Source organism: Peromyscus californicus, unplaced genomic scaffold (assembly GCF_007827085.1).
Source record: "Peromyscus californicus insignis strain IS unplaced genomic scaffold, ASM782708v3 Scaffold_9__1_contigs__length_137607984, whole genome shotgun sequence".
Taxonomy (NCBI): domain Eukaryota; kingdom Metazoa; phylum Chordata; class Mammalia; order Rodentia; family Cricetidae; genus Peromyscus; species Peromyscus californicus.
Genome location: NW_026294617.1, coordinates 39,646,122 through 39,934,479, shown reverse-complemented (window position 1 = coordinate 39,934,479; position 288,358 = coordinate 39,646,122). Strand labels below are relative to the sequence as shown.

Genomic DNA, 288,358 nt, shown 5'->3' with positions numbered 1-288,358 from the left:
TTAAAAACGATTCCACTGTATTAGGAATGTCTAGATTATTTTCTGTTTAATTTTGTATATTTTCCTTAATATGTTTCATTTGCTTTGACAATCCAAAGAATGACAATGTGGCAGTGAAGAAGAATTTTTTTTCTTTTCTTGTTACCTTTCCCTTTTCTGAGTGCCCCAAGCTCAAGAGAAGGTAAATAAATATATTAGTCCTTAGGGAAAACATGTAGAAATTCCTTATCTTGGATTTGCTGTTTCCTCAAGGTGTTGGGGATGCATACACATACACAAAACAAACAAACAAAAAACCTCTTCAACTCAGAGCTAAATTACCTAGTGTATACTGTCTATATATTGCATACTGGCCCATGAAAAATGTTGTAAAACTTAGAGAAGAACCACTTTATCTATGTTCTACAGTGCTCACTGGTTCACAGTCAGAATAATTTCATGTTAGGGAAATGTACAGATATGCCCACTCTGATCTCTTTATTGACCTTTGCTGATGCAAAAAAATGATTTAAAATGCATTTGTAGGTATTAGAAAGTGCACAAAATTGGTAAATATAATGCCCATTCTTCATGGAAGAGTCATCATTTTAATGTAAGCTTTTATGGAGCAAGTACTACATCCATATGACCAGTTTTAAGCAAAGCCATTGAATGCAGAGTCAGGAAGAGATATGCATAAGACACCATTATATACAATTCTATTACATAATAATTTATATATATACATATATATGCAATGCAGTGGGTCTCTATTTGCATCATGTAGTCTTTTGCATACAAATGCCATAGATATGAACACAGAAGAGAAAACTTGAATAAAGAGTTTAGGAAGTTTAGGAAGTAATCTACTTGAAGTATTCACTACCTTTATTTCTAGTATTTGTTTAATAAAGTTAATTTTATTTAACATTAATTATTATACTGGCTCTATTTAATTTTTCACTTGCAAAATTCCCTAATATTTCCAAACTGACACTTGAAAGCTGGTATAAACTGGCTCTAATATATGGCTATAATTGAATAGCACAATTATGAAACTCTCAAACCACTGGAAGGACTAATGTTAGACTTTCAAATACCCATAAGCACTATAAAAACAGCCACTGAGGCTGCTTGTTTTCCTACCTAATGTCAAATGTTTAACAGTATGCTAAAAATTACTTTAAATAAAAATGAAATTGAGTTTTAGCCAATGATATTTGGGCATGATGAGGTAATTTTGCAAATGTAAATTTCTATAGGAGATTTTTTGCAGAAGATGAACATATTCTAAGATTGATAGTGCAATGAAGCCAATATAATGTGACGTCTGCACTCCATTGTACATAAGCAAAGTTACTCTGCTTTTGTGACACTAATCTTTGGAACACAATAACAAAACCAAATGTGTTTTTACAAATGATAATATAGCCAATATTTATTGAGACTATACGATGTACCACACATGCCACCTTAATGAGTTTGTATCACTTTTACATAGATAAAACCATTCTGAGAATATTGCATAAAATTTATGATAGCTAAAAAGTCATTTATCCTTAGATTCACTCAACACAAGTGTTCATGGCTTCAGCAGAAAATATATATTCTAATAGATTCATTCTTTTGTGTCACCAAAGAAGTTAATTTTTGCTCAAAGAAGTATTAGCAGTATAAACAATGGAATTATGTATGGCTTTTGCTGGCTATTCAAGTATTCAGTGCTCTGTCTGTAACAATGAATACTAATTCACAATGATGGGAAGTTCAGTATGTTTAAACACATATAGTACTGATGTTCTGTGGCCTTCTTAAAGAATTACAGTCCTCCTCGATTTCTCCACAGAGCCTCAATGTTTTCTACAATATTATGAAGTGCACAGTAAGACTCTGCCACATAATCCCTTCTGAAATTGTAGGCACAAGGAACCAAGATTTCTACTTCCTGCCAATGGATTTGTGACCACCTCAAAATACAAGAATTCATTGAAACTGGCTCCCAGGAAAAGCAGTTAGTAAATAATCCCTGAGGAGAAGGAACCTTAGCTGCTTGTCAGAAATACCTGTCATTGCATCCTGTGAAGGAAGGTAGTGGCTTCTGAATGATATCTTTTAAGATAACATGTGCCTTTAATCCCAACACTCTGGAGGCAGAGTCAGGCAGATCTCTGTGAGTTCTAGGCCAGCCTGGTCTACAGAGCGAGATCCAAGACAGGCACCAAAACTACACAGAGAAACTCTGTCTCAAAACAAAACAAAACAAACAAAACAAAAAAACATGCCTTTATTATGATCAAGCACCCCTTTAAACCTTAGTTGTAAAAACCTTCAGGACTTTTTTTTTTCTGAAATACTGGCTTTCTTAAAAAAAAATCTATCTACCTATCTATTTATTTATTGGATGTTTTTGTGTTGTTCAAGCTTTATTTTATCTTTTTGTAAATACTGAAGTGAAACTTGGTTTGGTTTCTTTATACATGTTTGGTTTCCTTTCTTTCAGTTCACAAGCTAGAGCCATTGGCAGTTTTTGACACCCCACAATCCTGACCAGACCATTCTTAGTGTTCTCATCTTTGCCTAGCTCTGTCCCTCCAGTTTATGGCAGTACAATGGTGTCCTGGAAACATCAGGGAACCGGGTGAAGCTATGGATAGATATATAATGCAAGATTTTGACTCCTTTTCCCACTTTATTCTCCATGATTTTTTAAGATAATCTCTGCTAAGTGACTTCCATTTATTTCTCTGTGCATCACAGTTAAAGGGAAATAGCTTATGAATTATTAATTTTCTCCTTTGCATTGCTCTTTCACTTAACAAAGAGAATTTTATAGTTATCAGTAAATACCAATGAATAAATACAAAGGGATTTGTTTATGGATTTTGTGGACAAAATACATTTGAAAGAATCCCTGGTTTTTACATGATGACTACTAATCAAAAGTGAGAGTTATTGCTTTTCTGGTGTGTGCCACAGGTAGAAAAAGTATGGAGGTGGGAGAGAACTCTGAGCATCTAGAGACACGCAGTAGTTTTGTTTTTCTGTGTCTTCACAGTGTGTCCTGCTGAAAGGGTTTTTCTGACACAAGAATATATTGAGAATTGGGAGCTAAACAATACACAATCCCACCAAGCAACACACCTCACACAAGAGATTTATTGGAGAGAAACACAGGATGGCAACTGCCTCTGACAAGGAACAGAGACAGCAGGAGGCTGGGTGGAGGGGTGGGCTCTTATAGGGTTTTTCACACAAGAGATTTATTGGAGAGAAACACAGGATGCAACTGCCTCTGACAAGGAACAGAGACAGCAGGAGGCTGGGTGGAGGGGTGGGCTCTTATAGGGTTTTTGTGTTTTTGTTTTGTTTTGTTTTGTTTGTTTTTTCAAGACAGGGTTTCTCTGTGTAACAGTTCTGGCTGTTCTGATACTTCTTTGGAGTGTGCATTGCTAGGTCTTTAACTCTGAAACACTGTTTGGATAGTAATGCCTAGTCACAGTGGTGAGGACTTCCAAATCCCAGGAGGCAGACCAAGGGTGTGGTGATTTTCCATTGCCCTACCTACCCTACAACAAAGACTATGAAAAGCAAATAAGTGATGGTGTTTCCTAAGTCTTTCCTCTATTCCATGGAGTATGCTGGGTACTTGGCCTATAATTTCACTGCAATGTCACCAACAGGAAAGCAGGGACTGTATCACAACTATGATCATAGTTATCTAATGGCAAAGTCTGTACTTCAGTAAGTATTTGACTCCAAGGGCTTGAACTTCAGTGTCACATTGTGAATTTTGTTAGATGTCCATGTGTGCTGGAGAAATTGCATAGTGGATTACAGACTGTAAGGAAGGCATCCTTCCTTTAGTAGTATGTACTAGTTCCCAAGACTAGAGTTGTACTTAGTTCATCTTGTCTTATCCTGTACTAGCGAGTACTTAGCTCACCTAGTCTCATACTGCATGAGTGAGCATTTAGCTCACCCAGTGTCACCATGTCCTTTACTAGGCCTTCACCCTCTCCACTGAGCTCTTTTAACTGGATGCTTTCCTTTCTGCAATCATAGGTATTCTGAAATGTTAGCTGCTTATCACAAAAAAAAAAAAAAAAATCCACATCGGGAAAGTGGAAAATAGAAATTTTTCCATATCAGTAGTAGGCCCAGCAGTGAGCCCTGTTCTGACAAGGAAAAATAGAAGAGCATGAAAAGGTGTGAATGTGTGCTAATTTCCCCAGGTTAATGAGTCTTGGGCCATCTTGACTGAAACAGATCAATCCACTGGTCCACATCTGGCTCATTAAGCAATAGATTGCTAGCCTGCTTTCTAGATGTTGATGGAGAGAAAATAACAGTAGTTAAAACACTATGTCTGTTAGGTAAAAACAACCATGCTAACTGTATTATCTTAAAAATGATAATTCAGAGAAGCCCGTTTGGGTCTTGCCATGTGCTAGAGCTGGCTTTAGAAATTCGTTACCAACACTGTAGTCACATAAGTTGTTTGGGTTGTTTGGAGTTCCTCATGGTCCATTCAACAGGAGAGTGAGGAATACCCATGTTTGCTGCAGAAGTGTGCTATACTGGATTTAGGTTTGTGCAGATAGCAGCCATTCTCATGGATCCTCTTAGCAGAAGTTGCCAAGTGGTTGTAATGTGCTGTATTTGTTTCCCCCTTCCTTTTAAACTAATGACCACAGTACAATAACTTAAAGCAAGATAAATGAAGTCCTGTAGTCCAGAAGCCTAACATGGACCTCAAAGGCTAAAATCAAGATGTCAGCAAGTCTGCCTTATTTACCAAGGCTCTGTAGGGATGAATCAATCTCCTTGTCTTGAGCAGCTTCTAGAGCTACCCACATTCCTTAGCTCATTGGACCCTTCACCATCCTCAAAGATAGAAGCATTGCAATACTCTATCCTGTCTTCTGTCCTTTATGACCTCATGTTGTCATTAACAATTATTGGGAAATGTTCTCTAATTCTCTCTCTCCCACCAATAGCTGATTAATTTCATCATTACTTTGTGCTAAAGAGCCTGATAGAGCCATATGGGATTGTGTTATATACAATGGATGATTTCTATTTCTGATTACTTTTTTCTACATAGGTATTCATTTTTTAAATTCTGTGTGGTAAAAACATACATTCTAAGATATTATCTTCTCTCTACATAAGAATTCCTGTGGGAGAATGAGTAGAATGTAGAATGACTAGGGTACAATCAAGTTCTGGATTCAAGTGATCCACATGTGTATCCTGTAATTTCTTTTCTACCAGAGCCAATTCTCTCTAAGCCTCAGCTGATAACTTTCTTAGACTATTTAAGTCCTTATAACCTTGTAATACTTGAAACAAATTACTTGACTATTGAGTAGTTAATCCAACTGTGGGCCATATTCAGTTAATATCTCACAGCAATTTTTGAAAACCATTAGGAATTTGTAATTGGTCTCTCCTGATTTGTACTTTTTGTGGTTGAATTTTCTATAAGCCTATCTTATATCCTAAATAATTAATAGAATCTGCTCTTTGTATTTTTTCAGGAGAAATTTGTAATCCCCCACAAGGCAACATTCTCTTTACCCTATCAAATATTTTTTCCTAAAGTGTCTATGTCTGAAACAGCCAGTAAAATATTCATATAATGGTAAATTATAGATTGAGAAAACTGTTTAAGAATTATTTCTAATGGTTGTCGTACAAAATATTGATAGAAGGTAAGGCTGTTTAACATTCTTTGTAGAAGAATTTTCCAATGGTACCTTTTAACAGGCTAGGAATTATTAAAAGTAAGCACTGTGAAGGCAAATTTTTCTCTATTCTGTTCTTATAAAGGTATAGTGAAAAAGCAGTCTTATACATCATCACTATAATAGACTATCCTTTAATAATATCCTTTATAATAGACTATCCTTACCTTATAAAGAAGGTAAGGGAATTTCAGGCTGTAAAGAACTGACTGGCTGAATCACCTTTTTCATAGTTCTCAATTCTCTTACCATTCTCCACATTCCAGATTTGTTTTTAATAGTAAATATAGTAGAATTCAAGGGCTGTTTGATTTCTTAATTTTTTGAGCATTGAACTGTTCCTGTACCAGCTGTTCTAGTGCCTTTAATTTTTCTCATGTCAAAGTCCATTGCTCTACCTACACAGGATTGTCAGTTAACCATTTTAAAGATAAGGCTGTTGGTAACTTTGAAAGACAAACATCTGTTATGCTTTGCATATGTACAACCTAAATGGCCTGTGACTGTTCTTGATAATACCTTTTAATATTTTTCTTAGAAGTATTCTTTATTTTATGATTTTTTTCTGAGATTGGAGGAATGTTATTCTGTGTTTTCCATTGCTGCAACAAATCATGTTCCCGCCGGGCGGTGGTGGCACACGCCTTTAATCCCAGCACTCGGGAGGCAGAGCCAGGCGGATCTCTGTGAGTTCGAGGCCAGCCTGGGCTACCAAGTGAGTCCCAGGAAAGGCGCAAAGCTACACAGAGAAACCCTGTCTCGAAAAACCAAAAAAAAAAAAAAAAAATCATGTTCCCATAAACTCATTGTTATGTCACCACATGTGGCTTTGATTTTCCTATCTGTCCTTCTGGCCCCATACATTCAATCCATCTTATATTTTATTTTAACTGACATAAAGTTTGGATTCCTAGAAGTTGAATATTTACCTCCTGAAGAGGCCAATCTAGATGCCAAGATTTTGGTGAAATTACGGTTATATCTGTGCCTATGTCTAATAAACCTACATTTTTAATTCCATTTATTTATATTTTTAGTTTTGGCCTCTGATCATTTACATCAGTTTGCCAAAATGCTTGTGTTTTTTTTTGTTTGTTTGTTTTTTATTTCTTGTTTTTTTTTTTAATCTCCTGAAATTTTTATTGTTTCTACTGGAGTTGTTCTGTCCTTGATCACATCCAAAGCAGTGTGGCTTTTAACAAGTTTTTAAGTCTTTTACTTGCTCTGTGATGAGTTTCCTGATGGTGGCAGGGAATGATTGAACCTAATTTGATACTGGGGCCTGTAAGAGGCTTTCTAAGGCATTTCCAGATGGCAAAGGGTTACCTTGCATGCTCCTTGTTGATCTGCATTCATTAGTTTTGTGCTGACTTTTGCTATACCTTCTGCATACTTCAGAAGTCTGTAGTCTTCTGTTTTCGTTATCAGTAGAAAAAAATTGTTTCTAGGAATGTCTTGCCTGCAATCTCTTTTCAAATGACCTTGTTTACCATAATAAAAACCTCTGCTTTTTGATTTTTCTTAAAATTTCTAGGAATTACTTCTCTTATCAAAGCAGCATCATAAGTGTGAGATTTCATATCAGATTATATTATTTTTAATAATCCATCAGAATGGATCATTTATAATCCATTCATCTATTGCTGCTGATCTTGCCTTTAAAGGCCTAATCATTCTTTTACATTCTGAGTTAGTATTTTTCTTTTTTGTTGTTGTTTTTTTGTTTTGTTTTGTTTTTGTCAAGACAGGGTTTCTCTGTATAGCTTTGCGCCTTTCCTGGAACTCACTTTCTAGACCAGGTGGCCTCAAACTCACAGAGATCCGCCTGCCTCTGCCTCCCGAGTGCTGGGATTAAAGGCATGCACCACCACCACCCAGCTAGTATTTTTCAAAAGCCAACAATTCAATTAATATTCATCTGCTTCTGGATCTGATACTATTCTTTTTACACCTGAAGTCAGTAAAAAAAAAAAATCAGTGAAGGCTGCTTTGGAGTCTTGTATAATTTTAATAAATGACTTAGACCTCTTTCCTGATTCTTCAACTTTGTTCCAAGCATTTAAAGCTGCTAAATGATATAGGGCCATGGTATGGTTATCCAATTCACACTGTCTTTGCAACTCAGTATATTGCCTTCACCTAGGAGCTGATCTTGGGAAATATTAATGCTTCTAGCCTTCTTTCATTGTTCTATGACCCTGGCTTCCTCTGTCCACCATGTTCACCATTGTAAGTAAGAACCAGCTTCCAATATTGCTGCAGCTAAATCTTTCCAGTCTTGGGGATAATTCTATTCTGAGTTCCCTATGAATTTAACATCTGCTTCATGTAGGGTGAATGCATATCATATGAAATGGCTGCTTCTTTAAATATCCTCAAATATAACATTTCTATAGGAGTCCACTTGACTTCTGCATAACCTCGGAGGTGCCTATTGTCTGCTGATCATTCTTATATAGTAACTGGAAGAACTAAGCTTGGTTTTCTAATAACCTTGGGCCACTCCTGTTCAGTTTCATCAATCTGTGGTTTGGTAGGTTCTTGTCTAAATTCCTCAGACTGTGTCTGAGTATTTTTCTTATTTTCATTAGTAGATCTTTCTAAGGCTTGTATCTTATGAGTCAAAGTTTTCTTAGTTTCATTAGCAAGTCTTTCTAAAGTTTGTATCTTATCAGTCAAATGTTCACATTTGACACAATTATTAGACTATTTTTTATATTTGGCACAAAAACATGGTGACTATTAAGGGTAAAATATAAATTATCAGACTAATAATAATTATAATCAGCATTATGTCGATCCCAGCTAAGTCACTTATTCCTTCATTTACTGTTTCCATTTTCAAGCCATCCATAGTAGCACTATACAGGGTCCTAGCACCCTGAAATGTGATATTTCCCATTCTTAACGTGGGAATGATTTTCTTTAATATTACTTAACTCTCTCCTTAAGGACTTTTCAGGTGTCTCATCAAATCTGATGAATTCTCCATTTGTCTTCAGCAGTGGTATTGGTGGTGGGTTCAAGACCCTCCAGTGATTTCCAAGTGCCAGCCCACTTTCTGGAATACCCATGATCAGAGGCCAACTGATGTGGACTCTCTTCTCCATTCATATGGTCGTGCCTCACATTGGAGCAAAAAAAATGTTGTTTTATCACCAGCACTGTGGCTGCACCTGAATCTACTGGTATTTCAGTCACTAACTGCAACTGCACAGTTAGTGGCCCACTTCTCAGGCAGTGGCTCAGCAGGACTTCTACATCCTACCATATCTGTCTCCTGCCATTCCCACCAAATGTAGTTTTAAACTAAGTCTCTATCATTCTATTCACCAATAAAGACTCAAGAGTCAGAGGCTGGGGTGAAAAATCTGTTAGCTCAGAGAGGCTGAGGAGCAACTAGCTGATTTTGCCTCTTTGCCACTGTCTCAGAGAGTGTCTCTTCCATAGCTCTAAACCAAAAAGTACCACCACACTCATAGTCCCTCACCACTATGCATCTCTATCTATCTTCTGGAGTCCTTCTGACTCTCCTTGGTTACTTTCTGTCAACTAGTTGGTGGCTCCACCTCCTGACCCAAAGTAGATTTTTAATTAATGCAGACGCAAACTAGGGGTTCACAGTATGATTATATATCCTGCAACATTCCCCTTTCTTTCTTGTGGTACTGGAATGGAACTTAAGGACCCGTGCATGCTGGGATATGCATGTGATCTGCCAGAAAGCTATATCTTTAGTCATGTTTATAGCTTTTAAGAATTCATGATAACAGGGATGACACAGATAATCTTGCCTCAAGGACATTACATTACTCACATCTGCAGAAGTCTTTTTGTTATGCATAACTTCCAGATGAGAAAAATCTCTAAGAAGTAATGATTTCACACACCACATGTGGGTGGCATAGATGGAAATATATGCCTAGCACTTGAAAGGTCAGCTCCATGGGGCAACCAGGAAGATCACTATGAAGGCCTACAGTGCATCCTCCCCAGAGAGACACAAAGGTTTCTGGGACAAGCTCCATAATGCTAAATACCAAGACAAGTCAAATCTGTCCGTAGCCTAGCTGGAACATGACAGATTAGAATTTGGGAATTGTTTTTGGAGCACTGAAAGGAATAAAATTAACAAACTGCCTTTGCAGCTTCACTATAAAAATATTATCCAATATAACTTTGAAACATTTCTGATTTGGAGTAGAATTGGACTGTTGAATAAGGCTGTTGAGTCAGGTATGATGGTACAGGCATGTATTCCTTACACTTAGGAAGTAAAGGCAGGAGAATAATGAATTCCAAGTCAGTCTGGGCTACATGAGGCTTCAGTCTCAGAACACTATGAAAGCCATTAATTTAACTTAGAGAATTTCACACTTCGAATGAGATCTCAACTTTCCTGGCCAGTACTCTAGTCCACTCTACAATAGATGTATATGACAAGGGGCTGTAAGTCACTACTCACTGGGATTTGCAAATTGTAATTGTTTAAATCTTCGTGAAACATAAATTATGCTATTTCTCTTTGAAATTATCTGAGTGACATTTCTCAAGTTCTCTTTTATAGTAGAGTTTTATTCTATCAAGCAATAGAAAGAAATTGAGGATTAAAATTCCTTTTTAAAAAAGTAAATAAACAAAAAAACCCAGAGTAGTTGAGGTGAAGCAACACCAGGAAACTGGCCAACAGCTCTGCCTGTGTTGAGAGGCACTGCTTCAAAAAGCAATTAAATAATGAGTCCTCACATGTGTGTTTCATTTGCTGGCTATGCTTTTTTTTCCACAGTTCCAAAACGTTTTAAATCTGTATTAGAAATTATGCAATAAAATCAAAGAATACTCAATAAATTTAAATCTTTTAAGAATTAAAAATAAAGAATATTCTTTGTGGTTTGGAAAGGTTGCTGGTTTATAAGAACTCAAATAAACACAATCCACCAGAAGATCATTTATTAGCATGGAAAAATACTACTAAAAAGCATAGAAAGCTAGGGTAAAGAACTTTTAAAAATAACAATAAGATCTGAGACACAGAAATGTTACCTTTATGGAATGATAGAAAGATATGTTCAGAAAAAGCATCTGCATGACAAATCTAAAATCTGCACAAAAGCTTTGGTCATATTGCAACAAGAAGAGAGAGACAAATGCATGTCACTGCCTAGCACCCTTTTTCCAGACATACATGATCTGGGATATCAGTCAGGGAATGGTATCACCCAAAGTGGATCTGTTTCCCAACTTCAGTTAACATCATCAGGATAATCCCCCATAGATATGTCTAAAGGCTAACCTAACTCCTCATAATCCTTCACAGGTGTGTCCTGAGCTCTCTAAGTGAGTCTAGATTTTCAACAAGTTGTCAATGGAGATTACCCATCACACTTACTTTACTTTTCATATTTTAAATATGATTTTGTTACAATTTTTTAAAATGTAATTCTCTTTAGTTTAGACTGTAATTAAACTGTAAAGCAGAATACAAGGCAAAAAATTATATTTCTCATAAGACACTGATTATTTCTGCATGAATATCTATCACATAAAATAATTTTATTTGGAATAATAAAACAGAGTTCATAATAATCATTTCTGAATGTAGGTAAAATAGCTCTATAGTAATTAATACCTACTTGAGGTATTTGTGGTTTGACCAGGGTGGGTGGATATTGCCCACCTTTGATTCCAGCACTGGGCAGCAAAGGCAGGCAGATCTTTGTGAGTTCAAGGCCAGCCTGGTTTACAGAGCGAGTTCCAGGACATCCAGAGCTGTTATGCAGAGAAACCCTGTCCCCCAAAAAAACAAGAACAAAACAGGGATGAAACTGAATATTCTTCTTAGTCAGCATTACTGTATGATTATAATAAATAATGTCAATAATAACAACTTAAGTTGTATCACTAGCATTTCATTACATTTTTGCCTTACAACATTTCCTTTAGGAACACTGGCATTTGGAAAGCACGTATGCTCCAAGGTTGACCTCTCAGCTGAACACATCCTGAGATGTAGCGTCGTCTGAGCATTGCAAGAGAAAGGTCTCAGAAGTGCCCCTAAGTAATAAAGGAAGGAAATAAAACAGGGGAAGGAGTTGGAATATGATTCACGCTTAAGAGAGTTCTCAAATTGAAGCAAAGAGCCCTGTCCTTACTATACTTCCCACATTGGCCAGTCATTGGATGTGAACAAACCATCAAGAAGTACTTGCATGGCAAGAACAGCTCTCCAAGTTTCACCTGTGATCTCTACTTTCTCAGTACCCAGCAGCTAAGGACATGAGTTCTTTCATCCTAAGGGTGATAGTATATCACAGTATCTATTACCAGTTTCAACAAAATTTATCTTTCAGTATACCCTGTTATTATGACTTTGATATCATTAACATAGAAATTAACACCTGTAAATAGTGTCTATCCTCATCAATCCACCTTACTAATTCTGGACAGCAACAGGGAAAAATACCCTAGCTGCATAGTTGACATCTTATAAATTAAACAACTGTAAATATAACATAGACTAATGCTTTTCATCTGAATTCTTAAGGCAATTATTTTTAAATATTTTATGTTTTAATTGTGTGTATACATGTATGTCTATGGTAAGTGTGGTGAGTACAGTGTCTAAACAGACAGGAAGAGGGTGCTTGATCCCCTGAAGCTGGGGGCAACAGTAAGCCCCCAGACATGGTTGCTTTGGAACTGAATTCAGGTCTTCTCCAAGACCAGTACACACTCATAACTGCTGAGCCATCTCTCCAGCCCCAATTCATCTGAATTCTAATTTAAAGATCTCTGCCTACTCACAATCCCCATTTGGATGCCCATATAAAAACCTTAGAATAAATATTTAAAATTCATTTTTTTCAGCATAAAAGTCCCACTCTCTGAAGATCCTCAACTTCGTTAAATAGTAGAGTCATTATTGCAGCTGTTCAGATGAAATCATGTTTCTGGCTGTGTGTATACACACAATCCACTAGTGAACATATAGACTCTTCTTCAAAACATGTCTAGCATCAAACCACTTACATGCTATTGATAGAATATTCAGGTATCTTTGAGAATGATGAAGTCTTTCTCAGGCAGGTAGGATCTCAGAAACTCAGTGGCCACTAAAGCAGCCCCAGTCTAATGGCTTTCAAGTTCTTGTCTAACAAATTGTAAGAATGGAATTCATGGATCTCAGAGGATGAGTTTTAGAAAGAAGTTTAATGAAGAATAATAATTCCGAGTGAGAAAGAGAGATGTGAGACAGAAAGACAGAGACAGAGCTGAGATTCTGTATAACAAGAAGATTCCCAGGAAATAAGGTACCATCAAACTGCTTATGCCGAAATTGGGGTGAGGAATGGGAAGGGGATGAACTCTCCCCAGTTGTCCCAATCAGATGTCTAGTTGCCTCTTGTCAGCTTCAATTGTGTAGAAACTCGCAGACAGCATCTCGGCAGAGGTGTTGATTTCATAGAAAACAAAGAATCAGGACCTGAGTGTTCTTCTGCAACTCCTGGTCTCAAAGGAGGACAGTTAGAACTGCTGCTTTGGGTTTCTGTCTTCTGTTTCCATCAACATGAGTCTCTGTCCAAACTTGGCCTCACAAGTGATCTCTCTGCTTCCCTGTGCCCTGTACTCTAATCTCCACATGTCAGACAGAATGGGTATTTTAAATCTAAGAAGCTTTGTATCTCTTCTTTACTCAAAACTATAGGCTTCATTCCTGTCACAGATTTTTGACTGCCTCTCTACCTCATCCGTCTATAATATTCCCTTAATTCTCTTTGGGAACATAGTTTTCTTACTAGTTCTTGAACACATACACCATACCAACCTCTTTTCTAGACGATTTAATTTTCTATTTTCTCTAACTGAGTAGATAGTTAAGTATATGTCCCTCATTTCTCTCAGGTTTATAGTCAGAACTTACATAATGAAGTAAGTGTCCCCATCCCTCTCCAATTAATAATCCTTTATCCTCTGTCTCTAACTTACTTTTTAAGAATTGTTTATACTATCCATTTGTGAGATTAAACTTTATTTATTTATTTTTTAATTGTATATATACGTGGGGGTTGGGAGAGTGTGCACATGAGTACCAGTGCCTGGGGAAGCCAGAAGAGGGTATCAAATCTCCTGGAACTTAAGTGATAGGTGGTCAAAAGCCACCTGACATGGGTGCTGGGAGCTGAATTTTGGTTCTCTAGAAAAGCAAGAGATATCCTAAACTCAGAGTCATTTCTGCACCGTTAAATTTCATTTTCATATGGGTATGCAATTTGATGGCAATTTACTTTGTCACATACAGCAGAAAAGAAGAAGTTAAAAATGATGATAGGGAAGGTAAATATGGTCTGTCTCCGTATAGTAGTGTTTTAACAATAGGGCAACCTGGAAGGTATTGACAAGAAATATTTTCAGTTTCTAAAGGTCAACTTCAATATGTCAAAGAACCACCACTGGTGGTTAGATTAATGATATCTAACCAGGAGTCACAAAGAAAGAATCACAAAAGCTCACATAACCAAGTTCATACAACTTTAAAGATGGTAAAATTTTACTGGCTTAGCAATCCTTGAAATATTGCACCTCATGTTCAGATCTGATTAGACAATCTACCTCAACATATCTAAGGTTTTCCAGTAAGGTCACTACTGTAAACAAGGCAAAAGACAAATTTATCTTGAGCATTCCTTATGTATATGAACACTTGATTAAAAGGGTGGCAATGAGAAATGAAAGGTAATGTCTTAAATTCCATTACTAGTGATGCTCTCATATTACAAACAAGCACAGTGTGAACCTCAGGCTAGCTCATTAATCACTAGAAGACAACTCCAATCAGTGAAATATGACTCTAACTTTACTTTAGGGCAAATGTATTTGATTGAAAAGAGCAATCAATTATGAGAAAAAGTACAAATGATTGTCAAGAATGAAAAAAATTAAAACTTACACATAATAACTTGATTTATTGATAAAATGGGTGGTTTAAAAGCCTCAGGTTGTTTAAACTACCCAGAATTAATTCTGTACTCTGAAGATTAGAGTTAATTCCTAAGTATGACAGTGGCAGTGTCTACTCTCCATCTTATGATGAAAGCCAATCAGACTAGGGCTGCAAGGTTGTCTTGCAATGGGATTCTTTAAAAGTCCACCCACATTGCAGCTATTTGAGAAAGCTCTGGAGAAGCATTTGACTTCAAGTGTCATGGAGAACTTCTAGAAGGCTGTTTATCAGAAGCTAGCTCTACTGGGAAGAAAGCAATGTCTTCTCTTTTTTTTTCCCCTCCTCCACAGACTTCCTCGACATCAGACTTGATGGATGCAGTTCTCGAAACCATCTGGAAGGAAATATGAGGAGGTAAGCCAGCTAACTGTCAAACGACTCTGGGCACTTTTCTTTTTTATGTGAGAGAAATATATTTCAGCCTGTTGAGAATAATAAATACATAGGGAGGTCCCATATGGTGTGGGGGGAGTAAACCAGTCCAAGACATAGGAATCCCAGTCTCATGCTCCTTTGAAGCCTAGATACCTAGAAGACATAAAAATGACAATAAAATGTAATCTTTCCCTTTATCCCTGCACTCTTTGACCTACCTGTAGTCAACCCCGATGCCCTTGGGCCATGTATCTTGTAGCTAGACCATATATTATACAAAAGTACCCACCGTCTAGGAAAAACGCTATAAAGGTATGTCTTTCATTTGTTCTCCCCAGAGACTCAGTTGTATACATCTTCATTTCTTTTCAGCCAGAGCCTGGAGACTTCATCTGCAGAAGCGCACATGTCAATAAAGATCCTGTTCACTTACCTGCATCCTGCCTCAGTGACTCTGAAATCAGTCTACCCCCCAACCTTGCACTGCCAATTGCTCTTACTGCTGTATGACTGTATTTAACACATTCATATTGAAAATACCTTTTTACCTGTAAGAATCAAGAATTACCTGAGACATCTGATAGTAGGGCTTTGACTAGGGAACCTTGGGCAGTAATTTTAAAGGTAGCCATCGTTGGACCTGAAGGCCCAGTCTGCCTTTGGAGGGTGGGACATCATCTCTTGCAGTGGTTCACCTTTCTGTAAAGAGGGCAGAGACATGTTATTTTAGAGCCCCACTGAGAGGGATTTTTCTTGAGTGAGTGCCTTGGTTCTGCACAGTTTTTGATAAATATTATCCTTTCATAATCATCTCTTTAGCCTGAAGTGTCTCTGAACCAGTTGGTAATTATCTTCCTGAACAAATGTATTATTACCTAGGGCTAAAGCTATTATATTAGCTGGGCTTGTTCCCTTGCCTGTAGAATTTCTCCCTAACCCATTTGTACTATCTTTCTTTTATCTGTGTTGTGGAAAACTCCCAAAGTTAAATTTGAATGTTACTTTGGAGTTTTTGGACCACTGTCTGTTTCTGTAGCTTATTCTCATGCAGCAGACTGATATGGCAATGATGTGGCATTATGACATAGACTTACAGCCTATTTTTTTCAATGATAAGGTTCAAGTGGATGACTAGTAAAAGCAAAAGTCAGAACACGAAGCTAGTCATCCAGGTCTAAATATGCTTTTCCTTTTAGAGCCAAATAACAGAGGGAGAGGTGGCTTTACAGATGGAAATTCCTTCCTCAATGTCAGTTTAGGCCGAAGTTTATAACCTTATGATTTGTAGTGAGACTAAACTATATTTCCTGCTTGTTCATGCATCAAAAAGGAAAAGCAAAGGAAAGAGGTAAAAGAAGGATAGATCCCTGGACCAGGCACCAAGTGCCTGTCCAATACCAATCTGAGATACAGTTCCCCTCCTGGATGAAACAGTACAGCCCATCTATCATTAGCCATTAACTTGTCATAGAACATCCTTCTTCTCTCCAGTAACATGGGATTTGTAACATGGAATAGCCATTGTAAAGTTGCTCACCAGGATCAGATGCCTTCCATTGTCTGTTTGGTATAAAGTTTAAAAGACATCAATACACACAGCAGCTAGATTTTTTTTTCATTTCTCATAAAATGGGGACACATGTAATATAAATTCACCTATTTGGGCCTTGAATGTTATAAAAGCCTTTTTCTCAAGCCATAATCTAGTGAGAGTAGTGAGGAGGAGGAGGTTGTTAGAGTCCCCTTAATTAAGGCTGTAGAGCAGATTCATAAAATAGCATTGAAGAGGAAAGGCTAACAGAGTTTTTCTTTGCCTAAAGCTATCAGTTTCATCGCACAAAAGATAGAATCATCAGCTAATGCCTTTAGAAGACAGCTCTAGAAGACAAGCAGAAAAAGAAGAAAGAAGCTTTAAAATTAATTAACACAGAGACCCACAACTGGGCAATGTGCAGAGAGTGAGAGACTTTGGAGCACTCAGTCTTAAATGAGATGTCTTCATAAGCTCTCACACCCCCTGCCCCTCTAGGCTCAGGGATCTATGCTGTAGAGAAGGTGGACAGATTGTAAAAGGCAGGTGTGATGATGACTCCAAGGAAACAGTGTCTTCCAGACATAATTGGACTGATGCACATATGAATTCACCGAGACCAGCAGCAGTATGTACAAGACCTGTAAAGGTTCAAGCCAGACAGAATCTCAACACTGAAAAGAGTAAATAGACATGGACTCCTACCCCTAAACACAACATGAAGCTGTCTGAAATTGACACTGGTTGACAAAGGGAAAATCATTTTCCCCCAATGGAGTATAATTGCGTCTTTGAAATACAATGAAGGGCAGGCCCTATGTCCAAGAGTAGTTGCCCAACACAAAATAAAATCACTGCTATTTTTGTGAACTTTTTGTATCATTTTTCTTTTTTTGTGCATTTTTGTGTTATTGGTCTTTTTATTTTTGTGTTTTGTGTGGGAGGGGACAGTTATTTTGGTTTGTTTTGGTTTCTTGTTATTTTGTTTTTAAGAGAAAGAAAGAAAATTACTTAAGTTTGGGTGGGTAGGGAGAATCTAGGAGGAATTAGGAGAGAGGAAAACATGATCAAAATATATTGTGTGAAAATTTTCATAAAAGAATATTTTAAAAAATAGATTTCCGGTTGAGAGTAGGGAAGTACAGTTTAGATCTAGAATGTGCTGCATTTGGGGATACCTTTCCCATTGTGTTTCTCACTTGGAGATAAGAGAATAGCTTAGGGTGTCTGAGAGATTAGCCTTTATGGTGATGTCTTTTCCCCCAAATCCCATATATTGTCTATATGACCCAGGAATGGGATGTGGACACTTGGTTCCAATTGCCTTTTACTTCCTTTTATATCTAGAGTGTTGCAAACTTGGAGTTCTACCGCTGTCTGCCTCTTCCCTCTAAATGGTCATGAAGATCATAAACAGATGACTGCCCACTAAGAAGTCTCACACAAAACTAAAACAGTAGGAAAAAGAAAAATGCTTGATGAATGTATCCATCACAAACAGAGGTGCAAACAAAACATAGAAATGCACAAAATTACAAAATGCAGAGCAACATGACAAGAACTCACAACTGAATAACTGAAACCAAAAAGCAAACAAGCTGAAATGTTAGACAGTCAAAATTATGCATTGAAAAATGTCCAGCAACATCAAATGAGATTCAGACAGTCTATCCATCCTGATTCTGACTTTACTGTGCTGGTTGGTTGCTTTCTACACATGTGCTTGAATGTCTGAAACACTGAAAGTTTCTTCAATTTTATTGAAGTTTGAAGGTCAAAGCTCGGGCACTAATAACCCTAATATTCATCCACCCATCCTCAATATGTCAATTTAAGAGTTAAGTAGTAGGGCCTACAGAAATTCATCAGTGGTTACAGACACCTCTTGCTCTCCCAGGGGACCTGTGTTCGGTTCACATTATCCAAGTCAGGCAGCTCACAACCACCCACATGTAACTCCTGTTCAGGAGTACCTGGTACCCTCTCTTGGCCACTGAAGACACCCACATGCATGCAAATACACTCACAGAGACACATACACACATACAAAAAATAATAATTTTTAAAAGAGAAAAGTGACATTGTAGTCAGAAGTTTTCCTGTGTCCCAGCTGGCTGGCAGTCAGGACAAATCTCTCCCACTCGTGCACCCCAAGTAAACACAAAGAGGCTTATATTAATTATAACTGCATGGCCATGGCTCAAGCCTTTTGCTACCTAGCTCTTATATCTTAAAATATCCCATTTCTATAAATCCATACTTCGCCACATGACTTGTGGCTTACCAGTACTTTTACATCTTGCTTCTCATGGTGGCGGCTGACAGCATCTCTCCCTGTCTTCTTCTTGTCTCTCTCTTTGAATTTCTCACCTGCCTCTAAGCTGCCTAGCCACAGGCCAAATGGCTTTATTTATCAACCAATTAGAGCAGCACATATTCGCAGCATACAGAAAGACATTCCCCCATCATGACACTGAAAGACAGATAACAAGATTTAACGTGGTGACATGTTGTAGCTAGAGTTTTCCTGCCTGGCCCACAGTCAGGACAAATCTCTATCACCCGCCAGTCCCACAGTCGCTCAGACCCAACCAAGTAAACACAGAGACTTATATTGCTTACAAACTGTATGGTCGTGCCAGGCTTCTTGCTAACTGTTCTTATATCTTAAACTAATCCATTTCTATAAATCTATACCTTGCCACGTGGCTCGTGGCTTACCAGCGTCTTCACATGCTGCTTGTCATGGTGGTGGCTGGCAGTGTCTCTCTTACTCAGCCTTCCACTTCCCAGAATTCTCTTCTCTGCTTGTCCCGCCTATCCTTCCTGCCTAGCTACTGGCCAATCAGTGTTTTATTTACTAACCAATCAGAGCAACATATTTGACATACAGAACATCCCACAGCAACATATGGTAAGGAAACAAGTCCAATGACTGCCATGTCCATCTTCAGAGTCCTGACAGGCCTTTACAGACTTACTGGCCACTGAAGATGGATTCTCACCACATAATAAGCTTTCAACCACAGAGTGAGGAAATGAACTCAAGACATAGACATGAAAGTCACGAATGTGGAAGGAAAGCCAGCAACATGGATGAGAAATTTAAAAATCACAGAGACAAAACACAGCAGGGAAATTCAGTTCCTGTAAAACAAGCAACAGACAGGTTACAAATAAGCCAGTCAGCAATAGAATGCATCACACCAGATTAAGCAGCAAAAAGGCTATTAGAAAAGGAAAATGAGGATAAAAAGATTTAGCATTTTACAAATATCATGACAGAAAAAGTATCAAGCATGACCACAGCTTTCAAGTACTCAGGGATATGATCAGGAGATAATTGAGTAGTAAAAACAAGCCAGGGGGAGGGGAGGGTGGTAAATGCACTAAAAACTACTAGGTGTAATAATAGCAGAAAATTTGACAAATCTGGTTAAAGATCTAGACATGAAGTACAGAAGGTATTTAGAAGTCAAATAGATATGATCAGAAAAAAATTATTCCAAGATAGTCTATCAGATATGGAAGAAGCTATCCTTGGTGGTCTAGTGTCTAGGATTTGGTGCTTTCAAATAATAAAACTACAGAAAAAAAGCCGGGTGGTGATGGTGCACACCTTTAATCCCAGCACTTGAGAGGCAGAGGCAGGCAGATATCTCTGAGTTCCAGACCAGCCTGGTCCATAAAGTGAGTTCCAGGACAGCCTCCAAAGCTACACAGAGAAATTCTGTCATTGCCCCCCCACACACAAAAAAAACTACAGAAAAAAAAGAAACATTAAAATTTTTGATAGAAAACACAGACTTAAAAGACAAACCTATAAGAACACCATCTAAGTTTTGATATAATTTTAAAAAGCTAGGAAATCAAGAAATGAGGCATTTCAACCTCTGAAAGTAAGGAATTGCTGCCAAGATTCAGAGTTAGCTTTTTTAATTTGCTGGGACAAGGAAAATTTTTTCAGCAAAGTATGAACTAAAGAAATTTGTGACCACTAAGCCATAATCATAGAAAAAATTAAAAGAATTATAGGTAGGGAAGAGCAAGAACAGCAATGACATAAATCCATAGGAAAGAATAAATATTGTTGAGAGGAGTGAATAAATGAGCAAGAACAAGGAAAAAAAATCAAATGTGTCAACTCATTATCAACAAGGATCTAAGATGAATACAGGACAAAGAAAAGAATGAACAGCATTCAAGCCAACCAGGAAAACAACAAAAATTACAGGAATCAGACAATGTTCCAAGAGTAATCTTAAATATGAAAGGCCTAACTTTTCAATTAAAAGGCACAGACTAGCTGATTGGATTAAAATCCAACTGATTTTAGTCTACAAGACATACAAACTTAAAAATTTAAAGGCCAAAATGTGGAAAACTATGTATCAAGCAAGGGGAGGGAGAAAAGAGGCTGGAGTATTTTTCTGTATGTGACAAAATAGACTTCAATCCAAATTTTGTTCAGAAAAGATTTGAAGATCATTGCATGTTAAGGAGGGGAGCAATTCTCTGAGAAAATATAAGGATTAAAATAAGTATGCACTAAATATTGGTTTGCTTAATTTTGTAAAATAAATGCTACTGACTATAAAGGGACAGATAGGTCTATGTACAATAATTATGGTAATACACATAATAGAGTCTCACCAATAAATAAATTGTCCAATTAAAATAGTCAAATAAGAAACTTCAGGCTTAAAGTATATCATAGACATCTATAGGATGTTCTACTCAATAGCTGTAGAATACAAATTCTACTCAGCAACCCATGGAACTTTCTCTAGAACAGGCTACATTCTGAGTCACATCTAATATTAACAAATAGAAATAAACTGAAATCATTTATGGAACTTTATAATGGAATAAATCTAGACATAAACATAAAGATCAAATATAAACATGATTAAGAAATGAATAATATACTCTTGAGTGATCATAGAGGAAATTTAAGAAATTCCTAGAAATCAAACGAAAATTAAAACACAATTTAGTTGACAACAATATGCACATTCATGTAATTACTAAATATCTGATTTTTTAAATAGGGTGAACCATTTCACAAAAAAAGAGAATCATTTCTTTTATCAAGTTACAATTTATGCTGTAGATAAGAAATTTCCATTTCCCTTTTCATTTCCATCTCAGAATAAGAGGATTGGATAATAAAGGGTTTTGAAAGATAGTCCTGGGGTTCTGTTCATCTCCAGTGTAATATGTAGAAGCAAACATATTCAAATATTCCAGCTTTCCCATATTTTTTTATTAAATCAAATTATTGTACCTCATTGACTTACAATATTCATGATTCAAGTAATTTCTTTAAATAAAATACGAGAGAGTAAGCATACTTTAAATCATTTTCATACATTAGCAGACACTAACCCAAAGTATTCTAAACTACTAATGCTACAAGACAATTAATTTCAAGAAAATTTTCAACAAACTATTTTACCACATTACTCACTTATGAATTTTACAGTGGGATTTCTTAATAAATGTTAGTTCTTTGTTAAATTTATTATATATTCACACACAATATAATTATATATCATGAATATTTACACATTAATCTCAATGCCTACTACAAATGCATCTAAGTGAACAAGATTTAACATATTTGGTATATCATTTATATTACCTACATCAGTGTATTCTTTCCATATTCCTTATAGATAAAAGAAAATATGTTAAGTCATTTATTACTGACACAACAGCACAAAAACCGTTGGTTTAAAAAAAGAATGTAAAACATAATTTCAAATTCTACTGTTGTTTGAATTATAAAACTGATTAGTTATTTCTTTTGTGGTATAATAAGATGCTAATAAAGCCAGGCACGGTGGGGTACTCTTTAATCTCAACTCTCCAGGAGGAGAAGTCAGGGGAATCTTTGAGTTCAACACAGCTAGTGCAAAGACAGCCAAGGCTATATATATATATATATATATATATCAAGGAAAACCTATCTTGAAAACAAAACAAAACAAACAAAAAGGTGTTAGTAAATTTAATTGGAAGTTTTACTAATTGATTCAGTTAAAAAAAAGGAAAAATTAATATTTGGCACTCTCTGATCATTCATTTCCTGTCATATTCTCTTCTTTAAAAGATATGTGTCAGGGCTAAAGAGATGGATCAGTGGTTAAGAGCACTCACCTTCTTGCAGAGGACCTGGATTCTGTTCTTTGCCCCCATGTGGTAGTTCACAGCTGCCTGAAACTTCAATTCCAGATGATCAAATGCCCTCTTCTGGGCTCTGTGGCTCCTATACTCACTGAATTCATACAGGCACATACTCAAACACATAAAAACAGTGAATAAATCAATCCCTGAAGATTAATACAGAAGGAATTTTATCTCAGAATCACTTACTCATGTGAGTAACAACTTGTCCTGCTGTCTTAGAGCCTCTCTTAGCTTTTGAACAGTGATGGCAGTCACTATGAATTTCTCATTGTCCCCTAAGTGGTGGCAAAGATGAGCAGGAAGAATTATGTTCCTAGCTGCTTGATGACATATGACAATATATATTTAACAACACTAACTAATTAAAATAAAATAGAACTGGTATCATAAATGTGAGAATCAATGAGATGAATATTACTTTCTCAATATCTACAGCATAAAAATAAATTAAAGCTATTCCTCATAGCTTGTGAGTGCATTTGCGGCAGAATTCTGCCAGCACTGTTTCATCTTCTTATTTCCTACTTCCTGCTAAGGACATTTTCTTGACATGTTTCTTGCTTTGTTGAGTTTGTCATTCAGAAGAGAATAAGTCGTTCAGCATCCATCTTTCAAATTGTTCAGAGTAAAAATTATTTGGGTCAAGACAGGCAGTGGTAGTTTTTCTTTTATTTAGGAACAATGTAACTGGAGAAAAAAATCCTGAGAAGGAATTGGAAGTTAGAGTTGAGTGATAGCAAAGACAAAGAAAAAGCGATAGGTGCCAGCAAATCAAGGAAAGAAAAGCACAGCACTGTGGGAAATTGGAGAACATTGCAAAATTCACCTTAAGAGTAATGTGCTTATTGACCATTTTGGCTTTGACATTGAAAACAGGATTTACAAAGCCACAGCGAAATTGATAAAATGCATTAGGCTACAGAGAAAATGGCAGTTGGAAAAGCACTTCTCTCCTGAGGAAGCGAGATCAAGAGGAGAAAACTCCTGTGCCCACAGTTAGTAGAGATTCTGTTTCTGATTTGAACATAGGGGGTGGGGATAATACAGAAATGGTCATATGGATCATGGAATTTCTTAAATTTTATACAGGGACACTATGATACAAGGCACTCAAGCAATGCTAGTTGAATGAAACTAGAGCCCAGATATACTACTAGTGAGACAGACTCTCCAAGGTTAACCTCCTAGAAGAATCCTTTAAAATGGTTATTTAGAGTACAAGCTTCATCGTCACTACTGTAAGGAAAGCCAAAACACCTGTGGGAACTGGCCCAGGAATGGTGTACACATGATCTGAAAGGATGCTGCATGGATTCCTGATAATTCTGACAAAGTGATGGTTTATGAACCTTTTCAAAGAGAAAAGTTGAGGAACATAGACATAATTTAAAATATATATATAAATATAAAATATATATATTTTAGGGGCTGAAGAGATGGCTCAGCAATTAAGAGCATACACTGATATTGCAGAGGATCTAGGTTTGGTGTCAAAATTCATGTCAGGTGGCTCACAACCACCTGTCACTCTGATTCCAGGGGCTGTGATGCCTTCTTTGGGCCTCTGGGGGTACCAGGCACACCTGTGATACACATATACACATGGAATCAAAACATTCACACACATACAATAAATCTTAAAAACAAACAACCAACAGGGCAAAAAAAACTAATAGAAAGTACTCAAGTCCAAATAAAAGTCAGTGGAATTTTATTGTTGAAAAAAAAAAAGCTGTACAGAAAGATGGTAAAGCAGAATATTCTTCCAAAGACCTTTAATTGATAAGGAAGAGGAAAAACGTACAGGCTACACAGCCCAAGGAGACAGAAAAGCACTGTGTTCAAGAGAGGCAGATGAGTAGTTCTGTCTTGTGAAGTTGGAACACAAATGGGGAGAATGATCTGGATCTGACATTTTACAGAAATTTCCGACTGACCTCGAACACCGGTGTGCAGAGGTAGGAGACAGCCTTGAAAGGTTCACCAGGGGGCCCTGTGTGGTTACTGGTGTTTCACTGGGTGAATATCATCCCTAACATGGCAATCCACAAAAGAAACGACAAGTTTATCTTGCTAGAAATGCAGAGAAAAGAGCCTGAGGTTAGTGGACCATTTGGAATTTTCAGAGGAATCTCCAGGTGCAGAGGAACCAGGGTGTATGAATTGAAGGAGTTAAACTACTCAAAACTAAAACAAACAAATAAACACTGAGAGCAAAGGAAAATGACACAAATGGAGTGGGAAAATGATGCAGAGAGGATTTTTGTGCACCCCAATAAACTTATCTGGGGGTCAGAGAACAGAACAGCCACAATATTAAACATAGACGTTAGGCACACGCCTTTAATCCTAGCATTCCAGATACAGGGATCTCTGAGTTCAAAGCCACACTGGAAACAGCCAGGCATGGTGACACACGCCTTTAATCCCAAGAAGTGATGGCAGGAAGCAGAAAGGTATATAAGGGGTGAAAACCAGGAATTAGAGCTGGCTAAGCTTTTAGGCTTTTGAGCAGCAGTTCAGCTGAGATCCATTCGGATGAGGACTCAGAGGCTTTCATTCTGAGGAAACAGGATCAGCTGAGGAATTGGCAAGGTGAGGTAGCTGTGGCTTGTTCTGCTTCTTTGATCTTCCAGCGTTCACCCCAATAACTGGCTCCAGGTTTGTTTCTATTAGTAAGACTCTTTAAGATTCGCGTTACATTGATACATCATAAAACAAGATCAGAAGACCAAAAATCTTCTAAAAATTATCCTTAGAGAAAAATGAAAGAAGCAGAAACGGTGATGCTGGTATACAGCTGCGAGCATCAATTGCAAGGCTGAGGCAAGATGAATGCCAGGCCAGCCTGGGCTACAGTGGAAGGCCTGTCTCAAAATAACCAAATTTATGGCATACATACATACATATATGTATGTATGTATATTCATTTTTTCATTTCATTTCATATATATATTCTTTTTTCATACAATATAATTTGATCTTAGTCTTTTCCTCCCCCAACCTCCCTAGCCACCTTGACACTTTTGATTGCGGTATCACTGAGAAAATCAAGTATCTTTCTTGCCCTAGGTACGGGTGCTTTATTTATTGTTTTTTGACAGATGTCTTTTGGAAAATATGTATTGTCTTCCTGGAAAACCTTGGTTTTATTGGTGGTATCTGAAGTTTCCTGCCTTTATCAGCAGAAAGATCCCAGGTCCTGGAATGAAGGGCCTCTTTCTTTTAGCTGAGTTTCCTGTCTCATTTTTCCCCAGTTTTGCCTGTCTTTCCATCCTGCCCTCCTCTTTTGGGGAGGGGCACTCTCCTCTCATCTGCCCACCGACAAGGAGGCTTTGCAATTGGTCCCCAGTGCTGTTCTGCTTTGAGACCCCTGCCATGTCTGCTCTGCCAGATTAGGCTATGTGTCCTGAGTTGTCTTCTACTTCCTAAAAGTCTGTAAGCATCAGACTTCCTTTGGTTCTCTGAATTTGACAGGAAAACCCCTTTCCCTTTATGCTTCCGTTTCAAGGCCCAATCACAGTCCCCATTATCATGACACTGTCTCTTCTAAGGAAACTCTTTCTACAGGATTGTCATGTCAGCTCCTTTCCATGAACCTCTTCCCTCTTGCTCCTCTTCTCTCTCATTTTTTAAGACTTAGCAGCATTTGTTGAAGAGTTTTTCTTTCCCCAGTTTATATTTTGACATCTTTACAAAAATTTAAGTGGCTGTTAATTGTTTGAATTTTGAGACCTCTAGTCTATTCTGTGGTTACGTGTGTCTGCTTTTGTGCCAAGATGATGTTTTTACTATGGGTCTGTAGTATAGTTTGAGATGAGGTATTGTAATGACCTCTGTATTGCTCTTTCCGCTTTGGAATCCATTGATTATTGCTCTCTCTCTCTCTCTCTCTCTCTCTCTCTCTCTCTCTCTCTCTCTCTCTGTGTGTGTGTGTGTGTGTGTACTTTCATACAAATGTACTGATTATTTTCTAGTTCTCTAAATAGTGTAGTTAGAATTTTACTGAGTTTTTCTTCCAATCTGTAGAACACTTTAAGTAACATGATTATTTTCATGCTTTTATGGGTATCATTGGAATCTATTGTAACCTCCGATTTTCATCTCTAATTATATTGAGTCTTATTCTCCTTATTTTAATTAGTTTAACCAAGAGGTTGTAAACCTGGTTATCTTTTGAAATAACCAATGTTTTGTTTGAGCATTGAGTCCTAATTGCACTTTTAGTCACCATGTCATTGATTTAGCAACAGGATATCCAAGAGGAGTCCCAATGAGGATCCAGTATTGATAGTGTAGCAGAAGCCATAAGCCTTGGACAAGACCAGTGACTCATTGCTATGAATATTTGCAAGTAAAGATGTATGGACTAAAGAGTATACTATACTATGTGACTCACTGTGTCATACTTCAGCTTCCAAAATGAGACTTTTTTGGTGGGGAGGGGATGTTGCAAGGGCAGAGGATGAATATGAAGGGACAGGGGGATGAGTAGGATTGGGGTACATGATGAGAAATCCACAAAGAATCAATAAAATGTTAAAATAGAAAAAAAGTCTCACTACTGAAACTCAGCAGGAAAATGGTTAAAGAAGAAAAGGTCTGCAAATGAACTTATTAAGTCTGTGGAGATATCTGTAGGAAAGAAGGCAGGAGAGCTGGGGATAAGACTTAAGAGAAAAATCTATCCATGAAGTCACAGGAAAGAATAGACTACATTTGAATAATAATTAAGCAAGACAAAAGCAGACAAAACCAAACATTATAAGATCAACATGGCAGGAATACTAATTATTTTAATTTTCTAATTAAAGGACAGAGACTAGAGTCAATTTTTTTTTAAAAAAAGAGATAAAAGCAATAGTTGGAACAGAAAAGACACTGACATATTTTATTTCCCTCTCCAAGGAAAATCTATGTGCTTTCCCCTAGTCCCTTCTACTATGCCTAACCTCTCTGGGTCAGCAGATAGTAGCTTGGTTAACATTGATTTAACAGTTGCTGTCCTCACAGAAGCAAATATATACCATATTTATCTTTCTGCGTGTGGGATGCCTCACTCAGGATGATTTTTTTTCTAGTGAGAGTTGGAGAAAACCTTTATCAGTTATACATCCAATAGAGAATTAGTATCTAGAATATACAAAGAATTAAAGAAATTAAGCATCGAGGAAATAATTGAATCAAAAACGGACTATGGAACTGAACAGAAAGTTCTCAAAAGTAGGCGTACAAAGTTACTAAACTTGTGAATAAATGTTCAACATCCTCTTCATCACAGAAATACAAATTAAAACCACTTTGGGATTCCATCTTCCTGCAGTTGGAATGGATATTCCCAAGAAAATCATCAAATTCTGAAGATGTGGGGAATAGGGGCTAGTTAAACACTAGGTGATGCAAATTGATATAGCCACTATCAAAATCAGTTTAGAGATTTCTCAAAGGGTTAAAAAATGAACTATATGACTATATGACCCCGTTATACCACTTCTGGGCATACATCCATGGGACAGTTAGCCACTACAGATAAACATCCATATTTACCTATTCATAATCACTAGAAAATAGAAGAAGCCTAGAAGTTGATCAATAGATGAATGGCTAAGGAAATTATGGTATACGTATACAATAAAATTTTATTCATCTATAAAGAAAACTATAATTATGAAATTCACATTAGAATGGATGGAACTGGAAAAAAATATCATATTAAGTAAGCCCAGAAAGACAACTCCCACATGTGTTCACTCATATCAAGTACTAGATTTGAATGTTGGGTTTGAGCATTTACTTTGGAATGTATGTAGAAGTCTGGAAGCTAGAAAAGGGAAAATCAGAAAAGACCACAGAGGGAAAAATGGTATTAGAACACACATGATACAGAAGAAAGGAAAGGGAATAGTGGAATGAAAAGTTTAAGTGAGGATAGGAGTCAGTGGTGGAGGACAGGAGGAGGTAGGGGAGGTCAATCAAAACCAAAGATATTTGGAATGCCTAATGAAAACTGCTTAGTAAATAAATTCAAAAAAATGCAAAGGACTTTAAATGAGGTACCCCAGTATGGTGTAAACGCCAACCTTACAGGCAAGATGTTCGCATTTGTGCAGTAGTGGCATGACGACTATGGGTAGTAATCACCTGCTTTCTTGTTGGATTTGAGACCCACTCCACAGGATGAAATTCATGGTCCTATAAACATGCTTCCCCATGGCTGGGGAGAGCCTAGATCCTAAGGGGGAATCTACTACTATTGTTTTGCTGAATGTACTGGGTAGCGGTTTCCTCCAACATTAAAACCTTGCATGTTGGAGGGATGCTCCTGAAGGCACAGGGCATTGAAGAAGGGGGTGAAACAACAGGCTCTTCCAAGGGGAAGTGAAACACTCCATCCTTCTTTAGGGAAGTTCCTTAAACTCAGTAGGTAAACAACTCAATATCGCTCCAGGAAGTTGCTGAAACTGGCCAGATTCACTAGGTTCCTTCCTCCTTGAGAGTACATAAACAGTCCAGACTGTTGAAAGTCACTCACAGACAAGTTGAGCTATGTAGAAGAGGCTCAAACCTGCCAAACAGCCTGGGAAACACAGAGACTAGCTGAACTGCCTAGAAGAAACAAACATCAACTGAACTGTCTGGAAGAGGATCAGACCAACTGAGTCACCAGGAAAGGACATTCTACACACTGTAGAGCTGCCCACAGGTTGTGCAGTGTGCTCTGGGTTCCCTGTTTTGTGAGCTGTCACCCAGGTTAAGGTGGGTTTGGGCAATGCAACTGTCTTCAAGTTTTTTCTGACCCCTGAAAATAATTCCAGCAAAACTCATTGGTTCACCAAGTTGAACTATGGTGGTATCTGTACTTTGATCTGTCATAAGTTCTCTTTCTGGGGTGAGTAGATAGATATTTGTTCACATCTCCCCAAGAATAGTGCCACATGAAAATGGTCATATTGTCAAAATGCCTTCTAAATATTTTGCTTGTACTCATAGATTATTGCTTTTCTTTCTCTTTTTATTATTTAAATATTTATTTTTATTTATTTACTTTTCATATTTTGATGTTTCCCCTCCCCCAACTCCCATATCCTCCCTACCTCCCTACCTACCCAGATTCACTTTCTCTCACCTAAAAAAAAAGAACCTACAAAATTAAAATCAAAACAAACACAAAACAGTAAGACAAAAATATGCCAAAACGAAACAAAAAGCCCACAGAAAACCATGGAGTTCATTTTGGGTTGGCCAACTCTCTGTGGGCATGGAAACTGCCCTGGAGTGTGGTTGATATACCCAGGAACACTCCACTGGAGAAAACGGATTTTTCCCTTTAGGAGCAGGTATCCATTGGAAACAGCTTCTTGATTAGGGATGAGACTTTGTATCCACCTCCCCCTTTCAGTGGGAGGATTTTGTCTGGCTTGTGTCTGTGTTGTGGGTGCTGCTAGTGTCCATGAGTTCATATGCCTATCAGTCCTGTTGTGTCTGGAAGACACTGCTTGGAGTCATCCATCATTTATGGCTCTCACAGTCCTTTCTCAGAGAAGCTTATTTTTGTATTACCTAGTGGTTAATGTGGAGAATCATAACTGGTCAGAGTGCTGACTAGGACTGGATAGTGAGTGTTCAGCCCTAAACAGAGCTCTGTAAACCTAAACTCTGTAAGGTTCAATGAACAGCATAGAAAAAAGGTACAGAAAATATGGAAGAGCTGGAGGATGGGGAGGGCTACAATGAAATGTGGTTATCTGAGTAAGTCCTGTGTAAGAACAAGCCATTCAGTATCCAGAACTGATGGAGGAGAGACCCATGAGGTCCCATCCCCAGAAAAGGAGCTATTGACCATTAATAAGTTGCTGTTGGTGAACGAGGACTTATTTTTCTTTTAGGCTGCATTCAGTGATAAGGAGCCCATGATCCAGTTAATAACTCCACCTTCATTCTCAAGAAGACAGCCCTAAACAAACTTCATTTGTTAATTTTTAAAAGACATAAAAGTAGCCGGGCGGTGGTGGCACACGCCTTTAATCCCAGCACTCGGGAGGCAGAGCCAGGTGGATCTCTGTGAGTTCGAGGCCAGCCTGGGCTACCAAGTGAGTTCCAGGAAAGGCGCAAAGCTACTCAGAGAAACCCTATCTCGAAAAAAACAAAAAACAAAACAAAAAAAAAGACATAAAAGTAGAAGAGTGATATGTTAGGAAGAAGGGAGAATAAAAGAGGAGAGAGAGAATAGGTATGAACATGATCAAAACGCATTATATACATTATGAAATTATCAAAGAATAATTATATTTTTTTTATTTTGCAGTACAATTCAGTTCTACATATCAGCCACGGATTCCCTTGTTCTTCCCCCTCCCGCCCCCCTCTCCTTCCCCCCAGCCCACTCTCCATTCCCACCTCCTCCAGGGCAAAGCCTCCCCCGAGGACTGAGATCAATCTGGTAAACTCAGTCCTGGCAGGTAGCTGATCATTTGTACCTGATGCTTGTAATCCTAGTGCTTGGGACACAAACACCAGGGTTCTCCAGGGTAAGTGACTGGCTAAACTAAGCTCTGGTTTCAGGAGATACCCTGACTCAATACATAGAAAGCTATCAACAAAGATATCCAGTGTCAAGTTCAGGCCTCTACATTCACAGACACACACATGCCTGCACACACACACCACACACACACACACACACACACACATATTGGTGAAATTATTAAGGCCACTCCACGTAGATAAAAGGAGATTTATTTAATGGCGTAACTTACAAATTAAGGGATAGGTAGGTCGCGGAGTCTGGGGAAGGTGTATCGCAGTCCAGCGGTGTTCTCTGGAGCTCTGCTTGGTCCACCTCTCTAGTCCAGGGTCCCGCAACAGAGAGAGCGCCAGCCGATCCAGATCTCGGGTCCCCAGGCGCCTCCTTTCGCCCCGCCTTGTAGGCGTGACAGTTGCCAAAGTCTCAATGGGGGTTGGAACTTACAGATCAAAGCTAGAATGGCTACCCACTACATCCACACACACACACACACACACACACGCATGTGCCCCCATACGTGTGACTGTGTATATGCATGCACATACTCTTAGATACTACATGCACATATATATGTAAAGCATATAAAAAGATCTCTGATTTTTTTTTGAATGTCAGCACCTGTGTGGGTGGCACCTGCTCTCACTGTGAATCCATCACCAGTGTACTGTGAGTTCGGAAGTGAAGATAACAGAGACCTAAAGTATGGAGGAATTATCTCTCTACTTTCAAGACCTCTTGTGCATTAGGCCCCTGTTAGAGAGATGCAACTGTCGGTGTCATGAGGTCTGTTTCAACTTTGCATGTGGGGGGCTCTATAGCTGTGACTCACACATAGATGGATCCAGGCATTGATCCACTCAGAACTATCAGACCCCTGAGTTACAGTCAGTTGTTGAAATCTGCTCTTGCCACTGGCAATGGGGCTATCTTTTCCCTGTGCATTTCACGGACTGAACCCAGCTTCTTGCTGCCTCTACCTTTTAGCTTGTCAGCATCAAGCCTTCCTGCTCTTCACAACTGGCTCACAGGTCTGTCACTCACACTGGGCCGGTGTCAGATGGAGTTTAGGCTTCCTGTCTCATTGTTTCTCTGAGTTCTTAGACCTCCAGAACAGCTCCGTTTCAAATAATAGGTTATTTTGAGTGCTGTGGGCTTGTCTTGGGTGTTCTTTTCACCAAAGCTGCCTGGTTTACATTTTGGAAGTCTCTGTGTCCTCTTTCCCTGGCAGGGACCCCTGTGGCTGGGTCTGCCCTAGCCTCAGCTTCTTCCTATGTTCTCACTTCCTTTGTGAATTTCTGAAGTTCTTTCTGACTTTGGAATAGTCTGTTTTTTTCTTATTCTTTTCCTTCATTGGGTAACAAAAAGTCAGCTTCTAGTCTTTCATCTTACCTGGGAGTGGGGAGAACCTCTTGTCAAGGCTCTTCTCCTTTTATTTTCAGTGATGCTGCTTTTACCCTCTGTCAGCACCTTCCTGTGGGTCTTCATTAGTTACATAACTACAGAGAACAAGTAGTTTGCGTATATTCCATTTAATTTTGCTTTTCAGCCTGATGGCATAAGAACTGTTGGCATTCTTAGCAATTGGGACATGAAGAAAGAGAAGTAAAGAGAGAGGATACATTATTGGGGTCTTATAGCTAAATAATGATCACTTAACAGTTAACATAACTGTTCTTCAGGGGGATAAAAAACAGAGATAGAGAAAGAGGTAGATAGAGAATAGATATAGATAAATAGGTTGACATATAAAAAAGATAGATGATAGAAAGTCAGATATAAACATGTATGAGGGCATTGTTCCCATTATTATGGAGGCTGTGAAGTTTCCTGATAAGCTATGTGTAGGCTGTAGAAACACAGAAGCTGATAGCATGGCCCAATCCACATACAACCAGGGAAGTCATCATGTAACTCAGTCTGAGATGGAAGGCTTGAGAACTTGGAGAGCCAGTATTTTCCAGTCTTGTTCAAAGCCCAGAAAGAACAATGTTCTGATGTTCAAGAGCAGCAGAAGAATGCCTAAGTTCCAACTGTCCTCTGCCTATTTTTTTTTAATCCTTGTCCCTAATAGGTGATGTTCACTCTCATTAAGAGTAGTTTCCCACTCATTTCATCAACTCACATTCACTCTCCTCTGTCAATACCATTGAAGACTTACTTAGCAAAAAATGTTTCAACAATTCTGTAGGTTCACCATCACAGGGACAAAGTCAAAACTAGTCTCTACGTACCTCAAATACAAATCAAGTTACCAATTCAAGAAGTATAAACCAGCCTGTCATAAGGAAGGTTTTGGAGAATGGCCTGAGCCACATTACTGAATTTCTGTATTTTGTCTTTATCTTGTCTCCATTTGAGCTGCTATAGCAAAATCACCAAAGACTGAGGGGCCAAACAACAAATATTTAATCCTCAGAGTTCTGAAAGCTAAATGTCCAAGATGAAGGATCTTATTCATTTCCTAGTTAGGAGTCTCTCAGTAGCTTACAAATATACATCTTCTCCTTATAGCCTCACTTGTGGGAGCGTACTCTATGTAATCTTTCTCACCCTCTCCTATTAAAGTAACTAATCCTATCCCAGGGCCCCACCCTCAAGACTTGATGTCATTCTGCTTACTTTCTAAAGCATCTATCTTCAAATATCATTAAACTGAGAGTTGGTGGAATGATTACAAGTGCATATAAGAATAGGAATAGGAACTCAGGGTGGACACTAACAATCAGTCTGTAGTAACTTGTGACAAAAATAATACATAAATAAGTAAACAAAACATGGTTGTAAACTTTACAGCTGAATCATGAGTGTAGAGCTAAAATTACTTGTCACTTTCAATGTTAATCTGGGTAGAGTTGAAGCAGCGTACGCTATTAATCCTCAGTCTTATTTGTTATTAATCCCCTTAGTGACCTGTGATAATTATTTAAGGTCTTAAAGTAAAAATGATTCCATCTTCTAAAAAGCAGATTATAGAGCTTCTGAAAGAGCAAATTAGGTTATATATGTAAAAGGCCTGTCAGAGTGCTTTGTATTTGTTAGTTGCTTAACAGATACTTGCTAACTTATGTTTCAGTTATAAGAATCCATGGATTTATAGTCTGTCAAATGCTTCCAGGTGACTTACTTGGCCATACTAAAATGAGAGCCACTAAAGTACTTAATTGTTGCCAAAACTCTAATTGGGAGAAAATAATTCATTTTAGCCCTTCTAGCAAATACTCATATATTGGGGGCTTTTCCAGTGTAGACTAAACTATGCTCAGTCTTTCTCTAGGCAGTTTCAATGTCCTCCAGAATCTCTGTACCCTAGCAGCGTTCACTGTGTAAATTCCTGAAATGGGCTTAAATAATTGATTGAGGAGAAGAATGAAGAACTCATACTGTTTAAAAGATTGGATTTCGACTCTCATGAGCCTAATTATCTCCCTGGAAAGTGATTTCTTTTGTCTTTTAATGCAATCAACTTCATCCTGACTTTGATTCTGCTCACTATCTATAGGTATTCTCTGCAAAGGAGGTAGGGATGGTGGAGTATTAGTGTTTAATCCAATATGGTTCTATCAGGACTTCTTTGGAAGTAATTTCATTGTAGACTCCTGATTTCATGATTTTTTTAAACATGTTCAATGCAAAGTGTTTCTATCAGCTGCCCTATTTTATCCAAATTCTATTGATAAAACTAAAATTACACATATGTTGTCTCTAGGGACAATTCAATAGCCAAAAGTGTCACATTTAGGAGGTATAATGCCTTTATCTACTTGTTTAATCACTTAGATAAGTTAGAAAAGTATTTCATGTAAGTAGAAGAAATATGTTAAGCGGAAATATTTAAGACTAGCTACTTTTGAATCACATGAAGATTTTATTATTTAAAACTGCTTTGAAGTACCTCCATTGGGTATTGATTAAAATTGTCTGAGTTTTAGCAATCTGGTGCTCATGTAATTAAAATGGAAATTCTCATTCTTATTGTAGCTGTTTGGTATAGCTATTCCTACAGTGATGGATAAATCATGTGGATAAAGGCATTCTAATTCTCTTTATGACCTTTACTAAGACCTCAAACTGTAATCTGTCACACTGACTCCCAGGATAAAATTATTCCGGCTTCTCTGCTTAACATTTATACAGTGACAAGATGTTAATAATGCCTGGGGGAGTTGGCTATATTTTAATATGGTTTAGAAGGAACAATTATTTCTGTAAGAGACCAAGACTTAAATTGAATGGTCTATCTGAGAACCTAAATCTCAGACATTTCTGTACAAGTAGAATGAGCCAGAGAGGCCATTTTGGTAGCCACTATAGAAAATTTTATTTTTTCTAAAGAGATTACATGAGATGTTGATGACATGAAATGACTGGAATGTTCCCTCTTATGGGATGAACTTCTTCTCCTCAAGTAACTTCTCTGTCACTCCTCAAAATCCAAATGCCTCTTTGAATGGGTATCATGTGATAAAGGCCATCTACGGACCTAGTTACAGTACGATGCCCTTAACTACATTGTAACTGAGCATAGAAGAGCTGATAGAGGCTTTCTTTATGCTCCCATTTGCCACAGTGTCAAATCCATGTATGGACTTAATCATTGGTTTACCTCAGCAGTCCATCTTTGCTCTTGGTATTATTGAGATGAGACCCCTGCAGGTATTAAGAAGGTATTAATCTATGTCTTTGCCTTCTACAGACATCAAAGACTGTTGTATACTCAAGTATGGTTGGGATTGTCTTTTTCTCAGAATCTTTATAACTTCCAAAATGATGTCTTAGATGCTTGAAAATTCAGTATGTGTTGGGGTGGGATGGAGAGGGAGAGGAATGGGGGAAGAGGGAAGAAGGGAGGGAGGAAGGGAGAAAGAGAGAGTTGATCTTGATTGACAATTTCACTGGATCTGGCACACCTGTAAGGAATTTTATTGATGATGTTATTTGTAGTGTGCAGACCCACATAAATGTGTGCAGCATCTTCTGGTGACATCCAGATAAAAAGAGATCTTAGGGAAAAGCTGGTTTTTGCCTTTTTGCCTTTCTTGTTGGCAAGCTCACTTACCCTGTTGCTGCTGTTACTGCTGCATTGCTTCACTTATACTAAAATGTAATAGCAAAACTGATACCAAAGTAGGAATCATCATTGCCTTCAGTACCAAATTAGGACCCATGAGGCATCCAGCCTTATGGACTGGGAAGCTACCAGATTCTAAACCTCTCCAGCGTGAAGACAGTCATTGCTTGATCCCCCAGAATATACCTGGTAAACCAATCTAATAAATATTCTTCTAATACACACTCACTCTATCAGTTATTTTCCTCTAGAGAGCAATGAATAATATAGCATGTCTTAGAAAAGGATACAAGATAAATATATAGATTATTCACATCTCTTCTTCATTATTATGAGTTTTGAGATTTTCCCCTCCCTTCTTTTCTGGTAGAGTTTAAGTAAGCCTCTGTACTATAAATTCAACTTAAATATCTCTCTCTCTCTCTCTCTCTCTCTCTCTCTCTCTCTCTCTCTCTCTCTCTCTCTCTCTCTCGTGTGTGTCTGCATGTTTGTATAGTGTGGATATACTGGGATGTTTTTAATAGATTTATTTTAGTCACTCTACACAGGAGCTGAATGGATAATGACATCTTAGTTTGAATGTTGCTATGCTGCAGGGCATGAAAAGTTTCATTACTCACATAACCACATAACAAGGCTATCTGGGGAATATCAGGTGTCCTCCACACAGGTGCAAAAGTGATTTGAAAGAGGAGGGGGATGATATAGATCGCAGTTTTAATGGTGGGTCGGGAATGAGGCTACAATGAGAATTTCTGTGTAAGGCATGAACATCCTGCAGGCATCAAAGGCAGCAGGTACTGACTTTTGTTTTTTTTTAATCAGCTTGCTCAGTGTGAAACAAAAGAGGAAAAGGGATGGGAGAGGCATACCTGTCAGCAAACATCAACGAATGAAACCAGGTTCTCATTGTACCATGTGTGAATAAACACATAGCACACACTTGAATATACCCATCCACCCTTGATGCCTCCTGTTCCAAGTGTTCCCACGAGATTCCTCTGCATCAGTGGTCTGTGGTCACCCTAGGCTCTTCACTCTTTGTTCCTTGTGACTCTCATTTGCACCTCATGGCTAAGATTGCATCTTTGCACTTGGCTTGATGCAAATTCATAACAGAAATAAAAACGGAAACAAAAATATTCTACTTACAAAAGCCATTTAAATTTTTGATATGTCATTCTAAAAGTTGATAATTCAGAGCAAGAGAGCAATAAAAAAAGGTTACTAATACTGTTGATAAGGATTTGCTATGCCTCTTAGGCAGAAATGCCAACATAAAATTGGACTTTAAATAGCCAGTCATTTTTTTTCTCTATAACATAAAACCATTTGTCTCCCTTTGATCACATGATATTCTAAAGAAATGATTCAGGAAACATATACGATATAAATATGTACACAAACATTATATACATGCAGTCAAATGCTCACATGAGAGATGCTGGCATTTGTTTGTATCCTTGATGTTTCACAAATTTGTTTTAGATGAGGAGACTCAGAGAAGCTCTGAGTTTCCCTGGAAAATGAAACTGAAAGTGAAAAAAAAAATTCTGTAAAATCTGGTAACAATGGAATGGATCGCAGTCCGGGCTTTCTAGCCTAGGCTCATGAGAGGACTCCAGCAACACCCCTGCGCCAAACCATGTGGCCGGGGCTGGCAGAACTCGATGGATCGCAGCCCAGGCGTGAACCAGGACTCCAACAACACCTCCACACTAACCAGGCTGGGTGGTTGGGCACTATTATTATCTCTTTGTGATGAGGAAGCATGGTCCTGCCCAGGGCCATGATGGTGGGACAAGGAGACCCACAAGCAGTGTTACCCGGGCTCCGAGGAGAAAACACTGGCCCACCTGGCACCTTGCAGCACCATATGGTGAACAAATGTATGGTGTGATATGGGAGAGAGACAGAGAGAGAGACAAAAAGGTTCATGTCCTGTGGACAGAGGCATATCTGAAGAGGTGAGAGAGATGAGGAGTGGGCTGGGGTGGGTAGCTTCATTGTCACCCAGGGCCATGGTGATGCCTGGCCCTGTGCTTCTGCTGCGGCCCTTGTCTGGGTTCAGGCTCTGAAGCAGCAGCAGTCCCTGTTGATGTTCATGGCTCCTGATAGCACCAAAGGCATAGAGCATAGGGCTGTGCCCTGCCGCTCATTGGATGTAATGCTGGAGAGAACTGGTCCTGCTCCCGACTGCCTAAAGCACCCAGGAGAGAGGATCCTACATTGCACCCGGGCAGCACAATAGAGCCAACCTTGTTCAAGGGGCGTGGGCGAGCTGGTCCTGAGAGCGTGAGAATGGGGGAGCAGATAGTGCCTTTCTCATATGCCATGTTGCAGCATGGGTGAGGGAAAGATTCTCTCCTCCCCTCGACCCTTGCCACCTGCAGCAGGTAGGGGAGCTGACCCAATCCCTCACCAGCTGCAGAACTCAGGAGAATGAGACCTGCACCTTGCTGGGACAGCACAGTAGAGTTGACCCTGTAGATAGGGGCATGGGTGAGCCAGGCCTGAGGGCATGAGAGGGGCATAGCTGGTTGGTACTGCTTCCCTCATCTGTGGTGTGGTGATGGGAGCCAAGGAAAGATGCCCTCCTCCCTCACCCCTACCGTCTCCAGCTGGCAAGGGACCTGATCTCTCCACCTGCAGCAATATGTAGGAAAGCAGTCCCTGCACCTCATCTGGGCAGCACAGTAGATCTGACCCTGTTGGTGGAAGTGAGCCAACCTTGATATTGTGAGCATAGGAGAACTGTCCCCATTACTCCTCTGACATGTGGTGGCATGGGCCTGGGAAAGATGCCCCGCCCCCTGGCAACGACCAGTGCCTGAGGCAGGTGGAAGAGCTGACACTGAGGTCCTAGGAGCATAAGAGCAGGAGAGTGGTTCCTGCCCCTCATCAGCTGCAGCACTCGGGAGAGTGGCCCCTACACCTCGCCTGGGTAACACAGTAGAGCTGGCCCTGAAGACGTGGGTGTGGGAGAACCCAACCTAAGGGCTTAAAAGTCTGGGAACTGGCCCCGCCCCTTGCTCATTACAGCAAGGGGTGAACTAGACAGGGTAATGCTGGAGAACTCACTCTGGTGGTGAAGACAGGGGAGAGCTGGCAGGCTGGATCCCAACACCCACCCCATCTGTGATCTGCTAGCGTAGGGGGTGGGGAGTGGGGAGCGGGTCCGGTCCTATGGACCCAGGGCTGCAGGATCTCCACAACACAGAGGAATAACGGGATGTCCAGGAAGAGTCCCAGCGAGGGCCCAGGTCAATGGTGTATCAGAGACCAGAGACCTTGAACCAGACCAGTGATTCTTTATGATAAATGTCTGCATGTAAAAATGTGTGGATAAAAGGGTTTACTGTGTCACACTGCAGCTTCCATGATAAGACTTCCCCCTTCTTCCCCCCTTTTTTTCTCTTAAATTTTGTGTTTTATTTGCGGGGTGGGGGTGGGTGGGAAGATGAATGGGATCAGGAGGCATGATGTAAAAGACAAAGAATAAATAAAAGAAAGTTTAAAAAATCTGGTAATAATTAAAATTTATCCTTTGTATAACATTCAAAATAAAAGTTTTTCCTGAAAGTATTGATTAGCTTTGACCTAGCAGCTTCCTAGGCATTGCTACGTCACCCTCACAGTTAACTGTGTACTGCCCAGGACCAAAACAGAATGAGAGTTAGTCTACTTGTTAGCCTATGAGCCTCTCGTCCACAGAGGAAGATTCCCAAACACACTGAGTAACTGGAGGCCATAGGTACCACATCACATATGATGGACACACATTGAATAAAGAGCCAACCCTTGACATCGTTCCCCAAACCCAGGAATCAGAGACAACCTGACCGCAAGCATGTATTTCCAGCTACTTATCAATTACATTAACTGGGATATACCTCCTGCCCCTGATATCTGTAAGAGGAGACCCCACATAGCCATGTGAACCTGAGTTGTCCTTAGAGCTCACTTCACACTTTCCATGGCATTAATAACTTTCCCAATGAACCCTTTACTCAAAATGACAATTCTCCCTCAGTGACTCCTTTAAACCCCCAAATCTGAGACCATTGTAGTATCTTAATGTATTTCTTTTACTATAAAGTTTATTTTCCTTCAAGAAAATATATCTCAGGAAAAAAAGTTATTTCTGTTCATTCCACTAACATATCTATTTACATACTCATTTTGTTAAGGCAAGTATTTACCTCTCAATTTGCTTAATGCAATGTGGGACTGAGAGGCAAATTACCATAACTATAGCTTCATTTGGCACCACAAGTAGAATTTATCAGCCTCAAGCTTGAATCCCCACTTGGTGGCATGCTGAACATTTCCCAGAACCAGAGCTTTGGAAGCTGTATGCTGCTCCCTTCTCTGATCTGACGTCTAGCAAGACTCCCACTGATGAAGCCAAGCTGATCAGTCCACCTGCTTGAGATTTGCATTAGTTAGATTATAAATAATTTGGATAACTTAAGTACTAGCTTCAAGGCTCCCTCCTGGCTCAGAGCATATGGCTTTAGAAACAGTTTGTCAACTCTATGGGAGAAAATAAGAAATTTGTATAATGAAGGAGTCCCATAGAGCAAGAAACTCAACACCAGACAGAAGAGCCTCAATACTAAGATAAACTTGTCTCTTTCAAGTTTAGCAAAGTATTAGGAGGTAAATTATAGAAAAGAATAGTTACAATCACACATTTTACATGCATTAAGTATGAAAGCCAAAATATTACTTTGATTCTTATGCATGGTGTCCTGGTTAGCCTTAATGTGACACAGACTAAAACCAATTGAGAGGAGTCACAACTGAGATTGCCCAGGTCAGATTGGTCTGTGGCTTGTTGGAAGGGGATTGTCTTAGTTATTAATTTATACAGGAGGGCCCAGGACACTGTGGGTGCCTGCATTCCATGAACAGGTGGTCCTGGGTTGTATAGGAAAGCCTGCTAAGCATGAGCCGGTCTGGCATTGAGTCATAGATCAAACCAGCAAACAACATTCCTCTGTGACTTTTGCTTCAAGTTCCCCCTTATAACTTCCTGCCCTGACTCCTCCAATGACAGAATGCAACCTGGCGGTGTAGGTCAAAGGAGCCCTTTCCTCTCCCAAGTTGCTTTTAGTTTGGGTGTTTTATCCCAGCAACAGAAAACAAACTGGAACAGATTACTTTGTTTCCACTTCATTAAAATGACTCACAATCAGTGTCTTTATAATCAATCATTTAACTCTCCCCTCTCACTTCAAGAAGAAAAATTGATGTCAAAACAAATGCTTTGTCCTCATAAATCCTTTAATGCCAGTTAACGTAAAATACTTGCTAAGCAAGCAGGAGTACCCAAGTTCAGGTCCCATTCACCCATGTAAAAAATTGGGTGCAATGACATGTACCTGTAGTCTCCGAGGCTTGCTAGCCAGCTTCAGTAAAGGATCATGTCTCCAAAAATAAGATGGCAATCTATAGAGTAAGGCTCCTGATGTTGACCTTTGACAACCACCACATATACTATATACATAAATAAATAAGATTAAATATGTATAAAACAAAATAAATCAGGGTGATATAAATAACCACTGGCATTGTTTATTTTCATTTCTTAGCTTGCTTGTTTGAGACAGTGTCCTCTTGCATAGCCTAAGCTACCCTCAGATCTGCTTCCTCAGTCTCCTAAATGCTGAGAGTTCCTCACTGAGATGGATAGGGAGACTTTAAACTCATGGTATTTGGTCTCACCCCTCTGAATATGGAGGTTATGGCTGTACACCACAGCTCCTAGCTAACCAAATTTTAAGTTGATTAAGACGATTTGTGCTGAAAACCAAATGTTTTCTTAAGACATGTAGAATCAGAAAGAACTCACTTGACTTCTTAATTAATTATTAATGGTATATTTAGGAAGTTAAATGTTCTCCCTATGCCTCAGTTTCCTCTTTTTTCATGAAAGATATAAATACCTCAGTACATGAGAATTAATTAAAATGAAAAATTTCCCAGTAGTCAATAGAGCACATTATCTGACTCCTGGTGTTCCTGATGCATAGTAATTCTCATGGTGGTGTCCAGGAGATACCAAGTAACAATATTCTACAATTATGCTTGGTTCTTAAGCTATCACCTATTTTCTAATTCAAAGAATAGAATTCTTTTGAAATAATATAGCACTTTGGTAGCAAGATTATTTTTAGCCCATTTAATTTGAACATATCTCAACTATACCCTATTTTCTTAGGGTGCTTTCTTTTTATCCTTAATGCTCAGATACATATAATACAGCCCCCCCAGAAATAAATAAATAAGAGTGAGAAGAAAAGAAAGAAGGTAAACAAAAAGGAAGTGATATCTATTACTCATGTTAAGAGACGTGTTTTCTTATTGGAAAGATACCACTTGTAGATAATTTATGTTGTATGTGTTATAAAGTTTTTATCCCAGGGCATATGACAAATACAGCTGAATTTGAGAAAGTTAACCCCTTGCAAAAACTCCTGTGCATATCTAACTTGTGGTAGTGCTTGTTCTCATACCTTTACCAGGCTCTGGTCCATTTGTAAAGTGGTAGGATAATAATTTGAGATATAGATTTTGGCTCAGGATATGAGCTATCATGAGTAAAGAAGACCAATCAAGACACATGAGTAAGGAAGAAGTCAGTGATGAAAACAGGAATCTTACTTAACCTCTCATTAAAGTTTGGCAGAGGATGATTTAAGAAGAGAGGAAAGGTCATCCAGAACCTTTGCTTCCATTCTTATTCATACCAAATGAGACACCCAGAAAGCAAAGAGGGTAATTGAGAAAATTTAGATATTGATCATCCTCTGTGTTGTGACTCCCATCTTTAGCTCCACAAGTAATTGGGTGGTTTTGGAGTAAAAATAAGGCTTATCAAATTTTCCGAGTGATGGTACAAGAGCTGAGGAGACCTGTGAATTGCCAATCCTTCCTAGACTCTGGTGATTGGAAGCCTTGCTGATGTCGATGCCAAGTAAGATGGAGATTAAAATCAAGATGCCTATGAGGAGTGTTGGAAGCAGTGTGTTTTCTGGGCATTGTAGAGTGGTTCGTAAGTAATCGTAACTTCTCAATCAGCAAAATAAATATTAGAGAAGATTTAAAAGGAGGAGTGTTTATCATGAGTTTGGAATTGACTCTTGTAGTTGAGATTGGATGCTGTACAACAATAGATACAAGCAGAGTTGCCAGGGGTGTATTATAGGTGTGATTTTCACAGAATTTAGCCACAATCATTTCATCACTGAATATAATTATGCTTTTCTGTGAATGACTAAAATTAAGTGGTTTGGGGGGTTATGCTTTTGTTTATATTTGTTTTAATTTTTATTAACTTGGTTTTGCAGTTAAGATTTTCTTGGTTCAATAGTCATGAAAACTAAATGACTAAAACAAACAATGATATCTAAGTTTATTGTTTATTCTGTTACTGTGATAAAAAAAATTACCATGGCTAAGGTAATTTATAGAAAGAAGAATTTATTGGGAGTTACAGTTTCAAGGGATAAGAGTCCATCATAGTGTAGAGAAATGGCAGCAGGCAGGCATGTTAACCAGAGCAGGAAGCTGAAAGCTCATAGCCTCAATGGTAAGCACAAGGCAAGGAGAATAGTCTGGAAGGAGGGTGAGACTATATAATCTCAAAGCCTATCCCCAGTAATGTATTTTTCCAGCAAGTCTACACCACTTAAATCTCCTTGAATAGTAACACCAACTGTTAACCAAATTTAAATAGTCAAGTCTATGGGGACCATTTCTCATTTGAACTACCACATTAGGTCTATGGTAATGGCAATGACCCGTTAACACTCTAGTAGAAGGAGGACAGTAATGAGAAGAATTTAGACTCCAGTCATCGCTCCCTATTGGCTCTTCCCTCAGATGTAAGTGATTTTGGAAAACACTGGAGTACATAAGAGGTGGAAGGTTAAATATGAGAGTTGAGATAGGAGAATAGGAAACAAGGTGGGAAGGAGATTCCATACATGGCTGGAAACCTTCCTGGCTGCTGGTTCTATATGGGAAAAAGAACCTACACAGAAAATAACTAATATACAAATAACCCATCTATGGTCATGAGGAGCTGTTCCCATCATCTCTTGGAGCTGGAATGAGCTCCAGGTCTTGTGTAATTCCAAGCCCCTCTATCTCTTCCCTTTCATAAAATATTTCCTTTCCTGTAACTATCCATGTATGTCTCTACACTTGATTGTATAGTGGCATTAGTGCCTGGTCAGTGGATAAGCTGTGACCTCAGACAGTGCCTATAATATTTGGTGAGTCAACCAGTAGAGAGATAAGAAGATACTTCTGAATATTCCTCTCTCTTAACAAGGCATCAAATGAACTATTAGTCCTTCTTTCCTCACTTACAAAGGATGGGCAGAATTTCGTGGAAGATTGACTATGGCCAAGCCTAGGCCCTCTGAGAAATTTATTCAGTGGCAGCAGCTGCTAAGCCTGAACTTAAAATTGGAAGCCTGCTGTTGCTGATGATCCATATTTGATCTGTGAGATGTGTAGATGCTTTAGGAGCTTGTCTTGAGGGTGTGCACTGGCACACGTGAAATTGCCCTCACCAAAAGCAGAAGCCAACAATGTGACTAGTAAAGACAGTGATGATTATGTTAGTAGTCAAGATGGTATTAATCACATGATTAGCCAAAAAAGAATTACTACACAAACACCTAAGTCCCCCAATACTGCTGGTTTTTCAGAGGACCACTGCACTCCCCTAGACTCTCCCATGAGCCTGACACTCATTTGTATATATCACAATTATTCTCCCTGTTCCTTTTTTTTTTCTCCTTTAAATTCATGAATTCATGATAGTATCATGGAAGCAGTACATTCAAATGGGAATCCAATATGGACACCTGCCCTTGCCCAGAGACTCCATAGATAGGGGAAGGGGGAATGCTATGTAGAGAATACTGGTTCCATTTCCGGTAAGGTCTTAATGTCTACTGGCTTTGAATGATAATCCCCTTCTTATGTACCCATGCTTACCTGCTTACAAGTATGTTGTTGTTGTTGTCAGTTCTCTGAACAAAGACAATCCATGATGAGGATGATGTTTTGAAGTTTGGGACCCAGTTTCACTGGACTCAAAGGTTAAAGAATGAGACATGAGCAATGGCACAGCCTAAAAAGACTAAAAGCCAGACCGAGTGCTGTTTTATTTCTTCTTCCTGAAGACTAAATGCCCTCCCTGGAAACACAAGAGAGAAGTAAGTCTAAAACTATAGGTTCACTCTCTTGTCAAGAGTCCTAATTAATTATCTTCTTTGCACTATTCACTTCTTTTTCATCACACCCAAACTGTTCTTAACTCTTTTTTTTTTTTGGTTTTTTTTCGAGACAGGGTTTCTCTGTGTAGCTTTGCGCCTTTCCTGGAACTCCCTTTGGAGACCAGGCTGGCCTTGAACTCACAGAGATCCGCCTGGCTCTGCCTCCCGAGTGCTGGGATTACGGGATTAAAGGCGTGCGCCACCACCGCCCGGCCATCTCTTTCTTATTTATTTATTGTAAATAATATTATCTCCAAAGCTGTAAAAGTAATTTTCCAAAATAGAAAGACATTCTCTGTAGCATTAATTCTAAAGAGAAAAATGATCCATCTATACATTTAACCTGAATGGCAATTTCAAGAAAGACGAACCAAAGCTATATCACATATGTAAATGTCTTCTTTAAACCTAGCGTCCTTATAGTTCTGGATTTGTGTTTTGTTTCATTTTTTACTCTTGTATTTGAGAGCTTCATACCGAGATAAAGGAAGTATCTGTTGTGTACACAGCAGGATGGGGGAGAGAGAGAGAGGGAGAACACAAGCGGTTGTTTCAGATCCTGGACAGGGAAAGTGTAAGCCTAGTACTTTGAATGCAAACGTCTCTGGTTCTTGGTTCTTTAGTGGCTGCATTCAGATATGTTCAAGTGAGAGAAAGTTCAGATGCCTTAATCATCTAATCTGTTTGAGGGCTTGGAATAGGCTAAAGGGGAAGTCTGTTTTTACTCTAGAGGCTCTAGCACACCTCCCCTTCCTTAGGATCATTATGAGAAATTCTTCTTCAGTTTCCTTGGGCTCCTTGCATCAATAGTTGGGGTAAGATTGATCATAAGAGTCTGAAGAAAATGAAGCTAATATTTTATTTTAACTTTTTTTTTCTGGCTTGGATGATGGGGAAGTTTGGCCAAAGGACAGACACTTAAATTATAATATCGTCCAACAGCTGACTCTACTTTGTAGGAATCAAGAGAAATGGTCTGAAGTGCTTTATTGTAGAGTTTCATGGTTCTTTTCCAGAAAACAGGGCTTTTCAAAGACAAAAAAATAAAAGAAAACCTATGATACCTTAGATGAACCCTGTTTTTGTCCAAACCCTGCTTTTCAAAGAAGAAACAACGAGCACCATGACTCAAATGAAGTATCCCCTCCTACTCTACTTCCACATTCCTCCATTTACAAGTCACCAGAGAAAACTGCAAATAAGCCAGCAGAATATACTAGGCATGGAGCCTCTGACTGACTGCTCTACTGCAACACTCAGGAGAAAATCCAAGTCCATGTCCTTTCTCAACTACAAACTTCCCACAATGCAAGGAGAAGTCGGGAAGCTTCTCTGAAGACCCATTCCAATCTCCCAGTACATTTCTGACTTTATTATTAATGCCTATGAACTTATGTAGAAAAAAAAAACTTGTATGTAGTCCTCTAAGTTACCTATTGTACTCTTCTGGAAAAAAAAAAAAAAAAAAAACAGGCTCCAGAGAAAGCTAAAAAGCATGATGATGAGATATTTAGTCTAAGTTCTATAATTCCCATAACCTCTGTTTACAGGTCCTTCTAATCAAGAACCCAGTGACTGTAATTATAACACTCAACTGTTAACCATAGGTGTAGGATAATGATAGAAAGCCTTAGTGTTAGAATGAAAACTTACATAAAGAAACATGTTAACTATAAAAGGATCAGAAAGATCATACAAGAAAGGGAAGAAAACCTGCCTTATACTTCAACAATTTAATTGAAGTTTCCAAGAAATTCACCAACCTGGATACCTCATCATCTGGGATATAGGCTCTTTTAGGTCAACAATTTTCAGTGAGTCAGCTCCTGACATTCACATAAAGCTTTGAAACCTACAATTTGAATCTCATACACCACATACTCAACTGTTAGTGTTTGTTTTTATGGTATTCAACAACCACACACACACACACATACACACACACACAAAAAAAAGATATGACAGAGGTCACTGGGAAAAGAGGAGAGAAGAAAAAGGGACTCAAATAATTGTGGTTGCCTTTGAGGGTACTATTGACAATACTCATCCACTCAGGGATCACCATGAAAAGCGTCAGATATTAAAAACTCATGAGCCCTGAGGCCATGCCTGTTGCCAGAACCCTTGAGGCCACAACACCAGAACGCTAGCCCACAGTTGGGGCTGAGGGATTCTGCTCCAACAGAGGCCACACCCACCACCAGATCCCCTGCTTTATCAAAGGACCACTTGCTGGACAAGAGGCCATGCCCAGGCCACTAGAACTGAAGCTCCCAACTCAGGCAGAAATCCTCTGCTTGACCAGAGGCCACCCAAACCATCAGAAGTCCAGACCCCAACTCAGGCCAGAAGACCAGAGAGGAAACAGAGACTAAAGAACAAAATACCCACCCAACAAAGACAAACTCAGTAATGAGCACCTAGACCTAAAATCACCCCAAACTCAGATGCCTAGGCTCTAGTGTAAGAACACAATAAAAAATAGCCAGGGCAATATGTCACCACCAGAACCCAGTTATTCTACTATAGCAAGCTCTGAATATACCAATACAGCTGAAGTACAAGAAAAGGATCTTAAAATCCATTATGTGAAGATAACGAAGGTCCTTAAATAGGAAATGAATAAATCACTTAAAGAAATAGAGGAAAAGACAAAAAAAATGGGACAAATGTATAAATCCCTTAAAGAAAGTCAAGCAAAAGCAAAGAGTTGAAGGAAACAAAATTTTTCAAGACCCAAAAGTTGAAATAGATGCAATAAAGTAAACACAAACTGAGGGAATTTTGAAAAAGGGAAATCAAGGTAAGCAAACAGGAACTACATATTCAAACTTCACCAACAGAATACAAGAGATGGAAAACAGAATCTCTACAGTGGAAAATAATAAAAGGAATATAGGACTCATCACATGTGAGAAGGGATGCCACCCTGGAAAAGACAATTCAACTGTTCCTAAAGCAGGGACTAAATGCCACAGTAAAGAATGTGTGTCAGGCCCGCACTCTGTGTTCATAACAACTATGGGCATCTCCATGCCCCCGTCTCTGAATCACTCCAGAGAAGATGCACTCATCTAGGAGGAGGAGTAAGTAGACTATGCTCATAGTGCTTCCTTGTGTCAGTTTCAAATTACGTTTGGTTTGTGGACAAACAAAAGTTTTCCCCAGAAGGGTTGTAAAGGCCACTGAAGTGGCAAAGCTCCCCACAAAAGGAAACTATCCCAAGATTTGACCTCCCCTGCTCATTTCCGAGTGACAACAGACCATCCGTTATATCACATGTGATGCCATGTGTACATAGGTCCCTAGGCATGAAATATCATCTGCATTCTGCTTGGAGGCCAAAGTCTTCAGGCAAATTGGAAAAGACTAACCAAACTAGTAAATAGATCACAGCAAAGTATTGCTAGAAAACATCTAAAAAAAAAATGTACCCATTGCATGAAAGACAGAACCACAACAAAATCTAGGTCAAGTTCAACCCCTGCAATATATTGCACAGAAGACTTTTCTTGCACTAAATCTGCTGTCAGACTCTGAGACCAATCAGAGGACTCAATGCATAATAAAACTGGAACAAATCCAGTGAGCCCTATAGAAATACGGGAACAAGTTTATACCCAGACCAAAGGATAGAACCACAAAGAGTGTAGATACTGGGGGCTGGGTCCTTCTGGTGTTGTGGGAAGAAGGAGTCACAGAACCATGAGATGCTTGGTGAAGGGACCTTACCAGGTCATCCTGAGCACAACCATGACTGTCAAACTGGGGGGAGTTGATAGCTGGCTTCATATCTCCAGTATAAAAGCAGCGACCTCCAACCAAGAGAATCACATACTCTGTGAATCATTGGAAGATCCCTAACTTCTCTTCACAAGACAGGAATAAATGGCACCCTAATGATTATTGACTCAGGTGTTCTAGAACATTCCTTGTTCTAGCTTCTGATTATTCTAATCCCAAACTTGATATAAGATCTTGCATGCTCCCAACAGAAAGACATCATTTCTCCTGCCCAAATTAAAAAAACATTTGATGCTCTCTCCTGATTCTTTACTTCCTCTTCCCACAGGAATAAGACATTTATGCTGAATCCCAATTTAAAACAAGGTGGCTGATTGATGACTATTGGCTTTGTCCTAAGCTACAACCGCACCATCAGAAACTATTATCATGAAGAGGCCTGCTTCCCTGCGTCAAAAGTCCACAAAAACCAAGGATGAGAAACAAACAACTATGAGTTCTAGTTAGTGCCCTTGCCTGGACATACAACTTTGACATTTATCCCTTACAAGCACCTTCCTCCTCCTCCCTTCAAATTATAGCCATAAAATAACCTAGCCTAGTAGTTTAAAAAAATCAAGTCAGATTATATGTCACTGCATAACAGACACAAAGAAGATATATATATATATATATATATATATATATATATATATATATATATATATATATATATGACATAGCCTGACTGAACTTAGAGCTCAGCTTTTGTGTCCCTCAATATATTTTGCACCCTAATAAACTTATCGGGGATCAGAGAACAGAGCAGTCACTAAGTCACTAGATAGAGATAGAGGCCAGGAAGTGGTGACACACACACCTTTAATCCTAGCATTCCAGAGACAGAGATCCATCTGGATCTCTGTGAGTTCAAGGCCACACTGGAAACAGCCAGGTATGGTGACACATGCCTTTATTCCCAGGAAGTGATGGCAGGAAGCAGAAAGATATACAAGGCCTGAGGACCAGAAACTAGAGCCCCTTTTAAGCTTTTAGGCTTTTAAGCAGCAGTACAGCTGAGATCCATTCGGATGAGGACACAGAGGCTTCCAATTTGAAGAAACAAGATCAGCTGAGGAATTGATGAGGTAAGGTTAGCCGTGGTGTGTTCTGTTTCTCTGATCTTTCAGTGATCACCCCAATACCTGGCTCTGCGTTTGTTTTTATTAATAAGACCATTTTAGATTTGTCTGCATCCTGCCTGCATCTTCCAAATACTGTGATTGCAACATGTGCCCTCCTTAGCTACGTATTACATTCCAAGATCATCTGGGCTATATGACATCCTGTCTCAAAAAAGGAACTACTGAAACTAGAATAAAATAGATCTGTTGTGATGGTGGGTAGTTTCTAAATATGGATAGTAATGATCATTATACAACAATATGATTGTACTTGATGTTCCAGACTCTATGTTTAAAAATAGCTGATCTTGGTTAGCTTTAACTGTCAACTTAACACAGCTTAAAGATAAGCTGAGTGAAGAGCCTCAGTTGAGAAATGCTGTAGGTTAGGTTGGCCTGTGGACAGCTCTGGGTAAGAGGGATATCATGATTGTTGATTTATATAGGAGGATCCAGCCCACTGTATACAATCAGTGGTTCTGAACTGCATGAGGAAGGTAGATGAATAGAAGTGCATCTGTGAACTAGTCAGAAAGCAGAATCCTCCATGGTTCCTACTGTCGCTACGACTGAGTTCCTTGGTAGAGGTAATGCTATGTGTCTACCTAAAAGTTCCTACTTTAGTTCCTGCTCTTACTTCTCTCAATGATGGCTTATAACCTATCAGCTGAAATAAACCCTTTCCTCAAAAAAAATTAAAGTTAAAATAAAACTTTTTCCTGAAAAATAGCCTCCGTGTCCATCTCTCTGGACAGAAAGCTTACAAAAACTCAATCAGTATGGAGGAAATGATGGCCCACCCTAAGGCTCCTTATACAAGTTTTTTTTTGGTTTTTTTTTTTGTTTTTTTGTTTTTTTTTTTCCGAGACAGGGTTTCTCTGTGTAGCTTTGCGCCTTTCCTGGGACTCACTTGGTAGCACAGGCTGGCCTCGAACTCACAGAGATCCGCCTGGCTCTGCCTCCCGAGTGCTGAGATTAAAGGCGTGCGCCACCACCGCCCGGCTGCAAAGTTTTTTTTTTTTTTTTAAGATTTATTTATTTTGGTCAACTACTCCTGTGACACACTCTGTTGAAAACAGGTTTTCCCTTTCCCAATAGGTATCAATCGCAAATAGCTTCTTGGTTAGGAATATATGCTTCCCTTTCTCAGCACCACAATTCTGTCTTATTTGAACCTGCGTAGGTTTTGTGTGTACTATCATGGTCTCATGAGTTCATGAGAGCATCAATCCTGTGTATCTGGCTGATGCTCTTTCCTTGTAATCATCCTCTACTTCTGGCTCTTGTAATCTTTCTGCTTCCTCTTCCCATAGTTCCCTGAGCCTTGAAGGGAAGGGTTAGATAAAGACATCCCATTTAGGACTGAGTGCTCTTGAGAGGTCTAAACATGCTCCATTTTATAATCCGATCTAAGTTTCAGTTCCTTAAGAGCAAACCAGGCTTACTTCAAACAAAGGGCCTTTAGTCAGCAACACCCAGACAGCAGGGATGAGGGGGAGGGAGAGAGCATGTACGAGGGCTGAGTCAGCTCCCATAGTATCTCAAGAGAATGACCAGAAAAAGACAGTTCCTTGTAATCCCCCTGAAACACGCCCAGACTTGCCCAAGCATAGCCAAAAATGGAAAAGCTAAAACCTCAGCCAATCAGAAATGCACTGCTGCTTATCTAACCAATCATGTTTGTGATGACTTAACTGCTCCTGGAATTCCCCTAGCTACGCTTAGAAGGAGTCTGCGTGCTTCTCTAGGGGTCGCCATTTTGTGCAAGTGATCGACCCCGTATGCTGGTTGATTTTGCAGAATAAATGCTCATTGTTTTTGCATACCATTTGAGTCTTCATCAGCAATGTTCAGACCCTTTCACCCTAAAGTCTCTCACTCTCACCACATTGTCCAGTATGGTGTGCTGGTGGAAGCTCCACCTCAGCCCTGCTCCCCCCACCCCACATCCATATACCCAAAGAGTCTGGAATGTTCTTATGGAAGATCCACCCCAATCCCCCTCTCCCATCTCTCTCTGCCAAAATCCTTCCTCATCTCAGAAAGCCTGCCAAACATAGCTCCTCCCGAGAGATGCTCAAGACCACTCCCACAGGGCATTTAATCTACACCCCAGAAAACAGACAAATGGCTTTTTAGTCTCTTTTCAGTCTCTCTTTCTCGTCTCCTCTCTGGGGGTCAGAAAATCATCCGGAGCATTTTACCCATTAAACCTGGGCTTTTTCTAATTCAGTTTTATTTGGTCTGATTTGGATAGCTGTATGGGATGGAGAGATTTATCAGGTTGCAGGAACTTTTGATAAGGGTCTCTCTGTTAATTACCATCTTATTGCAAGAAGTTTCTATGATGAGGTTGAGAGATGTTTTGATCTTTTGTTTTGCTTTGATGGCTTTTATTTTATTGGTTTAAATTAGTTACTTTTGATTTTTGTTTGTTTGTTTTCTGAGCTCTTCTTTTCAGAGAGAGAGAAACAACCTGAAGTTGGTGGGCAGGGAGGTGGGGAGGACCTGGGAGGGGTTGAGGGAGGTGGTGTGTGATTAAAATATATTGTATAAAGTGTTTAAACTTTTTGAAAGGTTTATTGATTTTCTTTGATATATATGAGTGTTTCGTCAGCATTACATGTCTAGGCACCACAAGTATCCAGTGCCTTCAGATGCCGTATACTAATTATGAAACCATCAACAACTTGGGTTGGAACGCAGCCCAAGACTTCAGTATCTAACCTAAAAGGCTTTTCCCTTGGGAAAAGCCAAGAACTTCCTGCCAAAGAACCAAATGCATTTTCCTGGTTGGAAAAAAAGAGGCAAGTTTGTGCTTTTTTTCATTTTAATGGAACTGCTGGCACATCCGTTGGGATCCTAAAAGTCTTCTTGTACAATTCCAGTGTATAATCTGTAAAGGAAAGAAGGGGTACAATAGAAAACAGAGGTTCTGGGACAAAAAGACTATCCTGGAGCAGTGGAATCTTTATATATCCCATGCAATGCCCACATGTAGGTAGGGTCTTCCTACATAAATTAACAATCAAGACAATCCTTTCAGATTATTTATACACACACACACACACACACACACACACACACACACACACACACACACACACATATATATACAGACATATCCATAGGCTAACCCAATGTAGAAACTTCCTCATTGATACTCTCTCCTCTAGAGGATTCCAGGCTGTGTTAGGTTCAAAATTAAAGCTTAAGCATACTATTTTTCCTAGACCTTCTTTAAAGTATTTTAGTGTAAGTTTTCATCTGTCTTTAAACTAGTTCTTAGCACGTATACCTTGAGTACTCTTCTGCGGATTCTTAGATACTTATTTGGATCCATCATGAGCATTCTATACATGTAACACACACACACACACACACACACACACACACACACACACACACACACACACACAATGGTGAAACCATAGCTCTGAGATACATTTCCTGAAAGAACAGAATTCTTCAGAATGTCTTTGCATGCTTCCCAAGGATTATGGTTTTCACATTCTTATGACCACTAAGGTAAGTCCCCATACTGGAGACAATCTGACATAATGCAAACACTGACCTCTGCTGGAAAAGCATACTGCCCACAGTTACTACAGTTGGCTAAAGAAAGAAAAAAGAACAGACAGAAACAAAATGTTAAGAAAATACCTAAAAACAACCCTTATGACCCAAACAAAATAATTATAAAGTTAAATAATGTTGGGCATTTATTCTATTGAGCATACTATTTTAAAAACAATGTTTGTAGATAAACTTAATCACATATTTATTACTATAAATACCTATAAGTAACCCTAATCATGGCTCAAAAGGGCTTTGATATATTTTAACTAGTGAATTTATCGTTGTTATTATTATGTTTAGTGTATATACATGTAAACACCAAAGAACAACTTGATACAGTTAGTTCTCTCTTTTCACCTTAACATGGACTCTGAGAATTCTACTTACGTCATCAGGTGTGTACATCAAGTGTCTTTAGCACCCGACCTATCTTGGTCCCAGATTTAATATTTTCACTGTAAAATTTAATATATATGTCTTGACTGAGAAATTCAATTAATTGTCACTTAATGTTTCACAAATAACATGACTAGCTCTCTTAGGAACCGAGGACAGTTTGAATCAGCCCTAACCCCTGTTTTTGTGGATACAGAGAACACAGTCATGACAAGCACCTTATTGCCCAGTCTCACGAGTTTCCTTTCTGTTGTACATGTGACAGGAATTAGACAGTTGGGGAACAGGCTAAATGAAAAATACACCTTCTTTAACTCATTTATATACAAATTTTAAAGTTTAATCAGATACAAAGTATTACTATAATCATTTTTACTTACTTACTAAAACTGTTCAATATGGAGAAAATCTGAAACAACGAAATTGTTTTATTTAGTTTTTAATGAAAAATGCTTATTTACGTCAAATGGTTATCTGTAGAAAAGTTAGCTCCTAACTGGCTGATATGAATTTTCCAAGTGAAGAAGTCCTTATTTTGTTCTTTTTTAATTTTATCTCATAAGTTCTTCAGTTTTATTAAATTTATTTTCTCTCCACCCATCATGTTGCATTCTACCACACTGCCTAGAAACTTTAGAACAATTCTGTATTCTGTTTATCTTCCTCCTCCACATGAGATCAACTGAAAAATGTCCCTGAGTGTTTTGATACCTCCTTGCATGCTGTCTTCCATCCTTACAACATCAGTGGACATGCACTTCTCAGATGTGCAATTTATATAGAATTGACTGGCAGTCTTAATGCCACTTTACTGAATTCACCACCACATTTTACAAATGTCATGCTCCTTATAGACCATGCTCATTAATGCAGATGCAGTGGCTCCTCTAATAGGCAATCTTGGTTTGGAAAATCATCTGGCCTAGATAAAGCTTTCTTGAAATATCCTGCAGTCTAAAACTTTTTTTAAAAAAACTTATCTTTCCCTCTCTCCTTTCTTTCACATATGTGATCTTAAATCTTAGATCATATTTAGGATCATTTTCCATATCTTCTTTCTTTGGTGATTTCCCTACTAAGTGTTAGAATTCTGTCCTGACTCCAGCTGCATGACCGCACATGTGCAGTTCAGGAGTTAAGCAAAGGATCTTGGTCTTACGTCATCAGTGAGTGCTGGTGACTATGTGCTCAGGGCATGATCATGCAATCAACACATGCGTGGTGTAGCTCTGTAAGCCCACCTATGCATGTTCGCTGGGAACCCTTAAAAGAGGTGGACACAGGTACCACCCTCTCTCTCTGTTCTGCTGCCCCAGCCCCCACCATCTTTCTCTCTGCCCTCCACATGTGCTCTTTCCCAGGCCTGGGTCTTCTCCCCAACCCCTTCCTCCTAATAAAGCTCTCTGCTACCAGGTAGTATGGCCATGGCTCGTGACCTTTTCGCACGGTAACCAGCGCCGCTTATCATTCATTTCACTAAGTATTTTAAAATTTTTATTCTTTTCTTAAAGAATAACCCCAAATTTCAAGTTCATTATCTTAATCTACCATCTCACAAACAATAATTCCCCTGGAATCAGTGACCTCTCTCTATCTTTTCTCTCCTGCTCTCATTTCCGTTGTTGTAGTAAAATACCACGACCAAAAGCAACTTATGGGAGGAAGGTTTCTTTTAGCTCATAATTCAGGTTACAGCCCATCATTTCAGGGAAAACCAAGGCACAATACCAAGTAGTTGATCACATCATATCCATGGGCAAGAGCAGAAAGAAATGAAGGTACCTATGTTGGCTGCTTGCCTACTTTTCAGCTAGCCCTCTCTCGATAATCTGTTAGGGTCCTGGAGAAGTCCCACAAAGGAACACCATCCATGTATGCAAACAACAAGAGCGTTTACTATACCAGCATGCATGTGGGGTCATCCACCTGCACAAAATGGTGATGAGAGAGAGATGTGCAGGCTTTTTTTTTTTTCTTTACTCAGGGGAGAGCGCGAACGCAGTCCCCTACTACCACAAATTATGTAGTCGAGTTTCCCACATTTGGGGAAATTTCAGGGGTCAGCACATCCGGAGTGCAATGGATAAGCCTCGCCCTGGGAAAACCACCTTCATAATCATGGTTTCTCCCCGTGCAGGGTTTTTTTTAAGCACAGCTAAGGGGAGTTCCTAGGGCAGTTAGGTCATCTTATCTATGATTGGCTTAAGTGAGTGGCGATTATCTTAGTACATTCCTAATTGGATAGAGCTAGCAAGGGCTGTCTAAGGCTTTTCAGTTTGGGGGCAGACCTGGATAAGTTCCAGGCTATGTTCTTATTTGGTCATTACCTTTGAGCTGCTGTGGGGGGCTGGCTCAGGCCTAGTATACTTTGAGGGACATTAAAGATCAATTGTCCTTTCTTCATGGCTTCCTCAGAAACTGTCTGCTTAGTTTCAAGAAGCAGGAACTGAGGCCTAATTCTTTTCTTTCTTTTTTTTTTTCATTTTTCTTTATTAAGAAATTTTCTACTCACTCTACATATCACCCACAGATCCCCCCTTCTCCCTCCTCCTACCCTTCAGCCCTCCCTCCCTAGCCGCCCCACATCTCCACATCCCCACCCACATCCCCCAAATTAAGGTCTCCCCATGGGGAGTCAGTGAGCCTGGCACACTGAGCCTAGGCAGGTCCAAGCCCCTTCCCACTGCACCAAGGCTGTGCAAGACAGCACACCACAGTCACCAGGCTCCCAAAAGCCTGCCCATGTGCCAGGGACAGATCCCAATCCTCCTGTCTGGGTGCCCCCCAAACAGTTCAAGCCAAACAACCATCTACCATTACCAGAGGGCCTAGTCCAGTCCCATCGGGACTCCACAGCCACTAGTCTACAGATCATGGGCTTCCACTAGTGTGGCTGGTCATCTCTGCAGGTCTTTCCATCATGATCTCAATGTCCCCCACCTGCAGGAACCTTCCTCTCTCTCATTGATTGGATTCCCAGAGCTCAGCCTGGTGCCTGGCCATGGATCTCTGCATCTGCCTCCATCAGTCACTGGACAAAGGCTCTGTGATGACGGTTAGGGTATTCACTAGACTGGTCCCAGAGTAGACCAGTCCAAGCACCCTCTAGACTGCTGCCAGCAGTCCAAGGTGGGGTCATCTTGTGGATTCCTGAGAACCTCCTCAGCACCCTGCCTCTTCCTATTCCCATGATGTCCTCATCTATCATGGTATCTCCCTCCCTGCCCTCCCACTCTGTGTTCTCATGCCCCACTCCTCGCCCCCCACCCCCCATCCCCCACTCCCAGTCCACTCATGTACATCTCATCCACATCTCCTTCACTGGGCCGTCCATGTGTCCCTCCTAGAGTCTTTCCCTGTTAGCTAGCCTCTCTGGAGCTGTGGGTTGGAGTCTGGCCATCCCTTCTGTCACATCTAGTATCCACTTATGAGTGAGTACATACTATGTTTGCCCTTCTGAGTCTGGGTTACCTCACTCAGGATGGTATTTTCTAGTTCTATCCATTTGCCTACAAATTTCATGATGTCATTGTTTTTTACTGCTGAGTAGTACTCCATTGTGTATATGTGCCACATTTTCTTTATCCATTTTTCAGTTGAGGGGCATCTCGGTTGTTCCCAGTTTCTGACTATTACGAATAATGCTGATATGAACATAGTTGAGCATGTGTCCTTGTGATAAGATTGAGCATTCCTTGGGCATATGCCCAAGAGTGAGATAGCTGGGTCTTGAGGAAGACTTATTCTCAATTTTCTGAGAAACCACCACACTGATTTCCAGAGTGGCTATACAAGTTTGCATTCCCACCAACAGTGGAGGAGTGTTTCCCTTGTTCCACATTATCTCCGGCATAAACTGTCTTCAGTGTTTTTGATCTTAGCCATTCTGACAGATGTAAGATGGTATCTCTGAGTTGTTTTGATTTGTATTTCCCTGATGACTAAGGATGTTGAGCAATTCCTTAAATGTTTTTCAGCCATTTGAGATTCTTCTGTTGAGAATTCTCTGTTAAGCTCTGTAGCCCATTTTTTAATTGGATTGTTCAATTTTGAAGTCTAGCTTTTTGAGTTCTTTATATGTTTTGGAGATCAGCCCTCTGTCAGATGTGGGGTTGGTGAAGATCTTTTCCCATTCTGTAGGCTGTCATTTTGTCTTACTGACCATGTCCTTTGCTCTACAAAAGCTTCTCAGTTTCAGGAGGTCCCATTTATTAATTGTTGCTCTCAGTGTCTGTGCTACTGGTGTTATATTTAGGAAGTGGTCTCCTGTGAGAGCTAATTCTTCACTGAGTTATTTGGAGCCTGTCATGGTATTTGCCTTGCCTTCTCATAATCCAGGACCCAAAGCCTTGCCATGCTGATGCCTATTGTAGGCTGTGTCTTTCTACATAAATTAAAAATTTAGACAATCCTTTATAGACATATGCACAGGACAACCTAATAAGGAAAATCCCTCATTGAGACTATCTCCCTAGAGATTTCAAGGTTGTGTTTGGTTCAGAATTAACGAGCAAGCATACCACTTTCCTCAGACCAATGGTTCTCAACCTTCCTAATGCTGTGACCCTTTAATACAGTTCTTCATGCTGTGGTGACCCCCAACCATAAAATTATTTCGTTGTTATTTCATAACTCTAATTTTGTTCCTGTTATAAATCATAACGCATTTTTTTTTGGAGATAGAAGTTGACAAAGGGGTCATGACCTACATGTTGAGAAACCCTGCCCTAGACTTTCTTTAATGTATTTTAGTATAAGTTTTTCCTCTGCCTTTGAACTACCTCTTAGCACATTACCTGGAGCACTCTTCCATGGATTCTTAGATGCTTGCTTGTATCCATCGTGTTGTTTTTAATTTCTCTGACAGTGTATGATACAAATTAAAATTTTGCATATCATTAAGGAAATAAGAAAAAGTAAAAGGATGAAGGAGGGATGAAAGGAGGGGAACCTAAATCAAACAGCAAATGAAGAATTATTCTATCTACCTTTTATAACAAGAGTTCTTCCCAGAGCCAAGACAGCCTAAAATACTGATCAAAACTTAGAGATTCCTGAGATTATATAATAAGGAGGAATAAAAACTAACTACAACAAGTTAATGTTAAAAAGCACCCAGGCTATAATAACTGTAATTTGTTCACAAGCCTTATGTTCCTCCTGTATTCTGCTGTTGATGCTAATTATCACAGGCTTGATATGCCTGGCAAAGGAAGCAAATACTGCAATGAAAACAGTTTAGCAGGTGGCAAGCAAAGGCTTCTGCATACACAGTTCCGAAGCCTCGGGTTCAGACTCAGTATTATTCTGAAGGATGTAACAGTTGTGAAGGTGTCTTCCATATTTGCATAGATTTAAAAAAAAAATAAGTAAATATTCATATTGTTTCCAATTTATTTCAGAAAATTCCATTTCAGACCCCCCTCTGATAATCAATCAGACCATCACATTTTCTATTGCAAAAGGAGAGATGTTTTAGTGCAATGAAAACTATATTCTAAGTTATTTTGTTCAGTGAAAATGTTTAGGGGATTAAGAGTGTGGCATGTGCTAAGAGGTGCCACTTCATTTCTCAAAACTCTTTTTCAAAGAGTGGACGGCATTGTGAGCCTATCAGCATTTCTAGATGCTCCATGGCCACATTGCTTTCACAGCCTGAAAAGTAGAATTTGACAGAATGGTTCTAATCTAAATTTCTAATCAAGGCGAGGAAGAGTTAATTACAGTTTAAATAAACAATCAGTCAGTGCCAGCAAATGTAAAATGTGCCACTACTGAGGAAAAAGTGAGACTAGCAAGAAAGAATCTGTCTTGAAGAGATTCCCAGCTGTAAACAACAAACTTGTAACATCATCACATGGCAAAATGAAAAATGAGACTGAAGGAAAAGCAATCAAAACCCTGAGAGAAAATGGAAGAGAAAAGATAGAGGAGGTAATAACTGATGCCGGCATCTTGGGAGACAGCATGGTTAGCAATCTTGAGTTTCTTTTCTTTATTTTTTACCCTTGATTTTTATATTTTATTAAAAATAGATTATTTTCTCATATAATATATTCTGATTAAAGTTTCCCCTTCCTCTACTCCTCCCAGTTCCTCCCCACCTCCTCTCCCATCTGAATCTACCCTCTGTACCCCATTAGAAAAGAACAGGCTTCTAAGAGATAACACCAAAACATAGTAACAAAATAAAATATTATAAGATAAAACAAAAAAAACCATCATATTGAAGTTGGACTAGGCAAACCAATGGATGGAAAAGAGCTCAAAGAGAAGGCACAAGAATCAGAGATCTACTCCTTCACATACTCAGGTATCCCATAAAAATACTAAATTGAAAACCATACTATATATGCAGAGGACCTTGTTTAGACCTCTGCAGGCCCTGTGTGTGCTGCTTTAATCTCTGTGAGTTCATATGGTCTTTGCTCAGTTGATTTGGAGGGATCTATTCTGGTGTCCTCCATCCCTTCTGGCTCCCAGACTCCTTCCACCTCCTCTTCCATGGAGTTCCCTGACATCTGCAGGGAGGGATTTGATGGAAACATGTCATTTAGAGCTGTGTGTTACAAGTTCTCTCTCTCTCTCTCTCTCTCTCTCTCTCTCTCTCTCTCTCTCTCTCTCTGACTAATGTCTGTCTGTGGATCTCTGCATTTGTATTTGTTCCCATCTGATGCAGAATGAAGCCTCTCTGATAATGACTGAATAAGGCACTGATCTATGAGTATAGCAGAATATCATTAGGGGTCATTTTATTGTCTTTTTTTAAGACCAGTAGTATTTGGTTTTTTTCTAGGTCTCTGGGCTATCTAGTCTCTGGTGCTTAGTCACCCTAGCAGTGTTAGGTACAGGTTCCATCTTATGGAATGGGTCTTAAGTCAAATCAGTCACTGGTAGGTTACTCCCATGAGTTTTTGGGTCATCATTGACCTAGAATACTTTGCAGCAGGACAGATTGCAGATCAAAGGTTTTGTGCCTATGTTGGTGTTTCTGTTTCTCTTTTGGTAGCCTGCAGAGTACCTTCCCATGTAAAAAGCACTAGGTCATGGGGTTTGAGTCTATGAAGGCACCAGCTCTACCTCTCCATGTTCAATGAGTTGTGTTGGTGTTGCTGTCAGCAATGGGGTCCTGCTGTCAGCTTGTGGAGAGCTACTTATTGTTTTGCAAACAATCTGGGTTGTTGGGGATTTCCATGGGACCCCTTTGGACAACAACAACTCAGTTGGTTGTAACCCAGTCCCAGGACTGAAAGCTTCATTTGGTGACAAGAGATGGCCAGCTGAGACTCCACCTCCCACATTATTTGTAAACTTCATTAGCATTGCCTTCATATACTTTAGGAAGTTTCCATTGCACTAAATTTCCATGACACCCCACAAATGCCCCTCAATTCTACTGTTCCTCCCTGCACCCCTCCTCTCAACTCCGTCTCTCCTCTGTCTCCCCAATCAATCTTCTCATTCCCATCCCCCTCCTCTGTACAACAGTCCACCCCCCAAAAAATTTATTCTATTTCCTACTCCCCAGGAGATCTATGTATCCCCCCAGTCCTTTCTTCAATACCTGACCTTTCTGGGATTATGGATTGTAGCTTGGTTATCATTTATTTAATGGCTAATATCCATATATGAGTCATATATAAGTTAATGCACACCAATATTCATTTTTTGGGTCTGGAATTTTTTTTCTAGTTTCATACATTCGCCTGAAAAATTTATGGCAATTTTTTTAAACAGCTGAGTAATACTCTGTAGCTTGAGTTTTCCTGCCTGGCCCACAGTCAGGACAAATCTCTCTCACCTGCCAGTCCCACAGCCGCTCAAACCCGACCAAGTAAACACAGAGACTTATATTGGTTACAAACTGTATGGCCGTGGCAGGCTTCTTGCTAACTGTTCTTACAGCTTAAATTAATCCATTTCCATTAATCTATACCTTGCCACATGGCTCGTGGCTTACCGGCGTCTTCACATGCTGTTTGTCATCATGGCGGCTGGCAGTGTCTCTCTGACTCAGCCTTCCACTTCCCAGCTTTATTCTCCTCCTTGTCCCGCCTACAATACTCCATTGTGTAAATGTACCAAATTTTCTTAATTCATTCTTTTGTTGAAAGATGTCTAGTTTGTTTCCAGTTTCTGGCTACTATGACTAGAGCAGCAGTGAACATGGTTGAGAACATGTCTCTGTTGGTGGGATGAAATGCCCAAGAAGAATAGAGTTGGATTTTGGTTGTGAGCCTAGCCTTTAACGGCTGAGCTATCCCTCCAGCCCACAGAGCTGGATTTTGAAGTAGATCCATTCCCAACTTTCTGGGGAGACACTATACTGACTGAGTTCCATAGTGGCTTTACAAGTCATTGGTTGACCACTCCCATAAGTTTTGCACCAACATTACCCCAACACATCTTGAAGGCAGGACAGATTGTAGGTCTAAGGTCTTGTGGCTGGGTTGATGTCACAGTCCCACCATTGGAAGCCTTGCTCAGTTACCAAAGAGGGCCAGTTCAGGCTCCATATCCCCTATTACTAAGAGTCTTCGCTCAGGTCACATTTGTGGATTCCAGGGAGTTTCCATAGCACTAAGTTTCTACTTCGCGCCCCAATTCCAGCATCTTTCCCAGTACTCTCCCGCTCCACATTCCCCACCCACCCCATGTGCCAGAATAGATTTTGAGGGTGGACGGGGGACAGGTGGGGATTGGAATATGAGAGATCAAGATGTTCTTTGAGGCTTTTGTAAATGAGATTCTTTTCCTGATTTCTTTCTCAGGGAATTTGTCACAGGTATGTAGGAAAGTTTCTTATTTGTGCATGTTAAATTTGTTTTTTGGCTACTTTGCTAAGAGTCTTTGTGAACTGCATGAGTTATCCATTCTGGGTGTTTTCTGATGAGGACTTTAAAATCTTTTGTGTATAGTGTCATTCATATGCAGAAATATTTTGACTTCTTCCTTTTCAGTTTGAATCCCTTTCATTTTCTCTTGTCTATTGCTTTAGTTAAGACTTCAAATACTATCTTGAATCTGAGTAGAGAAAATAGATACTATTTTTTTCTTCCTGATAGTAGTGAGAATCCAAGTTTTTCTTCATGTTTTAAAACACAGGCTACAGGTTTGTCATATATAACTTTTATTATGATGAAATATGTTTCCTCTGTCCACGATCTCTACAGGGCTTTGATCATGACAGGATGTTAGATTTAATCAAAGACTGTTTCCATGTGTATTACAATGATTATGTGGCTTCAGTCATTGAAACCATTTATGTGATGAACTATATTTACTGATTTACATATGTTGAATAATCCTTACATTCTGGAATGAAGACAACTTGATAAAGACAAAGGTTTTTTTTTTGTTTTGTTTTGTTTCACTTAATTTACAAGCAGTTTATCTATTATTATTATTGCATCTGTGTTAATCCATGAAATTGGGCTACAATTTTCTCCTAATGTTTTGTTTTGGCATAGGGTTAATACTGGCTTTGTGAAAATTTTTGAAAATGACCTGTGGTGATATTTTATTTGTGCTTTAATAAATAAAGCTTGCTTGGAGATCAGAGGGAAAAGCAGCCATTATAAGTAAACAAAGAAGTCAGGCAACAGTAACACAAGCCCTTAATCCTATCACTTGACAGGCAGGGATCTGTTTGGATCTCTGTGAGTTCAAGGCCACACTGGAAACAGCCAAGTGTGGTGGCACATGCCTTAAATTCCAACACTAGTTAAACATGGAGGTCTGGAGGTCTGTACAGACAGACAGAAAGTGACAGAGCTGGGCAGGAAGAGGAAGTGATGTAGCTGGACAGAGAGAACAAATCAGATGGCAGAACAGCAAGGCATATAGGTGTGGGTAGACAGGAAGTAAACTACATTTGGAAGCTGCCAAGTTGGTCAGGTAAGGTTAGCTGTGGTTTTCCCTGTTTTCCTGATCTCTCTAAGGCTTTCACCCCATATCAGGCTCCGTGTTTTTTTATTTAATAAGACCATTTAGAAATTCATCTACAATGACCTTTCTCTATTTTATAGAATAATTTAAGAAGTATTCATGTTAATTCTTCTTGCACAGTTGGTAGAATTTGCAGTGAATCCATGTGGACTCCAGCTGTTTTTAGAAGTTCTTTTTTAATTATTGCTTTAATTTTATTATATTTGTTTGAATTATTTATCTCATCTTTTTAAAGATGGTGGTGAAGTATTGAAGTCACCCACTACTACTGTGTAAGAGTTAATATGTGACTTCATAAATGGAAATACTTTTTTTATGAAATGTGCCTGCTTATGTCAGGTATGTATATGTTTCAAATTATAATGTGTTCTTTATGGATTGTTCCCTTGATTAGAATTAAATGACACTTGATTTAAATTGAAGTCTATTTTGTCTGATATTAGAATAGTGATGCTTGTTTCTTTTTTTCATTTGCTTGGAATCCTTTTCTCCATCCTTTCTTCCTAAGATATTTTCTCTTTGATGGGAATGTGTGTTTCTTGAAGGCAGGGGGAACAAGGATCCGGTTTTCTAATCCAATCTTCTAGTCTGTGTCTTTTGATAGAGGAATTGAGACTATTGAATATTATTATTGAAAGATGTATTGATTCCTGTCTTTTTGTTAATTTTGTGGTCTCTTGCATTTCATAGTTTTCTTTCTTAAACACTTGAATTAGCATCATTCAAATTTTCCCTGTAGCCTCTTTGATGTGCTTCTCTTTCTCTTCAACCTAAAGCGTTCCTTGTAGTAACTAACCTCTTCAGGCCTGTGGCTTGGCCATCATCAATTCCACTGAGCTTTTAAAAAAATTACTCAAAGTATTTCTTGCTCCTTCAACCATAATTCTGTTGGTTAACAGTCTTGTTTGACAGTGTGATCTTTCAGAATTCAATATGTATCTTTCCAAGTACTTCTGACTTTTCCTGTTTCTACTGAAAAATCAGCTGCTATTCTGAAGGGCTAGCCTTTGTAGGGTGTGTGGTCCTCCTTTCTTGCCTCTTTTTCCTCCTGTATATAGAGTTTTGACTATGATATGACATGTGGAGCAGCTTTTCTGGCCATATTTGTTTGCTTGCTTGTTTGAGACAGTTTCTCTGTGTAACAACTCTAGCTGTTCTGGAAATCACTCTGTAGACCAAGCTGGTCTTGAACTCACAGAGATTCACCTGCCTCAGCCTCCTGTGTGCTGGGAGTAAAGACTAAAGTTGTGTACCACCAATGCCCAGCTCTTTGTGTGCTTTTTATATGTAAATAGATATCTCTTTCCCTAAATCATGGAAGTTTTCTTCTATGAAATCATTGAAAATAATTTCTATGCTGTTTGCATATAATTATTTTCCATTTTATTCTCATAATTCGTAATTGTCTCTTTTCATGACATCCTAAAGATCTTGTGTGTTCTACTTATTCATTTTTTCATGTTTTATTTCATACTTTTTCATTTATTGGTTTTTTGAGACAGAGTTTCATATAGTCTAGGCTGACCTTAAACTCACTATATAGCTGAGGATTACCCTGAACTTCTAATCCTCTTGCCTGAGCAGTTACTTACAGGCTAATGCCACCCATATTTCTTAGGTGCCAGTGAAACTTGGAGTTTCATACATGCTAGGCAGGCACTCTATTAACTGAGAGACATCTCCAGCTTCTGCATACATTAAACACACACACACACACACACACACACACACACACACACACACACACACACACAGATTGTCACTAACTGATCTGATTCCTCAACCTTGTCTTCAAGCTCTGACAAGTTTGTCTTCTACGGTGTCTTCAATTCCCTTGGGAAAGCTTTCCACTGAATGTTTTATGACTAACTGAATTTTCATTTCCATCCTATTACACTTCCTTTTTTTTAGCACTTCTCTTTATTAAATTCTATTTTCATATCCTTAATTGACTACCTTACTTCATTCATCTGTTTGTATTCTCTTGGAACTCATTGAGTTCATTCACATCTTCTCTGACATCTTTCAACACATTTATAATTGTTCTTTTGATTAGTGTCTCTAGAGTTTCATTTAATGCTCTCCCATGGGAAGTTGCTGTGAAATTTGTAACTTTTGGAGGAGACATATGATATTACATTCTATATTTCTTGTGCTAGTATTTGCCCACCTGAGTTTATCTGGGATTAGATCACTGGATAAGTTATTTTTCTCTTCTTTTTCAATACAGGTCTCCTGTGGGAGCCCACAAAGGTTTCCTAGAGAGATCTCAGCTTGCTTTACCCAGCAGGGCTGCATAAGGCAATGGATTAACCATGTGCATGATTACCAGGTGTTTGGAAGGGTCTGCACTTGGCTGTGCTAGGGGGAGGTCTTTTGCACCACCCTTTGGCATTTCTATAAATAGCCCTTTAGAAGAGCCAGAAGGGGCCAGTAGATAAGGATCCAGGCCCTCCTGAGGCTATTCTGTGTTTCCATCTGTCTCTCTCCCCTCTATATTTTTATCGAAATATTTCTTACTTCTCCCTACTCAAGAGTACTCTGGAGAAAAGTGGGGGCAGGTCTCCTCACAGTTTTCTTTCTTCTTTCAATGGAGTTGTTTGCAATGTTAAAGATACTAGGTAGGTAGGGTGCAGTAGGATTGAGGTGATGCTTTCTTCTTTTATACTGATGTTCAGAACACCAGGCTGTAGTCCAGATCTCCCCTGAGAGTTGAGAGTCATCTGCTATAGCCATGAAATGGAGTAGTCGTTTAATACAACTCCTCCTTAAGGACCAATTATTTTCAGGAGTATAAGAATACTGATAGTACTGTGAGCAATAGTCCATTGGTTATTGCAGGGTATGAGTGTAGAAATTATGGAAAGAGAAACAAGAAATGGGATTACTGATTATTTCATTGCTAGGTAGGAAGTCAAGCAGATGGTGTACATAGAAATGGGAATGGTAGAGGCAACAACAGAGTAGGTTGTACGAAGTTTGGGTGATGGTAAACTAGAAAAAAAGGAGTAGCATTATGCATTCAGATAAAACAGAAGAGTTCAATCGCTCCAGAGGCTGAGTAACAGAGTTCCTGTATACCAGGGAAGCCTATGTTATTTGAAAAAAGTAAAAGAAAGAGTAAAGAGGAAGAGAAAGGGTGAAAAGCTTCTGACACCCTGCTCTACTGATCTTGAATAGACTATAGACAAGAAATAGCTACAAAAAGCAATGAGCAATAGAGGGCTGGGTGGGGATTAGCTTGCGGTGGGAGTCTTGGTACACTCGTTGGCCTCACAGGATGATCTGTGGTGGGGTCAGTTTTAAGTCTTGGTGCCTTTCCTGACTTCCCAGGGTGACTGAAGATCAGGTGAAAGTCAGGTCCAGTCTCAATGCCCTTCTTAACCATAGAGTGTGGACAGTGGTAGGGTTCTAAATCTCTTAACACTCCCTGAATATTTATGTGCTTCTGGGGAATCAAAATTCCAATTTTAATGTTTATAAAGCAAGCATTTTATCTATTGAGCTATCTCCCCCATCCAGAATTTTGATTTTTACTTAAAACAAGAATTCCAGGATGAGTGAGCACAAAGAAGGGTTGGAATTTATCAAGTGATAATATGTTTTATTTATAGTTTGTTTGGTTTTGTTTTTATGGTATTGTGGATTGAACCCAAGGTCTTGTTCATGCTGGGCAAATCACTGTGTGGCTTTTGAACTTAGATGGCTCAAAAGACATAATTCACAACCATGATCGATATATAAATAAAGTTTAAGTAAAAAAAGTATGAGCTGGTTTATGTATATTTCTCATTTTACAGAAATTCCTTTGGTGAATGAAAGTACAACATTCTTTATGATGTATAGTGTTTAGGTTTACAGATGAGAATGGAGTGTAGATGAGGGTAAGCTCCATGCACTTCTGGCCCTAGGCCTGAGTGATTAGCTGTTTTAAACATTCTGTTTGAAATACCAGAATAAAGGAGTAGTGGTGTATGAAGGCAATCTTTATAGTTGATTTCATCAGTTGTGTGCACTTTCTTGAATCTCAGCCAGTGAGATCCAAGAGGAGAGGTCCCCTCTCTTCTCTATGGCCCTTAATTTTCCATCTTTCTACCAGGCTTCATTAGAAGCTAAGGAAACGTTCCTGGATTCTGTGGCACATAATATGACAGGAAAGATGAGTCAGTGTTCCACAGCAAAGATGGCACAGAGTGTGATGTCATGTCACATTATGTCCCCTTTACTTCATTCAAGACTCTCTGCTCAATGTCACCTTTGAGAATACTTGCTCTCATGCCCCCAGTTACCATTCTTTCCTGCTAACAAATCTTCACAAGTCATTTTACATGATTGACTTTTTGTGAAAATTAATATAAGTGGATGCATCTAACTCTGGTGATTGAAAGTATCTTTTTGAGGTGGAAGGGTGAAGAGATAACTATCTGCATAAATAATTTAATGTGCTAATTTAAACTAGAAATAGGTACTCTAAATATGAACAAGGGATGACAGTAACAAGGAAACACATCACCACCACAGATAATTAAGACTACAAGTTAAGGTTAAGAAGGGCTTTTAGTTTTCATCATTAAAATAACTGTTTTGATACAATGTTTTGGATCCCTTCTCAACATTAAGTAAAGTCTTGTTTTATCATTAAAAAAATCAAAATTTAAAGAACTGGCTTACTTAAATGGAAAACTGTTCTAAGAAAAGAAGATTAGATGAATTCAAAGTAAAAAGAAGCAAAAGAATAACAAAAAAATTTTTTTTATAAAAGCAAGGTTTACTAAAGACTTTTTAAAAGTGTTTACTAACAAGAAAATGAAAGGCAAAAATTCAAAAACTTGTAAATTCAAGGTATTATAATCTTACTTTAAAGTTGCTTTTTCATATTAACGAGTGAATTAAAAAATGCTCAATGAGATCTTGTTCCTGCCCCTGATAATCTCGGGTTGGGGGTCAAAGGGACGCGAAGATCGCTGTCTGGGTGTTTGGCAGACCAGGCTGTCGCGGGTGGTACTTTCTGCCCCGGGGTCTGAAAAACGTGGCTATCCTGGGACCAGGGGTATTGCAGGCAACAAGGGTCTTTCACACAGGACAGCTACGTCTTGCCCCTGTACCACCTCTTCCCGAATATGGAGGAAAAGTACGTCTTGGGCTGATCCCTGAAGAATTTTTCCAGTTCCTTTACCCTAAAACTGGTGTAACAGGAGACCCTCCATGCGTGGAACTGGGCTCAGCTTGTATTTCCTCTCCAAAGAAATGTATGTGATTACCCCAGAGACCTTCTCTACCATAACGGAAGTAGGGTTGATTGGCTATGTGGTTAAGAAATATGGTGCTTCTATTGGAGAATTTCTTGATAAACTTAATGAGCAAAAAATTGCTCAACTGGAAGAAGTCAAGCAAGCAAGAATGAAACAGAAGGCACAGCAGGCACTGGTTCAGAAGCGCCATCACCTCTTCGATGTTCAGAGGAATAATATTGCCTTGGCCTTGGAAGTCACCTACCGGGAACGGCTATATAGAGCATATAAGGAGGTAAAGAAGAGCCCGGACTACCATATTTCTGTACAGGACATGCTGCGTCACAAGGAAGAAGAGCACACGATAAACGGTGCAGAAGAATGTGGTGGAGAGCCTTTCTGCACAGCAGGAAAAGGAGACCATTGCCAAGTGCGTTGCGGATCTAAAGCTGCTTGCAAAAAGGCTCAAGCTCAGCCAGTTACGGGAATGTATCTGTCTCAGTTGAGATGGCCAGAGAGTTAACTGAAATGGGAACTGGTCTGTGTGAAGAACTCTTCCTGTATTGCTGTCTACTGAAATTACAGTGTACCTTTCCTGAGATGATCGAGACTGATTTAGTGACTTAACACTATTGGCCAGTCAGGTATTTCTGATCCTTGCTGTGTATCTGGAGTTGTCTGGTGATCACTTTGAATTAGTAATTTGCAGCAACTTGCTGCCTGACTTGACAAAAATTACCAAGTTATAGTTTAAGCTTGTAACAAGTTATACCATCTTGCAATAAAATAACATTTGAAACAGAAAAGAAAAAAATAAAAAAAAATTCTCCATGAATAAGCAATGCTCTAAAATGTCTAGTTACTGAAAAGAACAGTATTCCTGGCCTTTTCTTTAATAAAAATGCTACAATTAGCAGGAAACAGCTCTAGGGTGTGGCAGCAGAGAACAATTATGTGCTGTAGGTCTAAAAGGCTAAAAGAAAGCATTGTGAACACATTTTCCTTGTAAAGAAATGAAAAATGTTTGAGGCAACATATGTTTAAATTGGTTTTCCATTAACAAATATACACATTAAAAATATCAGTTTCCTCATGGTATATAAAATTTTTATTTTGTATGCCTCAGTTGACAATAAATTTCATTAAAAAAACTTCTGCAGTAATATTTCTTTTACTTTCTGAAACATGCTGCTGGTATATAGCCTCAAATTAACTCTTGTTACAGCCCGAGTGCTGGGATTACATGTGTGCACAATAATGATTTTCTTTTATACATACATATTTGTGTGAGAGTAGGTATTAGTACTTGGGTTATTTTTAATGAACAATGAGTTACTAAGGATATTGTTATTCCACTGAAGAAGGGAGGGTAGTTGTTACTTAATCTTATTTAAGTTACTTTGTAGTATAGTTAACAAGACTGAGACTGGTGTTGGAGATGGGAAAACAGGATAATCATGTAGTTAGAAGAAATATATCCTTTATTTGCTTTGCATTAGCCACATCATACGGTTCTTACCATCTGCCCTTGTATCTAAGAATATATATAGCACAGTCCATAACATATTGTCAGATAATGTTTCTTGAGATAAGTCATTGCTAATTTAAACATATGTAATAAACTTATAATAAAACATGTAGCAGGTAGAGTTTGAGATCAGCAGTAGAGCACTTGCCTAGTACTCACAAGGTCCTAGGTTCAATCTTCCACGCACTCAAATAAGCAGACACATATATTAAAGTGTATTCATGCTACTTAGATGCTGTCATATTTCAAATACATTTAATAGCACAATATGCATGGTAATACATTTATTGTTTGATGCTGACTATATTATTAAGAATTTAAAGGGTCAAACAGTAAAGGCTACATGTTTCTGAGCAGTTGCTTTCGATCTGACAGGGCTTAGGCATGTTATATTATTATTATATCCAGCTGGAACAGGAATCATATATGCAACAAAAATTAGGACAAGTGACCTTAGCTGTAGTTTTGAAACTCCTCACCGGAAGGGATGTAGCACAGGAGATCTGCTGTGGTGCGGTACTGAACAAGGACAGAACTACATATGGCCCAAGTGGATGGAGGCAGTGTATGTGTGTCTGACTGGAGCAAAAAAGCAATGGGTGACCCCAAAATTAGGATGGAAAGTTAAACATCAAGTGGGGGGCTAGCAAAACAGATAAAGTAAAATTGGCTATTCTTGTTATCACTATCATTACTTGCTCTATGCCAGGTACCTTTTAAAAGCATTTTATAGATGTCATCCTATGAGTTTTCTCCATAGCAATTAAACTGGATTTCTGGGAAAGTATCTATGCTTTAAAGATCCTGGAGACAATTCCATACTGCAGCAAAACCTAGAAATTGCTGAACTCTTCTGCAATGTTTGTACCCTTGTTCCTAAATTACTGAAGTAGAAACTGTCACAGAAAGCTGAAGAAACTTATCAAGGTCAAAGCCTTAAAGCACTGAACAATGAACTGACACGTTCCTGCTGTGAGCCCCTCACTTGAACCACTGGAAATGTGGCTTCAGTTCTGCACATTTTTTTAATTAAAAAATTTTTAATTCATTTTACCTACCAATCACAGATATTCCCCTCTTCCCTCCTCACACCCATCCAGCCTTCCCCCCTAACCCACACCCATTCCTTCCTACAAGAAGGTAAGTCCAGCCAGGTGGTGGTGCATTCCTTTAATCCTAGCACTCTGTGAGTTCGAGGTCAGCCTGGTCTACAGAGCGAGATCCAGGATAGGCACCAAAACTACACAAAGAAACCCTGTCTTGAAAAAAACCAAAAAAAAAAAAAAAAAAAAAAAAAAAGGTAGGCTTCCCATGGGGAGTGAGCAGAGCCTGTGGAGCAAGACGAACACTCCTCCACTGTTGGTAGTACTGCAAACTTGTATAGTCACTTTGGAAATCAATATGGTGGTTTCTCAGAAAATTGGGAATCAATCTTCCTCAAGAACCAGCTATACCACTCTTGGGCATATACCCAAGGAATGCTCAATCATAACCCAAGGACACATACTCAACTATGTTCATAGCAGTATCATTCATAATAGCCAGTACCTGGAAACAACCTAGATGCCCCTTGACCTAAGAATGGATTAAGAAAATGTGGTACATACACACAATGGAGTACTACTCAGCAGTAAAAAAACAATGACATCATGAAATTTGCAGGCAAATGGATGGAACTAGAAAGTATCATCCTGAGTAAGGTAACCCAGCCTCAGAAGGCCAAACATGGTATGTACTCACTCATAAGTGGATACCAGATATAAAGCTAGGGATATAGACTACAACCCACAGCTTCAGAAAAGCTAGCTAACAAGGAGTTAGTTCTGCACATCTTAACAGTAAACATTTTATGACATTTGCTCATTGTAGGTTCAGTTCTTATTAATCTTTGTGACATAGCCTTGCTGGGTCATTCCCATCTTCCATTCACAAGGGACTTTGACAGCAGAGTTTCTGAGCCCCAGCCCTGACCTGGCTACTACTTTCTTGGTTTCCACAGGCCCTGTGATAGCTGCTGCCCACCTCTTGAGAACTTCGGAGGGAAGCTGCTATTCAGTGTGGCCCTGGATAAACATGACCAGGGAGTGAACACCTCAAATGCTGTGGACAGTGTCAAAGGCTGGCTAAGTATGGTAATGACACTGGGGTCACAATAAAGTCATTTCAGTGTGGCATCTTGGCACTGCCAGTTGAATTCAAATCAGATCCTAGGACATTTCCGTCTCTAAACCACATTTTTTTTCCTACTTCATGATGGTAATTTGCTGGGTTTTGAACATTTAGAATGAATATATCCTAAGCTTTCAAAAATTTCCAAATTCTTATATTTTTGGTTGTGAGCTTAGCCTTTAACGGCTGAGCCATCTCTCCAGCCCTCCAAATTCTTAAGCATAATTATAACATAGAAATTCTCCCAAAGATACAGCGGACTGCCTCAACCATGAAAGCGATTGTCAGACCCTTCAGTGAATGGAGCTAACAAACAGAAAAATATCAACATTGTGTTGCTGTGTTCCACAGGCTCTTATACATCTGTATGAAGGAAACTATCATTCCGGTGTCTCAGAAAGATTACACACTATCATATGCTGCTGAGCTTCAGGGCCATTCCAGAGCACAAACTTAATCCCTTGAATGTGTGATGAATTACTGGATTTAGCAAATGATTTTGTTCTTCCCATGTGTGTAAGAAAGAGTTGGTACCTAGCAGAGGGCACCCCAGGAACTGAAGACTTTTAGTAGACTCCTCAGTAATAATGCCTTCTGAATGATGTTTAGAGGGGAAAATATTACATGTGATATTTTTCAGTACACTCATTTGCTGTTGTGATAGAGTACAGTTTCATGTGAAGTAATGCAAATGTTAAAATGGATTTTTGTTATAGTATTTTCATTCAATTAAAATATACCTGAAATAGGGATTGGAGAGATGGCTCAATGGTTGGGAGGACCTGAGTGCAGTTCCCAGCACCCACAACTGCCTGGAACTATAGCTCCCAGAGAACCGGCATCTTCTTCTGGCTTTCAAAGGCACCCACACACATGTGGCATACACTCGCAGTCAAACAAACACATATGTAAGTAAAATAATAAAATAAATTGTTTGGCCAGGCGGTGGTGGTGCATACCTTTAATTCCAACACTCAGGAGGCAGAGGCAGGTGGATCTCTGAGTTTGAGGCCAGCCTGATCTACAGAGCAAGTCCCAGGAAAGCCAAGGCTACACAGAGAAACCCTGTCTCAAAAAACCAAGAAAAAAAAGTTTTTTTTTGTTAACAAAAAATCTGATGATACCTGAGAAACTAGAGAGAACTAGCTCTTTTTTTATTATAATAAGTTATTTTTATTTTATGTGCACTGGTGTTTTGACTGAATGTATGTCTGTGTGAGGGTGTCATGTCCCCTGGAGTTGGAGTTATAGACAGTTGTGAGCTGCCATGTGGGTGCTGGGAATTGGACCCAGGTCCTTTGGAAGAGCAGCCAGTGTTCTAAACTGCTGAGCCATGTCTCCAGGCCCCATAGTTTTTTGTTTTTGTTTTTAACGGTATTCAGAAAAGTTGTGAAGCTTCCTCTTTGATGAGTGTCATGCAGAATGGTTGCATATGTTGAGAACTCAAACCACTAAGAGAACTGTTAGCTATAAGTCAAATCAACAATAAATACTGCATCTACCATCAGTATCATTATTCCTGAAATAAGTTTTGGGAAAAAAAAAGAAATGAACTTTCAAATGAGAAGTTTGCATCCTTTGACAAATACCAAGGGTCAGAGCAAACATGTAATAAAACTAAATGATGAAACACAGTTTCTTCAAATTAGAACTGTTCTTCAGAGCTATCAGGGATGCGATTCCATGTATCACTAGTAGTGTTGTTAAGACTTCAATTTATTGGTCAACAAATTCCAACAGTCACAGGATCACACACACACATACACATATACTCACTCATGGGCTGAGGAGTTATGCAAGTGTGGAAGCCAGGTGTATAAACTTTGTGTCCTTCTGAATCCAGTGCAATCATATATCTTATTCATAAAAGCGTCTCTCAGACTGTCTGATTCTCAGTGCTAATCAGTGGGATCAGTCAAGTAAATTACATTTAATAGAAAGATTTAGAATTGAAAAACTTTTTTAACTTACATATATTTTCCTCATATATCATTTAAATTAGTACAGCATTAGGAGAAGTGGGCTGAGGGCTTCTAGGAAGCACTGGACAAATATCAGTTATCCATTCAGTTTAGATTCTCAGCATCAAGAGATGACTGGTCAGAAGGCATTATCTGCCTTGGCTGCAATCCTGTAAGACCAATTTATTCCTATGTTCATGAAGGTGTATGTAATGTATGTGATATGCAGAGAAATAATTTACTACTCAATCTCAGATACACAAATATACTTAAGAAAGAGAAGTTTTATTAGGGCAATTTCACTTTATTTTTCCATACAGCAAAGTCAACTACTGCAGTAATAATAAAATAAGCATAAAACAAATTGCAGCCCTAGACAGAATACATAATTTTAAGCAACTACAAGCAGAAAGTAAGTTGTGATTACATAATAGTAAAATCAAGCGCTTTGTCCTTTCAGCAGATGAAAGTGGTCGTCGGGTTGCTGGTAAGTGCAACATCAGTAGCCAGCTGGAGTAAAGGCTGGGCAACCAAGTCATTAACAAGTGGCCATTGTCACATTTTGCTCTTTTGAGTGCCTCTGACTTGAAAATTAAAATTGTGAAATTTGAACTTCTTTTTTTCACCTGCGGAAAGAACAAGGTCTACAGCAATTAAAAAACAATCACATAACAACTACAGGTGTGCTGTTTGGTTTGCCTGTTTATGGTTTAAATTTTGTGAAAGTCAATACTTGTTTTGAAGATTTCGTTTTGTGAACAATAAACCATTGAAATTGGCAGAAACCGATTTGAATAATATGTGTCCTTAGCATAGTTCTTTCTCTCTTTTTGTTGAAGTTTTAAACATGCAGTAGTTTTGAAAACAATGTAAGGAATATCTGATCCATGATTTCACCTTAATGGCTGAAGTACCTGCTATTTTTGGTAATGATCTTCAGGCAGATTTGGCCCAATGGAGTTTTGTCAGTCATGAGATCTTGGAAGGATGGCAAATCTTTCCAGCTGAAAAATCCTGGCAAACTACAAGCTGTCCACAAAAAGCAAAGCAACGTGTCTGAAGGGTATGGAGTGCTAACTCTGTGCCACTTTTGCAAGCAATTTTGCTCAGTCTGTCATTTCATTAGCCTTAACAAAACTCCTTGTAATTATAGACGTTTTTATTCAAAATAAGATCTTGCTATTATACAGGTTTCTCTCTTTTGACTATATACAGAAGTGCAAAAAGTCAACCTTTCTCTCTAGACTTTCCAACATGCTAAACTGCAGCATCATCAACCCCCAAGAGTTTGCACACACGCTAAAATTCTCATTACGTAAACTTTGAGTATTTGGATTATCAACAAAAAGTCCCTTGTTCTATTTATTGATTATGCAGCTTATTTATAACAAGGCCTGATATTCAGGGATTTCAAAAATATTAAACAATACTTTAACATTTGAAATGGATACAGTAGAAAATAAATTTTATTCTAATATCTAGGATCTAGATCTTCTCATAATAACTAATTACAAACAAAATAAATCATCAAAATATTACTCAATTGTCTGCCAGGATTGTTGCCATAGCAACAACTTAACTTCTTACTTAGCAATGATTATATATTTATAAGATATCCATATAAAAGATCTTTGTTCTTTTAATGAAAACTAGACAAGAACAATGACTGACATTCTTACACTGTAATATTAAATCAGTAAAATATAAATCATTTAGTTAACAATAATACGGATATTCATATGACACTACATGTAATTTAAAACTGAGTATGTTATGAAGGAAAAACTACTTTAATTTTTTTCTCTATTTTGAAAAATTCATTGGTAAAATCTAATAAAACAATAGTCTATAAACTGAAATGGTATTCAATTGTTAATAGAAAATGAAAATCTAATAAATGTAGGAAATGAAAAACTACATTTTAACAAGAAAAATAAGTAATATTCTATAATGTAACTAACTACACTAACATGTGAAGTCACCATTACTCTCTTAACACGATTGAAATTACATTGGTATGGGTTCCAACCCGTAATGTAATAATCTAAGGCTTTAATAGATGTACAGTACAATCAGTAAAATCAACACATCAGTCTTATATTAGAAAGCATCTCTCTCAAGCATAAAAACTTGCAGTAAACTTGGAAGTATGGAAAGTTCTATAACGGAACTCTCACTTCTCCCATTCCACACTAGAACCGCCAGTGACCTGGCCCCTACTCAGCGATTTTTAGAACTGCTGAACAGGGCAAAAATATCCTTTACTAGCTGCAACATCCAAACCACAAAAAAGGGGAATTCCTTTGGATGAATCCATTCTTAAAAACTGAATGCACATCTATTTTTAAAATTTTTAAAAGGCTTTCTAAGGCTATAAGCAGTTAATCTGAACAAAAGAATCACATATAAAATTCACCCATGTACTTAACCCACCCAATTACTAGGTTAATTAAACATTTCCCATTTTCATATTTTGGTTTATCATGCATCTGATGACAGTGCTGTTCTCTTTGTTTAGAGTCACTATTTTGAATGTGACTGTGATGAAGCGTTTAAGCAAACGTGAAACCATTTCTGCAAAGCATTTATAGTCTTTTGACTTTTGACAGAGGCTATAAATAGAAGCAAAATAATTTCCTCAAACATTTTTTGTTACTGTGTCTCAGAAATGGCATATCCCTTTTGAATAACATGTTATATAGTAGAATATGCATAAATATTACACTACAATGCATTAAAATAATTTTATATATCTATTATATATATCTCCAGTATGTGAAAGTTTATCTGTATTGAGTGTGTGTTGTGCTGTCTATTGTTACTGTAAAGTTAAATTGGCCATTTCTGAGACAGCTTTGGTTTCAAAAACAAAAAAGAAAAAGAAAAGAAGAATGGTGCCCTTTGATTGATTAGTACTAGCAAATAAGCAACAAAACGTGGCTCTGAAAATAATAACACTGAAGAAATAATACTCTAGTTTGATGTACAGTCTATGGCACTTCATGAGAATCCTTAGCAACATGGTACTTAAAGCCATGATGTGCTTTAACATATACACAGTTGTGGTTTTGCTTGGCACATTCATCTCTGTCAGATCCCTCCCTCACCACGTCTTACAATCTATTACAGTAAAAATATCACTCTTAAACAAAAATGACTGTGCATGCGCGCTCTCAGCTCTAATGGCAATTTTAAATACAAGGTGCACCTTTGTTACTTGTAAACCTTGAAAGAAATAAACTCATTTTTAAAAAATTATATCTTGGTCTACAGACGTACCAATACATAATAGAATCATGGTTACACCATAGTCTGTCTTTTCAAGATGGCATGAATATATAGGAAACTAATTATGTATGCATATTTTAATGCATAACTCTGTGCTACAAAAGAAAGACAATGTTGTTCTTTTAGATAGGAATATCACCTCAGCACAAATACCAATTGAATGTACAAAGTGTGTAGGCAACAGTGTGCAGCAAGTTCCCATGTTGTCTTTTCTTCTGGTTAACATGCAATATGTGGATGTCTTGTGGCTGAGGGATTTTTGTGTGTGTTGCTTGACGGTATATACAATATGGCTAATGACGTCGTCCTTACTCTAACCAAGCACACTGTCCTTTCCTCTTTGTATGATCTAAAATGGGAAAAAAGATAGTCTTTGTTAAAACACATAATTATTTAAAGTATTTTTCAATAAATATACAGTTGATATACATAACACACACACACACACACACACACACACACACCCCAACACATAGATACCATGCTGACAAAAAACTCCTTCTAAACTTATAACCAACAAAGTGATATCCTTATTCCATGTATCTGATTAACTATGAAGGAACTGCTTTTTATCTCCCACCCCCCTTTCTTCCTTTTTTAGACAGGGTCTCCCTGTGATAGTATCCTGCCTAGCCTGGAGCTCATTATATAGACCAGACTGGTCTTAACATACAGAAATTCACTCATTTTTGAGCCCCAAGTCCTGGGATTAACAGTGTGTAACACCATACCTGGACAGAACTGCTTTGTAAGAGCTTAAAAATGGATCAAAATCCACTTAAATGACTGTTGACTGTGGCACACATCTTTTCCTCAAGTGGATTCTTAGCACCTGGTTTTCTAACCACCACTGAAGACCTGACTCTGTCCCTTCTGCAAGGTCCTTATTCTCCACATACACACAACACCTTCACTGTCCAAATGCTTTCTTCTATGGCTGTTGAGAAGAGGAGCCCTGCATCTTTGCCTTACAGGAAGCTCGTTCAAAGTTCTCTTATGTTAGCAGACAGTTCAGAGATCATTTACGTCATCACATCATTGACATGGTAACTAACACAAAGCAGTGCAAAACCTGACTTGCAAATATGTCAATGAGCAAATAAATATGAAGAAAAGCAACAAAGAACCACCATCCTCCTACTGGCCAGACAGAAGTTTAAATGGCTTTTTGTAAATGTAAAAATATAAGTGCTTGTCATGCTTCTTCACACATGATCTAACTTAAGGATGAAAAACAGCCAATTTTGCAGGTATTGAAAACAATGTTACAGAAAGCAAACACAAGAGTCCAAGCCTTTGCGAGGAACAGTAGCATCTTCAGAATCCTATTATCACTAAGCTAGCTGTCTTGAACTACTAACTATTCAACTGATAAATAATGGTTCCACATGTATGAGTGTGTGTGTGTGTGTATGTGTGTGTATATACATATATATGTATATATGTATATATATATATATATATATATATATATATATATACACATATATATATGAGTGAAGTTATTTAAGAGTTAGACCCATTGTTCCCTACTGATACTGTACACAGTGATACATGGTAAAAGTGGGTATATATTTTCATATAGGAATGAGTGAAATAATAGTTAAAATAAAATTAATGACCTATGCCCAGAGTCACCAAATGACTGCCTACGAGCCAAATCTAGTCCACTGTCTAATGTGAAAACATCTACTTATTTATCTATTCTCTAAGTGTTTTCACACCAAACTGGGGGGCTTGCAGCAGAAACTGAAATGCTCCATACAGACAAAAATAGCTGGTCTGTAGACCTTTAAGAAAAGTTCATCAATCCCTAACTTATGTCTTCTAATTACCTGTCATATTTTATTCATGCTTTATTTGTAACATGAAACAAAACCCAGAAAATAGATTATCCTTTGTATTTTAAATATTAACATATTCCAACCACAAATACAGTGATTACATTGCATAATAAACTTACTGTTTTTTGACGACAACTCTACATCTGGGTAACATACTTGTGGCTAGTCAGATGTTCGGCAGATATTATGGGTATCTAGCAAATAAAAAAATTATTTAATGAATGATCCATGCAAGCAAGCCAACCACCAAGAGATGAAAACATCTTAATATTAAACTTATAAAAAACAGTGCAATTCAGCTGTGAGGTGGCAGCCCTCATCTGGTCAACATGACATTAAGTTAATGTAAACGCAAATGCCAGAGAAGCACCTCACTGCTTGTAATCTTCGTGTTAAGTACTATTCTACGGATGTTACCAGAACTTAGAAAGTAAGAGAAGTACAGCTATCAAAAATTCATGCAGAGCAGTTATTAAAAGAAGCCCTTTTTGTTGGCCTACACACACACGCACACACACACCCTTGTGGTTTCAAATACTTAGCAATGATAATGAAATCAACAGTAAAAAATATCTTGCCTAAATTTGTGCAACCAAATTTCTAACATTTTCATTCAGATTGAAGTGTTTAACTTCTGACCCAAATTAAATATACCAGGTGTGAATTATAAAATAGTAGTTCAAAAATAACTGGGAAAGAGAATAGGTTTGTCCATGAACTGACTTTGGAACCTCAGCTACACATCTCATTGCATTTTAAATAGGCAAGGACTCAGAGAACTTGGGAGAAAACACAATGAGAAACCAGTACGGAGGTTGCTTTTTTCAATATGAAATCAAACTTGTGACTTGATTCTTCTTCAACACCCAATTAAAGGCTGCTAATGTGGGCAAGGCGGCCCTACAGGTTAGTGTAGCAGAGGCCTGAGGATGCTGGTTCTAACAACACTGATTTGTTTCCTGGTTGTGTGAACCTGAGCAAAGCAACTGCTGACTGTGTTTAAACTTATTCTATACAATGACACTAAGTCCATTTCAGAAAGTTTGTTGGGGTAACAATGAACTCACATACAAGAAGGCTTTTGTTGTTTTAATTTAAATATACTAGACTATCTCAATCTGCTAAAAACTATAATTCACAGTCTGGAGTATATATCACTATGTTCCTCTTAATTTTCATTTCTCAGCTGACATTTTACACAATTTTACAGCATTGGCAAATGGCACGAAAATGTGCTCCAAGCATAATGAAGCTTCTCATACCATTGTTCCTGCTGCTGCAGGACAGGATGTTGCACCCAACAGTGTAGAAGCATCAAGGATGGGGCTGTCGAAACATACCAAGGACCTTCAACACCACTCGATGCAGATGAAGGGCCAGCTATAAACTTCTGCATGCATGCAGGCTGCATTTTGTGGCATCAGCTATTTCCAGCATTGCTAATGTACTGTAGGCATATACATATGTATGTATATGTAGATATAATATATGTGTGTATATATATATCCATTCCCCTTTCTTTGGTTGTAAAATAGTAATAGTATGAAGACCCAGGGAATTATGCATGAAATGGTCACAGCACAATGCAAAAAGTAAAGTGTCCCCTACAACCCAAGTGGCCAAGGGCATTTTGAATTTGCTTTGCTATAGTTGTGCTTACACCAGCAATTCTACAGTCATGTATGTTATATACAGGAGACTCCAGCATCATCAACGTGCACCATAAATGGACTGCACTGAATCTATTGATATTTCTCCCAAACTATCATGCCACATATGCACAAGCTAGCATTCTTGTAAATGAGTCTTATGTGTTAGCATAAATGCAAGAGTATTTTGATAAGTCTGAAAAACTAATGATTCTTGGCCAAGAAGCATTTAAGGCTTGTCTGAAACTTAAAATTAAATCCATCTGGCATTATGATCTTGAAAGTTTTTAATAACTATACTAATAGCTGAAAGTTCATCAACAGAAGATGATATATTGAAAAAACAAAAATCGAAAAACAGGTGGCTGCCCCTCAGAGCAGTCACTGTTGGCTCCTAGCTGGTCTGCCTGCTCCAAGGGCCCTGTGCTGAATCCCATCTGACGAGGGTTCTTTTCAGTCTCACTAGACTCCATCTAACTTCTGTGAGTGGAACATGCATAACTTGGTTTAGTCCTTTCATACACTACCAACCTTACTGAACTGTGCCTTCATAACTGGCAAAACTGCATATTCAAGACCAGATTTATTTTTGAAATGTGAGCATAATTAATCCAGAGCTAGAAAGTATTTCCTTTAAAGAAAATTCAGAAAATGCTGGTGGGAGTAATGCTATTTTTGAATTTTAAATACCTTCAATGGCTATTTTAGCTTAAACAGTCCATTCTCATCTATACAATTTAAGTTTAAGTAGATCCCATCTGCTTAAAATAATTCTAACTTGGCTATCCTGGAACTCGCTCTGTAAACCAGGCCAGTATCAAGTACATAGAGATCTGCCTGCCTCCTGCCTCCAAGGGTTGGGCTTAAAGGTGTGTGCCACCACTGCCTGGCAGAATTCTACATATTGTTTATCCTCCCTACTTTCAATGAACATAGGATATCTGTCATTTATCATACATGATTTCTGTTTCTTCCTTTCTAAATCTCTAACATTCATTCATGTAGGCTAACTGTATGAACTAGAGCACTTAATTTCCTTTTCCATTTAAAGCAGCAAGAATCAAAGTGGAGAGATGCTGTATATAAAAGTAATTTTAATAGGCAATCTGCTTATTAAAAATTATAAAAATTATATTATCAAACTCTATTTACAAGAGTGGTCATTTGTGGCATAGGAATACATTTTAATATTTTCCTTTTAATTAAGACTTTAGGAATGAACTGAGAAACTATATATATCAGATGCTTCAATAATAACCTTGTAATTGCTTCCATTTTGGTTGGCCAAATTAGTTACACAATTGGTTGAGAAAAATGAGAATTGCTTGTGTAAATATCAGTTTAGTAGCTTCAGAAATGGAGCTGCGACAATTTTGGAGCACTTATAAATGGCATAAAAGCAATTGGCTGCTTGTCATAGAGAGAATGTGTAGGCCAACAAGAGGTATCTTTGAAACCCCATGCTCAGGAAAGCACCCTCTACAGCTCTCACGTCCACACGAATCCCACTGAGCACAATGGGACATCCATGTGCGTTAGGCTGCTGGACTGGGCCCTATTAAGAGTTGGTTTGTAAGAAACAAAGCTGTAAATTAGCAAACCTGGTTGGCTGTGGCTGTTGCAGCGAAGGGAACACTTGTGGCAGATGTTGTTGCTGCGGACACAGTGGCTGGCGTAGCACCGTGCACCATGGGAACTTTCGGAGGGAAAATCATATAAGCAAACATACAGAAGAGTGTAGCAATATGGAAACCATGGCAACATGGAGGAGATCATTGGGCATGGTATTTATCATAGCAAGAAGCCATGTGACAGGACATCATCACCAGCGAGTGACATGCAATCACAGCGCAAAGCAGGACAACATTCCAAGGAGAGAAGGGGAGGGAGGGATGAAAGAGAAAAAAAAAAGGGTGGGGGGGAAAAAGCTCGTTACCATTAAATCAAGAAAATTGACACAAACAGGCTTAATTTGCTAAGTTAAAAAACAAGAATTTTATATAGTGTTCAAAGACATTAAAATATAAATAAAATACAGGTATTTACTTTGTATGTACAGTTATCCATTTGAATAAAATTTCTTTTTTTATTATTCACTCTTATGAAAATATACAGTCATTACTTTTATGAGATAGACTTGTTTTTATATACCAGAACTCATAGTCCAATCAAAATCCACTAACAGTGACTAAAGGGAACTTGTGTGGAAAGAAAACATTTATGTGGGGCCATGTCAATTAAATAGAAATTGGCATTTAATTGACAGGTGTTAGTAAAGAGGAAATGGACTTGCCCAATAGATAAACGTTAAACTTAGCAGTGGATTTTGAGGGGCTGTGAGATGCACTGTAGGTTTAAGATAATCAAGAAACAAAGCTGGCACCTACCAACACTTGTAGCGGGTGTCATGCACAATATTGAGCCTGCCCATCATGCATTGCAACAGGAAGGTGGATTTGAAAAGGGAAAAGAATTAAAACATCCCATCACACGTGTAATTAGGAAATTCATTTGAACAAAGAAGAAAAATTGTTATTACGGGAACAGTGGCATGTAACTGTCAGCACAATCAAATCATACAGTAGCACAGTGATCAGTTAGAACTAGTCCCAAGTGAAGAGTCAAAGCCAGTTTAACTGTGTGCTGGTATACTTTGTTTCTCTCAACTGCAGCCTATAAATAGAGTACTTTCAGGAAAATTTAAACCTATTTAATTCATTTAGAACAAATTCTGTAATGTTTTGTTTTAATCTAGCTGCTATCTTATTGCTTTGCTACTTTAAAATCTGACAAATGAATGCTGTTTTCTTTTGACTAAACACCCTGAATAATTAGAAAGTGTTTATTATTAAAATGCTAAATACTTCAATGCATGAAACTGACTGGACAATGTAATGAAACAGAAACTAATTTAAACTCCTGGGCTTTGTTTCTCTGCTCACTGTAGCAGCAACCATACAGACACAAACAAGGTTGTGACCATCCAGACAGAAACTTTATTCAGAGGGCTATCAAGCAATAAATAAACAGTATGCAAAAAAGTGAAAACTCTTCATTTCTATAGTTTAGAATTCAAATGCAGAAAAAGCATTGCGGGGGAGCATAATTTCTTTGGAGTCTCAAACCAGTTTACCTGTAGGCATCTGGCAAAAGAGACTGACTTTCAGTGCTAGTTTAGACCTTCAAGACCTCTTAGAGTAGCCAATTTACAAAAACTCAAAGGCAAGAATTTGCTAATTAGACTTCAATGAAAACCCTGAGTAGGAGATAATGAGGATGCACATGTCACATGTGGGGCTTTCAGCCCTCATGTCCACAGAGGTGTGAATGTAAGAACCAAATATAAATGTCACATTCATAGCTCCTGTTTTTTTCTGACATACAAATACTGAAAATCTATTTTTTATCAAGTACAGGCCACATTCACATATGGAGAAATACTGTTCTTTCTACAAGATTATTTTAGATTTCTTAAGGTTTAAAATATAAAATGATTTTATATTTCTATCTAAATCTGAGTCTTGGCACATCCTGTTTAAATACTAGCAGCATCTGGGATGAACATTTGTTAGAAAAATATCTGCCAACTGAGTCTTGTCAGAGATGGTTGCACACAACAAACTGCCGTTGAGAAACATAACTGAAGCGAAGATGACTCAACTGGCGTTGCTGTCCCATCTGCAACTCATCCGTTATCGCAATCAGACCACGGCACCGAGGCCAGAGTAGACCGAGAAATGGATCTACATTTCTACGGAAGCAAACTAATATTCTAGAGGGAGGCATGGCTGAAGACATTGGAAGAGCTTTGTAATTCGCTACTACTACTGCATAAAGACTTGTGAAGGGCAACGAGCAACAAAACAGACCAATAACAAAGAATATATTTAGAGACAACAGAGCAAGCAGGACTTAATACTGGGTCTGGATTCTGTGAAAGCACCACCCTCTAAGGCAGCAGGGTTGGGAAAGAAAATGTGAAAAGATAAATGAAGATGTACAGTGGGCTACGAAGGAACATTAAAGCCAGTTTAAATACTGTCCAAGTTGCAGGTTTTAAATTTAGTAGTATGCGACAGTTTGCCTACTGTATTTCGTTCATTCATACATAATTGAGCCTGCACGCGCTGGAAGTGAGCTGACCTTATACACCTCTCTACAACCCTTAGCTTTTAGGATTGAATTTTTGTTTGGGTTATCATCCTCATTATCATTGTAACCAATGCACACAGCTTCAAGAGGGATTTGTAGCAAATAAACACAAGGCAGCAATGAAGACACTAGCTGGGGTGCAGTAACTCACAAATATGAAGACAGTGCTGTAGGACCCTCTTACCAAAACCAAAAACCATTTTTGAAATGACCATAATATCCATCCTTACTTCCAATTGGTTGTTTGATTAATAATGATGCACAAATAGTCAATTTTAATTTTCCCTCAGTTTTCAGCATAAGACAAAATTTAAGTGAATGTATTTGTTAATTCCCAGTTGCCCCTACAAAGATATTTGCACAGCAGAATGAATGGTGTGGTTCTGAGAAATGTGTCACTGTAATTATATCACTTTTTAAATTAAAATTTTAATTATCTGTGGGAATATGAAAAATAGGATGACAATTTGTAAGTGAAATACAGTTATAGTTACTATTATATTAAGAAGAAACAAAAATAAATACAAGAGAGAAAACATTATAATCAGAAATCTGGTCAGAATTTCTATATGATAATTTTTGTTTATTTAAGTTTATAGTAAGGGATATAAAGGTAATTTGAGGTATTCTAAAAATAAAGAATATTATTTTATTATTAAATACTTGCAGTCATTAAATTGTCAAATTTGATACTCAAGTATGCAACAGCTTCCTTATTTTTCATTATTTATAAATATTTTTAACATAAATAAAACTATAATTATTTATACTTATATTGATTATAATAGAAGTGACAGGCTAGAAATCTTTGTGGTGTCTCTTATATAAAAATGGCACCATCTTCCTGCTGCTATGGCCCAAACATCTACACCACCAACTAACAGAGTTTCTTGGCCTTTTCTTTATATGTGGTAGAGCTGTAATGTGTGCCAGCATAGAAACTGCATTAAGTAAAATAGTTTAGCTCCTGCTAACAGTGGTTGAAAGAAATATACTAGGTAGAATAAAGTGATATGCGCTTCCGAGAAAGAAAAAAAAACATAACGGAAAACTCAAGATGGAGGACACAGAAGTCTTTGGAGCCATGAGCTCCAAAATAGGTAGGGCATATGCATAGCTAGAGTTGTCCTGCCTGGCCCACAGTCAGGACAAAACATCCTACAGCACATATGCTTTCTCATGTCCTTGGTATTGGCATATTCTTCATCAAGCCAAACTCTGGGTTTCAGAAAAAAGGAGAAAAGATGTCTGTAGTGTTTGGCAAGCACAGAATGAAGTAATTACTCAACCAGTGGAATGAAAAGTGGAGAAGAAATAGGAGAGCTGTTGGGGCTGGAAAGCATGTGCCCTACCTATTTCTGGGCACAAGATTTACCCCTGCAGTCAGGGCTTTGGAATCTCTAGTGTAAATACGAGCATACCACAGGGCATATAATCAGTATGTCTTGACTGAATAGAAGGCAAGACGGATACAGAGAAAGAGAAGTCAGGGAGCTAAAGACGGATGAGAACCGGGTGGATAGACTCATGAATGGCGGATTAGGTGGACAGGTGCTATGCAAGTTCAGTTCTATTCTTAAATATGTGAGTACACTTCTCTGCTAGCTGACTAGCTTGACACTAATCCCTCATCTTTTGCCAACAACCTAGTTCCTATGTATGTAGTCAACTGCTCTATGGACTTAGCAAACTGTGCTTCACTGTAACTTGAATGAAACAGACTCACACATCTTTACAGTTACTGTTGAAGCCACAGACCACAGGGCTCTAAAAAAAAATCTCAGGTGTGAAAATGATAGTGTATCTTCTTAATTACTATGCTGTGATTAGACAGAATGCTTCACTTATATGTAATTCTATTTTATAAACATAGAAGATAACCTAGATTTTGGGAAATGAGTCTGTTTTCTCCAAGATATTACACATGTAATTATATATAAATCCATGGTAAGATTGATTTCCTTTAGTTCTAGCAAGATTTTTTAAAAATAAAATTGCCAGTATTTTTCAAGTCAAAGGATTTTGTATGTAAATACACAAAATGTCCCCAAAATCTGAACAAAAATCACTATACATAGCAAATTCTGATGTGTTTGTCTATGCAGCTTTGTCTGGTCAACCCTAGGAAGCAAAGAGCCAACCATTGCCATTCACAAACACAAGGTGATGGACATGGACCTTCAGAAGTCTTTGGGTACCACCTACCAGGCAATACAAACACTAACTAGTCTCCTTACAGTGGGTCTGTACTCCCAAAGTCTTCCAGACTCCATAGTTCCATACTGAGTTCTATGCCACATCACTGTTTTGGTCCCTGAGTGTCTTTGGGGGTATTTGGTTTACTTTCTCTGTGGAAATTCTGTATTTTCCACCTTTCTGACAAGGGTGTTTGGCAAAAATAAAGATATCATAGGGGCATTTTTCATGTACATGCAGGCACATATGTAAAGATGGCAGTATTTTTATTTTTATTTTTAAATCAGGATGGCAGCAATTTTCTCTAGTTATATGGCTAGTGAACAAGTCAACCTGAGCTTTAGACCCTTCAAATCAGGTTGCAAATATATATTATTTTATTTTTCTGCTATAATAGTTTCACATAATGGTAAATATAACCAATAGAATATCTCTGACACAAAAATTAATTATAAGACACAAGTTTATCTCTGAAATTTCAACCTATTTTCAGCATGTTTTGAATTAACAATTTATCTTTCAAGAGTAGTAGCCAACTGATTCTGAGAAATGGATACAATTACTGTTTCCCTAACTAGAACCTGCATATTTTAGTTCAGAAACAGACCAGGGAGCTGTTGAAGGGTAAACTTGTCATACGTGAAGGTCACATTTAACATACAATTGCTGGCTACACTAATTTAGAGAAGAATGAAATGTTACAATATTGGTGAGAAGTTAATGCAAAAACCCCATGGATAAGACAGATTATTTCAAGTTTCTTTACATAACATGCGGAAGAAGATAATCTATTTTATTTTTAGATTTCAAATAGGGAAACTATCATTTTAAGGGTAATATTTTATTCAATGGAAAAAATGATAGAAATAAAATTTTAATTTGCTTAACTATTCTAATAATCCCTTCAAACCTAGCTTGGGATCTGGTTACATGAAAGTGAGCAACTGTTCATTGAAAACAGTAAAAATCTAGCAGCAACAAAACTTAACAAAAAAGCAAAAAGATGAATTACTGGAAGTCTCTGAACAACCCTATAGAAGGAGATGACAAATATCATGTGCTTTTAGTGTGAAAACGTCACTAAGATCAATGACCATGTTACATAGTAAAGTCATTTAACTTTGATCCTAATATGGACGAATTCCAACTTGAACAACGTTAACTCAAGAATATAGCTATTATTTTAACCTGGAGCATTTTAATGAACTATTTTAGCCAGCTGATTTATTCTATGTGTGGATGGCCATATACAAAATTCTATATTTTATTCAGAAATAAACTGTATGAAAGTTTTATTTCCCAGTAACATCTAATATGAGCATAATGTATTAATTTGCTAATAAATCTAAAAGAAAACTATCCCATTCTTTAATATGACAAGAATGTGATACTCTAAATACTGTTACTAGCATAGGGTACTAGATACATGATGTATATACCTAGCTATTAATTTAATAAATTTTTAATAAATTATTTTATCAAAAGTATCATAGATATATATATTCATAGTGTTCTCAAAATAAAACCTTATGCATAAGAAAGAAAAAGAGATTAGGAAGTCTTGCTAATTAATTTCAAAATATAAGATATAAAAAGTTAAAAAACTTACAAAATACATTAAAAATGTTGAAATAGTAAATTTCTAACCAACTAATTTAGTTATTAGTGTTTTTAACTCTAAATCTCTATGAGTAAGAGTATGTGTATGTGACCACGCTAAAAGCGAACTGGAAACACAGGTACATGACTCAGCACTAAACAGGAATATCATGGGATGACTAAGCAGTAAATACAAACACCAAGGGAACTTAGAGCTATTTGACTTCAGCATAGGAACAAGAATAATTTTAGCAATGCATAATTAATACGAAGAGCACATCTTAAGAGCTCTAGGATGAATAAATTTTAATGGTCTTGGTCGATTTTGCAAGCTAAAGGTTGAAAATGTCAAATTTGAGTCATTTCATAAAATTGTGGAATCTTGAAGGCAAAGGGGTCTTACAGCAGGAGAGCATCATAACACAGCTTGACAAACATACAACAGTGTTGAGGAAAGAGAGAAAGAGAGAATATTTCAATTCCAAATAGCAGAAACACCAATAAATATATAAAACATCTCTGTCTCAGTAAGCGTTTCAGTTTTAAAGGAAAGCCATTCATGAGAGAACTGAGCGTCTCCCCAGCTGACTGACTACCTTACCGTACACCCTCTCTGTGCCTGACAGCTAACCTGGGCTGCAGGTTTGTGCCTGCTCTAACAGGAGAACCCTGTGCAGATCATCACAGATGCATTCCGTAGCAAATCCAAGCCCTTACCTGGTGGGAGAAACGCTGTATGCTGCTGTAACTGCATGTTGGCTAGAGCCTGTTGGTATTGGAAAATACCAGTGTTAAAGACTGCGGTGGCACCGTTGGTTTTTTCAAGAGCAGGCCTCTTTGGCAATGGGGGAAGTACAGCTTGAGGAATTCCCTGTTTGGTGAATGAGTATAAAAACAAATACCAGTAAAAAGAGAAAAGAAAAAAGAAAAATCAGTTGTCGGCTAAAACCTTTGGGGAGCACGAGCAAGCAAGCAGCGGAGCACTTAACTACCCAGGGGACAAATCCAGTCGGCAAAACCAACTCAAGAAATTCAGCAAGATAAAAGCTTTAAAGGAAGCATTATTTCGTCCACAACAAAAGCCCACTAGTCACAAGAGCATATGTTATAATGAGTAAGGTGTTTTATGTCCCATAATGCTTCAGGCTTTCTGTGAGAAGCCGTTGACTTGGGAAAGAAGGAAAGCTGCAGTGCGAGCTCCATGAGGACTGACGAGTAGAAGCACTGTTAATAGTTAAGTGTACAGTGACTGGCCAGGGAGATGACATCCTGCCAGCTCTGCCCTCCCCAACCTGCTGACACATGCAAATGTCCCAGAGCATGCAAACTCTCCTGAAATACTGCGCTAGACATGTTAAAAAGTAAAGACTTCTATCACTAAAGCCATGCTAACCACACAGGTACATAAATATACAGTGAAAACCACACTTTATTGTCCTCCAAGTATTTCATTAGAACGCTTTACAATGGAGTTAAACTGAATGTGGGCTGCTGGGATTCCAGTCTTTCATTGTACCATAGCCATCTATATACCCATTTTAGGTCTTTCTGCTCATGTTTCAGGAAACCACACTCAGTTTTTCATTGTACTTTACCACTTTAAACAGGAAAAGGATTATATATATTTTAACTGGTTAAAAACAAAAACAAAACAAAACAAAAAAACCAAAAAACCTTGTATCTACAATAAAGCTACATGCCAAGCTAAAAGGTGAAAGGTCATAGTACCAGGTCAAAGGTTGCCTCGAGGGGTCGCTTCAGTGATTTGACAGCCGACTGAGTCTTAATTAGCAGGCAGCGAGCACATGATGGCAATGGGCCAGTGGGGTTCAAGCGCATTAACATAAACAGCAAGCAGAGGTGCATCATGGGGGCAGCAGTGCATTTTGGGTAGGTGAGAAAAAACAAATAAAAAAACAAATCATCGGAATGCCATATACAACGAATAACAAGACTAAGCATGCACAATAAAGGCACTATTGAGTTGTTATTGGAGGATAATTCCCCTTTGTAGTTAATTACAAAAAAATACTCTAAAGGAAAAAAAAAGGGAGTGAAGGAAAGAGAAAAGGAGAGAGTCTGCCTTCTGTATTTTTGCTCAAGTATCCATAAACAAACACAGAAAAGACCTCTCTCATGATCATTTTACTGTGCAGTGACAATGATGTTTTATGAATATTTAAATAAGTTATATATTTATATAGAAAGGACAACACTAAAACAGCTAAGCCAAGAAATGGACTCCTAAACTAAGCTACTAGGTCACATTGAAGTTTATCTTAAGAGAAACCATTTAGTATCTAGTCTAAATGATCCAATTTTTAACTCTTTGAGTAGTGCTGTTTTTTTTTCCTTCCTATATAATGGCTTAGTCAAGGTTTGGCACTTCAATAATCATATTTATGCCATAGTAGGCCTTCAAACTATCTAGATGGTGGGCTATTCAAAATGTTGCAGCTAATTTAAAAACAATTTTGTTGAAGCAATTCTCCTAAATAGTTTCAGATTATGTTATTAGAAGCAAGATAAATGTAAAGAGGAGCCGTGATGTGCAAAAGAACACACCCAAGGAGAACAATGGCTGACTCGATGGTATGCAGAAATCAGAGACTGGAGACAGCAGGGTTGTTAAGTCAGAAAGGAGACAAGTGGTTCTTTATGAAGCAGGAATTTCAGAAACCCTATATCCAGAATAAGACAGGTTCTTAGGGGTTAGGCCAAGAGGAGGAACAATCTGAACCATCTGAGGAGTTACCCTCCCTTCTGTGAATGGGAGCTTCTTTATGTATTGTGTGGGATACCTGAACAAACATATCTTCAGCAAAACATAAAGAAGAGGTTAATAGATGAAGAGCTTGTAGTAGACACATTGTTCACTTCTTCTGGACTGCTGACAGGAAGGGCACTGATGTCTCTACTCACCATGGCAGCTGCAGTGGCTGCAGCCTGTGCTGCTGCAGCCTGGTTGACCTGGTATTGGGCAGCCTTGATCTTGGCTTGCAGGTGTGCAGGAGGATGAAAGTATTTGCACTTTTCCCGAGAGCATCTCCCTTTGATGTAATCCATGCAGACAGTGACTGTGTTGTCATTGGTGTCAATCATTGTGCTGTCAGCAGGATGAGCAAACCGACAATCATTTTCTCCTCGGTTGCAGTTGCCTCGTTGGTACTCTCGACACACCTACAAGGTCATTAAATGAATGGGATTCAGTCAACGTGAGCAAGCAGGTCCCTTCTGAAGACAGTAATTCAACTATCCAAACTGGTGACCAAGGGTGGATATGGCGGAGAATGGCAAACTAGAGCAATGCAGCAGCATAATTTGACGGTGCTTAGTGTGCCTATATAGCACCTTTCTAGTGAAATGTCCTTGAGAAAGAAAAGATGTTCATGATGAATGGAAAGCATACAATAAAACATCTATTCAAGTACTGTGTCGGTGTACTAATGAATTACCAAGGGGAAAAATACGGACTTTATAGTGAAGAAAGCCAGCAGATACCACTTGCACCAAGTGAACACATGAATATTCAGAAAGAATGAGACATAGGAACACTACTCTCTATTAATGTGACAACCTCCCTCCCCCCCAAAAAAAACCCCACATCACACATGTCATTTGTAATCACTGCCAATTGTTAATCTTGAGGAAATACTAGATACACTAAATGGGAAGCATTTTGCAAAATAACTGAACATTCTTTCAAAGTGTCAAGACCATTGAGATAAGAAAGATACTGTCATGGACTGGACACCATGGAGCCAGAAAAAGGATGCTGGTGGGATGGTTGCTTACATCTGACACAGGAGCTGATGAGATGCTACCCAACCTGACAACCTGAGCTTGATCGCTGGAACCCACATGGTTCAAGGAGAGAACTGACTCCTGAAAACTGTCCTTTGATCTCAACATATACTCTGTGGCATGCAAGTGACCAGACACATATACACATAAATAAATAAATAATGTAATTTGAAATTTAAATTAAATCTGATTCAGATCTACAGATTACTTAACTCATAGTAAATCAAAGTTAAATTACTGGATTTATAAGTGGTACTGAAGTTATTTAAGATGTTAATATTTAGTTTAGTGAATGTCAGGCAAGAACTTTTGGTTATGTACTTGTAACTTTTGGTTAAATAGAAATTAGTGCTCAGGGAAAAACACAAAACATTCTAAGCTGAGAGCACTTCCACCAACATGTTTCCAGGAGTCACTTTTGAGCAGTACACATTCACTTGGCAGTTGTATAAAGTAGGTAGAGAAAGACTCACCGTGTTACTGTCTACTTGCTTTCTACCTGTTAATTTCGGTGTGGGGGTCCTGGGGAAGAGAGAAAATGGCTTCTTTCTCATTCATTTGCTCTTTGAATCTTATTACTGAAGTTTCCAAGTCTCCCTTTGGGAGTTTGATCTTTTGACCACCAGAGGGCCATCTAAAACACTGAATGACTTGACTTTATTGTGTGTGCTAGCTTCCGACCTCCTCAACTGTTTACAGTGACACAGTAAGTATAAAAGACACAGTTTTTATACTTCAAGGATGCCTCCTCCCCCAACCGGGCAACTGTAGACACTGGACACTGTTTTGTAGTTAAGCAAGGAGATGATATGATTTTAAAGGTACTAATAAAAATGACTACATTTAAACGCAGGCCCTACTATGGCAATATCCCATTATAGGGGAAAGCAGTTCATACTAAGAACTTGGGATTGGCTACATATTAAAAAGCATGTGGCTACTGGGCAACTCTCAGCTAGTAAGACTAGCTGTATGCCACAGCACAGCAACGACCTGGCTCCACCATTCTCGTTTATTCATTTTTTAAGTATATTGAATAACTAAGGATACAGATGATTTAGAAAGTTACAAAAGGTTGTTCTTATTAATATATTCACCTTCTTGAACAGAACAAATAAAACTCAAGTGTAATTACGAGTTCACAATCTAGAAAGCAAATGTGGACAAGCTATGTTCAGGACAATCCCTTCTCTAGCTGAGTACAAAAAGAAGTGATGGGGCCTTCGGAACTCAGGTTCCTGGAGCCTGCTAAAAAACGACAAGCTTTTCACAGGAACCAGGAAAACAGATACCCCGCAAGACATACATTACAACATAGTGAGCATACCTGCCCATAAAATACATATTCTGTTTTATGTTTCTAACATTGCGTTATAAACAGAAAGGTCACTTCTGTGCTTAAGCCAGTTTGTCAATATGGCTTCACCCAAGAGGAAGCTCAGACTGGTCCCCACGTACTCTCTCTAGTCAGTTCTCAGTAACTCTAACCTAAGTCTGCCTAAGCAGTACCAAAAGCAAAGACCTAAAACCGTTTTCACTCTTGCCACATTGGCAGGAAGACCTAGAACCTAAAGGGATGCATTTGTCAGCTCCCTTTGTGCATGTATGGTTTCTATAGGTTAAAGATGGCTTGACTACCATGCACACTTCATTCTTTTCTGGAATGCAAGGAGGGAGGGTCCTACAAATGCTTAATCCGAGGTGATAACTAGGCATCAATAAAGCTTTCAAGTAAATTTTAAAGGTTTTAAAGTCAATTGTTCTTTTTTGCTGCATTTTTGACTTTAAGTTTTTTTTTTTTTTTCTTTCCCCAGTTCTTTTGTACTGATGGAGGGGTGGTGGTGCTGGAGAAACATACACACTGCTACCCTCACATTCGTTTACATTTTAGGGGAATAGTGAAGGAAAAACCTCATGAAAGTTTGACTGCTGAGAGACTACAGGGAAGGTTTGGCAGATAGATGGACTCTGGAATGTTGGGCACTAAATGAAGCCAACTTGAAAACACATTTTCTCCTAACAATCACCACCAGTAAAATGGGGTCTACCCGCTGACTGCTGAATGTGGGTTTGCTTTCTTCCTTTTTCTGAAAATTTGAAAAAACTTCAGACTAGGTTTACCAACCCAATTAAAACAAAACTTTTAGACGTAGTTTATATTGGTAAAATAAAATTGACAAAATTCTCAACCTATTTAATCTCATAATTCAAAACATGAGAACTTATAAAATTTACCAGCAAATTTACAGCAGAGATGACAAAATTAAATAAAAAATATCCAAGCAATATCCTGACTCCATTTTCCTCTTGAGCAGTTTTCTGTTTGCACACATTTTATATGACTAGGATCACGATTTAGCTACAACTTGGTTACCTTTTTCAGAAAACAATGCCTTACTAGTATCAACATTTTCATTTTTCTACACAAGCTCCAAGTCATCATTTCTGATTGCATCGCAGATATCAAATACTGCATAGACTATGAGTGACTCTTAAGTAGATAATATAGATTACTTCCATTGTTTTCATATTACAAACACTTTTGCCAAGGAAATACAACAATAGGCATTTTGGATAATCTTCTAATGTTAATATGTATAAAAGAAATTTGTGGGTCAAAAATTTTGGGTATTTCCTGTAGTTTGATAAATGTTTTTCAAACCAAAATTAAAATGATGATATATACTAAGCCATACACAAAAAAAGACTCAGTCAAACCAAACACTGAGTTTCTTACTCTGTGAACATCAAAACAGAGCTGATATCAGATGCCAGGCTGGTGTCTATAGAATAACAGGAAATGCTGGGCGGTGGTGGCGCACGCCTTTAATCCCAGCACTCGGGAGGCAGAGCCAGGCGGATCTCTGTGAGTTCAAGGCCAGCCTGGACTACCAAGTGAGTTCCAGGAAAGGCGCAAAGCTATACAGAGAGACCCTGTCTCGAAAAACCAAAAAACAAAAAAACAAACAAACAAAAAAAAAGAATAACAGGAAATGGAGAAAAAGATGCTTTTAGCAGGAAATGCAACACCTCAACTGTAATCCTCACCAACAACATTCTAAATCCTATTTCTAACAAAACTTTGGTAGGATAATTGTAAACCTTAATAGTTAATAGAGGAAAAACAGTCAGAAAAAAAAAAAACAAAGAAATGTCATACTTAGTCTTTGAATCATGCAGCCACTGAGGTGTGCTTGGTTACTACTGTGTGGTATGAACTACTTTAATAACTGTCACTATGTCTAAAATCCTTCAGTATGCTGCGAACAATTCTCACTGTAACTTAGCAGTCTACAAAAATACGTGCATTAGAAGAAGTACATTTTCAGTTCAGAGTAACAAACAACACTTGAAGAAGTTGTGAAAAGTTGGGAGTTATATAGCAAGTGCTCTGAAGACTATTTGCATTGACAATCACTTGTCTGATAAGTGAAAAAATTCCTGAGACCTACTACCGAACCAGTATGTATATATGGATGAGGCTGCCACGTATAAACTACCACCCCAAGTGATCCTAGTCCTAGGTAAGTCAGTAAACAAACCCTGTACCATGTCTAAAAGTACAAGCAAGATAACACATTTTCTAATCGGAATGGCAAAAACCTAAACATATCCCCAAAGGTATGCCAACAAATGTTTAAACTTTTCCTCAAAATTGTTATGTCTTTCTGTGACTAGTTAATTTACTAGCAGGTGAATGGGTTGACATTTAAAGTTACAGGGTAGAAGTTACATGAGCAGTACTATTCTTAGGAGGGCCCTTTCTTGCCCTTGGTAACAGACAGCAAGTAAAAGGCTTCACAGATATTCACAACACCTTTAACTTGAAGGACATGCAATATAGTTCTCTACTGGATATGGGAGCATACACACATCCATGGATCCATTTTGTACCATGAAAGCTTACTATGACTCTTTAGAATAAGTCAATGATTTCCATTATTATTAATGTTTTGTAATGAAGCATAGACATAACCTTAAATTAAGTCTTAGCCATTTCTAATACCTGTACACACTGTAATAATTTCTTAAAATACTCTTTAAGCATTAAAGTGATGCTTAGGAATTACAGAAAGACTCCCATGGCCACAAAGCAGAATTTTAGGAGCATCTTTTTGGTGACTAACAGATTGACCTCCCTTTAAGAGAAAACCACAGCCTGAGCTTTATAGTACAGAACATATAATCTTCCTAAAAATATCCAACAAAGAATGGATGAGCATAATGATACAGATGCTATGCATTTATGATGTGCACATAATATACATATATGTGTGCATATATGTGTGTATATATGTGCAATGTGTGTAATAAATGTTTCAATACTACTTATAGTTGCTATTGAATGCCAAAGAATGATTTAAATGCTCTGTGACATTAAAGATAAAACAGTGCAATCCTCAAATTTTATATATAAGCAACATAGAGCCAATGTGACAAACCAAGTTTATATAGTTAACTACCATATAAGCAGTGACCAATGGCTCTCTATTTTCCAACTTCAGACCTTTGTATCCAATTGGTACTGTCAACACTAGTATTTCTAAGTGATATATACAAACCAGAAGCATTTTAAATCTCTTTATTGTGTGACAATTATAGACAAGGAGGAAAAGATATAGGAAGAAGAACCAAGTCAAGATCTTAACTGTTTTAGAACAATTTTACCTCAGAAGAAAAAAAATTCAAAAAATATTTTAGGCTAGAACATGACTTTAATCTCTAACTAATCCTAGGTGTCAACCATGAGGACAGAACTGCGGGCACTCCTTCCATGTCCTTCTGCCTCCAGCATGCCAGCACTGGAGGTGTTGGGGTGCTCTGGAATCACAAGGCAGAGCAGAGAGAGGCAATGCATGTTTCCCACAGCAGGCCCTGTGACTGTGACAATGACTCAGATCTGTCAACAGAAGGGAGGGCATGCCCACTGCTATAACACAGGAGGAAAGATTGTTCTAGCAGTCGCAAAGGTAATGACAAAACACACGAACAGCTCTTCATGGAAAGGAAAACACAATCACAAAACACAACTGTAGAAAAACTACCGAAAATTTTGAGGGAGTAAAGAGAGTTTTGACAATTTAGCTTAGTTTTTTTAAGTCCATTCTTTCAACGTTTTGAGTATTATTACCTATGAATAATTAATATACTGACATTCCTCTCAGACGATTTGAGTCCCATTAGTCAATTAACAATCATGCATTAAGAATCTTTCATGAAAACCAGGGGAATAAAACTCATCCAAATGCTGTCCTATTTCACTTGCAGACAGCATTCATTAGAGAACAACTACGCTTGTGTAATGAGAAGCCAAACACCAGAGTGTATCTCTATGTCAAGGACAGGTTACGTCACATCCCTTTCCTACTCTGACTTCCCTATAAAACAACAGTAATGACAGTGTCTTCCCATCAGGTTGTTCTAAGGGTAGACGGAGTGATGTCTCTGTGTCTGGGGGGAACATCCTGCCAAAAATGCTGTAATTTGATATTCTTTCTAATACATCCAATAAAATTTATTGAATAAATAAGATATTAGCACTTATTATATTTCTGATAACTTGACAGGTTATTAGACTCAGCTGTCTTCACATACCACCCTACTTTGCTGCTTATTCCTTAATTAGTCCACACAGGACGTCTCAGCCCAGAGTCCATTTTCCTACACAGACTCTTTATCAAGTCTGCTAATTCATGCCATGCTGAAATTCTGAACAATAATTTCAAATTAGGATGTGTAACGTTAATTTCCTTTTCAGTCAGCAACATTAAAGCCTGAGCATTTGCTCATCTTCTATCCCATGACTAAAACAATGAAGTGACATTCTAAGAAAAATGCTTTTATAAGGGCACACTTCATAAAACTGCCTCACTGTCTCAATGGAAGTACTCCAGAGCTTATGAGAACATCTGCAGTGAGTTTTGGAATGTTTCATGTACAGTAGCCAATGTGTTCCATGTCTGAGAGCCCTAGGGCATCAATCATTTGTTATTTTTGATTGCTACAATACCACAATGATAAACACTCAAGAAGCAACTCTTCCATGCCAAACAATTTTTTTTTATATATAATTCTTTGAGGTATGTGTATTAGCACCATGTGAAAGATTTTAAGGAAACTGAAGCATAGTGAAGTAACAGGCACCCCATCCCAGTTCCAAGCCTTCACCTAGTAGCCTAAACATGGATGTTGTTGTAGCTTTTATAACCATTACATTAATCAAAACAGCATAACTATTCTAACAAAATGCTACAAATACTAAAAAAAAAAAAAAAAAAAATCATTGCTTTCAGCTTTTAAAGTCATTCAGGCCATAAACACTTGAAGAACTGTAACGGAAACTATGAAGATCCAATTCTTGGTCTTACCTCGAGTCTGTCTGTCCGCATTAACTTCTGTGCAGCAGCTGCAGCAGCTGCTGGCACTGGAACTCCAGGATTCCCCGTGACCAACATTGGCGCAGTAGGCAAGATTTCTGCTGGAACCAGGCTTGGGGAAACAGGCCCCAGGTAGGGATTAAAGGCTGCTGATGCATTGGTGGCTAAGCTTGGTGCAACTGAAAACATTGGCTGAAAATTAAAACAGAAAGCAAAATTTAATTGCAGACCTCAATTCCAAATTGATACCCTACTTTACGCAACTATCATTTATTCTTCATCTGTGATTCATTCTTCCTTCCTTCATTTCTATTTAATTCTGATTTTAATTTAGTCTAAAAGGCTTTAGTAAAGAGACATTTGCTAGGTCATTGCTTCTCCTCAAATCTAGAAGGCAAACCTCCAGAGGGTTTCAGAAGCTTTGCATCTAAAATATTTGGGGTTTTGTCCTGAATATCCCAGTGCAGACACTTGTTTGTGGTCACCCAGTCTCCACTTTTGTGGTAGCTCAAGGCTAGAAACTTCTCTGAGATATACATTTTGTAACTGCTGTGTCAGATACACTCGAAAGGTCTGTTGACAAGTGTTAATTGGATACAAGGGTCCTATCATCTGGAGCAGGCACAGAAGTCCCAGGGGATCACTGAGTCCCCTCGTCAGCACACAGTTAGCAAGTCTTGTGGGCTATGAGAGGCAAAGATTACACTGTCTTCTGAGTGTAGAGGAGATAGCATTTGGCCTAGTCACTGGATGTGGGTTTCTCAGAAGAAATGGTCAATGTTCTGTGAGCCCATCACATCCTTGTGAGGCATTCAGCGGTAGAATAAGCCTCACTAGAAAGAGAAAAGTCTAGAATGTGAAGACTGAAACAGAACACTTCCCAGGAAATGCTACAGAATTATTCAAGAATTACACCTGGCAGCAGAGGATGGGCTATCAACAGATAGGATTTATGATGGAAATACTTCGATAGATGAGACTTATGTTACTTTTTGATATGCAAATATGAATGCCACAAATTAGATCTGATCCTTCGGAATAGTCCGCTGAAATCTATTTTAACAGTTTGTCCAGGTAACAAGATACAATTTACAATTTTACTGATTATGGATTTTCGAAAATTTAAAGTTTTAAAATTTAATGCTTTGTGTAAAAATTCTCTCTGTGTGTGTCTGTCTGTCTGCATGTATGTATATGTATGTCTCTAAGTCTTTCTTTCCCTCTCTCTCATGGAAAAATGGTACTCATACTTAAAGGCAATTTTTAACATTTTAGTTTCTTTTTCTGGTGGTAAGAAATAGGTCCATGGAAGTTTTATACTAAGATGGTATTAGATTAAAGTGCTGCCAATTCTCTCTGACAAGAAGTTAGAAGATGCCAGAGTATGGGAAAGATTCAAGAAAGCTTTGCAATAAAACTTTATGCAAAGTAAGATAAACACTACAAAAGTTATTACTATAACATGAAATTAAACAAATTACAAAATAAAATATGTCATTTCCATAATCTCTCTATGACATTGTACATGCAGAGGGATAAAATGATGTTCACTCAGACCCTTCCACACAAAGCAATGGTTCTTATTCTGGGTGACCCTACCTCCGAGGAAACATGTGGCAATATCTGCATTCTTTTGTCACACTAGGGTGGTACTACTGCATTTAATGGAGAAAAGCCAGGGATACTACTAAGTGCAAGTGACATTCTTCCATAAGAAATGTATTAGGTCCCAAAAGTCTTCTGCATTAAGGTTGAGCATGGATTCTACATGACAACTCTGCATTGCATACACATTTGTGCTAGGCAGAATAGGAAAAACAGAATATTTAATATGTACTTTGGCTCACTGGGAAGAACTTAATACACAGCATAGCTCACACTGATATTTTCAAGCTAACATAACCTAGTCCTCCAAGCACGTCGTTTTGAATACCAAGCTTAGCTACTTTGACAGGTCTATGGCTCTTGAAAGATGAAGTAGACTGAAATAAGACTTTCAACTCCAACCCCTCTAACCTATCCCAGGGCAAAGCAGCTACCCTCAGGCGATAGGAAACTATTTCATATGTTACACTATTAACAACCAGCATCCATATCTACAACTGGCCCCAGTGGCATCTGTCTCTCAGCAGTTCCTTGAACAGCAGCTGACTTCAGGATGCCTCCTTGTGTACCGGAGGCCAGGCCAGCAACATGATAAGAGCAGTCCTGCATGGTGATCATACATTACACTTCAACTTCTGTCCACGAATATTATAGTCAAATCTGTATTGTGTTGCACAAGTCAGACATAGTGCATGGAAACCCATCTAGACCAGTGCCGTAAGCAGATAGAAGAATTACTGGAAATTTAGCAGAGTTCTAAAAGACTGGGAGCTAGTTAATTTCTATCCTCTTTGCATCCCATTGCTGTGAATTAAAACAGGTTTCCAGAAAGCCCATTTACTACCTCCTTCAGAAAGTTACTGAAATGACTATGTCACTGTACACTACAATAATTACTTTAAGGCAAAGGTTGAATTCATAAAGTCATTCAGATGAAGAAATGTATTCTGACTGGACAAAATAATGACAGGAGGCCAATAAAACTCAGCTTTGTTAAATGTCATCAAATACAATACAGTGAAAACCAATATATGGATAAAATATAGATGTTACACATTATGAGCACCTTGTGCTGGGGGTTGTTTACTGTTAGCCACTAACCCTTAGGAATTTCGCTCTTGTGAGGACGGCCACTCCTGCATTTCCAGAGCTGTCCTGCAGAGGGCTCGTAAGATCTCAAAGATGGGAACTGATACACTGATATTTAAAGTAGCCCTTATTTTCTCTGAAGTACTGATTGGATAATGTCTAACTATGTAACTGGCATAATTGGTACTGAATACATCCTTGTAACAATGACTTATAGATATATTTGTTCCAAGAAGGCATAAAGGAGGTTGGTTTATGACTCCCTTTTTCCAGGACATTTTCCAGTAAGATAAACAAACTGCACATTCACTAATTGTGGGGCTGTTTATTTATCACTTGTTTCGTTTTAAATGAGACATTCTGCTTACATTAAGGTAATCAGACTTCATTATAACTGAATACATTATTCAATTTCATATTACGATCCTAGTTAACTACACAAACATGATTATTACTAGTAATTCCCTGTCAGTGGTCTGCCAGCATTGTGATAAGTACTTTACTTACATTATATTTAATTTTCTAATATAAGGCTTTTCTTCCTTTGAACTTTCTTTTGTGGGTTTGGGAGAGTAGGAAGATATCTTTTAGTTCCTTTCTAAGTCCCCATAACACAGAACTATGCCTGGCCTACAGTAGGCATTCAATGAACGAACTGCCACTTTTTTGGGGGATATAATTATGTCTATTTTCTAAATAAAATGTTCACAAATATTATGTGCCCATCATTTATAAATGAGTGAATGGAAGGTCAGAGATTGAACACATTTGAGTCTGATTCTAATCTTGTTTGAAAGCTGGTCCTCACATAACAATCAAGTGAGAATTATAATTACCTGGAAGACTTTTAAGCTGTGGTTTTCTAGGCCACGCCTCTTTGTCTGAATTCCCAGGAAAGGTATCTAGGTAGCAGTATTTTTTGAAAGCTTCTAGGTGATACCAGGCATTTAAATTAAATTAAAATTAAAATTCCCAGGCATTTAAAGACATAGGTTCCCTTCCTGATTGGACACAAGGTTTTTAAGGAGTCCAGTTCCTTTCTGGTTCTCGTTTGACGAATGTGGATTTCAGGCAACACTGACTGCTCCCAGCCCACCTGTCTAACTCCTAGATAGGCTTCAGGAGCCAGAATTCTACCTCTACATTTCCCCAGGGGATCCACACCACAACCCTCTGTCTCATAAACCCCACCCTCACTGGAAGGTAACGCTGACTCCTTATGCCACCTGTGTTTCCTCTGCTCCCACCAAGCTGCAGGTTCCCAAAGAGCAGTGACTTCTGTACCTGCAACTCTGTATCCATCCGGCAACTGGCACTGTGCCCACCTCTGTGACTATTGCACAACATATCCATCACAGATTTGCTAACTGCTTTTCTTTGTCAGAGAAAGTAGCAAATACATGATATATTTTCTAGCATAGCTATCTGGATACTAAAGAGATTTAATTATATATTCCTTTCCACCTCAGAGTTTAGCTGTTACTTTTTAATGACTATTTAAAAGTTTAATTTTTTTGTTTCCTAATTTTATATTAAACATTACATCTTAAGTATTATAATTACTATTCTGTAATACTGCAAACAACACGGGGTTGTTTATTTTAAAACATTGAAATAGTATTTTTTTTATAAAATGGAAGGGTTATAATGCAAAATTTATTATCATGAGATTTATGGAACAGAAATTTTACAAGTCAGATTTTCCTAGAATGTTTGCATGTGTACATGTGCATGTTTAGTAGAGTGAGTGCATGTGCACATGTGTATCCTTAGTAGAATGTGTGCATGTATACCTGTGCATGCTTAGTATAACGTGTGCATGTGTACGTGTGTATGCTTAGTATAATGTGTACATGTGTATGCTTAGTAGAATGTATGCATGTATACCTGTGCATGCTTAGTATAACATGTGCATGTGTATATGTATATGCTTAGTATAACGTGTGTATGTGTACATGTGTATGCTTCAGTCAAATTTGCAAGCAAAACAAAAGCTTTGTTTGTGAAAAACAAAGCTCTGTTACAATAGTTCCAGGATATCCTGAGTGTGGGCAGCTGTTTCCAGGTAAGCACCATTTTGTAACCAGAGACAGAACTAGTCTAGGTGAGCAATTGTTTTGCATACAGACAACACTCAAAGCTAACAGGAATTATTCCCATAAATTCACATGCAAGTCTTTGTCTAAGAATGTAGCATGAGACTTGAATAAAGCAAAGGCTGTTGTGGACTATTGAGGGCTCTGTTGTGGACTCTACTCCCAGCCTGACCTGTGAATGGGAAGAGTAAGGAGTGCTTGCCTTACTCTGCCTCACTGTATCCTTTGGTCCAGTTTTACTGAAATGAACATTTAAACAGTGAAGTCTCACTTGAGACTCTCTCAGGAAAAAGATTTCAAAGGAACACAGGTCTGTTGTTAGAGTTCAGGTCCTGATCTCAGGCTGTTTAAGAATTTACAGACTCACTGGTGCGTGGCAGGACAGATGAACGAGTCAATGTGACTGATGTAGAAACATCTTTTCTAGAGACACTATAGGCTCTATCTACTGTCATGAGGTGGATAACCAAGACAGTAAAGCAAAGAAAGTACTGGTGATTTCGAGGTGTTCCTCGAAGTGTGACAACAGATGTCTTCAAAGCATTCTGCACCCCACTGCCAAGAAACACTGGGAACATGAAAGGGTGGCAAAGGCAAGGGGACAAGGGAATCACTGCAACTGGAGACAAGACCTGAATCTGAGAACTCTGGATTGCTCACACACACATCAGATCCACTGACTCTCTACACAGGCTATGTGTCCCAAAGTGCCTGAGGAACACCTGCTCCTGAAACTCTGGATAGTTCCTGCTAACCCAGGTCCCAAGTAAAGCAGATGCAGGAACATTAATGGAACTCCTGAGCTTGTGTTCAATTCTTGGTACCCACTGATTACACAGATCTCTTTGCAATGCAGAGAGCTTGGAGGAAAAGCTCTCTAAGAATGTAATTCTGGGGCCTAAAGACATATCAGGTGCCTCCAGGTTGTCACCCAGAGGATACATTTCAGCATCAGTTAGATTGTATGCCAATTTCTCATTAGATCACAGCTGCCAGCTATGATGTGGCACTTATGAAAGAACACAGTTTTTTTTTTAAACTAATGCTATAATCTCATTTATTTTTAAAGATCATAGATGATAAACAAGTAAAAATGATGATTTATATTTTTATTAAGAATTGTAATGCCAAGTAGAGTTAATGCCAAAAAAAAAATCTATAATTCATTGTGTGAACTTTCAAGGAATTAGACATACATAGAATTCCATTTCTTACATCCAACTCCCTTTTTTACTAGTCCTGTGAAACGGGAATGATGTCTATACCATTATAAAGACTTTCTAGATAATATATTTAATGTTTTATCTCCATATTGAAGATCAAAGAGCTTAAATAGCCAAAGATCCAGAGTAGCAAGATAGTCTGTTCATTATATGCTTTTACCACATGAGCTCTGCATCAGCAAGGCTTGGTTGAAATTTTGACTTTGCCAACTGACTAGCTGTGTGTGCAGCATGAGCCGCATAGGCGACCTCTCTGAACATCTGGGCCTTCATCTCTAAACCTGAGATAATGTTACCTACCTCACAGGAAAGTTGTGAGAAAGGTATATATGGAAGTGCTAAGCACACTAGATGCCCTCAAGCTATTAATTTGTTTCTAAAATGTTACTTAATTGGTATACTGCATGGCACTCTAATGAAAGCAGGAAAGTCTCCTATAAATTCTTGCATTACCCAAGTTACCAGCACTGTGTCATGGTCTGAGGGTACAGTGGCTGTCGGCCTAACAGTCATCTCACCTGCCTTGGAAATATGCTGCTGACAAGTGCTGACCACTGTAGCCCATTGGAAGCTGTCATGTCTGGCTTATACCCTGGCTCTGAGTTATAATTCCTTCTATTTTCGGGGTGGAGAAACCACTATGAACCTCTGTCTGAATTACAGATGACTGGGCAACTCCTTCCTTCCTTCCATTTCTGTCAGTTATGGACCTCTCCTACATGAGACATAATCCTGGATACTTCTACGCTTGCTTTCATTCTGTCCCATTCTCTCTCCCCTCGTTGTTCATACTAAGTTTGGGGGCTTAACTGGTTGAGCCCTGAGAACTATAATATTGTCATTTATTGATTGCAATCTTTGTCTCTCCTTATAGGCTTCTGAAATCCCAATGCTCCAATGCTGGGGATCTGCTCACAGAATCTCCACTTTCATACCACTACTGCCCGACCTGTGTGTCCATGTTTTACTATATCCCCAAACGCTGCCATGTGTGTTCAGAGCCACAGTTCTCTATGTTAGCGACAAGGCAGCTTATAGCTCAGTTGTATTCACTATAAGTATCCCAAATTAAAGTCCCAGAAAGCAGTTGGTTATGACTATCCCATTTATTTCTGTATCATTATCCTCATCAAAACAAGGCTGACTACAAAGAAGATCAAAAAGTCTCAGGTGGGGTTGTGAAGGCAAATTTCCTGGATTACAGCCTTCTCTACAGTCATTATAGTAAAAATGCTTTAGGTTTGAATAATTAAAATAATTTCAATACTTATTATAAAAACATCATCCTAAATAGAGACTTTTCAACTATGGTTTCACAATACCTTTGCAGAGGGTAATTCCCACTGAAATATAATGATGTGAGGGGAAAATTAACATAAAGCCTGTGCTCATAACTAATACAGATAATTACTTTATCTAAGCAGAAAATTTTCTAACAAAAGTATCAGAAATCTAAGTACTGATGGTTTCAGAAATCTATGATTTAGTGACTATGTAAAACACATATGCCACTAGCATTTCAAAAAGAATAAAAGTCTTTGTCAGTTTGTCCCAGAGCTAAGTATAGATGACCTTGAATCAGCCTTGAGAATAGGAATTAAGGACAAGGTCAGGAGATGGCCCAAGACATCATAGAGAGCATCTCAGGGCCATGGTGGGGAGTGTCCTCTTCCATCCCAGACCTACACTTGCCCATCTCAGAAGTGTTCTGGGTCACAGAGACCTCAGAACATCAGTAAGTATGATTTACAAGTTTAAGTGGAAAGAGGACTTCAAATCTAGGAGGAACAACCTTAAACAAGTGGCTAGTAAGTAGAAACTACCTCAGATCTTTGAAACCATACATGAGGGCCAAGTGCAAGAGAGTATTTTTGCCCTGTATTTTCTGGAAGAAAGAATGATTCAACATTTTTAACCAAATGAAAATATTTATGTTATCACAATATAGACATATAAAAATAGAAGATGCCATAAAAATAAAGATATCACATTTTAACTGAGCCCCCAATAATGTAATAAAATAAAAATCAGATTAAAATGATAGAGAATTAATTATAATATTCTCTCACCTCGACTGTACAGTATTGATAATTGGTATCACTGCCGGTGTAATATGGGGATCCCTCCCACCTCGAATTGCAATCCCCCCCTCTTTTTTGGAATGATTGTTGCATTAAGTTCTAAGAGAGAATAATAATTACATTGAGTTCAGGGATTAAAATGTATTAGAAAAAAAATCAGTTAGCACGCATGCTATAATTAACAAACTAGAAAAATGTGTTTTCATGACCTTATAATACATTAATAATATGTTAGTGATAAATTACTGTCAGACATTATTCGGATCACTACAAATTTCAGCATATGTTAAGTAATTCAGGATTTCTGTACTATAATTAACATTCAAACAAACATTAACTATGGCATAAACAAGATTATTAAAGTCATTTACCACATGCACATCAACAATCTAAACACTTAAAGAGGTATGTGTATCCATAAGCAAGTTACCCCCACACACAGCTAGGAAAATATTAAATATCTGTAATGACTCGTATATTATCAAATCTAGCTATTTGCAAAGGCTCTTGGAGTTATGATTAGTTCTTTTCAGATAAGACTTTCAAGCCTGTGGTTATGACTCACCACTGTGAAAAATTGTCTAGGCTTTGTGAATACAAAGTAATTTCAAGTTAAGGTTTTACAAGGTCTCCTTTTTTGAAAAAGAAAACTACAGGGATTCTCTTCAAGGAGGGAAGAAAGGGAGAAATAGCCTCAAAATCAAAGACTATTATATATACATCTTCTTTCTTGTTTTTAAGTAAAACATCATTATTACCTTTAAAGGTAATACAGAATATATCTTAACTAAACCGATTCTGATGACTATTTTAACAAATATCAGGTTAACACCTGAAAGCTAAATGATTCACTTTGAAAAGAGTGTTAGGAGAAGTAATGCTAGACAGTAAATGGCCAAAGTCCTTTGGCACGAAGGTGAGTAACTTCACAGGGTGAAAAGACCAGGCAATTGCCACTGCTGGTGGGTTCACACACAGTCATCGCTTCAGCACAGGCACAGAGCACTTGGCCACACAAACAGGGAGGGGGCTGAAAGTGTGCTCACCACGGGCTGCAATGGGGCACCAGGCATCATGGCATTGGCTAGCTGCATCTGCTGGGCCAACATGGCCATGTTCTTCTGCTGAATCAAGTTATTTCGTCCATTTATCTCCAACTGTGTTTTTAAGTGTGGGGGCGGATGAAGATATTTGCAGTTCTCCCTGGAGCAACGACCCTAAAAGATAAAAGAAGCAAGCTCCATTGTTAAATAGAATAAAACTAGTAAATTGTAGAAATAATAAGGGAATAAGCCATCTAAATCTATGAGTTTTTCATAAAATTTATCATTTATACCATTTTTTACACATTAAGAAAAAGTAATGAATTCAACCACAAATGTGTTATCAAAATGAGGATTTAAGACATTTGAAAAGCTCAAAAGCTGCGGGAAGTTCCTTCAATGTAATAATTTCAGTGATATTATTTCCAGTTTAAAAGTCTATAATTACAAAATAAGTCTAAAGCACAGAGCATCAACTAAAAAACCTTGAATGCTGGCCACAACGTTTTCTCCCTTAAAATCATGAAATCATGGAGCGACTCATGAAAGCTTATCACTGGTATTTTATGTAGACTGAATTCAAACACATTACCTTAGAGGACTCAAAGAACATTGTTTCTTCAGGAAATGCCTCTAAATGAACCCCATAACAAATAAAATGAGAACTGCTACTGAGCTTTCAAAACCTCCATGCATTAGGAATTTTATGGCTGAAAAGAGAACTACCATGTTCTCACAGCAATAGAGATTCAAAGATAATCAAATATGGATTGAGAAAGGAGCCTTTAACCTTTGAAAGATAATACTGTCCCATGACCCCAAACCATGAAAATAATTGGAGGTGGATATGCTCACCCCACAAAGAACTGACAATGGAAAAAAAACAGAAACAGAATACATCACAAAAAACTTAATAACTGTAAATATGCATTTATCCTGGAATTATTCATCAGAAGCATTTATTAAAGATTATAATATGCCATATTGTGGGGAAAATTTTAATCATATTGACTGATACATCTCAACAACTACTTAACAACTACAACTAAATTGACAATTCTTTCACCAGTGAATCTATTCAGAGTTGCTTGTTTGTTCATAAGATACCACAAAGATTCATCTGTCCATAACCTTCTTTACCCTTATTTTGACCTACAAGAAAGTAAATCCTGGTTAATCTTACTTTGCATAAATTAACTCTGAAAACTGATGCTTATGATAAAACTGCCACAATCATAAGTCAAATGCTCCATTTAGGTTTTATCCTTTAAGATTTTTTAGGACAAGTCTCTACACTGTGTTAATACAGGACATTGCCTGTGAGTTTAGGACTGTGAGTAGTCTATAGCTGCCTTAGTCTTTCTCAGGTCCAAAGGAAATTCCACTCCCCCAAACTCTGGCCCCTGTTCCCCTCAACCGAAGGAGCCAGTCTTCACCATTGTCAGAAGGGACAAATGGCCATCTGTGCTATCTATTAGCATACCAAAAGGATGCTGGCCTCCAGGCTCTCTCATTGCACAACTACCTGTGGCTTTTCTCAGCTCCTCTGAGCCCAGGCCCTATCCTAAACTTCTCCGGCCTGTGGGCTTCAGCTTTTTGGTCTAGCATGCTCTTTGCTCTCGCACTTCTGTCCCTCTCTTGTCTTCCTCTCTCAGTCTCCTCTTACCCCTCTTTCTTGGTCTCCTTTGCCCACACTCTCTTGGTCTTCCTCTCTCACTTCCCATCCTCATTATGGCCAAGTCCAGTCTGCTGACCATGTTTAATCTACTACTTTCTGGCTCTGCTCTGGATTCTCCCAGATACCTCTGGCTGTACCCTCCCTTCTATCTATAGTAAAAATCTTCCCCTCAACCACACCTTGGAGCAGTCACATCTTCAATTTATCCCAAACCCTAGTTTATAAGTCATCAGCTGGGCAAATGGTCTAAGACACTAAGTTCTTTCATTCTTGAGCTCTTGGTTCAGCACAGCATGCTTAGAAACATATCACTCTTACACAACCTAATGGCACACCAAACAAGAAAAATGCAACACTGACTGGAGGTGAAATTTTACATTTTCTGCTACTTATGGCTCTTGATAGGTCCAGAAAATTGAATACAAAAAAGAACTTCTGGTTCTCCATATCCCCACCTCTTATTAATATTATTATTATTATCCCATTATTATTTACTAAAGCTGAACTGAAGTGTAAAAAGAATGGTATGTCCACCCTGATGATTCAGTTCCAGTCAGGTGACTGGTCAGTTTCTTTGGTTCCATAAATAGCACAAACGAAGCTTGGTCCTGAATCAGATGAATACTAACACATTTTCTTTTCCCTTGGTGCTCCTTTTTAGTACCTTCCTTGATCACACATCACCAAGGAACTCTATCTATGAGCTTGGATTGAAATAATAGAAAGGAATTTTATGTGCTGGTCATAAATTCTGCATCAGTACATCCTTTCAAACTTAAAAAAATATTTATTATATGCCACAGCATGCTTATAGAGACCAAAGAACAACTTGTGAGAGTCAGTTCTCTCCTTCCATCATATGAGGTCTGGGGATAAAAACACTCAGGTTGTCAGGCTTGAAAATAAACACCTATACCTGCTGAGCCATTTTGCTAGTCCATCATCTTGAAATTTAGAAGCTCAGACACATGGCTTCCTTCCTGTGTTTACTGTAGCTAATCTGGGGAAAAGGCATCACTTGACTACAGTTCTTACCTGTTACGTAGTTTTATTGTCTTGGTCCCTCAATTTCAAAAGGCTGTGGGTATGTTTTAAACAGGACATTCCTGTTCATCCTCTCTGTCCTGTGACTTTTCCTGGGGAGACTTGAACAGATGTCTACTCATTCCAGATAGAGAAGTAGCAGACTAAAGTAAGGATTCCACCAAAGTTCAAGTTGGTGAAGCAATGCATTTACTGGGGTTACTTACAGGAGCATGAGTGAGGGTTATTTCTAGTGCCTGTGACCACAAGATGGGTCCAGGTGTGTGTGTGTGTGTGTGTGTGTACAGGTGTGTGTGTGTGAGAGATGTGTATGTGGTATACGTGTGTATGTCTGTGATATGTATATGTGGTGGGCTTGTCGTGAGTGTGTGTGTGTGTGTGTGTGTGTGTGTGTGTGTGTGTGTGTGTGTACAAGCTCCTGAGCACTACGGTGCCCCTTGTCTACTTTACCTTATCTTTTGAATCAATGTCTCTCACTGGGTCTGGAGGACACTTACCAGCTAGACTTGCTGGCCAGGCAGCTGAGGAATTCTCCTTTCCTCCCTCCCTCCCTCCCAGCACTGTGACTACAGGTAAGCAAAGCCTTGTCCAGCTTTCCATGCAGTGCTGACGAGTCAAACTCGGGTCCTCACGCATGTCCTGCAGGCCCACTGAGCCAAGTTCCCAGCCCATAAAATATACTGGTATTTGGTTTCACAGACACATGTAGCTGTACCTATGTTGTAACTGTACAAAGATGGCTTTAAACAGTGGCTTTGCTACTCGGTTGTGTGACTTCATGGAATTCAGGGAACTCTATGCGGCATGTCTTCTTATCCGAATAACCACAGCAGTCTCTCTGCCGTTGTGATAAGGGAAGCTGAGGAGAGCTCAGGACGGCTTTCTACATGATAACTGGCAGAGTGGACCATCAATAACTGAATACTGTCCTCCCTTTCCTTAAAAATTTCAAGTAAGAACAAAATGGCTCACTTAGCACTGCATCTTTAAAAAGAACTAAAAATAATACAGGCTCCCTGGAGAGCAGTCAGTGCTCTTAACCACTGAGCCACCTCTCTAGCCCCTCAGAATGGATAAAATCTTTCTTAATAAAGAAAAAGTAAAGAAGGAAACGAAAACAGGCACCAAACCCAGGGACAATGCATGCCAATCATCAACAACGAAGAGCCTGTGCCTCCCTTAACCATCGCCCACAAAGAAAGAAATCTACTGGACTCCATCTGGTCCTGGGGGGCTTTGTGTCTCCATTTGGTGATTCCAGTGCAGTCTTATTTTCAGATCACCACCCAACTGAATGCAACCATCAAACTCACAAGTTCTGACATTACAATTCATTCATTCTGAACTTAAGGATAAGCTCCTTCAGCTTTAAAAATTACAATCAACTCTGTGACCAAAAGAAGGGAGATTTCATGTTTCTTCTTTTAATCCTCAACCTTACAACTCAAGAAAACACATTTAAAAATCATTGTAGGGGTGTGTAAATGTCGTGAATTCACCAAGTATATGGATGTGATTCATGATGCGAGTACATGGAGAGAAGATGTAGAACATGGTGAGTGTCAGGCAGCCAGCAAGATAGAAAGGATAAAACTGAGTGAGCCAAGGGACAGGAATTCATTAAAATGTGAACGCTGTTCCTGGGGGATTTTTCATATTGATTTTAAAAACCTACTAAATAATTAAAAATAAAACAGCATTTTAGTTAGAAGGTGGGTAAATTTGATAAGATCAGAAAAAGGTAAAAATTTTATTTCTATTGTTTTTCATTAATCTGAAATAAAAGGATTACTATGATTTGTGTAGTCAGAGTCTAAAAAGACATAGTATCATGCTGTCAAACAATAATAATGCTGGGTAGAATGAAATTACCCAGTCAGATCCGAGTAGACTCTAGAATAAGGAGGTAATGAACACACTCTAGGGGTGCCACCTCAGAAGTCTTTTCCAGCTTCCTTCGGCAACACTGGATTCTAGTAAGGCTCTTCAAATCAACATTTTCCTTGTGACAACAGAGACACACAATGTTTCTGAAGTACTTTCTGGAGATGTTTACTGCACAGATCTTGGCCAGAAATCTGACTGTGAAACCAAGTGGCCGCCTACTGATACTTCTTACCATTTTTTTTCTCAAACAAGTACATATTTTCCCCAAAAAAGATTATTAATGGCACTGGTCACTAAGACATATGATTTCTCACTTCCATGAATGTTTTCTTATGAATCCACCTCATTGACTAGTTATTCTTCTATGGTACTCGTAATATATTATGTGACATTAACAGAGTTTAATATTTATTTTTGTTTGCCTACATGTATATATGTGCATTGTGTGTGCCTGGGGGCATGGAGACCCAAAATGGGGATCAGATCTCCTGGAACTGGAACTACAAACAATTTCCAGTACTCATGTGGGTACTGAAAACTGAATCTGGGCCCTCTGCAGAGCCACTGCTCCAGGCCCTAACGTATATTATAATTTTAAGTTCTAGCTTTTAGTAGTAGGGAATTTACAACAGTCTATATGAATTACTTTAAGAAAACTATATTTTGTCCAAACATTCCAACACTCATAAATAAATCCTTCAATTTGTTTTTTAAAGATGGTTGTGCATTCAATCAACAGCAGGAATCATTTTATGGGATTTTGCAAGTGTAGAGAAAAAAAATCAATGCAACTACAACAGTCTGAACTGTAGTTCATAAATGAGTATTTCTTTATAACTTACGATTTGCAAGAGTACCTGCACCCTAAAACAATATTGTAGGTTTTTCAACCTCAGCATTACTGGCAATGAAGGCCACACAGAATGTTGTTGTATGGGCTGTAGTACTACAGGGTGGCTGGGCTACACCAGGTCCCCATAACACTGTCATGCCCAGCTGTGGACAAGCAGTGGCTGTCACTGAGATGATTGCCAGGTGAGAGACAACCACTGACTTATAAGCAGTGGAATATAATGGAGGCTCTATTAGTCAGCTAAGGATGCCATAACAAAAATACCACAGTCTAGCGCATGTAAACAGAAATCCTTTTTCTGTTTTAGAAGCTAAAAACCCAAGATGAACGTTTATCCTATCCAGTTTTCAACCAGGACTCTCTTCACGGGCACCTTTGTTTTTGGATCCATATCACCTCCCTTACTGTGTATGGAAAGAGGAGAGAGAGAGGGAAGAAGGGAATGAAGGAGAAAGAGGGAGAGAGACAGGGAAGGAAGGAGACAGAGACATTGCTATTATAAGCTCTCTGGGATTCCTTCTTATAAGGACACTGATCCTGTTAGATCAGATTAGTCTTGTGGCTTCATTTAATCTTAGTTCTTCCCTTAAGAACCTCATTTACAAATATGCCCTGGGATTAAGACTTCAGTTTATTAGTTCTGCATGGACAGGGATACATATAACTAACAATAGGTGGTAATCTAAAGTTAACTCTATGTACTTTAAACATTTTGCCATTTTAAATGGAGGGGCTTAGTCTGGAAATTTCCTCAAACATAAAGTACTAACGTGGTACTGAGAAACTCGAAGGAAAAGGAGCAGGTGGCTGGCCAGTTATTCCTTCTCATTTAGTCAACTACCAACAGCTGCAAATTTTGAAAACTTCTAAAGTATGAGTAAATGAGTTTCAATATTTATCTATGTTCTTTAACGTTTCTATAAAAAGTCTAAAAGTTATTTACTAGAGGCTAGTAAGAAATGAATTATGTCCTAACTTCTTAAAATTAGTTTATCATAGATACGAAATACATATCCATTTGAAATAGGATGTGCTGGGAATTTAAGATTTCCTTTTTTCTGGTCCCATGACAAGTTCTTATTACACACAGCACACACAGCCTGTTGACTTTATAATTTATCATTACTTGAAAGAATACTGGCTCCATTTGCTATGCACTAACCTCCCTCCTCATCAATATCTAACTGGGTCACAAGTAGGAAATTTAGGTAATAGTTGTAGCTATTTAAAGAGCCATTTGCAGAACTCAATAGCTGTTCTAGGCACTACTTTGTAGAACATTCCTAAGGTTTGATGATGAAGATTCTTGTATACTAAAACCAATAGTGACATTTACAATATCCCAAAATACCCTCCTTGCTGACGCAGTATCGAGGCACTCTACCTCACTGGGATACTGTGGCTTTCCCAGAGTGCTCAGGCGCTCGCATTGCACAACTGCATTAATCATCTTGGAAAGGACAGAAGTGAAACTCTATACCTCTGCTCAGTGTTCTGAACTCATGAGCTTTGGGTTGGCTGCCTGAATGGTCGGGGGAGAAAGTGAAAAGGCAGCAAATCACAGACATTCTTGTGACAAAAATATCATGTCTCCTTTCAGTAGCTTCTGTTTGCAAGAGATCACATACACAGGCAACTGTGACAGCAGGTTACATCTGCACAGTCATCGTCAGAAATCCCGATCTATTTAGAATTACCTCTGGTGGCATGGAACACAAAGAAACTGTTTTGCTTTTCTCTTATACCTGTGCCATAGACACTAACATCGTGGACCTTTTTCCAGCACCATCAATGTTCTTGGTTCCACAGTCCTTGTGGACTCCCAAGATGGATCCGGTCTGTACCCGTGAACCAAAGGAAGAGTCTCAATGACCTTGTGAAGTCCAGTGACATTTGATAGGGGCCAGTACCATTAAACAGTCCAACATGTGTTGGCTGCTTTTTTATAGAGTCATAAAACTGGAGATGCCAGATCACTATATTTATATTCTCTTTTTCAATTCCTTCAATTATTTTTCAGCATAGTGACTATCAGACTTCTAAAACAATGGCCAAAACACTTGTGCCATTTTATGAGTTTCAAATCAAACCAGCTAATAATCCCAAAGCCCAATGTTTACATAAGAATCTTGGGCGGTGGGTCTGTAGGGTAGGTTTTCCAGCTGAAGAACACAAACGGCCTCATGAACAGTACACAACTCATCCCTGGGCCATTACTAGGTGGATTATAACATGGCGGAGATAAAAAGGAGGTAAACATAGATGAAATACACGCACACTTCTCATATCCATCTCTTAGAAGACTTACTAACACAGCTTTTTACAGACACATGCTAGCTCCTGGTCCATCTATAAACAAAACCTCCACCCTCTATCTTCCCCTCCTTAAAGCACTGATTTAAAACTGAAAGACTTACCATATTACAATAAAGGAATAATAAGGCTTACATGATGCTCCTGTGTGAAGCACTATGCCAAGCACATTATGGATGTTGATCACTTAATGCTCTGGCATTAGTTATTTTACAGTTTCTGTTACGTTTGCTGAAACGCAGGTGGCATATGTGGATTATATACTGAACTCAGCAGACCCCAGTCTACTCGCTGAGCTGCTGCTCCTAGCCACTGTACTAGGATACACATTCACACGAAGGGCATTGCCCTTGCTCATCTCCAAGTATGACTACTTAATCACTGACCTCTCACAATACAACCACACATGGCTCTAGCAAGAAGAGGTGAAAACGAAACGAAGGCTTCAACCTAGTTTGAGTTCTGCAAAGGAAACAAAATGTTCCAAGACGTATGCTACTAACTTTGGAAGTTAATCTACATAGTATTCCAAACTATAATGGAAAAATGAGCTATGCTTCTAAATTTCAGCTCATCTGTCAGGCTTGGCCCTTCCTTCCACATCACCAACAGTAGAGTGCAGGGAGTTAGAGTGATCCCCACACTCTCCATTTCAACAAGAAATGTGAAGTGGTAAGAGGTGAGTGAATTATTCATGTATTGCACAGACCTCTTTACTTTGCATACATCTGAAATTATATAAAAGTTGTATGTGTGTATATATATATATATATGTACATACATATACAGTGTAGCATATAGAGAAAAATACACCATGGTGAGCTTTAGGGGCATATGTTTTATTCATGGATATAAAAGAAACTAAAGAAAATCAGAGTGGTAACATTTCGATAAAGTCCACTTGTATTTATATGACAAAAACACTATATTTATTCCTGTTAGACCCTAATATGCCTACAAATATATGAAAGTAAACCTTGTTTTTACATATGTAACGACATTAATGTCATTACATGACAATTTTAAAAGCATCTACGTCACATATTTTCACCAAATAATGTTAATATTTTCATTAAAAATCTTCAAAATCTACTAGCTGTGATAACATATCTAGTGCATAGAATTGGTGATTAAACAATTTCTTACACTAAAACATATGGCAGTTTTAGTTGCTTTTTTACTACAATTATTTCACCACACTCCTCTTCCAGCTTTACATACATCATTAACTTTGCCAAATATGAGATTCTTTTCCCCGTAATATTCCAATGGTGGTTCATAAGTCTATATAATTCTCTAACTGAAAATACATCGACACTTTCTGTGCTCAAAAACGCTGCTCAAGTCCAGCATTAAATAATACTGCTCTGTGTAAATGCCAATGACAGAGAAGGAAGGGGAGGGGAGATGACAGTGTTCAGCACCGGTTCACCAGTGTCTCTTTCTGACAGACCAACTCTGTACCTGAACAAAATGTGCTCACTGACACTGGTTCTTCTGTTCCTATGGGGAAAACACGGCCCCCCATGATGATCTACTAAAATTGTGCACAGCTATCACCTCTCTCAGACCTGAGGCTACAGAGAGGAGACAGAAAACGGTTTCAGGAGCCCAGAACACGGCTCCATTGGGTGCTGGCTGCAGCAGCATAAGCAATCAGGGTAGAAAAGAGCTGAAGTAAAAAGCAGTATCACGACACAAGGTATGTGAGCTTGTCTCCTGCTCTGTCCACCTTCCTCACCCCAATCTCCCACTGGCTTCCCAGAGAAGCCCCTAAAATATCTAAAGTAACACTCAACAACATTCCCTCAAGTTTATCTCAAGGAATAAAACATATAAGAACACATTTTGTATCTCTGGTGTTTGGGGAGACTGGATCCATAACAGCAAATAATAAAAGTAAGTACAAACCACAGAAATTCAGAAAACCGGTACAGATGAGTTTGATAGTGAAATCATCCTGTGAGCAGGGGATCCCGAAAAAGCTTAGTCATCCCAAGTCGCTATGTTCTAAATGGCAACCTGAAGCTGCAGAGCATATTTTAAGTGATTAGGATGGCACGGATGGAGCTGTGGAGCCTGGCAGGAGTACAGACATGGCAACACTGTTTTTGTAATAAGCCAAAATGTGAATGTAAGAGAAAAGGCGCATGCAGATGTCATGTGATGCTTTTCTCCTAGTCACCCACAATATTCAGGCTGATGGGCTGTGTACCGGGTGCATGTCTGTCATTCCTACATCCTACCTCTCACTGAGCAGGTGGACTTAATAGGAAGAACTGTTTTGGTTTTCCTTTGAGCAACCCTTTCTCCTCACCCTGTGTCTCGTTTACCCATCTTCCTACCCTGGTAAATGCTTTCCAGAGGGGGGTGACTATGCTTCATAGTTCTTGTATCCACAGCCTATGTCTCGCAAAGCAGACTAAAGTTACTGAGTGCATTTCAGAAAGGATTTGATAATGGAGCTTGTTTTATTTTAATACCTCTTAATCTTATTTCATAGTATTTAGTCTCTTCAGACTACAACAAAATATCATAAACTGAGCTGCTTACAAATACTAAAAATTTATTTTCAGAGTTCAGCAGTCTATGGAGTCTGGGAACAAGGCATCAGAAACGTCGATTCCTGGTCGGTCCATTCAGAAAGGCCTTTTTGCTGAAAAAGACAGTCTCAAACATTTATCTGCATCTTCTCCAGGATCTCCACTGACTCATATCCTGTCGCCCCTTTTCATTTGACTAAGGCTGTTTTCTGCTCTAATTTCCTACCATATGCTCCATCTTCCTGGTTAACTTGCCATTGCTGGCCAAGCACAGCTCCGCTGCCCTGCAGGCAGGACCCATGGCCACTCAATGGATGCCCCTGGGTCCGAGGCTTATGAAGTGCTCCGACTCACCACAACCTTGAATGGTTCCCAGAGTTGACATGAAAAAGTGAGAGAGTGCTGGCTTTGTTCAAGTCTCACCTGTGATATCTATTAGAAGTTCTACCTGAATGCAACTTCTTCCTCCATGAAAACGATGATCAGAGAAACCGAAGGATGATGTCTACAAACTTCAGCTGTGGTCTGGGATTCAATAAATGGAAGTGACTAGAGCCCAGTCACTTTCCTAGCACATTCTCCACATCACTGGAGCCGTGCAAGCCTGGCTTCCCATTTCATTTTTTAAAGTAACAGTTTTTAATTTATAAGGAAAACTGTCTGTACTATGGTTGGAGCTACTGATTTTGATTTGTTTATCTTTTTTTTTTAATAAATTGTGGACCAAGCAAGAGTTTTAATAAATCAAGCTTCCTTGTGAAGGGGCTAGCCAGGTTAAGCTCCTTTCCACATGGTAAACTGGTGAAAGTAATGGAATTCACAAACCCCAAGAGAAAACAAATACAACATGAGAATCAACAGGCTTATTTCAGGGAAAGTACAAGTAAATTAGTATGAAAGTACCAAAAATGCCTTAAACAGGTTTAAATGAAAGTGTACAAATCAACAGCTTTATTATTCATCTTTGAAACAGTCTCCCCAATAACTGAGAAAGAGCACCTCAAATTGGAATTTACTTATCCCACTTTTTTCTTAAAGATTTTTTAAAACTGTAATGAAACTTTCAAATTAGACACGTATTTACCTACATAATATCCTAGTACTTTAGTTTTCAAAATACCACCTTGCTGTTATCTCTTTGTTTTAGCCTGACAGCCCACTCCAAATTGCCATTTTTCCTTATGTTGCTTTCCCAATATTATATTTAAAAACATGTTCCATCCCATGAGCTTTAAAAAATAGATCATTCTGGGGATGGAATGGCTCAGCAGTTAAGAGCACTTGCTCCTCTTGCAGAAGACCTGGCTTCGGTTCCTAGCATCCACATGGTTGTTCACAAACATCTAAAACTGCAGGTCTAGGAGGTCTTACATTTGCTGCTCATAGATATGACACGAATGTACATGCAAGCAAAACACTCAACACATCAATTAAAAATGATTCATACATATGTATATTTCCACAGGACCTTTATTTAAAACCATTTTTAATGCACAAAAACCATTTCTTCTACCTAATTTCATGAGCTACTATGCAAAATTAAATTAACACATATCTCAATAAAATATATAATTCTCAACCTTCCTGAGAAATTTAGTTGTTTTCTTGTATCTAACGACCAACTCCAAAAGGTAGCAGGTAATGGAACACAAAAGGATGAAGAAATGGAAAGAAAAAAGGAAGAAGGAGGAAATGAAGGGGACAAGGAAAAGAGGAAAAATGGGTCAAAGTGAGACAGAGCATATTATTTCAGAAAAATAGAAATAGTTACACAGAATGGGCTGAGGGGAAACAAAGTGGGGGTGAAGGATTTTCCAAGCTTCTTCAGTCAGCCCCACAAGGACTGTATGAGACTAGCCCCACATTAAATGCTTCATCACAAAAAGGAAAAAAAAAGGTCAGAGAGGGGACACGACGTGCCCAAGATCAAGGGGGTAACAGTTCAGTTCTCACATCTAGGTCTGACACTCTTTCTGCAACTGTATTTTCTTTTAACACAACGACTTCCCAGGAAGGAATCCAAAGAGCCAGGAGGCCTTCCTGGGGAAAAGAGAAGGAAGAACTATATCATAGATTTGGGGGGCAGGGAAACATTCAGGAGTGTTAACCCACTGTGGATCAACCAATCAGGTTAGGGAGAAGGCTTTGTTCAGGGCAGCTAGGACAGAGAGTTAAAGCAGAGAATGTAGGCATAACTGAGCCAGCAGTAGGGACCTGAATCTAAGCAAAGATTAGCCCCTGGCTTGGTGGCTTTGCAGCTGCCTGTTTGGCTGTCAGGAACACAGGCACACCAGGTGAGATGGCCCAAGGGTACAGAAAGACTGCACTCATTAAACAAATCCAAGAGTTAATAGCAGTTTGTGTGGTTATTTACTATCTAACGACCTAAGGCAAAACAGCTGCCTAAACGAATCAAGTGAGGAGGGGCAAGGGAGCACACAAAGCCATCCTGACATTGTACACACCAGAAAAGTCTCAAATTATTAATTTAAGAAATTACCAGGATTATCCTTTGATGAGTAATACAACTGGCCTGAATCTGGACAAATCAAAACTTCAAAATCATTTACAATATATCACATGAAGAAAGAAAGTTATAGCTAGCCAGTTACTTCTTTAAAATGACATAAAAAGGCCCCAGACCAAAGTGTGAACCCTTGGGATGCTTTTTCCTTGGGGATATGTTTGCATCTTATAGAAGGCTTTCCTCACATTACTATAACACACTGGAGTATCTGCCTTTCATATGAACACCATAGTATTGGCAGAACACTGAGCTGTTCTGAGCTGCTTGCTTTTGTAACATACCAGCCTTCTTCTCAAGTGATTTCCCTGCCCAGAGATTGCAGCTCGCCCAATTATGGCTCTTACGTAATTTGCCAGGGAGTACTAAAATAGCAAGTGGTTAAGAAAAAGTTAAATCAGACATTTATTATTCAAAAACTAATGACTAACACTGGGCGTTTTGTTCGCCTTTTGTGCTTTGCAAAGGCACAAATTCTGGGGTAGTTGTTTATTCAGAGGCAGAGGTAGGATAAGTATACTGACTTGCAAAAGAATTCCACTCATTTTCTTTTCTTTTTAGTTCTCAAGCAGTACGCGAAATAAAATGTACAAAAGGCTTATGTGGTTGAACTTTGTATCCCATTAATGTTACTCTGTCGCTTTGCAATTTCAGTTCTACATTTTTGCCTCAGAAAGATGCATGAAATTTTACTTCATAAAAAAAGTCACATACCAATAAACAATGAAACTCACACATATGTGCATTCTCTCTCTCTCTCCCTTCTTCCCCCCACCCCCAAAGTAGGGCATTAGTGAGAAGAACAGCCAAGGCTCATCTTCAGGTCCATCTTCCCAGAGTTCTCATTTCTAGTACACTGTGTAAAGCCAATTTGCTACTACTGTCATGTATAAAATTCAACTCTCCATTATCATTCAAAGATCCATCCTAATCCAAAATATCTTGGAGACCTGATCTTGCCTCCTTAGTCCAAAAAGGAGATACAATAAGCAGAGGGCCCAGTAGGTCTAAGAAGTTTTGGTTTTATCACAGCCTTAGTTGGCTTATACCACATGGTCATCTTAATCAAGATGCTGGTGAAGTTACATGGCATGTACTTTCTTTTAACCTTAGTAAAGATGGCTGCCTGCCACATGGTTGCCTCCATCCTAATAATGTCATGAGCCAAGACGGAGGCAAACAACTTGACTGCTATTTAAAAACATCTATTTCACTAAACAAGAGTTGGATCCAAGTTACATATATAGAATGCTGCAGCACATCTAGTTTTCTAAACATGAGTTGAATCCAAGTTACATATATAGCATGATATAGAAAATTAAGATAAAAGAGGTACAGATTATAAATATCAGCTTTTTGTTAAAGTTTTAAGCTAACTTTTGCTATAGATTTTACAGATTATTAAGCCACATCCAATAAATTTACAAATCCTGAGATCGAGTCTACATAATAGTTTTAAGAGATTTTTATTGAGAGCAGAAAGCAAATGCATAGAGATAAAAGATTTTCAAGAGTGGAAAATAAAAACAAAGGCTTAGAGAGAAGAGATTTTCAGCGTCATTGGCCTGTGTGGTGGGTGGCAGGAGTTGTGAGAATATGTGAGAATTTGGAAATCAAGGGAGCTATTTTGTGACCATTGAACCGTACTGAAGCCAAGTCTTTTGCAGTCAGACATCAAGACTTAATATAATCTCTTGGTCCAAGGAGGAAAAGAGAAAGGGTCAAAATAAGGAACTCACCGCAAGGAGGGTTCCGGTAAGCTCCAGGAGGAAGCTTCGAGACAGAAGGAACAGGGGTTGCAAACAGTTCCTCCACCCCAGAAAGGATTCCAATACCATGCAGGCCTAAGAAGATAGAAGGAAGAACCAGCAGGCTCCAGTGAGCCATGGAGGGGGGCAGAGAACAGGCAACTCCCAGAAGGAGAAGAGAAAGCTTTAGGAGGAAGCTGAGAACATATAGGGAGGGCGAAAAGGGTGGGAGGTAAAAGGGTAAGTGTCCTGGTGAAGAGAATTTGAACCTGGGCATCTCCAGGTGGACTCAGAGGCTTGTCAGAAAGAAATGTCCCAAATCACAGAGAAAGAGACCCATTAGGGTGTTTATAGTTATAGCGGCTCCAGCAAGCCAAGAGAGGCAAAGCAGGCAGTTCTGGGGTGATTCTTATACAGTAGAAGAAGAGAGAAGAGGTGGAGGGACAGCCAGAGTTTTTCCTTGTGATGGGTACCCAGGAGGGTGAAGCAGGTACCAGGAGCCAGACAGACCAAGAGATACCCTGAATCTCAGTGGAGAAGGACAGCAAGTAGAGGGGGGAAAGCAGGTGAGGGCTAGCCTCTAGAATTTGGCCTCAAATATGGTGGGTGGCAGAAGCCAGCAGAAAAAATGATCCACACACACCTTAGGAGAGTCAAGCCAGCAGCTTGGTTTGCTTAGGAGACGCCGGGCCCCTTGAAAGGGATCCATTTATGCCCCATCCACAGATTTCAACACCAGATGTATAAACTGAGGGTTTAGGCGCTAGATGTATCAACTGAGGACAGGATTGCGCCAAGGTATGGTTGTGGGGAAGAGTTTGATTGTAGATATGAGGGAGGGTACAGCCAGAGGCATCTCGAAGAGTCCAGAGCAAGGTAGTAGATTGAACATGGCCAGCAGACTGGATGTGGCCAGGGGAGGAAAGAGAAGTGGGGAAAGCGAGAGAAGACAAAGAGAGTGTGGGCAAAGGAGACCAAGAGAGGGGGCAAGAGAGAGGAGGCTGAGAGAGAAGACAAAAGGGAGAGAGAGCATAGCTGAAATAGCAGGGTTATAAAGAAATGTGAAACCAGGGGAGGGAAGTCTACGAGCTGGAGGAGTTTGGGGTATGGGGCGGGCAGGATGAGGAGAGCTGAGAAGAGCCACAGGTAGTGGTAGATACTGAGAGATCCAGGACACCAGCACGTTTGCTATGCTAATAGGCACCACAGATATCCATTTCCCCATCTGAAAGTGTAAGGAAATGGCTCCCTTGGTAGAGGGGAATAGGTACCAGAATTCAGGGGAGTGAAGTTTCCTTGGGTCTGACCCTGTAGAGTGAAGAGAAGTCACTTTGCCAACACTGCCACACTGTATAAATTTCAACTCTCCCCACTAAGAAGAGATACATCCTTAAAAACAAAATTGAAAAAAAGAATTCAATGATTCCCCCTGATGAGTAAAAGAAGCTGAAGTTTGCAATTCATTGAGATGACAGTAGAGACTGGCAATATTTCATTACCAATTCTCTAAATTTGCCTTGCTTACCAAAATAGAACTGGAACGGGTTCCTCGGAATTTTCAAAATATGCTCTGCTGTGAGCCTATTAGATGGGGGTGGGAATGGACAAACATACTCTGCCTGCCTCAGGCAACTGTACGTTATTCCTCAGTGCTTCCAATTAGGATGCCAGCATTCTGTTGGTCAATTTGCTTTTTCAGCTCTCACACATACTTTAACACCCTGGTGTGTATTAAGGTGTTCACTTGGCAGCTATCATGGCAATGATGCCTGGCACATGCTATCAGCATGCTGCAAAGACAAAAGAGTATCAGATAAGAGAATAAGTCCTCAAAAGTGGTCAGCTTTCCCAGTCTTCTGGAGCTGGAAGACAAGTTATTGCTCTCATGATGATACCCCAAAGTCCAAAGAACCAAGTGTTCTAATGCAAATGGCAAAGTTGAAGGAAGGGAAGCTTATTGGTATGAGAAGCTGGAGGAAAAAGGACATGCAGGAGAAAGGTGGGAAATTAATGGTAGCTTCAAACACTGAACAAATCTCAAACAGTTACATAGCATATATTGCCATGAAGATATTGTTCTTCAAACATGGGACTGTGTGACACATTACAAAGTAAGTTCCCTTAAAAATGATATGGGGATAAACTTTCATATTGGGGTTCAAAGAAGCAAAATTAGGAACATAGATTCAAAAATTAATCCTAAACTTTCCAAGTGGGACTCTGTACTTATCACTTAATCCTATGGGCCTCAATTCCTTCATCAGTAAAATGGTAATAACTATATTATCTACCTGTTAAGGTGACAAGGGGGCACTAAAGTGAAAACCTGTCGGCGGCCCTTGCTTCAGTGTCCAGTGCCTGGAAAATACCATGAGAATGTGGCAGTTGTTATGGCAGCTTTATCTGCATTTGTTAGATGGGATTTCCCATCTCACTTAGATCACTTCAAAGACCCTTGTGCTGTCTTACCTCAACTGCAGCTATACTAGGTACTGGTTTCTATTCTACTCTCATGAGGTCTAGACAGGGATATCCTTGGCCCTGCCCCCAGGACTCTCTCCCTGAATGGAGGATTCCAATCTGGTAATGGTGTCACTGCTGCTTGGCTGTACTTCCATATCACAAAAAAGAAGGAAGGAAGGGAGGGAGGGAGGGAGAGAGGGAGGGAGGGAGGGAAGAAGGAAGGAAGGAAGGAAGGAAGGAAGGAAGGAAGGAAGGAAGGAAGGAAGGAAGGACGAATGAACATTTCATTTCCAAACACTTGATCTCACAGTAAGTACCTAAATGTTAAGGGTGAGCTTCTATGCGTGTGCATATGTGCACTGGGGTATGTATGTACAGAGAAGAGATATCACGTATGGAGACTGAGCCCCATTTAAGGTCTAAAAATATGAAAAGTATGTTTCATATTAACATGGGAAAACATGAAAGCAACTAAATCAGGCTAGCAACGTTTTATAGCACATTCCTGTTTCTAGTAACTTTGAAACCCACTCTTGCTCACCTCCATTCTTCGTCATTCATCTAGAGCACGTTGCATAATGAAGAAAGCTCTTTCAGAATTTAGTTCGTTCACCTGTCATATAATTGTAGGTCAGCAGATGTGCTTCACAGGCACCTGCTAAAACCATCAATATAAATTCCAGATGTGCAGCTGTCTTGTCTGCTGGATCTGGAGCTATAATAGTGTCCAGTGGAGACACTTCATTTCCTCTCCTTTCCGACCCTTTCCCTGCAGTGTATGCAGACAGTAATGCTCACAGTCAGACTGGTGTGGACAAAGATGTGACAACAGGACATCTGACCCTTCTAAAACTGAGAGAACTTCTGTTAGCATGGGAACTGCTGGAGAAGGCAGAAGGCAGCTGGATGCGCTGCTGCTCCCCACTATTAGACTGGGTTGCTGAGAGTTAAAAAGCCAAAGATTTAAAGTCTACAAGCTACTACCCATTCTGCACTAATTTCTCAAGTACTGTTTGTACAGCATGGGTATGAGAAGAATCTTGATAATCTGATGTAGTATGTTCCCCAGACCTCTAAAAATTCCCAAATGGACAAATATCTACTTCATCAGCATTACTATTTACTTGAACAGTCAACAAAGACATACTGAGATTGACAGCCAGCTAGGTGCATGAGGCCAACTCAGAGAACGCGGTTTAAATTTCCTCTCAAGCCCCAACACCATCAATTGTATGTCATGACTCTTCGGTATTGTTTTAAAATATTTAAAACCAGAAAGCTAGACTACAAGAATATAAACAGTTTAATAGACTCATACTGATCAAAGAATAAAGTTTAGGGCCTGTGGCTCTGAGAATGGTTCACTAGGCAGGAGTTATGGGCCACCTCATCTCCATTACTTTCTGCACTCCTCTATAGAATAGTCTTTAAAGATGATTTAACACTTTATTACTTGATAATATCTTATTTTTCTTAAGACAACTGGAAATAAATGCACATGTCAAATCAACCTGCAAAATGCAGCTATCTATACACATATAAGTTATTATATATATATATATATATATATATATATATATATATATATATATGTATATATATGGCTACTGGAGTCACAACTATTCAGGAAGCATATTGATTAGAAATATGCATTCAATTATAAAAGTTTTCCATGACTTCTGATAAAAGGAACAAATCCAAAAGGGACATGGAACACGGTTAGGAAGAACTGCTTTTTCAGAACATCTGCACTGGCAGAGTAAGGTGAGTGACTGCACATACTCTGATTCTCTACTGAACAGTCACGTCTTTTGGAGGGGGAAGTGGTTATTTTACCCTTTTACATTCTAATTTTTATATTACAACTTTCATTTAAATACTGCAAGTCTTTAATGTAGAGTTTCCTTCTTTCCAAGGATTTGCTTTGTTAGCTTTCGTTTAATAGCAATTTTAGATTCAACACCAACTGCAATGCTGCCATGTGCTTGGCGCAGGGTTATGGTACTGCAGGGGTATAAAAATAGCAAAGGCAAAAAATAAATAAAGAAGTTCACAATAGACTATAATAGCTTAAAAACTGAAGCTTTCAGATAAACCTCCCTGAAATAATTTTAAAAGATATAATGCCCGATTCTTTGCTGTAAAATAGTTCCTCCTTTATATAATATTAAAATTACCCTAGAGATTCATAGTTCTCTTTAGAACTACAGCCTATTAAAGTTATACTAAGTCTCAGGAGGATTCTGAATCCAAGCTGCATTGGCCTGCTGTGTCTGTTTACTTAATCTATTTTTGTCACACTGCAGTAGCCAAATCCAACTTACCAAATACCTGCTTCAACATTCTGCACCACATTGATTCAAGAGACCGGGTGTGAGATGAACACCAAAAATTTTGTTTTTGATAAATCCGTTTAGCTTATACTACTACAGTCAAGACTAAGAGGTACTAAAATCTATCAATAAGCTGTTGAAACACTCGAAATGTTGCTGAAATGGACTTCGGAAGTGGGGTTCGATTGCCATTTTATGTATTTATTTATTTTAGGTAAGAAAGGCTGTCTGTCACCTACTTGTAAGCCTAAAGCATCAACAAAAACACCAATCCTTACTGGCTTCTTGACACAGGGCAGGGTGTTGAGATAGACACATAATCGCCACAGCAAGCAACTATGCCAACACAGTACAGATCATTATTTATTAAAATAAACCCTGGCCCATGAACATGCTTCCTGCCAAAGAACACTGTCAGGTCTACCTTTTACTGTGTGAAGCATTTCTGACAATTCAATGTACCCAAGGAAAATAGGCTTGAGAGTACCAGCAGAATAGGATTTGCCAATTAAAAAACGTTGCCATAGAAACTGAATTTAATATACTCTAAGACAAATATGAACAGGTTATGCTATCTCTTCGATCATTTACATTTGGACATAAAATGTGAAAAACATGATTATAGAGAAAGGTGTAGCTCCCCACGGGAGCATGAAACACATTCTCTTATTCATAGAAAAACAACCAAAAAGGAACAACATACTGTTCTCTTGAATTTCTTGAAGGCTATTTGACTGATATACCATCGAAGTGTGTGGCATGATTTTCCTCCTTAAAAATCGAGCTCTTTTTCTTCCAAAGCATTTTATAAAAGTCTTCTGATACACAGTCCTTTAAAATATCTTTTGAACCACCCAAGGGGAAGATCATTACAAAGGACCCTTTGACATTCTAAACATTCTAAATACCACATGTTAAAAATATTTCAAGTGTATCACTGAATGTTCCTGACTGTTGACTCAAGGGATTAACATGGGGCAGGCTGTAACCAGATGGCCGTGACCAGCCATGGGATGTGACATGGTGAACTACTCTGTCATTTTTATTACTGTTTTACTAACAGAGACCATGACAAAAAATGCTAGACACAGACATGGTGCAGTCTTTGTGTGGTGAACAATAATTGAGGTGATGGATATGCTAACTAGCCTGATTTAATTAGCCCATGAGGAATTCGGATACAATACTACATTCTACCTCAAAAACAACTGTAAATTGTCAACAGACAGCTATAAAAGTAAAAGGCCTGAAACTCTCATGACATGCCTGTATCCTGGTAACTCAGCATCACACAGCAGAAAGGTGCCTGCAGGGTGCCTGTAAACAAGGCTGTCCAAACTGATAGGGTGTTAGTTCCATGGCAGCAGCTCTTCTAGGGGGATAGGAAACCTCTGTTGATTTGGTTACAATGGACCCTTCAGAGGAGTTCATCTAGTACAACACAATGTATTCCCTACTCATGAAACAGTAATTTGCTGGGGGCATACTTTCCAGATCTTTCCCATTTTCAGACCACTCCCTGGCAGTGCACAGGGCTTACTAACAACTGGAAGAAAACCTCTTTGCTCTGGAGTCACTCCTAAGAAAAATAACGTGCAGCATTATAGGAGATGACAGCTCCTCAACATCGTTGCAACACAGCCATGTCTTCCCCGGGGTATTGGTGCACTTCTAAGTATCCCAGGTTTCAGGTGGGGCTAAATTCTATCCCTTTTTAGAACTTGTTGAAGATTTTGTAAAATAGGGCTCATTGACCAAAGAGCAAGGCAAGTTGTACCAAATCACATCCTGGCATCAATCTCAGAGACAAGAATCTGCATAGGTAACTGAAGAAGAGGTATGGGAGGAAACAGTGTAGAAACAAGTCAGAAGCCTGGGGCTACCTTCTAGGAACCTTGTGTCCAGGATGACCACCAAGCAGTTCTTGCTTGCTCTTTGTTGTGAGTCTGGTCAGTCTCACCATCTGTCTGAGAGCCACACTTCTAGAAAGAGGCAACCAGGAGATGTGAATACATCTCCTAAGTATGGAATGACCCTTAAGGGAAAGTCCTATTTGCTTGACCAGAAAGGACAAATCAGCAATAAAATGAAACTGGACACAATGCTTAAAGATAACAAAAGCTGAGATTAAGAGATGAAGAAGAGTCAGGGAAGGTAGGCCTCACTAGTGCAATTGATGTAGCAAGAAGAAATAACAGAACAGAAGCAATCTGTGCAACTCTTCTTCTGCCACTGAAGAAAAAGACTTTGAAAATGGACAGACAGTGAAATAAACCCACCAGGAACTGTGAGGCGTGACCTGTGAGAAGTACCATAAAATTAAAATGAGTCTCGTGTGTGTTAGGTTTTTAAAGTTTTATTTTTTCCGCCATACTTCAAATGACTTGAAGATGTAGGGAAGAGGCCAAGAAGTCCTCCTTCCATTTTCTCTCTCGTGTTTCCAGCTAGCACAATGTGCTTTCTTTAGCTTCTGTCCCCTTTAATGCTACTCAACCTGATCTCAAACAACCAACTTATGCTTCTGTATGACTCTGTCTACAACATATGCTTTTGTATGACTCTGGCCAGGAAAAGGGTTTCCTTTGTCTTTATAAATTCTTAAACACGTTTAGTTCAAGCATTGCATCAGACAAACAGAAAGCTAGCTTATTCCTCCCTCAGCCTTTGTCTGATATCTGAGAGAGAAAATGGAAGTAGGACTTGACTGTAAAGTGGTTTCCAGAACAATTAACAAATAAATCTAAAAAGCCCCTGGTATAAAGAAGCTGATCCCTACAGTAAAGCAGATTAGAAAGTCAAAAGAACAGAAACTGAAGTGATAAGTCAACCTACAATTTCTTGACTTCAGATTGCAAAGCTTTCCACTGATTCCATCATGTGAAAGAAACCCTGGGCTTCGCAAATCCCACCTTAAGAGCATAGACACCTATGTAGCAGAGAGTCTTTGAACTGCTCCTTCACAGGTAATGGCCATTGCCCATTCTCCAAGGACACATGCACTGTTTTCAATCCAAACTTTTTACAAACAACCTGGAAAGCAACTGGAATTTAGAGCCCCCTTTTATATAATACAAATGTTATTAAAAACTCTACTTTTAGAACCGATGCATATATTGCCATTAGAATTTTTCAAACACAAACAAAGTTAATCTGAAGAAAAGCAGTTAATTCTATTGCCAGTTCTCAACCATCAATTTTAGCCACAGTATATCCTCAAAAACTAAAGAATAAGAATTTGCTACTAGAAGCTAAGCTAAATAAAAATACAAAAATAACTTGGAATTTACAAGTAAATAGTTTGTTTATTCAGTCTTCCTATATGATACTATTAGTATTTTAAAGGAAAAAAATAGCAAGTTGATTCTTATAAAATGTTCAATATACAGGAATAAAAATGACTGAGAATAGACTTTACAGAGAAAAATGTGTGAAACCTGAACTAAAATACATCACGTGAAAAATGTGGTAATCCTTAGAGGAAGAAGGACTTGATATAATCCAAGTAGGTATTTAAATCCCACTTCTTCAAGTCGGTGATGTTCTGGGCAAGGCATCAGGAGCGAAGAGGCAAAAACATGGCACTTAAAATGCCTCTTTGGGGGCTTACATGGCCATCAATCAATATCTGTAGGTTTTCTCAACCACATTAACCATTATTTAGTGCCTATCTGCTAATTATTAAATGTAAATGTCATTTAGCAAATCCATGTTCTGATAAATTTAATAAAGGTAATTCTGAACAATCTGAAAAGCTTCCAGGAAAGAAAACCAAATCTTGCCAAAACTATAAACTACAATCAAAGTGACAGTTTGAAAAAAAAGCTAAAATGGCTTTAATTTTTGGACACTCAGAAAAGTTGCTATGCCTGAACAGGAAAATTATCTTTTAAGATCTATGCTACAAAGTATTGACTTAATATTAATGATCACTGCTCAGCTGAACGTTTTGAAAAACAGAGAGCTAACGATAGAGCAATTGCTGCATCACTATACATTCTGTCGAAGTTCTAAATCCTTCTACAGAGTAACCAAAGGCCAGCCGGAATTTCGGTAGCACTTTATAGAACAAGTATTCCTACTGAATTTCCATTGTCTCCAGCTTAATCTGAAATTATTCACTACATGTTAAACAAGTAGAATAAGCATAAACATTTTATAAATAGAAATACAACTGGTAGAATTATAAATATAACCAGTTCAGGGCAGGAGAAATGACTCAGAGTTTAAGAGCACTGGCTGTTCTTTCAGAGATCCTGAGTTCAATTCACAGCAACCACATGGTGGCTCACAGCCATCTATAATGAGATCTGGTGCCCTCTTCTGGCATTCAGGAATACATGAAGGCAGAACACTGTATACATAATAAATAAATCAATCTTTTTTTTAAAAAGTGTGTAAAAATAAATATTAAAAAAAATCTATAACTGGTCACTCTATTACATACACATTATAATTTCAAGTAATGACTTACTATAGAATTTTAAGAAGGATTTTCTGATATTATTTGAATTATTTAAAGGAATTGGGGAAGATTTTAAGGAAATATTTCCATAGCAAAAAAATGACATAAATATACTTGAAATATTTTTACAAATAACTCTCTAGTTTGTGGGAGCCCTCAAAAGCCTCCCCCAAAAGCTTCCTAGTGAGATCTGAGCTTGCTTTACACAGAGGGCTGCATTAGGGGATGGCTTGTCCACATACATGGTCACCAGGTGTCTGGGATGGTCTACACTTGTCTGTGTTGGGGGGAGGTCTTTTGCTCCACCCCTTAGCATTCCTTTAAAAGCCCTTTAGAAGAGACAGAAGGGGCTGGTGGGTTTTGGCCCAGGCCCTCACAAGGCTATCCTGTGTTTCTGGTTGTCTCTCTCCTCTGTATTTCTATCTAAACTTCTTATTCCTCACTCCTCAAGAGTCCCTGGGTAAATAAATGTAGGAATTGGTCTCCCACACTAGTTATTACATAAAAGACAAGTAAGTATATACTACTAAAGATGTAAATAAAGGCATAGTAGTACTAGCAATGGAGACATATTTATTGCAATATTGTATTATGTTGCAATAAAGTATAAATTTAGCTATCAAAAATAAAGCGACTAGACTCAGAATTATAAGAACAAATATACTACAGTATCTCTTGATGGACAGAACACAGATGAAATATTCTTTTTTTTTTTTTTTTTTTTTTTTGGTTTTTCAAGACAGGGTTTTTCTGTGTAGCTTTGCGCCTTTCCTGGAACTCACTTGGTAGCCCAGGCTGGCCTTGAACTCACAGAGATTCGCCTGGCTCTGCCTCCCAAGTGCTGGGATTAAAGGCGTGTGCTACCACTGCCTGGCAAGATGAAATATTCTTAATGCTTTGTTTTTGTGCCCATCCTTTGACAGCTGTACATTTTATGAAATAACCAATTGATTAATGTGGCAGATCTGATCACAGAATCAATGAGGGCATGCAATGTTAGATAAATCTAAAGGAGTAAATGCCAAGGATTCTGAGCTATGGATTTGATCTCCAAATACAAAGATGTGCCAAAACAAAGGTTTCCAATTTATCGACAATTTGTTTTGGAACACAGAATGACAATATACATTTACTGTCACAGAATGTACTGAGCATGATTCTACATGCTGCAATTCATTAGCTCACTGAAGCCTTCACAGTTCTCAGGAGGCACAATATATCCCCAAATAACAGAAGCCCAAAGGAAAAACACTTCAAATGAAAATGGACAGAACTGGCAATGCTCTATGGCTATATGACATTTCATGGCTTAACTGGGTTCTAGCACCACTCCAAGGGTCCCAAAGACTGACTCTTCCTATGATAAACCTAGGTTTGAGTCTCTGTGGCTCCATCAGAAAGCAAGGAGTAGGTAGTTTTAATCAGCCCTGATTGAAGGCCCACACAGGCACAAAGGCTAAGCTAATCCAGTGGAAAAAAACATTATACCAGAGCACAATTTTATCTATAGTTTAATATCCTACCAAAAAATAAAAACTTTCCTGAAGAACAGTTATAATCCTTATTAACTGCTTCTCACTACTTTGATGGTTCAATTACTTGGAATAGTTTCACTGCTAAGGCTTCGAGACCCTCAATACTGGGGACTTGGGTTTCATTTTAAAGTAACAGGAAGTAAGCATGTGAATAACCAACCACAAATCCTACTTTGAATCATGTTGTAAGTACAGAGGAAGAAACAGAAATGGGGAAGAGGAAACGAGAAGTGAGAAAAGAGGGGACATATAAAAAGATGGAGAGCAAGCAGTAGGCAGGCCTTGAACAGAAGCAAGAGAACCAGAGTTCCCCAAAAAGACAGAGTAGCACCCACCCCTAGACCATCTGCCAGGAGCCGGGTGTGGCCTGATGACTGGTAGCCTCTGGATCCTTTACAGCAGCTTTTATTCTTGAAAACACAGGAATAAGCAACAAAACGTTCCTTTTTATTCCTCAGGCTTTGGCTCTGCTTTTAGCTAGATCAAATATAGGAAACAGGATTGTCTATGTAACTATCTCACAACTGGAAAGGGTCCAGCTGCTATGACTCAGCAAGACCAATCCACTGTAAACATCTCATTCTACTTCTGATGCAGATCTAGCTATCAGGTATACATCAAAAATAACACCAGCACTTAACAATGAACATTTTAATTTACAAGAGTTTAACTACGGATACAGAACGGTATCACTGTAATAGCCAAAAGATTAACACAGAAGAGATAAAGTAAAATTTGATTTGCACTTATCTCATAACAAAATATGGAAGTATTTTTTCTCAGACATCTGAGTCAAATATCTATACACTGTATATCTTAAAACTTCAATAGAAAGTAGTCCTTCCCAAGAAAAACCTTACATTTCAAATTTTAGTCATTTAAAAAATGTTTGGGGATTTAAAAACCTGTCAAGTATTGTCTATTATATCTCATGGCTAACTTGTGGTGGTATTTGCTTGCCCTCTAGCTAGAACAGCATGGTAGACCAACTTAATGGAATTTATACAGAGATATATTACAACATAAAAACATGTTGAGATTCCTGCACAAAAGAATTGATACTTTATTTTAGATTTTTTAAAGCCAGGGGAAATACATGGAGCTAACATTGTATCTCAAATATTTCTTATTAAGAAGTATAATAGTATTAACCAGCTGGATAATATCGTTTTTAGGAATGGAGAAATATATGGAAACTCACTCAGTCTCCATTATAGTACTAATTTATTTTTATGAGTTAATTACACAGGATGTTGCAAATATTTGTGTGCATAATTCAGTGGGTAATCGGTGGTGTTTCTCTTGACTGACTGATCACCTACAGACTGCAGCGCATTATGATTTCCAGTGAATTCATCTTCAGTCCTCTATGCTCTATTATGCAAATATTATAAGCAGGTTGCCAAGAGGAGCCTTTTAGTCTCATGCTTTATATGAAAAGAAAGAACACTACCGAGCACCCACAGCAGTCCTTAAAAGAGGCTTCATAACCTCAACACCTTGTAATGTACACACGCCTTAGAAACTCTCCTTTTTATATCACAATGGATGCCGATTGTCTTTACCCATGGACAAACAATTGCTCTCACATCCCAAGCCCTGTTGAGAGTTGGGAGCTGTAGACAGCAGGTGGGTGTGCATCTGCGTGTGTGGCAATATCTGCCTTGTTAACAATGCAAACACATCTAAGCACTCCACTTCTCCAACTATTTTTGCATGCTCAGGTCCACACTGAAAATTTTACTTGTTTGGTAAGATTTGCATATTTTACTTATGAGTTACGTATCACTTTCACTTCCCTGAGAGTCACTGCATGCCCATTTTCCAGTCTACTTCTTTCATTTGCAAGTTGACACCCTGGTTTGGGTTGTCTGGCACAGAAGGTAAATGCCAGGACATGTCAGACAAGCTATGGGATGAAGCTACAACAGTGATGTAAAACAATGCTGGTGAACGAGTCTCTGCAGCGCTGCTGGGAGATGCTGGAGGCTGACACTGACGGCTGGAAAGATGCTGATGTCTCCAAGCTGAGGATGCTCTGAGCACTTTGTTTTGTTTTTGCTGGATCACTGCCAGTGTCTATTATGCAAAAAAAAAAAAAAAAAGGAAAAGAAAAAGAAAAAGAAAAATTCCCTTTGCCATCCAAATATCAGAAAGTCAGGTCTTTCACTGGAATTTCAGAAATACAATTTGTAACACTACACAGTAATTTAAAATAGCAACTAACTTTGCAAATGGTCTTGCAATTTTAAATTTTAATTATAATTTATAATTACTTAAAATTAAATGTTTCAAAATAAACCAAAGATAAAGGAGATGCTCATTTTAACACAGTGTTTACGTGTAAAAGACAAACATTACAACATTTACACTAGAAATGATTCACCACTTAGGATGAACTTCAACATGTTACTTGCTGAATCCATACCTGAACAAAAAAGAAGTAGGAGTATTGAAGCAGTGAGGCCAGAAATATTCAAAACTGACCACACTGTATCATGGTCAGTAGTATTCACTGTGCCTTAATTTCTGCATTAATTTCTTTTTTTTTTTTTTTTTAACTTGAAAAGCCATTTAATACAACGGAAAGATAAGTGTTTCTTCAGATCAACATTTGTAAAAGACCAAATATTCCAATGTACTTTTACTTTGGGATTTACAGCTTTGGTCATTTTAGGTAAATATATAACACATCTTCAATCCCATTTCTGAATTATGAACATTGTACCAATTCATTCTCTTTAATAAATAAAATAATTAATCTAATATTCAGCAAACTATTCCTTCCAAACGGTGGTCTATTACAGCATCAATAATGAACTGGGCAAATGAATGTGATGGTATCTAAAGAAGTGGCTGTCTTTATTCGCCACTCAAAATAACTGACAGCAGGAAGCAATTAGTCTGACGCCCCTCATTTTCTTAGTGAATAAACAACAACAAAAGATTCTATGAAATTCAAAAGCTTGCTCGGCTTCTTAATTGGATGTGATGATTGTGTCTATGGTATGCCTATGTATAATCGGCAGTCTGTTATGATGTAGAGCTCCTCCTCCCGCCCCTACAGCATCAAATTGATTCATTTCCAAAATATAACAATGAATAAAAAAGTCTTTTATTCATTCTCCAACAGACCACTTAAAAATAAGTGAGGCATTAGCATAATTCAGGTATGGAAATATATCTATCGTCTTATCAGATGCCGAGGCTATTGCATTACAATCTGAAGAACTAAGCAAGAGGACTCACAACAAAATAAAAATTATTGAAATAAAAATGTACTGAAATGGAATAAAATTAAGTGCTATAAAGATCAAGTTGTAAAACTCACATGTGATGAAAGCTATGTACCGGCTCTAAAAGCCACTGAAATCAGAGACTCATTGTCTCTGGACCCAGAATCAGACACATCTGATGGTAATTAAACTTAAGGTTAGAATACTGTAATTCAGGATTCAAACGGCACCAAAGCCTCTGGCTATGATTACCAGTATAGCCCACTTAGCATCTTTTAGCTTCATCCCAGTCACCAAGATTACTCTTTTGCAATGACAATTGTCATGGAATCCTAGAGTTAATGAAAGATTTGTATTAGTATGAGGCGACCATCTTAATTCACAGATCAAGAACTGATGGTCCGTGGAAAATAAGTCTTGCCACTTCTCTGCATGTTTGTCCTGAAACAGACTGTTTTGTTTATGCCTTTTAAAGTTTCTGTTCTGAATCCAAAATCTTCTCTTTCTCTCTCTCTCTCTCTCTCTCTCTCTCTCTCTCTCTCTCTCTCTCTCTCTCACACACACACACACACACACACACACACACACACACACACACAAACACACACACACACAATTTCTCATTTATGTTGATAGAAAATCTGAAGTAGAAAAAAATGATTTCAGAATTTATTGAGAATTTTAAGCCCTTATAACCTTTTAAAGATGAAGTGCTAATGTACATATGATAGTATTTTTCCCCCAAGTTTGGAAGAAATTTTAACCACTGATACATTAACCATGTTATTTGTAATTCAAACAATATGATATACAATAATGTTGTATGTCATGCTGATTCAAAAATCCAATGAACAGATACATAAAATTCTTGAATCTAGATACTGAGTATTTTGACAGTTATTACTCTGCTACTTCATGTTTTCGCATAAGTTTGAGTATTTTAATACTAAAAGTCAAAAATTAAAAATGATAATAAAAACAAAATGTGCTTAATAGACATACACAGTTAAAATAACACAATGCCATTTGTAGTGATGTCACAGCTATACTAGTTGTTCAAAAACAGGTTTGAGGCCAGGCAGTGGGGGCACAAGCCTTTAATCCCAGCACTCTGAGGCAGATCTCCATGAGTTCAAGGCCAGCCTGGTCTACAGAGTGAGCTCCAGGACAAGCACCAAAACCACACAGAGAAACCTGTCTCAAAAAAAACATACACACAAAAAAAAGGTTTGAGGATGAAAAGTGAAGCTATGTGAAGATTTCTCCTTTCCATTTTCAGAATTCAGTTTTTGAAAAAACAAAAGAACAAAAACAAGAAAACACTTCACTGAGAAACAACTCGTCAAGTTCCCATGGATACATGTTCAGCTACTTCTATGTTTGTCAGAAAAGATAAACTGAATTTAAAGACTCAGCTAATATATGGAATTTATGGGGTATCAAACTTTAAAACTGAAAGGGTTTATATGATTTGGAACAAACAGATATTAACAGCTTCAACGTGTAAGCTGTTTTGTGGATATGATGCAATTCGCAAACAGCAAATATTTACACATTTTTGTTCTTTATTGACACCTGAATAGAACAGTTAAATCATGCAACAGCTTTTCACTCATTAAGTGATACAATAGACGACACAATCATAAAAAAATTATCAGAAGATATTTTTCATTATAAATATTATCAGCAGTTTCCCCAAGGAGAGGCCAATCATGAAAGACTGTGCTCAGTGTGGCAGGAAGCTGAGCAGCTGGGCAAAGGCACATTGTTTTCAGAGCTTGAGAACACCAGTAAGCAGAGTCCCAACACCGCCTGCCCTGGATCATCACATAAACACCAAAAGTTATTATGGCCAGCCAGGGGAAGCACAAAAGACTTATAACTGGATTCCTTTCACTTCTGGAATAACCAACTTCCTCTCGATTCTTTTGCAGCCTATCACTGTGTCTGATCCCGCCCTCCACCCTCTCAGGTCAGAGGTTTTTGTTAAAATCTAATGCTGCTAGTTTAAAAGCATGTTGTGAAAACTTATGTTTATAGGGCTGAATTCAGAAAACAGGTTAACAAGGAAAACTACTCCAAGTCAAGCTTTCTGTGTATATGTGTAGATTTTCATCTTCAAATCAAATGTCTTTTGGTGCCCTCAGCTGGAGAGGGTACTAAGGTTCCAGCAGCGGGGATGGCAGGAGGGTCTCCACTTCCTCCTTTGTTCTGAAGTAGGTGAGTTTCTGCTAACAGGCATGAAATGAATGTCTCCTTCCTAACCTCACCTCACTCCACCTGTAAAACTGCAGGGATTGAGCAAGCTGTTACAAAGGCTGTACTGTTCTTTGCAAGTGATCTATGAGATAATAAAGACACAAAGTTATTGTAAGTCACACTAGAGCTGCACTGTGTACATATGTCCTTCACCTTCTGGAATTTTGAATAATAATAATATTTATATTAATAATAATAAAGATGTAGGCAATGCTAAACCAGAATACTACATCTCAGGCTATATTCCTCCCAGTGGTTCTCAACCTTTCTAATGCTGCGACTCTTTAATATAGTTCCTCATGTTGTGATGACCCCAACCATAAAATTATTTCATTGGCTGGCTTACATGTACTAATAAAAGGAAGGGGGAATTCTCTTCGGGAAATTATACATGGAGAGTAAGGAGATCTTAAAATTATATCCTGTGTTTAAAAAACAAATCTGCCTGTCTTATGTACATTTTAGAAAAAGGGTTTGGATGGAATATGGCTACTGTCTCTACATAAGTTACATTTCCTGGGCCATCACTGTGAGATAACTTTATCTCATGCTTAAACTGGTTCAGAAACAAAAAGGCAGGTACTGACATTTTCTCATCACAATAACCACTGTAGAACCTTGAGGGCTCATCACATAAAGAGGACTGGGGTCATGTATGACTGTTAGAATACTGCCTGGTATGCTTTAGGCCTTGAGTTTGGGTCAGAGAGGGAGGGGAGGGGAGAGAAAAGGGAAGACGAGATAAAAGGATGGGAAACAGCTCAACATTGGATTAAACAAAAACTAGTTTCATTACACTCACTCACCTTCATTCTCCTCAGAAACTTACTGGAATTTCTTTCCAGGCATTAGTCTCCTACCATAGCTAAAATAATTCTGCACTTCCATTCAAAATAATGATCATTACATATAGTCATGGCTGAATCCCCTATTATACTTTTTAATCTAAGACAGTGGTTCTCAATCTGTGGGTCATAACCCCCTTTGGCAAACATATCTCCAAAAATATTTACATCATGATTCATAACAGAAGCAAAATTACAGTTATGAAGTAGCAATAAAAATAATTCTAAGGTTAGGGGTCACCACAACATGAGGAACTGTATTAAAGGGTTGCAGCATAAGGAATATTGAGAGCCACTGCTCGAAGAGGTCCTGTGGATCCATGAATTTAATAAGTAATCCCCTTTAGAATAAAAATTGGGCTCTCGCCGGGCGGTGGTGGCGCACGCCTTTAATCCCAGCACTCGGGAGGCAGAGCCAGGCGGATCTCTGTGAGTTCGAGGCCAGCCTGGTCTACAAAGTGAGTTCCAGGAAAGGCGCAAAACTACAGAGAAACCCTGTCTCGAAAAAAAAAAAAATTGGGCTCTCAGTGTTCAAAGTCAGCATAAAAACCAACAACTTCAATTCATATCCTTCAATGCTATTTGCAGTTTCATAATGTAGACAAATAAGAATATTACGTTTCTGAATAAAAATATAATTCTAAAGGAAAGGTCTTATCCCAGTATGGTAAACCTGACTAGCCAGTACTACTTCTTGACCTCATTCTTACTGGTTTCTGCTGCTCTTCTGTGTACATGTGGACCTGTTACAGAATCTCACACACTTGATTTGAGGTGCATTTCTGTGACATTGTGTCCTGGCTTGTTACTTCAACTTTAAATCTAGAAAAACTTCAGAATGCTTAACAGACAATGCCAGCACACATACATGAACACACACATATATACACAGAGAGATACAAATACAATGCAATGAAATTAATAAATATAGTAAGCCCACAGGAAGACAGCTAGACTACTTATTTTATAAGTTGTAAATGCCTACATTTTAACCAAGGACAAATTTGTTGTCCACAGAGAACATCTGGACACGTTTGCTGTCACAGTCGAAGGTTTGACGAGAATTACTGTGGGTACTGCATCTTTTCCTTTTCTGAAGACAGTTCCCAGCAAATGCTACCCTGTACAAAACTGCTCTGGCTTCTTAGAATAGTCTGCATTTTCCATGCTTCTTTGACTTGAAGTACAATGGTGCTTTCCTTATCTGCCTAGTTTATTCCTCCTTATACTACAAATTGATACTGGAAACACTGAAGGAGAATTCTCGACTACCTTTCTGTGGTACCCAGGGTCTCCCATAAACAAATATTCACCCTGCTCTTGGACTCAGATTAAGAGTCAAGGACTCTCTGCTGCCTATGTAGAGCCTGCTACAAGGTAAATGTTAAACACTGGTGATGAAATAGAGGAATCAGAGAATGGATGAATGACAGAGCTGAACATACAGGACCTTCAACTGCACTCAATGGTAACAATTATCCTTCTCATGCCTGGAGCACCTCTGCCTGTCTGTCTGTCTGTCTGTCTCTCTCTCTCTCTGCTTGTAGTCAGGCTGTCTACTTCAAGGCTTAGTTTCAGTTCCTGTTAATAATAGCTCTAATTATTTGAGAAATGAATAAATCAAAAAACAAATCTTCAAAAACTGTGAAGTATAATTAACTCAAACATAGCGGCACCTGGGTAAAGTTAACTAACAAAAGGAATGGGTATGTATCACTTAGTTCTTCCAAAAGTTCAGAAAACAACATTTTCAAAATGTGGCTGGTGAGCTGGGTCAAGTGGTTAAGGGTGCTTGGTGCCAAGCCTACCAACCCGAGTTCAATCTCTGGAACCTACACAGTATAAAGAGAGAAGGGACTCCTGCAAGCTGTCCTCTGATCCCCATGTGCATGTCATGTACCCACAATCACACATACATACCAACCCACGTGCATACACATACACACACAAATAAAAATGTGGCACACTGTTAACAATTAGTAAACTCACTTGAATGCTATGTAGAAGTACATTCTACTAACAAGGCAGTTTTTGATTGGGTTTGAAAATTTTCAAAGTAACATTAAAGAAAGATAGCCAGTAGTTAATAAATGTGGAAATGAAGCATTAATGGGACATACTGGGAACCACATGGAGTAACATGGAATCCCTAATTAGCTCTGGGAGGCAGAGGTACCTAATTAGAGGAGCCACACAAAGGAAGGCTCCTGAGCTGGACCCGGGAAGGCACTAGACTTGGAAGTTTATGCCACAAAACTGGTCTAACTTCAGAGCAGGCAGAGGTAGGCCCTGTAAAGCAGGGATGATTTACTTAATGCCTAGATTCTCCTTAAGCTCGTTAAATCATGGTCAGTCACTGAAGAATTTCCACTTAACAAAGTGATCATATCCAATAAGACCTTCAGAAGTATCTAGAGCCACCCTAAGTCCAATGTCCTGGGACGTCAGCCCTTCCAGCAGTGTGCTAGGGCCAGCCCACAGGGTTCCACAGCTTACTAGGCACCCTGCTCAACTCCACGTCCAGTGGCATCACTTTGGGAGTATGAAATCAGTAACAAAGTGAGTCATTCACACTACAGTAATCAGCTGACTGAACAAACCAGTGTCCTCTCTCCTCCAAGAGGAAACTGTTAATCACCAACATCCTACTGCATCGGTCCCCACATGACAATCATGAACCAAAGTACCAATCTCATGGCAAAGAAAAACCGCCCAAAAATGTGAAAAATTTAGAATGTATTCATTTATTGAAATTTAGTTCAACAACCTTTGGCAAGGAAATCAGTTTGGATGCCTCTTATAAATCAAATGGTTTGAAATCTGCAATGTAATCTGTCCTGCCCAAGTGACTAGGTCAAAATATATATAGTTTCTGCTACTGTCAGCAAGCACAGAAGCAAAAACCATTTCTTGCTTATACATGTAGTTGAGGTCAAATGACAGAACAGGTGTATAAACTTAAATTGTGTTATTCTGGGTATATGAAATTTTATTCTCCACAGTGATTGTAGACATTGCTTATGAGGATTAAATCTAGTTTTTCAATGAGGCAAATTGTTTTCTTTCCCAAGGAAATTAGTCAAACACATTCATTAGTGTGCTTTTAGCAAATGACACTTTCATAATTTTATTAGTCTTTACAAACCCAGTTCCTTTGATAGATAAGACATAGTTGTGTTTTCTTATGCAAGCCATAATTTGGAAATAATATGTTTATCATTATGCATAAAAAGGAGAAGTCATGAATATACCTACAGCTATCCCAACCAATGTTCCCCTAAAAACAAAAGGCACAGTGAAGAAAACAAACTGAATGAAATGAAATGTTTTCAAATTTCTTTTGCCCTCTTTTCTATCATTTATCCTAATGGGATATTTAAATATCAAAATTAATATGTACTTCATCTCATTAATTATTTCTTCCTTTTCTTTTTAGTTCACCAATCACAGTTACACAATACTTAAGAAGTGAGGGATTTAACAAACTATCATTATCATCATTAACAATTTTAACAAAATTCAACCTTTAGTAAAATATGTGTTCAAAGATAATGACATAAGGAGTGAACAGACTTTTAAATGACTTGCAACTCTTTACATCAATTTGTTTTAAAGTTTGTTGCTTATTTTGTTTTTGTTTTTCAACACAGAGTTTCTCTGTGTAGCCCTGGCTATCGGGGACCTCATTCTGTAGACCTGGCTGGCCTCAACTCAGAGATCTGCCTGCCTCTGCCTCCTGAGTGCTAGGACTAAAGGCATGCACCACCACTGCTGGGCTTATTTTGAAGTTTAATGATTGTTTTATTCAAGTTTGACTTTTATGGCATGCCAGAAGACATCATGACTCATAAAATCCAGAATTCTAAAGTTCAAAAACTTCTTTTTCCCTTAAATACAGCCTATAAGAATCCTTATCCTTCGATATCTTTACTCCCTCTTATCAATGTTCTCTGCTCCATGGATCCCTCATTTCCCATGTTCCTCATTTCAATGTGAATTTTCTTCTCTCTCTGCCAGGACATATAGCGACACCAGACCTGTAACCTTACTTCTAATTCTGTGCAGTTGCAATGCAATCATCTTTTGTCATCTCACTGAAGCTTAGCTTTCCCTAGTAAGTAACTTCTCTCCATCATACGACAACCTCCTAATCCTTGGGAAACAGCTGCTGAAAGAAGGGAAAATTCGGTGAGAAAAATGAAGATCTAACCCTGAGCTTCCATTTCTCGGACACTCTTGTCTGCATATCTTTCCTCCTCCTACACCTCAGGCCCTACACACACATACTCCCAGCACTTCCATCACATCCTGAAAGCATGTAAGCCATGCCTTCCCACACAGCTGCCTAGCTGAAATTCTTGCTCATAACAACACTGTCTCTTAGGAGTGAGAATGTAGTACCAAGAGAGCATGAGAAAGCTACAACTGTTTGTTTACACAGCACACTATTATTTTCTTTTCTATAAATGTCACAACAGTCACTGGAAGTAATTAAGGCAGATGCTATCTTATTTTAGAGGTAAGAAAATCAGCTCCAAGATGTGAAATGGATAATCAAGGATTATATAATTAATGAACAAAATGAACTTGATTATAATCATGGGCTTCTAAAAATTGGTTCTTAATAATATCATTGACCATCCCTCTAGTTCTTAATGGGCCAAATCCTGAGCTCCCTAAAATCACAGTCTACCAGTAGCCTAGAAAGACAGCAAGGTATGTTTCATAAATTAGGACTGAATGATCTCTGTTTAGAAAATAAGTAAGGTGGGTTGACTAGATGGCTCAGGGATTAAATGTTGAGTTTGATCCTGGACCTCTGACCTCCATATAGGGACAAGCATCATTAAAGCATATACATGAGCATGCACATGTGGGCACACACACACACACACACACACACACACACACACACACACACACAAATATTTTAAGTATTTTTCCCTAAAAAAGAGGAAAGTAAAGCCCAAGTCTCACACTAATAATAAACAGTGAATCTGGTCTGCTCATTATCAGAATGTCTGCCTATCACAGGACACACTGCCACTCATGGGATTATATGCATGGTGGTATCATAGAGAAAATGTATGACTTCACGTTAGAACAGATTTGTAAGAACATGACACACTTACAAACATGCAATACCCATGTGTATATAGTTCTCTCAATAAGAGAATAAAATAGCTATATTTTATAATGTTAAAGAAAAACGAAATTATTTCTACAATAAAGTTAAAGATCTGAAAATGTTACACTGTTTTTCTCCATAAAATCTAATTTCTCGGGTAGTATGCACTTAAATGTGACCTTCTCAGAGGTACAAATGACCTCCTTAATTCTCAGAATTAAGGAAAAACAGGTGCATTGGGGAGGGATTTATATCTAAATGGAGACATTTGGAAAGTGGCTTTTCAAACCAACCTGATCATGCAGCAGGTGTCTGGACTCCTAATGTAATCTAGGAGTCAGCTGTTAAAGGCACAAATATTTGCTGTCAAATTACTATGTATTAAACACAACACATAGTAATATACCAAAGTTTAAAATGTTTTTTTCACTTTACTTAATTAGTATCAGAAGAAGTGATTACTTGTCTTAATTTTTATGTTAATTTAAACATCAATGTCCTATTTATCTCATAACTGTGGGGTTGAATTTAAGAAGCAAAATTAGCCAGGCCCTGGTGGCCCACGCCTTTAATCCCAGCACTCGGGAGGCAGAGGCAGGCAGATCTTTGTGCGTTCAAGGCCAGCCTGGTCTACAGAGCAAGATCCAGGAAAGGCTCAAAGCTACACGGAGAAACCCTGTCTCGAAAAAACAAAAATAAATAAATAAATAAAAGAAGCAAAATTAAACTGAATATTGGTGTGCTTCAGCATTTGATAGAGTAATTCACTTACTCCTCACAACAGCAATCATATTACACAGTGATGTGGCCCAATTGACTCAGGTTGACAGAGAAGCAACACACACACACACACACACACACACACACACACACACACACACACACACACACATCTTTTTTTTCCTTCATACTTTCATTTGTTCCCACATTGCTTAAATCAAGAAGAAAATGTTGAACAAATGATATTTGCTTTATAATTTTAAAGAATGAGGAAACCTTGAATACACAAATAAGCTGTGGAAATGTTTTGTAATGCTGTTATCAATCTGTAATGTTTTTATATAGACCACTTTGCTATCTCTGTGACCGCCATCAAGAACAAAGAGAGTTTAGGTTTAACACACTCATCGCCACAGCCCTACACAGGACAGACCAGCAAGAGACCTGCTCACTTGGCCCCTGATTATGCATTCATCAGTAATCTTGTTTCCATCTTTCACCCTCCATTAGTCCCTATCGAGCAATCAATTGACCTCTTCCACTCAAACTGAGGAAGCAAATTCTAACTTTTGTAAACAGCTGCTCAGCTTTTCCTGTTCTGTATAAACTGATGTAGTATGTCCCTACTGCTCTAACCCCATGGTTCTCAACCTTCCTAATGCTGTGACCCTTTAATACTGCTCCTCATATTGTGGTGCCCCCAATCATAAAATTATTTCCATTGTTACTTCATAACTCTAACTTTGCTACTGCTGTGAATCGGAAGGTAAACATCTATGTTTTCTGACTGCTATGAATTGGAAGGTAAACATCTATGTTTTCTGACTGTCTTTGGGGGTGGCAATGCACAGGTTGAGAACCACTGCTCTAACAGATATGATACACACTGCTGTGGGATTTGGGATGGCTACAAGGTAGGCTTTAGAGATTTGGTGAACCCTGTGTTTTGTTACATCTTGATTTTCAAATGTCTATAAACCCAAAAAGCTATGATCTATAGAATCTGCAGTGCTTAATATGCCTAAATTATGACAAGAATTCAATAACTATCTAGAGAATTAATTCTTCTAACTTTGAGTTGGCCAAGTAACATTTGTTTTATAACATCCCTTTGCATTAATGGACCTCTTTATAAAGAAAACTGGAAAAGAGGAAAAAACAAAATGCACTGTCCGTATCAAGATCTTAGCATTTTTCCTTTGTCTGTGAATGCAAAAAGATGTCCTTTCTGTCTCTGATGCATTAAGATGGCACAATGTAACTCTAGCCAAGACAGCCTAAGAAGAAATGGTGGCTTGACTTCTGAGCAGAGATGAGTAGATGTCAGTGTTCTCCCATCTCTGTCACAGCATGGGCCACTGTCAAAAATCACATGTTCATTAAAGGTGGAGGGAGCAAGCTCGGATCAGAGGCCCCTGATGAAGGAGTATATTCCTCACATCTCACAAGACATGAACCATTCTGAGCCAAGCACTGTTATCAGGATGACACCTGTTATCAGGATGACATTGATTACAGCTCTCTGTCTCTGACACTCTCATATGGAAGATTCATAGCTGACATTTATAGTCGAAGTCTGTGCTTTACCGAAAGGTTTAGTTCTACACACCTGTAAGTTATCACTCATAAAGAAGACTTCCACACACTTAATAACATATGACAGAACCCAAAATACAGATGTCCCTAATAAATAAGAATACACATGTTTTAATGTCAAAAACAAACAGCTATTCCAGAATAAGGCCATTCCAGCAATACAACCTGTCAGTCCTACCTGCTTCTCAGGCAAGTGCTTACACGAGGAACCAATATTGAATGCTGTAGAAACATACCTCAGTGTCTGAGCAATGGAGCAATAGAAGCACTCAAAAGAGCTGACTGTGCCGTGGGTCCACACTCAGAAAAGGTTTTATGAGAAGATGAAACAGAATATGAAAGAAGAAATGTAAGAGCAATGTGTTTTAACACTGCAGGGAGGCAGAATAGTCCAGAGAGAGGTTGAAAGACTAAGAGGGGTAAGCCAGGGCAAAAATGTGTTTCACTTTATAAAGTGTTTCTTTCCAGTGTAGGAAAGGGACCTTTGTTCTTGTGCTCTCCAGGGAGCATCTCAAAGGAACCAGATTTGTGCAACTGCACAAAAGTCAGTATCAATCAGTGTTTTAAGTGATGATGATCAGTAGCAACAGATGCACAAAAATGAAGATGTGAACATAGTCATTACTTTTATTTTTACATAAACTAAATGCTTTGTTTTTTCTTTCTATGTTTCCTTCTATACTGCTTTGAAGAGAAACAAAGCAAAGGATTTACAGGAAGAATAAAATCAAGTTGTCTAAAATTAAAAATTCTGTAGTTTTACATAATTTAGAAATTATAACTGCAATACTTTACACTTTAAATATAATGTTGAATCAAAAACCATGAGAACAGTTGACAGTTTATGCCTAGAAACCTCCTCCCCCCCCCAAAAAAAAACCAATGTGTATCAGTAGAAATGAAGCAGAAGCTCAGAGTAATGCTAGAAGGTATCAAAAATGGACTTCTGAAGCTTGAGATAGAATCCAAAAATAAAACAGTAATATGTAAGGAGGTTTTGCCACATGGGAGCCCAGTGGGGATGCTTTGTGTGCTTTTCCTATACATTTTTCCCTATACATTTCTCAAACAGCCTCTTTGGGAGGCATTCTACGTAGTCCTGAATTACAGGTGGTATAATCATCATTTATAATAACTTAGGTGAAAACACAGCATAACTTAAAAACCAGCAGTATGCCTTCAAGGAAATATTAGATACCCCCTTATGTGTTTACACACAAAAGTATAATCCTAAATATCACTGTAATATAAATGTATAAACAAACATTAACAAAAGAATTGTTACTATTTAAGAAACATAGCTCAACTATGAAATTACGTTGTAATGAAACATTAACAAGATTTTGGGGGGGGGGGATTTTGTTTTGTTGTTGGTGGTGGTGGTGTTGGTGGTTTTTCAAGACAAGGTTTCTCTGTGTATCCCTGATTGTTCTGGAACTTGCTCTGTAGACCAGGCTGGCCTCGAACTGAAAGGTCCATCCACCTGCCTCTGTTTTGAGAGTGCTGGGCTTAAAAGTGTGCACCACCATCACCTGCCATACAATTTTTTAATTCATAGAAAAATATAGTAATCATTAAGGCAAACCCAACCTTCAGTTTTTAACTTCTGCCCTAAGGTAGCCTAACATATACATTTGACTATTCTAGTAAAGGTCTTATGCTCACACAAGTGCAGACTGAAGAAAGACAATGACAGTTCAGTTTTTGGTTCTGGTTTTTGTTTCTGGCTGCTAGAAATAGCACTCAGCAACTATTTGCTTTGCAAATTTTAGTCTTATCTATTTTCTGTTTTAATCAAGTGTTTCTATTTTCTACAATGAATTATGTGCCTTTGTATTATCTGCTTCTGGGCTCTATGTTGTTTTGTTATTTTGTAATACTCTCTGCAAGATCAAAAATGTCTGATATAATATCCTGTCCTATTCATTAAAAATCAAAGATTTGTTTTGGAAATTGCTATTGAGGTTCACTTAGGTAAGTAGCCTCCAAGCCAAGCATTGTGGTTGTGGGGGCAGGCCTGCAAAGCCCGGGTCCTGATAGTCAGCTCCCACTGGCAGTTTCTGAAATCCATTCGAAGCCATGAATGGAGAGGGTTCAGCCAGTGCACATATGGGCAGGACACAAGCCTTGTCCTCACGATATTCTATCATGGTGGGGCTACATAAAACAAACAAAAAGGTTAAAAGATTTAAAAAGCAATCCATTAAAGGAGGAGTTTGGACAGAAGCAGTGGGTCACCCAGGCAAAGACAAGGACCCTAAAGGTTTTGAGTTGATAATGTAAGAAGAACAGTATCATTGTCCAGACAGAGTCTCCTTCCTCTAAGTCAGTGTTGCTCTATCTTCAAGTTCATATTCCATGGCTGAATTTTCTGATCCAGCCTCAACTTCACCCACATTTTCCAGTTAGAGATTTTTCATGTGTTGGCTCTCTACTGATGCCTGTGACTTCACTTAGTGGAGAACCAATCTGTGATTTCGCTATTCTTCAACAGCCTCCTCAGTGTTACTTTACCAGCTGACACTCACTTCCCTTCCTAAATAATATCTAAAAAAAAAAAAATGATACCACCAAATTCACCTGGTAATGTGGATGGGGAAAATCTCACAAGAATTCAATCCTAAAAGAACTACAGGGAATTAATAGTTACTGAAGAGGTGAGACTCAGTCTTCTTCAGGGATGAGGATCCTGATAGATTAGTAAATTCCAAGAGGTCAGCCCTAAACATATATGAACAGCACTAAATGATGTCAACAGGTTGTACTTATAAACTTCACACACACCCACCAATTATAATTAAAGAAGAAGAGGTCATGGATTTGAGAAGGAATGGGATAGACATGAGAAAACTGAAGGAAGGAGGAGGGAAATGCTGTAAATATAGCATTTATATATGAAATTCTCAATAAAACAAATTTAAGAATGCTTCTTATCTTAGCAAAAGACAATGCTGCAGGCCCAATTATCAACATTTCACTCCTGGGGGTTATTATCTGATACTTTTTCTTACCACCTCATTGAAAACGAAGCAACAGCAGCACAACACAAAACATTTACTGCACCTGCTTTGTAAGTGCTACTATTTTCAAAGCACTTCCTGTCTTCCTAAAGCACATGAGAGTAGGCTGTGTGATTTTATTGTTCAAGACGGATGTCTATGAAAAACAGGAACTAAATAGTTCATACTATTAGGATGAGTCAGAACGACAGCCAGTCTTTCTCCTTCTGTTCTCCTCAAGGTAGAACCAAGTCAGTACTTTCCACAGTACAGCACACACACACACACACACACACACACACACACACACACACACACACACACAAATGAGAGCCAGGTTCTGAGGAGCTGCTTCTGTGAAGGGAGAAAGCACTTTTTCTTTCTTCATTTTAAAATCTAGAATTACATTAATGCATTTAATACATTTCAATAAATTTTGTAGCACTGAAAACTGATTACTTTTCCAAAAACTACTAAAGAAATGTAAGAACACACACTTACTAAATGTAGTTAGTCATTTATTTGTTGACCCAAATAAATTTTTACTCATATACTCATTTATTCATCAACACACATTTGGCATTTCGAGCCATTTCAGAAAACTCTTTTTATTGATCTAGTACATTCTACATTCTGTGGTGTTGGTTAAAAATACATTTTCTCCATAAGAAGCAGCTGGTTCTGTCTTCTGTACCCTATCTTTCCTCCATTACATTACTTTCTCACTTAGGAAGTACGTGTGAAATTCTTTAGGAGCATTTTTTAAATATCACCTGCCTCTTAAACATATACGACTTAGTTTAATGGAAAACAGTGTTTGGACTCTTCTCCTTTATTCTAAGTAAGTTAAAATTTTACATTACCAAGTCTAAAAATAATTATCTTTCCCACCTTAATGTTCATAAGAAATGGTAAAACTGAGGGGAAAGGCTGGCTTCTCAACCGTCTCCTAAAATTCTCCATTCACTGGGCATTGCTTTCCAGAAGACCGTTCACAAGCTGTCCGGGGCACTTCCTTCATCAGCCCCTGACAGCTTGAGAAAGCAAGATGGTTTGTTCTAGAGAGCACAGCCATCTAGGCAGCACTGTGAAGAACCCAAACTGCCTTAGAAAGATGAGAACTCATGCGAAGTCCAGCTTTGCTTGTTGTCTTCTTACCTGGCTTCCAGTCTCCTTTGCTATAAGGCTCTCGACTTCCTTTGAAAACTCCAAGTATACTAAAAACCTTCAGTAGAAATAACCTGTCTCCCAGTGAATCAGTATATCTTAGCTACTAGCAGAAAAACACAAAACCTAAATACAATACAGCTTTAAAATGGAAAAGTTATAATTTAAATATTATTAGAAGGATAATTTCAATCCAATTTAAGGACCTGTAAAATATTATTTGTACAAAGATAGTACTATTTTAAAACAATCAAGTCTCTGGGATATTATTTTCTCTTGGCTTTTTCTGGGGGTGGAGGTGTTCTAGCTATTTTATCTATAATATTGTATATGCTAGGCAATTGCAATACCACTCTCTAACCACACACTTAAAAAATAGTTCCTTTTCTTCTTCAGACAAGGCTTCTTGCTAAGTTGATGAGGCTGGCGACTTTGCTCTGTAGCCCAAGCAGGCTTTGACTTTTCAACCCTGCATCAACCTCTTACACAGTTGGGATTACAGGCCTGTGCCACTAGGAGCTGCTGTGGATATTGCTCTATATAAATAAAACACTGATTGGTCAGTGACCAGGCAGGAAGTAGAGGCGGGACAAGGAGAGAGGAGAATTGAGGGAACAGGAAGAAGGAGGGGGAGACACTGCCAGCCACCCCCAGGACAAGCAGCATGTAAAGATGCCAGTAAACCATGAGCCACATGGCAAGGTGTAGATTTATAGAAATGGGTTAATTTAAGATATAAGAACAGTTAGCAAGAAGCCTGCCACGCCATACAGTTTATAAGTAATATAAGCATCTGAGTGATTATTTTATACGTGGGTTGTGGGACTGCGGGGCTTGGTGGGACCTGGAGAGAAGCTCTCCAGCAACAAGGAGCAGCTTCAAAATCTTATTATTTTTATTTTAAACGTTACTTTTACCTCAGTAAAAATATTTTTTAAATAGTTTTTGTCTTAGAATAGTTCTAAATCAACTACCTCTGGGCTTAGATGCCATTTTCAAGGGAACTGTTTCTATACTGCAATCTTAACAGTATCTGAGTAAAGTTAATATTGTTTTTTGTTATTTGAGTTTGTGAAATGTTTGCAAACATGTTAGGATAATTACAAAGTTGTACTTACAGAGGAGAAACAAGCTAAATCATTCAATCAGACTTTGAAAATTTGAAACACATTACTTATTTTCTCAGGGTCTGATGGAACAAAAGTCTGTGTGCAGACTGGACAGACATGTCACCATACCCACTGTACTAAACAGGCCTGAGAGCTCTCCATCACAGGGTCAGAAAACACCACAATTTGGGAAGCTTTCGCCATGTCAGTGTTTTTAATGGTTTCTTCTCTGCCCCACCTTCACTTTTTGAAGAAGATAATAATGTCAGCTTCAAATAGCTTAGGCAAACTTCAAAACGTAACTGCACAGCCCTGTTTTCCTAACCTGAGAACAGTCATCAAGAGGTCTGATGAGGAGGTGGTAGTGCACGCCTTTATTTGCAGCACTCACAAGGCAGAGGCAGGTGGCTCTCTGTCAGTTCGAGGCCAGCCTGGTCTACAGAGTGAGTTCTAAGACAGCTGGATCTACACAGAGAAATCCTATCTCAAAAAACCAAAAGTGGGGAAAGAAAGAAAAGAAAAGAGAAACTAACACTGGAGTTACTCTATGAAAAAAATTGAGATTACTGTGATAGTCATCAGGCTTATTCCAAATGACAACAGCGAGTGCAAAATCTATAAAAGAACCCTTCACAGGGAAATGTACAACAATGTGGAGAAAATAAAGAAGAAATGTTCCAAAATTTATGAATCTGGCTTGTGTTATGGGAAATATCTGAATATTTAGGGTTATAAGACGGTAACCATAGTATGTTGCCCAACTATATGTCAACATGCAGGACTGACCTTGAGTAGACTCAGTGAAGGAATGGTAACATCTTCCAAAGGGGAACTATCCAAACAACAATCCCTGCCAGGGACTTCCTGTGATTTTTGTCTCTGGCTTAGCTCTCTCTCCTCACTCACCTGTGGCTGTGAGCTCATGATACTGTACAGATCTGGCCCTGTCGACTTCTAGACTGGATGGATTCTTTCTATATTCTATTTTCCCTTTCAGACTCATTTCCCTCACTTCTCTCTCATGAAACATGAGGTTAAGGCACAACAGCAGCTTCCTCGGGATTTGGTGTATTTCGGGCATGGTTCAGTGTGATTCAAATTTCTATTTAATCCTCAAAGAATCCTACGGTCTATTATTATACCCACTACAAAGACTAGAAATCTGGAGTTCCCCAATGGAACACAATCATGTACCTTCCACAGGGTGGCACAACCATTACACGGTGGATGCAGGGTTCCTGGCTTCTCTGGCTCTGGAACTGAGGTTCTTAACTACAAGGCTAAATTAGAACATTTCCAATTTTATTAGAAATGCCCTAAAGTTTCTGTAATTTACATCATATATTCTAAATGATTATATTCACTTTATAATAATTTCACCCTTAGCACTGAAACTTTTTCTTCTCATGACAACATTCTCCTTAGGGAGAGACTTCACTGCTTTCATATATACCATGCTATCTTTTATTTACAACAGGGGAAAACAGAGCAAATTAAACGGACATAAACACATTCCATAACAAAGAAATGGGAAGGGGGTAAGCTTGCACCCTACTTATCTAAAGTCTTCATGTGGAAAAGATTTTGTGATGGGTTTCATTTTTATTAGTTAATATGTACTGCTTCAATAATTATCCCCAAGCTACCACCTAATTAAAACACAAACAGCAAGCTGCCAACAAAAACTAAAGCCAGGCACGAGAAAGTGAGAGACAGTACACCAGGAGTAAGATAAGTAAGACCGCAGCATCTCCACCATGGCAAACTATGTAATTCAAACACCAGAGCCAGAAAGCCAAATAAAGAGGATCATACAGTCACATTCAAAAATAAATGGCCCAAAGGACCCCCACTTTTTACATAATGAGGTTGCATGTGTTAGTTCTAATTTTTCTCCATTCACACTCAATCCTATGTTTACCTTCCAGCCATGTATGTTTTCATGGCAAGAATTTTGAAATGTGCTCTAGTGATCTGATGATATTCTGGAAAGTTCAGCACTATCTGAATCTTGCTGAAACACTGCTGTAACATATGGTCTTTTTCAAATTCAGATACAAATGCTCATGGAACATTTGCTCATGGGGTTTGATTTTCACTCTCATCTGATATTTTCTAAACATGCTCTTTTCAGGTGACAGCATACACTCCCCAGAATCTGAATACAAGGAGTGAACGCATGTAGCTTAATCAGTAGAATGCCTCTTACATGGAGCTAAACTCACTCCTGCAGTAGACAGTGAACGGTCTTACTCCTTGCCCTTTTATATATGGCCACAATTACTGATGCTCAAATGTGTGATTTGAGCTGAGCGGGAAGCTTAGCAGCCCAAAGGAGCATCCGTTTCTGCTGATGGTTTTAGATGTATCAACACAAAGTGTTTGCTTTAACGTGAAGCATTTTCCTTTGTTCTTTCAAGTCTTCTGGTTTTAATAAAGGATGATAGATGCCTTTACCTTACTATGTCTACAAATAAACATCAAAAGAGCAGTTAGGGTTTTAATACAAAACAAACATCAAAGCTATTTCAATAATCCCCTGCAAATATTTCAGCTTTTAGAATTATACTCTTTCTCTGTCATCCACATAACTCCATGACTTAATTGTTACAAATTACAACTTCACAATACTGTGCATTTTCAACCTGATTTTGAGAATTTCTTCATAATGATATACACCAAGGATATATTTCTAATACTTTCCCCCTCCATACTCTGGCATCCAAATGAGTTTCTAATGTCAGGAATATTTTCTAGCCTAAACAACATAAACAAAACGTAGATGAGTTCCTTTAGCTCTCCATTCTTCAGGGGTGTTGTGTGCTCACGAGCAATTCTGAACATTTTATTCCTGTGCTAACAACTGTCCTGCAGATTTCAGTTCTTCCTTGGCCAGGTATTAGAAAACAGGATCGCACACCTCTTCTAACAGGCAGCATCTGTCCTGATCCGTCCCTTTATTCCAAGGGAGTCTTGGGGCCCCATGCATCCTACGCCACAGCCTTTCTTTCTAATCATTTTGATGCCCTTAGACCCTAACATTAATCTTCTTATCCATTTCTGCAATGTATTTCCTTTAACTTAATTAAACATATGCTGTTTCCACTTTTTCCTAGAAACTGTGCTGAGATTATAAATCAATACATAAACATCCCTGGCCTTAAGCTTTTCAAATCTAGTAAGAGAGGTCAAAGAGCAGCAAGAACGTCATTAAAAAAAAAAAAAAAATACACCTTGAATCCAATACTTACCATGGGTAGCATTCAAATCTAAACCCTGACATTTTAATTTTGATGACTCTCTCTTCAGGATGAGCCTTCACTGCTAGTTTGGGATCTGCTTCAGAAAATAAAGACTGAAAGAGTATTCTATCATCTGTGTAATTGGCAATGCTCTCAATATCTGGGACACTCCAGTGTTAGGAACAAACATCAGGCAAGATGAGAAGAATGTCTCCCCTTTCTCCAATTATTTAGGTTCATTGTTTGATATCTTTTCCCCCTTTTCCACTGTCTGTGTTAGGACAAGGTTCTGATAGGGAAATCATTTTGATTCTTAGAAAATGGAAGGCCTCGCTATCTCTAAATGGCTTTCACTAATCAGACATGTCAATTTGATAAAGACACTATGCTGTTAAAGAGACATTTACATCTCAATCAACAGTTAACCAAGGCCAATGCTTATTTGAGCCTTTGATTTGTATTTGTATCATTTAATGTCTGTGATAACACATGCAATACTTCTTTATTATTATTAACATAATATATAAAGAACAGTAGAGGGATTAAGAAACTTGTCTAAGAGCACAGCTTCTGAACACTGGAGGTGAAATTCCAATTCTTACTTTAAAAGTTCATGTGACCCACTCACCTACACTCAACTGTGCTTACTTCTCCCTCTGCATTCAAAACTTCATCTTATCATCCTGTGTGTGTGTGTGTGTGTGTATGTGTTTGTGAGAAGAGAGAGAGAGAGAGAGAGAGAGAGAGAGAGAGAGAGAGAGAGAGAGAGAGAGAGAGAGAGAAAAGACTAGGGTCCAGGGTCCAGATAGAGTATGAACTTTGTTTTATAGTTCCTGTAGTACATTGTGTGCATGTGCGTATATCTGTTCTAGTTTTATTTACTTTTTTATTCATAGGCACTTGTGTTTAAATTGTGACTCAATCATTTTCTAGCTGTGTGACCTTGGGAAAATTACATAGTAACATCCACACTTTTACCATTTTCTGTATGCTAGCCACTGTGCTAAGTGCTGGCACAAACTGTATCATTAAATTAAATCTTCATAAAACTCTGACAAGGAGATAATATTATGCATATTTTAGAGAGAGTGAGACTATAGCTGAGAGAAGACTGTAAGTAAACACCCCAAGGTCACAAAGCCAGATAGAGAATAGCAGCCTAGAATGAACTGGATGGGGGCTGTGTTGACTCCCCTTGATAGCACTGAGCTATCCAAAGGATGAGAACAGAAGGCTGGCACTCACTGCCTAGGATGTTCAAAGAGCAAGGATCCTACAGGCAGCTTCTGGAGCTACACTTTCTGGTGTCAGTCAAGAGTGAAGACCGTGGTGGGCTATTCCACTTCATAGAGTCTTAACTTCCTCATCCTATGCTGCAATAATATTATCTTCAGTGTTCCTTCTTTGATTTACTTGACAATTTCCTAAAGGTATAAAATGTACTATCATTACCCTTTCCCCTACTCTTCTCTTACCTTATTCTTATCCCCATCTCAAGTTTTCTATGAAAAAAAAAATGAGATGTGATTCTAAGGTAGACAACCAATAAAATATGAAAATTAGCTAAGAGATCATTTTAATTCTGTAAAACTAACCAATATGACTTTAGTTCTACATAAAAATGAATAATAAATAGGAATGTTTTGCTTTGAACAGCAAAACTCTAAAGTATCAAAAATATCAGCATATTTTTGGTCATAACCTGGTCATATCCCTACATTCATTTTTTCCATTCAGTTGCTCTGATGAAGCACAGGTCTGTTCTTTCATTTCTTTTCTATATGAATATATATAATGAAGCTTACAGACTTTGATTTATCACAGTAAGCAAATAAAATAATAAAAATTTTACATTTGCTTAATTCAACATCTACTATAAATATTCTGCCCGCCCTCCTCTTTATGAAGGTCTCCACTCCAGGGAGGGAGAGGAAACAGGGGATAGACAAGTATAGGTTTCCAGCTTAGCTGAGTTATGCAGATATTGGGGTCTGGACTTTACTGTAAGAATAGGTACACACACCTAAGATTTAGTATGGACAAGAGATTGAAACTTGTTCTGAAATAATTATCATTATAAATTAATTTACAAGTATTTTCATTATTTTTAAGAGTTTACATTCTTATATTCATTTGATTTCTCATCCCAAGAGAACAGAAGATCTCTGGAGAAATACAAGGGAGGTGTATTCAAGGCATACTTAACCATAATGCAAACTCCTAGCCTTGGACTCCACATCGTTATTTTTAAATGACTAAATGAGTTGCAACATAGAACAAAATAGAAACAAATCTTATCAAATACATTTTCAGTTTATAAAGTTACTAGCAAGCATATATTTTAATTTTAGTACTAGAATTAGGTTGGTTTTGGTTTTGGAAATAAGAGTTCTCACTCCAACTTAAGAGTATTGATTAAGGTATTAGGTTTATATTTTTTAAAAAGGTTTAAAAAGTTATGAATTGATAGTAATCATGAAATCAGAAAGTTTGCTCACAGATTAGTGCCTGTGGGGAGCAGGGTGAAATATGTTAGAAATGAGCTAAGTGTGGGCATGGTGCTGTAGTTCTGTGCACATGGTTTGTCCTGCACACATGGTTCATACTCCTTCCTTCCTACAACTCTGAAACAGCAACACTAGCACCCAACACAGATCCTTTACCCAGTCACAGGGACGTCCCCACTAATAACTAGAGGGAGTGGGATAACCCCTTAAGAAAACTGAAACAGGCCCATGTGTGGCTCCCACTTGTAATTGCAGCACTAGAGACTCAGAGATGGAAGATCAGTGAGAATTGAGACTGGCTGGGTTACATCAGTAAGTTTCAGGAGAGCCTGGGCTGTAGTGCAAGATGATGATGATGATGATGATGATGATGATGATGATGATGATGGAAGGAAAAGGAGAGAGGAGGGAAGGAGGGGAGATTAACCAAAGCTCTAAGAGCAAAGAGGCTGCTGCATAAGTAGAGTGCTTGAATGTGTGGCAGGAGCTCCACAAAGAACAAGGGCGTGCTCTGGTACCACATCAGACCTGCACTTCTGATTCCCAGTTAGAAGAATGTAAGGATACAACTCATTTAATATGTTCGTGTTTTGAATATTAATGAAGTGGTAACTAAAATACAGGCATTTTTGGTAAAATAGAAAATTTCTATTTTATTTTTTACCATTTTAAATCTCAAAAACAATCTTACTAAATATACAAAGAAGACTGTGAGATGAAGAAACAAGATGCTTCAAAATTCTAATTCAAACATCATGGAGTAAAATACTTTAAAAGCTGTCTAAACACCAAAATTTAGTGTAAGTAAACAGAATAGAAATGTAAAGCTCACACAGAACCACCCCACCCCCAAGAAGTGTTTGCAATAAGTAGTTACCCATTGCAGGGCAAGTTGTGGCTGTGTTATCAAACAAGAGTTCGCTATGTATATGCTAGTAAAATCCATTTACATTAAACCCACAGCTAGAAGTTTTGTTTCCTACACATCTGAAAAGCCTGCCTAGAGAAATTAGAATCTTACCTTTACATATCTTCTGGAGGAGTTTCCTGGCGTGCTCTTAAAATTCCTGAGGTCTATGTCAACAGCCACTCTTCCTCCCAAGGCCTGAGGAGTCGAGAAATCCCAACACCTGCTGCTACCACTGAGTGTGGAGGCTAGGAAAGCTTGAGGGTTTGGACAGTAGGGCCACTGAGCCACAGCCAAAGCTCGGGAAGCCTTAGCAACTGAAAGCAAGTGGAGAGGGCTCTGTAGTACCCAGCACAGAGCTCAATTGTAGCAGCAGGGGGAGGAATATCCCCCATCCTCACAAGGGTTTAGAGGCAGCCATCCAGGGATCATGGTTCTATCAAGGGGCCGTGCCAAGGAGGTAGAGACATGACCAGGCAGCACAAGATCCTGGGAGAAGAGCAGCAACCAGCACAGAGCTCAGGTAGCAATTGAGAAGAATCACCAAGATTCCCACCGGAACACAAGAAGCAATGTGCAACAAAACACACGGGGGCAGCCATTCACGCATCCCACAGAAAGCCAAAACATGGATGAAGGGGGATGGAGGTCTAGTTCCAGAAAGAAAAGTGAGGGACACATGTTATAGCATGCCTGCTGCACTAACGTTAAAAGTCCAAAAGTGGCATAAGATTACTATACCCTGTCATCGCAACCTTCATATCAAATTAATTTATAAATGTAATAAAAGAAATAAACTCAGGAAGCTGGTCAACAGGCAAGAGGTAGAAAGCCAAAGCTGTCTAGAATTGGAAGAGAAAATAGGAAGACACAGAGATTAAACTCAATTAGTTTTTTAAAAACTACTTGAGAAAAATAATTATTTTCTAATTATACAACATACATTTCATCAAATACATCACTTTCAACCAGAAACAGATGAGGGTGAACTGGGAATTTGACCAAGAGAAGAATCTGATGGAAATTCAAAATCATGAGTATTCAAGGAGTGTACAGGCTTGACAAGAAAAGGAACTAAGAAAGGAAAGAAACCCGGAGGGGGAAGGCAGGCATGTCTGTCCAGTCCGGTGAACCCCGCCTGTCCAAGACTGACAACTGCCCATGCTGCACAATGCTGCACTTCCCAGGAAGGTGCAGAGAGCTTGGTACACAGGCCTCACAGCTCTTCAACTCCCAAGGCCTTGAGGCGCTCACACCGGGCTGCTTACGATGAACCACTACATAGTGTAGGAGATAGATCTCAGGGTAATTCTGCTTTGGTAAGCTAAATGAAACTTAGAAACTAAGTATAAACATTGGAAAAATGTTAGTAATATCTATTAGAAATCAAATGAAAATGACTGAGATAACTTAGGCATTCTTACTTTTTAAAATTATGAGCAAATTAACCATGCACAGTACCTTAGGACTTGCTTTGGACATTTGGACATAGGTGTGAAAAGACCCTATTATATAATAACAGCTATGTGTGTGTAAATCTTCACTTTGGGTATCAATTTCAAATTCAGAGCAACTGATATGCTAACAATAATCCGTTTAGTTGGTACATAAAAACTCAAGTAATTTAGTGACTATTTAAAATAATCTTTTTAAAACAAAAGTTAATTCCCTTCCTCATTTCCAAAATACACAGTCAACAATATATGAAATGAAACTGTTTATTTGAGGAAGGTTAAGCCTGCCTATGTCTAATAAGTCCAAGGACCAAATGTTGTTATAAAATGAAGTAAAATAAAATGAAAACAATACTACAATATAGTCAGCTCTCATGAAGCAATTACAGGTTAATTTGGAAGAAAGTGGGATTTTTATAAAGGGAGAGAAAAGACTCTCAATTTCTGTTTTTAGAAATGTGTTATCTGGGGGCTGGAGAGATGGCTCAGTGGTTAAGAGCACTGGCTGTTCTTCCAGAGGTCCTGAGTTCAATTCCCAGCCACCACATGGTGGCTCACAACCATTCATAATGAGATCTGGTGCCCTCTTTTGGCCTGCAAGCGTGCATGTAGGGAGAACACTGTATACATAATAAATAAATACATCTTTAAAAAAAAAAAAAAAGAAAGAAATATGGTGTGTGTGTGTGTGTGTGTGTGTGTGTGTGTGTGCGCGTGCGCGCGCGCATGTGGAGGGACACGTGCCATGGCATACCCGAGGAGGGCAGAGGACACCACTATGAAGTCTTTCCTTCCACCTGTATGCAGGTTACTGGGGTGAGTCTGGGTCTCCAGGCTTGTACAGCAAATATTGTTTGTACACTAAGATACCGTGCCAGCCCTCCATTTCCCTTTTACAATCCTGCTTCAGTAGGTTTAGATTTTGGTTTGAACATAGACTTAACATTTCAAAGCATCCTATCACTGAGCTAGGTTTAGGAAACAGTGGATGAACCCAACATCAGGAGGAGGGAAGACAACTACTTATATAAGGTGACCGTTTGACTTTAAATTTAACAAATCAATTTCACTTTGCATTTTTGCAAATGCAAAATCCCATCTAAATAAGCAATAACAAAAACATGTTTAAACAAATGGTGATCTAAGATGGTAAAATTAATGCATTTATTTATAAACCTTTTTCTACTAAATGGTATGTCACTCAGTAGAAACAAAAAAACAGTAGTTGTTTTGTATAAATAAAATATGCTAGTAATAAATTCAAACATGAGATGTCTGAATAAATGTTAAGCATTAAATACTCCTAACAAATGTATACAAACCTCATCCCAGCACCACCTACATAACATCATGAGGACTCGGAGAATGTTAACAATGGAGTTGGGTGTCAACTCTTAAAGGTTGAAGGGCCAACAATAGCTGCTAAAAGTGAAAAGAAATTTAAACACGTTTCTTCTGTCAACACTTGCCACAGCCTTTACCATTTACTTTAAGTTCTCAGATGTAGCTGTTACAGATTTTAGAGAATATCTCTTAAATATCTATTTGTTCAGGTTAATTATTCTAGGAAAATGTGTGATCTACAGACTTATGAAAAATTTAAATTATTATTTTTTCCAATCTATAAAATAAATACACAAGTAAGCTGTTAATGGATATGTTATTAGTGTCTGATATGAATCATGAGAAAACAGACCTCTATACCAAAAATGAGCTCAATTTTGAAGACAGAAAATACTAGCTCATTCAGAGTATTAATGTATAAATATAAAAATAAGATACATCCTATTAACTACCTAATATAAGCATAAATTATGCTAACTTGCTTATATAATTATCTCTATTTGAAAATAACATTTCTGATGAGAATCATGCACATCTGTAGTGGGTAGCCATTCCAAACTTGATCTGGAAGTTCCAACCCCCATTGAGGCTTAGGTAACTGTCACGCCTACAAGGAGCGGCCAAGAGAGGACCCTGAAGACCCGAGATCTGGATGCGCTGGCTCTCTTGTTTCCCGGACCCTGGACGCTGGAGGTAGACCGAGCAGAGTTCTCCAGAGAACACCGCCGGACTGCGCTATGTCTTTCCCAGACCCTGCGACCTACCTATCCCTTCATTTGTAAGTTATGCCACTAAATAAACCTCCCTTTTAACTACGTGGAGTGGCCTTAATAATTTCGTCAATACACATCAAACAATTTAATTTAAAATCAATAACCTAATAGTATGAATAAAGCAGGAATGAAAGGAAATGACTTTCATCTCAGAAAGTATAACTGTGACTCAAGTAAAGGGCAAGAATATGAGATGAAGTTGAGACTAAAAAATTCTATGGAAAACTATATCCCTTTGGCTGCACTGTCAATCTGGTTTGAGAATTAGCCTTCTCTGTGAGTAAATGCCAGCTCTACTGATGAAGCGTAAGCAAGCTACAGATGGAGCACGAACGTGTAGAACAGGACTCCTTTCTTAAACAAGCTTTCCACGTACACAGCCTCAGAGGCTCTTTTCCCATGGAACCCTAAAAAGCTAGCCTACCTCACATATCTTAGTTAACTGGCTTCCCATTTGCCTCACTCACCAGCATCCACGCTTCATCTTCAATGGATAATATACAGTTTCTGCTTGCCAAGGTGCCACTGAAAGGGATCCAAGATGCTTCCCTTAAACAACATATCCTGTGTGACTGCTACAGTACTAATAGTTAGGAATTTCCTGGTCAGCCATTTTTCCATCCACAGTATTAGAAGCAGTAGCTGGAATACTGTCAGATCCACACCCTGCAGGATGCTAGCCAAAGCATTCTTGTTTATTCCACACCCACACAGACTACCCATGTGTTTGCACTTATCCCACACCAAGTGTCAAAACAGGTGTTTTCCTGTGATCATACTTAAAATCTGTTCTCCAAACAAGTGATACAAATACTGTTACTATGAGATACTAAGTTTCCAATTCTATACAAAAAATTGCTCTCAAACATTGATTGTAAGGAAACCACACTTACCCATACTTCCTTTGCCCTCATTTCTAGTAAACAAATTAATTGCCCTAAAACCTGTTGCTGAAACAAAGTTCCCATGTAAAATAATTGCTACCATGAGATTTTGCTCAATTTAAAAAAAAATACTCTATCTGCCTTCCTGGCATCAAAACACTTTTGCAAAGGCTACTGTTTTCATAATGTGTGCAACATTCTACATGGGGAAACATCAGTTCTGGTGGTTTTTACAGAATGAGCAATGCTTCTCTCTTTCCATATTTCATTTCCATTCTGATGTCATAGATCACTTTTCTTTTCACTAGATTATGACTGGATAAGACAGCATGCAGAAGCATTACCAAGCATTCAAATGATTTGTTTAGAAGTTCAATCTTAGAGATACAAAAGATAACAAGATTTAATTCTTTGGAATTTAAATAGTTCAAGGTGAAATGAAAAAAGATTACTATATTACTATCACAGACTTATTAGAGAATTATGAACATGAAAGCACATATTCTCTGCATAGTAGAAAATTATCCTTATTGGTGAAACTGCAAGCCTGTGTACCAAGACTCTTAGCGTGTTTCTCATGTGTTTTACATCAACACAGCAAGGTGAATGCTAGTTATAAAGTGTCACCTAAGATCATAACCCTGACAAAGCACTCTTGAGAGCTGACTTCCAGAACTCTTCATAGTGAGAGTAAGTAATGGCATGTCTGGCCAGAACCATGGTGGAAAGAGGATCTGCTAAGGTCCACTCCCATTTGGAAACATTCAAATATAAATAAATACTTTTACACAGGTGAACACATTTCTCTAACATGTTTTATGATTCTTGGATGTTAGAATGTCAAGAACTAATCCAGTTGTCACATTTTTCTAAACAGATCATCTCTTCAGAGGCCCCACCAGGCCAATGGCATTGTTATCAGCAGTGCTTGTTCTGCTGGGAGACCACCACTGGTGAAGACATACTTCCACTCATTCCCATCTCAGCCCATGGATTTAATTGTGTGTAAGGCTGAGACAATAATTATGAGTTCACACAGAGCTTAAGAAATTCAAGGGCCATCCTGTAAGATATGGGCTGAAACCAAGTTGGACCAAGTGCTTCCCTGAATACTAAGCAGCTGAAATGACCTTCCTTGAATGAGGTGCTGGGGACAGGAGTCTATCAGTCCAGCCAGCTCTAATCAGGCAGCCAGGTCCCTAATGTTAAGGCTGCAAAAATAATCCAGAAGCCAAGCAGTTCTTTCACTGGCTGTCAACCTACCTCTGGATATTTTTTGGTTAGCTTCTGTTGGTTAAGTTGAAACTTAGTAAAACTTAGAACAAAAAGAATCCATGAAAACTTCAGGAGTACATTCTTTGGATGAAAGCACTTTCCCTTGGTTACGATTCAGCCATAAGCTTTAAGAAATACAGCCACTGGGCAGCATTTACCAACAACTTATTTAGGTGCCTATGTGGGCTCGCTCCCTTCAGGTGACATACCATGTAAGTATATTTATTCTCAACAATTTCTAAAATCAAAAGTGTCCATAAAGGGGATGGACAGTTCTATCCAGTCTCTAGTCAACTCCTCTCTCTACAGTACCCCTGGATAGTGGTGTTACATATCACATGGAATGAGCTTGATTTACTCACCAGTTAATAACAGATTGAGATCAGTCTTAGCCTCCAGTAGGAACACTTGATTTAACACACAAAAAAATGCTAAAAACGTATATGCTGCCATCTTTTGGTAAGAAAAATCAAGTAACTGCATAGATTCTTGGATAAAATAGATTATAGGTTTATTTGTTGTGGAGCCTCCCTAGTAAGACCTAACTGAAGGTCAGAAAATCTGAGCTTGCTTTACCCAGCAGGGCTGCATAATAGGATGATTTGGCCACTGGCATGGTTACCAGGTTTTGAGGGGTCTACACTTGGCTGTTCCTTGTGCTTTAATCTTGAAAGGGGGAGGTCTTTTGCCTCGCCCTTTGGAATAAACCTCAAGGCAACTGGGTATTGACCTAGGGCCCTCCGGAAGCTATCCTGTGTCTCTGTCTTTCTTATCGTCTTTCTTTCTATCTATCTATCCATCATTTCCTCATTCCTTTCTCCTCCCCCACAAGAACTCTTTGACAGGTCGGGAGCTGGACTCTGGCAGACTCCCACAATTGTTAGGACAGAGTCTCATAAGGAAGTCTAGGTTGGCACTGAACTTATGATATTCCTATCTAACCTCCTGATCAAATGGTTTTATTATCTTGGCAATATTGAGTGATAGCTAGGAAGACCCATCAGTCATTTATGCTGCCATGCAAACAGCATGCAAATAGGGAGAGAGACATATAAATTATGGTTTTTCAACCTAATTCCAGAGCTCATACAATCTGTAGTAGTTATTTCTTGCTGATAGTAGGGGCAGTGCAGTAGTTAAGGTCTAAGTGTAAATGCCTCATCATTTAAACATTTCACTCACTTTAAAATATCAGTAAAGCTGGTATTTCTAGATAAATAAGCTAAGTGCCTCTTTATATTCATCATCTATTACTGGGCCCACATTCCTTATACTTAATTCCTCAAACAAGGCTTCATCTGAAAACAAAATAGTAATAAACACAAAAAAAGAACACACAGGTCAGAACAGGTGAGGTTTTAGTGTGCTTCCATAGTGGATAAATAAAGATTCACCAATATAGTAGGGAGAGATTCATGTGGGAATGGTGCCCTAAAAGTGAAATGCTCTAACTGTGCAACACACATCCCTGAGTCATTTGTCCTCACGATTTGATGCTTTAAATAAAACTGGCTAAAGAAAGCCCTCAAGTGACTCAGGATGACTTACTGTGTCCACTCCAGGAAAAGGAAGGACTTTCAGTGTTTGAGATACTATTTGTCTGCTACAGTTTAAAAAATAAGTATTTCCCTTTCCATTACACATGGGACAGGGGAAGATAGAAAAAGTTGGGTTCTGATCGAGCACTTGGCATCAATACTCCCTGCTCATTGAGTTAGGTGTTAGAATTTACCTCAGTGAATTCTGTGCATATGAACAAGGAAAAGTGTTGTAACTGGTAACAAAACCAGCAGAGCAAAATGGCTCACGGCACTCTGCATTTCCATGAGAGCAATGATACAGAATTATATACTCCATATAGCTATACAAAATAAAAAAGAAATCTAAGATCTCTAAATTAGGTTAGTTTTTTATCTCTGTTTCACTATGCATCACTCATTTTTACTTTTAACTGAGAAAGGCATATTTTATCCCAAACAGAACAGATTTCTCTTGGTAACTAATTAAAAAAGTATTTTTGTAATTTATAAGAATAACTAAGAGATGGACAAGTAAGAATCATGTATCTATTATAAGTAACACAACCAATGACATCCATCACAAATAAATAACCAAGCAGTATAAAGAAGCGTATCCCTTCCAATATCTATCTTCCTCATGCGCTAAAAATATGCCACTCAAGTCAGTGGGCCACACTTGGCCAAAGAGTAAAAAGAAACAGCATGTCATGTGAGGTTTATACCCTTGTAACCAGTTTAGTCTGTTCTCATTACCTGTTGTTGAGGCAGGCATCTTATTATTCCCATTCAACATGTGAGGAGAATCAGCAAAATCAGTTTCTTGTATATCCCTACTCTTTTTAACTACAAACAGGAATTTAACAGAACTCCACCAATACCCACACGCACACAGCTTACTTTCTGGTTTTCAGTTATGGATTCCAAAGTATCTTTTGATAAAATATACTGATAACTACTACTAACATTTATATGAGGGCACAGAAATAACTCTTAGAATATTTGGGTATCTGTACTTCCTTAATTGCAGATAAATAAATGTTCTATATAAGCAAAACTTATTTCAAACAGCACACACAATCAAGACACCCAGAGCGCTTTTACTTGCATGGACTATCTGAATGGGACCTTAAGGGTTGTGAAGGACATGTAAGACTTTCTTTCCCCACAAACAGCACAGCAGCCTGAGCTAAGCCAACCGGTTCCACTGAGGACACCATCAGCCTTTTATTGTAAGCTTCCTTAAACTCAAACCTAACGTTTCTTAATTTTTTCCTATTCACTGCTTTTGCAAACTTTGTATTTGGGTCTTTGGAGCTTTGGTGCTACTGGCATTCCCTGTTTCGGCCAGTGTGGCCCCCAGTGGGTTCAAAACTGCATATTAGTCAACGCCCCTGTTTAAAATACTCTTCTCCCTACCCCGCCTTTTTTCTCCTTCTAGGAGTGACTAATCTTCCTGTTGTTGCACTCTGTCAGCTCTTCCCCTGGTATTCTTCCCGTGTTGTATAACATTTACTTTTGCCAGCTCTCTTTGGAACGCCTATCTCCTTGGGGTTAGCTTTCCGTTTTTAACAGTTTAAAGCAGTCATTAGTTATGTTTTAGCAAACTTTGTCATCAACTTGTGTACTATTCATATGAAACTATTTCCTCCAGGTCAATCTGCAACCACTATTTGAAGGACATAAATAAATATCCATTTGCATCTTAAAAAATAAAGTTTAACTCAGAGAATTCTTGGTGTTACTAGAGACATAATTAGCCTTTTGTTTTCCCTTGCTCTTTAAAATGTCCAGAAAAGGCAAGAAATACCACCCCATTTAAAAATCTCTTCCCAGTACTTCTCTATAATGTCATAAAACATGTCTACACACAATTAAAAATTCAATGTAACACTTGCATATTGTCTACATTCCTACTGAAAAATAAACTTCATGCTAAGACATTGCCTTGTACTTTAACCGTGAGTAATTATAACAGCTGCATTATAGTCTCTAAGCATACATAAAAGAACTATTTCTGGACTATATACAGCATCTAGAAGACATCAAGAAGGTGATCACTATTTAATACATGCTAAAATCCACAGAAGAATTACATTTCCAGGGCTGCTGAGACAGCTGAGCTGGTAAAGGTGTTTGTCTAACAGCCTGGTGCCAGCATTTGCTCGTGTCTAATCTACTGAACAGTGCGGGAGAGAGCTGACCCCACAAACCAGTTCTCTGATCAGCACAAGCACGCTTTGGCATGCTCATCCACACATGCATCACACACAAACAACAGTAATAGATGAAGACGCTTTTAGACAATCACATTTCTAACAAAACAAAATCATAAACGCTAACCCCAGATTTCCATGGCACATTTTTGGATGAATTCTGTATTACTACATGCTTATTATCCAACAGTTATCTTAAAAACCCCAAACTTTTTTTTTTCTCTTTTTTTTTTTCGAGACAGGGTTTCTCTGTGTAGTTTTGCACCTTTCCTGGAACTCACTCTGTAGCCCAGGCTGGCCTTGAACTCACAGAGATCCTCCTGCCTCCGCCTCCCGAGTGCTGGGATTAAAGGCGTGCACCACCACCGCCTGGCAAAAACCCAAACTTTTTTAAAATATGTACAAAATATACATTGTAAGAGATGATGAAAATACTAAGATTTCATCCTTATTTCCTAAAACTAGAAGTCAAGTGAAGCTCAGATATAACCACAGAGATGCCTCACAGGATTGTCTCATTTGCATTCAGTTAGGGGGATTTCCAGTATTCTTGACTCTAATTTTACTTCCAAAATAATTAATTTAAATGAAACAGTCATTTATATTTCTTTGTGTCAATGTGAGTTACTCAACTCCCAATCCTCTTACTGTTATGACTTTAGATAATAAGGCCAAGAAACTTGAAGTTGGAGATCCTTCTAAAAATGTAAGCATGAAAGGCAAGGTTGTCTGGGAGTGATTTAATATAATTAAGAGATGAAGAATATGTGAAGGGTGATAGAACAAGACATTCACTGATGTACCCATGAGTACACAGAATGCTGGCTTATTTCTGTATATATAATTTAAAGATATATACCAGTGTGTTATTCAAATGTTTTAATCTAATGTTGTATATGTTCAAAAATTGAAATAATAAAACTCTTACTCCCTGTCATTCCTCCCCCACCAAAAAAAAAAAAATAATAATAACATAAAGAAAAAGAGAAGAGTTGATGTCAGGGAAAATAACCAAGCTGTATTTTCTTCCACTCTGAAGCTGTGAAAATTGGTTTATAAGCTGGGCCTTACTATTTACAATCTAGCCTGGACAGCCTAAATCAACATACTTATATCCATGGGCAAATGTTCACATGTTTAACATAAAAATGCCTCTTGAATTCTAGAAAAAAATCTTTATGTATTTGGAAATGAATTATCTAAAAAGAAAAATCTAAGAAAGAAAAATCTAAAATTATATCTATATCAATGGAAGTGGAGAGAGGGAGAGGGAAGAGGTAGGTTCAGCCGAGTGCTCACTGTGCACCAAGACATTGTACTTCTTATTCAGCTCACCCAGTTACAACAGGAGTACTATTATTCCGACATTACAGACCCCAACCTGAATCACAGAAGGGTGAAGTAATTTGCTCTCACTCAGTTGGTACATGAAATAGTAAGTTATATGCTAAATATCTCTAACATGTGGAAAGAACACATCAAAATGACATTTTACATGGCTACTCAGCATAGACTAATTTTCCTCAAAAAGGCTCTCTGGAGGAGGAGTTGTCCTTGGATTCTAGTGTTGGCCAATTCCCATGGTGTAAATAATCTTTCCACAGCCAATCTTAAGTTACCAATGAGATATCACTGACGAGCAAACTGCCCAGAACCTCCAGTACACAATACTGGAGAAAGTCAAACCAACAGGCCCGTGGGACAATGAGTAGATCAAAAACAGATAGTGTGCAAGTGCTACCAGTTCTGTGTATGGGAGCTTATGCAAACAGTACATTTACATTTGAAGCTAATAAGTTCCTAAAGGGAATACCATGAGGTGATCAAGGCAATGAAGACAAACAATTAAGGGATTTTTCCAGGAAATGCTTTCTAGTAAAGACATTTGACATTTAAAATGCATTATTTGCAGGTGATGAACAAACTGTGATTAGTAAGAGATTTCCTGCTAAACTATTCCTATTACTCTCTCTGGGGCTCACAAGAGGATTTGATACTAACTAGAGAAGTTGAAAACAAAAGCATAGCTAAAAGAAACTGTTTGACCTGGGTCAGCAACAGACATTGCAACCAAAAACAGAGGGAGGGGTACTTTTGCATGTGCCACATTTTCAAATTACATGTCAGTTGTTTAATGAATACTGGACAAAAGGATCAAAGAACAAAGCCAATCACAGAACAAAACATCTTCACTATAAAACCTTTTTAACTTATGTACTCTAATGAATAGATATATATAAGAAACTTCTATCAATATTAATATATTTACACTATAGCTTTAAAAGCATTAGGTACACATGAAGAAGAGCATTAAATAAATAAGTACAGGCAAATTTTACAGGTATATAAAAGGCCAGATTACTAACACGTGGATCCTATCACTTTAAAAGTTCTCCTTTCGGCCGGGCGGTGGTGGCGCACGCCTTTAATCCCAGCACTTGGGAGGCAGAGGCAGGTGGATCTCTGTGAGTTCGAGGCCAGCCTGGACTACCAAGTGAGTTCCAGGAAAGGCGCAAAGCTACACAGAGAAACCCTGTCTCAAAAAACCAAAAAAAAAAAAAAAAAAAAAAAAGTTCTCCTTTCATTTAAATAATCAATTTAATTATCAATGAATAAAGTATTTTAGATACATTTTAAATACAATATTTATCTTTCTCATAGAATCGAATATGATACTGAAGAGAAGCAACCAGTGATCAGTAAGGTGAAGTGACCAGTATGTTCCCATTTTTGGCATATGGCAAGTCCATTGCTGACCTGTTACTAAATCTGGTTTTCAGAATCCCACAGCTGATTTAACAGAATCCAGCTTCAACTGGCTTCTGAGAACAAATGTGATTCATTACACTGATACACTTATTACATTTATATGAAAAGGTGCTTCTGAGCTTCATTAAGTGTTTGTGCATGCTGCATTTGGTGTTTTCTTGATCTCAATAGTATGATCCCTAAATTTTATGGGGTCAATTTAATTATTGATTTGTACTCCTAATGCTTATAAATGCCAAAGTAAAGGCCACTTTTCAGTTTTTTGCATTAGGTAGTTTGTAAAACAATTCAGCCAACTTCTTTGCTAAAGTCAATATATTTTCCAGTCCAATCATACAGACTGAGAATAGGATATACATATATAACTTTTTTCATTGTAGTATTCCAACTTACTTAATAGATTAAATTAAATTACTTTTGACATTCTATGTTCATGGCTATTTTCATATCTTTGTCATAGACTTTCAAAACATGGTTTCTTGGAATTTTAATGAAATATATGACCTAACTGTAGTGGCACTGATTAAACAGTTATTTTAATCTTGTGGATGGAGGAAGGTTTGGGCACGGGTTGAGAGTTATCTTATTTTGCTAGTACTGCATAATCCACCCTACTTTACATTCAACACAAGTCAAACAGTATTTATTTGCAGCCTCCTATCCTGTAGTCCCATGGCTAGGCAATATTCACAGGTGACTAAGTTTCCAGACAGGGAGGGAGTGGAAACCTCACAGTGACATGTAATAGGAGAAAGGATAGTTTTCCTAATGTCTCTCACTGAATTTTATGCAATAAAATGACAATGAAAATGTCACTTCATTTTAAAATTTTGTATATTGTTTTCAGGAATGACCATTTGGTATCCTCTCCCCTAGGGTAACTTCTTTCTCCTACTCTCAGCAGCCCAGAGAAGATATACATACAAGTAACATCATACAGACTGAGTAGCTTGTATGTGTGTGTTCAGGAATATACTTACACAGAAAGACACATTAACAACAGGAAAGGAAAAAGAGGGCATGGATTGACAAGGGGTGGGAGATGCATGGGCAGGTTTGGAAAGAGGAAAAGAAAGGAGGAACCGTGTGTGTGTGTGTGTGTGTGTGTGTGTGTGTGTGTGTGTGTGTGTGTGTGTATCTCAAAAGTGCTAAAAATATTTTTAAAAGTTTCGATATTGTAGCAATATTACATGGCTTTTCTAAAATGAGAATGAATAGGCTGTAAATTAGGGATTAAGAGGCTCTTTTAGGAAGAATCTGATAGGTCCAGATTTTAAAAAGAAAGAACAAAAATCCTCAAGAATTTAAAAGCAGGTTTGATTGAATTATCTTTTAAAGTTAATATGCTACTGGTGCCTCACAAATAGGAATCAAGACCAAAACCCACAACTGCAGTAACAATACAAAATACCTTACAGCCTGATGAAGAACAGCATTCCAGGCTCAACTGCTATTTCTTCAGCCTTTTATTTTCCAACTTTCAAGATTGGAAGATAAGACTAGTCCCATAATTACCAACAACCAAAATGGAAGTAGTATGAAGGCTTTGTTTGTCTACACTCATCTCTTTTGAGCACCAGAAGAACAAGGATTCATTGTTCTGATATAGAAGACTACTGCACAGCAAGGAGAGGTGGTTTATGAAGCCGTACTTTTATAGAATTTCAATAGGATATACCTTCTCTGAAAACATACACAGTAAGAAATCAACACATGTGACGGCAAGACTTACTCTTAGGGAAATGAAAACTGTGAGGTTCCTTCACAAGAGGCAGAAAGTGCCCAACATATTGCAATGCTCCGGTGGGGATTGCAGCATCTCCAGCTACATAAATAATTATTCCACTCTAACCCTTAATAAGCCTCAAGTGCTAAATTTTTAATCCCTCTTGATGATCCTTTTCCAAAGTGGATAAATGTAGTTGCCTCCAGAATCAAATGCTTAAGTGCCAACACTGCTGGCACCAACACTTATCTGGAGTGGTTTTCCTCTCTAGAAACTTTCATGACTTATAAAACATGGCTTCTGTCACACCTCTCTCAAGGATTGTGAGAGGGTAAAGACTAATGAGCAAATCAGCACTTAGCAGGATCTGAACACATTTGTGTCCTTGGATTCTCTCTTCTATTTTAAACTAAATATTTCAAACTATAAAGTGTTTAGACTTAGAAAACTTTTTTTTAGTATTACAATATGGAAAATTTCATGTATAGCATAGTGATATAAATCTCTGTAAAGTATCCTATTCCCTAGTTAGTATTATTTACTTTATATTAAATGCAACAGTAATATAGTTGTAGTCTGGGTTCTAAATGTCCTTCACATAATGTAACAAAACTGATCAAAGCTGTTCTCAATATTCTCAACATAGTAACAAAAGGAAGTAAGTAAACCCCAGTACAACAATTTCTCCATGTGCAGCTTCTGAAGGCTAAACATTCTCTGTGAAAGCCCCACAGTTCCAACAAAGCATCTGTGAATAAGTGTTAATAATTTTATCAAAATAACTGTATCATGCCATTGCAATTAACAATTTATCACTCCTCCCAAAGACATGGGATATATAAACAGCCAAAGTGGCAGGTCCCTAGGAGCAGCCAGTGGAAGATAACACAGAAAAAAAAAAAATGTCATGCACTCAAAAGAGGGCCTAACCCAGAAATTCTCTTACAAAAAAGAAAGGACCCTTTACTCTGCAGAGCCAGTCAGAGATGCATGAAACATGGCAGAGATTTTCATATCTATGCTTTGGGAGGAGTTTCCCCAAAAAAGTGTACTGTGTTCCTTAGAGAAGAGATTCCCAACTGCAGGAAACTAAATTCCCTAAAGCTAATTTTAAAAGCATTTAAGATCAGCTAATAATTACTGGTCATGGTTAGGAAGAAATAATTGCTTTCAATTCAGTGAATATCAAGGATATCCCAAGAGCCACACATACAAAGGTTATTAAGAGAAGTTTCCTAATCTTCAAGGGCTTAAGAACATAGGGGGGAAAAAACAGACTGACTGATTATAAAATTCAACACAGTATAGTTTACTCTAGAATACATAATATGTAAGGAATGTAGAAGAATTTGTTGTTAAGAACAAAGCAAGGTATGAACTTTGATGCTACCAACAAACAAAGCATCAGATTATTCAAAAAAGTTTTAGTTGGACTGGACCAAAGAGTGGTTTTCAGCTGTCAGGAGAGCTGATGTTGCTGTCCTCATGAAATGAAGACCGCATCATCAGGTTTTTTTACTTGACTTGGCAAGTACTCATGTTTCAGAGGTCCTGGTGACCTTGACAATTGATGAACATAATTAAGCCATCCCTCTCCACTCCTTGTTATCCTAATATGTAAAGTGTGTATGTCACATGGCCTCATTCCTTAAGCCTCTTCTAATTGCATTGGCAGCAGTCTGTGGTACATGGGAGTTTAATGTTGAAACTGGCAAAGGGAAAACTCATCTCTAAACACTAAACAAAACCTTGAACATCACCTGCACAATCTAAGTGTAAAGAATAGCAAACCTTAACTACAGACTTGAAAAGCTTAGATAAAATCTACCACCTAAGTTTTCAATCTTAAGGTTTGTTTTTTTACAAACGCTAATTATTTGAAAGCCTGATTACTCAATGACTTGTTTCTGTGTTGCTCTAATAAAAACTCTGTGCAGCCAGTGGGATCTGCTTTTTCTTCAAAATGGTACTAGCTCTTCAAAATGGTACTTCAAAATGGTACTAGCCTCTTCTCTAGTAAAGTTAAAAATTGGGTAGGTGGTATACCACATTTTAAAGACTGACCCAATACTGAAAATCACAATAATCACAAAAAGCTAATAAGCCAGGGTATTATACTTTGGCAGCTGGCTGCAATCTCTGTCTGTTCTTTGAGTCTGTATTGATTTATTGCTATTCCTCAAACTGGCTTACTAGCTGGTTATGGCTTAAAATGAGATTGCATCTTGTCCTTTCACAGATCTATGCAGTAATGATAAACCTAGGGCCCAAATCCATCAAGCTCGTGCAAAGAACAATGTGCAGGTGAATAGTTGCTGCTGGACAACACATCTTCCAAACTATGCAGAATGAGCTCTGTAAACCCACAAGCAAACAACTTTGCATCGATCAAGACCTACTTTAATAAAAATGCAGTATTGAACCAGACAGTGGAAGAAATTTGCATTAATTTTATAAACCTAAAACACTTTATCTTTCTGCTTGTGCTGATATAGTTTTATTTATGCTACTAGTATGCATTATACACTTCACAAAACAAAATCTCTTCCTTCCAACATGACAACCAAACTAAAACTCATAATGGTATTCCAGAATTACCTGCTGGGTTTCAAGACCTACTTATCAATTTGAAATGCATTAAATGGGATCCTTTTAGGAATGTTTTTAAGATAAATACATTTTACTGGTAAAATTGAGCTCAAAGTGCATGTAATTTCAGATTTGTCTTTTTCTACCAATGGTAACGTGCTTTTCTCTGGAATGGTTTTTCAACTTGTTATGAGCCTGACTTCTTGAGAAGCCTTTCCCTCTTACTACTAAACAGTCTGGAGAATTGCCTTTTTGACTGTTTCACGCTGTCAGAGCACACCACAGGCGAAGTCTAACCATTACTTTACTCTGTTTCCTAGCACATCACACAATTTACACTCGGAGATCTAGCCTGACAGCATTAGGTATGCTGGACTACCTGTATGAGGTGGCCTTTTCTAAGACCATGTGACTGTAGCTATTGGGTTGCTGTGTCTGAGGGTTACTGCTGCTCACTATACAAGTAAACCTCTGTACATTTAAATTCCTTATATTCAGAGTGAATGAACAAGGTAATGACCTTCACTTCTACGAGATTACCATCCTCCTTAATCACGTCATTATTAAACATAAGGATACATGCTCACCAGTCAGTGTACATCAAGATCTTTTCAAGTTTTGAAAACAAAAGTCATGGAAAATAGCAAAAAAAGAAAAAGTATTTTAAAATAAAAATTTAATGAAATTGAGTTACTCTACCTTCTATCTATGAGTTTAAAAAATAGGTAAAGAAAGGAATTTTTAAAAATCATGCCTTCTAAAAATGTCTCTACAGCACTAAGAAGAAAAGCCAGCTCTGTATACATCTAGAACACTTGAAGATTCCTGGACTGTTTTATCCTTCACAGACAAGAATCCTTGGTCCAGCCTTCCTGAGCTATGGTAAAGCAGGGTTTGTTAATCAGGAGCATAGGGCTGTAAGAAGCATCTAATTCTATCTATTAGAGGCTCTGACTAAATTGAGACAAAGAGAAAATCGTGGGGTAAGAAAATGCATTTCTCTGCGGGCCTTAGATGTCATAGAAACCTGGGACAGAATGCCACTGGACACATTGAAGGAAAACCATGAGACTCCCATTCACTGAAGTGGAGCAAGGGCAAAAAAGGAGACTCCCCAAGGCATTCATAAGCTGTCTGGCCTATACTATCTCTCATACTCTCTATACCTTTAAGATGGTGCTATCACAATTCTACTGTTAAAATTCCTAAAAGGGTGAGGCCAGTATTTAATATGAATTTCAAAAAATTTTGTCACTTTTAAAAATTAATACTTGTTGTCAAACAAGTTAGGGATGGCAAAAGGCATGGGTCACAATGCCCCAGTACATGCTACTATTAGGCAAGGGTTTTGCTTCAGTTCATCCAAAAGCAAATTAATTTAAAAAACATCAAGAAAACTGGGACCATAATGTCACTAGGATTGACAAAGCAAGCCCTTATTGAGATAGCAAGCAGAGAAGGAGTGCAGTCATGTGCACACTGTGCATGTGTAACCTGAACACACAAGCAGTCAGACACAGGCAAACACATCCACACACGTGCAAAAAAAAAAAAAAAAGTTTGGAAAATCAGATTATCAATGTCAAAGAAATAAGTAAATATTAGCCTTACCTGTTTTATCTTTGAAAAACTATGAAACAATCCAGTAAGTAAAGACAATGCCTCATCTGATCCCCTACTTAATCCTTGGCTAGTTTTCCATCTCCACAAGCCCCAAATGTCAGCAACAACATACTACTTACCTGCTGTTTTCCTCTTGCTACAGATCCTATAGTATAGTTTCATCATGAAACCACTCTTAAAGACAAGTGAAATTTTCTCCAGAAATCATAAGCATTTTATGGTGCTAAACACATTTGACTTTTATAAGAAACACAGAAGTGAAATTTCAAATCTTACTCATCTGCTAACTGCAAATTGGTTACATAGTTGCAGAAGATATGACTGTACCACTTTTGGCAACAACCAGAAAGTTGAAGATACATTTTCTTTTTCCTTCCCTCAAAGGTAATCCTATGTTTTTCTCCTAATTGTCTCTCAACATGCTAAAACCCCAAAATAGCCAATTCAATTAAAAGTCTACAAGTAACTCCACATCTGGCATATATCTGATCCTCATTTAACATTAAATAATGTAGCTAACTCATTGCTACACACAAAATCAATACAAAGCAGTACAGCAAAAACCAATAATAGCCTTAACAAGAAGGCAGTGTGGCATGGCTCACTGAACCAATCAGTGCACAACTCATACTTAGGATATAATAGCAACATTTACATATCACACTGTTCCCTTGCTAACAAAGAAAGACAATAGATTCTTCTCTCCCAAGTCAGGCCTCACATTTGTGAGTTAGGCTAATGCCTTTGGATAGCTTGGATTATTTCAATAGCTAGCACTGGTTTCCCTGTCAATTACAAGAGGAGAAAAAGAAATTGAGGTTGGATTTATCAGAATATTTTGGGGTGCTATCTTTAGACCACTAAAGGAGTGTAGGCAGACCTGAGGTTTATACTCTACATTATCAGAAACATTTTGAAATCTAATGAAGATATAATTGAACCTATAATTTGAGATATATACATAAATATAAAAAGAGTAAAAGAATAAGAGAGAGAAGCACAACCAAAGAGTTAAGGTTTATGTTACTGTGTACAGGAAACTTTCCTGAATAAATATGAATTTTACACTTAAAAGTGTAGATTACAGGGCTAGAGAAAAGGCTTGGTGGTTAGGAGCCCATTCTACTCTTTTAAAGACCGAAGCTGTACCCCGAGCACCTACACAAAGCTCACAGTCATCTGAAACTCCAACTCTGGGGGAATCCAACACCTCTGATCTCTATGGGCACCTGTGCTCATACATGCACATACCCACATGCATAAACATACAAAAATACATATATGCAATTAAAAAATAAAATCCTTAAAACATGTGAGTCTTTTAGCATAAAATTCATGTATTGCATTTGCAATGTAAAAAATTATTATTTATTGTAGAACAGTAAAGAACTAAAGAAGCATTTATATTAAATGGGATTAATGTCAGCAAAGGTGATTATAACTATTTTCATTCATGGATAACTACATTTATTAAATGGATTTTAGGAACAGACAAAAATTATTCTACTAATACTGCCTCATTAATGTGAAGTCATACTCATGCTCAGTTTGGGGATTATTTTCTGTTCATGAAGAATAAGTAACAGGCTACTGTATAAGAGTGCATTTACATCTATCTCATAGAGTACTTTTTAGATTTTACAATAAAACAACACCTACAGTATAATACGCAAAATTTATTCCAACCTGAGGCAAGGCTCCTCATACAAAGGAAAATTCTAATTCAGACAGAATCCCAACATTCAGACTAGAACAATATGATGAACTGTAAGGGATTTCCACATATTTAGTGATTTATGTGACGTAACAAATTTTACTGAATCCTCTCAATTCTTTGAAGCATCAGATTTATTATAAATGAGAAACGAGCATGAGGCAGTAAAAGACAGAAGTCACAGGAACTCCTGTGAAGTAGAAGACCCGACTGGATCTACTGTCTGAACTATTTCCAAGGTCTTGTCTGTGCTACAGAAAGTGGGTTTTGCCGTTTGTTTTGTTCTAACTTACATAACTCTTGGCATGTGGCTTTGTGTGATCACTCTAAAGATACAAATCTGACTAAGATTTCAGAGGCAGCAGCAAGGTCTTAGCGAGAACCACTGGTGGCCACATTCTCATCAATATTTATTTGAAATAAGAGTTTTCTGGAAAAGCTGCGTTCCATGAGAAACAGAATGAAGTCCAATCTAGACACTCAGAAAACACCAAGGGCAATGAAAAAGCAAACCTTAATCTATAGGAAATTAATAAAGAAAACAGAGAAGCCAGAAAAATGAAATCTAAGGACAAAGAATGCCCTGTAATCTAAGTGGTTTTAAAGAAAAAGCCAGTTTGCCATATCAGAATCCATGAATCAATGCAGCTTTCAATTTTGTACAAAAATATTTCTAATTAATTATTTGTCTAAATCAATATAGTCAAGAAACTGGCTAATAGAAATGAGTTGCTGATTTCACCAGCTAGTTCTGTGAAAATGAGCTTCTCTAGGAGAAGACTCATGGGTCACTGTATTATTCACCAAAAGCAGAGTATGAGCTCTAATATTTGACCTCTATCTCTTTAATAAAAGTTCAGGATTACACTAATGCTCATGAAATATCTAAGAAGCCTAAGAATTTTTTTCATATTCTGAAACCCAAGCTTTTTAGTACAGTATACTCTTCTTTCCACATCTTGAATAAAATGAAATTAATAATTTTTATTTATAGTCATTTTTATTTCATTTAACTGTGGTATAAAAGTCTTAAAAAGATATAAGCTGTTTCAAAATATTTAATAAAATTATTATATTACATGAAAAATTAGTCAAACTAGATGTTTGGGCATTATTAATATAGTAAGTAAATATTAAAGATATACACAAAATAAAAATTTACTAAAATTTTAGTCCTAGATAATTTTTGAAATGTCCTATTAGAAGTAATAAATACATAAATACAACACCTGACAGGGAGCTGTTTCAGGAATCAAATATTTGAGTGGTACCACTTACATTCTAACATCACATAATATACATGGAAGACTTACCAAAGCTTTTGAAGCACATATTTTGCTTCCAATATTATTATAATTCCCAGTAAGACTCACAAAATAAGATGAAATCTTAGTCTCATCCAAAATCCAAAAAGTTGCATGGACTTACATATCAGTTAATAAAGAGATATTCCATTCTAACCAAAAGAAGTAGGGTAGAAATCAACTGAGAGGCCTCCTGACCTAATGCTCTTGGCCATCACTGCCCACTTTGTCTTAGGTGCCTGGAACTCTGGTGGATTTGTTCTTCACTTCTCTAGAACGGACTGTTTTCTGATGTGCTCCCTCATTCATTCTTTGTGTGGTGTATAAACATGCAAATGCAACTTGATCTGAGATTTATATTCTATGGTATAAGACTTCTGGCTAAAAATGAAATCTTTCATATTTTGAATGAGAACATCTTATTAGCAATTATTCAGAGATTGTATTGTTAAGAAAACATGTTGCAAGAGTTTGTTGTTAAAAGTACTCTTTAAATTCAGGCATTTGCTGTAACTCAACCAATACTTGCCCAAAATTTACATAGAGAAATTTGTTGGTAATTAAATGCAAGTTGTATGCACAAGATCATGCTATAACATTTCTCTCGGCATTAATAATTTAGACAAGTTACACTGCAGATGGTCTAAAACTCTAAGCTCTGAAGACAGACTACCGGTGTTAAGTTCCAGGAAGCTGCCTCTGGCTGTGTGACCTTGGAGAAGTAACTTAACTGTTCTGAACTTTCTCACTTTATATAATGGGCAGATGATGAACAAATCAGTTGAGTAAAATTAATCATTTCTAAATGTGCCATCTAAAAATCAATGTGACTCAAGTTTCTCACAGAATTACAGACTGTGATGATACGCTTTCGTAACTCTTGTCATATTAAAATCAGCAGTGTGACCACTCAATTGAAAACATGCCAATTACCCCACTTCTCCTCCAGAGACTAAATGTTTCCAGTGTGTTTCAGAAAAAATCTACTAAATTCAAAACTTTAGTTTGTTTGTTTGTTTTTTTTTTAACCAGAGCAGAGTTTTCTTAGGAGGAGGGAGGGACAGAAGAGAGAGTGACCAGGCCTGCCGAAGAGACACATGCAGAGAGAGAGAGAGAGAGAGAGGAGAAGGAAAAGAGGAGGCAAAATTTTAGTATTTCATGGTCTTACAGCAACTACTAGTCCCCCAACAATCAAAGAGGCATAATTTTGTGTGGTTCGTCACCCTTCCATCAAGATTTCACAGTATCTAGTAGAGCAAGCACTGGCCAGTGAAAAGAACAGTGTCGGTTCCTGCACCTAAGATGCGTAAGGAGCACCTCCTTTCGATTGTACCTGGTGACTATGCAGACTGGCAAAAGTGCCAATCTCCACATGAAGGCCTTTTGACAGCATCTCTCACTGAACCCTTAGCTTGCCTTTTCAGCTAGGCTTAGCTGCCAGCTGGCTTCTCGGGTGTGCCTGTCTTTGTGCCCCCATTTGGGATTTGGATACAGGTCTTCACCCTTGCACAACTAGTGTTCTGACACACTGAATCACTTACCCAGCCCTCCAAGTTCTTAATTAAATCTTTAGAGTAAAAAAATATATATTTCTCATGAAAATTGGGGATTTAGCTCAGTGGTAGAGCGCTTGCCTAGCAAGCGCAAGGCCCTGGGTTCGATCCTCAGCTCAAAAAAAAAAAAAAAAGTCTCGATGAAAATCTCTTCCATATCATTATTCACCCTTGGCAGGAATCACAGAAGCCAGCGGTCACTAAAAAAGATGCTAAAACCACTCTATGTTTATTGCTCTGCTTATGGAAACCTTTGAATTCTATAGTACATTACTAAGCTACTAAATTTCAATCACAGATTACAACTGCAGGAGCTATTGAAATAGACCCCACTGTAAAAATATTTGCTATATAAATGACTCTTATTAAATATGAATAATGATTTATAGTTCATCAGAAGTTGAGCAAAGTGTTGTTTGGGGTTTTTCCTAGTTTAATACTGTTTTTTAATTTTAGGGTGTTTGGAGATTGGCTTATTTTGATTATTACTTTAAAATCTATTTGAGTTTCTTATGTGGAGATTTCCTTTTATTTTTAACTCTGCTAGGATTCGAGGGAAGCAATGCTTGGTAGTAAAATTTCTTCAGCGAAAAAGAATTCAATAAATAAGACCATGATGATAATCTTTTCTCATGGCTAGACTCAGATTTCATTAGTCACCACTTAGCCATGAAGAGACAGGAGATAATGGTGGGATAATTCATTCAGGACACAAATCTTTCTTAACAGGATTCTTTATTTAATAATTAATTCTTTAAGTGTTTCTTCCTTCATCTTTCTTCTGGGGGTTGTCTCCCTTTAAGGAGAATAATCTTTTGAGAAACAATGTCATCTACCAAAGAGGAATTTCTCTGCTTTTCTCCAATGTCTTTTTAAAACTTTTCTGCCCTCTTTGTAAGCTGTTTGGATATAAGTACTTCCCCCATAGGAACATGCTACTAGACTTGTTTTCAGTCTATGAACGATTTTAGAATATTAGATGAGCAATGATTTCTGAAAGCAAATTATCGCCTGAATGCAGTAACATGGAAAAGAATGAATTACAGATGTAATTTATCCATCACAGGCAGATCCTAAGCACTGATTATGTCCGTATCTGTGCAGAAATTGAAAATGAGAGAAAAACTCCCCAGCTTTGCTAACTTTAATTTTCTATGTTTTATTTTGAGTCATTTACTGACAACTATTAACTGCAGATGGTTCCTGCCTCATGTAAGAACAGCCTGGACCTAGATATGAGCAACTCCAAGTCTGCATTGGAGGCAGAGCGATAACTCTAACTGCATACTGGAGACCTGTGGGCCTTGAATCAACAAGATTTGGGTTCCGATAGTGAAGCCTCAAACTCACACTAACACAAAATACAACATATGGACCACTAGATAAACTCAGATAGCTGCAGCATTCTGCTGTCGTTGAAATGGAGACCTCAGGTTAAAATGGAGTTTCCATTAAGTGGGGTCATCCAAGACAGCTGGCTAAGCCTTGGGTCTGGGAATTTGAGTTTTTCTTTTGGGGACTCTGGTTATGTTCCCATTTGTGGTTTCAGAGTCAGTAGTTACAGGAAGAAAGGTGGAGGGAAAGGGTAAAGTTAAACCACTAAAGGCATCCCTCCCGTCAGTCTTCAAGCTGCCCTCACACTGACCTTCCCATTACTATTGAGTTCACCTCCTAACCTCACCACCTACTCCTAACACAGGTAAACCCCAAGCCCTCCTAACCTCCACCCCACCCCCTCCTAACTTCCAGGTCATTCCATCCTAATACAGGTCTCCCAGTAAATAATACCATGAGACAGAATTTTTAACTTCTACCTTTCCAAAGTCAGAGACAGAATATGCTTGTTGAATATTATTGAATCCTTTTCCATTCTCAGCTCCTAAATGTCTTTGTTTTTCACATATGACCCTTAACTATTACTGTAATAAAACTGTAAAAATCTATAAAAAGAATGGAGCTTACAATGTGTTTGTGGACTCCTTGGGTTTAATTAGTGGCCAGGGTTTTAGAGCATAGCCCAAAAACTCTACAGTTACTCTGGCTTCTCAGAGTGGGCCTCATAATTTAAATGAGTTGGTTCTAAGCAATGCAGACATTAGGCCATTTTTCTTCTTATACATTGATTTTATTTATTCTTTTTTACATGTATGTATATGTACCACTTGCACGGCTGGTAACCTCAGGGTTTAGAAGATGGCATAGAATCTTCTGGAACTGGAGTTAAAGATAGTTGAAAAACACTGTGTGGGAGGTGGGAACTAAACCTGGGTTCTTTGGAAGGGCAGCAAGTGTTCTTAAGCACTGAGCCATCTCTTCTGCCCCTCTTTCTCTACACTGAGGCAGCTATCTAGCTGACAGAGTGGCACTATCTGAGAAGGTAAACTTAAACTCATTTCCTTATATTTTACAACAGACTCAATTGTTGTGTCTGATATCACAATCTTCCTGCTACCTGGGCTTCCCTTCTTGATCTACGTGTTAAGTCAAGACATAATTATGTGAGTTTATTTACTGCTGTAGGCCCTATGCCTTCAATTTACCCTGTATCATCATTTACACTTAAGCACTGCTATGTGATTTCTTTGTTTAAACTTCAGCACATGGGTATTGAAAAGCCATGTTTGGCACGATGTGATTGAGGATGGAAATTGCAATCAGGCTACCAGGCATCAGCTTACTAGTTGGTTCAGTTGATCTGCACCTGGTTTCTCTGTATTTCCCTGTGCCTGTCTGTCAAATACTGTACCAAAGAGTTGTTGTACAGGCTAATCTTACCATAAAATGATGATAGTCATCAACACACACAGAGGGATTTAGTATCTATTAACTCATTTTACTCGATAACAAAGAAATGAAAAATATTATTTGTAGAGGAAGTACAAATAAAAATTAAGGTAACAACAGAAGCTTCTGCCATTCAAAATTCTCTGACATATGCATATATATCTATATCTATATATATATATGTGTGTGTGTGTGTTATAGATAACATTTTAATAGGAAAGTAAAAGAAGCACACTATTTCATTTTTATATATAAATAAAAATTAAATCATTTGTGTGATGTTTTATTGACCAACCAAAACAAAGTGATGACCTCATTGGTAGTAGAGTACTAAAGTTTCCTTTCAAAAGGGTCCTCCCTTCAATGGCCACCACACTCACATAGTTGCTTGAGAGATTTATTTGAGTCTGGGAGGTTTCTGGGGGAAGTAATTTCTATAATTCTCTCTCACCTGGTACTGAAACTACAATGACATTTTGCCTTATGTCATTTGCCTTATTTTGCGTCTTATCTGAAAACGGACCTTAATTAGGGAATAGTTAAGCAACCACTACAGTTCCCAGGCATCCTTCACGCCAGATCAGCTAGTTAAGAGGTCGGTAAAGGGCCTTTGTTAGGCAGACATGACAGTATGGGGGTGTTACCTCTTCTGCTCCTGCCTTCTCTGCTTCCCAGAACAGGTAGGTTCTTCATCCTGCCCAGACCATCTTACCTCGCTGAAACAATGCTACATTTAGAAGACACGCGCTTCTCAGGACCTTGGGATGAAGGACCCTGAGTACTAGGAACTGCAGAAGACACTGAACAGGCCTAGAAAACCTGAGGAAAATTCCAACTCCTGTTGATGCTAAATGCTGGCGGTGGGGTATAGAATGCTGAATCTAATTTTTTACAGCTCAAATGTCTACATCGCATCTGTGTGTCTCTGGGAATCACACAGATCAGATCCAACAGTTCTGAAACCAGATGATTGGAAAGCTGCAAAGATTTTGGAAGAAACAAAAGAAGAAAGGGTGAAGCCAAGGCCCAAAGACATCCTGAAGTTAGCCTGCCAATCAAATTATAGTATATAATGGGTTCTATAGTTCAGAATCTGTCACCAAATTCTCAAAACAGAAACTCCATAGTATAAAAAGCTCTTTTCTAACAAATCAAGCATAACTCAAAATTTTAGAAAATCAAAAAATATTAGTGTCAAAATAGAGCTGATAGAAGCAGACGTGTATTTAGTAATAATTGTACAAGAAATATGTTATTTACAAAAATGCAGTGGTTTAGCATATTGTAAATGAGTATTAAATTAAGTGCTCACCAGAATTAAAATTATTTAGTGTTACTGCTTCAGTGAAATTCACAGGAAATAGCTGTTCTAAAACACAATACACTGCACAACTGTTTTCAACCCAGCCTTTCCAGTTACTTTTACTTGAGTTTCTACACCTGAATCTCTATCAGCAATGTAATCAAAGGTCATCTGTTTAGTTACCCATTTCTACTGACTCTCATGAGTTCTGACCTAAGTACACTGAAAATTATTCCTTTATCTAAGAGCATAAAATGTGTGTCTGCTAAAGAAAAAAAAAAAAAGCCTCCAAATGTCCCCCTAGGATCTCTTTGTAAGAAAATAAGCAGCTTTGTCTAGGTCTAGGGGAAGGCTGCGACACCGCTCAGCATGAAAGGTAACAGATTAGCAATGCTGAGAGCTCAGGTCCTCCACTTAGCCTCAGCCAGGAAAAAGACGGGCTAAGCTTCACACCCGAGGTCCCTGGGTGTCCTTGGGTCTGAGAAGCATTCCAGGTTTAGAAGCATGTGTGAACTGGGTGCATGTTCCACTCCCTCAGCAAGAGGTTTACACTACAGATAACAGAGACTTCGAGCCTTCCAAGGCTTACACAGAATTTCTGTGAGGCCCCTGAATGGAACCCGAGTTTGAGTGGTTTCAGATATCTGACAAGCAGGTAAACTTTGAACCTGCTTACACTCCATGCTGCCTTCAGTTTAAGTAGCTTTTCCTTGATCACTCTAACAGTGAGCAAGATTTAATGAGAAAAAAGAGAAGCAGTATGTAAATACCTTACAAAAGAAAGCAGAACAGCAGGAATCTGTGCCTTTGGTAGCTTTATGTCTTCCATTTGGTTTGCCCAATAGTTTAAAAATATTCACTCATTTAAGAGAGTTTTCTAAACCACAACCGATCAAAATACAGAGTTGTGCAGCCCAGTTCCAAAGAATACATCTACAAAGCAGCCCTGCACCTAAGGCTCAGGGAACATTGAAGAAGAGGGGGTGGAAAGATTGTGAAGAGCCAGACGATCAGGGAGTCTGCTGTGAGATTGTGTCTCCGAGTAATGTCAGAAGACTGTATCAACATGACTGCTTAAATATAAGCTGAACAAGGACAACAACAACAACAGGCATGTTGAAGGGGACAGGGAAAATACCAGGAGGCCTCAACACTACACAAAGAACTACAGGTAACTAAGGAATCCTCAGAGTAGGAGAAATAGTCTTCCCCAGGCAAGAGCACATCAATTGGCTACCCAATACCTGAAAACATACATAAAAATAACATTATAGAGATGGAGCAGGTGTACTTATGTATTTAGGGAGAAAATACAAGTGTGTGTGTGTATGTGTGTGTGTGTGCGTGTGTGTGTGTGAGAGAGAGAGAGAGAGAGAGAGAGAGAGAGAACACACATATGCATGTAACAACAATTAATGAAAAAATAGGCCATGAATTTGAAAGAGTAAAGAAGAGTATATGGGAGGGTTTGGAGGGAGAAATAATATAATTATATTATAATCTCAAAAAGAAAAGAAAAATGAATAAAAGGATATACTTCTAAAGAATTTAAGGATATGAACAGGCACATGCCTGAAGTTATTATTAGTACTGCTAAAGCAGCTATAACTACTGAGCATTTTGTTACAAAACTGTTCCTGTCAGAATTAATGATTTTGCCACCCAGGCACAGAGTTGTGAGGTTTCTGCTCACTGGAAACGATGAGAACAGGTAATGCAATCACATTGCTTTACAAGTTGTGTCCTAACAGTTAGTCCAGCTCTCAAAACTGAAAACATCAGTGTAGGAAAAGGACTTGCTGTGTCAACCTATCGCTGAAGGACACAATGTATACATGTGTGTACAAGATTCTAAATACAGGATGTGAACATCTTTTAAAACTGTAACATGATATGTGAGATGCTGTCAGGAAAAGGCATCAAATGCTTAGTAAGAGTTAGTGCAAATAGGAACATACAACATTAAAATTTTAGTTCAAAACTGAATGGTTTGTCCAGGACACGTCTCATGCATTTCATTTTGCCAGAATTATCAGCTAAAATTGTTTTTAAAACATGATGAAAAGACCATGATGGTATCTTTGTAAGAATAGCAATGATACCAGCCATTGTTATGGTGAAAACACTCTGTGGTAATAATGGAAGATATTCTGAAATTAACTGTCATTACTTTGGGGCACCCCATCAAGTCAGTCATGCTGTCTAATCCAGATGCTAACATCAGAGGTTTTTCTCTATGGATTACATAGTGAATGCTTACTCTTTGAGACTATAATACATTCAACATCACATGGAAATATATCCCACCAACTTTCTTCACATAAACTCTGTACTGTGAAGCGGAGAGATCATGACAGAGTAGCAATGCATTAATATCACTGGAAATGCCACTCCCGGAACATGACCCCATTCTATTGGCAGCTTGCAATGCTGGAATCTTGTCTTTTAATCATTTTCCTCTTTTGGCGACCCATTCATAAGCCATAAGAGTGAAAAAAACACAAACAAAAACCCTCTTCAGGACAAAATGATGCACTTGGTCAACTGTCCTGAGTATCTGAAGTGCCGACTGCACACAGACCTGCAAGTTATAAGCACTTCAAGCCATAGGTAGAATTCACTTTTAGAGTACTATAAATTTAAACTACAAGTGCAATATAAAAATTAAATTAATGAAGTGCTTGAATGCTATTTAATTTATACATTTGACCTGTTACTCATCTTTTGTTTTCATTATTTGCATTTGGAAAGACATAACATACACATATATTTCTACTTAACACACTCCAACTTTTGCAACACATTTATTACGAACTAGAACTGTTTTACTGTACTACATTTAACCTTAATTTCATCTTCAAAATTTAAAATCACCAGCATGTCAATGAAACCCTATCAGCTAATTTTCTTCTCATAATCTCCAGTAATACGTCCAGTAATTTCTTTTACATAAACATTTTTCTACTGTTCAACTTGTTCTGTGTGTATGTATGCATGTGTGTGTGTGTGTGCATGTGTGTGTGTATGTATGCATGTGTGTATGTGTGTATGCATGTGTGTGGGAGGGGGGAGTCTCTTCTTCTAACCAGAAGTCAGCTATAAACCTAAGTCACCCGGGAGCTCAGCCAAAGTCTGAAACAGCACAGCTGAAGGGTACAGCCATTTCACAGGGTCCTCTCAGTATTTGGTTTGCTTTCCTAACTTTCTAAAAATAGTAGATTACACAAGCCACCTCCATCTCATGGCTCAAGAACTCAAAAGAGGCTGGAACAGGGATTAAAAGCAATACAGAAAGCACATTTCATTAAAGAAGTCAGGATATTACAAGTTTTACTTGTAAAACTTCTGTATACTCTGAGACAATGGAGATGATCTGTTGGTTGTTGGCAGGCAAGCCTCAGAATGCTCCCAAACTTCAGAACTTCAAGCATGAGTCATTCAGATACTTTAAGTGTTTTAAGATGTGTTCTGGATCTATTTTAGCCACAAAAATGAACACCATTAAGACTACTAGCTAAAAGGTAGAATTCCAAACACCATATAAAGAATGAGGGATTCTTTCAGTTACATGTGGAACTTTTTGAAAAACTCAAACATTTAACTGCACATCCAGAGTTGATTCTTAATACTTCACTAACACGTAAGAAGCTATTGTCCGGGTATAAAACTCTATCATAAATAAATTTGTGTTAATTTGTCTGTCTATTCAAATAAAAAAGTTTTGCCAAATTCAAAAAAAAATTAAACTATAAATTTCAGCTTGTCTTAAAAACCAAAGAAAAAGGACAAAGCTTGCTGTTATTAAGTGGTACAATGAATTCATTTCATAAATAAATTTTAAAAATTAACATTATTTTTGTTGTTTTTTTTTTAAGAAGTTCTTGATGTGGCGGTTGAGTCTCGTTAACCACACGGCATGTCTGTAAGCAGGACTGCAGCTTTACTCAAAGGAGAACTGTTCTCTGAACACAAGTGAATAGTAACTTAAAAAAAGTACTTAGCGCTGGAAAAATAGAAACTGAATATTAATAGTTCACAGTGTTTGCAAACTCTGTGTAGGCAGGTCTTCTGTGAAACCATTCAAAGTCGCAGCCAAATTTAATGTCCTTCATTTTACAGCTAGGAGTTCACCACCAATTATCTATAGGATTAAAAACTGGATTTGCTAGGAATTGGGTCAAAAAGGAGTTACTTAAGAACACAGCTGGTTACCGACAAGAGCAATTAGTCTTTCGCTCCTTGTTTTATGGATCCCTGTCTCTAATTACACCTGAATTCATGACCATTAATTTAGGACTGATGTTCACAAAGGTATAAACACTGTGCCTTTATCAATGTGTTTCAAGGCCAAGGTGGGGGAAGTAGTAACTGACAACTCCTACTTATTAGTCTCTAGGACTCTGCCGATAGCCTGCCGTCTTAACAAGGGTCTGTGGTTACTATCACACACCTCCTCTTAGCCTGTTCTCAAGAGTGAATCGTTGAAACGTTTAGCAAAAATTTTACCAAAGTGAGCATCACAAAGTGAACTAAAAACAACCAGCTGAAATGGTTAACCTCTAACTCACCCTGACAAGACGAAAGAAAGCACTCGGATTACAATATGATTTGTTTTTAAAAGACACGATGGATTTATGAGACTTCTTCACAGATGTAGATACGATGGTGATCCATCTTGGAAGAGTCAAAGAATTAACTGCAGGCATTTAGTATTCGAAAATTAAAAATCTGATTAAACCAAATAAGTTAAAGGTACCCCGGAACAAATTTCTAGTCTTGTCCTTGCATTTCACAATAAAGACATGTTTGCTATCTTTTACAAGATCCATTTCAAACTTTACAAAAATGCTAACATAAATAATTTCTTCTTATCATGCACACAAGGCTAACTTTTAACATTTCTGACCAGGAACACATTAAGTAACAACTGTCAAGAATCTCACAGAAAAAAAACATATGTATTACTTCAGTATGAAACATCCAATGAACAACAGTACTTAGTTTGTACCTATATATAAAGCCCACATTCATTAAGTATGTGGTTCGGATAAAATACTATAGCTACTGAAAGAAATCTTACATCTAGTCATGTTTTCCCAAAAGTACACGGCTTTAGCCACTAAAATTATCTCATAGAAAAGTAAAAATGTATCCATGATCAGCTGACATAGAATTTGCCATTCATTTATAGCAGTTTGACAAGTTTACCAACAAAGGAAAACAAGTTATATTCAATCAGCTACTGTCTTGGCCTTATTATAATATATGAAAGTGCTGAACATGAACATTTACCATTGCTGAACAAAGACTCTCACTCTGCTATCATCATATTACAACTGCATCAATACACAACACTTTCTGCCCTGGGTTAAAAAATCACGGAGTTTGGAGTTAAAGGCCTGGTAAAGTTATTTGTAAGTTTGGCTGGACTTGGCATCTCATTGAGTGCCCCAGCTCAACACTATAAAACAGAACATGCTATATAACTAAAGTGTTAACAAAGCAATCCATAGTCTGAAACTAGAGTACCCTGTGCCCATACCCCTTAATCAATCATTGCATATCCTTAAAAGTACATAATATTTACTCACTTTCAGTGAATCAAAGCAGGCGATTACTCGTCCATTTTCAACTTGGCAGCTTTTCGAAGGATGTGCAAATTTACACTCCGTGTCTGGCCGTGAGCAAGTCCCTCTTTGAAACTCTCTACATACTTCCAGTGTTAGCCATTTTGTGTCCCGAATTGGTGTGACACTAACAGCCATGTTTATATTTTACAGGTAGTTAAATGTTCAATGAAACCAACAAACCCGACCCCTCTCAAAAAAAAAAAAAAATCAATAACCGAAACAAAAACAAAAACAAAAACAAAACAAAATAGGAACTGATAAAACTTAGAAGTGTGAAATGACGGTGAAAATGTCCGGAAGGCTGTTTCCCCGCTCCCTGCTTTAACGGCACGTGGAAAAGTGTGACTTCAATATCAAGGGAAAGACCTCCACTAGAAAGTCACAGCATGAAACTGTTAATTCAAAGAGGTTTTGGGTTTTAGAGAAATACCAGGATTGTAAGTAGATGGGTGCTTAAAGGAGGGCCTGGAACCAGCCTTGCGCTCAGTAACCCCTTCCCAGTGCCAATTTGGAGCCCAAAATGCAAGCATGAAAACGTGGCAGACCCTCTGACACCGAATTTCCAATCTGCTTTCAGCCAAGTTGTCTGACAGGGAATCTCCTCACAGCTGAATTTGCGATGGAGTTTGGTGGTGCAATCGGTATTGATTAGTTTGGCATAGACAGATGCAGCAGTTTAGAGCAAAATCGAGAAAATGATTTTGTGTTTTCCTCCTTGATTTCCTGGCAGAAGGTATCTTACTTTTTCAGCAAACTTTTCTTCTAAACTAAAGCAGCCTAGGGCAATGGCAGATACTCAGAGCTTTTCTCCTGATTAGAAGTAGAAGTGGGGGTGTCTGGGCTAGAGGTGGAGGGCGGATGTGCTGTCGTCACAGTCTAGCTGGCAGCAAGCAAGGCAAAAGCAGAGGCTGCTCTAGAAGCGGTTCCAAGCAGCAGAGACGTCAGGAAAGGCACTTCTTAGTACCAACCTGTAGAGAAAAGAGATAGGTTAAGATTTACTAAGGAGCATTCACTAATGTCCTAGAGTCGCACAACCTCGCCATGTGACACCAGACTAAGCAACTCAAAGTCAGACCCTCTCTCTCTGTCTCTCTGTCTCTCTGTCTCTCTGTCTCTCTCTCTCTCTCTCTCTCTCTCTCTCTCTCTCTCTCACACACACACACACACACACACACACACACACACACACACACACACACAATACTTACAGTGAGGAATATTGCAGCCAGCCATCGTAGATTTATTAAAAAGGGGGCCGTTTCCCCTTGTGAAGCAATGCATGATAGAGAGATAACCAATCACAGATAGTGTTGCAGCAATATTCTGGGCAGAAAGCCAATAGTGTGGGTTGTCTTATGAAAGGTCGCGCCTGTCAGACGTTCATTACTATGCTATAAGCACAGAAAATGTCCATCAGATGTGACTTATTCCACTGCAAGAGGACGAGCATGTGGGTTTTGAATTTACCCAACATGCAGTTAGTGGACTAAACCATGTTAGTTTCCAAACAGCTTCTAACGCAAGTCCAAGGACTTGACAATCACTACCGGGAATCAAAAGCAAGGTCTAAAAACTGCAGCTGAAGTCCAAGCTGCTTTCCCTCTGGCACTGCACAGGGGTGGACACTGAGCAGCCTGCTGCCGCTGCCCTGACACGTGAATAAAAAAGGAAAGGGGTGTTTACAAATGGTACATTCTCCTGACCTATCCAATTCACTTCCTCCTAAAGCCCAAGTCCTGCCCCTCTGCTGAAAGCAGCACTCATACTGTAAAACTATTCCATTCAGCCATCAGACACTTTGTCACTATATCACAGGCAGGCGAGGTATGAACAAAAGCATCCTTTATTCAGACATTTTTAAAGCAGAAGCCGAGGTCTTGCGGCGAGAATAAGGAGTGCAGTGTTGTCAGTGTGTCTGGTAAATCTGAAGTCAACCTCCAGGGAGAAAGTGATTCCATTGCAGGAACATTAATTATTAAGTGAGCAATTTGGTCTGGGCAGCATGATGCACTTCAGAGGCTCAATCCCACGCCATGCTGGAGGGTGGGGGCCAAGGCGGCAGGCTGCCTGAGGATCTGTTAACTTAGGAGCCCACCCTGCAGAACTGGGCAGTTTTGCTCAACAGCTTACTTTCTCTTTCAATAATACAAAAAACTTCTCAAAATTTTAACTAGTTACAAAAATAAAAGCGTGTATGTTGTGGGATTGTTTTCCTTCTGAATGCTGTCAGTGAAGAGAGTAAGGCTTTCTAACTAGTACATTCCAAGCCCTCAACAACACAAAGTAACGGTGATTACACTCAGTTTTTTTTTAAAGGAGCTGGTCATAAATGGTACGTTTGTAATTTTGGAAACTAGAATACAAGATATAAAGACATCGATGCTAAAATCATGAATATCTAGCAGAATTTAATTTTTTAGGACCAACACTAGTATTCTTAATACTATTCAGAGAAAATTCAAGCTACTTAACAAAGGTATTTATATTTGGAAAACACTAAACAGAAAACTACAATTTCTAATAGAGACTGAAGAAGTCACTAACCACAGTGTTCAAGAATGTTTTCAAGAGTCCTCGGGTTCTAAGGCTCAGCTCGAGACAAGTCTGTACTCTGTCTACTGTCCTGAGTCTCTACTTAGCATTCATCATTTTTTGGAGCCTCCCTGGCTTGAACACAGAGCACATGTGGTCACCACCTCTTCAGTCCACATTGCATAACACTTTATCAGCCACCATGCAACCAGGAAAAGCCAGAGATGACACATGAATCTTCCACACTTACACACTAATATCACCATTTCAGAATTACCTCTACACATCAATCCCTGTCTGTGGAGCGTTTTATTTCCTTAGATATTGGACCTACTTTTCCACATGTTTTCAAGGGCAGAAACAACACCACTCATTTCAGAAACCTGAGGACAGTGATTAAAAAAAAATAGATGGAGTTCCAAAAGCATGGGTATATAAATGATCGCTTACTACGGCAGGGCTGAGCTTATCTGAGGACACAAAAGTAACATGCACACACGTGATCACTTGTGAATGTACACAAATATACACTGAAGACATGAGCAGACCATCACCTCTATAAATTCCAGGGTCCTGCAGGCCCTCCCTCTGCCTAAGAATCTCTGCACAGGCCTGGGACAGTTCCCTTTCTTCCAGGCAACCCTTCCAGTCATCTCCACCTCAATTCTCTCCTCTTCCATGTTTCACTCACTCTCAGTGGTGGGTGGTCTTATGTGTCACATTTATTTCTTTGGTCAAACAGTCACCCTTGGGTCTGAGTTCTCCCTGAACTTCCTGCTTGTCTGCCCACATCTTTTGTTGCAGTTCTCCCCAGTGCCAAGCTTCTCCAAGCTTCCACCTTAACTGGTTCCTTCTCAAAAATCTCCTTCCTTTTCTAGACCTATAGATACCCATTTGCTACCTTCACACAGCAGTTCATTCTTAGTCTTCACAAGTGCTGAAAATCCCATACTAAAGAGGAATAAAGTCCCACGTGCCTGTGCAGTGTCCTCATCCCCTCATGTTAGGTATCTTCCCCAAACCCATGTCTACAGACGCATCTACATATGCTGCTTTTCTGTTGGCTTCATGTGTCCTTCACTTCTGTATCGATGCTAGTGTAACTCCCATACTCATCACTTTACTGCTCAACAGAAGCTGACAGTCCTGTGAAAACCAAATGCTTTTATATCTGCCTCAGTGTCCCACCTCAATGTTTCCCCATGTGAGAGCCAACACACACAACTCTTTAGCTTATGATCCCACATCCCTCTATCTTTACAGGGATGAGCTCTCAGGGCTTCTGCCCATAGCAGGCTACTGGAACCCCAGCAAGGTACCATACACTATCACTTCATCTGGCTGACTACCCCATTTCCCTGCAACCCAGCAAATCCATTCTTGTTTATATTGCCATCAATACCATCTTCTCTGTAAAGCTGGGCCAACTCTGAGGGGGTTGGGAGAAAAAGAAAAAAAAAAGAAAAACATGATTCTATCCCATAACATGCTCATTCTATCTAAGATTATCATCCCCCTGGCAGCAAGGTGTATTATCAATGTCTCCCAACCCCCAATCCTGGAATACAATACATATTATCAAATGTTTAATATATGTATTAATTTTATTCATATTGGCTGAAGAGATGGCTCAGTGGTTAAGAGCACTGGCTGCTCTTCTAGAGGTCCTGAGTTCAATTCCCAGCAACCACATGGTGGCTCACAACCATCTATAAGGAGATCTGGTGCCCTCCTCTGGAATGCAGGCAGAACACTGTATACATAATAAATAAATCGTAAAAAAATTATTCGTATTAATAGGAACAGACATGTTTAGGCAGGTATATTCCCAATCCTCAAGAAATATTTAATTCTAAAGTACAAGGTCCAAGCAACATAAGAAAGGAGTATTGGCACCATTGTAAATATCCATGTTCTTTGGTGGCTAAGGATGCGCAATCCTATAAAGCTGATTTCTGGAGTTGGTAATTTTTCCTTGCTGTCATGCCACAGGCTTAGTTCTACTTTAGTGTGAAACATATTAGTACAAGATTGCCTACAGATTCATAGTTCGGTCCATTCTATTTTCAATCTATATGTGAGATATTCTTCAAAAGTTGCAACTAAAAGAAGTATAAACATGTTTGTAAATTGATCATACTAGAACACAGGCACAGACAATCAGCATGTTCATGACTGACCAGGTAAGACAGTGAATAAGGAGAATGGACATCAGTCTACATACCTAATCAATTCATTTCATGAAACTGCTCTGTTTAAGGTAATATGCAAAGGATTTGGATCAGCACTGACTCCTGAAAAATGTAACTTCAACTAGTAAAGGTGTTTTTACCCCACAGAGATGCTCAGGGATGCCAGTTAATAGCATGCGGGCCCTAGTACCTCAGAGACCACAGTAAGAGGACTAGGAAGATTTTGAAGCCAGGTTGGGCTAAAGTGAATTCCAAGCCAGCTTGAGCTTGAATTATATGAAATTATGAATATAATAATGAAAATTGTCTGAAAAGAAAGAAGAAAGCAGGAAAGGACGGAAGGAGGGAGGGAGGGAGGGAGGGGGAAGAGGGGAGGAGAGAGAGAGGGGTGAGGAGAGAAGAAAAGAAAACTTTGTATGGGTAATATACAGATTATAAGAATTTATGAAAATATTTTTCGCTGAAATGAAGGTTTATTTTTTTAATAACTATTAAATGAAATGAATCTACTTCTAACATGTTTACTAATAGGTAAATTATCTCTGTGATGTTTCTGACTTTATTTCAATATACTATAAATAAGTAAATTTACCTTAAAAACAAAATGCTTGTTTTGGGAATTTAAAGGTTTTGCAACAAGAATCAAATGTTCTGGTACCCAGAGGAAAAGTCCTCAGTGACCCACTGATCAAATTATATCCACCGCATTTCCTCACACCATACCACATATCCTATAGCCAAACGTGTCCTACTACACAATGTCATTTCCCCTAAAGTGATGTCAGGAATCATGTGTACATTCTATGGTAAGATATAAAGGAGGAAAAAGAAACAATATAAAATAATCTAGTAAAAACTGGAAAAAAAAAAGATAGAGAATCAAGTTTTGAAAAGGACAAAGGGGAAGAGCGTCATGAGGAAGCATTAACAGTTGTTCTTTGTAAGTTAAGGGCACTTGACACTCACAGTATGTATCAAGTTAAGCCCCACACAGTGTACAATAAAAGGCAAACATGTGCCTGCAAGGTGGAATTCTCTTTCAGTGAACTAAATAGTCTCTGGGCAAGACATTAATGTCTTAGTCTCCTATGTTTACTAGTCATTTAAGCTGTAAAACAAATATAAGTGAGTCAGTCCTGTTACATCTCAAAGTAGTTAGTGAGAAATCTGTGGGATTTTTTTCTGACACTTTGATATTAAGATATGTTATGTACTGAGGAAATAAATTATGTGAGGCCTCTTATTACAATTTTTACTTAGTAAAATAGTTTTAATCTGAACAGAAAATATGGATGACTTCACTGTGTAAGTTTGTAGGTGACTAAAAGGAGCCACTTGTCCACAACAATTTTTTTTCCAGATTTCCAATGTCAACAAAACTGTAACCATCTATGTAGCACTTAAGCATATGAAGCCTGCTCACACAATAATATTTCTCAGCACTTGTCCCAAATATTAACAGATGTCAGGGTGAAAATAATACTAGGTATTTTGGGGGGCTCTATAGCCACATCGTCCCAATTTCTTCAATAGAGTCACCAAGCTGTGGTTGTCTGAGAGGGTGAGTGCCAACTTCAGAAGCATTGCTTTTCCTAGAACAAAGAGCTAAGCTGGTGCTTCTCAGGGTAAGCAAATTACGTGCAGTGCCCGTGGAGATGGCATGGACATGTACACTGTATGTGCCCCAGATGCCCCAGAGTGCTGACACCAGCTCATCCAGCCTGTGCTATGTCATGTGATGACTCACAAAGATGTGAAACTTTAATGAAAAGAATTGAAAGAATAAGACTAAGTTAATATGTTAGCAATAAAACCATGGCAACATGCAAGTGACTGAAGTTTTAGAAATACTGCTAAGAAAAAGATAACCTTCAGGCACACATCCTCTGGAATGACAAACTGCCAATGTGGCCTGCTGGTCTGATACACTTCAGACAAGCTGCTGCTAGGGAAACACTGTTTACTAACTCACATAAGTAATCTGAGGTCTGTCAAAGCAATCTTTTAAAATCCTCATTCCGTCATGGGTTTGGTTCCCTAAGCAGTCAAATGGTGTGTCGTAGGACAGATAACAAAAGGAGTACAAGTTAAAAAATGATTTTTAGAAGAAAATAATACGCATGTCAGTTGAAAAGTGAGTGTTGAATTTATTTCTATCTTATAATAGAAAATTTTAAAGTATTAACATCATTATAACATAGTTAGCACACTGTCAGCTGTACTTCACATACCAGTTCCTAGCTTTGTATAAACAGTCCGTTGGGCTACCATTATCAAAAGTGATCAAGTTTTTCCCCTCCCAAGAGCAGCCCAGACTGTGTGTAAGACAAGTACATGACACCCCATCAGACACCCCATCGGAAGGAAGCAGCAGGCAGAGGAGGATAACAGGTACTTATCCCATTGTCAGCTTCTGTCTTGGCACAGAAGCCCCATGAACACAGGCTAGTTTTTCTCTACGATCAGCATCAAAACTGCAGCAGCCCGAAGGAAACAAGTAACCATGTGACAAGACTGTAGATAAGGGGTAGACAGACATAGATAGATATGCATTTGGAGAGGTATATGGACAGGACAGATAAACAAACAGATATGGACGATATAGACACAGATTAGCACATGCAAATACTAGTCTCAAAGTATATTCGGCAATGATGCACAGCTTGAAACATTGGCTATTTCCATCTTTAAAATTAAGTGAAAGCAATACCAACTGGCAAGAGAATACGAGGCAGTAAAGTTACAATAGAACCACATTTAAATGCCTCCTTGATTGTGAAGTTAAAAGATTTGTTTTAGTCTGAAGTATAATCCCTTTGCATTTTCTTGTGACATTCAAACACCCAGTGGTGTGAAGTTTCTCTCCCTTCTCTGAGAAGATAGGAGATAAAACTGCATGCTGCTTTACTGTTCTTCATGAGGAAATACGAACCCTTTACTCATGTATTACGCAGACGTTATCTTGTTAGCCTCACGTAGCATATCTGATCTGCCTGTAACATTTACTATTTCAAAGTGAGAAAGAAAAATGAGAACACAGCAACAATAAAGTTAATGCTGTTACATCTTCAACAGTAAATCAGAAAAATCACCTCTCTCGAATTTGCAACAAAAAAAAAAAAATGATACACTGGAAAACCCAGAATTCATCACTGTGAAACTGGCCTGGCCAAACTGCTAAACAGAGCATGACTCATGGTGCTGTTGCTATGCTCTAACAATATTCTGATTGTGGACTATGACTGTAAACCACGCTCAAAAGAGAAACAATTTATTTGACATAGTAACTAGCAGCAAATGTAATATTTAATATTCAACTTCTTTTTTGTGAACAGTATCACCAAGCTCTTTAATGAAGTTTGTGGCAGTTTTACCTAAAACGTTTTAAAAGACAATGGTCTTCAATGCTACAGACAAGTGGCGAATCTATGTTTTCTTAATGATATCAATACACAACTCAAAATATGAAGTTTATCAACCGGAGAATAATATTCCCAGGGAACTTAGTACTTCAGCGACATCAGCAGTTCATAGCCTTTACCATGCTATTCCCACCTCCCTCCACTGGTCCTAAGATCCCCTCCATAATTAACCATGTATATCCCATTTTAGCAGAATCAAGTGACATACATTATAAAAGTAACATATAAAGAAGTGGTATATACAATTTAAAACCCACCCAAAATACAATTTAATCTCTGAAAGCACCAGACTTACTCTATCCTGTATGTTATGAGACTTCTGAAATTATAATGGAACAACTAGGCTCACTACTTTCTACTAGATAAGGGTATAAACACTAATTTTCAACAGGAAGATCTGAATTTCAAACACTGAATTTAGACCTTAGCACAATAAACTCAGAAAAAAAGTTTATGGATTGTGTCTATTTAAAATTATTCTACATATGTTACTCTATTAATTATAATAAGAAAAGTGTGAAAACTTTGTTTATAATTAAATATATATCCATAATATTTTTTCTTCAGAATACAATGAATGAAATCATTCATGAGCAAATATATCATATAATTATTTAAATATATTCTAACAAATGAATTAATACAAGTCTCATGAGGAGACACCATACCAAATATTTCCTCTGTTCCATAAACTTAATGAAGTATTTTTCACCAATGCATTTCTTATTCCCAAGTCATAAAATAAAACCATACAGGTGCTGCAGAAGTCATCATTTCAATCCCATAAACATTTCTACTGATTAATAGATCTAACCTTAACCTTATTTCATTATCAATACAACAGTAAGTTATCACATAAATTGAGCTTTATTTAAAAAGTCATAAGCTCACATATGGTTGTTTATCAACAAGAATAATGTTTTCACTAAGAGTGAATAAGTTCCTCTGATTTCCCCTGATTTAAAACAGTAAGAAATGTCAGGGGAAAAAAAGGCATACACTAACAACTCATATTTTCACTGTAGTGCTTCAACGTACCTTAAATATTCTTTGGGGATAATTTCACTAAAATAACATACTCACCCAGGTCCATGATACTAAATAGCAACAAATTTCATTATTATTCTAATATACAAATGGATAATATCTCAATTAATAAATATACTGTGTTTGTTTTAAGGATCTTTCTATGCCAAAAGAAACAGGGAGATGTAATTATATTTTAACAACTGCACTCGGTGTCCCTTTCTGAGTGGCCTCCTAAGTCAGCGTTGATTTTTAATTTCTCATTAAGGCTTGCAAGTGCATACAGAAAACCATTCTTCTGCCTGCATCACTTTAATAAGAAATCCTTACATCATAAGGCATGTTCATGTGTAGAGTCTGAACTACAACAAGAAATTTCTTCCAAGAAAGCGTTTTCCCAGACTTTACTCTTCTCAACAATACAGCATACTCTTGGATACTTTTCAGGTACTATGAGAAGACACCATCCCTCAATCTACACAGGGAAGTTCTCTTGTCAGGACATGGAGGGAAGCATGAAATGCCTTTCACCTCTAAAGCGAATCTTTCTTTGTTTCTCCAAAATCTGTTCAATATGTATGGCAGCCAACCAATAGAAGCATTTGCAACATCAGTTTTCAGCTCTTGAAAATTCAAAATAAAGTACTATATTGCTCAAAAAAAAAAAACAGATAAAATAAGTACAATTTTGAATTTTGTAATTATATGTCAAAAAGAAAATGTTAGAAACAAGAATAAATGTTTGCATTGACAGTCATGGAGATGGACATATATGTTTGCTTCTTATTAACAGAAAGAAGATGTGTAGTATGAAGTGACTACAGGCATGTTCCATCTGTAGGCTTTCGGGTAGTACTTGGTCATGATTAAAGGGATGGTTTCCTTACACATTATTTCCATAAATGTTTTGTTCCCATTCTCCATTAGAGGCTGACTGAAGGTAATACTTCTAACAACTTCTAGAAGCAACACCAGTGTTATCAACATGGCTAAGGCACAACCGAATCTGGAAAACCAATATAAGCACAAACACATTTCCCATATGGCTGGGATGCACTTCCGTCATTTATGTATCTGGAGCAGGCTTTTCCTGAGGCAGCTTCCACTTCCGGTTAAACTAACATGGTAGGTACAATATGCTCACACAAGAATTTGTCTGTGCACGTTTCTTCTTAGGAAATAAAAACACTCTCCTCTCACTTTGCCCCTTCAAAGTTTGTTACTAAATAACAGTTCATAAGACAAAATATCTGGAAGAGAATTTTTAAGACTCAAAATGGTTAGATGGCAAGATACGGGCATTTCTATTTCTTCTAATCTTGTTTTGATAATGAGATTTTATGGTGTTGATTGGGAAGAAATAAAGCCACCTTTCTCAGGAGATGAAATCAAAGATTTTTATTAGAATTTGGTACTTTCCAAGAGAAATACATATTGACCAAATTATCAGGGCAGCTTGAAATCTGGTCCCTTTGCTAAAGAGGAAAAGCTACTCTTTCCTAATTATTTTAATTGCACATAAGGTTCTCTGCATTCTGGAAAAGCTGTAACACATGAAGAAACATGAAGAGCCGACTACACCCTGTTAATGAGACAGTGATTAAAGCCCCATAAATTTCCACCAGCATCATATGCTTTTAAAAGCCAATGGCCACCTTCCCATGGCAATTCAGAACACAACCATAGTTAACAATAAACTCCAATAACTGCCAATAGCTTATTAACTCCAACACTTACTGCTCTGGGATACTGATGTATCAGAAAGATCTTGGCCTGACTCAGTTGATTAGGCTTCACCATTACAAGTATGTGTTCCTGGGACCTACACATGTGCTGAGGCTGGAAACTAGAGCTCTACATATTTACCCCCTCTAGACTATTCTTTTTCACATAAAAGTTCAGCAACTGCAAGCAACCAAAACTAAAAGGTTACTCTAAAAAATGACAGTTCACTGTGTTTCTACGTGGCCATTTCCTCAAACCTAGGGTGTATTCTCTGAAAAACAAGCAAACAAAAAAACACTTGTTTAAAGACTGTGACAAGATCTTTGGTTACAGTCTATCATCTGCTCCAGAAAGCTAGTCTGCTTTAAACTGTAAATATTATCATAAATCACATATAACCCTCCACATCACTGGAACACACTGGATACTATGTAATACAACTCATTATGTCTCCAACCACTTATGTTTTAGTCTTGTCCAAAAATCCCCACCAAGCAAGTAGGCAAGAAGGAAGCCTAATATCGTTCTTTTGGTGTTTTTTTTTTTTAAAGGAATATCTAAATGACATGGGGCAAATTAAAACAATAGTCTGATAGCAATGTCAGTACTTGTCATATTTCCCACCATGTGTTTGTCTCATAAATTATTAAACACTTACACAAATATATATAGGAGAAATGCTTAAGTTTGTTTTAAAGAAAACATCTTGAAATAAGAACATTTTTGATTAATCAAAATAAAATACATCATGTTCTATAATATCAAATAACATTTTATAGACTGATATATTTGATTTTCATAATGTGCTACTTGTTTTCCATGAATATAAGAGATAGCTGTATTCATTATCCTACCATAGTTATATATCATTCATTATCTTACTCATTTGTGAACAAGGAATTGACATTTGCATACCTAAGTGACTGACTCACTGAAGTCTCCTCAGGGAACCAAATGGAAGAACACGAACTCAAAATCGGGTCATGTGTTTTCAACTGTAAAACTTCATTAAAAACACATGGTGCCAACTTAATATCAAACTTAGAAATGACAATGACAGGAGAGCAAAAAAGCAGGAAGGTAGGGAGCTGAGGGGGACGGCGACCTTGGAGGGACCACTACCGCATCACCAGTAATTTGTTCAGAAGTTTCCAGTGGCTGCTGAAGGAAAGAAGGTAGTCTCCTTTACAGCGCTAAGCGAAGGAGGCTCACCTTCTCTAACCATAGGGCAAACACCAGACATCCATCACGTACACAGAAGTGAAAAGCTCAGCACCGCATCCATCAGTTCTTTCTCCATTACAGTAATGAATTTGTTTAGAATAGGCTGCAGAGCTCAGCATAGCCAGAAGCTGACTGACAGATGGACTGGTGACATGAGCTCTTTGGAGCAGGAGATTGTTACTCGCTCTTCAGTGCTCTCGTCAGAAAAGTTTTAACACGTGTGAATAAAAAACATCCACACAGACAAAGCAGAATGCAGCTTGGAACACACCAAAGTGAGGAGACATACAGTAGTGTTGAGCTAAATAAGTTTAGCTCATAAAATACAGTTTACAGGGCAGCAGAGAAGATGGGACAGTTTAAATCAGCCACATCATGTCATTTTTGACAGCTGATAAAACCACAGGAAAGTATTCTAGGGAGAAAGTGCTAAGTATTTGAGAAGCATAAGCGACTTTTCTAAACCTACACTATATTAGTTACCTGTTGGCAAAGAGAAATGATTAATATGAAATTGCTTTATAAAATGAAAACTGAAAGTCAAAATCAAAAAAAAATTAAAACTCTGGTTCTAATGCCCCAAAATATCTCCTTGGACAAAAACTGCAGGGGCTGTCCCGCTAATTTTGCCACTTTTAAGTCCTTCTTTCTCTTACTAGCATAGAGTGGAAAAAGAGAAACCCAAAACTTTTCCTTAAAAAACACACTTAATTCACAGTAACCATATTAAAGTAATAAACACAGAGATGTAATCATCGTGTGCACTGATTACATTAAATGTCTTCTGATCACTCTAGAGACAAGCACAGGGAATACACAGGGAAGAATTCACTGCTTAATCAGAACATAAACTAACAATAACTGTATTATAAAAGGTGAGAAGTATACAGCAGAAGATATTAATAATAAGGGCTGATGTGTTAAAGGAAAGAGGTCAGAGGTGGTTTCAAGATGGGCAAGGGGTCTAGGATGGATGTGGAAGAATGTCTTGTTTTGTTTTGTTTTGAATTCAGTGCTAGGGATTGAACCCACATCCCTGCATATGCTAGTCAGGTGCTCTGTCACCGGGCGGCACCACCAGTACAAGAAGTATGACTGTTTCATCTGGCATGAAAAAAGGCAAAACACAAAAAGGGCACTGTAGAAATAGCAGAGGACAAGGTAGGGTGTGGGAAGCCCTGACCTTAAGTACCAGGGACTAGTCTCTGCGGAGCCACTACACACAATGGGGTCAGCAGCTACAGCTCAGGGCTGGGATCAAGTCAGGAAGGGAGTCAGATGAAGAATTCAGCACCCCTTCCTAAGTGCTGGGAATTCATCCCTACCAACATTTAACCCAAGGCAGAGCTGCAGTATTTCACTGAGTATCTAAGGGTTAAAGTAAAACATAATACAGGGTGGAAAGAAATTGTGTTAAATAAGTGGGATTTTTCACTTCCTAGAGATTTTGCTTCAGTTGCAGCAAAGTGGAGATAAATTTAATGCTCAATTTCATCTCAAGTACTTACTCTATTCATATTTTCCCTTCTCACTGATTGCCCTTTTTTTTACAATTGTGTTTTGTGCACACTTTACAGTAATAAGCCAATTCATCTTTTGTTTTGTTTTTTGTTTGTTTGTCTGTTGTTGTTTTATGAAAGCCATCATACATAAGTAACACTAAGGCAACCTTTGTCCTGTTTACCAAGACAAACTGGAATTGAATAACAAACTTTCAAAGGATAGGTAATTTAAAAGTCATCAGCCAAGTAAATCTCATTACTCTATAAATATTTCAACGACAGTCACAACCAATTAGAACACAACGCCCAGGTATTTCGACTGGCAATAGCTCTGATCTCACAGTCCCTGGGTTCAGCAACCTATGTTTTCACCCAGCTGTCTAGTTTGACCTTCCCTGTGAATCAGCACTGCTACTCAGATGCCAAAATGACCTTCTGAAACTTCCAAGGCTTCCAAGGCTGCAGATATTTTCAGCTGTATCAGCCCTGGCTGTCACAGCGTTCTGCATGACATTGAGTGGCAAAGCTGGCGCCTTCTGCACCAGCATGACCTTTTAAACTCATGAGATGTTGATGCCACTCAAAGTTGCATTTTCTCTTGCTGCATAATTTTATGGAGCAATTTCTCTTAATTGTGAGGTGGTGATTCTAAGCCTAAAAATCTCAGTTTCCTTTACATGAAAAAAAAAATACTTCTTTTATGCAGACATACTAAATCTTTCATCAGCATAGATTTTAAAATAAATTTTAATTGCCACCTATAAACTATAATTTTGAAATTACTGAAAAGATTACTTACATTTAATGGCAGCAGTATCTAACAAAATGTCAGTATTTCTAAAATGGCCACTTCGAAATCTGAGAGACGTCTATATTTTACAACCATACTTAGTATCCATGTTGACTATAATGTATTCAAGGTCTAGTGCAATATTAAGAATATAAGGGGCCCAATGTAAGTAAACACAGCAATATTTGCATGTTTAATTTATTTTATTTTCCACTGACACTTCGAACAGAAACACTGATGTTTAATTTTCTTGCTAAACAGTATGCTCACATGAAACTTTCTAAACTTCTCTATCTATATAGATGCAGCTATCTTTGAAATATTTGATACATAAAGGGAAATATTTGAGTCCATTAACATCAATAAAAAAGACAGTAATAGGCTAAACTTTAATGCAAGTATAAGAAAATGGAAGTGGAATTCAATTCATTAAGACACGTTAAGATTCTGAGTAACAGGATCTATCTACTGGTTGATGTCAAGTCTTCACAATCAAAGAATAGTTATATATTTGAATATGCACACATATATTAGAATATTCATATTTACTTCTACTTAGAGGACATGATTTACTATAGTGGTAGAATATTATTTTAAGGTGTGCTACTTTTGTTTATGTTGCATTTGTTTAACTCTGTGAAGCTGTGTTACTGTGCCTGTGTAAGACACTTGATGGTCTAATAAAGAACCAGCCAATAGCAAGGCAGGAGAAAGGATAGATGGGGCTGGCTGGCAGAGAGAATATACAGAAGGAGAAAACTGGGAGAAGAGATCTGATCTAGGAGCCAGAGGAGGAGGAGGACTCCAGGGACCAGCCACCCAACTGCACAGTAAGCCACAGAGTAAGAGTAAGACTTAGAGAAGTAAGAGAACAGGAAAAGCCCAGGGGCAAAAGACAGTTGGGATCATTTAACGTTAAGTAAAGCTGGCTAGAAACTAGGCAAAACTAAGGCCGGGCATTCATAATTATGAATAAGCCTCCATGTGTGAATTTATTTGGGAGCTGGGTGGCAGGCTCCCCAAAAGAGCAAAAACCTCTAACAACAACTATATTGTCATAAATTCACATTAGTAATACAGATTTACAAAATGATTTAACATTTCAATACGAAACTATAAACTAACCCATTCGTTGGAGAACCGGTCCCTCTGACACTGTCACCCTGTTCCTCTTTACCTACAGTTCATGTGATCGTTTGTCATCATTTGTAGAATACATATGGACATCTGAATATGACATAAAATTGTGCACACACTCCACACACATGGACATGATGGACTCTGGGGGAGGGGAGAGTGAGAAAGTTATTCAGAAATATCTAAGCAATTGCAGAAGTTTTGACTTGGTTATTAGTTTAATGCTGAAAACAGGTCTCTATTTTGTAATGAGAAAAATTAAACTAATTCCCCATAATGCAGTTGAAGAGACAATAAGAGCACTTGTTCCGTCCTTCTCGGGCTCAAGACACTTCCTCAAATGTGCCCGCTAGGCAGGCCAGCCACTAGAGCAGCTGGGAGAGTGTCTGTCCCAAGTGACATCACTTTGCTTATCTTGGTGAGCGCTAGGGCAAAGGTATTCCAGTGAGTAGAACAAATATGGCGCAGACCATAAGGAAGATTAGGCCATCTGATACAGCCCTCATCACAAAGCCAAGGCATTTCAAAGTCCATTCCATCATCTGCTGTTTTATGACCACAATTCTTTAAAAAAAAAAAAAAAAACCCTCTTCACATCTTACCTCTTCATTAAGTCTTTCCAGAATTAACTTGTAGTAGGCCTCAGATATGTTTCATTCAGACCATATTGAAGGCAACAGAGCAGCACATAAAGACTAGAAGGCCAGGACTGAAACCCAGGTTTCCACAGCCTTTCTTTCCTGTGTGGCCCTGGAGCAAATAGCCTGACCTTACTTTCCCCAAGGCTCTGTTTCCTGACCTGTGGCCAGAGTGAGAGAAGTGCCTGCTTCCCACTGAGCTCAGGAACTACAGAACTAAAATAGCTGCCCATCAAGTAAGGAGCTACTTACAAATGGACACAGTCAATTGTCAGATCACTTCTAGTGGCTTTGCTTTCATTGTGCTACTCAGACTAGGCCACACAGTTTATAAAATCAGTGAAAAATCCTACAGTGAAACCTTTTGTGCAGCGGGCCTTAAGCAAATATTTACTGTTTAAACTGAATAATGATAAGCAATCAAACAGAAGGCTTGGGTTTCCCAACCTAGAATGCAGATGAAACCCTGAGAACAAAGGGCAAACACTTGAGAGGTGAATGGGTCTTAAGGAATATAAACACTTGCAAAGTCACCACTCATGAGTTTAGAAGCCAGCCTACAGAGAGAGAGGGTGGGGGGAGGGAGGGAGAGAGAGAGAGAGAGAGAGAGAGAGAGAGAGAGAGAGAGAGAGAGAGAGAAAAGAAAAAAGAGAAAGAAACAAAGGAGGAAAGGAAAGGAAAGCAATCTCCTGCACACAGAGAAAAGGGGGAAAGGTGGAGACAAAGAGCCTGGTGTGTGTATCTGAACCTTTGGTCAATAAACTTAAAAACAGCTCACCTCTCACCCATGGATTTTCCTTCCTCCAAACCCTCCCTATATATCCCTCCTTTTTCCTCCTCAAATTAATGGCCTCTTTTTCATTAACTATCATGTATATGTGTGTACATATATATAAATACTAAATAAAACCTACTCATCTGTTCCCAAATTAGGTACTATGAAGAACTTGGTATTAGGAACAACTTGATTCAATTCTGTATAGTCAGATGATACTGTGGTCAAACTCATTTATTAAGTACTTAAAAAGAAAAATAGTTTAAATACTTGGTCACATCATTTTAACAAACTGTAAGTTGATTTTTGTCTTTCCTGAAAAGAGTTAATGTTTTGTCTTGTTTTTCTGAATAAATTTAGGCAAGTTCTACACTCCTACAAACTCCCCTGTACCCACTTTGTTTTCTGCTACATTACTGGTGAATAGTTCTATCGCTACACTGAAAATTACTAAGAATACGACATCTTCTTCACACCCTATCTAGAAAATATGATCCTAATAGGCCACACATGGTCAGTGCACTCAACGGCATTTGCTAAAGAAAAAAATTTGCCTTTGAAGCCAGAATCAAGACAAAGACAACTCCCTTCTCCATTTTCCTTCTCTTAAGAAAAAAAAATTTTTATTTGCTATATGTTCTAAGCAGCTCATGAAAAAGGTATTTGTTAGGAAAGTAATGTTTCCTACAGAGTAAGACTTCAATGAAGAACTATCAATCAAAGCCACATGATGTGACAGGGACAATCACAGACAACACCGACTAATGTATGAAAATAGTGTAATGAATGAGCATAAACTAAGAACATGAGAATGATCCATGAAAGTCAGGATACATTTTGTACATATCATTACACATATCATTTCTCGGTGAAAATTCTATGGTAGCATATTATTGCTGGGAAAATACAACAGACCTGTGTTGATGGACTCTGCACTGGGAGCCCAAACCAACCATGGACTGGAGATGCTTGAAAATAAAGTACATGCATATGTTGCATGGTATAAGGTATCATAGGAATCTAGAGACAACTTAAAATGTACAGAGCATGTGCAAATGCGATTTGTTAAGGGCCTAGAGTATTCATGGATTATGGCATCCATAGGAGAGTCCGAGAACCAATGTACATGGTTCCTGAGAGACAATTGCACATTGGAAATTCCCAAAGATCTCTCCAACAGAAGCTTGAACTGATCTACCTACAGGCAAGTGCAGGAAGGAGTCACACAAAGGTAAGAGTCTGATGACAGGAGGGTCTTAAGATTTTAGGTTTTACAAAAATAAAACAATAAAATAAAAAATAAGACTCTCAGCACTTTTTGGGCTCTATGCAATTTGTCTTCTAATACTGAAGCAAGACAGTTTTTGCTTTGTTTTGTTTTTTATTAAATCTGTATATGCTTCATACCAGATTTTTTTTTTTTTTTAAACATCAGGCATGGTGGCCTGTGCCTGTATTCTCAACTCTTGGGAAGGCAGGAGAGAAAAACTACGCTGCAGAATGAGGCTCAAACCAACCTTGGCTTCAAAATGAGCCCCCACTTCAAAAAGTGAAGATTTAAAAATTATTGTAAAAATGCCACATTTATTCCCATAAGAGTCACAAAAGTAAGGAGGGTACTGTGAGAAAGGACTTGATTTTAGTTCAGCTGGGTATCAATCAGCTGTGTGTAGGTTAACTGATTCTCAGCGTCCTCAGCAATATCAGGAAGAGAAGTTCTGCCTCCCATGCATATCTGTTCACCATTACTAGGCTGTTCTCAGCATCCTGTGTTTTCTCTGAAACAACGTAGGTTTCACACAAAGAAGATGCTCCAATAGGAGAGCTCCACACTACCATTCACATTCCCCAAAGACGATGGATTTTTGTAATAGGTGCCCAAAATACATTCATTAATGATTATTTAGCACATAAGAATACTGTTCTTATTGTTCAAATGGTAAAGATTTAAAGGGAAAAAAACAGCACAGATTAAGCTTTAATTCATAGCTGAGAAGACATAACAGTCTCCTTCCTAAATTAATTGTCCCCAATACAATGTTGGTTTTAAAAAACCCCTGTCTTCATAATTACATTCCTCTGCGGTAGCCACTTCCTTTAAACAACGTTCAGCAAGTATGGTCTCCAGGAAAGCATCATGTCATGAAGAATTAAATTTGAGGTATGTATTTCTCAATAGTCTAAAACATCTTCAAATGGTTTTTGGGGAAGGTCATGAAATACCTTGGAGAGAATCAACACCTGGGTCAAGGATATTCTGAGATTGCCTGCTCTCATTTGTGACATTCATCACATCTCGTAAAGTCTTCGAGGTAAATTGATGCCAAATGCCTCATCTAAATGCCACCAACTTGACAAGGCAATTTTTCCTGAATGTTAACACTGGAGTTCAAATGGTGGTTCCAAATAATTTACAGCAAATTTCTCTAGTTCAAATGTGCACAGTGATGGAATAACTGAGGAAGTATTCTCACGTTCACGTTGGTGAATCTTAGTTAACAAGAACACTCTCTAAGCTTAACAACAGCACACACACTTTCACTGTATCTGTAAAGCATAAAACAAAAACTAGGTAAAAAAAAATCTAATAGTTAAAAAAAGGGTATCTAATAAATGCGGGGGTTTTTTTTTCAGAAAACTGACAACACATTAAAAAGGCAGAATATGGCAGCACTATTCTTTTATTCTGCATTAACATCCTATATTTAAAACCATGAATAGTGCCAATTATATACTACCTTTCATGGAATAGAGTTTACTGAAATAAAAAGCATCAAGTAGTTACACAGAGTATTTTATGTATGCTGTATATCACATGGATATGCTCACAAGCATGGGGGGCGGGTAACATCCTTCTCCTCTGGCTCTTTTTCACCTGAAGGTTTTGACACCAAGTCGCTGAGTCTGAGCTCACCAGTTGGCTGGCTGGGCTGGCAGCACTGTGGGACACCATGCTGATAGTTTTTATAGAGGCACTGGGGATCTGAACCCTGGTCCTCACACTTGTGCAGCGAACACCTTCCCCATTGAGCTGTCTCCCCAGTTCCTACAATTAGAATCTTTCTGAAAATTGTCTTGATTTTATGAGACTCACTACAAATATTAAATAAAACATAATCTCTTATTTCTATCATTCTACACTAAACAATGTTAGGCCATTTATTTCTAATATGTATTAAAGAATCTCAGGTAAATTAAAATGTCAAGCCTTCTATTTCAAGCATAGATATTTTCCTAAACCCAGATAAAATTAAAATACAAATGCTTATTTTTCCCCCTATAAGAATCAACTATCAGTTTCTAAGAGTGGCTGATTATTAAGGATTTTTACTTTCAGGAGAAAGAATACCACAGTTACACTGATACCATCCCTAAAATAGCAAGGTCAGTGAAGTCTACATGTCAACCACATTGAGCACATTGCAAACTCATTTTATCATGACTCTCTCTGCCACCTTGTTTATCACTGAGGACAGGATACATGGCAGCTCTACATGGCCTGTAATAAGGGACCAAAGTTCCTAATTAACACTAAGACATTTCCTAGCAAACAACAACATACCCATAAAGACCCAGCTTTGTTTACTGTAAAATCGCAAACATGGGATAAAGGTTTTGGTGGTCTTCATACTATAGCTGTGCTTCAAAGGTGCCTGCACAGCAAGAAAATGCATTAAGAGTTGGACACACCTTAATAATCGAGTTGTAATCCTAGATAAACTTACAATTGTGTGTTTCTGTCTTACTGATATTTTTTGAAGTACGAGCCTTCATTTTTGTTTGTGTTTTGCATTTAGTTTTTAACGCAGGGGCTTGCTAGATGACCCAGCAGGTCAGTCTTGAACTCAGTATCTTCCTGCTCCTGCTTACTGAGCACTGGGCCTGCAAGCAAGCGCCCCTACAGCTGTGAGGCTCTGCAGTTCTTCATTCTAACAGTGCTCGGACCAGTATGATTAGAACAATGATAAAGTTTCAAATAAGAAATTATTTTACTGATTTTAACTCTCAGTATATTTTTAAATTCCTCTTAACATTCACTATAGCAAGCCATATCCCCTTCTACTGTTCATATCTAATAACTGGATATGCCTCATGGAACCACAAAACACTTCCTCCTCCTCTTTCTTCACTTACTCCCAACCAATCTGTCCTTCTTGCCGTGCATCACGTTCTTCCCGTTGGGAACACTGCAGCACAACTCCTCCCAGAAGGGGACATCCCTCGCCAACAGCTTCTTGTGCTCTCCAGTGTCACATGGCTGCATGTGCTGCCCGGTGGCCAAGGCAGTGCCAGTCTCCCTGTGCCATCTGACCCCTTTCTGTTCCTTTCCTGCACTTCCCTCCCTCCATCTCTTTTTTCTCTACCCTCCCACCATTTACCCTTTCTCTACAAATTTCCCCATGTGTTGCTGCAGTGTGACCCTTGAAAAGTATCTCAAATGTCTATGATCTTAAATCACCTACTAACCCCCAACACACGTATTTCATTTGTTTTTATCCTTTCCAGAAGTGCAGATATTCTAAAACTTCACTACCATGGCTCAAGTCCTCCTTGGGCTATTTAGTAATTAAGTAACCTTGTGCAATAAACTTGAAATATCTATGACCCAGTTTCCCCATCCCTGAAACCAAGGCATTAGCAGGGCTATTTCATGATGCTCTTCTGAGGAATGTGTGTATTACTTTAAAACCTCATTGCACACACATAAGTCATTTTCCAAACTGTTAGCATTCTTATCTCTATTCTTTAAGTAATATTGGGGGCAAGACAAAATGTTAAAAGGTTAAAATTTGGACATAAAAAAAAAATCAAGTCTTTAGGTTCTAGAAATAACCAGAAAGTCCTAGTCATGCTAGTACATGTATTTGTGTGTATATGTGTATGTGAATGTACATGCGTGTGTGTGTGTGTGTATGTGTGTATGTGTGTGTGTGTGTGTGTGTGTGTGTGTGTGTGTGTGTGTGTGTGTCCTTCATGTCCCTTTAGGACAAAAGTCCTACGATCTATGTTATAGCTGTAGAGAATACTTACTGAGACTTTATAAAACAATACACATCACAACTTCTATTATGTTTATAATTGTCACTTATTCATTTATAATGTCACAGACTAAGGAAGGGGAAACATTTCTTTAAAATCTATTGTTCTTTTCAAGAAACAGATAAAATGCAGTAAGTACATGAAATAAAATTATAGTATTGACTTAATACTATACTTACACAACAAAGGATGTCATACCTGTGAGGTCTTTATTATTCTGCCTATAATGTGTTCAACAGAGAACTTTCAAAACAAACCTAGATAGGGTATTTCTAGGGAGTTTTTACATCTTTTCAAACTTAGCTTTTAAATCGGAATTTAGTAAACAAACAACTAACAATGAGTAGTGTGGGGATATTTTATTTGTGCTGAAATGTGATTTTATTTGTATGTTAATAAATAAAGTTGCCTAGGGGGTCAGACCTAATAGCAAGCCATAGCAGAAGTCTGGCAGTTCTAGCACACGCCCTTAATCTCGATTACATGACAGGCAGAATCTCTGTGTGTTCAAGGATACAGCCAGCATGGAGACACACACCTTTAATCTCAATACCAACCATAGAGACCTGGAGGTCTGTATAGACAGGCAGTGACAAGGAGGTCATGTGGTTGGGTTTACAACCAATGAGAAGGCAGAACAGAAAGTCAATAAAAAGACAGACACACAGGAAGTAGGTCTCTTTCTCAGGGGAAGGACTGCAGCGGCTGGTAAGCTAAAGGCTATTCACTAATTCTCTGACCTCTTGGGCTTTTAACTCTGCATTTGGCTCTGTGTTTCTTATTTAATAAGACCATTCAGAATTACACCTACAGAGTAGCCTTTTGAAGAGGCTGAGAGGGTAGCCAACACTTAGTGTTTTCCATACAACCTTCCCCAACAACAAGTACATTCCCTTCTACTTCTTCCATCCACTGGCTCACGTAACCACCTTCCTGCTTCCTCTGTTCTGTAACAAGAGGAAAGGCACTATCATGCAGGCAGCTTTCTTCTACGATCAGACAAGGTGCTGGTGTGCCAGGCTTCCTATCCTCGCCAATACTAACGCATAATTGTGGGACAGAAGGTTAAAACAGACAACTGTGAACAGTCTGCAAATTCTAATACTAAGTCCAATTCACAAAGTGTCTCTGATGACGGCGTTCACAGTCTGCTTAGTACTGCTCATCACCTTGTTTAGGTACCCTTCAACTTGAATACAGTTCCTGCTTAGGACATGCTACACTGACAGCATGTCACTTCTCTTAAAGGTCGCTTCCTTTGTTTCCTCGTCTTTCAGAATTGTTTTTTAATGCAGACAGATGTCAGGACCAGAGTTCTAGAAGGAATCAGACAACTTCACCAGCCCTTCTGCAGACTGCCTCTTAAAATGGCAGCCGTGTTTGCTGTCGGTTGTTCACTCTTGGTTCGTTTTTTAAATCCACAAGAGTACTCTCACCTGGGTCCAAAACCATCAGCTATTCTTTTACTTCCTTTTTGTTTCTTTCACTCAGAAACCTGAGAAGTTAGACATTGTAACTGTTTGATTAAAGCCTCCTTGCCCACACGCTCTTCTCTCTTGCCTGCTCATTATATATCTTAAGTGTCATTTCCCCTAACAAAATCCCTTCTCCTTTGGTATGCTGAACTTGAATGTTTGGGGTATATATTGAGGCTGTCATCACACTCTCGGTAGAACTGTCTCCATACTCTCAATCTAGCTTGCTCTTCCACAAATTCTCTGTATCTTTTTTTCACCACAGTTGCCATTTTGGTTTTCCTGACCTTTGTAACCATACAGAGACTGAAAAGGTTGGAGTGTTGCAATGTCCACTAATGTTAATAAACAATACTACCAGTGTTCTAGTTCAGGTAATTTGGGAAAATACTGTACATCTTCTAGATGAAAGAACTAAATAAATGAATTACAATGTATCTACCAAATTCCTCTGTGTAGATCTTACATAGAAACACAGGGAGCCATCACAGGATGGATGCAATGAGTGCTTTAAAGGGCCAGGGATGGTGAAGCTGGAAAGCTAAAGAACACTTGAGGCTTCCGTGACTTGTGTCTCTGGAGATCACTTCCACCACTGCACTTAAGTTAGCCATGGCTGCATCAGAATTGGTCTCTGTTTTCTCCAAACTTCTGGACCAGGCTGGGGCTACAGCCCATTCACAGGCACATGAGCTCTCACTTAGCATCTGCTAAGATATAATCCTCAATACCAAGCCAACACAACACCTTCAGTATCATCCTAACTAGACATTCCTTGAAATACCACTGTATCACTTTCAAAGTTCACATGTACTCTCAAGCCAGATGTCATTTCCTCAAGGATATACTGACCAAATCAAGTAGTTTTTGAAGAGCCTGCATTGATAGTTTGCCACAATATGGTCTACCTAGAAATCATATTTACATGGCAAGTTAGTATTTCAAAGGAGCATTTGGAATGTTTATTTCATAGGATTAAACCTGTTCCAATCACCCTATAATTCTGAGTCCTCTAAAACAAGTAATATTTTAGGAAATTGCTTCTAAACTTTAAAGGAAGAGAGAGCAATTCAGTGTCAAAATATAATTATCGAAAATTACCTTTGGAATACAAAATCTCTTTACTTTGTGACCCTAGGTAAGAGGACTCCAATGAAGCTGATACCTGAATGGACACAGTAGTAATAACAGTAGTAGTAGTAGTAGTAGTCATCAAATTTCACATTCATGATAACTATTCTGAATAATATAATGCATTTCTATTGTCTTCAGAAAAAATGTGCATTTTTTTCAAATAAATCACTGACTAATTTGCCTGAGGGCCTGAGTTCGATCCCTAGAACCTATATGGTAAAAGTGACTCCAACAGGGAACACTCAGAGAACACTCTGACCTCCATAGGCACGCCATGATGCACACACACACACACACACACACACACACACACACACAGAGATGCATGCATGCATGCACAAACATTCAATATACAAGTTCTGTGTTCGCAACTCACAGAAGCCTATATTCCATGTGACTTCATCAACTTTTTTCACATTTTGGATGCATGAAAGGCACCCTCTCTATTCCTTATAATCATGTCAAGAGAGATAACAAAGTTTCCTAGGGAGTAAACTATTTGAAGCATAATTCTACTTCAAAAAAATATCTTCCCTTCTTCAAACAACTATCTAGGAAGACAAATAACTGCCTATTCAATGCACTATGGCTTCCCCCAGTCTTTAGATAATATAAGAATAATCACAGAAACCTAAAGTGAGAACTTTAAAAAAGTGGGGAAAGTATCAAAAAGAACTCTAACTGTATAAAATTAAAAAACTCTTTCAAAGACTCTTGGCTATCAGAGGCACATGTGACAAGCACTTCCCTAAAATTGTGACAGAAAAAAAGAGATATAGCAGTTGTGCTATGCTTTCTTAAAAGTAATAATATGTACAACACTATAACCATGGATATGCTAGGAGTTTTATTTCTCCCAAGAATATAACTGTAGTGCAGACATAAACATATATACATATAAATATGAAAACACTATATAGACACCAATTTTCCAATCTTAAATTAAAAAAAAAAGTCTACAGACATCTCATGGCATGTCAACTGAGCCTTTCAACTATCTGCTTCTCAATTAATGAATTCTCCCCCTGCCCTTCCTGAATATGCCTCATGACTCATCAGAAATGAACACCAGTTAACAGGGACGCTCCCACCCCTCTTCTTCCACCACAGTGTTGACATTATTATGAAATATGCCTGTTAGAGCAGACAACAGATACACCACACTACCAAACTAAGATCAATTCTCCTTGAGGCTCCATATGGGATATGGCTTCCATCCCCCCCAAAAAAAACTTGTGTACCTCTGACAGCCATCAAGAAAACATCAGCAAACATAACTTTACGTGGCTAGAAAAGAACCACATTTTTTTTTTTTAGCATAACACTTTGCAAGGGAAAATGTACTCCAGTGATAAAAATATCCAAAAAGAATGTGCCGAGGACCTATGCCATTGTGCTTTGTTAACCAGCCAGATGCTTTCTCAAGAATGTGATCAGATTATAAAAACTGGACATACAGCAATTCTTCAGAGCCTATAACACCACAAGAGAAGCATCCCTTCACCTTCCCTTGCATGCAAAGCAATGCCCTACTCCAAACACGTGAAAATCTTTTATCCCTGTGAGTTTGTTTGGCTTTGTTTGGTGTTTTTATTTTCTAAGGAAGGTCTGTCCTAACAAAAGAAAACATATATTAGGCATTTGAAGGTAACTGCTGTTTACTGAAAACTATTTTAAAGTAAGTTTCACTGACTTGCTTCTGTTTGGTAACTCCAGGACAATGATAACTATAGTGTTTCCAAACATCCCAGAGTAGCAATCATACCCTAGTCTGGCCTCTGAGAGGTGTTAAGCTTATCCTCCTAATTATAAGTCTTTCTCTGTTATTACCACCTCATCATTAACTTTCTAAACTAAATAGTAGTTTTGAGGAAATAAAAATAGATGTAAGGTAGTACTTTTGTTCAAATTTTGGCTACAATGGATGAGAAAGACAAGTCATTTTGTTTCTGTGTATAATAAACATCTTTACCTTGTAAAAATAAGAGTCACTTTTAGTGTATTTTGACTAGCAAACTCTAATTTAAGCTTTTTCTCAGAATACTGCTGTCTTGCTTTATTTCAAAACAGTGCTGCCACACAGAACACAAGCCATATTTGTTATATCAAGTTTTCTAGTAGCTTGGATGGGAGGGGGAGGGTAAAAAAAGTTTTTTTTTTTTTTAAAAAAAGGGGAAATTAATATAATAAAATGCTCTATCAAGACCAATATTCAATACATTGTCGTTATAACATAGTTATATAAATATAATATTAATCAAATATTTTACATTCTTTTCTTAGAACAAAATTTTCACAAGCCAGTATGTATTTCACGCTTTAAAGCAATATTCAGAACTAGACACATTTCAAGCATACAACAACACGTGTGGCTAGCAGTTTCTGTACCAGCCAGCACATTCTAAACTTCCTGGAAGATAGAGATTTTGATCTAAAAGTCCAGACACTTGAAAATCTCCTGATGCACACTGTCAGTACCTTAAACCGAACCAAACATCTAGTGAACATATTTTGTTCACTCCTCTACTGTCCTGACTATCGTATTCATTGCCTTCTCTAATGCCCTTCAAAGCATTAAAAAAAAAAAAAAAAAACAAAAAAAAACTTAGTGGCCCATTCATTTGGGCTTATTCCAAGCAAGGTCTAAGATGCTCTCTAGTCCACATATCTACCACCAAGCAGAAAGCCAGAAGGGGCAACAAGACCTTTCTGTTTCCATAAACGGAGAGATCAAATACAGGCCTGCCGTATGGTGACAGTGATAAGTGCAGGGTAACAGTTTTACTTACAACAAAAATTGGAAACATTATATAAGAATAGCACACTCTTCCTCAACGAGGACTATCACTGCATGTTTCTCCCCACCCCCTCCGTCCTCAAGGAGAAACCTTGAGGTAATCTCTTCTTGCTCTGAACAGAACCAAGTGTTTCATTTCACAGGAATTCCATGCCCTGAGCAAGAACAGAATGTTAGAATCAAAATTTAATGAATTCCACTTGGAGTCTGCCTCAAATGTGGAAGTGTACACACACAAACAGTAATATCCCAAGCCACGTAACACTGTGCTTTCCCTTCTGACATGTGCATCCTAGGCTCAAATTTGCAAGAAAAAACGAAAATGAAATGAAGCATGTGTGAGGTTTGTCTAAGTCTCTCCCAATAGTAAAATGTGGCCACGATGTCTTCAGTGACTGCAATTATAAAACAGATGAACAGGTTTTCTGGTGCTGACCTAACCTGTTCTAGAAACACAACAGTCAACTTCATAGTTCTCACTGAGGAAACTCTTCATTAAACAAAGAAATATAAAGACTTTATGTCTAGATTTGAAAAAAAGAAAAAAAAAAGCCTAACAGAGATTAAAAAGAAAACGTAACCCCCTGCAAATACACAAAACAGGATCACTAGGACATGGTATGTTTCTTGAAAGCTACTTAACTTTAACTGTCACCAACTTTTAAGAAGGCAAAGACAGAAGTGACAGCCACGTGCTTTCTCTAGTTATGAAATAACGTATTGTCTCAGGCTACCAACTATCTATCTAACACATCCTGTGTACTGAACTAAATTCTTCAAGGATTCTGCAGTCCTTGAACTTTCATTTTTAACTTGTCTTGGTGATCAGAATTTTATCTGGAAAATAGGACCAGGAAACAACACTAGCACTCTGAAGCCACAGCAGAGAATGTGGACAGGGACACTTAGCCTGGTGTGGAAAAGTTATGCCCTAAGTAAGTTCTTTGTATAAACACTATGTTGAAACCTAGGAGAGAGGAATAGCATGTCCATTGGTGTACTATTTCAAAGCACGTTGCAGAAGGTCTGCAAATCCAAAAGCCATAATTATGACTCCCCTCTCCATGTATTAATTTGTTTATGAAATTCCTTGGAGTATGGCAGAGTTTATTAATCGCTTGCTATGGTCTGTGCCTGTGCTGGTGGGTACAGAAACCTAAGACAGTGTCAATAACCTTCCAGGCAGCTTCTAACTTTGTTTTTAATCCTGGGGATGCAGACTGCTCGAAACCCATCTTAGCATCCCAGCAGCCAAATAGGCTTACAAGCCAGAGAGACTTAAGAACACACTTAAGCTTGTCTCAACACCCCTGTAGTTGTAACATGCTGTGGGCTAGCCAAGAAGGCTTCAGCTCCATTTTTATATATGTAATTTTTTGGTTCTCTTGTTACAGGCTCTGGAATCAAAGTACTCTCCCATGACACATTACTAACAATAACAGATTCGGGCATTTTTTTAAAGAGGTTGAGGGAAGGCTACATATTTTCTTGTTTTTGTCTAAAAAACAGTCTATATGCTGACTACTTTTCGTGAAAGCAATTTGACCAGCCTACTGCGGCTCCACCCTGGAAAGCTCTATACTTACTTTTCTTACAGTTTTTTTTGAGTGACGCACTACAAAACGACCAGAAAGGGAGGAAAAGCGGCAGCCCTCTAAAGCAGGGCGTCTTCCGCCCTGTAAACTTGGCAAAAAAGCACACTGGACTGAAATACAGCACTCTCCATATAAGGCAGCCCAGCTAAACATGTCATGCGTAATTTATGGGTGGCAGGCAGAGCATTAACCTCTGCGTGCACATACTTGGCCCACATGAAGCCAGTGCTGGATGGCAGCCCCCCGACAGAAGGATGCGGGCGCGGCCGGGACCCGCGCAGCCGGTGGCCGTCCCTGCCGTCCCTGGCCGAGGTCACCGAGTTCAGAGCACTCGGCCACGCACCTGCCCCCCGCTCCCCGGCTGCCAGTCCTGTCCCCGCAGCGCCCCGCGGGGGGCCCGCAGCGAGGCGCGGGCCAGGGCCGGGAGCCGCAGCGCGCCGCCGCCGCCGGTGCGAGCCGGGGACCCCCGAGCGCCACCCCAGGCCGCCGCCGCCGCAGCGCCGCCCGCAGCGCCGAACAATGCGCGGCCGCCCCGCCACTCACCTCTCACGTGGCCGTGCAGGCTGCCCGCCGGGGCCCCGACTGCCCGGGGCATTGTGGGATCGCGACTCCGGGATGCCCGCCACGGGAAGGAGAACTGGCCGGGTCGGGTCACGGGAGCATGGCGAGCGCCCCGACTCGTCGGGCTGCGGCGAGAGACTGGGGCATGTCGCCGTGCAGCCTCTTATCGCCGCGCGCCGGTTTCCGCCGCTGCGCGGCCCCTCCCCCGCGCCAGCCCCGCCAGGAAGGCGCGCGGACGCGCCCGCCGCCGAGCTCCCACGCGCAGCCCCGGCCCCCGCCCGTCCGCCCGCCCGCCCGCCCGCCAGCCCGCTCCCTCGCCCGCCAGCCCGCTCGCTCGCTCGCCCGGGCCCGCGCCGCTTACCGCCGCTCCAGCTCCGAGGGCTCCGCGCCCAGCCCGGGCGGCCCACAAGGTTAGACGGAAGGTTAGAGTCAGCGGCCGGGCCTGCCGGGGCAGAAGCGCCGCACTGCCTGGAACCTGGAGGGCGAAGGGCGGGAAAGAAGCCGCAAGGGTGTTGGCGGGTATCTTCCTCCAGCAGTCAGCACTCCACAGTTTCGGAGTTCTGCGGGAAAACTGATCGTCACCCAAGCACAAACCCAGGCCACCTTCCCGTCTAACCAGGAAATAAAACTTGCAGTCTAGAGGCGCCCTTACTTCCAACTCCGCAGTGTGGTGTACAGAAAGCAGGGCTCCCTCTTTGAAAATAAAATAACATCTTAGGAGATGCAGAAGTACTCCCACGCAAGCAAGCCCCGGGCAACGGCCTGAGCAAATGAAACCCCAGCCCCCTAGTTCCCTGGGTGCTGTCCTGTAACTTGGTTTTAAATGAAAAGAATCTTGGGCTTCTGAGAAGAGATAAAGTTTGAAGATCTGCGGACGGGATTTCCTGTGAATTTAAGGAATTCTGATAACTTGGTCAAGGATGCTTTTTAACTAAAAATGCTTGCTCCGTGGTTTGAACATAATTTGAGTAGGGGCGAGGGAATGCAAACTGTAACAGGATTTCTCCCTGTATGTTGTACTGAGAGAGTGAGGCCGGCTTTCCTAGGAGTAAAAATGTCAGGAAAGATGTTAGGGTGCACAAGTGGTTTGCAGACGTACCCATAACAGACCTGAGTAATAGATCCTGTGCTGGGTCCGTGAAACACTGGCTGAATCCTGCTTTCTGATCCCTTCCTGGACTAATTAATTAACTAGTGCCACTTCTCAGTGTTAATCATTAAAAGTACCCAAGTCCCCAACAATGGAAACAAAGTAAAATGACCCTAACATTTTTTTTCAGAGAACAGGGACAGGGAGTTTCTAACTGACAATTAGTAACCACCGTAGCCCGGGGACTTCCTTTCTTCACAGCGTTTATTTCAGAAGCTAGGTGGAATGTGGGCTATGGCAGAGATGTTAAGTATAGGTAGGAATGCGGGGGTGTGGGGGGTCCTTATACAAGGATTGTACTTTGTGAGCAGCATTGTAGGGAAGAGACAACCCCATCCTTTCTGCTGGATAGTTAAATGCTATGGTGGTAGACAACAACACCAAGTGACCCAGAGAAAGGGAGGAATTATATATTATAACTAGTGCCTTGAAAGATGTGCAGAAATCAGTAAGATAAAAAGAGAGTTGATGGGCTAAGAAATGACTCATTCTTAAAGAAACTGGGTCTCAAGCATGAGGACCTGAGTTCAAATTCAAAGCAGCCCAGGCAAGGTTCCCTAACCACGGTGCTGGAAAGGAGGTAGAGAATGGGAGATTCTCAGAGGCCATTGGCCAACGGTTGAGTTCAAGGTTCAATGAGAGACATTCAAAAAATAAATAAATAATAAAACGGAAAGTAAATTTCAGAAGATAGCTGATGTGGACTCCTGACCTTCACATGTACATACACCTAGGCACAGGGAGTTGGATGGAGGTGGGCCCTTGGAACAGTGGAGAAGGGCAGAGGACAAGCAAGAAAGCTATCTGTTCAATTCCATGTGGAGTCAATGCATTCGTCTTCTCTATCCCTTTCTGTAAAAGGAGATTGCAGTGTAGGCAGGAGAGGAAGCCACGAGCTTCAACTTTACTCAGAAAACCATGATGAACTAGTTTGCAGGACCAGAGAGATAGGGTGGAGTGTCTGGACTTGCATTCTAGAAAGATCTCTGGCAAATGCTTAGAGGGTGACTCTGAGTGTATTCAGGGATGTTGGCAAAGGAAGGGTGAATGGGTGTAGACACAGTGGAAAAGTGACTCATTCGGGGGACTGAGGAAGGGAGGGGCATTGGGAGACTCCCAAGCTCCTAGTTTAGCCTACTAGATTGCTACTCGCCTTTCAGTTGCTTCCCATTTTCTACCAACAGAAAGAACCCTGACTTCCTGATAGCACAGGCTACCTTTGCACCTGCTGTGTTAACATCCATGCCCCTCTGCTCAGACCGTACAGTGAGCTGCTGAGACCTAATCCTGTCTGAGGAATTAATTTAGTTATGCTCAGACTGCTAGCTACTTCCAAGTTAGGGACTTGTTGATCTTTTTCTCACATGCTAGAAAACATGCCCTTTGCAACTGAACATAGTGAAAAACAGGACTTTGAACCTATGTATGGCACAAGAGGGGAAGCTGTCTACTGCAATACTCCAGGTTGGGGAACTTTTAGAAACAACACAACAAAAAAAATTGAAACAGACACAAATTTTGTTTCATCAAATAGAACAAAAAGAAATTCAAGAAAGGCACTAAAATGTTAGAAACAATAGAATAAACATTCTAGTTCAAAGCAAGTTAAAGAAAAAAATGTTATTTTACAAGATAAAGAGAAAAAGAATGTTATGATCAAGCATTCAAGCCAATGTAAACCTTAGAAATGAGCCAAAACAAATGAAGGTCTGAAACAACATTGCCGTTGAGTAAGCCTCACCTGTTATCATTTAAAATTTTGAACCACTGAAACAAACATAAAATCAAAAGTTAAAAATATTAAACCATGTTGCTTTCAACTACCAATAGCCACTGAGCCACATTTCAAATTGTGGAAACTACTAAAAAAATCATTACAGTAATAAAAAGCTAATAGCCCCCCATTTAGAATCTACTAGTACTTCTTCAGGGAGACCATTTAGGTGTTAGAGTTTTCAGCCTCATGAGTGCACACATCCATAAGCACGAAAGGGCAGTCATTTGCAGGAAGAAAGGGAAATTACAGAGACAATTTCAGATGAAATCAAACTACATTTTTAGGTAAAGGAAAAAGTGTTCACTGCAGGCTCCTGAGCTATTTCAGTCCTTTCAAGTCTTAATTATACCAATGAGTCCAACAGGACTACAGTCATGGATTTGGCAGATAGTATCAGCTCCTTGTTTTCCAACAATATAGATAAAAGAAACAGTAACATTTATTTTTCTCAGCCAAATGGAAGTCTTTAAGACCCATGTAAGAGTGTTTATGTTATAAACTCTGTGTTCTTTGTTCTGTGTACAGCATTCACAGCTCAGTAGTTCCCACTACCTTTTAATATAATGTCTTTTCTGCCTCCTCCTTCTATGTCATCTAAACCTAAGAAAAATGGTTGTAAAAATAGAAATATGAAAACTTTTTGAAACACTTATCTATAATTTATTTTTACTATACTGGGATAAAATAATTATTTATAATAATGTAGTTATATAATACATGATAATACAATATAATAAATGATATGATAATACTGATTAAAATAATTGATTGCATGACAGTATCAAAGCTAGAACCCAGCCCCAGTTCCTACACTTCCTTATCATGCTTAGGTAAAAATAGTTAAGATAAGAAGCTTTTAGAAGTAATTAAAACAATGCAAACACTTGTATGGAGAAGCACTGTTAAGCCTATGCACTTGTACCTATGTTATTTATATTGCATACCAGGAAAAAGGTAACTTCTTCTGTAGTCTGAATTCAAACTTGTTCACAACTGAATATCTATACTTGACAGAGTTATATGAATCTATTTATTTGTCTGTTTATCTTCAAGGGTAATTAGATGTTTCAACACACAAAGTTCTTTTAATGCCCATTATCTAAATATAGATAATACATCTCTTATACTACAATATGAAACATACCGATTATTGTATGAATTACAAAAAAATTAATTTCATATAAAATCAATATATTTTCAATGTTTATAAAATTAAAAGACTTCAAATACTGATTTAATCATGTACTTCTTACATTACCTAAAAGTTAAGTCTTGTGTATAATTGTTTGAGGATATATTAAAATGAAGAGTTTAGTAGCATGGCATGATAGTAGGGGCAGATGTTGGGGACCACCGGCCTGCTTGTGGTGATATATTGTGCACCCTAATAAACTTGCCTGAGGATCAGACAACAGAGCCAGCCACTAGATTAGACATAGAGGTCAGGCATTTGTGGCACACATTTTTAATCCCAGCACTTGAGAGCTCAGGCCTTTGCTTGGGAAGCACACATGCCTTTCATCCCAGGAAGTAATATGGCAGGGCAGAGAAAGGTATAAAAGGTGTGAGGAAACAGGAACTCACTCTCTTTAGGCTGAGGATTTCGTAGAGGTAAGAACTAGTGGCTGGCTGTTCTGCTTCTCTGGTCTTTCAGCTTTCACCCAGATATCTGGCTCTGGGTTTTTTATTAAAAGACCATCTAAGATTTGAACAACACCTGCTCTCTTAACAGGAAGACAGTTCACTGAAGCAGAGCAGGATCGTCCTCTGTGCTTAAGACAATGGAAACAATGTGAAGTCCTATCATAGGCCTGTCTCCTCTGTTTAATGTGAGCATCAACTGCTAGGCTTCTGGGTGCTGCCCCTTCTCTATTCTTCCTTCTTCCCTTTCTCTCCTTCTTTGACTTCCATCCTTTTTTCTTCTTCCCATTTCTAGGTTCTGTGTTTAGAGGTGAACACAGACTTTCCTCAAAGGATTTTTTTATTCAAATAGCAGGGTGGGAGGGTCATGGTAGGGATACAAGCAACAAGCAAATAAATAATAAATAAAAGGAAAGCACAGGGATAGTTGCATATGGAGATGAGCATTTTTAAGTAAAACGGAGAAGATAGAAATGGAAAATTGTGTTGCATAGGACATGAGGCGGCCATGTCCTGAGGAAAAAAAGGATTGCTTGGGGGAAACAACAGGGCTAAACTCACTGTAAGACAGGCTATCTGAGGGCAAGTAGACAGAAATGGGCTGCCTAACCTCAAGGAATTTACAGTCGAGCACGAGGAAACAAGAATCATAAACGAATCACTCTCAAACTGCAAAGCTATGACCACAACATTTTGGCTCTATGGGAAACATGAATGTGTTGGTTATAATAGAGGTGGGGTGGGCAGGCACACACGGCCCAGGTTTGCTTCTGATAAAGATGACCAGGTTGTTCTCCACTGCCCTCTGATATGGTCTAGTCTTAGAACAGAAGGCAGGAAGTGCATCACTGCTGAGAAAGAGTAGTGCCATCAAGAAAGGCAAGTGGAAGAAGCAAGCAGAAGGAAGCACAGCCATAGAAAGGGATTGGGTAAACATCTTTAGCCATATAGTACTGCAAGCGCTGTGCATTTACTCCCTGGAATTGAAGCCATGCAATAGTCACCTCCTTGTTTTGAGGTAAGTGAAACAGGTATTTCTACATGTGACCAATCTCTTATTTGGGACCAACATAACAATGATAATTCACAATTCCTGAAGATAGACTATTGGAATCATTCCCAGGCATGTGGGTATGCATGGAGCCCATGAGCTGATGTAGGGAGTCTTCTTCACCCACTTGCCTCCTTCTTCTTTGAGGCAGGCTGTCTCAGTCAAACCCAGAGATCACAAATATGACGAATTCAGCCCACCAGCTTGACCTAGAGATCCAGGGACCCTGGCTGCTCAGTACCAGAATTACAGGCAGGCTGCTAGGCCCCGCGTGCTTTCGCTTAGGCGCTTGGGTTCTGAACTCCAATCCTCATGCCTGCTGCGTCGTACAGGTGTCCTAGTTTTCCTTCTTTTGCTGTGACATAACCTGATAAAAAGCAGCATAGAGGGAGAAAGGGTTGATCTGGCTTACAGTTCCCTTACATCATTGCAGGGATTTTTAGAAATAACACATACAACGGGAACTATGAAACAGGTAGCAGCATCACTTGGACTTTCACATCTACGGTCAAGAGCAGAAAGAAGAAACAGGTCCTTGCATGTTAGCTCTCAGCCAGCTTTCTCCTCTCCTATGAGGTCTGGGTCCCTGCCTAGAGTGTGCTAGGATCCACAGTGGGCTAGGTTTTCCCATACCGATTAACAATCAAGACGAACACCCTCAGACACGCCCACAGGCCACCCGGTCTAGACTATTCCTCCTTCAATTTCTCAGGGGATTCCAGATTATGTCAAGCTGACAGTTAAAATGGACCAGCACACATTGCAAGCACATGAAGCACCCAGTTATTTCCCTGGCCCAACTTTGATTTTTGATATAACCGTATGGAACAAGTGCCATTCCTCATGCTGATCATGGTAGTCATCATCTTCATATATATATATATATATATATATATATATATATATATATATATATATATATATATATATATATGTATGTATGTATATATGATAGAGGCTGCAGAGTTGATCCTCCGACCAAAGCTTCCCAATTAATAAGAGATCCAGCCTCCTCATCTACAAAATTCCACATGGAATTCCTAAAGTCATGGAATAATAGTAAGATATGACAGATTTCTAAACAAATGTATCTAAGATAAAAGCACGTTGTGGGGGGCTATAATTGAAATAATACAATATGTAACATTGGCCTTTATATAAATAAAAAATACACAATTAAACATAAAACAGATAGTGGGGAGGCCAAAGTAGACATTTCATCTATTTTTGCTTACGCTATGTAATTATATGTAATGTTGTGAAACACTTTCTATTATGCTATGAAATTATATGGTGCTGCTAAATACAGAATTCCCTGGTAATTCTTTTATTACAGTATATATACATATATATGTATACATTTGGATTATAGTATGAAAGGATTATAGTATGTGAAAGAGCTAAATTATATACATATATATATATATGTTATTAACATTGCTCATTGTAGAAAAGTCTGTGACCTTTTTCTTTGAAAGACATGGCCACAACCTTATTAATTCTTAAAACTGACACTCACAAATATAACAACCGCCAGGGTTATTTTTCATTGAGTACCTATTCATGCTTGACATTCCTTTCCTTTGATTTATAGTACTCTACATTTCTGTCCTTTTTCATTCCATTGTGTTTTCTCTCTCTCTCTCTCTCTCTCTCTCTCTCTCTCTCTCTCTCTCTCTCTCTCTGTGTGTGTTTATTTGTCTGTCTGTGTGTCTGACTGAATCATCAACTGTACCATCCTATTATTTCTCACTCTTCTGAGATCCCTGAAATGCTTAAAATGTCTTTAAACCATGTCTCAAGGGATGTCTTAATCCTCTGACTAAGACAAAACTTTGTCACCTCAAAAATTGATACAAGTTTCATAGACACATTCTTTCCACTTTACCTTGTTCAACAGCATGTGAACTGGGAGATATAATTATAAATTATTATTTTGTGTTGTGTGTGTGCCAGCACATGTATGTACTTGTGTGTACTTACCCAAAGAAGCCAAAGCTCTCATTACCTGGAGCTGGAGATTTCAGCAGTTGTGAGCTCCCTGACATGGATGCTGGGAACCAAACTTGGTTCTCTACAAGAGCTGTACATGCTCTTAACTGCCATGTCTCCAACCCCTGATTTTAATATCAATGTACTGGCCATTGCTTATTAATCCATTTAACAATTATTTATTGATCTTTGACAATATGTGAGGATTTATGGCTGCTGTTTTCCTCAGGGTGTTCTATTAGTCTGAGGTGGAGAGAATTTTGGAGAGAATACAGATGGGAAAGCTTGTAATGAATACACCAGTTCAGTTAAGTTCAACAGGCCCTACATGCTCACCATGTGCTAAGCAGGTGGCAAAGAGGATAGGGTGGGGCCAGGCCTTGGTCCTCATGGGATTCTAAGCCACTGGTGAGTGGTAGAATTATCCACCAACTGTTAACAGCTTCATGGCGAAGAAAAATAAAATCAGAGAAAAAGTCATGAAGGACCAAGAGACAGACAAGTGACTTGATCAGATGCAGACTGCTAACACTCATCACCCAGCAATGTGAAAGGGAAGTGTGGTTTTCAGAGTAATCATATTGCCCTATGGGAAGTCTGTTTGTCATGCCTGTTTCCCAGAGGCTGGGCTGCCAGAGAGCAGGAGCCTGGCATTTCTTCTGTAAGTCCCCTGGGGCCTTGCAGCTTTCTCTCCTTGCTTCCTTAAACCCAAGTCACAAATCTTCAGCAGGTGATAGGAGATTATCTGATCAAGGTCATTTGCACTATGGCAAGAATGAAGAGCATTTGTGTCCACCAAGGACAGTTTGTCAGCTCTAATGAACTGCTAATAGAAATGGCTTTGTGCACCCTGGGGACGGATACCAGCTCCTCTCCTTCACAGACTCCTCCCCACAATTCTCACCCTTTCTTTCCCTGCTGAAGGAAAGGAGAAATAGAAGCAGGTGAATCTTCAGATGTCAGACATTCTAACATGACTTTGAATCTCACAGAGGTAGACAAGGTGCTGTTAGAAATGAGGTAGCTGAAATTAGGCCTGTGGCTGTCAACATTTTGGATCAATATGCAAAAGCCTAGACTAACAGAATCAATTTCTGGGAGTGAACCCAACATATTGATATCATAAAGCCCCCTGGATGGTTCCAGTGTACAGCTTACTGCTGCTGAGCTAGAATTCAGAAATGCAAGTCATTCGGGATCAGGAGCAATCCATTGGTCTGCTCCATTTCTGCATGTGATGAGTAAGATTTATTTGGTTCAATAGAAACAGTAGTATCTGTAGGAAAATAGTTTGGGCAAAGTGGTGTTCATATGCTTCTGTAAATTAGGGAGTTAAGATAGCTGTGGAGAGCAGAATTGGTGAAGGAAGAATACCTTTAGTCTCACACTTGCTTGGTGCTCCTCAGGCAAACAAAGCAGGTTTACTCTATTAAATATGTACTATTGGCCCATGGGCATAAAAGCAAACTAGACTAACCATTGAGACCATGAAGAAGATAATCCTACATGTTTTTAAATGCTTAGGTTGCTGTTGCTTTGAATTCCATGCCTTATCTCTGCTACAGAAACATGTCCCAAAACCCTTCGAGAGATGTCAGAGTGTCAGAGAAAGTGTGTCCTGACACTTTCTTGTATGTACTCAAACAAGAAGTATCCAAAACCACTTTCGTATATTTTACTACATTTTAGACATTCACTGAACACATTTACATATTTAAATCATGCACACAAATTAATAAATGCCTCACTTGATTTCAGTTGAAGTTTTTGTTTCAGGTCTAAATGTACAGCACCGTGAGTTCGCCATCAGTCCAGTTGGCCCACCAGCTGTGACTGGATTGATCTGAATGCTCATGCTTCCTCAAAGGGCATCAGAAGTACAGAACTACAATAGACTAACCCTGCAGCTTCCCAGTGCTCTATGTCCTTAAACAAGGAGGAGCATTCTTTTCCCTTTTCAAACTTTCAAGTCGTAGCTTACCACGTCACCAGACAATGATGCACTTTCACGCTAGATGTTATTGCCATCAGTTTTTCTATCTGGGCTACAAGAAATGGAATGGCTGGAATAACCCCTGCTTCCCCTAGAGGCTGTGGGCATAGGGTGAGCAAGAGTAGATTCCAAGCACCTTGGAAGGTTCAGTCTAGCAATGACAATGATTTTGAAGCCATAAGTTATGACCAGTTACATAAATCACATGGATGGATTTGGAATATGTGAAAGAAATGTGTATGACTAATAGGTCTAAGCAGACAATTATCTCTTTGAAAGTATTTTTTTTGTATTTGTTTTTATTTTATTTTTTTTTCAAGACAGGGTTTCTCTATGTTACAGTCATGGCTGTCCTGGAACTCGCACTTTTTAGATCTGGCTGGCCTTAAGCTCACAGAGACCCACCTGTCTCTGCCTCCCAAGTGCTGGAATTAAAGGCATGTGCCCCTATGGTAGGCTTGAAAAGTATAAATTTAACCTTATGGGTGTGTGTGTGTGTGTGTGTGTGTGTGTGTGTGTGTGGTGTGTGTGTGTGTGTGTGTGTGTGTGCCTGAGTAAATGTTTATGCACCACACATGTTCAGGAGCTCTCAGAAATCAGAAGAGGGAGTTGGAGCTCCTTGAACTGTAGTTACAGGTGGTTGTGCGCTGATATGTGAGTGCTAGGAGCCAAACCTGCATTCTTTAAGCGAAAACAGTAAGTACTCGGTCACTGAGCCATTGTTCCTGCCTCACTACCACCACCGCCGCCGCCACCACCACCACCACCACTGCCACCACCACCACCACCACCACCGCCGCCACCACCACCACCACCACCACCCCCATCCTCTTTTGCCATCAGATTCAAATGTCTAGACTTATAGACATACTTGTCATCAAAATATGTGCACTACACATCTAGCTGCCTGAAGCCCTCTTCTTTTCTAAGCACAGAATTCTCATACTAGTTGCGTGAAATACTGGCTGTTTCTGTTAACTGGCAAGAAATCTGTATAGTCTTTCAGGGCAAGGTTGCCAGCAATCTGTGGCTGATCATTATTACTATTGCACCCTGGCCCTTGCTGGGGTTTTTGGTGTCAGTTTAATTCATTTTGCAGAGTGAATCTTTTAAAGCTGTGACACCAACAGACAAACACTGGCTGCTACCCTTTAATATTTTCAAGGACTGTAACATGCAAGCTTTGAAATGGTATTTGAAAAAAAATGAATATCCAATTGTGTTATCTTTTGTTTTGTCATAGATAAAAGTGCTTTTAAAAATTGTTTGTCCTTGGTGTAGTTACCATTTATCTGTTCCTAGATATAAGCTAATATGTGCTTATTTCAAATAATATATCAAGTGCCTATAATAGGAGTGTATTGAATCCTTTCAAGGCAGCACAGTAGAGATATTTATGCATGATTATTCTCAACTAGTCTATAACTGCCACCCACAAGCTTACTCCCATGCAGAGCATAAGTTCCTTCCACAGCTTCAGACGCCCACTCTCCACAAAAACACTTTCCTGCTTGTCATTCACTCTTTACAATTAAATAAAAGCTAACAGTATGAAAGAGGCTGGCCACACTGCTCCTCCTGTAGCATAGCTTTCTAAAGATAGTTTAAACTAGAAACTGAGTCAGGACATCTTTTCCCCTTGGGAGATCCTTAAAGTTTGTTTATCCAAGCAATGTTCTGGTGGGTCTGTCTGTTAGAAACCAAAAGTAACTTTCAGGGTCCCCAAATACCAAGTATTTCATGAAGGCAATAAAATATTGGCTTTGCTAGGTTAGTCTTTAGTATGTTTAGATAAAGGACACCTTGGGCACCTAATCGTACATAGATAGTAGCCTAAAGTATTAAGAAACAGAGCACACACAAACTTGTGGCATAACTAGAATTGTCTTCACTGAGAAGGAAGTAGCCAAAGACATCATTTTGTTCATTGCCAAACAACCTGGTAATTCAGGCTCAACACTCACAGTTAGAGTTCCTGACAACAGTGTACACATGCTCAACACAGCACCTGAGCCATTTCCCACTTGTCAGAGTCCCATTGGCTGGAACTTGCCTTTGGCTGCTTCCTGGCTTGCTGACTTATCTTTGACCTCCATTGGTAGCAAGGCAAAATTATACCCCTCCCCCAGCCTAGTGGACCTGGACTGCATGTGGATGCAGCAACAATTCTGACAGAATCAGATCAAGAACTAGTGACTCATTATTTAAGGAAGTACTGTTCTTCCCAGGACATTGGTTCCTTTACAATAAAAAGGAATAGGATTCAGACAATCTCTTTAATTTGCAGTTTTCAGTGGATGTTATATACCTCTACTCCATGAAATTATGACCAGAAATGACTTCATGATTGGGCCTTTAATAAATTATAGTTAGTGTTGTTATTTTAAGTGGAAATTAATTATAAATTTTAAAATAGAAAGCATTTTTAAAAAAATAGTGCCTATTAAGCTTCACATCTGTTCAGAATATGAGGACTCAAATCAAACACAAAGGTTAAGAATCATGCAGCTATGGATTGTAAGATAGTCCAATCATAGGGATAGAGGTTAGTTAAGGTTTTTAACCAGATCAGTGGACTGTAACTTTAACAGACCCCAAACATTTTCTTGAATGAGCGATAATTGAGAAACATCACTCTTTGGTCCTACCTCCCAACACCACCAATGCTTAGCTCGAACCAGGGCCTTGAGCTGGGTAGAGGAAGCATTGCATTGCTCTTAGTTGTCCAGTGCATACCTTTGTTTTATCCAACATTCCTGACCTACCTTACAAGCAAAAATAAAAGACAAGTCAAACTAAATCAAGCAAACCTACCAATTTCCAGAAGACAGACAGTCGCATGGGAACAACTTCCTTTGGAGTTCTAAGGGGCATATCATATGTCCTTAGTTTATTTGTATACACACTCAAGGAATTTGGTCCAGGAAAAAAAATTCAATCACCTTTTGGTATCTTTTAAGTAACATGAGTCTAGCAGTTGCCCAGAACTCTGAGAGGAAAATAGTGGTTGTGCTGCTGAGGACCCATTTGTACCAAATGCTTGTGCCACAGGAATGAAGGGTTCATGCCAGGAATAATTCACCTTTGAAAGGTATTCTTCTCTAACATGGTGGGTTTCTAATGAGAGGGAGTAGCAAAGCCAATAAGGCAGGTGATGAGGCTCTTGGCTTTTGGAAAGATGTCCTTCACAGATAGTGCTCACCAGCTCCGAGTCAACTTGTTAGGCCTTAAGGCATGTGTTCCTCCTACATCCTCTTCCTAAAATCTAGTTCATCTCTACACATGTATGCTACTCTTATTATTCAACTGATTTATCTTCAAATCAACATCTAAAGGCATATGCAATTATTATGCACAACACAATTTCTTGAAATTAGACATTTCAGAATTGTAACATCTAGTTTGTTAACAAATGTATGACTTTTCATAGTTGCCATTTGTGTGTGTGTGTGTGTGTATGTGTGTGTATGATGAGTGCATTTAATTAATATCAATTATCTTAGTAATGAAGTACCAGTACTGCCTCACTCTGTTTAGAATGGCTGTTATCAAAAAGACAAAACATAACCATTGTTGTTAAGACTGTGAAGAAAAAGGAATCCTTTACACTGCCAGTAAGGATGTGAATTGGCATATGCACAGTATGAAGGTGCCACACAAAATTGAAAATGAACCTTATATATGATTCTAGCACCACACCATTTCCTGTACATCAAAGAAAAGAAAACAATATTTTGAAGAAATATAACACTGTTATGTTCATTGCTGCACAATTCAAAATAGTTCTTATAAAATCAACCTGAGCATTTGTCAATGGATGCATGGATGAAGAAAGGGCATACCTTTCCAATTGCAGAAAATCCAATGTTCTCAAACTCTTATGCTTCTGGATTATTCTGCCCTAGCCAGGAAGTAGCCTAAGTATCATCATGTTCTCTCCTACACAGTATAGATATTTATGGGTTTATTCCCCCATACACATGCACTTGGGACCACATGGCATGTATTAAGCAAAAATGTGATAATACAGTGAGTCGTCACATCGAGATAATTTGATGGTAGGAAGGAATGCATTGATAATTAGTTAGTAAGCACTTCATATCTCTGTAGAACCAGTATAACAAACATTTTGTTATGTTTTATTTTTTTTTCTTTAAAGGGTGGCAGGAGTATTCAAGGCTGAGTTTATAAACTTACATTGTATGTGTCTGTCTCCCTAAGGGGAGTGATGAGTAGGACTCCTTGGTCCACCTAAGGTCATCCTTCTAGCCCATACTTTGTCCTAGACCAGCTAGTAAAATTTTATTGTCAGGTTTTGACTCAGACCAGGAGTAGAAGGATTCATATTTCATGCCACTAACTTTTTGAGTATGAGAGAAGGACATTTTTGGTGTTGTGCACGTGTGCGTGTGGATACGTGTGTCTGTATGTGTACATATCCCTGTGATGTGGTTGTATACGTGGAATGTGTGGACATAGTCTCATGTGCATGTGTGCAGAGGCCAGAGATCCACCTCAGAGTCCTTCTTCAGGTACCATCCACTATTTTTTGGGTTTAACACAGGGTCTACTACTGACCTGGAATTTGCCAACTAAGCTAGCCTAGCTGTCCACTGAGGCCCCAGCAATCCTCATGTTTCCATCAGCCCAGTGCTGGGATTATGGCTGTGAGCTGCTGCTATACCTGGCTCTGGGGCTCCAGCTTACATCCTAGTGCTTACAGAGCAAGCTCTTTACCAACTAAGGCAGCTCCCCAGCCTTGGCATTTGTTCTTGTTGTCCCTCACTAACTGATATTGAGGCTGTTAAATCAACTAAAAACATACTTTTCCAGTAAATTATTCAATAGTCCCTCAGCAGTTCACACCCCTCAATCCTTAGTTCAGTCCAGCTGATGACTTAAAGGTGATTGTTTAGATTGTTTACATCTCTTGGGTTAATTGTAACAATCAGAGAAAATTTATAATCAATACTAACGGAAGTAGGATGCTGGTACTTCTAGGACTCAACAGTCACTGATGCTTTGGAAAGGATAAATGAGGGGACCTCAGAGAGGTTTGTAGCTAGAGTTTTCCGGCCTGGCCCACAGTCAGGACAAATCTCTGTCACCCACCAGTCCCACAGCCGCTCAGACCCAACCAAGTAAACACAGAGACTTATATTGCTTACAAACTCTATGGCCATGCCAGGCTTCTAGCTATCTAGTTTTTACATGTTAAATTAATCCATTTTTATAAATCTATACCTTGCCACATGGCTTGTGGCTTACTGGCATCTTCACATGCTGCTTGTCATGGCAGCGGCTGGCAGTGTCTCCTCCCACCTTCCTGTTCTCTCAATTCTCTTCTCTGTTAGTCCCACCTATACTTCCTGCCTGGCCACTGGTCAATCAGTGTTTTATTTATTGACCAATCAGAGCATTTGACATATAGACCATCCCACAGCAGAGGTTGTCTCTTGGGGCTGAAAAATAACCATTTCTACTTCATATGCATATAGAAATTAAGGCTCACGATGACCCTCACTGATGTAGAATATTATTTTAAGATGTGTTACATTTGTTTATGCCGTGGAACATTTGTTTAATGATACAAAGATGTGTTGCATTCCTTTATGTTGCATTTGTTTAACTCTGTGAAGCTGAGTTACTTTGCTGATCTAAAACACCTGATAGTCTAATAAAGAGCTGATCAGCCAATAATGAGGCAGGAGAAAGGATAGGCGGGGCTGGCAGGTCGAGAGAATAAATAGAAGGAGAAACTTGGGAGGAGCAAGAAGAAAGATCAAGGAACCAGAGAGAGGAAGAGTGAGGACACCAGGGTCCAGCCACCCAGCCACAAAGCCAGCTATGGAGTAAGAGTGAAAATCAGATATACAGAAGTAAGAAAAGGAAAAAGCCCAGAAGCAAAAGGTAGATGGGATAATTTAAAGTTAAGAAAAGCTGGCAAGAAACAAGCCAAGCTAAGCCCAGGCATTTATAATTAAGAATAAGCCTCCATGTGTGATTTATTTGGGAGCTGGATGGTGGGTCCCCCCAAAAGAGAAAAAAATGAACAAAAACACTTCACAAGACATCAGTGTACATATTTTCAAATAGCTAGAGTGATAGTCAATTATGCTGTAACAATTTCTTTTTTAAAATCTTATGCTAACAAATTTAAATAATTTTTGAACCCTTTTAACTTTTATCAAACTTGACCTATTACAGAAATTAAAGGGCAAAAATGTGTAGTTAACCTCTGAAGGCTAGCCTGTCTTATCTGCAATTCATCTAATACAATAATTTATCTCCAAGGAAACTTCTGACCTGTGTTGTAATTGCTACTTCTCACACCCAAGTATTTCCTGGCCTGTGTTAATCAGAGATAATGGATCTTTCAGTGCATTCCTGCCCCCAATTCACACATGTGCACATCACTGCAAATGTTTGCTCTTTGTCTCTTGGCCCCCAGTCTATAAGACTCAACCCTTTTTGAGTACCAATTCAAGAGATTTCTCTCTCATGACACAGTAGCACCATTCTGCTTTCTGATATGTCAAGTTCAGTCATGCCCTGGACCTGGCAATGACACTTCTTTCACCTTGTTATTGCCTTACATATCATCTTTTTAAAGAGGAGATCTCAAGAGCCCAGACAGGGGAAAAGCCCTACCCCACTGTCTCTGTTATTTAACTTTGCTGAGCAGATTGGGCATAGCACTGTCATAAGGACCCTTTGGAAAGTGCTGTACTTAACTGATTTATCCAGTGCTTCACCCTTCCAGACTGTGGACTCCTTAAGCGTGGAAACTTGATCTAAGTTATTACTGCTTCCCTGGCTCTAGAACCATGCCCAAAACACAGGGTTTGGTAAATAAATGCACAGAGAAGTGCACTTCAAAATGAAAACCAACATTTCTCACATGAGTTAAAATCTTCATGTAATGTAATTAGTGTCACCTAACAACTCTTGGGGTAGGAATACAGTATGGAAAAATGGCTCCATATGGCGCCATATTGAAGTCATGGAGTATTAGAATTGCTTCTTACTTCTTTGAATTTTCTCTGAAATTTCCTGATCTTGTCTTATCCAAACATCTTATGTAAATGCAGACTTTTCTGCATCTAATTAAACAATGCCAGGAATTTCCCTTTAAGTATTTTTTTATTTGTTGAGGTTATAATATAATTATATCATTTAGAGTGTCATTCTCCAGAGAGCCTTCAGTGTGTCACTGCTGCACTCTGTATGCAATGCTCAGCTACTTAGAACGTCAGTCTCTAAGTTGGAGCTGCAAATGTGAGCTCTTGCATCCAAACCAGAAGTTGGCTTGCTTTCCTTATGAAAAGCTAAGTAGATGCAGTATCATAACACACCACATGTCCAGCCTGGAGATCAATATGCCAGGATCAAGTTTTGTGACTTTATCCACCAATCCACTCTCTGAACTTGTATGTTTTTCTTACTTAAGAAAAAATGTGAACAATAGCTTTGATTTTACAGAATTGTTGAGGATATGAAGTTAATAATATGAAGCACCTAACAAATGATGGCACAAAAAAATGCCCAGCACTTCTTCATCATCATCTTCATCATCATCACATCATTATTTTGGGCCTTACAGTCTCAAGAGCAGAGGCATATTCTTACATATTTCTATATTACATTTTGAATACACAAGAAAGTCAGTTTCCCTAGAGTAGCTTTGCAATCAACTTCAAAATCAAAACTAGATACAGGAAGTATTACAAAACAACATGCTTAGTCAGGAAAGCATTCTCACAGAGATAGACTTATGGACAGCATGACCTCTAACTGTCAAAGAAAAGCATCCCGTGGATTTCTTGGTGGTAGGGTGGGGATTAAGTTGAAGGCAATGGGGAAAGCAACACAGACTATTACTCTGCCATACAGGATTCTGAAATGCTGGTGGCAGGCACTGTGAACTTGTTTGTTTTTAGCTCAGTGGAAAAAAGCCAACACAGGAAGAGAGAGAGAGAGAAAAAAAAAAAACTGAACGTCTTGGTCTATTTACTGTCTCCTGGGACCACAGTTTAGTTTCAGTTCCCTTGACTCAACAAGAACAGTTTCTCCACCTGACAACTGCATGGGAGCTGTGAGCACAGCCATAACCAAGACCTCCCCCAGGCCACCTTGGGACACAGCTATTTCTGTCTTGTGTGTTTGATTTGTATATGCAGCTCAGAAATGGTGAAATGTTGGACTTAGTCATCTTTTATCAATGGAGCATGGATTATGTGCTGTGCAATTTACTAGAGACTGGGGGAAGGAAGGGAGGGAGGGAAGAAGGAAGGAAGGAAGACGGATCCCAGTGGCATGCGTACACTGCAACCATACTGCAACCATATTTCCAGTAGTTGGGAGGCTGAGGTCGGAGAATCGTGTTCTAGGCCAATCTGAGCTACATATTGAGGCCCTGTCTCAAGCAAACAACAAAAATAAAATTAGAACAAAAAGGTAGAGAGCGGTTAGGCAGTCTACTGCAATTAACTAGGTAGCTGGTAATGAGAGACAAATCCTAGGGGGCTGTCTGAGCTGAGACGTGAATAAGCGATTGTGTCACAGCTTATGGGAAGAACATGCTGGAGAACGAAGAGTGAGTATGTGAAAGGATCTTTGGTCAGTAATTAGCTGGGAACATGCTGTGGTTAAAAAATGAACAGTAGGGCCAGGAAATACTCAGAGCAAGCTATGAGGAAGGGCAGGTAGGTAGAGTTCAAGACACAGCCTTATCTAGGATTTCGGATTTTTTCCTAATGAGAAAGGAAACCATTTAGAGAATTCTGACCAGAGAGTAATGTGGTTTAATTTATAAATTATCAGGTTGTGCTGGCAGGCACACAAGAGTGGAAAGAGTTTCTTAGGGGGCTAGAAGAGCAAAGGCCACATTGTATTATACAATCCACAGGGTGTGGAAGGAGAGCCCACCCAGACTTGCTTTGGACCTAGTTCATAGTCTTGTTGGTAGGTAGAGAATAGCTGAAGAAAAGGACATCAATCAACTGAGTAACTGGGATGGGGTGCTGATTAGTGACAATTACTCTGGCTGGGGCAGAGAGAAGGGTGGGAAGGGAAAGGTTCCATTGGGGAGGATATTGGAATTATGATTTCTGTTAATATCTGAGTGAACAAGTTAATAGTCATTTGACATATGAGTCCAGACATTGGAAGACAGTTCAGGAATGTATTTTTCTATTATTTAAAATTAATAGAAAGTTAAAGAAAGAGAAATGAGCATGTACACAAAACCTGGGTCAATGAACTTGGAACATTGAGACTCAATGAGGATATTGGAAGAGAAAACACAAGTGACTTAAGATTGCAGTTAGTAAGTAGATAAATGGAAGTTGAAAATGAATCTTTGTCTTCCTAACACACACATTAGGTTATGCTTATAGTTATAAATTCATGAGTAGATGATGGGGAAGTCTAGGGATGTTCTAGTGTTACATACAAGATGACAGATTATTCAGTGTGTATAGGATATACAGATTTATGATTTCTACTTTTCTTCCTTACAGAATGGTTTCTGTAAATGTGATTCCATGTGCACATTCAACATAAAAAAAAAACTGTGGCATGATAAACCTATATAGTTTTCCATTATGGTTACTCATTACAGATAATCATTTTATTTTCTAGAGTTTTCTATTTTGCAATATCAAAATAATTTGAGCTAATATAAAATATAAATTTATCAAAATTGAAATAAAAAATAAAGCCCAACAAATAACTCAAGCAGGTGTTGCTGAATTCTATCCACAACATTTAATTCAGAGTGTGATGAGTTAGTAGTAGAACTGACTGTGGAAAGTTATTCTGTACAGTTTGAAAACAAAGAAAACATTTAACAAATTAATGAAAGAAAAAAATAAAATCAAACCAAAAATAATGTAAATGTTAAAAGAATAGTCAAAGTGGAACTGAATGGAAACAAACTTAATTAATAGTATAGTCACCCTGATTGGGAAGGAAGCAGGAACTGGAAGGAAGCTCTGAGCCAAGGAAATTGTACACAATTATTTGGTGATATTTGGGAGGACAGCAAACAAGCAGACAGAATCTCTGAAAGTAGAAATTCTGAAATGATTCTACCTATACTGTATAGAACTGGGTCGATGTATAAGCTGCCAAGGTTGTCAGGCCACAGGGATCTCCCCATGGAAGAATGAACAACGTACAAAGGAGAGGATAAGAAAGAATCCCTACGAAGATGGATTTACCTAATGAATCAGGATGAGCTCATATTACCCAAAATATATAGGAATAGATATAGAAGTTTTCACATATGTATGTTGATATATGCATCTATACTTACATGTTTGTGTTTGCAAACGTGCATATACATTACTATATTCTGCTGAAAGGGTCACAAAACAAAAACATGCGAGTGGCAGGGACCAAGTCTTGTAGTGCCACCAACCAAAGAAATGGTGAATGATTCTAGCAATCCAACTTGATGGAAGTTGTAGCAGCTTAGGCTAACTTTTCATGCTAAAAGTAAGAAAAATCTCACTAATCTGGTAGATGAATGCCATAAGGAACTAGAAGCCAGAATGAATGAAGTTCTGATGCTCAAATATGTACAATTTGACAGCAAATAATTTAGGCAATAAAGAATTACAAGTCGTGGAAAAAGCTGGAAGTTCCTTGAGCCCATACCAGCAACATAGATCAAAGATTATTTGGCCTACGGTAGCTTGGAAACGACATGTAAACATGGAGGAAGCATCACAGTTGGAAGGTAGTGTCTTTGCAAGATTAGATCTTGTTAAACTTCACAATAAAGATTGCATTAGAAAAGAATATCAGTAAATATGTTCAGGGGAAAGTTGTCACTATATAATGGGGAAATGCAGGCATTACCTTGGGGAGGCAGTAAAATTGACATTGCCTGTGCTGGACGAGAGAGCATATGTGACTTTCCACGTTAGCACGAGGGAAAACCCATACCTCTGCAAGACTCCAGCAGAAATGTATAGCCACCCCAAACAGAAGGTGGTGTCAGAAAACGTATGACCACCCCAAACAGGAGGCAACGCCAGAAAAACACTACACAGAAACATGCTAGCAAAATGAAGATTATTTGGATAACAGTTATTATGTACTGTTATAAAAATCTATCAGAAGAGATTTTGTATACTTTCCCCATAAAGAAATAATACATGTTTGAGATAGATATGTTTACCCTGATTTGAAGATTACACGATCTATTCTTGTACCAACACATTACATGTAAGATATTTCTTAGATGTGTACAGATTCTGTTTTATACATCAGTTAAATATACTTGTTTTACAAAAATTTTAAAAGGTGAAGAAAAAGTGTTGGTGAAAGATATCATTTAAATTATTTAGTTTTACCAAAGATAATGATATGCATATTTTCCAAATCAAAGAGAGCAAGGAGGCAAAGCATTCAGCATGATGACTGTTAGTTGCAATGTCTAGTATCTGTGAAAACTGCCAAGAAAGTAATCTTGAGTGTTTTAACAATAAAATAAAATAAAATAAATATGGAGTAATGTATATGCTAATTATTTAGAATTACCCATTACAAATATATGCATGCTTCAAAACAATATGTTGTGCACAATAAATATATGCAATTTTATATGCCAATTAAAAAATAAAAAGAGAAGTAACAATTAAATGTGACTATCAACTCTAGATTGAATTGGTTACTGGAAGGGATAATATTATAAAGGCTGTTATTAAACAACAAAACTGAAGTAGGGACAGAGATTGGATAAAAGTAGACTATTGGTGCAGATTTACAAAGTAAACATTGTCTATATGTGCTAAGAGAGACTTCACTTAGGATTGCACACAGAAGTAAAGGGTATTGTCCTCAGTAGAACAAAGTGAATAGCTACAGAAAGAAACATGCATTATGAGACAAAAAAAGTGTAAGATGCACAGATACCCATTAAACTATTTTATGACATTTGGGGCTTGAAATTATTTTTATTTTCTGTTTTCAAGGCAACCTCTCACTTTGTATCCAAATGTGGCCCCGAACTCGTAGCCTAGGCAGCCTCAAATATTATAGCAATCCTTTTGCGTCCACCTCCCCTGTGTTGGGATTAGAGGTGTGAATCACTATACTCAAACTATAATTCTGAAAATAAGTAACAGTTTTTAAAAAAATAAGCAAAAGTTGCTGGTGAGTATTTGAAACAGATAAACTCCCTTTGCTTTCAGCCTTATCATCGTGAAGAGTGCTTTTGTTGTTTTTCTCATTCAGATCTGTCTGCCATGAAAGGATGAAATAACTTGCTTAAAATTATTTCCTTGTGAAAACACAAATGAAGTGGATTAAGGTGTACTCACGAGCTTCTAAAATATTTATCCAAAAGGAAAACAAGCGGTAATGATGTTTGCAGAGACCACATGACTGCACTTGTTTCCAAGGTGAAAAGAATTTTGAGGATGTGGCAACAACAGAATAAAGCAAAAATAAAGACTCACATTGAACTATCTGTAAATGAAATGCTAACGCAGAAAGAAACTTGTTCCAATCCAAGTACCCATAGCAAAAGGCTAACTTTATTCTCATTAACTTATGGCAGTTCTGAAATTATTAGTTCTAATGACATTTCCCCTTAAATTTTCATTTAAAAATAAAAAGTATTTTTCTCAATGATATTAAAGGACAAGGTCTATCAAATAAAAAATTACAAGCCATTTTCAGTTTTTGTTTACAATGATGAAAAATAAAACTGTAAGGAAAATGGACAATATTAAATCTAAGAACCAAATTTTAATTCAGGTAAAATATTAAAAGCAAAAAAGTAAAAAACTAAACAGCATAAATGTCAGCCAAGTGAAGGAAATGTAACAGTCATTCCCAAAAGAAAATTTACATTTTTAAAATGTAAAATCCAAGAAATCATACTTCTAACTTTTTTCCTACAGCACAGATGTGTAAATTAGACTGTATGTCATTGAATCTATAAAGATGGATATATCCAGTAACAAAGTGGGCTTGCCTGTATCTTTTATTTTTACACAAATAATTTCATAAATTGATATGCACATTCTTTGAATGCATTTATTCACACTGTACATTTTTGTACATATAGTAATTTTACCATTTATTCAGAACATTTATATATATAGTAAATATAAATATGTTCTATTTGTCACCTGCTTGTAAGTTACATTAATAAAAAATGAGAATGTCCAAGGTATGGGGTATACATTTGGTTTTGAAAAGATAGAAGGACCAAAGCATTTTTTTTTTCAAGACAAGGTTTCTTTGTGTAGCCCTGGCTGTCCTGGAATCTCACTCTGTAGACCAAGTTTGCCTCAAACTCAGAGATCCTCCTACCTCTGTGCCTCTTACTCCCAAGTTCTGGGATTAAAGGAATGTACCACCACAGCCCAGCAGAAGGCACAAATGTTTTAAAGGCAGAAGATTTTTAAATTCAAATCATGTCATTTCTCTTACTTTGCATATAAATCATATTCTATCAGAAAACTAAGTTGCTTCTCTTTATTCTTGCACATGGGAAAATGGCTGAATGAAGGAAAAACAAAATAGAAAGAAAGAAAGTCAAGAGTTTCTTAGTGTTCCAGTGTTCTTAGCCAAAAGTGGGGGGAAGGATGGGGGCAGGAAGAGGGAGGAGGGGGATCTGTGGTTGGTATGTAAAATGAACAGAAAATTTCTTAATAATAAAAAAGTATAAATAAATAAACAAATAAGAGTTTGTAAAAAAAAAAAAAACAAATAGCATTAGTGCTTCCAAGTAAAATCATTTTTGAAAAATGCACTTGACTTTTGGTTAGGGTGGGATAATACTCATAAGAAGCAGGGTACTCTCTTGCATGGTGAGCAATTTCCGGATGATCACTGTGTGAAAGAAAAATCTACTCGATCTGAGCTTCTCAGTATCAACCCTGCCTGGGCTTCTTCAATCATCTCACATATCCCTAAAGCATCTACCATATATTCCAGAGCCAACTAGGTCTTGTCAAGATTTGGTTTACAGCAGCTCTGCAGTTTCAACAACCATTCATATCTCAAACAATTGTATCACATGAGTGAAATCTAATGAAGCATCAATATGTGTGTGTATTTATCTTTGTCAAAAGCCAAAATTTGTTTTCAGAAATGTGTTACTTACAATATTCTTTCTAATTCCACCGAAAGCATTTTGACTTGGGGACAGACTTTAAATGCTCTGCTTAAGAGAGTCTCTGAGAAAAAGAAACACAATGCTAATATTGTCCAGAATGTCCCTTCAACATTCGCATGTCTCCTGGAAACAACCAGTCAAGCACTCATGTTTCCTGTCCGTAAATAGATTGTTTTCAAAGAAGAAATTCTAAACTCATTTTCCACAATCTAGAAGCAGGCTGCTAACTCAGACTTAGAATAATTCACATCAACAACAAATCTGTCCTGCCAACAAGACAGCATGTTCTCTATGGCGTTGGCCTTTATTGCCTTGAGTTACAGTGGTGATCAACTTTCTCCGTAATTTTCTCATGGTTCTTATCCAACATGCACTGTAATGTCACATAATGTATAGCATACTCACAATACTTAGTAGTTCATGATATCAAAATATCTTATAGTTAAATGTACAGATATTCGAAAATACGGGTATTGATAAAATAGACATTAGAAGTAGTATTGTTGAGTTAACATAACCAAGTTCGGATAGAAGTATTAGTGAGTTAGTATGTGATACTTAGAGATGAGGAGGCATCATGTTATGGGATTCCAAACTACCAACTTACTTTAAGTTCTCGCTAAAATGTCCAACTGTCATTATCAATTACTTTCCTGAATTTACAATGCTAAACATTTGTTTCCTGACTCCATTGTAAAAAAAATAGTGACTATGGTTACAGTCCAGTGTGTGAAAATAGTTTTAAACAGTCAGGAGGTACCAGGGACTGCAACAGAACCAGGAAGACATCATTGCTCAGAAATACTGCAAAAACAAGATCCAGCAAGACATGAGATAGTGGGGGTTTTCTTTACTGGAGGCCACGATCGTCTGCTTTAAAAGTAAAATTAAATGTGCTCTCAGATAGGCAAGTCTAGATGTTTATTATAGCAAATCTCCAAGAGTGGATGTGTAATGTATGTCATTTTCTTTTATTGTTTAAGTTTTGCGAGTTTTCACAGGCGAACCGTGCAAACCTCAAGTGTGTAACTGAACAGCGCTCTTGAGCACCATTGTCCTCCCTAAGCCGTGGTTGCTGACTTCAGTGTGGTATAATGTTTTTAGCAAACTTAAAAAAGCCAAGACGTACTAAAAGGCAGATTGCTTCTATGCATTGTTATAGATTTAACTTGGACAAGAAGTCTCTGACACTGGCACAAATGGGAAAAGGGCTTCTTCAAGACATAGACTGTTTTAGGATTTGACTCATAAAAGCCATGTAGCTTCATTTACAATTACTAATATGAATTATCTGTGTTCTAGTTTTTTTTTTTTACTATGTTAAGTATAATAAATGCAAAGTGCTCTTATCAGGAAACTTAGATTTACCTATTTAGATTTTAAACTCATGCACTAGATTTACATTTCAAATCATTTTTCACAATTTAAGTATCATAATTTAATAATATGAAATATCCAAAATACTAAATGTTAAATAACATCATTTTTATAGTGGGTAGAAAGAAATATATTTTTAAGAAAAATGTTCAATAAATGGCGCACGCCTTTAATCCCAGCACTTGGGAGGCAGAGGCAGGCGGATCTTTGTGAGTTCAAGGCCAGCCTGGTCTAGATGAGCGAGATCCAGGAAAGGCGCAAAGCTGCACAGAGAAACCCTGTCTCGAAAAACCTAAAAAAAAAAAAAAAAAAAAAAAAAAGAAACATAAAAGAATAAGAGACTGTGAGGAGATTTATGAATGATAGGAATCAACTGAAGGGAGGAAAAATAAACATTCAAATTTATTACTAATCCAAAAGTTTATCCAGCAGTTAGTTGTGTGTTTGTGTGTGGGGTTTAACCTATAAATAAGTAAGATAGTTTTTTATTTAGTAGCTAAAATAACATTCAGATCAAAGAGAACTTTAATTTTTTACAGCTTAGTAAAACCCTATATGTGAGGCTAAAACTTAGTAAATTGATGAAACTTTTCTTCATTTAAAATTCTTACTCTTTACATGAGAGGAGTACCAGACTTACACAGGCTAGTTTGTAATCTGGCCAGCATTCATACCATTATATCATTGGCATAGAAACAGAAATCCAAATAATAAAAGGAAACGCAGCAAGTAACAGGTTCTTCTTACCTCTGGGCCTTGTTTATAGTTGCCGGTCTATCTGCCCCATCCGTGTTTGACGAGCAGCACCTCAGAGAGCTCTGCTCTCTGCCAGACTCTCTTCAAAAGCGGCAAGAACATAGAGTTTTTGCTCTGCAGAAGGGTAGTGCACAAAAAAGAGGAAGTTGCAAAATACCAGTCATTATGCTTTATAAATTCTGCAAAGCCGAGAAATTATTCACGAGGCCCTTCTAATCATGGAAAGTGAACTATAATTTGTGCATCTGTTCATATATAATTAATGCATACACATATTTACTTAAACAAATTTAGAGAAGTCCAGTTATTGAAGTCTGTACTCTGTCAAGTAGTGCTCACTTGTGTAAGAAAATAGCTCCTTGTGGCTAAATAATACTTACAGAAAAACAAAACCAGAAAAAAAAACGCTGTTCTGTGTAAGAGAAGGTGGAATTGGCACATGGCACATAGACTTGCTTTTAAAGATTTAATTAATTTAAAGTCATTGCAGTATGACCCACGTGCACATCAGACTACAGGAGAAAGAGGGCTGGGGGGAGGGAGAGGAAGAGGAACAGGGAGAGAGAGAGACCATGTAAGCTAGCACATTTTCCCAGAATTGGGGTAGTGGTTCTTTACCTGTAAGTCTTAAACTTCCTTTCTCATGGCAGTGGTCTGTTACATGTAGATAAAGCACTGCAAAAATGAAACTGTTACTTATCCACAGTCTCTCACAACTTCAGCCACAAGAGTGAAAAACAGGCACAGATCTTATATCGATGAACATGTAGGTGGTTAATTCTCTTACCAGTTAGGAGAGTAAATTGAATATCTGAAGGAGGATGGCTGAAAAAAAGTCATATGTTTACAAATATTAGGAAGGACTGGGTATCAATGCAGAAACTATAGACAACTACCATAAAAGTCTCTCTATGCAGATAGAAGTGCATATTTCATATATGGAAACATAGATGCACATTTCTCTCAGGTCCAGTCTGACAGATAGTAAAAGCCAATGGGTAGCCAACCAGTAGCACTTCCTCCCACCTTCACTAGCTTATTGGGGAAGAGAAGGAGGTGGATTGCAAGAACAACACTGGAATTATGCAAAGTTTCACACACTGCAAGAACCACTTTCTGGACTTTAGAAACCACCATGCTGAGGGCACCACATTCAGCCTTTTTAGTTTGTTTCTGTTTTTAAAAATAATTTCTTTTCTTTGTGGATTATAATGTAATTACATCATTTCCCCCTTATGTTTCTCCCCTCCAAAGCCTCCCATATCCATCCCCTTCTCGCTCTTTATCAAGTTCATAGTCTCTTTTTTTGTTAATTGTTATATGCATATATATTTATTAATGTATATTCATAAATACTTAGGTGTTACCTGCATAATATTACTTGTATGTTTTCGAGGATGATCATTTGGTATTAGGTAACCAATTGATGTATTCTTCCCTGGGGATGACAATTTCTCTAGCTGACAGTAATCCTTAGTTCCCTGTAGTTCTTTGTGTAGGGTTGCAATGGATAAATGTACACTATAACCCCGTACCTATGGCCCAGAGATCCTTGCAGAAGAGGGCAGAAAGATTTTAAGAGCCAGAGGATCAGGGAGTTTCCTGGGAGATTATGTCTCATAGGAATGTCAGAAGCCACGCCCATAAATTCTCACCAACCTGACTGCCAAAACTTGAGTAGAACAAAGATAATAATAGACATGCTAACATGGATTGGGGGAAAGCCCAGGAGGCCTCAACCCCACACCCTAAGCTTTTTATTTAACTGTGTGGTCAAAAGACCGATGCATTGTGGAATGATTAAAAGTGGAAACATTTTTCATATTACTTATTCACATATTTAATGTGAATTGGCAAGAAGTAAAATCAAATAAGCCAAGTTAAGAGAGTTGCCTGTAGTGAAATACCACAAAAAGAAAACAAACGGGCAAAAAAAATAAAAAACCCTAAAAAAAACAACAACAAAAAAACCCCCAAAAAACAAAAACAAAGCAAAAAACAAAAACAAAACTACAAACAATAACAGCCTACGTGTCATCATCTAAAATTTGATTTGAATTCTTCAGTGAAATCTTGGCAGAATAGTCCATGAAGGAAATGCCACTGATGGGATTCATTTATGCTTAGGTGACTTTTTTTTGCCATGATTCTGTTAGTAAAGCAAGAGGATCATATGGTCCTAAAAGCCCAGTCTTACCTCCTCAGCACCTGTGGGCACACTAGTACCCACTCATTTGTGGTCTCCCTATCTAATGTTTCAGTTACAAGTGTCAACCACAGTTCAATAACATTATATGAAAAATTGAAGAAACGATATATAATTTTAAATTTTCAGAATTCTGTAGCATGATAAAATCTCATGCCAGACTGCCTCTTATTGTGTAGAACATGAATCACCTGAGTGCCTGGTGGACCCACATTGTGGGCATGACCCACCCCTAGTCAGTTATTATCCATATGTGTTCTCAGTGCCTCTGTCACATTGTCCTAGGTCCTACACTCAAGTAAACCAATTTTACTTAATCATGACCCTAGCATTCTAGAATAGTGATACTCTACCCATTTTAATGCACCAAAGGAGAAGACATGAAGTACTCCTTCTAAAGGAAAAGGTGAACATTCTTGGCAATTCAAGAAGAAAATAAATGTCATGGTAACATAGTTATGGTTCACGGTAAGGGCACAGAAAACATTGGCATGAGTAGGGTTTGGTACCAGCTGCTCTCAGGCCTCTGCTGCAGGGAGATCTGGAAATATATCCGCCGAAGATAAGTGGGTAGACCACTGCAATCATGTACCTTTTCATCAGCACTGGTGTTCCCTTTATCTGAGAGGTGAGTATCCATGCTTCTCCAATAAGGACTTTATTAAGGTAACTGTGCTTGAGGTTCTGCCAGCTTCACGACTTCTCTTGACTAACTTAATCCCACCTATTGCTCTCTTTTTCTTCCTCTGAAATTTTTGAGGTAATTGCCAACACTGATTCTCCTTGAACCCTCTTATCTTTCTTCTGTATTTGTGTCAAAATGTAACATAGATTTCACCATTTTAGTCATTTTATGGGTACAGTTCAAAGTCATCAAGTACACCCACATTGTGGAACGTCAGCACTATCAATCTTCAGAACTTTCTCAGTGCTTACTCAACAACAACCTGCCCTTGCTCCCTCCCCACACTCTAGGATTTGACCACTTTAGGTCCCATAGGTAAATGTACTCCTGTGATCTTTGTCCCCTCCCCCTGTGCTTGGTTTATTTCATTTAGGTTCATACGTTTCTAGCATCTGACCAAGTTATCTTCCCTTTTCAAGGCTGAACATAATATGCCACATTTTATTCATCGTCAGGGGACAGTTGAGTTGTTTCTTCCTTGGGCTGTTGTGGATGCTGCTGCTATAAACAATGCTGTGCAAGCATCTACTAGAGTTTCTGCTTCTAGTTCTTTTGGGTATGCACCCTTGAAAACGTATATCGTATGACAACGCCATGGTTAATGTTTGGAGGGAGTGGCACACTATTAAGCCAACCTCGTGTCATAGTTCTTCTGCATTTGGATCCCTGCTTCCTCTTATTCACTAAGGCTCCTTGCTAGGCAGGAAATGACCTCCCTATTATCAAAATGCAACGACATTTAAGCCCTCTTTTGCCATCTCTTTTCAGCACATGCCCTCTACTGACCACTTCCTCTCCCGGGACACACTTTCTGAACTTCGATTCTGAGCTTTTCCTTCACCTCCTCTGACTGAGCATCAACTTCTGTAGTTTTCTCATTGGAGCTTCTAGCTGTGCACCTACTAGATTCTGCTTTCTTGGACTTTAGTCTGGTGGATCTCCTCATCGCATTGTCTCCTTGACACATTTCTACTTGCAGTTTCCATTAACAAAGACTAACAAATGCTAAATCTTTCCTTTCAAAATAGATGTTTTCCTGAAGAAGTTTTGATGTTGTACGATTCCCTGTGATCTGGAGGAAAAAAAGAAAAAGAAATCAAAGATCAGTCTCTGCTATCCTTTAAGGATGACAAATCCACCTTCACTTCTGTGTCATTTTCTCATCTGTAAGGGGGCCCTTAAACGTTCACCTGAAATATTATTGGAAGATTACAAACCATAAAGTACTTTCTTAACAATTGTAGTATAACATGAAGACAAAACCAAAGTCCATTTGAATTCTCTCAGACATTGTTTTTCTACCCATGATGTTTAAACACTATGTATATATTTGGTTTATGGCCATACCACCCCAAACACACCTTATCTCATCTAATGTATATATTTGATTCTTGCTACCTGTTTCCTATAAAATTACACCTAAATATTTATAACATATACCAAATTAATTTGTTTTGTGAGACGATTTAAAGTAATATAAAACACCATTGCATGTTTTCTCATTGTGTCTTTTAAAACATAATTTGAAGATATTTCTAAGATTTTTGTGTGTGTGTGTATTCATGTGTGGACATCTTTGTACAGATATGCATAAGTGGAGGCTATTGGTTGACAATCTATGCCTCACTCAATACCCCTCCGCTTTATTTTTTTGAGGCATGTTCTCTCTCTGAATCCAAAGCTAACCGAATAAGCTAGAATAGATCCCAGGAAACTCCCAGGGAGCATCCTCCCCAGTGCTAGGATTACTTTGTACCTGGCATCTTTAGATTCTGGGGCTTGACTTTGGGTCCTGAAGCTTACAGGACAAGCACTTTAACCAACTAAGTAATCTCCCCAACCACTCTTTAAATAATTTGTATATGGATTTCCTTCATTGGCTGAATTTTACAATTCAAAACAGTGTCACAGATATAGAATCATGAATGCCTCCCTACCAAAATCACAGTTCTTCCTCCTAGGAAGATGTAGGAAATAGGATTATTGGGCCATATGTTTGTAAAATTTTAGTTGTCCCTGCTAATCTACCCTCTCAAAAAGGACTTTAAACTAATTGCCATCAGTTTTTGATCTTCTTTGCTGTTGCTAGTATTTGATACCATCAGACATTAAAGATGTGCTTCTCTGCTGGGTAAAGAAATGTTGTCTTAATAATTTTTTAGTTTGCCTTCCTAATTAAAATGTAGAACAACATTTTAATGTTGCAGCTTTCTTTATTACTATTGCTCTCATTTCATAAATTGCCCACTTGTGGATTTCACCTGTTTTTGTCTTGGATAGTTCTGATTCTTATTAACATTCCATTTTAGCGTGTTGCACTCATCCCTTTTGGATGCTGGAGTAATCATTCCTGTGTCTATTTCAGGGCTTTCTTCTTCACTACTGGAACCTTTGAGATGACCCTTATATTCCTTGATGATATTCCTGTTCCTGGGACAAGATGATTGGATTTATCTTGTACATTTCCTACCCCAGATCTAAAGTCATTCACTTCTCCTAAGAACCATGGCTACTTTTAATAAAATAGGATTTTTAGGCAAACACAATTAAACCCCTGTGTAACTTATTACTGAGTTATTGATAACATTTGGAATGAATTTGGTTAACCAATAGTTTATTTGGGGGATTAGAGTGGTGCCTTTTTGGTAAAGAACCTGTACTGCTCTTGCAGAAGACCCATATTTAGTTCCCAGCATCTGTGTTGGGAACTTACAATCACCTGCAACTCCAAATCCAGCCAGATGTGGTGCTTCCAGCCTCTGCAGACAACTATACCCATGTGTGCATACCCACAGGCAGTCTTACACACACACACACACACACACACACACACACACATTCATAATTTAAAATAATAAAAATAAATATATAAAATCCTTTAATTTCTTCTATATGCCAAGCAATACATTCTTGAAAAGCATATGTATGCATACTTATATTCATACACACACCTTTGTGTATCAGATATTCTATAACATGCATGAACATTAAATCTTATATTGAATTAAATAATGTTCATAAGTTCAATGTAAGAAAATACCTTATTGTAGACTAAAATTGGGCACAATTTTCATTTAAAAGGACATTCTGATAAAGAAAAGCAATAAAATAATACTTGTTTGTTTGTATTTAGATTATAGTAATAATATAATGACAATTAGATTAGGACTAATAATAATCTAATTATTTTGATTAATAATAATTGAAATAATATTCCAAAGAAATTTTAAAAGTCATGTAGTTTGGAAGAGGAACACAGATTCCTCATTTTCCATCATTTTAATCTGTATTTACTACTATAAATACATTTTCAGCTGCTATCTCTCTTCCTCTTCCCTTCTCTTTTCTTCTGTTTGAAGATTGGGAATCTCTAGTACGAAAACCTAAAATCTGGAATATTTAAAAACAGAAAATTATTTGAGTGCTGACATGGTGTTACACATGGAAAATTCTCCTCCTGACTTCATATAATAGATCATAGTCAAAATGTTGTTTGAAATTATCTTCAGGATTTGTGTATAAGGTATGCATGAAATGTAAATGAATTGAGAGTTTAGACCTAGACCCTAATCTCACATTTATCACTATGTACAAGCAAATATTCCTCCACATTTCAGATAAGGTATATTCCTAACACATAAAAGTATCAAAGGGCTAGAGTAATGACTCATGGATAATGAACTTGTCCCACATGTGTGAGGACAGGATTTTGGATCATCAGAACCTGTTGTAGAATATTATTTTAAGACATGTTACTTTTGTTAATGCTGCATTTGTTTAACTCTGTGAAGCCGTGTTACTTTGCCTGTCTAAAACACCTGATGGTCTAATAAAGAACTGAATGGCCAATGGTGAGGCAGGAGAGAGAAATAGGCAGGCTGGCAGGCAGAGAGGATAAATAGAAGAAATCAGGGGTGGGGGGAGCCAGAGAAGGAGAAGGACTCCAGGGGCTATCAACCGAGCTATAGAGCAAGCCATAGAGAAAGAGTAAGATTTATAGAAGAGAAAAGGAAAAGCCCAGAGGCAAAGGATAGATGGGATAATTTAAGATAAGAAAAGCTGGCTAGAAACTAAGCCAAGCTAAGGCCAGGCATTCATAATTAAGAATAAGCCTCCGTGTGCGATTTATTTGGGAGCAAGGTGGCAGGTCCCCCAAAAGAGCAACAACAAATAAAAACCCACATAAAAGCGAAGTTGGTGTGGAATCTGCTTGTAATCTAGCCTGCCACAGATGGAAAGGGGGCATTCCCAAAGCAACTGGATGGCCAGACCTGCCACAAAGATGAGTTCTGGGTTCAGAGAGACTCTGCCTCAGAGTATAAAGTGGGGTGTTATCAAGAAAGACACCTTGCCTCAACTTTGGGATTTTACAAGCCTGTTTTATACACACATGCATGTGCAACCACACACACACACACACACACACACACACACACACACACACGAACACAAATACATATGCACACACCATACACACATACAGATACAAAAAATTATCACATGATTGTGATATATATATATATATAAATTATATAATATTTCCTTGGAAGGAGATTTCAATTAAAATAAAAAGACACTTAGGGTTTTAGCCACTAGCTCCTTCCCAGGCTCGTTTTCATGGGACTCTAAAACTACAGAAGTGTCACTATCTCAGTTGCTGTCTTCACAGCTCAGTGGTGAGGGATGTGCTTCTGGTTCACTGATTTTATTTTTAACTTGTTGAAGAAAGCCTTTGATATTTTAACGTTCATGTATTTTCTGGTTTTGCTTTCATTAAATGAAAGAATCAAAGAGGAAGGCATGGCCTGATGTTTTCAAGCACCTCTGACCTCATGTTTTCTTATTTAGAAACTGTGAAGGAGACTTCTAGTCCTGCTGGGGCTAGAATTTCTGAGAATTAACGGACTATCGAAGATAGAGAGCCAAGAGGACTATGTTACCTAATAAGTATGGTGCTAGTAATTTCCAAACCTGACTTGACACTTAAAATTGAACAAATGTTTATCCTAGTTGGTCAGTTTGGTTTTTGAAACATTGCAAAGAGTTGAAAATTAAATCTGATTGCAGTAATATTGAAGACTTTTTTAGGGAGTCATTCATTTATTTAATATTTTTCATCTGCAATTTGTAAAGAGTACTAAAAGCAAAGCAATAGGAAGAAAATCCATTAATAGTCTTTATGCTCTTTGCAATCCTACACTTTGGCCTAGATGCTGACCTCTACATACCTTACCAGGCTGCCATGTCCCCTTCCTTCTGGCTAACTTTGGTTAGTGGAAACACTAGTACTGTGTGTAGGCAAATTTTGAGTACCTATATCTTCATATTCCTGCTAGGGCATGTATTGAAAAGTGACTAGATGTCTCTACCTACAGTTTCCAGTCCTGATTTGTGCGCAATTCTTTAGCTTTAGCTCTGTCTAGGTTTCCAGAGTGTGGATCTTCCTTGACGTTCATGGCTGAGGTGGGACTGCCTCCCTAGCCAGGCAACCTGCCAGGTACTCTGTTAAGCCTCATGGACTCCCCATCATGCCAACACCTCTAAGTAAGTTACTTTTCTGAACACCTGAAATTGCTGTTTTTAAATGCACCACTCAAGGAAACCTCATTCAGGATGTATTTTCACCCTGCCATGCAATCAAATTTCAGTTTAGTTTAACACATTAGCAGGTGTAGAGTGTCAGGGAAAATATGAAGGTGCAAGTTCAGGGTAGTGTGCTAAGTAAGGAGAAAACAATCACTTAACAGAGACCCAAAGAATGAGTAGGACTATGTGGGTATTTGGAAGGGAGAATCAAGTCAGAAAGGATATGGCAGTCAGAGAAAGAGTGTCACATTCACAATGCTGTATAAGGCATGCTACTCAGGGGTTATCAACTCCCAGGCTGGGAAAAGCATTGGCAAAGAAGTGCTGCAGATCAAGTTAGAGTGAGAAATGTGTGATATTGTTAGAAAGGGCTTGACAAACATCCTCTGAACAACAATGGAATACAACAAAAAAACAAAAGCAGCACTCAGAATTGCGTCTGTGGTTAGCACACAGGCTCCATTTTCATTCCATACCATAAGAAAACAAGGAAATGAAAACAAAGAGCTCCTCAATGTGAATAGTTAGGTCTTTGTACCTTCACCTTTTCATGCTCATTACTGATCGTTTCTTGCAGAAAATCTGCAAGATATTTCTCAGAGAAGCATGTCCTTGCTTGATACCTGCCCAGGTGAGGTGGGAGGGAGGCATTGACTTCTTGGACTTGTTAGCATTGCTGCAAACATGTGATCACTGTCCGTAAATACATAATCCTTTTTCTTTGCCAAAGCTCTGACTGCTATTATATAATCCAAGCCAACAAAGAAGATAGAGTACTAGACATCCATGTTCTCCTTTTAGGAAATTCTGAGGAGCCACAGAGAACCAAGAAGAGAAAGAGAAAAAGGTGAAAATGAATTTTAAACAGAGGTGACAAGAATATTGATAAAGTATTTAATTTAACCCAATAATATAAAAATGTAACTATTTCAATAGGAAGAAATACAGAAAATCATGTTATTTGCACTTTTAAATATAAGTTTAAATCACTTAAAATTAAATCCAATGAAAAATTCTGTATTCAGTTACACTAACCTAATCCCATGTCAAGTGCTCAGTAGCACCAGGCAACATCATCCTGTGCTGCCTTTGCTAGAGTATAATGGGAGTAAGCTGAGAAAAGATACAGGTGAAAGTATGTTTCAATGAAAGGAATCTGGCAGCTACAGCATCCTTAAAGGTTTGGGTTTCTCACTCTGGTTAGCAATGGTGCCATTCCCTAGACTTCCCTCGCATACTGTAAGGTTTTCTATGGGGAAAAAGAATTGCTTATGCCTGTAGAGTAGGGCAGCCAGAGAGCTCATCTCACATCCTGCGTGGTTTTCTTTGGAAGGAGCTAAATATTGCACCCAGGACTCTTGCATGCTGCACCCACAGTGCCGCCGAGGTACGCGCCAGCTGGTGATCTTGTGCTGAGTAGAGTTCTTTCCATACTTTCGTTTATTCATATCAAGGCTTGGAACATCCCTATGGCATTTAGTGACAACAGTTTTCTAATTTTTGCTTCAAGATCATTAGGTAGAGTAAAAAACAGAGTCAAATACGGAAGAAACAAAACAGTAAAATGTTTTCTTATGTATGAATTAACTAAAAGATAAATCCTTACTTGAGAACTGCTCACACAGGAAAACAATAAGAATCTTTGGATAAAGAAATTATTACTTATACATACAAAGGTGATACTTACACAAAGATGTATGAGTAATCCAAAGATTCCTGACCCATCCCATTTCCCCATCATTGTAGGGTCTCAACAATTATATTTGTTTAATAGAACCATTAAATTATAAAATACAAATAATATCCTTTCCAATCTTTAGATACATAATATAAATATTATGCTTTAAAACTAGTTTTTCCATTTTTAATTTGATATACTTAAATAGCCTTAATTAGATTTTTCTGATTGACACTTCATTTTCTATTTTTATAAATCTAAAATGATATAAGGATATAATAATTTTCATTCCTGAGAATTTGTTAAATTTTAATCAAATGATTATATAAATTCTAAGTCTCAGAATTGTCTTAAAAATGGATTATACTTTTAAAAAATCAAATCTCTCTCTCTCTCTCTCTCTCTCTCTCTCTCTCTCTCTCTGTGTGTGTGTGTGTGTGTGTGTGTGCATGTGTTAAGAAACACTTTTTTCCATAAAAGCATTTCAAATAATCGAGCAGATTTTTATATAGTAAATGAAATGTTTCCCTTCTGCCAACTGGATAAAGATACATTTGTTATTTCTATATTAAAACAAAAACCCTGATATATATGCATAGCACATATTTTGCACAACACAGGAGTATGTGTGGCAAAATGCAGATCAGATCAAGAAAAATAAGCCCTAGAGTGAAGTGTTAGAGGATACCACACTCACACATGGAGGGTTATGCAATAGCCCTTGGTGGCAGCCACAGCAAGCCAGAGCCACTGTGAAATGAGGGCGGCTTTCATAATGAGAGTTCCAGGAAACAGTGCTGCCATTAGTGTTGGAAGTTCTCATAGCATGATACATTAGCTTTAAGCATTAGCTCTTTTTTTCTTTGTTTATTTGGAGCTGTGGTGAAATTTGCATTTGGAAATGGGAAGGTTCACAGTAACATACTCTGAAAAGATGAAGTATTTCTATGTGGGGAAGCAGATCCATGTTTACTGAAAGCAGCTGCCTTTCTCAATAGTATTAACTATTTTTGACATTTGAAGACCAATTCTGAGAGTAGATGGCAAATATAGCCAGCCATCTGGCCACTACAGACAGCCTTTGGACAGTCATTCTGACATATTGAAGAGCTTTACAATGTACTATTTTGTTGTAAAACATGAAGAAATTGAAGCTTAATGCATTCTTTTCTTCCCAAAAGCCAATTACCAGGAGTTACAGAGCTTTTAAAAGGCTTCAAAGAAGTCACTTCTATTCTATGGTGACTGAAAATTCACAAAATTATCAAAGCTCTAATCCATGGCACAAGCCAAAGAAACTAATCTATCATTCTGCACTCAACTAACTCATTGGCTTGCGCAATTTTTTTTAACTTTCAGGATAACATACTGTGCCCCATGGAAATACTTTTTTATGAAGGAGTACATGCATAAATGTATACACAAACAGAATACACACATAAATATGATATAGGTATATATTTATCTATATCGACATCTATCTATCTATATCATGTTGGAAGATCTAGAATGTTATTATCATCATTTGGAAAACAAAGACAAACTGGTGAAGATTAAAATTTATTGTTTATTTCAATCATTTGGGGATAATTACTATATCCAGATAATTACTCTTCCAGACTCATCTTTATGTCTGTCTGTCTGTCTATCTGTCTGTATCTATCTGTCTATCTATCTATCTATCTATCTATCTATCTATCTATCTATCTATCTATCACATAGATCACAAATTTAAATTTGAGATCTTAATATTCTCTATATTAAATTATATCATACTTCTATGAATGGCCATCCTATTTTTTATTATTTATAAAGTGGAACTGGTAATATATAATGGCAGGGCCCCTATAAGTTTGGTAACATTTCAAAATTCTTTTCATGGGATAGGGTTATACCTCAGGTAGTGCACCTTCCTGTCACATGCACAGGCCTGATTTTAGTTCCAAGTGCCAGACAACATTTCCCCCTACTTAAAACATTTACAGCAGTGTGTATTATTTTATAGAATAAACAATATAATGTATGCACAGTTATAATATATATATGATCTGCCAACTGGATGAGGATATGTTTGTTATTTCTTTTTTTCATTCTTTATTTTTATTTTTGAAGGTCTTAATTTTTTTTTAACGTACAAAGACTAGCATGATAAGTTTCACTGGGTAGATGGTCTTGAATAATCCCTTCAAGGTCACTTAGTCCAATGAATGAAACCTTTGTCCTTTTTGATTTGACATAAACACTGACAGCACATGTTCAGTCCATATTTCCAGATCAGACCATGGATGCTAGAGCAGATATGGCAAGAGTGAGAACCCTGGCCCAGCTTCCTTGGTTTGATTCCAGTAGAGCTTTGGTGACCCATCTTGCCTTCAAATGGCCAATGAGGAAAAAGGGGTGTTATTTTTATTAAAACAAAAAACCAATATGTATGCACAGCACACAGGCTATACAATGAAGGAATGTGTGCTGTAAACTGGGGATAAGGTGAAGAAAAATAGTCCCTATAGGGAAGTACTAGAGAATATCACATTTACATCCAGAGGGTCATTCAGTAGCTCTTAGTGGCAGAACTGCTTTACATGCATGCACACACACACACACACACACACACACACACACACACACACACACACACACACATTCAGGTTATATAATGATTTGGAATAATGTTATGATTTGAAAAACTTTTATAAAAACTATGAGTCACAAATTTAGAGCAACTAGTGTACATATTTTAACACATCGAGCCTGGGTGATTATGTTGATTGCTTTATATTCCAAGCAATTTCAATTGCCACAGTTTCTGTTGTTAGCAAACATACACAAAATATCTGCTCTAAACTAGGATGGGCCACAGCTTGCAAGAGTCAAGCCTGGAAATTAGCAATTGTGTGATTTCAGGAATTAGGGATTAGTTAATACAAGCGAGACACACAAGTGTCTTGTTTCCACAAAACCTTGAAAGCTTTTCAAAGGAGATAATGTCTAAAGAAGATCATGAAAGAAGGACAGTGCTTCAGTTTCTTTGTAATTTTAAAACGAAATCCCAAAGTTCCAAAAATAACAAGCCAAAAACCTGTGAAATTATCATATTGACTTTTCATTAGGTATCTAAATCTTTTTTTTTCCAATTCAGTTGAAAAAACAAACAACTTTGAATTGTAAGGCGTACCTGCGGAAAGTGTTAGGTTATTATCAAAGAGACTGGGAGAGACAAAGTACCTTTGGGAGAAGCATTTATTCAGTAAGGCCAGTGCCACACACTTTTAGATTAATGACTCACTGAATTTATTCAAGATTGAACAGACTCACCAAAGAAAAGAAGGTAATTCTGACAGGATCCAACATGTTCTAAGCAATTTAGTCCTAACAGTCATTTGATTATAACTCTAAAACTGATTAATTTCAGAATTATAGACAGACTTCAGGTTTTATAGTATATGATACAAATCTTTACGTTAATTGTTTAAATTGTATTCCCAGTAGTTGTAAGGGTGCACTTTGTGAATTGCCCTCATTGGCTCATGATAGCCTGATGAACCCACTACACATCAGCCAAGATTTCTGGCTCTTAAGTACCCCATATGTTGAACTTACTAAGCTCTCTTTGTTAATTTTGTTAGGAATCATCACAATGGTACAGTGGTTTTATTTTTAAAAGAGTCCTATGGCTTTCTGGTATTTTACTTTATAGCTATATAAATATATATAGTTTCATTATACTATTAGTTTCTACAGTGGTCAAATTACCACAAACTTTACAAACAAACTCAACTTTTCAATAGATTGGGAATCTCACACACGTTTAACATGGCTAGGTTCTCTGGTCAGGTCTTAAAATGCTGAAATCATGGTCTCAGCATGGGTTAATATTCCTTTCTGTCATTTAGTGCTCAATATAATACAAGATGTGGACACAGAAGAATCCTCTGTGGTTTTATAATTGAGGTCCTCACTCTCTACCTTGTTTTTTACCAGAGCAGTACTCAGACTCCCCTCCTTCCCACCCTGCTCCTTCCATCTTCGATACACTCCTGGACAGTTGTGCTCTCAAACTGTTCCCCTGTTTAATCTGTATTTCTGTCCCTGGATTCTAGATCACGTGACATGTGTATTTAGATTATCCCAAGATATTTTGACTTTGGATATTCATTACCTTTTCACACTCTCTCAGAGTGGTATCAGTAGTGTTTGGCTAACTGGAAAATGGGATTATTTGGGGATCCAGGTGACTACCATAGATTCTGTTTCCCCAGATTTTATGTTATTAACACATACCAATATATATAATCACTGAACATACACATATAAACATAATACATATATAGACATATGCATATGTGCATGTATCTACAGATATGTGTATGCACAGATATGATATGCATACATACACACACACACACACACACACACACACACACACACACACACACAAACATCTGTGAGACAGAGCAGTCTCATGCATGGAATTTTTGTTTACCAACAGAAAAGAGCAAAGATGACTTCTGACAAATTTGACAAAATATGGAAAACTGTTAAAAGTGAAATGTGGGTGCTTGGGGAGTTTCTTTTCAATTTTTTTTTGTTCTGGTGCTTTTATGTTTAAGAGTATCAACTAAAAGGTAAATAAGTGCAAACTCTCCCCAGCACCCCCAAAACATACAAACAAAAATTCCCAACAAACACCAAAGAATCCATCTCAGCCTGAACCATGAGACTCTTGTTTCCTTTACTCCATTACATGAAGGTGTTCCTTCCTTCCACAATCTTTGGATCTTGTCCAGTCATTCTTCACCTCTTAGACAGGGACCACGTTTCTAAAGCACTCCTCTGAGACATCAAAAATGGTAGCCATGGGCATATGACTAGGTACAATAGCACTTTCCACAAGGATCTCTAGGTGAAAGATAGCTGTGACCAAACGATCCTTCACAATTGAAGGAAGACAGTGGGGAGGTCTAATAAACATGAACTATCTTCCACACAGATCCTCATGTTGTGGTGACCCCCAATCATGAAATTATTTCACTGCTACTTTATAACTGTAATGTTGCTACTGTTATGAATAGTAACTTAAATATCTAGTATGCCAGATATCTGATATGCATATGCAAACCCCAAGGAGGTCAGAAACCACAGGTTCAAAGATTATGCTAAATCTAAAAAATTCCCAATTCAGGAAATCTGGGACACTATGAAAAGACCAAATCTAAGAATAATAGTCATAGAAGAAGGAACATAATTTCAGCTCAAAGACACAGAAAATATTTTCAACAAAATCATAGAAGAAAATTTTCCTAACCTAAAGGAGGAGATACCTATAAAGGTACCAGAAGCTTACAGAACACCAGATAGATTGAACCAGAAAAGAAAGACCTCAGGCCACATAATAATCAAAACACTAAATGTAGAGAACAAAGACAGAATATTAAAAGCTTCAAGGGGAAAAAAATAAGTAACATATAAAGGCAGACCTAGTAGAATTACACCTGACTTCGTAATGGAGACTCTAAAAGGCAAAAGGGGCCTGGACAGATGTCTTGCAGACCCTAAGAGACCACAGATGTCAACCCAGACTACTATACTCAGAAAAAGTTTCAATCACCATAGATGGAGAAAACAATATATTTCATGGTAAAGTCAAATTGAAACGATATCTATCCACAAATCTAGTTGTATAGAAGGTAGTAGAAGGAAAACTCCAACCCAAGGAGTTTAACTACACCAGCAAAAATACAGGAAATGAATAATCTCACACCAGCAAAACTAAAGAAGAGAAACACACATTACCACCACCAACAACAACAAAATAAGAATTAACAATCATTGGTTATTGATATCTCTCAATTTCAATGGACTCAATTCCCCAATAAAAAGACAAATACCTCACTCAGGAGGTATTTGTCTTTTTATTGGGGAATTGAGTCCATTGAAATTGAGAGATATCATGAACAGCCTGGACATGAGTGGGGGTAATGAAAGGCGAGGGTCGAGGGAAAGAGAGCTTGGGGGAGCGGGAGATCCCAGCTGGATCAACAACAGAGAGGGAGAACAAGGAATAGGAGACCATGGTAAATGAAGACCACATGAGAACAGGAAGAAGCAAAGTGCTAGAGAGGCCCACAGAAATCCACAAAGATACCCACACAACAGACTGCTGGCAATGGTCGAGAGACAGCCCGAACTGACCTACTCTGGTGATGGGATGGCCAAACACCCTAATTGTTGTGCTAGAAACCTCATCCAACTACTGAGGGATCTGGATGCAGAGATCCATGACTAGGCCCTGGGTGGATCTCTGGGAGTCCAATTAACGAGAATGAGGAGGGTTTATATGAGCGAGAATTGTTGAGACCAAGGTTGGATAAAGCACAGGGACAAATAGCCAAATGAATGGAAACACATGAACTATGAACCAATGGCTGAGGGGTCCACACTGGATCAGGCCCTCCGAATGGGTGAGACAGTTGATTGGCTTGATCTGTTTGGGAGGCATCCAGGCAGTGGGACCAGATCTTGTGCTCATTGCATGAGTTGGCTGTTTGAAACCTGGGGCCTATGCAGGATTGTTTGGCTCGGCCTGGGAGGAGGGGACTAGACCTACCTGGACTGAGTCTACCAGGTTGACCTCAGTCTGTGGGGAAGGCTTTGCCCTGGAGGAGATGGGAATGGGGGGGGGGGGGCGTTGGGGGGAAGGTGAGGGGGACGGGAGGGGGGGAGAACAAGGGAATCCGTGACCGATATGTAGAACTGAATTGTATTGCAAAATAAATTAAAATAAATTAAAAAAAAAAGACAAATACTAACAGAATGGATAAAAAAACAAAAACAGGATCCATTCTTTTGCTGCATACAAGAAACACACCTCAACATCAAAGATAGACATCACCTCAAAATTAAGGGTTGGAAAAAATTTTCCAAGTCAATGGACCCAAGAAACAAACTGGTATAGCCATTCAAATATCTAACAAAAATAGATTTCAAATCAAAATTAATCAAAAGAGATGGGGAAGGACACTTCATAATCATCAAAGGAAAAATCCACCAAGATAACTTTTCAATTGTTATCATCTGTGCCCCAAATATGAGGGTATGTATGTTTGTAAAAAAAAACATTACTAAAGGTTAATTCACACATCGACAGTGGAAAACTTCAATACCTCACTTTCACCAATTGACAAGTCTTCCAACCAAGTCTTATTGCGCCTTGCTCTCTCATGTTTCATTCATATCCCTGGGAGGCCTGTTCTTTTCTGAAGGGAAACTGAGGAGGAATGGGTCTGGGGGAGAGGGGGAGGCTACAGGGTCTGGGAGGAGTAAAGGGAAGGGAAACATTGTTTTGGATGTATTGTATAAGAGAAAAATTTTTAAAAGAAGAAAAAAGAAACATATAATAAGAGATAATGTGTCTTGGTAATTTTTAATAGGTTACAATATTGAAAACATAAAAAAACACATATATGTTATCACAAGTGAAAAATGTTAAGACAAAAACAATCCTTGAATTCTATTCTAATCCTTACATATAGAAGGAAGCTTCTCTCCCACTGCTAGTTCCCAAATATCCAACATGGAGACTTAATATGAATTATAAATGCTTGGCCAATAGTTCAGGCTTGTCACTAGCTAACTCTTACATTTACATTAACCTGGATTTCTTATCTACCCTCTACAATGTGGCTCATGGCTTGTTACTTCATTTTTTACAAAACCTAGTCCTGTTTCCTCTGTGTCTGCTGGCATTTCCTTTGATTCCACCCTTCTTCTTTCCAGCATTCTCAGTTTGGCTCTTCCATCTAACCTTATCCTGCTCAGCTATTGGCCAGGAAGCTTCTTTATTAAACCAATCAGAGTAATACATATTCACAATGTACAGAAGGATTATTCCACAGCACTTACATTTCTCCATTTTTTAAATAAAGTACAGAAAGCACACAATATTGATATTTTCTAATAAAGCAGGAATGCCTCAGTACATGGACCCAGCACCAATGTGCTGCTTTGGTTTTGTTCAGCTAAAATTTAGTTGTGCCTCCTTTGAAAACATCTAAGACAGTTAATTTTGTCTATCAACTTGAGTGTGCTGAAGGATTCTTTACTTCCAGAAGAGGTTAGTATTTGAGTCGGTAGTGTAAGTAAAGAGGAGGTTCTCTCACATGCATAGAAATCATCCAATACACCAAATCTGCAATGGACTAGAAGCCAGAGAAAGGGAAATTCTCTTCTTCCTTGAGTTGGGACATCCATCTCCTCTGTACTTGGACATTATTCTCTCACCCATGGCTTTCCCTAATCGCCACCTTTAGACAGCACATCTTAAGGCATATGAGCTTCCATATCATATGAGCCAATGCCTGTAATTAATTCTATGTATATCCCAATGACTCTTCTTCCTAGGAATCTTGAGGAATACAACATTCAAGCAAGGGCATACTAATTTTGGAAATTTTTTCATATTGAACACTAATGCATTCTAAAACTGACTCACTACAGAGTAAATTAGGATGATGACCACTACATTTTGAGGTAGTGTAAGTATAACCCCATGTCATTCAGCAAAACATTTCATATAATTGCATACATACATGCTTGCATACACACATACATGCATACATACATACATACCATCTCTTGAATGAGTTAATACATGAACTGCCCTATTGTTCAGTATTCTGAGATTTTTAGTATCAAGTTTTTGCCCATTTCTCTCTTTTTCTAATGCTTTCCCCATTTCAATTTCAAAACCAGCAAATGTAACAATTTACTACTCAAGCATTGCCCCTTGTTCACAGTAACAGAATGTGCTTAACATTGCTTAACTAAACAACAAGGAAAAAATATTAGTTCTACCCTCTCTCTACTCATATGCCAAATCCACATCTTTGTCTGATTTACTTACATCTGTTTTATTTTAGCTTGGTCAAGAAAACAATAGAAGCTTTAACTGTATAACAAAAGGCAAGAAATGAGGCTGAATCAATGTTCTATCATCCCTCATAATTGGCATTCTCAAAAGGGATATTGTTTTGAAAAATGTCTCACAACTAGTCACAGGGGAGAAGAGAAAGTGAGGGTACCTTTGTGTATGTTGCTTTGCAGAACCCGCATATGCAGACCTCTTGTAGCCTGCTCACTCCTTCCCTGTAGTCTGCCTGGGCGTTTAAAAATAAGTTTATGCTAAATCCCTGTTAATGTTGCCAAGAGCTTAAGGTTAGAAACCACTATAAACATGTTGCAGTAACATTTTTTTGTTTATCTCAATAAATTTTATTTAGCATGACTTTTAGAAAAATATGAGTATTTAAAAATTACTCTTCACCGTATGTACATAATTTATAAATATAACAATATTATTAGGCTAAGAGTATCCTTGAAAATAGGATTTGTGCCAATGCCAAATTTTATTTGGATATTCTTGCCCATCTATATCAGTATGTGTCAATTTTGTACTCAAAACTGTTTTAGTTGAGTTTTACTATGAAGGCATGAACAATATTGAGAAACCACGGGTACAGTGTAATCTATGTACCACTTACATCTGGTAAATTTCCTGACTCCATTGGAACAGGATTTTAAACTAACTGTTTACTGATACTATGGGGGTGCTGAATCTGCTGCTGTGAATTTCAGGGCTTTTTCCACATTTTTCCCCTTTAGGGTTAATAACAGGATGATGTCCTGCTGTTTGGATCTGGAGCTCATCCAGTTCTAGATTTGGAGTGGATACTAACCACTCCACTTCACAGTTGTGTTTAAAACCATGTTTCAGGCACTTTTCATATGAGAACATTTCACATCAACTTGATTTTAATTAAAATTCAAAGGTGCATAAAACTCTGAGGAGGCAAAAGTCAAACAACAATAAAATAACCCTTTAGTTATCTTTAATTAATTATAATAAAGTCATAATAATAAGTTTGTATTTTCACTAAAATTTAAAATTTATTTTCCTGATAGACAGAAACCAAAAGTATCATCCCTAATAAATAGAATTGTGAGTAGACAGATTCTTGTCCCCCCAGTGATCTCATATATTCAACAAACATCTAGATCAAATAATGCTTTAGATTTTTCTTGAAAATATAGAAGGGCAATACCATAAGAGAAAGCAAACACCTAAGAATATTTTATTTTTAGACGTAAAAACACAGCAGAGGGGACCTTTTGTATCACTAAAGTGAAATCACAGTATGAGAAGTCATGTTTGAAATCTAGGGGATTTCTGCTTCTGGCCACAAGGGAATGGCAATATGTTTATTTATAAACAACCATAAAACATGAGAAAATGTTTTTTAAAACCACCTATTTTTAGAAATAGGCCAGTTCAGGTTAATGGTCCTAAAGAAAAGAATCAAATGAGTTGAGATTCTTTTTTGGAGGCAACTGAACTTTGTAACTAAGTAATGAGAAAATGAAAATAAACCTGGCGGTCTCATCAAAGTCAGGGAGACAGTAACCCCAACTGGAGGATGTAGCAACAGTTAGAATTTATAGGGCAAATCACATGAGATATAGATATCAAGTAAAGAAATACTTACAAAAACCTGAATATGACTAGGGATTCTGTAGTACTTTGGTTGCAAATATGTATGCATATGGTGAAGCCCCATGAGTCCAATCTAGGAATGTCTTCTATGTTCAGATAAAAACAGGGGGAATGGGGTGAAAAACAATGCACATAATCCATATTACTGGGAGAGTTTTGAATTCTTGTCAAGTAGAGCAGAGATACTTTACTGAACACATTTAATATTCAATAAAGCCCAAAGAAAGGTCTACATCAGAGAAGTGGAGCTAACATTCTCAAAATGAAGGCTTTCTAACTTCCCTGAAATAACTTAAAAAGGGCTTAAAAGATCATCATTCTAAACCATGATCAAACCATAGCAATCTTTAAAGAATACAACAAAATCTGGCTCAGCAGCCTAACCTTCACAATGCTTCACGCCTGATAATAAATAACTCAATGTGTGAAGATGGATAAAGTTTTGTAGCTCACCCAGAGAAAAGTCACTCAACAGAAACAGTTCTAGAAAGGAAGAGATGGCAGCATCAGTTCAAATACTTTGATTACAACTATTCCCCATGACCTTGTGGATATTGGGGAAATGTTAATAAGAGGAAAAAAATTGGAATGCATAATAATGGAATTGAGTATCTCAGAAGAGAATTTCACTGGATGAAATTAACAATAAGAATTCATTTCAGAAGAAAAGCTGAATATCTACATCTATCTATCTATCTATCTATCTATCTATCTATCTATCTATCTAGTAACAATAGAAATAAATCATCTGAAATAAAGCATACACAAATAACTACTGAAAAATATGTTTGATAACCTTAGGGATAATTATCACATGGCCTAGTTTATAAATAATTTCCAGAAAGAAGAAAACATTGCAGAGGTAAGGGACAAAAGTTCTCTACTTGTTGAAAAATCATGAAGTTACTGATTAAGAAAGCTCATAATCCCTAAGCAGAGTGAACACAAAGGGAACTCTCCTACCATGTATTATGAGCTAATTGCTGAAAGAGACTTCTGCGTCTGAGAATGAAGACTGGTATGAGGAAAAAGAGGGAAATGGAGGCAGAGTTACTACTTACACAAGTACTAGTAACACCACAGACATTTATTTCATGGGCATCATAGGTCCAGCTGTGAACCTGACAAAAACTGGAGTCACCTGGGAAGAGAAACCCCTCAATCAGGGAATTCACTCCATCAGATTGGCCTGTGGGGAATTGTGTTGATTGTTGGAGGATTTAGTACACTGTGGGCAGTATCACCCCTGGGTAGGTGAGCCTAGGCTAATAGACTAATGGAACCTGGGCCTGGGAGCAACACAGTAAGCAGCAATCCTTCATGGTCTCTGCTTCAGTTCTTGCCTCCAAATTCCTACTTGAATTCCTGTTCTGACTTCTGTCAATGATGGACTGTTATGTGGAAATGTAAACTGAAATAAATACTTTCCACCCCAAGTTGCTTCTGGCCAGTGTTTTGTTACAAGCCACAGAAACCAAACTAGAATAATGGGCATTCTCTGAGGATTTATAACAGGCAGCTATAAACTTTTACTATGAATTTAATTATCACCACAGTTTTATCTGAGATGAAAATAAACAAAAACACAAAATGAGGTGAATTCCGACAAAATCAAATTTCTCAGCTTGAAAATGTCATGTACTGATTCTTCCATGTTAGGAACTTCTGCATAATTTATTCACTCAACAATCAGTGAGCAGTTGGCATGGCAAAAATGGGTTGCATGTAATAATATCCAAGTTCTTCCTTTAAATGTTTATAGTACTTATAAAACATATCAAACCCCCAGTATTTAGCATTTGATGAGACAAAGGCCCCTCTCATCAATTTATTATCAGAGAAGCAAAAGGTGCTAGAAGTACAAAAGATGTAGAAATCATTTGGTACAGGGGTCTTCAAATTCACATGGAAGACACCAGGGAGCTATCTCAGGTGGGCTGAATGGTGATGGTGGAGGGAAAGACAGGTAGGCTGAGCAGGTGGCCCCCTGATGTGACCAAAGCAGTGGAATACATTGTGGGTGAGGGCTTAAGGGATTTCTCTGCCTCATATTTAATGTGAATTGGCATGTCACATATTAACTTCATTTGCATATGCCTTAAGACATTGGTGCTTGCAAAGCTGCAATTATTCTTTCAACTTTCTTCTTGTTCTCTCTTTCTCTTCACATGTGTAACCACTTAGAAAGTAGGTCTATGTCATTGGCTGAGGTTTTCCAGAAAGCACATTTTCCCAGGGCAAAAGAAGAACTAACTTTAATCCTCAATGGCCTATGCTGTTTATATAAGTGAACCACACTTCTCTGTCTTTCAACAGACATTATTCATGTATATTTGCAGAATTGCTGACACTTATTTATTTATTATGTGTGTACATGCACACATGTGTCTATAGGTATCTCTGTGGGTTTGTGAGAGCCATGTGTATCTCTGGAACTTGGAAGACATTCCCTCCCTCACAAGGGACTGGATTCAGATCATCAGTGTGGTGATATATTGTAGCCTAATAAAATTTGCTTGAAGATCAGAGGACAGAACAAGCCACTATATTAAACATAGATGCCAGGCAGTGGTGACACACACCTTTAATCCTAGCACTCAGAGGCAGAGATCCATCTGGATCTCTGTAAGTTCAAAGCCACACTGAACTATATAAGATTGACTCAGTCTAGGAGAGAAACAGAGCCAGGCAGTGGTGGCACACACCTTTAAACCCAGTACTTGGGAATCACATGCCTTTAATCCCAGCACTGGGAAGGAAGTAATATGGCAGGGCAGAGAAAGGCATATAAAGTGTGAAGAGACAGGAACTAGAGCTTTTTTCAGCTGAAGAGTACTTTTTGGCTGGACCTCTTTTGGCTGAGGACTCAGAGACATTCAGTGAGAGTATTCATGGAGTTGGTGAGACGGCTGGATCTTTTGCTTCTTTCCTCTCCTCACAGGTTTTGGCTTTCTCTGGGCTCCTCCTCAGGTTGCTACCACACCTTCATCTGAATTGTCACTGTCAGAAGATTTGGTGAGCCCATTGGGATTTCTTAAAGGGAGAAATTAGTGAAAAGAAAGTTTTTTTCCTACATCAAAAAATGGGAAACATTTTTACAAGGGAGTTTGGTCTCTGTTTGATAATACGATAACAATAGACAGTCTGAAAATGGAACAATTAAATGAGAGGATAATTAATGTTGATGGGGTTTATGTAATGTCAATTATAAATATTATTTATTTGATCATTTCTGTTTTATCATTAAAAAACCAAGATAAAAGTTTTAGAAAAACTTCTTAAAACAGATCATAGAGATTTAAAGAACCAATCACAACATTGCATTATGAGGTTACAGAGAAACAGCCTAAGGCTTTAAATAAGCCAACCTCAATTTATCCAGTTACCTTATAGGAACTGCATATTCAAAGACTATGTACAAGCTGATTAGACTCCTGTGTAAGTGTTAGATTTGAGGAGATTCAAAGAAGCAATAATCTCATATGGTATCCACTCATCTTTTGTGAAGCAGATGTTAAACTTGTAGTCAACTTGGAATTATCTCTCAAAACTGATGAGATTTGGTTACAGCAGTTTTAGAGGCTGGTCTCCAGTTACAATGGAGAACCTGGTGGAAGGATGAAGCGAGTCCATTGAGCCACAAAACAGGACTAGAGGTATAGAAATTTCCCAAGATCAACTTCTTGAAGAAGGCAATTATGCTGATATACAAAGACAATATTTATATGCTGACCACATCCTGGCTTTATGCTGCATGGCAGCCTTGAATGCTTGCAGCAAAATTGAAGAAGTAGAAAAGAAAATTGAGTCATTTACTAAAGTTGTACGAGGCCCAAAAGGAACCTTCACTGATTTCTTACAAAGACTGACTTCGGCAGCGAATAGAATGATACCAAATTCAGAAGCTAGACAAATAATAATTGAATTTTTGGCTTTTGAAAATGCTAATGTACAATGCAAAAGGGTAATTAGGCTGTTCAAGGCAAGATCATCACCTTTGGAGGAATGGATCCGAGATACAATTAATATTGAATCTCATGACCATGATGATGCTTGGATATGAGAGGTGATTTTCAGAGGTTTGAAGAAAAATAGTAATGTCAAATGTTTCAATTGCAGTAAACAAGGTCACCTAAAAAGGGACGATAAATAGGGCATTTCTAGAAATAATGGTTTTTTTTCAAGGAATAATTCCAATAGAATGCCCCTCCCTTCTGGGTTATGCAGAAGGTGTAGGAAAGACAGACATTGGCCTAATGAATGTAGGTCAACAAGGGACAGACAAGGTAATCCCTTGCCTTAGCCATAGGGAAACACCCTGAGGGAGCTCTTGCAGACCCCCATGTCAAATTGTTCAGTCCTTTCCTATTATCATAGAGGAAACTCCTTCCAGAGCAATTAAAGAACCTAATGCCTATTGTATGAAACCATACTGCTCTGGATGATAGAACAGCTTTAGAAAATAAAGCAAACTTTTAAGGAGAAATAATAAATCATAATTGATAAAGATTAGATTTAGAACCTCCCCAAAGTTAGGGTTGGCAAGGGTTTTGTTTTTGTCTTTCAGGAAAATGAAGGCATCTAGTTAAGGAATCTGAAGAACTCTGGAAAAATGAGACATCTGAAGAAAAAGGACAAATTATCCAGAAAAAAAATGTCCCAAGAAAAAGATTTTGTGCAGTGAACCATGACCATGCCTAACAAGATTTCTCAATCAAACTCAGAGCTTGTTGATATGGCTAGTCTGCTAGTCTTGATAGCCAGCTTACTGTCTCCTTCTAGGGCTGGTAATACAGGCTGGTCACCATACCTATCAGGCGTTTACATAGATTTCTGGAGATCTAAACTCTGGTCCTCACACTTGGGCAGCAAGTGTGGTACTGGGACATCTCCCAGTGGAGTCCCGTGGAATCATTTTTAATGTAATAGCACTAAGGCTGCCTCCATGACTCATTTTGGACTTCTCAGAATTATGCACTAAATTACAACACTCACTAAAACCAAAATATAAGCAATAACTTACTAAATTTTATAAGAATAAAAGGTGGAGAAATAATTTTAACATTTATTGAAGCACTGCTCTACATAGTAGCCAATAACCATGGGAGGCTATTTAAATTTAAATTATTTAAAAATTAGTTGCATAGTATCATCTGCTACTTTTTAAGAGTATAACTGCCATATAGCTATTTGATACTTTATTAGACAACTAAAATAATTTTTTTCATTATTACAAAGATTCTTTTGACAGCGTTGCATTAGAGAGAGATGGAAAATTGAAGAAATTGCCTTGTCATATATAGGCATAAAATCAACCTTCCTGAGCTCTTGTCGTGGCAAGAAAGCTTTTCTGAGAAAAAAGGAAAATCTAGTGTCTTTATTTCTTTCTGATATGTCACTCAGCTGGCATGTCTTCTCTGCCTTATAACTTTTCATGATTCTTCTTTCTTATTCAACCAACATACAAAACAGAGGGGTGACAACCATTTCTTTCCACATCTATCTAACCTGCTAAATAAGCATTTAATGCAATAATCTTCAAACACATGTAGTAGAGACCAGGCAGCTGTACCAACCAGTGGGTAGACACTGTCCCTAGAATCATTTGGACTACACAAATTTCAAGCAGTACTTTTCTGTCTGTGATGTGTCTCCAGCAACTGTTATTTCCTCAAAAAGATCTTCCAAGAATGAGATACCAATGCTGGAAATTCCAACTGGTTCCTCAGTTTTTCTTTCGCTTGTTTTTCCAAGTTAATAGCTGCTGTATATCAGGGATGATTCCCTCTGTAGCTCTTTGTAATTTATTGAGCAAATTTTCTTAGGCCTACAGAACCTGGAATCCAAAGGCCTTGGCAATTAAGGAGGGCAAAGTTTGTCAGAGGGAGCTTTTATGAAATCAGGTTGGTTTTCAAAAATGGAAACTTTCTTGCAATAAAAAGTTAGATGAGGCAACACAACGTTCTGCTTTCCATCCTGGGTCCGACAAATTGGCTTTGAGTCAAGGTCTGTAATGTTTTCTTTTCTGACTTTGGAACAACTACCTAAGGCCTCTGACTGTAGTTTTCTGCCATGAAGATGCACCCCACAGTAACTTTGTATTGGACTGATATTCAGAAGGTCCAACTTTCACCACTGGGAAATGATGATAGGGAGTTGTTACTGGAATTTCCTGCAGCCTCTTAGCCAATTTTAAGTTTGTTAGCCCTTGGATTCGAAATCAAAGCAATGATGTTGCTTTCTCTCTGCTTCAAGACTTGAAGACGGGTACCCAAACCAGGTTCTGACACTATGAGAGCTTCCACTCTGTGTTTGAAGACCACTAAGAATTGGCATAGGCCTGGGGCATAGCTCACACACTAGGCTGAATTCATGGAAATGCAAGTCTATTCTCTAGTACTGCAACAGAATAAACTAAAGCAAGAACAAAACAAATAAACCAAGAATCGGCTTATGTGGAACAGTGGACCATTGTTCTGAAGTGGCAGATAGGCTATTGGAAAGTCCGGATGAAGGTGGAGATTTAGAATGTAGGGCTCGATAGAAGCAGATTTCATGTGTGTTTGTGGGGAGGGGACAGTGGTGATCCAGCCATCTAGCTGATCTCCTTGAAGAGGGAAACAGTGAATGGTTTATGGATTATTCCTCATCTTTGTTTTGTAACATCTACCTGGTTTAAACTGACTCTTCGATTTTTCAATTAGAGACAAAAATTAGTGTGTATTGTAGATACCTATTTTATGTCTATTTGCTTTAGGCTTTGTTTTTTAAGTGTCAAAGGACAGAAAGATTGGAAGAAAAATAATCATGAGGAAGGAAGACAAGAACCACAATATGAGTGATATATATATATATATATATATATATATATATATATATATATATATAGAGTATATATATATATAGAGAGAGAGTGTATATATATACATATATATATATATATATAGAGAGAGAGAGAGAGAGAGAGAGACAGAGAGAGACAGAGAGAGAGAGAGACAGAGAGAGAGAGACACAGAGAGAGAGAGAGACAGAGAGAGAGAAGGGTCACTGGTTAGAAAATAACCCTCAATGATAGCTAGCAAAATATTACTACTCGATGGATATTGTCTGTGCAACCATGCCTCTTAAAACAAAGGTGCTACAATTTGTAAGTAAATGTACCCCGTGGTCCAATGTACCAGGGACTCATTTACTTCCTGATGGACTTCTGAGAGATGACCAGATTCTGGGGGCTATGGCCTAACCCTTAGATGAATGCTTTTATGATTCACAGTATGATAGTATTATTGGGAGGTACTGAAAAATAGGAGGTGGGGCTGGTTTGGAGGAAGTAAAGATGTAACCTGAGAAGATGAATCTTGTCCTCAGTTTCTCCCTGGAGTTTTGCCTCTTGCCCCTATGAGGTGAACTTCTTGCTCCAACACACGCTGCTGAGCAATGCTCTTCCTCCTTGTGCACAGTGTCAGAAAGTAACAGATCCAAGCAAACATGGACAGGAACATCTGAAAGTATGAAAATGAACTCTTTCCTTCTTTAAACTGCCTCAAGAATTTGTAACAGCAGCATTAAACTAACAATTGGCTAGCTCCTTTATGTAGCACAGTCTCCCCAAGTCCTTGCTGTCCTGTCTTTTAACAAGAGTCATTCAGAAGAGCATTTAAGTGTTTAAGTTTCAAGTGCTCTGGAAATTTTCAGTAATCTTTTATTGAAACAGAAATTATCACTGAACAACCCTAAGCACTTGGAACAAAGTAAGAGACCAGTGAGGTATCTTTGGTTGCTACATGGTAGTCACAATGTGGTCTTGAGGACTATCACTTATTTTTGCTTTTTACATTATATGCAATTGTATAACATTTTTGTTCTTAATTTACATTTGTGATGATCATCTATGAAGTCAAATAGTGCTGAGAGATACAAAGAAAGAAGGCTTTTGGAAAAACAAGGTGGCTATACAAGATCAAGTAGAGATACTGAATTTTGAAAGAGTATTAACAAAATTCTGTTAGTGTTTTTGTTCCCACAGGAAATCAGTGTGGAATGCATTATGGGAGAGTTCCTGCAAAGAGACTGAAATGGAAAACAAAGGCAGCTAACGTGATAAGGATCTACTCTGTGGAATTTTCACTTACATAGAATACCAATTTTCGTGGCGATGATTGATAAACGAAGTGTTGTAGAAATGTTAGACACTACTATTTAAAATATTTGCCTCAGATTTCTAAAACCTTGAAACAAAACGACTGTAAACATTTGTCTCTAAATTATGCTCCTAGTGACAAGCGAAAAGCCTGCTCTAGAGAGTAGGAGCAATTTAAATAGAATTGTAATCCTGGTCTTCAGATTTGTATTAAGAAATGGAAATTCAAGGGGCTAGAGTAATTTAAATCCAGCTTTAAATATATTATACATGTGAAAAGTGGTATGTTGTTTGTATCTGATAAGTAAATATAATGGAAAGATTGACCTAGGAATATGGGTGAATAATGCTTGCAAATATAGGCCAAGAGGTTAAAAATTCAAAACACTGAATTAAACAGAAAAGAAAAATAAAATTCCTTTCAAGAAAGCATTGACAACCAAATACAATTGAAACATCTAGAATAACAAGAGTTTCCATTTCTTACATAACAGTTTTCTGAGAAATTAAATTGAATTATTTTATGCATTAAATTAAAAGTAATAAAAGCTACAGCACCACTAAAATTGTGAAATTAAAATAGATGTTTCTTTGAAAAATAATACTTCAGTTTAAACTAGAATGTTAATGAAGAGTCCTCATTTTTATGTGAACATAATTTTGGGCAGTGGTTCAGCCTTTTTTGTACCATTTTTATTGGTGTAATAATAAGGTTTCCACATCAGCAGCCTAGATCTCATCCACTCTGTCTAGTTCATTTTATAATATTTATCTTTATAGAAAATATTTTCCAGTAATTCCTACCACTTTAAAAATGTGTCCCCTTTTAACTGAGTTAAGTACAAACCTGTCAAGGTATACCCAAAATCCTCAGAATTTTTTAAATGAGTTCTCTGGGATCCTTATTTCCAAGTTCTTTAGAAGTTCTCTGAAGTACAACAAACATCAGGCACGATGACTACCAAGAACACAATCACCACCTGTGACCTGATGTCACAGGTGTCATCAAATGTCTACACATCAGTAGAGCAGAACTGGATTTAGCAGCTGTGCAAAATTTTATCTTATAAAATAACTTCATTCTAAATCAGTTACTACTCTAAAACCCATTGGATGAGAGTTCTGTGTAACATTTTATGAGTAATGTCTAACTAAAGGAATTTTAAACATGATAGTGCCATGTGAAGGGTCTACTACCTAACATGGCAGAGTTTCCTGTATTGATTTTCATGAAGGTTCCCCTCCCCATTTTTCCCTTTTCTCATCCCATCCCTGTGTCACCATGTTGAATATCCAAGACTTTAGTTGGGGGTTTCTTTGACTGTCAGCCACCACACTGAGACATAAAGACTTATTAATTATGAGTGCTCGGCCTTAGCTCCGGCTTGTTTTTAGCCAGGTTTCTTTTTTTGTTTTTGTTTTTGTTTTAACTTACATTAACCCATTTCTATTAAATTATGTGCTGCCCTGCGGCACATTTACCTCATCTATGTACTGTCCATCCTGCTTTCCTGCTTCCTCTGTGTCTTTTTGTCTGTCTGGCCCCCAGCTGGCTGACTGACTTCTCTTTTCTCTCTGCCTGCCAGCCCCATCTATCCCTATTTTGCCTAGCTATTAGACTGTCAGCTTTTTATTAGACCAATCAGGTGCCCTAGGCAGGCAAGGTGAAACACATCTTAACACATAGTCAAACAAATGCAGCGTAAACAAATGCAACACATCTTTACATTTATTAAACAATTATTCTGCAGCACAAATGTAACACACCTTTACTTAGCTAAACAAATATTCTATTCCACAACACAAGACCACCAAAACCTTTGCTTTCTTCCAACTTTCTCTTAACTTCTTTTGTCATGTTTATAACATCCATTGAACTTTCATCCTATTTTTTTTCCAGTTTTTCATACCGAGTCTTGTTTTATTTTGAGGAAAAGAAATACTTCCTTTTTTTCAGTCACTGAAAACAAAAATCTTAAAGAGTAGAATTGAGCACCGAGGTTTCTAGAAGCAACAGTAAGTACCAGCACCATCACAGGCATTCCACACATTCTGTTCTTTTTGGAGCTGTGTCCTTTAAACATTTAAGAGTGACTTGATAATATGGGAAAATATAATTAGTGATAAGAAGAATAATGAAAACAGCAATGGAGTATTTATCATATGCTAGCATTTTCTTACCTTATTCTAAGAGTTCTCCAAAATTGGCAGTATCTGAGTCTACAGAAATGGCTCAGTGGATAAGGACCAGGTTCGCTTCTGAGCACCTTCACTGGGCAGCTCAAAGCCACCTATCACTTAACCTTCAGGGATCTGACATCTTTCAGCATCAACTGGTACTGCTTCACCTATACCTACCCATACACACACACACACACACACACACACACACACACACACACACACACACACACACATACCGAGAGAGAGAGGGGGGGGATGAGGGAGGGAGAGAAATAATTGAAAACAGTTGACAACATCCCAGTTTTAGAATGCAAAACTGATGCATGAAGTTAAATCATTTGCTCAAAGTTATAAGGAATGTAGGAGTAGGAGACTCGAAACTCAAAATTGGATCTGTTTGGCTGTATGTTCTCTCTACACTGTCACTTAGAATAGAAATAAAAAACGGCACTAAATATGAAATGCTCAGGAAGATTTTAATGTTATTGATAGTCACTGTATTACATAAGACTTTTCCATGCCTGAAGGTTTCCCACCATAGACTGGGATGCAGAGGACATCAGAACCAATGGCAGCGAAATGTGTAAAGTGAAAAACAGAACTCAAGCCTGCCTGCTTCACGTTTAAAACTAGCGTTGTTTCTGATAGAATAAGAATGTTGTGGGATAGGAATGTGAGTTAAATATGGATTCAAGCCAAGTAGTGATTAAAGGTAAATAAAAAAACACAGGAATCAGACGTTCCCACAACAGAATTGTTTGAGAGGTATTGATCAAAATCTCCTTCTTAAAGTCTGTGAGCAAGTGTGGGATTCCAACTCATGCCATGGCTTGCTTCTTAGCTTGAAGGAATGCCAGTAATGCCAGTCTGTTGGAAAGAACTGTTGTCTCTTTGCTCCCTCATCCAGCTAGCCTGGATTCTGAAAGCTGGACCTGTTTTCACCTTCCTGAGGTTGGCTGTCTCCCTGCCATCAGTTCCAGCTTTCAGCCCCATGACTCTGGCTGGAAACCAGTTTCTTCGTCACATGGTATTTAGCTATTCAAACATTTATCCTGAGGCAACTGAGTTATGCTTTCTCTTTGTTTGCTCCTGAGCACAGTCTTTTATAATGTTATTTTTTTCTTATGTCTGACACTTTAGGTTTCAAATTTATAAACTACAATAACAAGTATAGCTACAACATCAGGTTCCTTGAAAGCAGCTCATGCAGTCATGATCACCTTGTTAGAACCCTACAGGTCCTAATACAAAGACAAGATTCCAATAATATCAATACTTGACAGGTGGAGGATGTGTAACCACAATTATTAATGAATGCCAGTGCTGAGGCCTCAGTTCCACATGCCTGTTGCTCTAAACTGTTTGCACAGTTTGGTCTCTCCATACTCTTCATTCTTCATACTGAGTTCCATTCTTCATAGGCTCTCTGATTCAGTGCCGTTGATCTGAAGTATGACTTTTTCATTTTGTGAGAAAATTTCCCCTAAGCTACAGAGAAAGGAAATATTTTAAACTACAATACTGTCAGGATTTTTATGTAGGAACACAAAATTCTGCTTATTAGAGATGATTGTAATTATACCCACTTAAAAAGATTTCACTTATATTTTAAAATGAAAAGCAATTTCTATCTATTAACCTAGCCATCATTTTGTTTTAAAATGTAAAACTTACGTAATTCTGAAATTCTCATTGAGTGTTGGGTACTAAGAATTTGACATGAACATTTTTTTATACAATCTTCAAAGTCAGAACCTATCAGAACATGACACTGTTATTATTATTGCCATAATCCTTATTTAATATAGGTGATAGAATTGTTGAAATTTAAATAAATTTGTCCAATGTCCAGACAGAGTAAATATTTCAAATTCAGAATTTGAAAGTAGAACCTATTAAATAAGACACAGTACAAAAGAAGCTCTCACCACATGTATTGCTACAGACTTTATGAATTTAAAGTTGTATCTTGATATGCCTTTAGTCCACAGCAGCTCTGCTAAAGCTATTACAGAATTAGCTTGATGAAATGCAGAAAACAGCCCAGTCAGATTTCACAAAGAACTCATTTGGGTCAATGATAGAATCAGCCTGAATAACAAACCATTTGTATCACATTCACCATATTGAGGTAAAAATGCTCTCCCACTCCCACAGAGCTGTTTCCACATAGCTTAATGAAAAAGAGGAAACTGTGTGGTAAGACAGTTGAAAATGCCATTTACTGATTCTCATATTAGTCCTAACATTTTTCTCTAGAACTATCCTCATAGCTGGAGAGCAAGGATTTGCTTCTTAAGGATAATAACTTCTTATTTGCGATGAACCTATGTCTACTACAAATATCTCATTAAGAATAGCATGATATACTTGCATCTAACACTGCTCTGACCTTTGAAGTCCAGTTTTATGTTGTGGTGTCATAGATGGCTTATTTATTTAACAAGTTTTTATTGAGTCTCTCTTGTGCATAATGAGTTTCAGGCAGTAAAAAGGATGTGCCATCCCAGTGTTAGACTTACTTGCTCTACCACGGCACACCATCAGATCAGACATGGGTGCTAAAATGACCCCATCACTGAGGTCATCAGACCAAAAGCTAGAATGTCTGGGTCATTTCCCACCTAGATGGAAGGTAGAGCATTGCTTGATCAGCCTTAGGCCTAACTAAGCAATACTTTTAACACAAGACACTGCAACCTGCTTGGCTTCAACTGTCACCATTTCCTGAGAACTCTTGCTACAGTTTCCTACACACATGATGGAATCTCTTTTGTAGTAACCAAGTCTCAGTTGTGATTCCTCTTAGAACAATGTCACTTTAGGTTAATTGGGTATTTTGCAGAGAACTTATTTTGAACGCTCTTGCCAACCATGTTACCCATAATCCCAAAAGTCCCCACCTGAAAATTTTAGAAAAAGAGCTTAGTCACCACACCTCATTATCAGAACTAGAATGAAAGTCAAAAATAAGTTGCTGTTTATTGGAATTACAATAAAATTTCAAATAAAATTAATTTCAAAAATGAATGTGAAAGCTCAGTTTTGTGTCTGGTATGTATGTATATAAGTGTGGTATATGTGTGGTGGGTTTAATATATGTATAAATGTAAGTCATATATGTGTATGTAATGTGCATGTGTGTTTGTATATGTATGTGTAATGTATGTATTTGTGGTATATGTGTATGTGTCCATGTGATTATAGTATATGTGTGTTTGGTGCATGAACATGTGTGTGTACAAGGGTACATGCCTGTGCACATATGTATAGAGGCCAGAGGAGGGCGTGTTGGCTCTCCTATTCTGTTATTTTCTACCCAATTCCTTTGAGACAGGAGTTTGGAACTAGGGTGGCTTCTCATCACGTTCCGGGAATCTCATCTCTGCCTCTGACAGTGCTGAGGTTACAGGCCTATGTGAGTCATGATCATCTTTTTACATGGATGCTGAAGAACTGAACTCAGGTCCTCATGCTCATACTGCAAGCACTTCCACTCACTGAGTAATACAGCCATCCCTTCGAATTTTAAAAAGGATAATTCAATAGAAGTGGTGGGTAGTTGACATCAGAGTACAGTAATGAGAAAATCTAAGATTCCCCCCAGTTCTCCCCCAACCATTGTCCCATCACACCCACCAGTCTACCATACACATATTTAAGGTCTGATAATACGTTTTGTAACAGTGCAAAGGACTGAACCTAGAGTTTTGCAAGCGCTAGACAAGTGCTCTACCTCTGAGGTACATCTTCATATAGAAAAATGTCTTAACTGATGATTTAATCACATATCTCCGAGTCCTAGGTACCTTTCCAAAGTAATTTAGCCACTGTATCTCAGACCCCAAACTCAAATCTGATGTATTTAGATTTGCCAGAGAAAAAGAACCGATAGTTTGTGAACACACGTGTGAAATTATATACACATATAGGTAAATCTTTACATAGATCTATACAAAGATTTACAGATTCAAATATTTTATATCTTTGCACAGGAAGAGACACGTTTACTTTAAGGAGTTGATTATGAGAGAAAGGAAAACCAGAAGAATGGAAGTCCAAGGAAATTTGAGATGACATAATTTGTGTCTAGAGGTGAGATTCCTTTTTCTCTTAAGGCCTTCAGCTGATTAGATGATGCCCACCTTCACTATGGAAGATTATTTGTTTTATTCAAAATTGTTCACCATATCTAAAAAAAATATGTCTTTACTGTGACACTTATGCTTGTATTTGACCAAGTACTTGAGTGCCATGGTCTAGGCAAATTGACACAAAATTAGTCCTTATGCCTGATCTTAGTAAAAGAAAAAAAGAGATCTTTCTGTTATGAATAAAGGGCTAAGTAGCCAATAAAAAAGATGGACCTTATTCTTTCTTAATTGATATAGGCTTCTTGTTATCTAATAAAAGCATAACTTTTTTTTTTGTACAAAGACTGATGACTATAGCTAAATTAATCAACCTTCTAGTTCTTTCTGGATCTAGTGTTTAGCAGTGAAACGTATGTAGAGGTGATTGGCTACAAGGTGGAGAGAACTCTTTGAAGGAGCAAGCCATGTCAGCTCGTATAGCTTCTGTTGACCATTTGATTGTCCCTGGTCTTACCCTGGAAATTGATATTGGTCACTGAAGAGGTACAAGTGAGGGTCTAATGATCACAAATGTCAAGGATGCCAGAGACACAGACCACCTTACCCTTTATGTTGATGATCAACAGTAGTGATTGGGTTCAGATTTCACTTTAGCTTTTAATTTAATTTTATTACACTGGGTGGTATAAGACCACTTTTTATGTAAGCATATAATGTACATTGTGTACAACTCCCATACCCCAACACCCTCCCTCCTCCTGTCAGCCTCCTGTGTCCCCTAGAGAGTTTTGCTTTTACTTTCATGACATCTTGTACATATATGATTTCATGCATCTATGCAAAATCTAAGACTCACAAATGAGTGAAAATGAGGTATTTTGTCTTTCTGAGACTTTTTTTTTCTTCTTAATGTAATTATCCCAATGCCATAAAAAGTTTCCTTTCCTAAGGCTTGCTAATCTATGCAATCGAGATCCTTAACTGGCACCCACAAAGACACAGACAATTGTGAAGAAGACACTGACTAATGAACATGGGTGTAAACTTGGAGAGTATCTGAGGTAGAAACAAGGGTTTCTATAAGCTAGATATAATCAGCACCTGGGCCTTATCTGGGGCCTTTACACAGGAACTTTGGAGGACTGATAGAACTATGAAGTCAGCCAAACAGAAAGGCATACATAGCTTTGGGAAGAGTGAAGAGAGATGTTTAGAAGTTTTCCTAACTTGTGGTTAAGAGGATGCTGGGATTAATTCCAGTGAAAGTTCTGTTTGTTCTCCTCTCCCACCTCTCCACACCACCCCAGACTCTCATGAGCTAGACAAGAAAGGGCAGGCATTGGATGGGATGGGATGACGCACATGAGCTTCAGAATCTTCTCTGTACAGGTCTCCTCCCAGAAGAGCCAAAGAGCTTCAAATCTCTATTTCATAAGAGGAGGTCCCATTCATTCCAAGCCATTGGTGCACACACTAACTGATAAACCTCTAACTTGTGACCACAAAAGCAGAATTGAAAATCTCTTTTAGACATCATTTTTTAATTATAGAGAATGAGTTAGGTCATATTAAGTGAATTGAGGCAATCTCAAAAAAGACAAAAAAACAGGTTTTCTGTCATTAGTGGACATGAGATTCTTTTTTTTTTTTTTTTTTTTTTTTTTTTTTGGTTTTTCAAGACAGGGTTTCTCTGTGTAACTTTGCGCCTTTCCTGGAACTCGCTTTGGAGACCAGGCTGGCCTCGAACTCACAGAGATCCGCCTGGCTCTGCCTCCCAAGTGCTGGGATTAAAGGCGTGCGCCACCACCACCCGGCTGGACATGAGATTCTTATATTGAGCCATAAAATCATACATGCATGTATTGAATGGAAGTGGAATTGCCCAGGGGAACCAAGAGGGCTGACAGGAGCAAGGAGAGAGAGAGAAAGTGGAAATGGTTTATATGCTCAGCTTACAACATACATTTGTACAAGGTGGGAGGGTTTGTGCATCTCATTATCCAGCCAGAATTGAGTTGGGGAAGCTGGGAGGGAGGGATGACCAAGGGTCTCTGGAAGTAAGCACATACTGTTTTCAAGGAAATGAGAATGTGGCAAGTTTCAGTTGAGTGCAAAGAAAGAGATTTAGGACCAAGACATATCTGTTACAAAGTGATCCTGTCGACAGGAGAATTAGCTGGAGAATAAGAAAACAGGTAGTTAGAAAATCATGGCTGGATCACAGCTGAAATCCTGATAAAGAGAAACATGGCCAGCCTCTGTGTGTCCTAACTGTCCCCTTTGTCCTTACCTCCCTTTCACTTTCCCACTGGCTCTTTCCAAAAGACAGGCACCATCAAGATTTTCCTAAGGTATGGAATGTAAGGCAGCTGGAAAGACATGGACATTGGACGTGTATTTTCATTTTCCCAGTCAAGGCTATCTCCTCTGGCTTTCTCAAACCCCAACTCATCATTATGGAAACGTGCTTTAGTTGCTGGTTTACCTTGAGGAGTCTACTGGGAAGCACAGAAATACATACAGGGTATTTCTTCCACTATTTTTATTGTCCTTTGTCTGCTGTCAGGAGTGAGAAATTTTTAAAAATATTGCTTTAGATGTGATTTGACAAGGAAAAATGGATTTTAAAGATTTGTAGTACAACAGACAATATAAATAATACCTGACTATAATGTCTTACCAAGTCTATCATGACAAAATGGAGAAATACTTTATTGAATAAACACATACTTGTGTCATTTAGAAACTAACAGGTATTTATTTAAGTATTCTGGGAAAAGCTCATGGAACTTCCATTCATAAATATCCCCTAAAGGCTTTGTTGGTGTGATGTAACTATCTCTGTATGTTTCTTCTGTACTTCACTCCCTTTTCCCATTTACATATCTTTTGTGGTCTAAAATTCTGTAGTTAACCCACCAGTCATTTAATTAGAATTTAACATTTGTTGAGAATGTGCCTTATAAAAATGGTATTTAACTTTCACAATAAACATCCCAATCTTGGAAAGATGCAGGCGGGGGGATAGTTAGCCATTTCTTCAAAGTGATTCATCTAATCAAAACAGAATAGTTCTCGAAATATTCCTGCACCAAATTATCAACTTAAAAATGCAAACAAGCCAGGCGGCAGTGCATGCCTTTAATCACAGCACTCGAGAGGCAGAGCCAGGCGGATCTCTATGAGTTCGAGGCCAGCCTGGTCTACAGAAAGAGATCCAGGACAGGCACTAAAACTACACAGAGAAACCCTGTCTTGAAAAACCAAAAAAAAAAAGGCTAACAAAACTGCTCGGTTTTGTATCCTATAATTTTTTATGCTGTCTCAACTTTAGAAATGACTGAGGCAAGGGGGTGATGGGTAAGAGTCGAGGAGGATTGCTGTTTAGAATAAACAGATTTGTATAGACTCATGATGCCGCTTGCAGAGTGAGCTCCTGGGACTAGAGGAGCTGTGGAAGGATTGATCACAGAATGAGACATGAGCATTCTAGCTGAGAAATGTCTTTTCCTGTGGAGAAATATTTCATTGTGTAACAGAATGTGTGTGATGGGTTTAATTTACCCTGACACAAGGAACAGATCCATTAGCAGGCATGGAAATGGAACAGCTCTGTCCCAATGCCCTTCTCTGTGGTCCTGGGCACACCTTAGTGACTCCGTAGATTGGTAACAACGTATCTGTGTGTTTCCCAACATGCAGAAGAGTAATGGTCTTGTAACAGTTTAAGTATGTTTTTGTTTTTCATTCCAAGGGAAAATTGTGTGATAAACAAAGGATTACATTCTATATTCACCACAACAAAGGACAACATTTTAAAACTGTCTTTTAACGGTTCAATGACTTTGTCTTTTGCTTTACAATATTCTAGGAACCAGGAATATATTAACCCTTCAGAGAATATGACAAACATAGACATTTGTACATGTTACAAGTTTCATACAAGCCAGAGTATGTCCCATGCTCCATTCCAAAAAGCTAAATTCTGATGATTTGCTTAATTTATAAAAGAGTGACTATTAAAAATTTGAAAAGAAAAACTATTATTTCCAAATCTTTTCAGAATACTCACACCCACATTTGAAACAAATACCTTTAGATTCAAGCATTCCATTTGTAAGAATCAACAACTTAACTGTATTTTAACGTTTTAAAGCAACACTATAACCTTTTAGATACTTTTTATGTTGAAATCATCTAAACACTTTATCTCTAAAAATGAGAATAAAGGTGAACACATTTTAAAAATTTCAGCAAATTTATTTTATTTGAATATTTTTTGCATTCCTGCACAATATTGAACAATATCTAAAACTTCAATACTCTTTTTTCCCTGTTATTGAAAATTGATTTTTTCTCATATAATATATATTTTAATTTTAATTTTTTTATTCATTTTACATACCAACCACAGATCCCCCTCTTACTCCCCCCCTGCAAAAGGGTAAGTTCTCCCATGGCAGGAGGGCAAAGCCTGGTACATTCAGTCGAGGCAGAACCAAGCCCCTCCACCCTGCATCAAGGGCAAGCAAGGTAATGGACCCATAGGTAATGGGCTCCAGAAAGCCAGCTCATGCACCAGGGATAGATTCCTGATCCCACTGCCAGGAGCCCCCTCAAACAGACCCAGCTACACAACTGTCTCCAACATGCAGAGGGTCTAGTCCGGTCCCATGAAGGTTCCACCGCTGTCGGTCTAAAGTTGATGAGTTTCTATGAGCTTGGTTTCAGTTGTCTCTGAAGATTTCCCCATCATG

At 38.3% G+C, this 288,358-nt stretch overlaps 2 protein-coding genes, 1 non-coding gene and 1 pseudogene across 20 annotated transcripts; 2 read left to right on the top strand and 2 right to left on the bottom strand.

The window, feature by feature from the left end:
* The first annotated feature begins 54,565 nt into the window (after window positions 1-54,565).
* On the top strand, window positions 54,566-70,283 carry LOC128106029 (ATP synthase F(0) complex subunit B1, mitochondrial-like; annotated as a pseudogene).
* LOC128106838 (U1 spliceosomal RNA) lies at window positions 56,580-56,744 on the bottom strand. The gene has a single exon (XR_008216882.1). It is a non-coding gene; the product is annotated as a U1 spliceosomal RNA (small nuclear RNA).
* Window positions 70,284-75,699: 5,416 nt separating the features above from the next.
* Mbnl1 (muscleblind like splicing regulator 1) lies at window positions 75,700-248,494 on the bottom strand. 18 transcript variants are annotated; one of them, XM_052731944.1, is made up of 12 exons: window positions 248,471-248,494; window positions 192,999-194,005; window positions 109,485-109,655; window positions 108,427-108,537; window positions 100,336-100,536; window positions 93,086-93,343; window positions 91,892-91,945; window positions 90,881-91,034; window positions 84,604-84,639; window positions 83,818-83,912; window positions 80,687-80,761; window positions 75,700-79,072 (listed from the first exon to the last, which is right to left on the bottom strand). In XM_052731944.1, exons 2-11 carry the CDS (start codon window positions 193,170-193,172, stop codon window positions 80,705-80,707), a joined length of 1,311 nt encoding a protein of 436 aa, XP_052587904.1. In that variant the 5' UTR covers window positions 193,173-194,005; window positions 248,471-248,494; the 3' UTR covers window positions 75,700-79,072; window positions 80,687-80,704. The 18 variants fall into 18 exon arrangements, with proteins under 18 accessions (XP_052587904.1, XP_052587903.1, XP_052587901.1 ...); XM_052731943.1 differs by lacking the exon at window positions 248,471-248,494 and adding an exon at window positions 222,964-226,097; XM_052731941.1 differs by lacking the exon at window positions 248,471-248,494 and adding an exon at window positions 222,585-222,811.
* LOC128106028 (basic proline-rich protein-like) lies at window positions 222,258-223,217 on the top strand. The gene has a single exon (XM_052731330.1). It carries the CDS (start codon window positions 222,258-222,260, stop codon window positions 223,215-223,217), a length of 960 nt encoding a protein of 319 aa, XP_052587290.1.
* Window positions 248,495-288,358: the final 39,864 nt, after the last annotated feature.

Excerpts from the sequence above, each read along its gene's own strand:
- Mbnl1 (XM_052731944.1), bottom strand. The coding sequence starts at position 193,172 with ATGGCTGTTAGTGTCACACCAATTCGGGACACAAAATGGCTAACACTG. Across the intron at positions 84,640-90,880 it reads TACAGCGTTTCTCCCACCAG|GCTCAATATTGTGCATGACA; the intron begins GTAAGGGCTTGG and ends CATGATGGGCAG. Across the intron at positions 80,762-83,817 it reads CAACAGCCACAGCCAACCAG|ATACCCATAATATCTGCCGA; the intron begins GTTTGCTAATTT and ends TTTATTTGCTAG.
- LOC128106028 (XM_052731330.1), top strand. The coding sequence starts at position 222,258 with ATGAAGCCAGTGCTGGATGGCAGCCCCCCGACAGAAGGATGCGGGCGC.